General features: G+C 36.7%; 6 protein-coding genes and 1 pseudogene across 21 annotated transcripts; 3 read left to right on the top strand and 4 right to left on the bottom strand.

Annotated features, from left to right (window-relative positions):
- Nucleotides 1-32,020: 32,020 nt before the first annotated feature.
- On the bottom strand, nt 32,021-40,613 carry LOC137020185 (zinc finger protein 883). Of its 2 annotated transcripts, none has more exons than XM_067385436.1 (2): nt 40,246-40,613; nt 32,021-35,878 (listed from the first exon to the last, which is right to left on the bottom strand). In XM_067385436.1, the coding sequence occupies exon 2, from the start codon at nt 35,792-35,794 to the stop codon at nt 34,394-34,396; it is 1,401 nt and encodes a 466-aa protein (XP_067241537.1). In that variant the 5' UTR covers nt 35,795-35,878; nt 40,246-40,613; the 3' UTR covers nt 32,021-34,393. The 2 variants fall into 2 exon arrangements, with proteins under 2 accessions (XP_067241537.1, XP_067241538.1); XM_067385437.1 differs by lacking the exon at nt 40,246-40,613 and adding an exon at nt 39,363-39,824.
- Nucleotides 40,614-43,537: 2,924 nt separating this feature from the next.
- Nucleotides 43,538-55,932, top strand: timm23b (translocase of inner mitochondrial membrane 23 homolog b (yeast)). Its single transcript, XM_067386797.1, has 8 exons — nt 43,538-43,893; nt 43,994-44,176; nt 44,256-44,314; nt 44,401-44,494; nt 44,683-44,767; nt 47,835-47,893; nt 48,070-48,180; nt 54,127-55,932. Exons 2-8 carry the CDS (start codon nt 44,065-44,067, stop codon nt 54,237-54,239), a joined length of 633 nt encoding a protein of 210 aa, XP_067242898.1. The 5' UTR covers nt 43,538-43,893; nt 43,994-44,064; the 3' UTR covers nt 54,240-55,932.
- ncoa4 (nuclear receptor coactivator 4) lies at nt 54,907-70,070 on the bottom strand. Of its 2 annotated transcripts, none has more exons than XM_067386794.1 (10): nt 69,944-70,070; nt 61,793-61,919; nt 60,943-61,083; nt 60,631-60,719; nt 60,341-60,449; nt 59,770-59,841; nt 59,552-59,683; nt 57,853-58,809; nt 56,270-56,362; nt 54,907-56,176 (listed from the first exon to the last, which is right to left on the bottom strand). In XM_067386794.1, the coding sequence occupies exons 2-10, from the start codon at nt 61,916-61,918 to the stop codon at nt 56,171-56,173; spliced, it is 1,725 nt and encodes a 574-aa protein (XP_067242895.1). In that variant the 5' UTR covers nt 61,919; nt 69,944-70,070; the 3' UTR covers nt 54,907-56,170. The 2 variants fall into 2 exon arrangements, with proteins under 2 accessions (XP_067242895.1, XP_067242897.1); XM_067386796.1 differs by lacking the exon at nt 69,944-70,070 and adding an exon at nt 64,850-65,082.
- A 2,827-nt stretch (nt 70,071-72,897) lies between these two features.
- Nucleotides 72,898-83,438, top strand: yipf3 (Yip1 domain family, member 3). Its single transcript, XM_067385434.1, has 9 exons — nt 72,898-73,166; nt 73,663-73,872; nt 76,267-76,373; nt 76,471-76,516; nt 78,473-78,565; nt 78,681-78,812; nt 78,923-79,036; nt 79,126-79,249; nt 82,006-83,438. The coding sequence occupies exons 1-9, from the start codon at nt 73,095-73,097 to the stop codon at nt 82,134-82,136; spliced, it is 1,029 nt and encodes a 342-aa protein (XP_067241535.1). The 5' UTR covers nt 72,898-73,094; the 3' UTR covers nt 82,137-83,438.
- A 17,291-nt stretch (nt 83,439-100,729) lies between these two features.
- On the top strand, nt 100,730-116,176 carry lrrc73 (leucine rich repeat containing 73). 3 transcript variants are annotated; one of them, XM_067385433.1, is made up of 6 exons: nt 100,730-101,001; nt 105,223-105,383; nt 107,075-107,197; nt 107,598-107,698; nt 113,732-113,924; nt 116,103-116,176. In XM_067385433.1, exons 1-6 carry the CDS (start codon nt 100,730-100,732, stop codon nt 116,174-116,176), a joined length of 924 nt encoding a protein of 307 aa, XP_067241534.1. The 3 variants fall into 3 exon arrangements, with proteins under 3 accessions (XP_067241534.1, XP_067241533.1, XP_067241532.1); XM_067385432.1 differs by having other exon boundaries at nt 113,732-113,927; XM_067385431.1 differs by lacking the exon at nt 116,103-116,176 and adding an exon at nt 114,034-114,128 and having other exon boundaries at nt 113,732-113,927.
- Nucleotides 116,177-130,470: 14,294 nt separating this feature from the next.
- tjap1 (tight junction associated protein 1 (peripheral)) lies at nt 130,471-279,672 on the bottom strand. Of its 12 annotated transcripts, none has more exons than XM_067386781.1 (11): nt 279,283-279,670; nt 243,418-243,533; nt 223,599-223,747; nt 200,719-200,779; nt 186,525-186,720; nt 183,981-184,009; nt 167,874-168,035; nt 152,629-152,695; nt 141,430-141,537; nt 139,671-139,754; nt 130,471-133,223 (listed from the first exon to the last, which is right to left on the bottom strand). In XM_067386781.1, the coding sequence occupies exons 5-11, from the start codon at nt 186,678-186,680 to the stop codon at nt 131,790-131,792; spliced, it is 2,040 nt and encodes a 679-aa protein (XP_067242882.1). In that variant the 5' UTR covers nt 186,681-186,720; nt 200,719-200,779; nt 223,599-223,747; nt 243,418-243,533; nt 279,283-279,670; the 3' UTR covers nt 130,471-131,789. The 12 variants fall into 12 exon arrangements, with proteins under 12 accessions (XP_067242882.1, XP_067242883.1, XP_067242892.1 ...); XM_067386782.1 differs by lacking the exon at nt 279,283-279,670 and adding an exon at nt 248,049-248,064; XM_067386791.1 differs by lacking the exon at nt 141,430-141,537 and having other exon boundaries at nt 279,283-279,671.
- Nucleotides 151,247-151,363, bottom strand: LOC137020893 (5S ribosomal RNA; annotated as a pseudogene).
- Nucleotides 279,673-288,358: the final 8,686 nt, after the last annotated feature.

Below are 288,358 nucleotides of genomic sequence, written 5' to 3'. Positions count from 1 at the left end.
ATAACCGGCGTCCTAATGCTCAAACCTTTTAGGAGCTCTAGTGTTTAATAGCAGTCAGGTGACGCTGTGACCTTCACTGACTGTCCTCAAATCTCTCCTCTCATTTCATTAGCAGCTTCCTCTCTCATGAGCGGTCACACTAGACAGCGCTCCATTTGTACGAGTGCGGCCGTGAGCTTAAGCTCCAAAGATCGTTCTTTCACTAGGTACCGAAGTTCAGGTTTGAAATCATACAGTGAAAAGATTTTGATCTCTCGGCTCAATGCAAATGTTTTGAACTTTGAGCATTTTCAAACTTTACAGCTCCATGATTTGTGTGAAAGTTGAGTGTCTAATATATTTGAACATTTTCAATGTATTATTATTTGTTAATAATGAATTGGTTCCTATTTTTTATTATGCACTCCAGATCCAAAGTCAACATTTGAATTGAACTGAATTGAATCTTTCTTGGACAAATCAAAAATGAAATTTCAAGGCTTCTATTGAAGAGCATGACATCATATCCTGTCATGCTTAAAGCCTAGTGTGACCGCTTCAGTCTCTCCATTCACTTGACTGCTACTAACCACTAGACACATTTGTCACAGTTGTATTTCTTTGTATTTTTCGAGTGTTTTCTCTCTTGATTTCTTCCTTCTTAACATGTGACCTGTCAGGATAGGCTGTTCCTCATGCTGTGTGTAAAATCATGCTTTTAACTCATGATTTTACTATATTACAAAGATGAAGACCAACAGTTCTTCCACGGCTCTCACATTCAGTCAACCCACAGCGAGATTTGGTATTTAGGCTCAGAACATACTTGAACCAAAAGCTTTCAAATACACAAGTTGCAAACTCTTCCTCTATGGCTACTTTCAAGTCTACTACTGTTATGACGAAACAAAGTTTGAAGAGAATCTTACAGAGCAAATTAGTTAAAGCTGAAGTAATTTCTTTGCAACTAGCACCACATAATGATTATTTTCATAAACAGGTTTCCTGAGTACTCCCCCTATCTTCAATTGGACGCGCCTTCAAACACTCAAAAGTCATTGTATTTGTGAAGTGCTTTTCACATTGTTTCAAAGCAGCTTTACAGAAAATCCTGATGTTAATGTCTATAACATCTTAGTATCTTCATGCGTTATAATTGCAGATTGGCTATATAGTATAGATTGCTTTACGTGAGTGTACTGTATGTTTACAGATAAAGTTGGATTTAATATATATTCAACTACATATAGAGCTGTGCAAACCTATAAATGGTGTACTTATAAATGATCAAATTTAATATGGGATAAAAAAAATATTTTAATATAGAATTACATTTAAATATTTTCATATAAAACTACACTTAAAACACTTAAATTCAGCATAAATATCTGAATAATAACACATGGAAGCCTGTTTCCAGCACAAAATAAAAAAAAAAAATTAAAAATGTAATTGCAACTTTTTATCTCACAATTCTGACTTTTTTTCTTGCAATTATGAGTTTGCATCTTACAATTCTTAAATTTTTCTCAGAATTTCGAGATTTAAACTCGCAGTTACGAGTTATAAAGTCAGAATCTCAAGATACAAAGTCAGAATTGCTAGTTATAAAGACAGAATTGCGAGTTATAATGTCAGAATTGCCTGATATAAAGTCCGAATTGCGAGATATAAAGTCTGAATTGTGAGACAAAGTCCGAATTGCGAGATATAAAGTCCGAATTGCGTTATAAAGTCAGAAATGCGAGTTATAAAGTCTGAATTGCAAGTTATAAAGTCAGAATTGCGTTATAATGTCAGAAATGTGAGTTATAAAGTCCGAATTGCGTGATATAAAGTCTGAATTGCGTAATATAAAGTCCGAATTGCGAGTTATAAAGTCTGAATTGCCTGATATAAAATCTGAATTGCGTGATATAAACTCCAGATGGCGTGATATAAAGTCTGAATTGCGTGATATAAAGTCTGAATTGCATGATATAAAGTCCGAATTGCGTGAAATAAAGTCTGAATTGCGTAATATAAAGTCCGAATTGCGTTATAAAGTCCGAATTGCGAGTTATAAAGTCTGAATTGCCTGATATAAAATCTGAATTGCGTGATATAAACTCCAGATGGCGTGATATAAAGTCTGAATTGCGTGATATAAAGTCTGAATTGCGAGATATAAAGTCAGAATTGCATGATATAAAGTCTGAATTGCATGATATAAAGTCAGAATTGCGAGTTATAAAGACAGAATTGCGAGTTATAAAGTCCGAATTGCGTGATATAAAGTCCAAATTTTTTGATATACAGTCCGAACTGTGTTATAAAGTCAGAAATGCGAGTTATAAAGTCAGAATTGCGTAAAAAAAGTCAGAAATGCGAGTTATAAAGTCAGAATTGCAAGTTATAAAGTCCGAATTGCGAGTTATAAAGTCAGAATTGCGTTATAAAGTCAGAAATGTGAGTTATAAAGTCAGAATTGCAAGTTATAAAGTCAGAATTGCGTGATATAAAGTCCGAATTGCGTGAAATAAAGTCTGAATTGCGTAATATAAAGTCAGAATTGCGTGATATAAAGTCCAAATTGCGTGATATAAAGTCTGAATTGCGTGATATAAAGTCAGAATTGCAAGATATAAAGTCTGAATTGTTTGATATAAAGTCCGAATTGCGTGATATAAAGTCAGAATTGTGAGATATAAAGTCTGAATTGCGAGACAAAGTCCGAATTGCGAGATATAAAGTCCGAATTGCGTTATAAAGTCAGAAATGCGAGTTATAAAGTCAGAATTGCGAGTTATAAAGTCAGAATTGCGAGTTATAAAGTCAGAATTGCGTGATATAAAGTCTGAATTGCAAGTTATAAAGTCAGAATTGCGTTATAATGTCAGAAATGTGAGTTATAAAGTCCGAATTGCGTGATATAAAGTCTGAATTGCGTAATATAAAGTCCGAATTGCGAGTTATAAAGTCTGAATTGCCTGATATAAAATCTGAATTGCAAGATATAAAGTCTGAATTGTTTGATATAAAGTCCGAATTGCGTGATATAAAGTCAGAATTGTGAGATATAAAGTCTGAATTGCGAGACAAAGTCAGAATTGCGAGATATAAAGTCCGAATTGCGTTATAAAGTCAGAAATGCGAGTTATAAAGTCAGAATTGCGAGTTATAAAGTCAGAATTGCGTGATATAAAGTCTGAATTGCAAGTTATAAAGTCAGAATTGCGTTATAATGTCAGAAATGTGAGTTATAAAGTCCGAATTGCGTGATATAAAGTCTGAATTGCGTAATATAAAGTCCGAATTGCGAGTTATAAAGTCTGAATTGCCTGATATAAAATCTGAATTGCGTGATATAAACTCCAGATGGCGTGATATAAAGTCTGAATTGCGTGATATAAAGTCTGAATTGCATGATATAAAGTCCGAATTGCGTGAAATAAAGTCTGAATTGCGTAATATAAAGTCCGAATTGCGTTATAAAGTCTGAATTGCGAGTTATAAAGTCTGAATTGCCTGATATAAAATCTGAATTGCGTGATATAAACTCCAGATGGCGTGATATAAAGTCTGAATTGCGTGATATAAAGTCTGAATTGCTGATATAAACTCCAGATGGCGTGATATAAAGTCTGAATTGCATGATATAAAGTCAGAATTGTGAGATATAAAGTCTGAATTGCGTGATATAAACTCCAGATGGCGTGATATAAAGTCTGAATTGCGTGATATAAAGTCTGAATTGCGAGATATAAAGTCAGAATTGCATGATATAAAGTCTGAATTGCATGATATAAAGTCAGAATTGCGAGTTATAAAAACAGAATTGCGAGTTATAAAGTCCGAATTGCGTGATATAAAGTCTGAATTGCGTGATATAAAGTCTGAATTGCGTAATATAAAGTCCAAATTTTTTGATATACAGTCCGAACTGCGTTATAAAGTCAGAAATGCGAGTTATAAAGTCAGAATTGCGTAAAAAAAGTCAGAAATGCAAGTTATAAAGTCCGAATTGCGAGTTATAAAGTCAGAAATGTGTGTTATAAAGTCAGAATTGCGTGATATAAAGTCCGAATTGCGTGATATAAAGTCCGAATTGCGTGAAATAAAGTCTGAATTGCGTAATATAAAGTCAGAATTGCGTGATATAAAGTCCAAATTGCGTGATATAAAGTCTGAATTGCGTGATATAAAGTCCAAATTGCGTGATATAAAGTCTGAATTGCGTGAAATAAAGTCTGAATTGCGTAATATAAAGTCAGAATTGCGTGATATAAAGTCCAAATTGCGTGATATAAAGTCTGAATTGCGTGATATAAAGTCAGAATTGCGTGATATAAAGTCTGAATTGTTTGATATAAAGTCCGAATTGCGTGATATAAAGTCAGAATTGTGTGATATAAAGTCTGAATTGTTTGATATAAAGTCCGAATTGCGTGATATAAAGTCAGAATTGTGTGATATAAAGTCTGAATTGTTTGATATAAAGTTCGAATTGCGTGATATAAAGTCAGAATTGTGTGATATAAAGTCTGAATTGTTTGATATAAAGTCCGAATTGCGTGATATAAAGTCAGAATTGTGTGATATAAAGTCTGAATTGTTTGATATAAAGTTCGAATTGCGTGATATAAAGTCAGAATTGTGTGATATAAAGTCTGAATTGTTTGATATAAAGTCCGAATTGCGTGATATAAAGTCAGAATTGTGTGATATAAAGTCTGAATTGCGAGTTGTTTTTTTTTCTCAGGATTGCGAGTTTAGATCTCGCAATTCTGACTTTATAACTCGCAATTCTGACTTTATATCACACAATTCTGACTTTATCAAGTCAAGTCAGAATTGTGAGATAAAAAGTCATAATTACCTTTATTTTATTTTTTATTTCATGGTGGAAACAAGCTTCCATACACATTTAACCGTTTCATGTCTAGCACTGAGGTATAAAAGCTCTGCTGTGGGGAGACTCGACTGAGTCAAGAGCCTACGTGTGATTGGTTTATAAATGCTTTTCATATTGTCATCCTGCTTTCACTAGCTGAAACTAATCTCCTCTATCTTTTGTTTCCTTCCTCCTTTCCTTGTTTCCCTCCCCCTTTTCTGTTTGTTTGTCTCTCTAACCCACTCAGCCACCACTGGCAACTAACCCCTGACCTTCTGACCTCTTCACCCAATGATGACCTGCCCATTACCTGCCTGCAGATCACATCTCTGCCCTAAATTGAATGAATGAAAGACTAAAAAAAAAAAAAAAAAAAAAAAAAAAAAGAGTATATAAGAGCTGTCACAGGCAGCGGATATACAGCTTCCACTCGGACACGGATGCTGGCGGACGCTCCTGCCGCAGTAGATCTGCACTCTTTGTAAGCAATAAGCAATAATGATTTGCCCCGCACCCTCTAAATCAAAGCCAGACCTTCAGCGACTCCCAGTTCACACTGTGGAGGAAACGGACTGCCCTCCATCGCACCCCAACCCCGTCGCTCAAGTGATCCTGCAGTTACAGTAATGAGTCTGAATGTAACGCATGATGGTGTGGATGATGTGTGCACCTCTGTGTCGCAATCATCTCGACCCGGTGGACTACGTCTGAGGAGCGATTTCAGTGAGACGGCTGAAATCATGGAAGAAGAAGACTATTTCCCTTCCGGAACAATCCAACACTTTCAGTGAACAAGCCTCTCTGAGGATGTATAAGCCATGCTTGCCTATCTGCTGTACAAATGTATGAAATTTGTAGATAAATGTTCAAAGAGTGACAAAAGAAAACATGTACAGAAACAACACTTTTATTATCCTCCAGAGAACATATATTTTTACAACTCAATATTTTATACTGTCGAATATTGTGGAGAAAAAAAAAAAAAAAAAAAAACGATACTGAGCCCTTTATGAAGTGAAAACAATCCAGTTTTCTTTAATTGGATGTAGACATGGATGACCAAAACAACCCTCTCGTTGTACCGATGGGGCTGATAGGGAAATATCATTCAAGTGCCTTATCATAGTTCTCATGGTTCTTGTTCAATATGAATGTCATCATGAGTGGCAAATGATTAGACCAGGGCTTCATTTCCCCAAAAGGATTGTGTGCTCGAGCGGTGAGAAGCGATGTGATAAAAGCCAGTAGAACCCATTATAATCAGTGATGCTGTCTACACTGGATGTGGCCCGACATGTCGAGTCCCCGACAGTAAACTGATGCCCCCTTCTATTTCTGACTTTAACTCAAAGGACAAATGGTTTGTAAGAGCCTTAAGGTGTTGCAGAACCACAGTGGTCTCTACGATCTACTTACGATGCTTTTGGGAAACACAGCCCAGGTCAGTACACACAGCTGTCCCTTCCAGAACCACATGACTGACGTATCACCAGCCTAGACCTGCCTTCCTGTTTCGGCCGCTCAACGCTCCATCCCAGTATCACACGATACTGTCAAACAGACTCGGGAGTCGAAGCGTATTTGTTGCCTTCAGTCTTGACACATCCTTCAGAATTGTGGGTATTTTTCTCAAAGTACTTGAATTAATTAAGTTGCACTTTATGTTGAAGTTTAGTGCATTGTAATGTCAGTATGGTACAGTTATATTCACTGCAAAATAAAAATAAAAACTTGGTGAGACTTTATTTTAAGGTGACCTAGTTTACACTTTACTACATGTACTTAATATAATAATAACAGTAAATTATGCATAGTTACAAGTAACTAACCCTAAACCAAACCCGGTAGCACTTTATTTTAAAGTCCTGTTGCACATGGACATACTATATATATATTATAGCAATTACAATAACTGGGTAATCACTAGGTACTAACCCTGAATCTATCTCTAAACCAAGCTTTAAGGGCCAGTTGTTTAAAAAGTTTAATCTAGATCAGAATGATCTGGATTTGGAAATCCCATGTTTTGCTATCCAGGATCAGGTAATCCATCTTACTTTTGTGCTGGTTTTTCAAAGAAAAATTGGATTGGATCACCATGATCCAGATACACACTTTTCCAGATTACCAAATCTGGATTACCAGTGCTCTACGGAGCCCCTAAAGGGACATGATGATAGAGAGAATAGGGGTTTTGAATTAAATATAACATTTTTGTTGGATATTTACAGCTGTTTGGGGATTGTTTTATGGCACCAAAATCTTTTTTACTTTACAGTAGGTTACAGAAAGGCTAAATATGTAGGTTAATGTCTACTTCTAATTTATTAACAGTTAAACTAATCAAGAGCAAAATTAAAAAAAAAAAATATGTATGTATGTATATTACATGATATAAATGTTGTATTTTTTTTTTTTTTTTTTTGACCAGTTTTAAAGTTTTACTACATTTTCCTCCTGGAATCCACCTTGAAATCCTACCCCCTGTTGGGATCAGGATAATCCTGTTTTTTTGGATCAAAGTTATCCAACAAGTTTTGAACAACACAAACTGAAGGTTTGATCCATATTAAAACTAGAATTTGGATTTTGTGATCTAATCTGATTTCAGAATCCTTTTTTCCTTTTGAACAACCCATTTTCAAGATTTGATCCAATCCAAAAGCCGGAATCCGATCAGATTAATTTTGAACAACTGGCCTTAAAGGATTAGTTCACTTCAGAATAAAATTTTCCTGATAATTAAAATCCAAGATGTTCATGTCTTTCTTTCTTCAGTTGAAAAGAAATGAAGGTTTTTGAGGAAAACGTTCCAGGATTTTTCTCCATATAGTGGACTTCAATGGGGTTCAACGGGTTGAAGGTCCAAATGTCAGTTTCAGTGCAGCTTCAAAGAGCTCTACATGATCCCAGACGAGGAATAAGAGTCTTATCTAGAGAAACAATTGGTCATTTTCCGAAAAAACAAAAAGATAAACATTTATATACTATTTAACCACAAATGCTCATCTCGAACTGCTCTGCGATGCGCCACGTGTTACATAATCACGTTGGAAAGGTCACGTGTGACATATGTGGAAGGACCGAGCAAGTGTTTACAAAGTGAATGTGTAAAGACTAAATCAAATGGCCTTTTTAAAAAAAGGTAAAACAACGATGTTGGACGATTTTGAAGTTGGAGGAGAAAATAAGATGGAGTTTTTCCCCCTACCGCGGTACTTCCGCCTACGTTACGCGTGACCCTTCCAACATGATTATGTCATGCGTGGAGCATCGCAGAGCAGTTCGAGAGGAGCATTTGTGGTTAAAAAGTATATAAATAAGTATATAAAGTATATATATATATTTTTTTTTTTAAGAAAATGAAGGATCAATAGATAAGACTCTTATTCCTCGTCTGGGATCATGTAGAGCACTTTGAAGCTGCACTGAAACTGACATTTGGACCTTCAACCCGTTGGTAACTGTTGAAGTCCACTATACGGAGAAAAATCCTGGAATGTTTTCCTCAAAAACCTTAATTTATTTTCAACTGAAGAAAGAAAGACATAAACATCTTGGATGACATGAGGGTGAGTAAATAATCAGGAAATTTTAATTCTGAAGTGAACTAATCAGTTAACCCTTGTAGTTATGTTATATTACCAGTGTAATTACACTGTAAGTACATGTACTGTAAAATAAAGTGTAACCCCAAACCATACCCATAACTCTATGGTAAGTACATGTAGTTAATTAATATTACTCAGTACTTATTTGAGTAAGTACAATGTAACTACATCACCTTTAAATAAAGTTAAACCAAAGCTTTGTTTTAATCAGTATTTTAGTCTTGTTTTACAGTAAAAATATCTAAATATCCCTAATATAAATAAGCAGTATTATTGTAGTGTCATTTAGATACTGTTATAGTTTTTTATTAGTATTTGTAATTAATTTTAGGTAAAGTTTTTGTCTTTTTTTTTATGTGTGTGTGTGTGTGTGTGTGTGTGTGTGTGTGTGTGTGTGTGTGTGTGTGTGTGTGTGTGTGTGTGTGTGTGTGTGTGTGTGTGTGTGTGTGTGTGTGTGTGTGTGTGTGTGGTCTTTTTTTTTCAATTATGTCTAAGAAAATGATAAATGTTGACTCGGCAACTTGCTGAAATTAAATATATATATATATATATATATATATATATATATATATATATATATATATATATATATATATAAATAATTATATAATATTATTTTATTTTTTAACTATAAAAACCCTGCTAGTAAGAAGTAAAATAAAGAATTTTGAGAAAATATATAATTTATATATAGTTTATTTTCCTTGTTTTAAGAATAAATCTCACCAAATAAATAAATAATAGTTTAAAATACACTTTAATTCAAGAGATATTCTTTGCCAGCAGGTTTTAATATCTTATATATTTTTGCTTAAATCTTCTTTTTTTTTTGGAAACAACACAAATACTGATTAAAGAATGATATTTTGTGGATTTGAAACAGTATGTAGGTGGTGACGGGATGAAAGCGGAGGGTTCGCTGTGTGTACTGCACCGTGTCATTGTCACGTTCGTCCCCCTCAAAACTCTTTCTTTACTATGCAACACAATGGCCTGTGACATCTTGAGGGGAGTCTCTGTGACATCAATGTCTTCCTGTTGTGTCTGCATTTCCTTCATGTTAACTTATGATTCTGCAGTGCCATAACAATATTATGATATCAATGGAGGTACTAATATCAAGGTCTGATGTGTTTGAGTATGAAATGCGAACTATCTATGTATCAAAATCAGTTTTTCCATTAGTAAGAATACAGAAATTTGATTACTTAAAAATAATAAGATACTTAATGAAGAAAGGTGAGAGGTGAGTTATACAGTAATTGATAAAGCATGATGTCTCACACTCAAAAGCAATTAAAAGTATATTATTCGGATTTGTCCTGGTTTTTACGTTCAACTGTGAAGTGAGTAATTTCTGACACCAAAAGGACTGATAAAAAATAAAGATTTTTCCAAGCATGATTCCTAAACCCCCTCCCCACCTGCCATTGGTCAGTCCAACAGGTAGCCCCACCCCCTGACTCTCACCATTGGTTAAGCCAAATGATGACATATCGACTCGTGATTTGAGAGGTCTTATAGTTGTTTCTGCACGTGAAACTGGGATTCAAAAGTATTTTAATGTCAACAAAATTACACACTTCGGCTTTAAGAATCAAAGTTTGATCATGTGAATGTCTTTTATCATACATGTGGATATGTGTGTCCGACATGCAGTCTTTCGGTCCCAGACGTGTGTGTTCCCTGCCCAAGTATTGCCTATGAGAAGACATGTCTGTTTTAACAGCCATTGTTACAGGTTTATAATGTATTTTTCTATCTTATTTTATATGTATGTAATAAACAACATTAAATGCCTTGTCTCTGTATCCTGAGTAGATGAAATGAGGTCTTCATGTTGTTTCTGACAGTTTGAAGAATTGTGCTTTTCGCTCATTAAAAGCCAATAGCGCATCAGGGTGTTTTATCATAAGAACGGAATATTGCATACCATTATCCAGCAGCGATTTATCACAGTGGTTATTTGCTGATGTGACTAAACAAGGTCCTTGGTGGAGTTTCTGTGGCTGGAGACTGGGCTGCTATGATCTGTGCCAAGAAAGCACTTTCACAATTGGCGGAGCTCTATTTCATCCTGGCCTTAATAAGTCATGCGCAAGCTGCCTTTGTCATTAGCTTCAAAGCTACATAATGCAGGGGATATTTAACGCTCTTCCCTAATAGACAATCAATCAGTGAAGTGTACTCAGAAGAAATGCTTCTCTTTGCTCATGACCTTGACCAGGGAAATCAATACAGCATCAATAGCACCTCAACACAATACACTACCACATTATTGGTTTTGGTATTGCCAGATGAGCACTTTTACTGATTAAACATGCTGGAACTGCAACATTTAGCTATGAGAAATTGCATTACGGTAATGCTTTTTAGTACATTCAGATCCACCTCTGAATTGTAATTGGATTAACTGCATTCAAAGTCATTATAAAATAGCACTCGTTATAGCAAAATATTCGACTGATGCCATTGTCCGATCAGAATCAAGGGTTCCAGAGAGTCACTTAGAAGAATTGTTTATTGTGATTATTGCTGAAAATAAATATAATTATTCAAGGATTGTTGGTGTCTTTTATCATATTTTCTAAAAGGCAGCATGTTACCATGTTCAGAATGAAAAACACCTCCAAATGTGATGATCCCTTTGTGAACGACCTCCTTCCCAAACTTTCTAAAGGCCACTATTTATTTCTTTTATTATTTGTATTATTTTTGCATTTAACTGTGTTAAATTAAATGATTGTTTCTAATTGCCTGTTAAGTTTCACAATTAATATAGGCCTAATGAGTTCAAAAATGAGTCTTTAGAAAGCAGAATGAAATAGTAATATGATCACATTTGGTTAATGTAAAAAATCATTGCTTTCAACATATTGTATCAATATATATTGAGATTGAGTGAACTTTGACATCCCTAAGAATACATTTTGTACGATTTTTTTGTAAGACCACCTAGTACACACTTGTTAGGGGCGTTTCCTCTGAGGAGGCAAGGGAGGAAGTGTGTCCTCAAAAAAACTGGATGAGAAAATAATCGATATTATTTAAATATAACAACGCAAATATTACAAAATGTGACATAAAAAAGTGTTAAAAGCACACCGTAAGATTTTTGTAATAAAATATCCAAAAAGTACTTGCACAGTGTGATATATTTCATGCAGCTGTGTACTTACATAAGGTGTGCAGTTATTTTCAGGGAAACGCATGGCTAAAGTAGTTCCAGGTCTTGACCTCATTACACTTCCATTTCACTTCCATATCAATCGCCAAATGATTTCAGTTATTTCAAAGGTCCTACAACTGCAAAAAGACCAAAACCCACAACCCACAAGCAAATAAATATAGTAAACAATAGGATGAAAACAACAAATTATCGTCATGGTTTTTGCCACAAAATTACATTTTATTATTTACTGAAATGACATTCTCTCTCCAGCTCTCTCTCTCAAATGTGCACTATACAGTACGGACACACACTCACACAGAATTGACACACACTCACATGTGTTGTCAGCGCTGCTCTTGTGATTTTATCAGTAAAATAGTTTACCAACTTAAAAGCTGCATGACATTTCTCACTAGTGAGGTAATAAATGCGCTATTCTTGAAGCAGATAGACTTACGGCTTACGACTTACTGACAAATCTTGAAATACACATCTGAAGAGTGTCTTGAGGTGTGGTAATATATAATAATAAATAATAAATAAAAATAAAAAATAATTCAATGGCCTGTCATCAATTATTCCTTACTTAACCCTCTGGTCCTCTTCGGTCATTTACATTTTGAAATTTTAATTTTATTTATTTTATTTATTTTTTAATCGGAATGGGATGAAACTTTGTGATTTTTGTCGCATTAGCTATGTGAACACACAAAAAAATCATGGACGTGATTCGGATATGTTAAAGGGTCATAAAAAAATAGTCACACTTGGCTCCTTCATGGTTAAAAATGGCCACCATAGGAAATTAATGGGAAATACTAAAATTCAGAGAAACCTTTGGTGGTACAAACTACAAATCAGCCACTGTGCAGAAAAAAAGTGCACAGCAATGAAGGGGGGACACTCTAAAATGTCAATTTTGTTACATTGTTATTGAATTTTGCTGTTACGTGTGACAAAATGCACTCCTCTGTGTTCAGGTTTGACTGTAGTAAAATGAATGCAAAAACCGACACTTCAAATCAACATTTTAAACCAAAAAAAAATCTAAACCTTGACAAAAAGTAGTCTTTGAGAATGTCTAAGTATAAATCAAAATCCACAACTCAATAAAAATAAATATTTATGTCTTAAAACACTATAAGCCACTTTAGAACTATATATGAATCTGGTTACATCATGATATTACAAAAGTTTTTCTTTTTTTACCCCCACCAGATGTCACTAATCTACCTTCAAAAAATGGATTTTAAATGCCTTTTCTCTAATTAACACTTTAATTGAAAAAAATATATATTTTTTAAATTTAGGGGGGGGAAAAAACTGTATTACTTTCAATGGGGAAAAGTAGTTAATAAAATTGTATAAATATTGTACAGTATCATAAAATACCCTCAAAAAAATATATATTATTGAACAAAAATATACTTCATTGGTTTTCCTTGGGAGGGGGGGATGGGGGTGGGGGGTTGGCGGATAACTCCAAACCGTACCGTGCCATCAGATTAGTTTATTTCAGTGTCACTCTAGTGCGGCGAAAATCCCTTCAATATCAACAAAGATTGCGAACGTGAGACCCGAGAGTTTGTTCTATTCAGCCGCGAATTCAGTTTTAAATGACCAAAAAAACATTAATTATTTACTTTTCGCTGTTGACTTTCTTGTCGCTTTGCTAATGTCATATCCGCCCTTCTCTGATTGGTTTACTGTGTTTCCTGTTTGCTCGGATTTGCTCCGCCCTAGAAATTGAATTGATTTAATGGCGACCAGACGCATCCGCTGGTACAGCAGTGAGGCTGGATTTTCCAGGCAAGCGTTTTGGGGCCTTCGGACATTTTTTACCATGAAGAAGTCAAATGTGACCCCTAAACGAAGAGGACCAGAGGGTTAAAGCACTTTGCTTCCTAACAATTTCTATTTACCATGATAAGTTCACAGCCAAGTAATAAACAGCATGTAGTGTCTTTATTTAATTCTCTCTCTTTAAAACTTTTAAAGCAGAACAACAAAAACTTCAACAAAAACACTCCCGTCAGGCAGGGTTTCCTTTTGATCCTAAATTTCTCTCATTGCTCAAAACAAGCAAGTTCATAAACACCCCCACTCTCAGTCCTCCTTCATTCTTCTCTTTCACCCTTGTCTTTTCCCTGCATTCTCTTCCTCCTCGTCCTCTCGGACCAATCCAGGGCCTTTCAGTGGTATTGCCATGTCTATCACAGGGCTCAATTTGCCTAGGCTTCTGCGGCCCTCTGCTCTGAGCTGATAAGACATGCCAGGGGCCCCGCCGGCTGTTTGGTCATAGAAATCGCATCTTGAGTCGCCGTCGGGTTTCGAGGCATGAAAGTGTTTGTTTGTGCACGGAGAGAAAGAGACTCTGCTCCCGGATCTCACGATTGGGCCGCGGGGCACCCGCTCTCTCCCCGACTCCAGCTTTTCCCACTCTTTTCTTCGCTCTCATTCCCCCACTCTGGTTTCTCTCTCAGCTTGAAGGCAGAGGGGGTGTCAATTATCCCGTGGTTGGAGGGGAGGATGTTCAGCGTAGACAGCTCTGCATCCCACAGTGCTGGGATGGGAGAATGAGGGGTAAAACGAGCTGCTTCCTCTGGTAATTAAAGCGGTGATGGCGCATTGAAGGAAGCCGATGGAGGGGGCGACTTTTCATTGCCACACCGCGCCGTACAACATAAACCCGCAGACTGATAATTAAAGCACTGTTTGCTCTCGTTATTAGTTTACAAAACAAGCTGTTTTAAAGTTAAGACCATAAAAAGTTGATTCATGAGACATGGGGCAAAACTTCCCTCAAACTTTACTAGCCATTACTATTTTTAAATAACAGCATTTGATATTTATAGAGTTAGAAATATGACAATATGATTTGAATTTGAATTGTGTAGATTTGAAGTGTCATTTAAGGGTTAGTTCTCCCAAAAATGAAAATTCTGTCATTAATTACTCACCCTCATGTCGTTCCACACCCGTAAGACCTTCGTTAATCTTCAGAACACAAATTAAGATATTTTTGATGAAATCCGATAGCTGTATGACTCCTCAATAGACAGCAATTTAACAACCACTTTCAAGGTCCAGAAAGTTACTAAAGACGTGTGCTGTGTCTCATTTCGAAGGCTGCGTCCTCCGGAGGTCGCATTTGTAGGCTGAATGCGTCATCAAGGCGGTCTCATTTAAGAAAAGTAAATGTTAGATTGCAAAGTAAGAAAGAAATTACAGTATTTTACACCTTACAAGGAATAACAGTCAATTTTATAATGGTGCCTTCTTTAAATGAGACATCCTTGATGACATATGCAGCCTTCAAATGCGACCTCCGGAGGACACAGCCTCCAAAATTAGACGCAGCTATAGTTATAATAGTCCACATGACTGCCGTGGTTCAACCTTAATTTTATGAAGCGACATGAATACTGTTTGACAGCAAAAACAAAACAAAAATAACGACTTTATTCAACAATATCTTCTGTCTTGTGTCATTCCACTACGTTGTATATGTCCAGTGTTTCCAGGTTCTTCGTCAGAAAGGTGGCTCATTATTGGCCTGCTCCTGCGTCAGCATCACACGCATGAGTCGTGCTGCTCACGTGATCAGGTTTAGCCAATACTGAGCTGGCGTTCAGACGAAGAACCTGGAAGGGCTGGACGCAAACAACGGAGTGGAATGATAGAGGACAGAAGATAAATGCCACAGGAGAAGTTAATCGCTGAGGTCCAGAAAAAGCTAGTTTGACAAGTCAAACTCCCTTTTCAAGGATACTTTAAAGAAAATGAAAATAATCGGTCATACCCACAGAATAAATGGTGAGAAGTATTAACCGGGTGTGCCTCATATACATCCTGAAAAGTGAAGCTGCGGGCTCTTTGATCGCCCCCTGGAGGCTGGATGCAGTACAGGTCATAAACCCCGCCCTCTCAATGCAGTCGAATGAGACTTCAGTGAAAACATAAAAATAAATTATGCTTCAAATAAAATTTTCCGAAAGATGGTTTTGGTCATTTAAGGTAGTTGTTATCACACTGATATATATTCAATTCTTTGTTTTTGTGATAAGTTTGTGATAGCTAGCAATTTGGTGCTATAGAAACGGGGCGTGTCATCGTGATTCACAGTTGATTGACAGCTTCTCTGAGGACTGTCGGGGCTTCGAGGGGAGATTCAAGATATATAACTAGCTATTAATTTTCAATTTCTGTGTTATTTCACACCGACAAAATGAGCCGTTCAGCAGTAAACTGTACTAACTGACCTACAGGATATGACGGATATCTGAGTTTTTCTGTGTAACGTTAAATGTGGGCTTCATAAGCTATTATGACATTAATAAATGTTATTAGTTAAGATAACATGCCTAACGGTAGCCATGACGGAAAAAAAGACTGATTGTTATCTGGCAGTTACTAATTATTTTTTATGGTTATAAAATAATAATTAGCAGGATAAAACTAATGATAGCCTACTCTCTAATTATTTATAGAGCACTGTCTACAGCAATCGATCTCCTGTAACGTTAGTTTAACCCTTTATTTAAAATGGCAGGACCGTTTCTGACATTTTAGAGTTGTTTCTAGTGGCATATTTTATTGAGTCTACTGAATTTGCTGTTGCAAAAATATTATTGCTCTAGAAATAGAACAGCCTATTATTTTATAGGTAGAATTTTAAATTGTGTATAATTTATATAGCCTATTTAAAATACATCAATGATGACGCAGTAGTCTGGGCAAAAGTTTGATACCGCGACTCCGCCTCCGGCTCCACTGACGATTCTTTCTGCACATGCCCTGGTTCCAAACTTTTTTTTGTGATGTTTTTGTGTAATGTGTAACGCCCATCGGCGTCCGTTTTGGCTTCAGTTCAAGGAAGGAAGCAGCGTTGCATCGTCCATCTTTTTTTACAGTCTATGGTATAAACGATATATGTCAGGATAGCAAACAGTGTAACATAAAATTACCTCAGGTTTTTATTCGCTTGATGACGCCAAGTTTGAGAGCAGAATCTTGGGACATGTGGTCTTCCCCTCAACGGCCGGTGCAAAAGAATATTGGAGTTGGGAAGAACTCTTGTTCATGGATGTGATTATTAACGTTACTGTAGTGTGAAGCAGAGCAGGAGCGAGTGTTGTGGAGCTGAACGAGGAGCTGGAGCGATTGATCAACACACGCCTCACGAGCAGCGGGACTTTTATTATGACACAGTCGCCGGCGCCACTTCCGCTTTTCCAGTCATGATATATTTGAGTGTTGAAAATCAGGTTATAACGTTTCTCTGAGCGTTCACTCGTCGGCTGCTGTGAGACACTGTTACACACTGCAGTAAGATTGATCGATTTTACAATATCATATTAAATACTGGATGGCTTGTGTTGATAAATGGCATGCGATTCATTTTAAAATGTACTGTATGGTGGAGAAAATGCTGTATTACTGTTACTAAAAATAAAGCTGCATCTGATTATGCTATGTTAGCTACTTCACAAAACAGTGTTTTTCTCTGAGGCATGGTAAAGCATGGTACTCGCAAAAAATCAAGAAAATTGATTTAAACAATAAGACTAAACATGTTGAGCTATATAACAATAGTTTTCTGTCTATGAATATATCAAAACAGTTGTTCCCTTGTCTATTAAAACATGTAAATATTAAAGCGTCTTTGGTGTTTCCATGGTTTCTACAAAATAAAACCGGAAACCGAGGGTAACGCGGGAATGACGCAATTGACAGTCGACACTTCACACGTCCGGAGCCTTGGTTAAAATGGCAATTTTCTCACGATTTACAAATAGTTGGAAACATTTGGGAAATTTAAAGTACTCAAGTGAACAAAATATATAACACTGGCCTAGTGGATTTTGGATATTTTACTGCATAAATATTACATATTGCACCTTTAAGAATTCAGAACAAAAAATACACTGTTTGAAAATACATGTGTAGAAAATTATGCCATAAAAGAAACTATTTTGTCAAATATCAAATGTCCAGGATTCAAGTTTAAAAAATTCTAATTCAAAACTATATAAAATGGCACTTAATATTAAATTCTGTTAAATGATATCTGTATATAATTCAAATGTACACAATTGAAATTCAAATCATATTGTCCTATTTGTAGCTCCATATATGTTAACCAGAGAAGATCACTTAAAATATGTCTACTCTCAGAACCAATGTTTAAAAGTCACTCCACAAAATACTGAAAATAGAAACTGAATTCAAATTGGAGAGAGAGATAGAGAGCAAGAAAGAGAGGGTCCCTTTGCTGACTGCATTAGCATGTGAGGGTGGTATCACATTCCTACTGAATCGGCAAACTCATTCCCTACACTTAGGAGCCAGGACGCCTCCCTAATGTGGAGTGTAACACAACGCAATGAGCCTGGGAGAAGGTGATGAGGTGGGGGGTGGAGGCTAATGAGAGGGTAATTGTGCTAGTGAGAGCTGAAAGAGCGTTGGGATAGGCCAGAGGAGGGAAAGCCGAGCTGTCCTGGGTGAGAGAAAGAGCCCTGAGGGGTGTTTAACAGCAGCAGGAAGGATCGTCTTAGCTGAGCAGAGCACCGCTGACCTTCATGTCCGAGCAGGGCGCTCCGGCTCAGCTTTCTGGTGACAGGGAGGCGTGCTTCTCCACAGAACGGGACATGCGGTCAGGCCGTGCTGACTCCAGCCGGTCCAAATGGTTGCTCACAGGAAGGGTAACGAATGTGTGTTACGGTTGGGATGCAGAGGTACAGCAGACATGAAAAGTACATGTGCTCATGCCATTGCATTATAACAAATTATCAACACTATGGTATTTATATCAAACAAAGACAAGCACACTTTACAAGCAGAAAAGATCTTAATGACAACAGATGTCATGCTGTAAAGGTTCCTAATTTTATTTTGGAGGTCTCCTACAATAGCTTTACATGCAATTTTTTTTTTTTTTTTTCACCTTAATTTTTAACAAATTTTTTTTTTGATAATATACATTGCAGCATCACCTCTTCTCTCACAGTGTCTGAAATGGTTTGATAAAGTATTCAGTCTCTCTAAACTCCTCCTTTCTGAGAGCCTTCTCTGCTCTGATTGGTCAGATTGCCGAGTCTGTTGTGATTGGTCAACTGCTTTCATCACATGTCGGTAATCAAGCAGCCATTATCATATCTGATTTTTATCGGCAGAAGCTTCCTCAGCACTTGATACACAGTAATGCCAAAGATGGCGTTGGTTTAACCGCATCAATTCCAGCGCGAGTCCTCATCCTCTTGAAGTGCAGCAAAGTGGATTTGACAAATTTAAAATTTAACAAAATTAACTTTTTACTCAAATAATATAACACTGAATTAAACCATACTTTTAAAGTGTATGCTTTTCTCAGAAACATCTAAGTAAACAATACAGTAAGTATCGCGTAGACGCCATATGTATATAATAGAAGTAATATGGCACACTCCCAAACAAAAAGATTTTCTTGTACAACAATGGTGGTAACATTCGATAGATCAATTCTGTGAGTGAACGTGTCATTTTGATTGGAAAATGAACTCCAGATGTCACAAAATCACAAGTTACTAAACCTAACAACAAAAGCAATGATAAACCAGTGTAAATACAGCTGGAAAAAAATCAATCTTATTAATTATTCATGCCCCACTGCATGATGGGAACACCTGTATCAGAAAAGTTGAGTAGATTTTACTTCTTCTTTATATCATTGATATTTTCTACATGCTTGAATTGAGTACTAATATTGAATTTACTTTGTTTTTTCAATTCTTGCCTAAACTAACTTTTTCATGTAGAAATTGTTTTGGTTTTTTTTCTGTAGCATTTACTTCACCACAGAATCATTTTTATCCGTGCATATTCCCTCTTTATTACTGTAAAGCTGCTTTGAAACACTCTGTATTGAATAAAGCACTATATAAATCAATGTGACTTGCAATGACTGTAAAAATGAGCAGAACATTGCAGTTAAAATAAAATAATGCACAAGTTTTAACAAAATCATTCAGATAAATTCTGGGTTCAAAATGAGTTCAAGCTGAGTTGACATCATTTATGACATAATGTCTCTCAATTATTTTATAAAATGTTAAAAACAAGGTTACACTCTAAAAAACAGGTTAAAAGCAACCCAAGTTGGGTTGAAAATGGACAAACTCAGCGAGATGGTTGATATAACAAACCTCTTTTTATTTAACTCAACTATTGTTTAAAAATACTGTATGTCTGGCTTAAAATTACCCCAAAATAGGTTGGAAATTAAAAATCAGACACATAATTAGAGGCAACAATATCAAAGGGTGAACATTTATTAATAAGCAAATTAATAAATGTTTATTGTTTAATTATTCATTAAACTTATTAATAAATGTTAATTTCCAACATACTTTGGGTTCATTTTAAGCAAGCAATACAGTCATTTTTAAACAATAGTTGAGTTAAATAAAGCTACCCAAACATTTAACCCAACCACTGGGTTAAAACAACCCAATCATGGGGTTTGTCCATTTTCAACCCAACTTGGTTGTATTTAACTCAGTACACTCTAAAAAATGCTGGGTTAAAAACAACCCAAGTTGGGTTGAAAATGGACAAACCCAGCAGTTGGGTTGTTTTAACCCAACTGTAAAATGTTTAAATGTTTGCCAAACCTGCTGGGTAGTTTTATTTAACCCAACTATTGTTTGAAAATGACTATATGGCTGACTTAAAATGAATCTAAAATGAAATTAAAATGTTCATTTATTAACCATATTAATATATGTTAATTTTCAAGATAGTTTGGGTTCATTTTAAGTAAGCAATACTGTAATTTTTAAACAATAGTTGAGTTAAGTAAAAACTACCCAGCAGGTTGGGCAAACATTTAACCCAACAGTTGGGTTAAAACAACCCAATCGCTGGGTTTGTCCATTTTCAACCCAACTTGGGTTGTTTTTAACCCAGCATTTTTTAGAGTGTATTTTTAGTGTGTACAGTGGAAGTGAATGGGGCCAATTTTTTAAGTAAGAAATGGGAAGTTTATGATTTTATATTGTACGTGTGCCTCCAATATAAAAGCTTGGGATCAACATATTCTTTTTTCCCAAACAAAAATGTGTTTTTGTATTTAGCATTCACCTATATATACATTTTCAAAGCAAATGTAACAACCACATTTTACAATCAAATCAATTCCCAGTCGATAAAATCAAGTCCCATCCTACATTTTTCCCTTATTTAATAACCTTCACCTGTACAAAAAAAAAAAATCCAATTACAGAAACAAGATGGTTTTCAAACTGTTGAGGCCAGTATATGCCATCAGCTTTTAGTTATATTTTACAAGAAAAAAAGTAGCAGCACTGTTATTCCACTGACCTCACAGGCGCCTCGCATTGTTTTCACCTGATGTTCCTATAATGAGTATTTTGTAAATAGTCAACACTATAATGAGCAGTGTTATCATGAAACAGCGTGGTGGTGGTGGCGGTGGTGCTGCAAAGTTTTGCACGTTCCGCCGCAGTATTTGTTGGCACTTCTCGTTTCAGTTAGTCGGCCTGAGGCGAGGTTTGTGCATTATAAACATCACCAAATGAACAGCAGCTCCGCTCTTTTGTAAGAGTGGAGTAATTAGCTTCTGCTTATCTGCTTATTCTGCCCTTTGGCACTAGTTGAATTTCACCCCCATTAAACCACAGCCTTATCAGCAGCTGACATAGTGTAATGCCCATTTCTGACGAGTTTTGAAACACACATCGGTGTAATGTTTCTGCACTCTCCTCAATCGACAAGACCTCATGATGCGGAGAGGCCAGAGGGAGAGATTAGAGGAGAAAAATCGAATAAATACATTAAAATCAACCACAACAAATAAAAGAAGCTTCTTTTTGGCTTTTGGAAATCAAAGGCTGCTGAAAAAGAGCTTTTGCTCTCCGTAAAGCCTCGGGAAGACGAATCCACACACGACGGGCGTTGAATGGCACGCCGTAGATTTCATTCTAGATGTGATAATAATACTCCATTTGCCCCAAGTCAGTGTCAAACAATAATGAGAGACGTTTAAGTGGATGTCACACTCGCTTTTGGTTCTCAGAAGATAACATAGAGGTTTTCTGATTCGCAAGTAATTGCGATGAAATCAGGGATCGTGTGAAAGGAATTTCCAGTCGGAACGCGTCCTCATTCAGTTCCGATTTATGCAAATGTCTCCCACTACAAATCACTTCCACTGTATGCTGCAGAGACACCGCTCAAACACTTCACCGCTAAATCACTCAGTGGGTGTACTGCGGCAGGGACCTGAAAATGAAGACATTTATTCCCTCGCTCTTTTCCCGGGAAAGAATGTTTCCGAGTCTGTGTTTATTTCATATGCTAATTCTCCCTGTGAGAACACAGTGAATGAGTTGGGTCCTAAATGCTTATTTTCACCATTTAGCATCCGACAAAAAAGCCCCATGGTGACACGGAAAGTTAGCCTGAAGTGACCCAGGCAGGTAGCCAAACAAGCCGGAGAAGAGTCTTTACAAAGCATCGTGAGAACTTCTCCGAGCTCACAATAGTTTTTACCCCCTCAAAGACTTAAGCATGTTTCCGCTCATTGGAGATGAGTTTGTTCCAAAGAAAGAGGTTTTTTTTTTCCAAACTGATTTACTCTGCTAATGAGTGAATCTCACAAAAACATGGCAGGGTCACATTTCCAAAAGAAAGAAACAATAATAATGTATTTTGCAAAATAAATAAATAAATGATTTTTTTTGCATTATGACATTACTTAAATGACCATTAAGCACCACCCCCAACCGACCCTTTGCCAAGCTCTGCCCCTTTACAAAACATCCCATATGAGAGAATTGTAGGCCTACATTTTCTTTCTTTTTATTTAATGTCAATACAGTTATACTCTGTGCACTACCTATAACAGTAGTAGCCTAATAAAAAAGAAATGATGGTAACACTTGAGTATAGAGAACACATAAACTATTAACTTTTCCCTCAATAAACTCCTAATTACTGCTTATTAATAGTAAGGTAGCTGTTAAGTTTAGGTATCAGGTAGGATTAAGAATGTAGAATATGATCATGCAGAATAAGGCATTAAAGGGATAGTTCACCCAGAAATGAAAATTTGATGTTTATCTGCTTACCCCCAGGGCATCCAAGATGTAGATGACTTTTTTTCTTCAGTCGAACGCAAATTATGATTTTTAACTGCAACCGCTGCCGTCTGTCAGTCAAATAATAGCAGTGATTGGGAACTTGAACAATAAGAGTCGAAAAAACTTGCTTAGACAAATCAAAATTAAAACCTGCGGCTCGTGACGACACATTGATGTCCTAAGACACGAAACGATCGGTTTGTGCGAGAAACCGAACATTATTTATATAATTTTTACCTCTAATACACCACTATGTCCAACTTCGTTCAGCTTCCTGTTAGTGAGGTCAAAAAACGCGTTGTGTTGACGGAAGACATCACTTCCGTTGTCAGAGCGCGATCCGACCTCACTAGCCGGAAGCTGAACGAAGTTGGACATAGTGGTGTATTAGAGGTAAAAATTATATAAATACTGTTCGGTTTCTCGCACAAACGATCGTTTCGTGTCTTAGGACATTAATGTGCCGTCACGAGCCGCAGGTTTTAATTTTGATTTGTCTAAGCAAGTTTTATTTACTGTTATAGTTGAAGTTCCCATCTACTGCTATTATTTGACTGACAGACAGCAGCGGTTGCAGTTAAAAATCATAATTTGCGTTCGACTGAAGAAAAAAAGTCATCTACATCTTGGATGCCCTGGGGGTAAGCAGATAAACATCAAATTTTCATTTTTGGGTGAACTATCCCTTTAATATGTGCTTAATAAGTACAAATAAACAGCCAATGTTCTAGTAATATGCATGCTAAAAAGCAACTGGTTAAAAGTCCCTAAATTAAAGTGTTACCGAAATTGTTAAATTGTTACATGATTAAAAACTCTACAGCATACTTGAACTGCTGTTACTGTTACCAACGGCTTTATTACATGAATCAATATGAAAATGAATTAACATTATCAATATTCATTTACATTTGCTAAATGAGCAAATGTAGACTTTCTTGATGTTATCTCCAAAAATATCACATTTCGAAGCAAAAGTACATAAGATTGTCACAAAATTATTTTCATAATTTGCTTATTTGATTAAACTTATTCTAAATAATGCTGGGTTGAAAACAACCCAAGTTGGGTTGAAAATGGACAAACCCAGCAACTGGGTTGTTTTAACCCAGCGTATGGGTTGTTTTTGGGTTAATGCTAGCCCAACCTGCTGGGTAGTTTTATTTAACTCAACTATTGTTTAAAAATGACTGTATTGTTTTCTTAAAATGAACCCAAAGTATGTTGGAAATGAACCTTTATTAATAAGTTTAATGAATAATAATTAAACAATAAACATTTATTAAATTGCTTATTAAATATTCACCTTTTGATTATTATAGTTGCCCCTAGATTTTTAATTTCTTTTTTGGGTTCATTTTAAGCCAGCTATATAGTAATTTTTTAAACAATAGTTGAGTTAAATAAAACTGCCCAGCAGGTTTGGCAAACATTTAACCCAACCGCTGGGTTAGTCCATTTTCAACCCAACTTGAGTTGTTTTTAACCCAGCATTTTTTAGAGTGAATTTTCAAACTTGTGTTAGCACACGCTAGATTTTCTGCACCAGTTGTTCTCAATCAGGGGGCCTAAGTAAACTTACACATTTCTTCCAAAAGTGTTTCATTTGAGATCTTCAAAAGGTATATCTATTTAAACTTACATGCATTTGAAACATTTTTCTTTTTGTCATTCCAAACGTCTAGCGTTTTAAAGACTTACCACAAGAACTGCTGCCGCTGTTGACTCCATATAAGATTTATCACTTGTGTTTGAATTTTTCCTCATTTCTAAGTCACCTTGAAAAGTGTGTGCTAAATAAATTAATATAAATGTATTAAATACATTCAGTACTTGTACTACTTGTCAAATGCAGCTTTATTGTCATTTTTCACATTGCAGAGTGATGGTGAAAACTATCTGATATTTAAAAGATGTAATCTCCTCTGAGCATTTGGGGTTGTTTTTCATGTCTTCTGTTATTCCTTGATGCTTCAGGGGTGAAGGAGAATCATGTCACCAGTATGTGCACTTCTGAAGATTCATTTTAACAACAAATATAATGTATGAGGAGGGAAAACTAAATTAAGATATTTATCTGACAAAATTATTTGGCAAAAAAAGCAAACTGCAGCTAGAAATATTATTTTACTATACAAAAAAAGATGAATAAAACAACAAAAAGCTCACTGAAAAAAAACATGCATTGAATAAAACATAATCAGTTATTAACATTATTTTTTGCATTTCTTTGTATAACAGCCTGGCAAAAATATATATCTGCACAATTTTCCATGTTTCATTGCGTTATGACAAAAAAAAACAACTGACAAATACGTAATATGCTTACAAAACCCTTAACAATTTTTGATAATGTAACGATCAGTCTAGTTTAAGTTTGTAGGTGTGTTCGACTCTTGCAGTACTTTGATGTCATACACGAACACACCTTTTGTTTTCCTGGGCTGTGTCCAAAATCGCCTCTATACCCTTAAATAGGGCACTATATGAGGGAACAGCCATTTGTAGTGGTGTCTGAAACAATGGTGGACGTTATGGAGTGCACTCATATAATCCTATAATGCACTGCAATAACGATTACAAGGCTGCATCCGAGATCGCACACTTCCCTACTATATAGTAGGTGAAAAACAGTATGTGACAAAATAAGTATTTCTGAATTCACAGTAGGCTATTCATAAAAGAGTCAGCAAAAAGTATCCAGATGGCCTACTACTTCCGCTGAGATTCTGAAGTGTGCATACGATGGATACTTTACCATCCCATGAGGCCACGGGAGAGGATTTGTGAATGGCTGTGATGTGACACAACTGATGCTGGTAGGTCACATGATAATGACAACGTGACTGTAGTTCATCCAGATTACATTTACACTACACACACATACTATATACAGTGCTCAGCATAAATTAGTACACTCCCTTTGAAAAGTAACATTTTAAACAATATCTCAATGAACAATCAAAAACAAAGACTACGTTTTTTTGTGCCTGGACTTTAGGAGAGGCTTCTTTTGTGGACGGCACCCATGCATGCCATTCCTCTGCAGTGTGCCGTATTGTGTCACGGGAAATAGTCACCCCAGTTTGGCTTTCTACTTCTTTAGATAACTGCAGTGAACTTGCATGCCGATTTTTTTCTACCCAATGCTGACAGCATGAAATGGGAAGGGGTTTTAACACCCTTTTATAGTCATCTGTCTGCCGTTGTCTGTCAGAAAGGTATGATTGGTCAGTCATTTAGTTTAATTTTATTTTATGCAAAACAAATGTATTATTATCTTTTAGTGTTGAATTGAAATGCCCTACAGATTTCACTGGGATCCATAGCACTGAAATAAATAAAGAAATTACTCATGAATGGCTTCTTCTCTACTCTTTATCATTTTGACTTCATTCAGCACATGGATTATAAAGTTCAGTCAATGCGGTCTTGGGATTCTGGATTCAGGACACTCTGAGATCACAAAACTCAATTGAACGTTCAGACTCTTTGTCTGAGTGAGCGGCTGGACCATGAAGAATTGCAGATTTGTTTCTGAGGTGTTGTAATTCTTGCATCTCTCTCTCTCTCTGTGCTGTCACTCCCTCTCATACTGACCGATTTCAAAGAGGAACACCCCCTCCCCTCCCATTCGCTGTTCTGTTTCCACGTTTCCATAGCAACCGAGCCTCGCTCTGTTTTCGCCCCCTTTTTGTTTTGCACGGGGAGGCATCTCATAATAGGGGTCTAAAGGGAACAGGAAGGGAACACTAGCGGAGAAGGGGGGGACTGCGGGCCGAAGCTGTGAAAAAGCAACAAAAACAGTAAGAAATGCATTGATAATGACATCACCAGCATTTCCCACAGTGGCCAGTGTCTTAATGGGAGCTGGAGCTCCCATTCATCGGCCCGGGGTTGGCTTTCCAAGAGCCTGGGGAGGCCAGCGCTCCCTTCATCTCAATGGGCTTTTTGTTGAGGAACAGAGGAGCTGTTCTAGGCTTGTAGAAAAGCTCAGCTAATTCACTTTAGGGTTACCAGGAAGCCTGAGCCCGCAAGGTTGGCAACAATGGCAAACTTGATTGCCTCACTTCGACGGCCCAAGAACTCCCAGCTGGAGCACCAGAATTCAAATGGGAACTTGTTGTCTCTGTTCTGTATGTTTCTTTCTCTCGCAGCCCCGCCTCTGTGTCCACACACATCTCTTCATCTGACGGGATCCCATGGCCGCCTGACCGACCCTGACATATTTCGGGGAGGGACAGTAAGAGTCTTTTCCATTGTGCACAGCAGATCTGTGCCTGATGTTAGAGCGCCCCCAGTTGGTGTTGGAGTGCAAGAAGTCATTTTTACACCTAAAACTTATAAGTCATATTTTTAAAATGATCTTATTTAATGTTAATTAAAAATAATTAGGGAGGTACTGTCGCCTCACCGCAAGAAGGCCTTTAGTTTGAGTCCTGGCTGAGCCTGGAGGCATTTCTGTGTGGAGTCTCCATAAACATAATGTATTACTGCCGCAAAGGGTTGCCATATTGCAACATTCACATTTTCTCAATTTATGACCAAATTATATTACGCAAAATTCAACTGATCAAACAAGCATAAAACATCATATGTATAAGAAATAAGTCTTACAATTTAGGCTATTTTAACATCATATTAATAGACTAAAAATAGAGATGTACAACATTAAACTGACAACATTTTTTGTATTTATTTTTATTACAACAGAAGGATCAGAGCTAAATATAAGCTTAGATAAGAGGGCTTTCAAATATTGTCTTGAATAATTCTTATCTTTTTATGGAATATTGCAGTATTTATTTTATATATATATAAATCTGATTCCAAAAAAGTTGGGACACTGTACAAACTGTGAATAAAAACCGAATGCAATGATGTGGAAGTTTCAAATTTCAATATGTTATTCAGAATACAACATAGATGACATATCAAATGTTTAAACTGATAAAATGTATCATTTTAAGGGAAAAATAAGTTGATTTTAGATTTTAAACACATCTCAAAAAAGTTGGGACAAGGCCATGTTTACCATTGTGTGGCATCCCCTCTTCTTTTTATAACAGTCTGCAAACATCTGGGGACTGAGGAGACAAGTTGCTCAAGTTTAGGAATAGGAGTGTTGTCCCATTCTTGTCTAATACAGGCTTCTAGTTGCTCAACTGTCTTAGGTCTTCTTTGTTGCATCTTTCTCTTTATGATGAGCTAAATGTTTTCTATGGGTGAAAGATCTGGACTGCAGGCTGGCCATTTCAGTACCCTGATCCTTCTTCTACACAGCCATGATGTTGTAATTGATGCAGTATGTGGTCTGGCATTGTCATGTTGGAAAATGCAAGGTCTTCCCTGAAAAGGACGACGTCTGGATGGGAGCATATGTTGTTCTAGAACTTGGATATACCTTTCAGCATTGATGGTGCCTTTCCAGATGTGTAAGCTGCCCATGCCACACAAACTCATGCAACCCCATACCATCAGAGATGCAGGCTTCTGAACTGAGCGCTGATAACAACTTGTCCTTGTCCTCTTTAGTCCGGATGACATGGCATCCCAGTTTTCCAAAAAGAACTTCAAATTTTGATTCATCTGACCACAGAACAGTTTTCTACTTTGCCACAGTCCATTTTAAATGAGCCTTGGCCCAGAGAAAATGCCTGCGCTTCTGGATCATGTTTAGATATGGCTTCTTTTTTGACCTATAGAGTTTTAGCCGGCAACGGCGAATGGCACGGTAGATTGTGTTCACCGACAATGTTTTCTGGAAGTATTCCTGAACCCATGTTGTGATTTCCATTACAGTAGCATTCCTGTATGTGATGCAGTGCCGTCTAAGGGCCGAAGATCACGGGCATCCAGTATGGTTTTCCGGCCTTGACCCTTACGCACAGAGATTGTTCCAGATTCTCTGAATCTTTGGATGATATTATGCACTGTAGATGATGATAACTTCAAACTCTTTGCAATTTTTCTCTGAGAAACTCCTTTCTGATATTGCTCCACTATTTTTCGCCGCAGCATTGGGGGAATTGGTGATCCTCTGCCCATCTTGACTTCTGAGAGACACTGCCACTCTGAGAGGCTCTTTTTATACCCAATCATGTTGCCAATTGACCTAATAAGTTGCGAATTGGTCCTCCAGCTGTTCCTTATATGTACATTTAACTATTCCGGCCTCTTATTGCTACCTGTCCCAACTTTTTTGGAATGTGAAGCTCTCTTGAAATCCAAAATGAGCCAATATTTGGCATGACAATTCAAAATGTCTAACTTTCAACATTCGATATGTTATCTATATTATACTGTGAATAAAATATAAGTTAATGAGATTTGTAAACTATTGCATTCCTTTTTTATTCACAATTTGTACAGTGTCCCAACTTTTTTGGAATTGGGTTTGTATATATATATATATATATATACAGTAGTCAACATTTGTGGTTTGTGGATTTTTGTGGACATTTGTGGATCAAAAAGGTTCATCAAGTTGTCCTAAGAACTAAGTTTTCCTAAGAAGAAGGTTTTAGGACAATTTTGATGAAAGGTTTTGATCCACTTCAAATGTTGACTACTATATATTATTTTTCTTCATTCATGTGCCCTCATGATCTTTAATCAAAATAACTTCTCCCTCTTGCAGCAACATCTCTTATCTTCTTTTATGATGTGTTTACTGGCGTGAGGGTTGAGCAACCTGTCACTCACATGAGATCCACCAATAGCAAACCATCCTATCGATTCCTGATGGACAAAATCAAGTCTTCCCCTATTTTTGTTTTTGTGTTTGAGAAGCCTTTATACTGGGATATATGTCACAATAGTAAAGAAAAGACTATCACAATTTCCATTTCATGCCAACTTTAATGTTAAGTACTTTTTTCAAAGTAAAGAGTCATATGTTTTTCCCTGTGCAGATGTCACATGGTGTAACTTTAGATACTGAAATTCCAAAGATCTCAGTACAGTTAATATACATACTGTATGCTGTTATTACTGAATCTGTTAACACATCAAATCAAGCTGTTTTGATTCTTTCTCTTCAGGCATTTAGTGTAGAGGTCAGAGGTGTATAGTCACGAATTACAAATTCTTGTTTTTGGAAATTTCTACTTTACGTGAGTATAAATATTTTTGTTGAATTTTACTTTTTATACTTCACTTCATTTTTAAATTTATATTCTTACTCAGATACAAAAAAAAAAAAAAAAAGATCTTTATATATCAAGTTTGTGAATGAATCTTTTGATTAGTTCGGTTTAACTGAATGTGTCAAACCGAAATGATTCATTTTACGAATCACAAATCTGAATCTAACAGCTCTCCTGATGTGATGAGAATTCAGAACACTTGTCAATGAGACGTAACTGGAATTGGTTATAAATACACAGCATCTCTTCATGAACACTGGGAACATCAGTACCTGGTTTCACGTGCACACCCTCGGGTTCTAGGGGGGTGTATTATATTTAGTTTAGATTAGTATTAGGTGGTTTAGCGTTAGGGACCCAAAGAGAACCTTGTGAAGGTGGGCAGCAGATGGCACCCTAGATCGTAACCAACATTTTTTTTTTACTGTATTCATACTATATGTACTAATGAGTTATTTAATAAATGTTTATGTTATGAAATCCCATAACAACTTCGACCAGTTGAACAACACAAAGACATGAAACTGCTCTTTTAATTCTTTCAAATAAATATTATAAAATTGCATGAACTGACCAAAGCATTTAAAGGTGCCCTAGAACATTCTTTCACAAGATGTAATATAAGTCTAAGGTGTCCCCTGAATGTGTCTGTGAAGTTTCAGCTCAAAATACCCCATAGATTTTTTTAAATACATTTTTTTAACTGCCTATTTTGGGGCATCATTAACTATGCGCCAATTCAGGCTGCGGCCCCTTTAAATCGCGGGCTCCCTATGAAAATAGCGACGACTCTCTTGTCCTTGTGAATACAGTAATAAACGATCGTAACTTTAACCACATTTAACAGTACATTAGCAACATGCTAATGAAACATTTAGAAATATATCACTAAAAATATCATGATATCATGGATCATGTCAGTTATTATTGCTCCGTCTGCCATTTTTCACTGTTGTTCTTGCTTGCTTACCTAGTCTGATGATTCAGCTGTGCACAGATCTGTATGAACAAAGACACACATTAGGCATCAGTGTCAGATATTAATTCATTGGTAAATTGGTCATTTAGTTAAACATTTAACATTGTTTTTGTTTTTTCAGACTGTGGATACATTACAATTATCTTACCATGCTTCAAAAAAGACACAGTAAAATGGTTTGTTGATTGTTGGTTGATCAATCTATCAAAAGTGCTCCAAGGAAGGAACAGTGGTGAACCGGCGACAGGGTCATGGGCGGCCGAGGCTCATTGATTCACGTGGAGAGTGAAGGCTGGTCCGTGTGGTCCAATCCAACAGACGAGCTACTGTAGCTCAAATTGCTGAAGAAGTTAATGCTGGTTCTGATAGAAAGGTGTCAGAATACACAGTGCATCAGTTTGTTGCGTATGGAGCTGCACTAATGTCTAATATGGACCATCGAAAGGAAGTGTACCCCACTTCTAAAGCTATCTCTGATTTTAAACACATTTTGGCCACCCCTGAAATGGGTAATAACATTGACGTAGGCTGTCAACATTAAAAAATATATATGTAGGTTAAGTAATTAAAATTTGTGTGTGCTTTTATGTTGTCTTGCAGAAACACTGTCATACCATATTTGCATGGTGTTCATTTTTGTGCTAATGTTACCCTTCCTCAATAGTCTTGTGCTGACATCTTTTGGCCGATGAAAGAATTACAGGTAACAACTAGTAGGTGGCATTTTCATCAAGGACTTCCTGGGGCCAGACGCATAAACATAGCCAGTATTGTTAAGACTGTGTCTGAAGAAATAGTCTGACCAACTAACAGTTAGCCAAGAGGCAATCAGTCTTACATTTCAGTATCAAATTAGACCAATCTATGTTTTTATTTAACTGACATAAAGTTATGAAGTCTTAAAGAAGAAAAAAATTGATGACTAACTTGTAAGACTAGCCTTAGCAGTTTATGCAGCTGGGCTGGTTTCAATTATTTAGACAATAAGATGGGCACACGAGGCAATAAAGTGTGCAATTATTCAAACTAGTAAACTGATATCTGGACTTCATCACTGAACCATACTTGTACTGCCAAGATTCAACAGACAGATACAGTGATTCATGAACCAATTATTTATTACAAAAAAAATGCAAGACTGAACTCTTAAACTGTAATCTAATGGCAAACACAATACAAAAACATACATCTTTATATAAGATGTAGGTCTGCTGCATCGAGAGATGAAATAGCTACAGCAATTGAAAACAAAGAAAATGACAAACATAAATCAAACCATGAGGAGTGTGGACAGGAGAGCAATAAACCTTATATTATTGGAAAGAATTAAAAACAATGACTAGAACCAAGGAAATATATTAAAACAACCAACAACTATAGAGTACCAAGAGCGTTTTCTTTTTTGATAACATCATTCTGGGTGTAACAGTGTCATCTGTGCTTCATACGTGCGTCTCAACTCTTCTCAAAGTCTCATTTTTCAAACACCAAAAATGGGTTAGTAATTGCTATTCAATTTCAATGGTGAGCGAAAGTCCAGAGGCGTATGAACATGGAACAGGAGACTGATTGAACACCTTTGATGAGCTGAACCGCACGTCTTTTGTGGCGCGTCGAAGAGCTTTGGTCTTACACAATGTAGCTGAGGGCACTTGATCAATTTTTCAAAAATGCGTGGAAGATATTTCCGTGCCTCGTTCATTTGAAGTTTTGACCAGGAGATCCAAAGTCGCGTTCCAATTTCCTAAATATGTAGTGCTTCTGTCTATAAATACAATAGTGCAATGCTTGTTAAAATATGAAATCCCTTGGCTATTCCATAACTTATGAAGATACAGAAAAATAAATCAGATAGAACTTCTTTTTGCAACTGCAACTTTTTACACATATACAGCAGAAGTAAAAAGCACACACTTTGCGAGTATATTCTTTTCTCATATTTATCAAGTGCACGCACACAAATTTATATGAACAATATTTTAAGTGCATCTGTACATGTCCATGTCAACAAGCATCAAACACCCTCCATGGACACAATGGATTTCATATTTTGACAAATTAACATCGAAGAGGAAATAAGTACCAAAGACAACATGTTGAGGAAACTAGTCAAACCAATCAAATCACCCCAAACCCTTGTTAGTTTGGAGAACATCTCCATTTGCACTCATCCAGCAGTTTTTAATGAAACGGTATACACTTTTTTTTAATATATATATATAATATCCCATAAAACCAAACAGCAAAACTTGCTCTTGTGTGTCCATACTTCAAGTGAGAAAAGCCTTCAATTAGTTGGTCTAAGAAATTAGGTCGCATAAATATAATTACAGGGGACATCATTAATTCAAACCACACACTTAATAGAACAACGTTCAAGTAAATTGCATATAAAATTTACTTCTTGCATACAAAACTCGCCCATCACTCTCCTCTACTCCAACCTACACCTCAACAAGTACTTTATTTTGGGTTCACAGGATTAGTGCAAGCACGAAAAATAAATAACACCTGCATTGCCAATGCCATCTGCTTTTCTCGGTTTTTCTTGTGGACACCTAAAAATGAGAATTACACAATTTGCCTCGCAAAGAATTACCTTCCCAGTAAACCGAATGAACAAAACAAAAGGGAATGTCAACCAAAGCAAAACAAAAAGAAAAACTTTTCTTTCATTAACAAAGATTGCTACTAGATCCCCTATAACATGGCCGAAAAGGGCAATAATAATTACAAGACTATTAGATAGAAGCCACACAGCCAAATTACGATGTCGTAAAATAAGAATGAGGGGTAAACAAACAAACAAAAACAAAAAACAGCAAAAACCAACCCGATCTCACGGCAATTCGTGCATATTTTACGAGGTGGCCAATTCGTAGGTCATTCATACGAATTTGGCAACTCGTAAAATACATACGATTTAGCAAAAAATGTATGAGGTAAAAAAAAAATAAAAATTGTACGACCTCACAACGCTAAATCGTACATATTTTATGAGGTGGCTAATTCGTAGGACTGCACTCGTACGTTTTTTGCTAAATTGTACGTATTATAACAAGTGGCTAATTCATACAAATTCGTATGACCTCACTCGTACGTTTTTTGCTAAATCGTACATATTTCACGAGTTGTCAAATTTGCATGACCTACCCCTAACCCCTTCCCTAAACCTAACCGTCACTGGGGTTTAGACAAATCTTATAAATTCGTGCAAATATAATTTTTGCTAAATTGTTTGTATTTTACGAAATGGCAAATTCATATGAATTCGTACGATTTAGCAAAAAAACGTAGGCTACCTCACTGGGGTTTAGACAAATCGTATGAATTTGTACGAGTGAGGTTGTACGAATTCGCCACCCCGTAAAAATACGTACGAACTGGTCGCGAGATAGCGTTGGCCAGAACACAACAACACTTTTCCCCATCACAGTTCCAGAACATCCGTGTCGACTGTGCCAGGACAGTTCCAGAATCTCGGTCCTTCTCACTCGGACTCGTATTCCAGCGGGGCCACCTCATCGATGACCAGTTCCTCTTCGCACTTAATGTCATCCAGTTTGGGTGAGAGCCTCATTGCCGCGTGGACCTTCTTATGGCGTGAGAAGCTGGAGGAGTGAACGAAAGTCTTCCCGCACTGTGGGCACTCGTAGAGCTTGCCTGAAGCGTGCGTTTGCTGGTGCTGCTTGAGGTTGGAGGGCCGTGTGAAGGTCTTCTTGCAGATGTTACAGTTGTAGCACTTGTCGCTGGCATGCGTGTGCTCATGCCGAGACAGACTGGTGGTGTGGCTGAAGCGCTTCTCGCACATGCGGCATGGGTACGGCCGCTCCTCGTTCGGCAAGCACAGCCTCTTCTTGCCCCCTTTGTTGTGCTTGTTCTTCTTGCACAGAGTGTAGTAGTTGGGCTTATCGCGGGAGCACAGCTTCAGGCGGATCTTTAGGTCCGAGGACTTGTCGAGCGCGTCTTTGCCGTGCGTGTACGAGTTGAGCAGCTGTCGCACGTGAGCCACCTGGTGCTTGGAGAGGCCGGCGGAGTGGCTGAAGACCCTGTCGCACTGCGCGCACTGGTACTGCTTCTCGCGCTCGCCCGAGGGGACCGGCGTTCTTTTATTCGTGCCGTGGAAACTGTGCTGGGTCATGATGGGCGCAGGGGTTGGAGCCGGGTACAACGGCCTAGCGTTTTTATCCAGGCCTTTTTTGTGGATTAACCGATGCCGCGACAGGCTAGAGCTGTGATTGAAGGTTTTGCCGCAGGTGTTGCACGTGTGCAGTCTCTTGGTTTTGTGGCATTTCTTGTGTATCGCCAGAAGCCGCTTGCCGTTGCACCTCACCCCGCACAGATTGCACAGCAGAGACTTTTTGTTGTCGCCTAACTTGCTGAAACCTTTCGAAGAAGGGAGGGATGATCTATCCGAGTGCACATGCAGATGGCGAGCAAGACTTGAGGAATGGCTGTAGATTTTGCCGCAGAAGTGGCACTTATAGGTTCTAGTATGAGACACCTCCTTCTCCCAGGAAATATCGGAAACATCCTCGTCTTCGCACAGCTGGCTATTCCCCGGTTCTGTGTTGTCGTCGGAGTCTGATTCACTTCCCACCTCCTCCTCGTGCGTCGGGATCAAATTCGGATCTATTTCCTCACATTCTGGGTACACGGCTTCGTAAGGGACAAAGAACGTCTCGTCCGGTTCCACTTTCACTATCTGATCGGAGGTGAAGCAAGTAGCCTCGTCCAAATCCTTTTTCACACAGGCTAAAGTGAATTTTGAGCCCACCTCGGCCCACTTGACCACATATTCGATGGGCTGGGTGTCCAGCTCCACCGTGATGAAGTCTGCTCCTAAAGCGTCCTGCTCGGAGCAGGTCAGCTCTGTTTCGATCTCTTCCATTAGGGCTGATCTTCACAGCCCTTCTGTTGCTTTCTCACTGGGGAGCAGTGCCTATTCCAGGCTTAATTTACACCTCAGCAAATCCTAGTAGGAAACAAAAACAAAAAAATGCTTGAGTTAAATTAAACAGTACCAGCAATAATAACATACATCAGCCAATATTTGGCTATTTTGAGACTATTGGCTGATAATTAGTCAGTCTGACAGATTATTATCTCCCCCTTGTGTCAATTCAAGCAACAGCTTTGTCAATTTATAATAAACTATTTCTGTAGTAGCTAATTTTGAGTTCATATTGAGTAAAATAGATGTTTTTTATAATCATGGGATAGCATTACTACATTTATATCAGCATTATATTACTCTTAAGGATTAGTTCACTTCAGAATTAAAATCTCCTGATAATTTACTCACCCCCATGTCATCCAAGATGTTCATGTCTTTCTTTCTTCGGTCAAAAAGAAATTAAGGTTTTTGAGGAAAACATTCCAGGATTTTTCTCCATATAGTGGACTTCAGTGGGGTCCAACGGGTTGAAGCTCTACATGATCCCAGATGAGCAATAACACTGCATTCACACAGGGCGCGCGTTAACACTTCTTGTTAACTTTGAATGGGTGACGTCATGTGTTGCCAAACTGAATTGTGGGTTCCGTCGCATCGCTTCACTCGTGTTGCTCGCGGCTGAAGATCAACTTTTAAAGCGCCAACGCAGGCATCAGCCAATCAGATCGCAAACACTCTAGAGCAGTCGCTAGCCAACTGCGTTTATGCTACACCGAAAAGTATTGTGATTGGCTGTTATCACTTTAATGGTCATGTCAACACAAGCTTCAGACATGCCCTCCATCAAGCATTGATGCTGACCCCCTGTGTGAATGCAGCTTAAGGGTCTTATCTAGAGAAACAATCGGCCATTTTAAAAAAAAATAAATAAAAATGTATATAGTTTTTAACCACAAATGCTCATTTTCCACTGCTCTACGATGTGCCACACGTGACGTAATCACATTGGAAGGCGGAAGTACCGCTGTAGGTCGAAAAACTCCCATCTCATTTTCTCGTCGGTTAACCTTTTTTTGTAAAGGCCGTTTCGCTTAATCTTTGCACGTTCGCTTTGTAAACACTGGATCTGTACTGACCTTTATAGCGTGGCTACGTAATATGCGGCGCATCTCAGAACAGTGCAAGACAAGCATTTGTGGTTAAAAAGTATTTATTTTTTTTTATTTTTTTTTTAAAGAAAATGAACAATCGTTTTTCTAGATAAGACACTTATTCCTCGTCTGGGATCGTGTAGAGCTCTTTGAAGCTGCACTGAAACATGAAACTGAAACACTGACATTTGGGCCTTCAACCCGTTGGTAACTGTTGAAGTACACTATATGGAGAAAAATCCTGTAATATTTTCCTCAAAAACCTTCATTTCTTTTCAACTGAAGAAAGAAAGACATGAAGATCTTGGATGACATGGGGGTGAGCAAATTATCATTCAGAAGTGAACTAATCCTTTAGGCCACTGAAAAACCATGCAAGTCTGCAAGAAAAAAAGTACAGGCTGCATGGAGACTCATGAGCTATGGTGCAAGATATTTTACTTCCTCTTAGGTTGATTTTTTTTAAGCTTATATGCATGACTACAGTATAATGAACCCTGAATATATCTGCATAGTAAATAAATTCTGTCATCAAGTTGTTCCAAACCCTGCTGAACAAATAAGAATATAATTTGAAGAATGTTGGTAACCAAACAATCGACTGGCCCCACACTATGCAAATCAATGTTTTGTTACGCATATTATTCAATATATCTTCTTTTTCATTCAGCAGGAGAAAGAAATTCATACAGGTTAGGGACAATTTGAGGGTGAGTAAATGATGACAGAACTTTCATTTTTGGATCCCTTTAACAGCAGACTCTTCCACGACTGACATCTAAGAGATCCAAACGAGAACTTTCTGAAGAATCAGTAATACATTCACCGAACATTTCTGACATTTACAGAATTCTCTAAAGAATCACTCTGACATTTAAAATAACATCCCAACGAATCATTCTGATATTTAGAGAACATTACAAGAAATCATTCTGACATTTAAACAACGTTTAGAGAAAAAAAAAATCATTTTGATATTTGGAGAACGACCTGAAGAATCATTCTAGCATTTATAGACTGTTCAGAAGAACCACTTTGATATTCAGAGACTGTTCAGAAGAATCATTCTGGCATTTATAGACTGTTCAGAAGAATCACTTTGATATTCAGAGACTGTTCAGAAGAATCATTCTGGCATTTATAGACTGTTCAGAAGAATCACTCTCCCATTTAAAATAATGTCCCAACGAATCATTCTGATATTTAGAGAACATTACAAGAAATCATTCTGACATTTAAACAACGTTTAAAAAAACATTTTGATATTCAGTGAATGTTCAGAAGAATCACTCTGATTTTCAGAGAATGTACTGAAGAATCATTCTAGCATTTATAGAATGTTCAGAAGAATCACTCTGATATTCAGATAACATTAAAAGAAATCATTCTGACATTTAAACAACGTTTAGAGGGGAAAAAATCATTTTGATATTTGGAGAACGACCTGAGGAATCATTCCAGCATTTATAGGCTGTTCAGAAGAATCACTTTGATATTCAGAGACCGTTCAGAAGAATCATTCTGACATTTATAGAATGTTCATAAGAATCACTCTTATATTCAGAAAAGAAATCAAGAAATTTACAAGAAATCATTCTAACATTTAAACGTTTAGAGGGAATTTTATTTATTTATTTATTTATTTTTTTTGATATTTGGAGAACGATCTGAGGAATCATTGTAGACTGTTCAGAAGAATCACTCTGATATTCAGAGAACGTTCAGAAGAATCATTCTGACAATTATAGAATGTTCAGAAGAATCACTCTGATATTCAGTGAACGTTCAGAAGAATCATTCTAGCATTTATAGACTGTTCAAAAGAATCACTCTGATATTCGGAGAACGTACTGAAGAATCATTCTAGCATTTATAGAATGTTCAGAAGAATCACTCTGATATTCAGATAACGTTCTGAAGAATCATTCTGACATTTAGACTGTTCAGAAGAATCATTCTGACATTTAGACTGTTCAGAAGAATCATTCAGAAATTTAGACTGTTCAGAAGAATCATTCTGACATTTATAGAACGTTCAGAATAATCATTCTGACAATTATAGAATGTTCAGAAGAATCACTCTAAAATTCAGTGAACGTTCAGAAGAATCATTCTAGCATTTATAGACTGTTCAAAAGAATCACTCTGATATTCAGAGAACGTTCTGAAGAATCCTTCTGACATTTAGACTGTTCAGAAGAATCATTATGACATTTATAGAACGTTCAGAAGAATCTTTCTGCAGTTAGTGCGGAATCTGTCAAACCCGTCGGAACGCGATAATATGTCGAACTGTAAAATGAAAGCGGACGTTCGCGCCAGGGTATTTCCTCATCAGCGGGATGCCGCGAAGTCTCGCCGATCTCCCATTTTCGCGTGTTTACGTTAGCATTATTTATTTATAAACTCACCTTCTCTGATCAATCGTGATTAAAGACATGCAGAACAATGCACTTTAACCCGCGACAAAAAAGGAAAATAAGGCAAACAAAAGCGTTACAACGGTAAACAGGAAACACAACTGTGCATTGACACGGTGCATTATGGGAAAGGATTAAATGGGGCTGCAACCGAGTACTGTATTTTTCTTTTAAAAGCATTTAATGTCCAAGTTGTCCACGTCAATAAGGTTTTAAGATCTCGATAGTAAAATGTAGACGAGCTGTATCGTGAATCGGTCTGACCTTGTAATGGCACGGAAGAGGCGTTCGCTAAAGCCTGACTGTAAACATATTATAATGGTCAGGATTCAATCGGCCCGCCATAAAACTGCACATTTATTCAGCATTATAGACGATTTAGGCGTTTAACTCACACCGAGGCCCACATACACACATACTGAAACTGAATACGATGTGTACAGGCTGTACTTTCTGTACTACTGCCAGCTTGTGCTGAAATAATTCGCATTTACGGTCGCTCGAGAATATATACTATAGTTACTGAGCATTTCGATCAATACATGACAGGAAACAGACCATCCGCGAGCCCATACAGTGTTTAAAATACCTTTTGATCGGTTATTCGTAAGAAACGGGTGCTTCACTTGGAGCAATAACAAAACAATTCGCCTCAGAAAGAGCCAAAGGTGTTATTGTGAGCCAGACTCGGAGAGTGACATATGGCCGGTGTGACTGCATGATCTGCTGTATCTAAATTCCTCAATACAGTCACTGTAATATTATCAAGCGCGTCTTCCTGTCCACACTTCATTTGTTGATTAGCCATAATCATCTACTGTACAAACATTCTGCAACGTGTTATGTCGATTAAAATGTAGTTTAAAGTCATTACCAAGCATATAATGTGCAGTTTGGTCGTTGGAAATCGGTTCGGTTCTGCCGCACCTCTGTCAGATCATCGTCGATGTCGTCACGGATGTCATTTTTCTTTTTCTTTTTTTTATCACTGCCTCTGCGCGTCACCGTTGATGCATATAACACGTGGATCGACTTCCGCATTCCATTGTGCACATGAACAGAATAAATACATAAACAGCATGAATGCAAAATGTTCTCTGAAAAAGTGATATACTCAGGATAATTTAAAGGGACTGTCTGGACATGTCTGAAATTGTTTTTTACTACGACTTAATATAATATTTGCCTAATAACAGAAAAAAAAAAAATTCATGCACATTTTCTTTTTGAAATAACATGCTCATGACAATAAATATAATTTATATTGATATATGTATTTTTAATTGTGTGTCATAAAATGTGTAACTGTAATCTGTTGATGTCACTATTTTTTTATTATGATTGTGCATGTAACATAATACCAGGAGAATCTCAAATATTTTTGCAGATTATATATACATATACACTACCGGTCAAAAGTTTGGAAACATTACCATTTTTAATGTTTTTGAACGAAGTCTCTTATGCTCATTAAGGCTGCATTTATTTCATAATAAATACAGAAAAAAACAATAAAATTGTGAAATAGTATTACCATTTAAAATTATGGTTTTCTGTTTTAATATACTTTAAAATATAATTTATTCCTGTGATCAAAGCTGAATTTTCAGCATTATTACTTCAGTCTTCAGTGTCTCATGATCCTTCAGAAATCATTCTAATATGATGATTTATTATCAATGTTGGAAACATTAGCTGCTTAATATTATTTTATAACCTGTGATACTTTTTCAGGATTCACTGATGAATAAAAGGTTAAAAAGAACAGCATTTATTCAAAATATAAATCTTTTCTAACAATATAAATCTTTACTATCACTTTTTATCAATTTAACACATCCGTGCTGAATAAAAGTATTAATTTTTCTTTCTAAAAAAAGAAAAAAAAATTACTGACCCCAAACTTTTGAACGGTATTGTATATTGTTACAAAAGATTTCTATTTTAAATAAATGCTGATATTTTTTACTTTTTATTCATATAAGAATCCTGAAAAAGTATTGCAGGTTATAAAATAATATTAAGCAGCTACTGTTTCCAACATTGATAATAAATCATCATATTAGAATGATTTCTGAAGGATCATGAGACACTGAAGACTGAAGTAATGATGCTGAAAATTCAGCTTTGATCACAGGAATAAATTATATTTTAAAGTATATAAAAATAGAAAACCATAATTTTTAAATTGTAATAATATTTCACAATATTGTAGTTTTTTTCTGTATTTATTATGAAATAAATGCAGCCTTAATGAGCATAAGAGACTTCGTTCAAAAACATTAAAAATAGTAATGTTTCCAAACTTTTGACCGGTAGTGTATATGTATATATAATCTGCAAAAATATTTGAGATTATCTTGGACTCAGAGAGATAATAAATGGAGTTTGCCCACCCTTTGCAGCTATAACAGCTTCAGCTCTTCTGGGAAGGTTTTCCACAAGGTTTAGGAGTATGTTGATGGTAATTTTTGACCATTCTTCTAGAAGCACATTTGTGAGGTCAGGCAGTGATGTTGTCGAGAAGGTCTGGCTCGCAGTCTCCGCTCTAATTCATCCCAAACGTGTTCTGTCGGGTTGAGGTCAGGACTCTGGCCAGTCAAGTTCCTCCACACCAAACTCACTCATCCATGTCTTTATGGTCCTTGCTTTGTGCACTGGTGCGCAGTCATGTTGGAACAGGAAGGGGACATCCCCAAACTGTTCCCACAAAGTTGGGAGCATGAAATTGTCCAAAATGTCTCGGAATGCTGAAGCATTAAGAGTTCCTTTCACTGGAACTAAGGGTTCAAGCCCAACCCCTGAAAAACAACCCCACACCATAATCCCCTCCACCAAACTTTACACTCGGCACAATGCAGTCAGGCAAGTACCGCCAAACCCAGACTCGTCCATCGGATTGCCAGACAGAGCAGCGCGATTCATCACTCCAGAGAACACATGTCCACTGCTCTAGAGTCCAGTGGCGGTGTGCTTTACACCACTGCATCCGACGCTTTGCATTGCACTTGGTGATGTAAAGCTTGGATGCAGCTGCTCGGCCATGGAAACCCATTCCATGAAGCTCTCTGCACACTGTTCTTGAGCTAATCTGAAGGCCACATGAAGTTTGTAGGTCTGTAGCTATTGACTCTGAAAAAAGTTGGCGACTTCTGCGCACTGTGTGCCTCAGCATGCGCTGACCCCGCTCTGTGATTTTACGTGGCCTACCACTTCATGGCTGAGTTGCTGTTGTTCCCAGTTGCTTCCACTTTGTTATGATACCACTAACAGTTGACTGTGGAATATTTAGTAGTGAGGAAATTTCACGAATAGACTTATAGCACAGGTGGCAACCTATCACGGTACCACGCTTGAATTCACTGAGCTCCTGAGAGTGACCCATTCTTTCACAAATGTTTGTAGAAGCAGTCTGCATGCCAAGGTGCTTGATTTTATACACCTGTGGCCATGGAAGTGATTGGAACACCAGAATTCAATGGTTTGGAGGAGTGTCCCAATACTTTTGGCAATATAGTGTAGTATATATATATATATATATATATATATATATATATATATATATATATATATATATATATATATACATATATAAGAAAATGTAAAAACATAAATAAAAATAAATGCCAGAGCAAATAAAAAGAGAAAACATGTTGCTTTACTTATCTATCATATTATTTTTAATAATAACATTACATGCTGTAATAGGCTGTTTGCTTTTACATTATTTGTTTTATATAATGTGTTTTATATAATGGTTGGACCACTAAAACATTTTTATGTATATTCTTCTTTCTCAATAATAAATAACTGTCAAATATACGTATATTTTCTCTCTTTTTTTTTTGTTCCATACCAACTGATATCATTACATTACTTCCCAAATATGTAAAACTGTATTTAATTTCCTCTATATATACAAAGAAAAATAAATGTAAAGGCATTTCCTTTTCATTACTAATTACTAGTAATAGACAATTCAATTTAAAATGTTCCAATAACATGTTCATACCCAATGTTAATTCATAATTCATATCACATCAAATTTCGTATGCATTATTTTATATGAAACTTTATAACTTTTAGTTATTAATATACAATTTATCAGCTGTTTTACTAAATCTCCGCTTTAGTTTCACTTTTTTATGTACTGATCTGGCCAGAAATCGTTTGCTGTCGCAAAAACTGTCGTAGGTGTGCTTCGATAAAGCTTCGCAAGTATCCATTTCATATCAACAGTTTGTCCCCATCACCACACCTACTGTGCTTTCTCAGATTATAACATAGTAAAAATGTTTAATGTTTGGGTTTGAGGGATGATAACTGTTTGTTATGGGTAGTTAAATGACCGTTCACAGTTTACTTTACGGCAAACAAGTGGTGCATCTGGTTGAACATTCGCCGTGTAAGTTAGTGATGGCAAAAATGGCACTTGTTCGGTGAACGCTGAATAATTGAACCATTTCATTGTGTTTTTGGAAGAAAAATGACCGATTGACAAGTGTAACTTGTCCAAATGAATGTAAGTCTAGAGTCCTTCTCTGACCTTATTACTGCCTGCTAAGTTAAAGCTCATCAGGGAACAGCTTTACATTTGTTTTCCGCTGTTTGTTGGCTAACAGGAGTTGCGCAAAGCAGACATATCCTTAAATGTTTAGCTGAGTAAAAGGTGTACGAACCTCTTAACCTAAAGATGGATAAGGAGCCATCAGGATCCTCCAGCACAGGCTCCAGGAGTCCAGGAGGCTTTGGTCTGTTTGGATCTGGCCCTCAGTATTCAAAGACAGAGCTCTCTGGAGTGCCATGTAAGTCTGGCTTATGCATATCTATCATATCACTAATATCCATATTCAGTAGCTTTCTAAAGTGTGCTTCTCTGGACAGTGACAGGCATGAGTCCTCTCTCTCCATACCTTAATGTGGACCCCAAGTATCTCTTACAGGTGAGATCTGTGGTTTTATGGCCATAAGCTGCCTTTATTAGTTTATAATATATGAGATTTAAAGGTTGGCTGTCGTGTGCTCACAGGATACAGATGAGTTCATTTTACCCACTGGAGCAAATAAAACAAGAGGACGCTTTGAGCTGGCCTTCTTCACTATAGGAGGATGCTGTATCACAGGTATCTTTATCTCGTCCTCCTCACATACAGGTTCTCCTGCGTCGTCCTACAATCTCCTTCATCGTATAGATACTCCTCTGAGTTCACTAGTCAAGATGCTTCCTTTTTATGTTGTTGTCTGATATTATTATTTTTTTTTTTCAATTCTAATATTTTATTCACAAGCTTTACAATGTGTTGGCATTCAGGTGCTGTATTTGGGGCTGTGAATGGTCTTCGAATGGGCTTGTCTGAAACCAGAAACATGGCTTGGTCCAAACCTCGCAACGTACAGTGAGTACTGCAGCAGCGCTGGACACATTTAAATGCTGTAATAAAAAAGTCAGTTAAGTTTACTATAAAAAAAATATATGCTTAAACAGTCTGCATCTTACGAAATGGCACACAAGGAAAAAAGCATGTTTGGTAAATCATAATTATGATGTAAAAAGTCATAATTATGAGATAAAATTTAAAATGATGAGAGAGAATTTTTATCTCATTATGATTTACTATCAATTATGACCTTTTGTCTTGTGGTTATAGCTTAGTATTTCATCATTTTGACTGTCAGTTATTAGTTAATTTAATTATGAGATAAAAGGTCTTTTTATGAGATACAAATTTTTCGTTTTATTTATTATTTATCTCATAATTGACTTTTTATCTCATATTTATGATTTACTATAAATTTTGACCTTGTCTTATGATTAGAGCTTAGTATTTTATAAGTTTGACTGTCAGTTATTAGTTAATTCAATTGCGATAAAATGTTGAAATTATGATACAAATTCTTTGACTTTTTAGACTTTTTAATCTCATAATTATGATTTACTATCAGTTTCAACCTTTTTTTATCATCTTTTTGTTACTTACTATCATTTTCGACCTGTTGTCATAATTTTGACTGTCATTTATTAGTTAATATGTATGTGATAAAAGGTCAAAATTATGAGATACAAAGTCAAAATTCAAAGTCAAATTTCTGTCAATTCTGACGTATCTCATAATTGACATTTTATCTCACAAATTATGACTTAGTGTGTCATAATTTCAACTTTTTATTTTATAATTATGATTTACTATCAAATTGAATTTGTCTCATGATTATAGCTTATTTCATAATTTTGACTTTCATTTATTAGTTAATAATTATGCGATAAAAGGTTGAAATTATAAGATACAAAGTCACAATTCAAAGTCAAATTTCTGTCATAATTTTGACGTATCTCATAATTGACATTTTATCTCACAAATTATGATTTACTATACATTTTTAACTTGTCTCATGATTATAGCTTAGAATTTTATAAGTTTGACTGTCAGTTAATAGTTAATAATTAATTATGATAAAAGTTTGAAATTATGAGATACAAACTGACTTTTTGTCATTTAGACTTTTTAATCTCATAATTATAATTTCGACCTTTTTTTTATTGACCTTTTGTTATTTACTATCATTTTCGACCTATTGTCATAATTTTGACCAAGTCATTTATTAGTTAATAAGTATGTGATGAAAGGTCAAAATTATGAGATACAAAGTTATAATTCAGTCAAATTTCTGTCATGATTTCAGTCAAATTTCTGTCATGATCATGATCTCATATTTATGACTTCTGTCTCACAATTATGACTTATTGTGTCATAATTTCAACTTTTTATCTCATAATTATTATTTACTATCAATTTTGACCTTGTCTCATGATTATAGCTTAGTATTTCATCATTTTGACTGTCAGTTTTTAATTAATTAATTATGATAAAAGTTTGAAATTATGAGATACAAAATCATAATTCAAAGTTAAATTTCTGTCAGTTTTGACACATCTCATAATTATGACTTTATCTCACAACTATGACTCTGTGTCATATTTTCAACTTTATCTAACAATTATGATTTACTATCAGTTTTGAACTTGTCTCATGATTATAGCTTAGTATTTAATAATTTTTAATTGTCAGTTATTAGTACAAAGTCATAATTCAAGGTAAAATTTCTGTCAATTTTGACTCGTATTTGACTTTTTATCTCACAATTGTGACTTGGTGTGTCATAATTTCAACTTTTATCTCTGAATTTTAGTTTCTCATTACTCTGACTTTTGATATCATAATAATTATGATTTACCAAAGATTTGTTTTTCTTATCTGGTGGAAAATGGCTTCCATTGCAATTAATAACAGACTCTTAACTATAGGTTAAACAGGACATACACTGCTTTGATAGTTTGTGTTACTGACTCTATCAACACATTGCATACTTTCATGAAGTTAACCAGCAGAGGGCAGTGTTTACCACAGTGTTCACCATGTAATCTATAGGATCAGAATTGGCAGAAGTGTATTTCCTGGTAAAGGGTATTCCGTGATGTCAGAGGCAGCATTGCCATGAATAGGTGGATAAACCGCTTTGAGCTCTGTGGTGTCAAGTTTCCTTTGGGTTGTGGTGATGCACCGCATTCCACAAAAACCAGAGTCACATGCACTTTTCCTTTGAATTAAACATTGTGGTGCGGGCAGTTGGGGGAATTTGTAGACACACTGGTTTTTCACGTCACAAAATGGAAAAGAAAACCAAACCAATCACAATACACCCTACAGAAATTTTCTGATTTATAAAACAGCTTTTCTTCTATTGCAAATCCTAACTGAAAAAAAATTACTATGGCTGATTGAGACACGCATTTAATCCTGATTTTACAACAGTTGGTTCCCCTTCTGTCAATGTTTGTGTTTTTGTCGCTGTTATCAGGCCTAGATAAATCATTTGATACACTGCTAGACATTGACATAGTCGATCAAAAGTGCTTTTTTTTTTTTTTTTTTTTTTTTTATACGTTATCAATAACGATGTCTTGACAGCTGTTTTAAATCAATAGCTCAAATACATCTGTGTGTACACACCTGTGCGGCCCAAAGCATCATGTGGTCAAGGCTGTTCACATGCAGTTCTTTTCATGTTGTTCAAGACAAGTACAGTGGGCCAAAGTCTGCCGCTCCACTGCTGTTACGTGCGAGAGTCCAGCACTGTCAGCAGATTGATAGGGTGTTTGGGTGATCACCCTGCCATAATGTATTCTCTTAAACACTGACACAGGTCAAGGAAGTTGTTATTGAACGATTCAACCTTGAAACACCAAGTGCTGATTCATGAACCAAAAATTTGCATGTTTAAACAGCCTTTTTGTTAGTATGATATTATGGAGACTCTGCAGCCATTCCCCAAGGCATAAAACATTTGAATTTCTGTATATGGCATGATGATTGATTTTTGATGATTCAATCATCCAATTTGATGATTTGGCTCAATTGTGACCATATTTTAAACTCTTAATCTCCATCCTTCTCTCCAATTCAGAATCCTGAATATGGTGACCCGCCAAGGTGCCACATGGGCGAACACTTTGGGTTCAGTAGGTGAGTGGCCTAATTCCAGCCTCCTTCACCCTCAAAATGAATCTTGTCCCTCTTTGTAGTCGACTCATTTGAAGGGTATCTTTTTTTAATATATTTTCACTTAGAATGACACTGCAATAATGCTGTGTTGCATGCATGATATATATATATATATATATATAAATATATGTGTTTAGCTCTGCTGTACAGTGTATTTGGGGTGATCGTAGAGAAAGCCAGAGGGGCAGAGGACGACCTCAACACGATTGTTGCAGGGACCATGACTGGTGTCCTCTACAAATCTCCAGGTAGATCATGTATAATAATATGTTTATCACATTAGGGCTTTTCACACTGTGCTTAACCCCTGGTTATCGTCATTTTAAACTCCAATTTTAACCCCAGGTAAAGGCACATTTCCAATTTGTGAACTAGAAGCAGGGAAATCATGTCAATTAGAGTGGAGAAGAGGCCATTTCTTTCTTAACTTTATAGTCTGAAAAGTTCATTCAGGATAAACCAACAATATATAATATAGGGCTTTTCACACTGCGCTTAACCCGGTTCTAAAAACCACTTTTAACACCTGGTAAAGGTTTCACACTTGTAATTTAGGTTTCATACTTGTAATTCATAACCCCGTTTTTTACCTGGGGTTAGCGACGCTTTTGCGGTGTTAATCTCTCATTGTGGTGCCAAACTTGTACAGTGTGAAACGATGCTGTGTTAGAAAGTTGCAACAGACAACCAATTGCATACTCATATTTGCCTGCTGTGGACAGTCATGGAAACACTGCGCATTGTATATAAACAGTAAATTCAACATTTGAGAGGAAAAATGTCAAATGCTCACAGAAAAAGCCACAATTTCAGTGAAGAAGAGAACATTTTATTCTTACCTTTTGTAGTCCGAAATGTCCATTCAGTATAAACTCAATAGTACAGTTGGCAATACGAGGATGCGAAATGCTAGAGTTATGTAAATGGGTCATGTGCTGCGTTTATCCAATCAATGACAATGACACTGCAAATATGCAAATAAGAACGTTAACCCAGGGTTTAGGAATGTGCAGTGTGAAACCGCAGCTTATGAATACCCAGGATTAATTGTTAATTCCGGGTAAATTATGAGCAGTGTGAAACATGAATAAAGATAACCCAGTGTTGACTAGTTGAAAAGCCCCTATGAGGATGCGCAATACTAGAGCCTTTATAGGGCTTTTCACACTTGAAATAGTTTCCCTGGGTCACCCTGGGTAAATGCTTTATACAGTGCGCAGTGTTTCCGTGACTCTGCAGATCAGGCAAATATGAGTATGTGATTGGTTGTCTGTTGCTAAGCGTCTGGCTGTAACATTCTAACACCGTTTCACACTGTACAAGTTTGGCACTGCAACTTCTCCAGAGCAGGGTTTCATAACCCCGGGTAAAAAACGGTTTTTAAATTACAAGTGTGAAACGTTCCTTTACCCGGGGTTAAAAGCGGTGTTTAGAATGACAATAACCCGGGGTTATGCTTAAGTGTGAAAAGCCCTTATGTAAACATGCCATCAATGACACTGACACCAAAATTATGCAAGTCAGAACATTAACCCAGGCCCAATGTACAGTGTGAAACGGCAGCTTATAAATACACAGGATTAACTGTAAACCCTAGTGGGGAAAAAAAATTAAAAACGTATTTGAAATACATTTATTTTGTGCTAAGTAACTACAAATACATTTACATTTATGTATACTAAACTGGTATACTTAAAGTCTGCTAAACTGAAACAAATAATTTTGTACTTAATGCACTTTAATTGAGCAGAATTAGTGCTGAGGTCCAACTAAACATATACTGAAGTATATTTGATTGTGTTAAAGTGGAACTGTTGCTAATATATTTTAGGTACACTTTAGATATATTACATTTAAAGACTGATATTATAAAAATATCATACAGTCCTTATCAACAGTGATATTTTGATATTAAAAAAGTGAAAAGTGATATGAAAGTGATTTGAAAGTGATATTAACACTTTTTAGGCATAATATTAAGAATACTCTAAATAAAATTAATTATAATTTTATATCAGCAAGTCTTAAGTGATAAGTCAGTAAATATGTTAATGGTATACTCAATATGAAATAAATGTATTGATTTTGGTATAGGCTTTTATTTACTACGGAACCTGGGTAAAGTATGAGCAGTGTGGAACGTGAAATGACCCAGAGTTAACCAGATCAAGTGTGAAAAAAAATAAACCCCCATATTGTTGTCTTAAAGAAGCAAAACGCAGTCAGCAGACTGAAGGAGAAGGAACAGAAATGTGGTGTACTTCCTTTTCTGTGGAAGATTTGAGGTGAAAAAGGAAATTGTTATGATGACAACAGCGTATTGTTGTGAAAGCCATTGTATGCTATCTTTTGCAGAAAACATGCATTTTTTTTTTATAAAACTCATTAATAACAGTAACAGACATCACTACATTATATAATCTTTAACAGATTAGTTAATGTAAACTCACATTACAGTTGGAAGTTTTGATTCATATATCTTCAAATGCAGCGCACCCAAAAGTATTTGGACACTAAAACATTGAGGATTTTACTCGACACTGTAGTTTAATGTTTAGAAATTTGTGGTAACTGTTAAACAGTGGCCTTTATTGGTTTTGGAAGTATTAACCAACCTGACCAGCTCCCATGTGAGTCAAAAACACTGGAAACTGATTTGAAGCAAAAAAAAAAATATGTATATAATTCAGAGGCAAGTTCATGTTCTTTAGCATCTTTGATGAGAGATTGAACTACAATCCCATAAAGCACTGAAAATTACATATTTATAAAGATGGCAGGGTATATAAAAAATGTTTATTTATAAGTAATAATAAATTAATATTAAACAAGACATGATTCGTAGAACTTAAAATGTAAAGTATAAACACAATAATTGTAAAATGCATTGCAAAATATTCATATAGATACAAATACACTACTTCTAAAAAAATATTTTTTTTTTATTAATCAAGGACGCATTAAATTGATCAAAAGTGACAGTAAAGACATTAATAATGTTTCAAAAGATTGCTGTTCCAAATAAATGCTGTTCTTTTGAACTTTCTATTCATCAAAGAATCATGAAAAAAAAAAGTTCATGGTTTTCACAAAAATATTAAGCGGCACAACTGTTTTCAATATTATGACAATGTTTCTTTAGCAGCAAATCAGTATATCAGAATGATTTCTGAAGGGTCATGTGACACTGATGCTGAAAATTCAGCTTTGATCACAGGAATTAATTACAGTTTACAATATGTCCAAATAGAAAAGTCTTATTTAGGCCACTGAAGGCCGTTCGGTGGTTATAAACACAAAATGTCATTGTTTCTACAAGGAAGTACCTTCAGAATCACCCTACAGGTATTTTCCTATAGCTGTGACTGGGAATATTTAGAAGAGAAGAGTTGTTGTAAAGACAATAGGGGAAAGCTGCTCAGCTAGAGTGCCACAAAATAATTTCCCATTATGCTTTGCTGCAGAGTTTATAAGAAGGGAGGTTCCTGGGTAGTGAGTTGATGCAGCTGAAAAGCATTTGGCAGGGTTTAGTGTCAGATAAGAGTTTTGCCATGAATGCAGTTTGTGTGTCAAAAGCCTTTCCGACCGTCACAAGTTCGCTCATAACTTTCCTTATCTCACGTTTCATAGTCATGTGTCGCTCAGGATATATTCAGACATATTTACAAGTGCACAGGAAGTGTTCATTGATCATAAAGGTGCTGTAAAATCATTTACAATCTGTTTTTAACTGACATGTGTTCTGCATATCTGGAGCATTTTTGTTTAATATTAACCGAAAACAAGAATGTAGACATGTAGAAACATATCTAAAGGAGTCCCTTTTTGTTATTTTGTGATGGGTGGGCTCTCGCTGGCTCACATCCACCGGTTTAATCAGCCGTTATCAATCCTCGACTCGTGGTGGGTGTGGAGTCAAAGCTCTATCGCTCTTCTCCATGTTCTCGGTCAGGGTGAGATGAAGCTGCTCTGTGAGACTGTCGCTGGAGCACAATGACTTGATCTGGCTGTACTGTGTGCTGCTCACCAGAGAATGTGTGAAACAAGGTTTTGTTTTGAACCATAAATGTTGTTCTGATTTTAGTTTTACTATGATAATGATGCCTGGGATTGAATAAATGAGTCATTACACTCTTATACAGTCTGAAAGTGCGAGACTTTTGATTCATTAGCAGCTGTAGGGAAATAAGTAGCCGTTATGTTGTGTGTGGTTCATTTTGACGTGGAGAGGATTTTATTTTTCCCGAAAATGTTAATGTTATCGCATTGTACTAAAATTTACTGACTTTGCTCACACAAGGTATAACTACTTCCCAATTATTATTATTATTTTTTTTGATAATTTCGTTGCACTTTATTTTAGTGCCATAGTTACACTGTAATTACTCAAATAAGTGCTGAGTACTATTAATTAACTACATGTACTTACTATAGAGTTACAGTTAGGGTTAGGGTTTGGTTTAGGGTTAGTTGCAAGTAATTATGCATAATTTACTATTATTACTACAGTAAGTTCATGTGGTAACGGGTAACTACGGCACTAAAATAGTTACCGATAATATTTACATTGCAAAGATAAAGGCCTCGGACCTGTGCATATTTTGAGTATTGCAGGATCAATGAGGCTCACATCACTCAGTTTCAAAAAATAAATACAAATTCTGTCATAAAACTGACAGAAATCAAGTTGACAAAATTATCGAATCCAATATTTGGTGATAATATAGCATAACGAGAGATTTATAAGCTATTTTTTGTAAGCCTGTCATTTTTGACAGTGAAAACAAGTGTGACTTTGTGCCATTTTATACCAAATGTTGCGATCCCATGGGATTTACGATAGCTACCTGAATCGTAACAAAGCACTGTTTGCCAAAGGATAAACTGGCCCCCCGACTAAGCCTGTTTTTTTTTTTTGTTTGTTTGTTTTCTCCTTTTTAACACCTGTTTGCCACTTGATGTCACCTGATGGAGTTTGGGTTCCTTGCCACTGTTGCCTTTAGCTTGCTTAGTTGGGGACACTTGACATTTAATATTCAGCAGTGTTTTGATCTGCCTGCATTGACATTATTCTTTAAGAGCGGCTGTGCAGCCAAAATTATACACCTGTTATCACTGTAAAGCTGCTTTGACACAATCTGCATTGTAAAAGCGCTATATAAATAAAGGTGACTTGGCAAAATACAAGCATTTCAAAACAAACTTTCTGGTTAAACATACACTAGTGTGATAAACTGCATTTTTCCCCCATGTTTTGTTGAATATTTTCACACTGAGCTGAAATTTTTCACACTGAGCTGAGATCAGTGAGGCCTATGGAAGCTCGTTTCCGTCATGAAATAAAAAAAAAAAAAGTAATTGTGACTTTTTATCTCACAATTCATTTTTTTTCTCAGAATTGTGAGTTATATACAGTCAAAATTATAAGTCAAAATTGCAAGAAAAACTTGCTTAAATCTCACAATTCACTTTTTTTCTTCAGAATTGAGTTTATACCGCAATTTATATCATGCAACTCTGACTTTATAACTCGCAATCAAGTTTATATCTCAATTCTGCGGAAAAAAAGTCAGAACTGCGTGATAACTTGCAATTGCGAGAAAAAAAAATAGAATTTTGAGAAAAAGTTGCAATTACCTTTATTTTCTTACAAATACAAAACCTGTCTTAATTGTAACAAATTGAGAAAAAGATTGAATCCAATATATGGTGATAATATAGCATGAGTGATTTACAAGCTATTTTAAAAGGCTGGTCATTTTTGACTGGGAACATCAAAGGTTTTAAAGGGTTTTTAACATTATAAGGGAAAAGATTTACAAAGTGCAGTAAACAGTAAAACTATTTGTGCTACAAATACAGAAATACCTGTTTGCAGTATCAAGGCTGTTTTGTACAGCTGAAACTAACTGGAAGCGAATGGCACCAGAACACAGACATTCATTTTACAAATGGTTGCACTTGATAGGTCTGTAATGTTTGGATCCCAGTTGTAGATGAGAAGACTTTCATAAGGAGCTGCTTGAAAAAATGTCAACTGTCATTGTACAATTTAGTGAAAGCAATGAGTGCAACCCAGGAAGGAGAAGTTGGGCAAGTTCATCTACAGATAAATTCAGATTTAGAGGAACTGCTGTTTCTTGTCTGCTCAGTCGTTTCATTTCCTAAAGTTGTTTATGTGTGTTTTATTGCAGGAGGTTTGCGGGGGGCAGCGCGGGGTGGGTTGGTTGGGCTGACGCTTTCTGGACTCTATGCTCTCTACAACAACTGGGACCACCTGAAGGGAAGCTCTCCTACACGCTACTGAAGCGCCTGTTAAGATACTCAACAAAGCAGTCCAAAAATTGTCAATTTTTCAAAATACCAAGCTTAATTAAATGCATTTGCTAAGAAGCAATGTCCATCAACTTTGCTGCTAAGATGAGGTCAAGAAACTGCAACTGGAGGCTTCAAATTCATTCTAAAATGTCATCATTTATGATTTGAGGAATGATTTAGACACTGTTTAATTGATTAATGAAGCTTAACTGTCCATTTGATAGTGTCCATAAATGTGTGTGTACATTCAGCAGTCTAACATTGTACCATCTGTAATTGATTTTTCAAAACAGATGACTTGATGTTAAGAACAAAATGAAACATTGCATTAGAACTGGATAATGAGTGTTTACTAAATTTTTGCTGTAATTATGAATGTATGTTATTACATGAAATGATATTTGGGCACATTGCCTTATTCCATCAGCATTGTTAACAGACCCCAGAATGTATATGTGCAACTGGAAGTAAATATCACTAAAAATTAAATCTGCGCTATAAAAACACTTACATTTGTGTGTTCAGCTTGAGTGTTCACTGAAATGTAGATGCTGTTGAAATGAGGTTCATGTAATGTGTTATGTTAATAATGTGAGCATTTCTGTGAGCATAAACTGGCATCAGGAAATAGAAATGAGTCACTTTACAACTAAGCACATTTATGTCTTTTTATTGATTCAGGTGACAGTGATCAAAGCATTAGAGGTCATGTAAGCAATATTTTAGATTAATCTACACGTAAGTGAACATGTGAAACACTGTAAACCAAACACTGGCACATGATGACAATGATTTTTGCATTGTGAATTTTTCTGTACCAAGTCTTTGGTCCATTACTAAGTGAAAGATTGGTACTTGAGCTGAAATTATGATCAATAAGAAGCGGTTTAATTTTTGCTCCAGCTTTAAATTCACCTGTAGTCTTTGCTCTGTATGTGCAAAGCATAATTCTTGTTTTATATGTTGACAGGGAGTTTCACAGCATAGACATAAAGCCGTATCAGTGGTTACTATACGATAGATTCAATTTAAAAAGAGCTATAGCGATTCTATGGTAAACATTTAGCACAGGTTGAGCTTAAAGACCACACATCAAACGCTGGCTGCTGTAGCTCATGACGCAGCAGAAACGGCAAACTTTTATGAATTGTTTTCCCTACATACAATGAGATGGACTGACAGCAAGCGCTGCTACACATTCCATGTCAGGCACGAGTTGTCCGAATGTTTTGAGGTTACGATAACGGAAGATGCTATGTTTAAGTGGCATGTGAGATTTGTATGCCACAGAAGTGTATAATATAATCACTACAAATAATAAAGTATAAATGAACAGCTATGAACAGCAAGGGATGCTCATTCCATACTTGAAAAGAAATAGTAAAATTCTATATAAATATATACTCCAAGAAGCAATGGAGGAGATCACTCTCTGCTTTTAGAGCATGTTTTCCACCAAATGTGCAGGTTTGTTAAGATTTGAAACATGAAGCTGTAATTGTGCGTGAATAAAATTAATATAGAGATTTATTCAAGTTCTTCCCAAGTCCTCCCCTCCCCCATGCCCCCATAAGGGAAAAAAATAAAAATATATTTTGTTTTGTATGCACCAATCTGGTCCATTTCCTCATGATTTTTAAATCACTTTACTGAATTATAATAAAACACACTGGTCTCCTCCACATTACTGGAATTAAACTGTATTAAGCCAAAAACACAGTAATTCCCCAGCATAAACACTCCCTCAAGTGATGGGGTACCAAAAGCCTTGGACAGGGCCTCGAGTCCACATCACTCTTTCAGTCTCTAGAAGATTACAGAGAGAGAGAATCCCTAAAGAGCACGGAAGAAAAATATTGTGCAATAATCAGCGGTTATATAGCGCTAGAGTAAATCTCAAAAAGCCATTGGATGTTGCCTTCATATCTGGAAGAGAGAAGAGAAAATGGTTTTACTTCCTCTGAATGCAAAAACAGCTCTACTTTTAAAAATGCTCACATTTATATCATTGTTTCTCACCTGTGTAGCTGTTTGATGAAGCCACTTTTCTCTGTCCCCACTGAGCTTCATACAGGAAAACAGGTCACATACTATGGGTAGGCCAAGCCTTTCCTGGACAAACCACAGGAAAACATGGAATGGAATGAATGCATGTATAAGTGACACATTCTCAAAACCTAATACTATGGATGGAAATCGTAAGATGGTTCTTTAAAGGGGATAGTTCCCGCCAAAATGAAAATTCTGTCATCAATTCATGTCGTTCCAAACATGCAAAACTTTTGTTCCTCTTTTAATGAAACCTGAATCATTTCTGTACCTCCATTGAAAGTTTATTTCACCAAAACTTTGACTCTTCAAAAAGTTCACAGGCAGTAATCCAATCACGCTTCAAACAAATGTGATTGAGCTTGTTTACCGTATTTGATGTGCTCTTTTTGTATGCAAGGTAATGTTCATATTAGTGCTGTTAAATCGATTAAAAAAAGTAACTAATTAATCACTATTTTTTCTGTGATTAATCAATTTAAAAACATTGTCGTTTTTAATTTTTTTATAATGTAATAACTTCAGAGTTGCTCTCCAAATTAATGTATTAAACTTAAAGACATATAAATATTTTAAATATTTATTTAATGACATGTTTTTATGAATGAAGGCCAGTATCACTGATACTAATACTTCTACTGATGTCTCTATGAAATTAAATTTTTTTGAAACAAATTAGACATTCAACATTACAGTATAACTGAATTAAATCATTTATTAGGCTTTAAAAAATAACTTTTCACAATTATTAAATGTCATATTTACCCATGACCTTCCTGGAAATAGACATAAGTTATAAATTAAATATAGATTAATCTTATTAAAGCTGATTTTCTCTGCTACCTTTGTTCTTTGATGAACATTAATGACACATCAGAGCAGTTTATTAAGCTGCTGTCACTTTAAGAGCTGCCGCTGCCGAACATGACCCGGATCTGACGTGCATCTCAGTTTCTCACAACTCTTTAAGTTCATTTAAGACATTTTTTAACTCATTTAAGACTGCTCTTACGAGAATACCCAACAAAAGTGGCATTTTCCAATCACTCTACTGGCGGGCATCTTTCTATGCACACGATTTGTGTGTGTGTGTGTGTCACACTACACGACATTCACAGACAGCGCGTTCTCGTTTGTTTTGTGGCGCTTGAATGGTTTAAAAGCATGTGTGCGAATAAGAGCATTTTATAATGTAACGCTACCCAAATTATGACAGAAGCTGCATTAATTGTGTTAAATATTTTTAACATATTAAGCTGAAAAAGGTTATTGCATGCGTTGACGTGCAAATTGAGATAGCCCTGGTTTGTATGTGAATATTTTTATATTGTTATATGTGTGTAAAATCTGTTTATCAAATAAAGTGATTGTGTCTGTTCAGGAGACTTGATTCATATAGACTACTTTTACAATTTTTATATGAACTTTTTGAAGCATCAAAGTTTTAATCACGTAGACTTTCAATGAATAGACAGAAATCTAAGGTTTCATTAAAAATAGGGTTTGGAATGACAAGAGGGTGAGAAAACTATGACAACAGATATCAGCCTCACCTGTGCATTGGCCCGCTTTCGTAAAAGCCATTTGTCCTCCTCGAGGTCTTTTGTGTTCTCGCTCTCTGGCTTGTTTGGCGTCTCAGTGGTACTGCTAACGTGCTTCTTCGCTGGCAGAAGCCAGTTCTCCGACTGCAAAGGCTTCTGGATGGAGCTCTCAGAGTCTGAGGTTTTGATGTGCGGGGACACCCAGGCAGAGAGGGATGAAAAGTCAGGGGACTTGGCACAGTTGCTCGGGTGCAGCCAGGCCTCTAAGATGGCCTGAACCTTCTGCTGCTGGTGGCTGGAGGCTTTGTTTGTGGCATTCTTATTGACGGGAACCCCATTCTTATCTCGACCCTCTTTCTTGAGGAGCCAAGCACTGAGGGCCTCTTTTCCACAGTTGTCGTCACAGACACATTGAGCGTAGCTGGCACAGGTCTCATTGGCTTTGCAGGTGGTCTCGAGAGGGATGGTCTTGTGGAGCCACATCTCGATGGGATCCGAGTTGGTGCTTGGAGTGCTGGCAGGGGATGACGGGGGAGTCTTTAGGCACTTGAGCTTTCCGAGGTTCTCGATTTCCACAGCCGTGGTCCGTGTGGCGCAGCAAGAGCTGCAGTCAGACTTTGAGAGCCAATCGCTGTAGGAGAAGCTCTCATAGAAGGGTTTGATGATCAGATTGAAGTGGTCAGAATCTGATACTTGGCTGGTCTTATCTTGCTTGATTGTGCTTGGCCTGGCAAGCCACTTGCTGAGTTCTTCCTCCTCAAAAGAATCGTCCAATTTTTCCTGCTGGTCTTCCAGTTCCACCTCATCCAGATTTAAGTCGCTTTCCTCAATCATCTCAATCGAGAAGGTTGAGCTGCCGCTGCTGGTTCGCTCACGAATAGGTAATTTCTCCTTTATAAGCCATGACTCCAGGTCATGAAGCTGGCCCCAAGCTTTATGGAAGTCAAAGGCAGGTAGTTGTTGCTCTACCTGTATGATGGAAATAAAATTTAAAAAACTCAGTGTGCAATTTCCTAAACATCAATTAGACAGAAGTAGCACTCTGGCTACAGTCAAGTGAATAATTCAACGGTTCTTAAAGGGTTAGTTCACCAAAAAATGAAATTTGTCATTAATTACTCACCCTCATGTCATTCCAAACCTGTAAGACCTTCGTTCATCACAAATTATGATATTTTTGATGGAATCCAAGGTTTTTTTTATCCTCCATTGAAAGCAACATAATTATTCAAGGTCCAAAGAAGTAGTAAAGACATCATTAAAGTAGTCCACGTGACTACAGTGGTTCAATCTTAATGTTATGAAATGACGAGAATACTTTTTGTCTGTTATTCTCCTACTCCGTTTACGTTCAGCGTTTCCGTGTTCTACGTCCGAACGCCAGCTCTGTATTAGCCGGCTCCTGAGTCAGCATCACACGCATGCATCATGCTGCTCACGTGAACAGCGTCGGCCAATACCGAACCGGCGTTCAGACGTAAACATTTTCCATGGGAGATAAAAAAAAACCTCTCAGATTTCATAAAAAAATATCTTAATTTGTGTTCTGAAGATGAATGAAGGTCTTACGGGTGTGGAATGACATGAGGTTGAGTAATTAATGACAGAAATTTCATTTTTGGGTGAACTAACCCTTTAACAAGTAGGTCAAGAGTATCACTGCCTTTCCATCATGTTCACACAGGACACAAAAATAAATATAACAGTTCACCTGAGATTCCTTGGAAACAAGCAGCCAGTCCTGGAGGTTTGTGCTGAGGTGGTGTCTTGCAGGAGCGCTGCTTACTGGACGGTTTCCTAGAAGCCACTCAGCCAGAGGTGCGGCCCGTTCAGGATCTATTTTCTAAGTAAACAAGATGGGTATTTAACATTGGTTGCACAAAACTGTGCAGGACATTAAATTAACAAAGTATAAAATCAAAATCAAACCTGTTTCTTGCAAGAAACTGGGCAGTCCTGGAGAAGCCAAGGTCTCGCAAAAGAGTCTGAGGTCTCGATTTGCTGCAGCAGAGAAGAGTTATGAATGCAGGTGCTTTGTGGAAGGGTGCACAGGTCTATTTATAGCAATGGTATGAGTACATAGTATTTTGACAAACTATTTTCCTCCGCTACACTGTGATCCTGTCAACAGTCGATGAACATTTCAATCCTACGTTAATACCTGGACCATATGTTCTATCAGAAAATGTTCGCTTGAGTCTCACACAGTGTCTACAGCTTTAAGCTTTCTACGCTGAACGCATCAAAGAAAAAGGTCAAAATCCATTCGTACTGTTGTCAGAAGTAACGCAAGTGCATGGGGTACGTCAGAAACAGAACAGGGCATCAGTTTACTGTCGGCGTCATGTCACATCCAGGGATTATAATGGGCTCTATATTACTTTTGCCACATAATGCTGTGTCACTGTTTTAAAATAAAATATGTTGCCATTTATAGCCATCGATCTATATTGACCACATGCCTTGGTGTCCAAGTATGCATATCAGCAATTCCACAAACCTGGGTGGAAATGGTCCCAAAGGAAGTGATAGCCTGGCGCAATGTGCGTGCATCTGCTTGGAAACTCATCTCTGGGGTTTCTTCAGGAGTCAGACTGAGCGAAGATAACCTGAAATGACAAAAGATAACTGCTTTTTATCCAAGACACATTTATCATCAACACAGGCATTCCACAGAGATTCGCATTGATTATAGGAGATTTAAACCTATACAGTGTCTCGGTTGACCAGCTTGACATGTAAACAGCCTTTTAGCACACTAAAGCAGATACACAACAATCGGCGTCTTACTTCTCCAGGCAGTTGGTGAGCTGGGTGGCGAGATTGTTACTACTGGAATACTCCAGCTGATGAATGAGGATGTCAAACTGGCCTTTGAGCTGTGAGAAACAATGAGAGAACAAATGTCATGTCAACTATAAAGTAACTCAACTAGAGAAGAACAGCTTCACTTCTCCTTTAAATGCGAGTTTCAGTATTCAGAGTCAATATTTAGATTTCGTTTCTCAGAAATGTTGCTTCGTAATAGAGGATCTCAAAACTACCTTTACTTAAGAACAAGTCAATACTAAAATAAAAAAAAATATGCTCAGTAAAACTCACCAGATGAAGCTGCTGTAGCTGCTGATGTAAAGTCTCTCCTTTGAGCTGCTCCACCAGATCAATCTGCTCCAGCAGCCACACCTCACGAGAGCGAAGGATCTCCAGATGTCTACTGATGCAGCTGTGCAGCTGAGACTTCACCTGTGAGTAAGCAGACAGAGGCACACACACGTGTGAATGCAAGCGAGTCTTGACGTGTCTTTGATCTGAAAGCACTCAGCTTTTAAAACTCCTGCAGAGGTGGATAAAACGACCCCACCTCCTAAACGCTGAAGGACAGCCTGCAATGATCTGAGGTCTACAATAATAGAAACAAGGTCCTTGTTCACTCAAAACAGAGAAACAGTATTATACTCTGAACCATGCAGCTGTTTGGAGAGATTATGGGGAAGCCCAATGAGGTTTCTCAACAGAGCTTACTTGCCTATGAACTATTTGAGACAATTTCTCAACTGTTAATACTTCTGAACTTGTTTAGCTGTGGTCTAGTAAGCCCTTCTCCTTATAGACACCCTGCATCCAAGTAGTAATTATCTACTGTGTCTGAGGTGACAAATTATTATGTCATATGCATGGATGTTTTCTTATGTTTACAACACAAACAAGAAAATATTATCTCATTGTGCACTAATGAGCTTAAAGCACATTATTAAGCCACAATGTTTGGAAAAGTCAGTGTTCACACCCACTAGAAAAGTCAGTAAGAAAAGATAAATGATGTTTATAACTGGAACACTGAGCCGCTAATAACACAAGCATGATTTAAGTATATAAATTAAAGAATAAAAATAGGTCTATACTTCATTTCTTACTCTTTGTGACATCAAACAAACACAGGGTCGTATCTCACCTCTCTGGAGTTGCTCTTGAGCTGAACTTCAGCTTTGATGACCCCAGCGATGGCCTCCTCCAGCTGGGCCCGGGCCTGAATGCACTGCCTGAGGGCAGCCGTCTCTCTCTGCCCCACGGCTGACATGCTGCGGACAAAGCAAACACGACAGCTCAAATTAATGCCATTTTTGTCTATTCCCACCTGACTGGTTAAAAGGATAGTTTACCCACAAACTGAAATCATTTCATTTAAGTCTGTTCGGATGGCTGGTTTTTAACGCTGGTTTTTGTGGCTTTTTTCATGCGGAGAAAACATTTATGGTAAAACTATATCAGATTTTAAAAATCTATTTGTGCTAAAATATCTAAAACTATATTTGGTTGAACTTTGCTTTAGTGCTTTAGTGGATGAAAAGAGGCTTGCTCAACTCAATTTTAATTACGTGCTTAATCACAGAAAAAAAAATCCATAGGAGTTGCCTGTGGTCATGCAGTGACAGATCACTAACACGGTCGGTCCATGCGGTAATATGCCGGGCAGAAAATCCAAATTGTAGGAACACTTCAAGAGGGTGAAGAATGACCACAAAACGGTGACGTGCGACCTCAAATAAGAGTTATCTTTTAATAAACATGCAAGTAGAAGCCTAACGTTTGTCAATAGCCTCTTTACATGTCCGCTCGCTCTAACGTAAAGCTAGATAAATGTGCGAATGTTAGTCGCATATCCAAGTGTGTCCATGAGGAGCATGAAAACTAAATAAGTACCGTACTTACTGCAGGGCATGTCAAACAATCCTCTCAAGGCCAGTGTTACGGCTTCATTGTAAAGAAGACACAGCTCACTTCTCCCTGACAACGCAGACAAACTCGTGTTTCTTTCTAATAATATGAGAAGACGACGGTTTCTGACATTTTCAGTGCGTGAGATTGTCCTGTTTTGTTGTTGCCAGTATGCCGAAGCATGAGCTCTGGAAGCTCCACCCACTTCTGGAAAGGGGGCCAGGAGCAACAGCTCATTTGCATTTAAAGAGACACAAAAATGGTGCATATTTGCTCCCACCCAATTTTAGTGGCAATTTTAACATGCTACAAAAAAAAAAAACAAGATCTGTGGGGTATTTTGAGATAAAACTTCATATATTACACACTCTGGGGACATTAGAGACTTTTTTACATCTTGTAAAAAGGGGAATAATAGGTCCTCTTTAAATGCTCATTATTATATTTTAGTATTTCTCCCCTGACTAATGGACTAATGGCTTAAATGAATGACTAATAGTCGACCAGTCGGGGGCAGCCCTAGTAAAATGTTAACCAAACACTGGTTACTGTTTTTTTGTTGTTGTTTTTTGTTTCTTTTAAAGTGCCATTTTTAAAAATATATTCTATTTCACAGAAGAAAGTCTAGTCAAACAGTTTTGGAACAACAATTTTGGGTGAACTATGCCTTTTTATCTGACCATAAGAAGCTCAAATATGGCATAACAGCATTTCAGTTTTTAAGTCTTAAATTTGTTGTTTACATTTTAAAATTGTATATGGTGCCCATATTTGTGAACTTGGGTTAACAACAAAAACAAAAACCTTGAGAAAGAATTATAGTTCTATATTGATTTACTTAGAAACACTGATAATCATTTTAATGATAATCTTCAATAATGCACATTAAAGGATTAGTTCACCTTGTGGTTGGATGCACTTTCTTCTGCTTCAAACTCGTTGGACCCATTCACTGCCATTATAAAGCTTGAATGCTCAGGATATTTATTGATATAACTCTGACTGTGTTCATCAGAAAAAAGAAAGTCATATATACCTAGGATGGCTTGAGGGCGAGTAAAGCTTGGGCTAATTTTCATTTTAAAGTGAACTAATCCTTTAATGAAAGGAGGTTTATCAAGCTATCAGCCTGATAAAGCTCCTTTTATTTAATGTCCATTATTTTGTGCATGTTTCAGCTGCTATAATTAAAATGTTTTATTGTTTTATTACAAAATGGCCTACACTTTACATTAAAAACCTTTTGAGCCAAAGGCTTATGCAGCTAAATAAACATTTAGCCTATTTATGAATTTCTTAAAAAAAAACAACCCTAATTTTCATTAAATGTTTTTTTTTTTTTAATAGATGAGATTGACAAAAATGTTATGCTCCTAGCATTCAATACAAAACATCCCACAATGCACCTCATGAAGCATTACATTTACTGTATTTAATGAGGAAAACACTTAGAGCAGGATGGTGTACGCGTTTCACTGATAGTATATTAAAAAACCCATCAGTCAAGTTCAGCTGTGGCCTTTTTCCTGTGAACTCAAAGCCTCTCTGACATCCTGCAAATGTCTGTGTGTCAGGAATGTGATGTGCCTGCCAAAGTTACAGCCACACGTGACCGGTCAAATAATACACCGCTGACAGTGTCTGAAGGGCATGATGCTTTGATTCCTGGAGTGTTTGTGCAACAGAAACAGATTAAACGTGTCCCAGCGGGGAAAACACTGTTCATACGCCCTTAATAACAGGAAGAGCATTTCTTAGATCAGAAGGCTATTATTTTAATCTAAAAAAACAATGACTGATGGTGCAACAGTATAAACATTAGATGTGATAAAAACAGAAAACAAACATCTTTGGGGAGCATAAAAACATCTGCACACAGCATGCAGAGGACAGAACAACAGCCAGTCTAGAGCTTTCCATTCTGCATGGCATTTAAACCAGAGGAAAGGGAAACAAGACCATATTTGGACATCTCAATTAAAATAACTTAATCTAAGTAATGCCCTTTTGCAAATATCTTTAATTACAGACATAATTCCCTGCGTTTCAATTAAATACAACGTGCCTTTACATTAGCATTTGATGGTGATATCATGGTACTGTAATTACCATATTCACGTACCATGGTATTTCAGACAATACCATAATGCCAAAAAACAAAAATGTTTTTGTTTACTGCAAGTAATAAGTATCATACTCATAACAAACAGACGAGCGCGTTCACGAGAAGTCCGTTCGTTTCCAATCTAGATGCATTTCAAACGTGATGTCAAAGCAATGATTCGGTTCCTACCTCTTCTTGTCAATCAAGCAGCCGTCAATTTGATCCAAATGTGTAGCTTAGTTTGCGTATTGTCAATGGATGGAAGTCTAATTGTTCTCGGGGTTTATCTAAGCGCCCCTTTCCTCGGCCCACAGAGACGTCATCGCACACGTAGGCAGCGCCGCCTCTGTCGGCCTCCACACGCGCCCGCGGATTCTGCACGTACACGGGGCCCACTCACAGGGCCGCGCGCGACCGACGGATTAACTCAATGACATCCAAAAAACGACCCCAAAACACACAAAGATCACATATCTGGAAAAACGCAGTGCAACTCGTGTTTTAAGAGGAAGGGAAAAGAGGAAGGTGGAACTGAGGATTAAATGCTGACTTTTAAAATTAAGACTGCTGCAAAAATGCAGAACTCAGACCTTAAAATTTGACCCTAATTGAAACAAACTTCACTAGTATCACAGTTTAGTGCGTGATAATATCACTGACAACAATGGGCATCTGTTATTTAACTAGAGATGTTGTAATCGATAAAATGACATTAACACCTAGTACTCCTGGTACACAAATACAGCATGAGTGTCAGTCCAAATTAACATATGCAAAAATATGCAAATATCTGTATTAGAGATCAACCGATTTATTGATATTTTCCCCGATATAAGCATTTTACCATAATCGGATATCGGTCTTTGTCAGGTGACGTCACACTCGTGAAAACCGAAGTGCATTATGGGTGTCGCCGCCATTTGTGAGGTATCCAAACAATCTCTGTATCAGTGCAGAGTTGTTTCTTCTTTGGCTTCTTTTCATTGTAAAAATGGCACACTTTTGTTGTGTGAAAAGCTACAATAATATGTCCCACGATAGAAAATGTCAAAAACTTTACTACGAGATTAGATTTAGTCGGTTTCCTACTTGAAAAAAGGCTGTACGGAGAGTATGTAGAGGCAGTAACAGAGGCGCCGGATCGCATGGGTTGCCGCGGTGAGACGCAAAACATCACTTTCGTCAAGATATCTCCATTCACGTATGCTACATTTTCTACATTTTCACAAAGGTGAGTTAGAGATTTCTGTTTTCTAAAGTAGCAAACGTTATAGCAACGCATTGTTTTGGATTGTGCTATGAAACAATAGTCAATTTAAACTGAATCCCTTTACTTGAATATGTCTAGGCCTAAATTTTTTTTTTTATTCTTAATTTTGCTAAGGCATTTTTATTTTATATACTTAAGGTACGACATTTTTGCTCTGTATCCATATGCTGATTCTAATTTTCTGACTACTTTTTACAGCGGTGGTCTTATGTTATGTAGCTAAAAACCTTTTGATTTCATTGCAGATCAGCCTGCTTAAAGATTATGGAGACTGACCCAACTGGACACCATCCCTCCCTACATTAAGGCCACATCAGCATTAAACACAGGCTGTGTCTCAATCAGCTCCCTAGTTCAGTAGTTAGGGCACTGATCAGGAGAGCTCAGAGATGATTGAGATGCACACACAGACACTAAGTAATAGTTTCCAATAAATATGCAATAAATTAACGTTTAAGAATTTTAAGCAGCGACGATTGTCAACTTACAACATTTTTCACAGTCGATCAAAATAGGCAAGTATTGTTTGATGGCTGTGAATGTCCAATGTAGTGTGATTAACAAGGCTATTGAATACGGATGTCCGAATGTGCGAATATAAAACCAACTTTACCCAAGTCAGTCAGCTGACACTATGGTCCATCAGGCTGGAGAAAGTGATCATCTTCACACTGAGAAGATGCAGGAGGCTGGAGGAGATGGTGATCTGCATGTGCAGAAGTAAACCGACTTGATATGTACAGGATGTCTGATGTTTGTTTTGGAGATGATGATGTTAATGTGCTATACGTGTCTGCCAAACCTGGGAACCTTTATGGCGTTATTACAAATTTTTTTTTTTTTGGTGCCTCTGATTCCAGACGCAGCAAATACAAATTTCAAATGCTTCTGTGAACCTTAATGTACCTCAGATTTGATCTGCCTGCACAACACTTCTCATGTTTCCCCTGAGACAGTATACAGAACATTCAATGAAACTTTCATATCTATATGCAAACCTGAAGCTTTCAGCTGTATGGGCAGACAGAGATGATTTGCACAGAAATATGTCTCCTTTGTTTAAATACAGAGTAGCAGAGAATATTGACCGTTTTGAGATTTTCACAGAGAAACCATCCAATCTGACAGCGCATGTTTGAATCTTTTGTAGAATTGTAGTGTAAAAATGTACTTATGCTTTATCCAGTCTTGCATGAACAATAAAGCATGTATAATTACATTTTTCATGGTGATTTGAAGATTTATTTTATGAGTTCACAGGTATATGCACTTATAGTATTAACAGGATAATTAATAATATACACAATCTGTAAACCAGATATTTAACTTGCACGTCATATCTTTGTTTTTATTATTATGAAGGCCTTTTGAAAAAAGAAAAAAAGACCCATAATGTCACAGAGGTAGATGGAGGACAATAATTTACAAATTATTTTGGCTCTAAAAGGTATACTATATCAGAATGTACTATAATAAAATACGATTAAATTCTACATACATCTCTGATGATGCCTTGTTTATTGGAACAATGTTTATCGTGTTAAATACTGGTTTATGTACTTAATGCAATAAAGAAAAAAAATGCATGAAAAAGGGGTAGTATTAGTTCAAAATTCTTCCTGATGACAACACTAAACCATCCTTAATCAGGCACTTATGATATACAGTTAACACGAGATCATCATCATTATCGTTTACTACTGTGTTATCGCAGTCCTTCCTTCAGAATATAAATAAATCCTGCACCCAGCCATTAGTGAAATGTTGTGGGTTTCGAGATATTTATAGTTTTTAAATTGTTCACGTATATGCGTTTATACCATAAACAAGATAGTTTACAATATTTAAGTATGATGATTTAGGTAGCAATGCGGGGTTAGCAGCAGTCCAACTTACTGCAGTCAGTTCGTACTGATCTGTTATGAATGGATGACGATTTCTCCAAATAACGGTCCCTGGCATCTTTGGTGAGTTTATCGCGATATGACATTTTAACATTTTTCTTGTGCTTCTTCATTTTTGCGAGTTATTTGCTTGTTATCTCAACTCGCGTAATCTCTTTCATTATCACAGTCAGCAGGGATACCACAAATATGGCGCCGCGGTGACGTCACACACAACAAAATCACGTGTCTGACAAAGACCGATTGGTTTTGAAATATCAGATTTACCGATAAAGGCCGCCATCTTGAGGGTGTTTTGAGAATTGCGCGCAGGACCACCATTACAGCGCATCAGAGGGGAGACGAGACAACGGCATGCACAGGTAAAGTATACTTACCTGCTTTGCTTTAATTAGTAAACTTTATTTAACATAACAGCCATTAATGCACAAATTAGATGTGTTACATTAACGCCTGAAATGAGCTAGTTTATGCAGTCTTTAAGAAATAGAGACAAGCTCACAGAGTCACATAAGATAATACGTCAAGTCCTGCCCCAATAAAGATATAACTTTGCATGAATTAAATAATACAGCCATGAATGAGCACATGTTGGAAATAAAAGCGCTGAATTTAACTCTCTCTCTGTTGTCTGTGCTCATCATTAGTCTCGTGAAGTCGTCTGCATTTTGCTCTTCACTCAGCAGGTTGATGCTCGACCACCGCATGTAACTTAACAAGATTCACTTGTTTAAAACACCGTAATTATATAAACATTTACTATAACCATTAAGTCGCTAATAAACATCCAAGTAAATGCAACTTTATGGAAATTAATTATTTATTATCTCGCGAACGATCACAGTTTGAGTATAGTTCTGTGTAAATGCATAGATAAACAGCGCTTTGTCAGCAGATATTTCTTTGATCTAGAATGACAGAAACATTATTAATAATTCTGATATAACATACCAGTTGAGAAATGCAATAAAATACTGTGTTTTGTTTGTTATATTCCAATATTCCAGAGAATATTATTCAGTTATTTAACATTATTCCGTGAATTATTCCTCACTCTTTAGCCTATTAAACAGCTTATAAATCTACTAAAACTGTAGTTTAAAATGAAGTATTACATTTCTGCAAAGTTGACATGACTCCTGTCTTTAATTTATTTTCTCCATTTAAAACATCAGACATTCTACATTTATTTTGTTTATTGTTAACATTAGTGTTGCTGCTAATAATTTTTATAAATGAAATGATTTTTGTAATATGAAGATTAAAATCAACTAAATTTATTGGTGTATAAATACATTTGTTTTGTTTTCTATGCAAGGATGGAGTGATTGTTAAAAATGAAATGGTTTGTTCAGTTCAGTGATGTTGTAATCGTGTCAAAAACAGAAATATAACAGTAAATAAATATCGGTTCTGCATATCGGTTATCGGGTACATAAACACAAATTATCGGTATCGGTTCTAAAAAAATCAATTATCTATCAATAATCTGTATGCCACCAACTAAAAACAATCAATCCGAAAAAATTAAGCAACAGTCATATGCAGGTGAAATTTTTCCTAGCCCAAACCAAATCTTTGTTCTACTTAAACATGTAGAGAATTACATGTAATCCTGATGATTCATTTATTGCACTAACTTTCACTAGCCAGACACTATTGCAATGACGAAACTCAAAGACTTGAAAGAGAAAACTAGGCAACATTAGGGCAAGTGTTCACTATAATCATATGAAATCATATAAAAGAGCAAAATAAAACAATGACTGAACATCTGAAGAAGTGGACGCTGAAAACATACCCTACAGGTCGCGCGTCTGTAACCCCCCCTTTATATCTCACGTCGCAGAGGACAGAGTGAACAATTATATATACATAAAAATATACATTTTTAAAGTATGTCATGAAAACGATTCTCAGATTACGTATAAACTTGTTGAGGTGATAAATTTAAGATCATTAAAACAGAGAAGAAACTGGTTATGAAATATGGTGATCTCGCCCCCTCTGACCCAGATTAACATTCCGACGCCGCATTAGCTAACGTAACTGTTAACTGTTCAACGATTTCCAAAAACATGTCATTGCAGAGCCTCGATTTATACATACCTGCACCACCTGGTAAACTCGTAAGGAAATGAAGTGTTATTAATATAATAAAGCCTTCGGGAGAAAGCAGTGGCTCGTCCTCTCACGCGGCTGCTACGCTTCCTGCGAGGCTAATGTCAAAGGAGATTCGGATAATGACGCGAGAGATCATGATCTCGCGATATTACGATACTGCGTTCTCAAATGTGATGCTGCCATCTAGTGGCCACTGAAAGCCATTTCACAGATTCAGTAGGATAAAAAATGATCGATTTCAGATATTTTAATAACATATAACTCTGAGAACATGGGTTACGGTGGCCCTTCAGAACAATGTGCATTTAATGATCAACTTTAACTTGTTTACATACATCATCCAATATATTACTTAAATATATTATTATTTAATAAACTGAAACGTTTTAAATGTGCATGAATGTTTTGTTATAATCAAATCTGTTCAAAATAATTATGCAATCTCATACTCAGTTTTTTTATTCCGAAAGGTAATTAGAACGGAAACATTTTATTTCGCAATATCAAATAAAATGAGAAACAAAACAAAATTCATACAAACATCTACAACGCATAACAAATAAGGAAAAAAAAAAAAATAAACAAAAGAATATAGATATGTGTAAGGGAAAACCAAAATGATTTATGCCAGGGGTAAAATTACAACGTTCAAGTAAACAAAATAAAGTAACATAGTGCGCCTCATTATATATATATATATATATATATATATTAGTTTAAAGCAGTGCAATATAATTTCTTTTATAAATTGTTCACAATTTGGCCTTTTCATCACATTAATATGATATTTACCAAGTAAAATAATAAGCTGCATAAAAAAAGAAATTGTAAATAATAATAATAATAACGACATCATACGGTTCAGTTTGTTTCTAATATATCTGTTCCGGCATGTATATTTTTCAATGTTAATATTATCAAGAAATACCGAACAAGTGATGGTCTACTTTAACAGAGGAAAATACAGAATTTCAACAAATTTTAATTATTTATTTATTTTTAATAATGCTCAGTAACATAAGAACATTGTCAAGGAATTGCATACAAATACATATAAAAAGTTGGCTTAATTGGTAATGTTTAACATAGATGTTGGAAATAGAAAGAGCGAGATATGGTATGGGAACATACAAAATGTCTGTGCTGACAATGTGTGGAAAGTTACAGCCGCTAAGAGATGTTCCTAATATGGTAAAAGGACAGAGGCTTCAGTCTTGGAGGTTAGAGATATAAAAGTGAGGGGAAGCTTTCGTTCTTGGTCTGACACTCTGCAGCTTTCTGTGAGCCTGTATGACTGTCTGACCTTTCTTGCAAGAAATAAAACTTTCGAAACACAATTGGACATGTTTGTCCAGTCGACAAACTGGACAAACTTGTGAGTCGAGTCGAATTTCTGCCACAACACAAGACAAAGTGACACAAGAATGCATCATTATTGGTACAATAACATACAGACATTGACATGTAGGGAAAGCTTTTAAATGCATGTATTTTCTTTAAACATTTCTTCATAATATTGTTTAAATTTTAGGGATTTTGTATTATTTATATATCGAAGAGATTTGAGAAGTGACATTAATTCAGTTTTGAAATGGGGATAGGATGGAATATTATTTGCAAACTTTTGTTTATGAATCAAGAATTTGCCATATAAAATAAAGAAATTAACAATGTACTTAAGGGGTCTATTTTTGTCATCAATATAATAAAAAAATAATGTCTTTTAGATTGAAAGAATGAGTAACATTAGTAGAATTGAAAATATATGAGCCAAGGTGGACCAAAACTGTTTGGATACAATCATAAAACAGATGAGCAGATGTCTCCTCTCTCATTTACAAAGAGAACAAGAGCTGTCAATGTCCAGATATTTAGAAATATTAAAGGGTTAGTTCACCCAAAAATGAAAATTCTGTCATTTATTACTCACCCTCATGTCGTTCCACACCCGTAAGATCTTCGTTAATCTTCGGAACACAAATTAAGATATTTTTGATGAAATCCGATTGGTCAGTGAGACATTTCCTCTCTCAAGATCCATTAATGTACTAAAAACATATTTAAATCAGTTCATGTGAGTACAGTGGTTCAATATTAATATTATGAAGTGACAAGAATATTTTTGGTGCACCAAAAAAAAAAACAAATAACGACTTATTTAGTGATGGCCGATTTCAAAACACTGCTTCATGAAGATTCGGAGCGTTATGAATCTTTTGTTAGCAGTTCGGATGGCCAAAGTGAATTTCAGCCGTTTGGCAGTTTGACATGCGATCTGAATCATGATTCGATACACTGATTCATTTGTACTCCAAAGCTTCCTGAAACAGTGTTTTGAAATCGGCCATCACTAAATAAGTCGTTATTTGTTTTGTTTTTTTTGGTGCACCAAAAATATTCTTGTCGCTTAATAATAATAATAATAACATTGAACCACTGTACTCACATGAACTGATTTAAATATGTTTTTAGTACATTAATGGATCTTGAGAGAGTAAATGTCATTGCTCCCTATGGAGGCCTCACTGACCAATCAGATTTCATCAAAAAATATCTTAATTTGTGTTCTGAAGATTAACGAAGATCTTACAGGTGTGGAATGACATGAGGCTGAGTAATAAATGACATTATTTTCATTTTTGTGTGAACTAACCCTTTAACAGGATATTTTTTATGTACAATTTTTACATAGCTTTATTTCAACAAATTATAATACAAAATGTCCCACTCATGAGCACACGTCACACGACTTTTATTTTGACACGATATAATGGTACGCTTTCCCGGAGTTAACATTTTAAAACGCCAAAGCTTTGTGTTTATTAATACGTAATTACATTAATTACTTATTTAATTCTTTTTTATGTTATTAAATACAAGTTAATATGTAAATATTCCAAAACTGGCCTGTCTTGTTAAAATCCGGAAGTTTTGATCTGCGTTTACAGGAAGTAGCGTCAAAATTCTCGTCGTCATCACGTCACATTTTTGTCCCAGCGCTGTACAGCTGGCAAAACAATTCCCACAAACCATTTTAATATCAAACTACAATGAGCACCAGACTCAAACTATAGATAGTAACGTCTTGATGCTCTAAAGTTTCTGCTTATATTCCTGTTCCGGTTTGTACAAAACAATGTCGGCATCACAAGGAAGCAAAAACACGAACACGGAACCATGGGGTGGATTTGATGACAACATTATCCAGGTAATTCACCTCAACTCATCCTTACACAGTAACATAACCAATGAAAAACACACGATTTGTCTCTTAAACGAGGCTTTTGTTCAGCCTGGCCTCACCGCCGTCGCGGTACTATCTTCATTTCTGTTGTATCTTGCTTATTAATGACTATATTCATGCACCATTTGTGTACTTGAAGGACAATAAGCTAAACTGTGATGTAAACAATGCTGTACATGTAGGTTAGTATAAGTGGAGGAGATTTCATATTGTTATTACCATGTTACACGCTCAGAAACGAGCTGTTAGCTCGGAATATGTACATAACCATGTTATTATCAGTGTATCATGTGGTTTATCATCCACAATAATTTACCTACCTCTTTAACACTTGCTATATATTTTCAGTATTCATAAAACTTTATCAAATTATACAAAAATGAACCTGTCCTGCATGCTACATCAAATTGCAAAGAGTCTTTGTGACTCAACTTTGTCTGTCTCACGTGACTGACCCCAGGGCAGCGGCTCGGCGGTGGTAGACATGGAGAATATGGACGACACCTCCGGCTCCAGCTTTGAGGACATGGGGGAGATGCATCAGCGCATGAAGGAGGAGGAGGAGGTGACTGCCGAGGCAGCCGCTACGGAGGAGGACAACGGAGAATATGGAGAATTCCTCGGGATGAAGGGCTTGAAGGGACAGCTGGGCAGACAGGTTGCTGATGAGGTGAGCCAGAGGAAGGGCTTCAACAAATGTGGACCATTTATACTTAAAGGATTAGTCCTAAATGATTAGTTCACTTCAGAATTAAAATTTCCTGATAATTTACTCACCCCCATGTCATCCAAGATGTTCATCATAGTTCCCACTCGTCCTGGAAAACCTGGAAAATTGATGACAAATTTTACTGTCCTGGAAAACGTATGGAAAATTAGAGAAAATCTTATTGTCCTGTAAAATAATTATTTAAAAAGTTGTTTTTTTCTTTAGTCGAAACCAAAGAGTTTATCACTGACCTAAAACAATCACCATTAGTTGCAGAAAGTGCGATGTTCAGAAATGCTGCGTTTTGACACGTGAGAGTAGTATTTTCAATAATGATGTTTAGTCTTGTGTTGCCACTTGCAGCAGTTGTTATTACATTGTTATAGTATGTTATTAACTGCTTAAATGCATAATTGTTTGCATAATTATTATGCAAGTTGATTTTCTGATCACATTTTTTTCCAAGCATATTTTACCATTTTCAAACCAATCAGTCCTAATAACTACCATTCATTTTGTATTTGGTCATTTATAAGTGATATATAATTGTTCATGAATGCTTGTTTTCTTTTACAGATTAAATGAGCCAAAAAGAGATTTATCTCAGACTGAAAAGTCAAAAAGTATTAAATGCCCACGAGGAGGATGCAATACTAATAAAATACTAGAAATTGCAGTTAAGGCATGACCATGGGACAGTGAAATGCTCCTTGAGTCAGCAGGGTCAGACAAAACAGGTAGAGAAGAAAATACACGTTTATTGCAAAAGAATTGAGGTGAAGAATTTAGTGTGAAACCATCAGGAACCCTTTAGTCTTCAGCGCCACCATTTTCCAGAACTTCAACCTACCTGGAGTCTCCAGAAGTGCGAGGTGTCAGGATCTCAGAGACTTAGATAGGCTAAAGAATCCTAAAAAAATGACCTCCACAGTATGAGTCACAGTTCTAAAAAAAATTCTCGCAATTGCGAGTTTACATAATTGTGATTTTAAGCTTGTAATTGTGAGAAAAAAAGTCAGAATTGCGAGTTTCTATCACGCAATTCTGCCTTGACTTTTTTTCTGGCATTTGACAGTTTATATCTTGAAATTCTTACTTCTTTTCTTAGAATTGTGAGATAAACTTGCAATTTTGTGAAAAAGTCTGGATTGTGAGTTTCTATCACACAATTCTGACTTAATATCTTGCAATTACGAGAAAAGAAAAGTCAGAATAGTGAGATAAAAAGTAAAAGTAAGTTATTCTGTTAGTGAAAGCAATCTTCCATAGTCGTAATGTATGATTAAGAGCTCATATTAAAAACTGATTTTATAGTTAAGTCATGGCAATAAACTGTAGGTACATCTTTTAAAGACTTAGAGAGCAATATATTACTTTAGGGCATAATCCCAGTCTTTTATTCCCATTGTTGTAAAATTGAAAATGTCCTGGAAAAGTCCTGGAAAATGATTGCTGAAAAAGAGTGGTAACCCTTTTCATGTCTTTCTTTCTTCAGTTGAAAAGAAATTAAGGTATTTGAGGAAAACATTCCAGGATTTTTCTCCATATAGTGGACTTCACTGGGGTTCAACGGGTTGAAGGTCCAAATGTCAGTTTCAGTGCAGCTTCAAAGAGCTCTACATGATCCCAGACGAGGAAAAAGAGTCTTATCTAGTGAAATGATCAGTCATTTTCTAAAAAAAAATTAAAATTATATACTTTTCAACCACAAATGCTCATCTTGCACTGCTCTGCGATGCGCCACACATTACATAATCACATTGGAAAGGTCACGTGTGACGTAGGCGGAAGGACCGCGGTAGAGTGAAAAGCTCCATCTCATTTTCTCCTCCAACTTCAAAATCGTCTGAAATCTTTGTTTTACCTTTTTTTAAAAGGGCGTTTGACTTTGCCTTTGCACTTTCGCTTGGTAAACACTGGATCGGTACTTCCACCTACATCACGCCTGACCTTTCCAACATGATTACGTAATGTGTGGCGGATCACAGAGCAGTGCAAGACGAGCATTTGTGGTTAAAAAGTATATCAATTGTTATTATTTTTTCCAGAAAATGACCAATTGTTTCTCTAGGTAAGACCCTTTTTCCTCGTCTGGGATCATGTAGAGCTCTTTGAAGCTGCACTGAAACTGAAATTTGGACCTTCAACCTGTTGATCCCCAGTGAAGTCCTTTTATATGGAGAATAATCCTGGAATGTTTTCCTCAAAAACCTTAATTTCTTTTTGACTTAAGAAAGAAAGACATGAACATTTTAGATGACATGGGGGTGAGCAAATTATCAGGGAATTTTAATTGGATTTCTGTTGAGCTGTGTGTAGAAAAGATTGCTACTAATATAACTTGTATCTACACAGGTATGGCAGGCAGGAAAGCGACAGGCCTCAAAAGCTTTTAATCTCTACGCCAATATTGACATTCTCCGGCCGTACTTTGATGTGGAACCTATTCAAGTCAGAAACAGGTGAGCTGCATGTCAAGCGTTCTGGCAGCGCTTTCACAGTATCTCCTGCAGCTTCACCACTGCTTCAGACTCAGTTAACCAGCCGCTTAATCCACAGGTTGGTCGAATCCTTGATCCCAGTCCGAATGATCAACTTTCCACAGGTAAGGCATTCATTCATTTTATCCTTAAGCAATAGAGCAGGGGTTTGGCAACCCTGAGCGAGAGAGATTAATATTATTAGCCCTATAAAGCCTACTGTATCATATTTGATTTGCAAATTTCTATGGCCTCTAAATGATCAACATGATCAAAACCTTGCTGAAAAACCTGTTGCACACAATCTACTACGTCTGTCATCTGACTGATACTTTGATTATCCATACATCACATTTAGAAAAGTCATGTTAAAATGTATCAAATATGATCATCAGGCTTTTGAGGAACGTTTCTATGTTCATCTCTCAATCATCATTGTATTGCATTGCATTATATGTTTTGCCCCCAAAATAAAAGCTACAGAGCTTTGATCATGAAAGCATTTAAATATCATCTTACTAAGACATATTATTGGGAGATATAGAGTCTGATATTTATATGCATTTTATTTTAGTCTGCTGTACTATTATGAAGATCTCACTGATTTACATTACAAGCTTTCATAATTTCTTCTCACCTTTTGGCCATATAAATATCAGCGGCTGCACCAAATTGCATATTTTTACTCAGTTTGGGCCTCTTAATAAATTTGAAGTGTTTTTCCTCTTTGAATATGAGCTCCATATTCACCAATATCATAGTATATGTGGCATAAAAGCCTTAAATATCAAATATGATACTCAACCAAAAAACATACAGTACAGTCCAAAAGTTTGGAACCACTAAGATTTTTAATGTTTTTAAAAGAAGTTTCGTCTGCTCACCAAGGCTACATTTATTTAATTAAAAATACAGTAAAAACAGTAATATTGTGAAATATTATTACAATTTAAAATAACTGTGTACTATTTAAATATATTTGACAAAGTAATTTATTCCTGTGATGCAAAGCTGAATTTTCAGCATCATTACTCCAGTCTTCAGTGTCACATGATTCTTCAGAAATCATTCTAATATGCTGATTTGCTGCTCAAGAATAATTTAATGTGTACAATTGTACAAAATATTTGTGTACAATATTTTTTTTCAGGATTATTTGATGAATAGAAAGTTCAAAAGAACAGTGTTTATCTGAAATCTAATCTTTTGTAACATTATAAATGTATTTACTGCCACTTTTGATTGATTTAATGCATCCTTGCTGAATAAAAGTATTAATTTCTTTAATTTCTTTTCAAAAAAATAAAAATAAAGTTCTTACTGACCCCAAACTTTTGAGCGGTAGTGTATAATGCTACAGAAGCTTTGTATTTCAGATAAATGCTGTTCTTTTGAACTTTCTATTCATCAAGGAATCCTGAAAAAAAAAAAAAAAAGTACACAACTGTTTTCAACATTGAAAATAATCATAAATGTTTCTTGAGCAGCAAATCAGCTTATTAGAATGATTTCTGAAGGATCATGTGACACTGAAGACTGGAGTAATGATGCTGAAAATTCAACTTTGCATCACAGGAATAAATTACTTTGTCAAATATATTTAAATAGTACACAGTTATTTTAAATTGTAATAATATTTCACAATATTACTGTTTTTTACTGTATTTTTAATTAAATAAATGTAGCTTTGGTGAGCAGACGAAACTTCTTTTAAAAACATAAAAAATCTTAGTGGTTCCAAACTTTTGGACTGTACTGTATATAAACATTAAAGTATAATATAAAATATTTTTGTTTAAAGATTGTATAACTGTTCTAATTTAAATTAAAATAGATTTTTCTGACTATTATTTCTTGTCATGCTCTACAGGGTTAAATAACATGAATGTATTTACTTGTGTGTTTTGCATATGTGCATTTCTTTTCCTCACTGTCACACAGCACATTTTATTTAGTTTTGAGCTGTGTGAAATGCCAAAAGTTGGACGAAACTATGTTACTCACTCCACTGGACAGGACAGCACAGACTTCGATCTAGCTCTTTTTGCTTCATTATGTACTTCTTTTCCTTCTAAACCCAGAAAGTTGCAGGAGAGCTGTATGGACCAATGATGCTGGTGTTCACACTGGTGGCTATTCTGCTCCATGGCATGAAAACATCAGGAACCGTCATTGTAAGCAGCGTTCCATACATTTGTCTATGAGAAATTTCATCCAAAATGAAGTTTCATGCATGCTTTCTTCATCAGAAGTCTCTCGCTCATGACTGGTGTTTGTTTGTTGAAACAGAGAGAGGGAACGCTGATGGGCACTGCCATTGGAACCTGTTTTGGATACTGGCTAGGAGTGTCCTCCTTCATCTATTTCCTTGCTTACCTGTGCAACGCTCAGATTACCATGCTGCAGATGTTGTCTTTGCTAGTGAGTGGCTCACATTACCCCTGAAGAGACTATATGACATGCCCAATTCACACTAGGGCTGTTTAGTTTACTCTGTGTTAAGAAGTGTTTCTTATTCTCTGTGTTTTCAGGGTTATGGTCTCTTTGGCCACTGTGTGGTCCTCTTCATCACTTACAATGTCCACTTCCACTCGCTCTTCTACATTCTCTGGCTGGTGATTGGAGGACTCTCTACTCTACGCATGGTAAAGAAAAAAGGAACGAGGGCCAGAATTATGCATGTTTCTCTATAAGATGTGTAGTTACCCTCCTTGTGTTCGTGTCTTCCTCTCAGGTGGCTGTGCTCATCTCCCGTACCGTTGGTCAGACTCCTCGCCTCATCCTGTGCGGCACACTGACTGCTCTTCACATGCTCTTCCTGCTCTACCTACACTTTGCTTACCATAAGATGGTTGAAGGTAAGATGACATATGTCTGAGAGCAAGTAGAGCTGGGCGCTAAAGCTAAAAATCAATGTATATAATTTTAAAAAAATATATTTTAATATGTAACAACATAATAATGTTTTTGAAAAACAAAAACACAGTAAAAATAGTTAAAATAATTAGAAATAAAAATAAAAAGGCACATTTTCCAAAAACAGTCCAAAAGTTTGGAACCACTAAGATTTTTGATGTTTTCAAAAGAAGTTTCGTCTGCTCACCAAGGCTACATTTATTTAATTAAAAATATAGTAAAAAACAGTAATATTGTGAAATATTATCACAATTTAAAATAACTGTGTACTATTTAAATATATTTGACAAAGTAATTTATTCCTTCTTTTAATTTAAACTTCTTTTAAAAACATTAAAAATCTTAGTGGTTCCAAACTTTTGGACTGTACTGTATGTATGTATATATATATATATATATATATATATATATATATATATATATATATACACAATTATGTAATGATACAGTCTTTAAGAAATTATAATGTCAAAATAAAAACTGCATTAAAGCAATTGCAATATTACCAATCTGTAACAAAATCATTGTTAGTATATAGTAAATAATTAATATACAATATAATCACCCTTGTGGCAGGAGTTGTTCAGTCCAAAATACTAAGTTAACCATATAAAGCCTGCTGTAAATGATTTAATGATTTACTTTACAAGCCATCAGAATTTCATCTTACTTTTTGGGCATATAATGCAACTGCATTGCATATTTTTGATCAGTTTGAGGTGTTTTTTCCTTTTCACGTATGAACTCTGAATTCTCGATATATATCATATCATAGGCCATAAAAGCCTGATGGATTGATTTATTTATTTTTGACTGTAATTTCAAATGTCAGGCTATACAGGGTTAAGAAAAGTAACTATAGGACATCACTGGAGTGCTGAATTGCTGACTGAAGGTCTATAAATGTAAATTAAAAACAAATTATAAATCTATAAAACAAATTTATACAATTAATAATGTATCATAAGTGTGTTATCCTTGTAGAGCAACAAAACAATGAAATAGATGGTGCATGAGAATGTGTTCAAGGACTTATTGTGACCTTTAGTAATTGAAATTCCCTCTTAAATCTAATTTTAGAGACAATTAAGCACCTGTGTGTTTTTGGTCCTTTATTTTTATCCCATCAAAATGAGGCCAGTTTCAAACTTTAATTTGTCTGAAACATGGTGCACTTGCAATAATTCTTACCAGTGGGTGAACAGTATGAACAAAATCTTATGTCTTACATCTGTATTACTCTACAAATTTGTTGCCCTCTCATGTAAAAAAACATACAGCAATCCTGCCCACATTTCTGCTGCGCACACTGAATAAAGTCCTACTGCCCGGCTCTAGTCTAACCTGGAATTACCTTTTATTGTTAGCACCAAGTCCACCTCAAAAAATTGATAAATATCTAAAAAGTCAATAATGAACCTATCAAAAATTTGGATGACAAAGTAATCAAAAGCCTAGTCAAATGGGCTACTGTGCTTACAGTCAAGATTTCACAGTGTTAGCATTCATTAGTTTGAATATACATTAAACCAAACACTATAAAACTTCTTAGTTGATAATTCAGTATACTTTATTTTTGACTGCACATTTTCGGCGGTGACTGTTGGTAGTGATCAGAGAATTTTAACTCTCATACTCAAACACTACTAAAACATATTCAAATACTAATGATTTGCATAACTGTACTAAAATTTTGTTTATTTCCCCCAAATAATGATTATATGTTCCCTTTTTTCACTACCAAAACAATGACATGTTAGATACTTTTGAGTCTAGCTCAAAGATGATAATCAGCACATGGTTAGCACAGTTCTGAACAGTTGTTCACACATAAATACTACATTTTATGTCATAACACCCAACAAAGTTAGCTTAATTAAAGAACGTCACTACCAAACACCTTTTTTCTGCAAAGTTACACACAGATTTTCAGACTTTTGAACACATTTAACTCAAAATGATGGACCTATCTACTCTGAAAGAGAGGCTGTGAGAGGGAGGGACACATGAATATTTCCTGATCAGAAATGTAGAGGTGTGTTAAAATCAGCCTCAGCCAACGGAATAAAACATACACTGTTTCCGTAATGACACATTTTTTTACATAAAGTTTCATTATTTAAAAATAAAATATAAAACAATATTTTTAAATTGACTTAAAAAAAATAAAAAATATATTTTTAAAAACAACAATGGAAAAATTTACACTAGTTAAAATGTAGGGGTTAGGGTTCGGGACAGCCACCTCCCAATTGAAAGTACCCAATAATTGATGATTTTATATAGATTAAGCTTGTAATTGAATATTTAAAATATTATTATGGGACTCAATAGATAATAGAAGGATCTTAGTAAACATCTAAAATTGAAATACTTAAATGATTTTTAAATGTGTTTTTTAGTTGCGGCGCAGCAGTTTGCACCTATTCGGTAGAATGGCACATTCACAAATATTCATTGTCACGCTAATTAACACAATTATTATTGTTAAATTAGCTTGTAGTAAAGAAATGAATTGGTTATTACATAAATAGTTCTCACTTTATATTAAAGGCCATGGAAAATGACATTAAGTGCTTTAAACCACCGAACAACACAATCGCCATTCATCCCTGCTAGTTCTTTGACGTCAGCTCACTGTCACGACCTTTACAGGCCTTATTGCTGTTTTGTCATTGTTGTGTTTTCCTGTTTACAGGCATTCTGGATACCTTGGAAGGACCCAACTTTCCACCCATCCAGAGAGTGGCCAGAGATGTCCCTGTTGTTGCAAATGCTGTTGTGAATGCAACCATCAAGTCAATAGCTGCACTTGTACAGTCACAGTGATCATATATTGGGCTTCTGGGTTGGTCACAGTCCAGCGAGGCTGGTGTACATATATAGGGTCAGGGCAAAACAAAATCATGGGGCGCACCTTAGGTCTGAGTTCAGTTTGTATCTCGTATTTTGTTCCTGACGCCGTCAAACGGACCCAAAAGGATGCTTTTAGGTCAAGATGGCTTCACTTCACGTTGGCTCATTAATATGAGACATCAGTTTTGGCACACTATCCCATTCACTGTACACTTGTCTTAATCATTTTTATTGTTAAGAGTTACCTATGACCTGCTAATGTTAGAATGGTTTGGTTTATTCAGATTATGTGTGGATTCCTTAAGGATGCTGATACTAATAACTGAGATTATTCTTCACAATGTTTTGTAAAACCCTGCTGTCATTAAATGCAGCTGTATGTCTGTGCTCGTTAAGAGTACTGAGACAGCTAATGACATCACACGACACTTCTGTTTTTAGATCTTGTTCATAACTTTTTTTTAGATATTTTTGAAAAGGAAGTCTTCGACAAGACTCGTAGACAAGTCTGTCTTGATCGGAAGGCAAAGTGTATAGATAAAGAAGAGAAATATTTTATTTGAAGATGAGAAAGGTTGTTATGGTGCATGCAGTCTTTTTTTCCTGATCCATATTTAACCAGCCATTGTGTTGCAGTCTGATTCCTGCTATTAAAGCTATGGTTGGGTGTGAGGGTTTTCTGTGCTCTCTCATTATGTTGTCTTTTACATGTGAGCTTATTTAAAGGGTCCTTGTAAAAAGAAAATAAAGAAATGCTGTTGTCCTTATTTGTGATCAAAAGCGTCATGTTTAATAGGGTTAGAGGTTTGTTCATGATCAAATCCCAAACCCTCAGTATAGGCAATAGGGATATAACTATAGAGGAAAAAGATGAAAGATTGATTCAGCATAAGCTGGTGGGGTGTTAAATAATAGCCACAGTTTTTGTGCTAAATATAGGCTATAACTGACGCTGTGAACTGTAAAGGCTTATTGAACTCACACAATAAAGCCTCTACTCAAAATGATTCGATGTAGCCTAATGAAAGCTGCTCTGAGAAGAACATACTGAACTTTACTGGGAAGAGTTTCAGTTACTGCAGGAATATCCATCACGGGTCATATATACAGTATGGAGCTGATATGAAGATGCAGTTCAGTTAAAATAATTCCCTGCAGTTAAATTACTAAATATTTACAAAAAGGTCACTTGAATCATTAATATAAACTTCTGTATGTGACTGTAGACTGAATAGTCTATTTTCCCACTTTTTTACATTTAAATTAAAAACTTCCTTTAAAGCTGCTGTCTGTATTTTTTTTTTTTTTTTTTTTTGGGTTAAAAATTATCCAAAATTATTTTGAGTATTTGAGTATTTTTTGAGTAATTTTTGAAGTACATAATCAGCCTGTGTTCAAAACTAAACTATCTCCTTACCTTATCCCGATTCACAACGGTAAGTTCGGGTGGTTTTGGTGGGTTTCCGCGGGAAATTCGAGCATGCCGCCGTTCGTCTTTGCGTCATTACGTCACGTCTGTTTACATAAAGGAGTCCCAGCTAGTAGGCTATATCGCATATGAGGCGGATCATTTATAGCCTTTTCTCACAGCAGCTTTAATAATTCAACATCATTTTGATGGTGGATTGTATGGTATGACAAATTAACGTTAGACATTAGACTGTACAGAAAGAAATCTTAAGGTATTCACACTAAATACATGTAGTGATGCAATGCTGATGTTGTTAACATTAACTATTTCAGAAGTATAGTATAACAATAGCCTAATAATTTGCATGGTCTGACGTGATCCGACCTAAGCAATTGTTAGATTTAGTCACCGGCAGTGTGATTTACTGTAATGCTTTTTCCCTCAGTTCAGGTCAGAACTAAAGTGGCAGGTTTGTTTACTTTTTCAGATTTCATTTTTCGGTGAAAATTCTTACTTTGGTCATTCTTAAGACCACATACTCAAGACTACAATCTGATTCTGAAGTACCAATACAGTTTCCACCGGTGCGGTGACTGACAGCCACACATTCTCCTCAAAACATTAGATTCATCCGCACTGAGATGGAGACTAAAGAGGCAAAACATACGGACTGCAGCATTAACCCCTCTCAGGGTTCCTACGCAGTTTGGAAAAGTATGGAATTTGATTTGAGTTACTTCCAGGTCTGAAAACGTATGGGAAAAAAGAAACCAGAGTATGAACAAATATTTGTGTTTCCAGACTATTGGCTTTATTCAGTTTTCTAACCTGCAAACTACTCACTTTTTTGCGAAATAACTGACCATCTCTTCCGCTTTACTAGTTACAACACAAAATAAACATGATTGAACATCCTCAGGTATGTTGAAAGATATAGAAGGCTACAACTTAGGAAATCTGTATCATGTCACATGCAATTGATCAATCAGTGTTTCAACCGTGGAAAGGCATCAATAAAACAGCTTATAAAAATGTCACATTTAACCTACCTCAGAAAAACCGTTCAATGTTAAAAAACTCATTATTTAGCTACAAAAATTACTTAGAGAGGAGCATTTTGCATTTTGCTTCGATATTGAATGTATAAATAGGCTATCTTTTATGACAGCCACCATTTAAATGTTTAGGCCTACATAAAAAAAAAGAGTAGAAAAATTTGTCATTTAAAAATGTATCATAACGTTATTATAAAAACTTGCTTATGTGTAATTTAGCCTGTATGTAAGTAGCTTACAAATCAATTTTAACCTAATATTATAATGATGTACCAGCTGTGGTTCCCTGTATAGTTTACAGCATTAGTTGAGAGAGCTCTCGCGCTCATGCCTATCCATATTATTTTTACTGCACTTTGATATTCTTTTCATTATTTTCATATAGCGGCTAATAAATCGGAAGTCTCGCACATTCACAGAAATACCTTAATTCCGCGATTAAACACGTAATACGCATGTGCATGCCGTCTTAATATATATGCCGTTACAATCTTTGGTAACACTTGTCTATAAGCTCCGATTAGTTAACGTAAGTAAATGCATTAACTATTCACTTACAGGGAGCAATACATTTGTTACAGTGTTTAATAATCTTTTTAAAAAAATACAACTTTGTTAGCTCAGGTGCATTAAATATTAACATACAAACTGTGATTTTAATAATACATATTTAATAACATAGGCCTAATTTGTTCATGTTAGCCTAATGGAACCAACATTTTTAATAGAAAATGCACAACCATGTCAAATAAACTAACATTCAAATGTGATATTTTCCTCAAACTTCACGTGTTTAAAGCGATATGACGCTACGACGCGCTTGCCCGGATGCGCTCGAGCTTCCCTTCCTTTCGGCGTTTTGAGCGCGCCAAGTTCTTCATTCTTCACTGTTTGAAAAATGCTCCTCGCGACTCCTGCGCTGTGTGCTGTGGCGTCACAATGCAGAAACTGAAACACAGTGTACAGACTAAACACGGTGTATAGCGTCTACACAGTGATTAGGCCACAGTGTCCAGATCTGCCTTTTCAGAGTCTTCACACAGTTCTTCACCGGGCATCATGTCCACACCATCTTTACCCCCCTCTGTGGGCAAAGTAGAGAGATGGTTATGTGGGTTGACGAGCTTTAGCAGCAGAGGCACGTACATCGTGAGGTGCGATGGTACATCGGACGACCAATATGAACAGGGCAGTTGCGGCAACAGGAGCTTGTCCAGGTCCGACAGCCTCAACATGAGTTTGTCCAGGTCCAATAGCCTCCAATGGTGGATGTGTCCTCCGCTGCCAGGTCAAGTTCCCGTCGAGCCAGCGAAGTCTTCAAAGGTCCCGACTGCTCAGGGTGCCATGAAGGCTTCTCCTGTGAAGAAGAGCTCGACAGGTGGGACACATTGATGACCGTTACATTGTTTTGACAAGTTACGGTCTGCTCACATTTACTGTTTCTCAGCCAAATTTTATTTTCTGAAAAGTTTTATTTGAACAAAACGTTCTCAGAATATATTTTTGTTAGCTGGGAAGCACAATAAGCCATGAACTCAATCAGACACACACCCGAAACGCACACAGAAAGCTGCTTCTCAGACAGCATATGATCCCAAATACAGCTCTATTTCACAACTTACTGCGCTTGAATGGTCAAATAAGCACAAAATGATGTCAAAATGGCTGTTATGACCAGTATTCATGTTAACAGAGTCGGATATGTCTTTAATAAGGCATTGCTGTATTTAATAAAACATCAATGTTTATTAAAATATATTTTATTGGACACACTTTAGATTAGGGTCCAGTTCTCACTATTATTTATTAACTATGACTTTTGCCTCAATAAACTCCTAATTACTGCTTATTGATAGTTAGTAATAATTGTTAAGTTTAGGTATTGGGATTATGGGATGTAGAGTAAGGTCATGCAGAATAAGGCATTAATATGTGCTTTATAAGTACTAATAAACAGCCAATATCCTAGTAATATCCATGCTAATAAGCAACTATAGTTCATTGTGAGAATTGGACCGTAAACTAAAGTGTTACCAATATATTCAGTATAAATAAATGTGAAATATATTTTAAGACATGGTTCATATGACCTTTGCCATTGACAGAACTGAGCCTGGAAATGTGTGCTCTTTTTAATAAAAGATCAATTAAAAAAACAAAAATAACAATATCGTTATCGTGAAATAAAACGCCTATTATTACTTAATATTGTGAAAGAAATGTTTGGTCATTTATGCATGTATTAAACAGAAGTAAGGCGTCGTCAGACAGATAACTTTGTTTTAACTTTGCAGAAATATTCGTATTACTTTGGATTTGTGACATTAAAGATGAGAATTTAACAGTAAAATGGAAGTTATGTCATTATATTATTGTTAAATATGAGGTCAGAGATGTTTGTTTGTGTTCATTTTTCTCCCCCTTTGTTTCAGAAAAACCTACAAAGCGTAAGAAGATGGAAAGAATGCGTTCTTTCCTCAGGAACGTGTGGAAGGCTGTGAAGAGTCTCTTCGGCTGCTGTTGTGACAGTAGTGCTGTGGATGTTGTGGAGCCTTTCGTTCCTCCAGCCGATTCCGATTCTGATCCCGACCCCGATCCATCATCACCTGATCCAGATCACTCCAGTATCAAGCCAAATAATGGTAAATCTGCAGTCATTATTTCTCAAACATTGTTTTAAACAGTATTATTGTCTTGTTTTTCCACTAAAGATATCTTGAGGCTTGTTTTCAGAAAAAAATATTATTTTTTCCATATTAATATTGTTTTCCCCATATTAATATTATTTTCTCAAGACAACCAGCACTGATATTTTTAATATAAAAGAAAGGATCCAGCCATAAGGATCCATATATTTCTCATATTTTTCTCTTTGTTTTTCAGACTCCTTTGAGTCTCTCTATAACGCGGGAGAGATGATTGGATCCGGTGGATTCGGAAGAGTGTTCAAGGGAACCCGCAATTTTGATGACAAAAAGGTAAAGCAATCTTGCTAAATTCTAGAAACATTTGCTGTGTGATACTCAGATGTTATGTGCTTGAATACGGTTACTGTTATTGAATACTGTGTTTCCTTTTTCATTTCTGCAGGTTGCCATCAAGCGGATGCGCAAGACTTGCAACGATCTTTACCTTGATATTGTAAGTTGGCCAAAAGCCGAATGTGTGTTGAGTTGTTTCAGTGCAGATTACTGTAGATAATACACCTGTAGGAAGCTTTAGGTGTAAATGTAACAGACAAATAAGCTCTGATGATCGTAACCACAAAGATCAAAGAAAAGTACCTTTAAAAATATGATTTTTAACCTTCTTCTGTCTTCCACTTTTCTCTAGCCTGGGCATCCCAAACCTCTCATTACAGAAGTGGCGCTGCTGCTAATGATGAGGCAAGAACCCATAAGCCCCTACGTCATACAGCTATACGATTGGTTTGAACATCCTCGGAAATTCACTCTCATAATGGAGTTCCCTGAACCCTGCGAGAGCTTGCTGGACTTCATCATTTGTAATCCTCAACTGGACGAAACAACAGCGCGGGTCATCGTGCGACAGGCTGTGCTCTCTGTACAACACTGCATCGAGCACGGCGTTTTCCATAATGACGTTCATGCGCACAATTTCCTGTTGAATAAAAACACCTCAGAGCTCAAGCTGATAGACTTTGGCTGCGGTCAGTTGCTCAGTAGTGATGGCTACGAGAGCGACATATACATTGGTGAGGAAACCTGGATGTAGTGACTTAATGATTATTGGACAAAAAAGTTGCTCAATAATGTGCAAATGTCTTGCTTACAGGATTACTGGATTACTGCCCACCTGAAGTCTTCACACAACCTCGATTCCACGCCGTCCCAGCGAATGTCTGGTCTCTAGGAGTGTTGATGTACGAGATGGTGAACGCACGTCCTCCTTTTCGCAATGCAAATGAAATCACACAAGCCAAAGTTTCATTTCAGAACTCCAACTTATCTAAAGGTGAGTGAATAATATTGATAACATTGACAAACACACACATAAAGCAAAGGCTGTTAATGGTGAAGTATGTTTTTATGTTAAAATACATTCCCAGTTTTTTGTTCACCGACTAGTTTGCCATCCATGTGTTTATCTCCCACAAAAGTGTAAACATTGAGCCTCCCAATCACCATCTAAACACTGAGAGCAGTTCGCTCAAATCCGTCAATCTCTTTCCAGCTTAACCTATAGCGTGTGTTTGGGGGCGTGGCTACTGTAGCAGGCGGAGCTTGAGTGTGTTTAGCCGCAGTGGGATCATGGGAAAAGAAATTCAGCTTAAGTTACAGAAGTAAAAGCCAAAATTCGCTGCATTTATACCTTCAAAGGTTAAACAGGTCATGAACCCGTCAAAGTGAACGGGGCATTGTGATGCTACACGCTACAATGGATGCTTCAATATTATACAGCATCATCCTAATATGTGTTCCTAATATGTTGGACCTGAAACATTCCTGCCGTAAGAGCTGCGTTTGTGATGTTTAAGATGGGGAGCACACGACACGCGAAAGGGGCGTTTTGCAATGTTGTTAGAAAATATGGTTTATTTTTGTTATTCGTTAGGTGCCGCAGAAAATACATACTTCACCTTTAAGGGAAAGATAAAGATCACTTTACCTTCTATTAATCATGTTTCAGATGCTGTTGACTTGACCCGAAGCCTGAAGTCGGCCCAAGAGACTGGGATGTAATAGACCGTCAGTGTGAAGAATTCTTTTGCTTTTCTTCTTCAGGGTTGGACACACACCATCCAGTCTAGAAAAACACACTGGATTAAAAGCAGGATTGGATGGATATCATCCTGACAGGAACTCAAGCTGCCAAACCAGAGATCAGAGCCTGTCCACGTCTGAGCAAGAACATGAGAGCCTGAAGACTGGAAAGAAGTCATCAAGTCATCACATTTGCTTTGTTTTAAAAGTCAAGTCATCTTTTTTTATATAGCAATTTATACAATTCAGATTGTTTCAAAGCAGCATTATAGTTATAAACAGGAACATTAATGAATAATGATACAAACAGAATTCAGTTCTTCTCTGTATAAATGAAACTTTAATTAATCCTCATTACAGCTACAAAAGTTTTTCAGTCTAGAGCAGTGCATGATTTTTTCTTTGTCCAGGATTATTAGGCTGCTGTCACTTTAAGACGTCAAATAAAGCCTACTTATATTGTACACATGCGTTTTCTTTCTCAGCTGTTTACGTTCACTTAAGAAATAACCGACTATGTTTACCAGGATACTCACAGAGACACCTTTTTTAATACATAATTTCTATGAATTTGTCCGTTCAAGCGCAAGAAGACGTGAAACAGCTCAATTGACCCTTCGCCAGGAGTTTGATTGACAAAGCGATCTAAACAAGTCACCTCATTTCCAATTACACCGAGGCACCCGTCAGGGCTGTCCTCTCTCGCCCTTGCTTTTTGATATCGCAATTGAACCTCTCGCCCTTGCAATTAAAAAGAGCCCTCTAATTTCACCTCTGAATTTAGGAAGAATTAATCACCAAATTTCCCTCTATGCAGATGATATTATTCTTTATCTCAGTAACCCAGAACAGTCTATTCCACCCTTACTAAATCTATTGGAAACTTTCGGTAAACTCTCCGGTTACTCAGTAAATTGGCAAAAAAGTGAATTTTTGGCTGTGACAAACAATATTGATCCAAACTTTATGCGTACTCTACCTTTTAAAATCGCCATAAATAGTTTGAAATATCTTGGAGTTAATATACCTAAAAACCCTAAGGATATATATAAGCTTAATTACTTAACAATGCTCGAAAACCTAAAGAACAATATAAAATGCTGGAGGACCCTACCTCTGTCAATAATGGGGCGTGTGAATGCTATTAAGATGGTGACGTTACCTAGATTTCTGTATCTTTTCCAGAATCTACCAATCTACCTGCCCAAAAAGTTTTTCAAAACTGTAGATTCTATTGTGCTGCCATTTGTCTGGGGCTTCAAAGCACATAGAATATCTAAAATACACGTGTGCAAGCCTAGGTCGCTGGGGGGTTTGGGTTTGTCAAATTTTCAACATTACTATTGGCCTGCCAATTGTAGAGCCTTAACTTACTGGCAGGACACACGTCCGGACAGTCCTTCAGCTAATATCCCTTCATGGCTAATGATTGAGCGGGGCGCTTCAAATTGGTCTCTCTCCTCTTTGCTTTTTGCTGCCCCAGAGACATTCAAAGCTTCAGCAGGATCCCACTTTATGATTAACAACTCTCTTAGGATATGGCTTCAGATTGTTAAGACATTTAATTTGCTAAATACCTCCTTTCTTGCTCCTGTTTGTCGTAACCATGCCTTTAAACCTTCACTATTAGATCCAGTGTTCACAGGTTGGGCTAGAAAAGGAATCATCACCTTGAGAGATTTATATATTGACAATACTTTTGCCACATTTACTCAACTTACAGAGAAATTTGACCTTCCTGCATCCCACTTCTTCAGATACTTACAAATTAGAAATTATGTTCGTTCCACTGTGCCAAATTTCGAAAAATTGTCAGCCGATAATGAATTACATAAACTGCTTACTTGCACTCCCAACACCCCAGAGTTAATTACAAAATTTGTTAACTTTTTCACGAGTCAGCTAGATATTTCCACTACCCATCTGAAAAACAATTGGGAAGAGGAACTAAATATTCAAATCTCTGAGGAGGACTGGGGAAAATGTCTTAAAAATATATACATCTGTTCCATTAATGCTAGGCTCCAGCTTATTCAGTATGTTGCACAGATTGCATTACTTTAGGGTTAAACTCAACACTTTCTATCCTACTATTTCTCCTCTCTGCAATAAATGTGAATCTGCAGAGGGCTCTCTTGGTCATCTTTTCTGGGCATGCCCAAAACTTGGTAAATTCTGGTCAGAAGTTTTTCAATTTCTTTCTGATGCTTATACATGTGAGCTCCCAGTAGACCCAGCGACTGCCATTCTTAGCTGGTCAGCTTCCCTGCAGCGCCTTAATTTTGCTACCCGTTTGCCTATACAGTATGGCATGATGATCACCAAAAAAACTATACTCTGTGTGTGGAAGAAAAATTCGAAGCCACTATTCAAGATCTGGTTATCAGAACTTTCCTCCACTATGCATGTGGAAATACTCAGATATAGTATCTCTGGTAATATAGATAAATTTGAAACTTCTTGGAGGCCTCTTTTCAATCACCTGTTAAAAACCAATGATGAAACAACTTAATATTTCATTTTTTTATTGTCATTTTATTGTAATTTTTGTTAACGTCTGTCTTTAATTTGACCTCTATCCATTGCTGGGCAAAAATCTGTTTTGATTTCCCGTGCTTGTTTGGCGTTGTCGTCAACTGCAAACATGTTTCTAACTGAAGGAAGTTTTTTGTTGTTGTTTTTGTTTTTTTTTGTTTTTGTTTTTTTTTGTGTAGTCGTGTTTGTTTCTGTTATGTAATTGTACTGTCCATCTGTCTGTAAATCTGAAAATACTACAATAAATATAATATTTAAAAAAAAAAAAAAAGACAAAGCGATCTAACCAATCATAATGCTGAATCTGCCATTTTGTTCGACAAAGCAGTCAGGGGAGTTAGCAGATTAACGTAGATGGACTTGAACTTGAAAAATGGTGTGTGCTGACGTCCTTCTACGACTGAAACAACATTCCTTATGATGTTCATTCAATGTTGCGAGAACATGGACATGAACGACGCTCTGGATTGACGGGCCAGCGCACAAGAAGGGAAAGGGAACTCAATTCGTTACTCGCTGAGTGGCAAGCTTTCTGTGTGCAAACATTCGAAGTGTGCATCCAGATAGCTGCGTCAGACATTGCGCCAATACTGAATTGACCGTCCGCAAAGACCCGCCCTCTTAGTTACTGTTGCTATGTCCAACAAGCCATGCCGATATCTCGCCATATACCATGTTCTCACGCAGTGAAAAATACATCGCAGACCAAAGAGGACACTGACAACGCGTCGACAGACAAGACAGAGCAGGTTACTTTTGATATGAAAATTTCAAATTTTGTCATGTTTAAAGAAATTTAAATAATAAATACTGTTTTGTTGCTCTTTAATGTGTCATGACCGATCGCTGTAGCGCCTCAGTTCAAGCGGCTCATAAACCCGATCATCTCTTCCTACTAGTTAATTTATATCATCAAATAAACATTGTTAGGATTCATAAAAATGTTACTGGCCAGCTGGTGATTGCACCATAGACTGTAAAAAAATTGATTGACACTGATAATCACCAACATGCTTGGAGAGTGTTAATTTTAGGCCCTGGCTATAAAAGCAGCTCGGCAGAAAACAGTAATGTCATCATTCAGCTCAATAATAATAAAAGGGTCAAAATGAATAAGGTTTTTAAAAGTGTAAAAAAAACAAAAAAACATAATGGAGATAATTAATTTTGAAGATTTATTAAGTGTTAACAATGAGATTGTGTTTTTATAATCAATTAACACTGCTTTTGTTATTTTTTTTTACAACATGGACAAAATTTGTCACCAAAAAAAGTCAATCAGTTTAACCAAAATTTCGGTTGTATTGAATGACACTTTTTGTTATACCAAATGACGATTTTCAAACAGTGCTAACAGTCTGATATCTAGCTAGAATAAGGACAATCAAACATTTTATATTTAAAGGTACAATATGTAAGATTTTTGCAGTAAAATATCCAAAAACCACTAGGCTAGTGTTATATATTTTGTCCAGCTGATTACTAACAATATCTTTAATGTTTTCAACTACTTGTAAATCATGAGAAAATTCCCATTCTAAACAGTGACACTGTAACGAAGGCGGGACTCAGAGTAAGATCCAAATGCAGCTTTATTAAAAGGTGAGCGTGGTCGTACAGGCAGGGTCAATCAGGAGCAAACAGGAACAGCGAAGGACAGGCAGAGTCGTAGTCAGGAAGCAGGCAAAGATCAGGACAGGCAGATATCACTCACAGGACGGTATACAAAGCACAGGTCAGGACAGGCAGCAACGGGTCAATAACGAGTAACAGGCAGGAACAATAACAATAAACAGCCAGGATATAAATGCTCAGAACTGTAACGGGAGTTAGCAAGACCTCGCGGTGAAGTGGTGTGTGTATGAGTCCTTTATAGTCCAGGTAATGTGTGGCAGCTGGGTGTGGTGATTAGTGTGGAGTGATTGTGAAGTGAGTGCAGGTGATAAGCAATGGAGGATCATGGGAAATGTAGTCTGGGATGTGACAGGAACAGACGTGATCTTGACAGACACGGGGCAGTGCAGTCGCCTGTCAATGACGTCAGTTACCTTTGTTACCGCCTTTACTGACGTAGAAACCACATGACAACAGTGCCGTGGACAAATGCGGAAGTAGAGTCTAGCGTCCAGTAAACCACCAGCTTGCTTCAAGCAGTTCCTTATTTACTTCTTGCACGTTTTATGGTGGATTGTGTTACTTATTTATGGAACATAATTACTGTTTACCATCTGCCGCTGGTTCTGTCGACAAGGACAGCTCCCGTAAACTCATGACCGGAAAAGCGGAAGCGGCGCCGGCGACTGTGTCATAATAAAAGTCCTGCTGCTCGTGAGGCGTGTGTTGATCAATCGCTCCAGCTCCTCGTTCAGCTCCCGCAACACTCGCTCCTGCTCTGCTTCATACTACAGTAACGTTAATAATCGCATCCACGAACATGAGTTCTTCCAGACTCCAATCCCTATTCTTTTGCACCGTCCATTGAGATGGAGACCACATGTCCCAAGTTTCCGCTCTAAAACTTGGCGTCATCAAACTACGCCTTTGTTTTCAATAGGCGTCTAGCGACCTCTAGCGGAAAAAAAATATCACAAATTGTACCTTTAATACCAGTTTTTGAAATATTACAACATTTTCCATGTTTTATAGCGGTTGTACCGAATGACCTGATGTTTCGGGACATGCCTATGAGCAAGTGAAAACATGAAGAGAGAGTTAGTTACTTTGCTTCATGATCATGTGATCGTGATCAGGTGTCTGAATGATGTCACATCATGTCACATGATATTGACCACATGACGATCCAAAATGGTCCCTTAATATTGGTTACTCCAATTGACATCAATGAAATAAATTTTTCCGGACATTCTTCAAACAAAGCAATGACTTATACACTTAATTTTAATACCATTTAGCATTATGTTGATATATAATGTTATAAAATCATGCCAGAATAAAACATATATACATGTATTACATTTTAAGATGTTTTAATCACAAATGAAATGGCTGTATCGGCCTTAAACCGGTTAAACGAATGACCTTTTGACACTTAAATCTTTAAAATACCTTTATATGTAGCAAAATATAATTAAAACCTTTGGAATTCAATAAAAGAGATCTAGTTGTACTACCTTACATACTTTGGATGGCATATCTTTGTTTTTTATTATTATTAAGGCCTTTGGACAAAAAAATTACCCATCACATCATTGACCCAAAAACAAAATCTTGACAAACATTACAAGTGGATCTTACTGGGATTCTAAAAAGAAAAGTATGACATGATCCCTTTAAATAAATGCTTTCAAAGATTAGGTGCATGACACCCTTCTTCATGGTTATTAAAGACAGTCAGTCTCTGTTCTCATTTCTTTTGTTGTATTATTAGAAAGATTCAGGTAAATCTTGAACCTCGAAGGAACAGTTACCCAAAACAAATTCTATCATCTAAAAAATTCTGTCATCATTTTTAACTCACCCTCATGTTTTTTTAAACTCATACACTGTTATTTTTTGTCAGTGGAATACAAAAGGACAGAAGAAAATAAATTATGCAGTTCTCTTGTCTGTTTTGGCCCCAAAAAGTATGATGTGACCCCTTTAAATAAATGCTTTCAAAGAATAGAAAAGAAATGCTTTTAAACTGTCCCGGTCTATGAGAAACTTTTGAAGTGAAAAGACAAAGGCCTGTTAGTGTGCTTCCTGAAATAAAACGGTTTAATATCTCTATCTACATGGTTGAATAGAGCCTAGACTAGACTAGAGCCTGTGAACAAAAATAATAATAAAAAGAAAATTAGGTGCATGACTCCCATTAATGGTTATTTAGGTTAAAGCAGTTTTTTCTTGTATTATTAGAAAGATTTAGGTCAATCTTGAAACTTATAGGAATAGTTACCCAAAACAAATTCTATCATCTAAAAAAATTCTATCATCATTATTAACTCTCATGTCAGTCCAAAGTCGGAAGAATCTTTACGCAGCTCTTTTCCATACAATGTCTTTTCATAGTCACCATCTTAAGCCCCAAGAAGGCCAAAAAAAGGCATAACAGTAAAAGTCCATATGTGCAGTATATTCCGAGACGTCTGAAACATCTTTGTAGGAGACTCTTGTTTTTATTCACAGATACCATTTCATTAGACTGAAGCTCTGAAATGTCAGTACAAACACATTTAAAATTCTGACACTAAAATGCCATTGGTGTGCAGGATGGAAAATGTGTTTTAAGGGCTGTAGTAGAAGAGAACAACACAAATCACTCTAAACTTGATTCTTACAAAAATAACAGGGTTCGAGCATTTTAAGGCCTTCAAGCACGTGTAAAATGATTCTTGGCTTTATGTAGCAAGCCTGTAATCTCAATCATACATGGAAAAGACCATTTACAGCCACTTAAAGCATTTAGTTATCAAGGTTGAGCCAAAAATCTAGGACTAGTAGTAGTTCGCCAGAGTTGGTTTTTGAAATATTCTCCAATATTTAATGAACAATTCGATGGACCAGAGGTGGTCCTAGAGGCAAAGTTGCTCAAAATGAGGAATTCTACCATGTGACATGAATGTCGTGTCTGTGAAAAACTTGAAGGTGGATGATTTTTTTACAAATTTCTCACAGGTCTCTAGGGCTGTGAATTAAAAAGGCCCAGCGAGCTTCGTTCCGAGCGGCCTCTGCTAACCTTGTCTGATACCTGCATTAACTTCATTGGCCGATTGGCAGGGGTTAAATTGGGATTTGTTATGTGGGGGGGCGCTGTGGTTTCAGGCTTTTGAGGAGTGCACGTGTATGCAAAGCCTACAAAATCTGTAGCTTTCCGTATTCTTCAAAATGCTTACACTGTACGTCCTACACCTTCCCTATTCTAATTACGGAAAAAAACGAAATTGGCGCCGCGTTCGTTCCATAAGTTGAATAGGGAAGGCGTAGGACATACAACATAAGCTTTTTGAAGAATGCGGAAAGTGCAAGGCGATAATTTGTGTTCATAAAGCATATACAGTTGCATTTTTTTTCGAAAATAAACCATCGTTTCTCCAGATAAGACCTTGATTCCTCGTCTGGTATCGTTTAAAGCCCTTTGAAGCTGCACTGAAACTGTAATTTTGACCTTCAACCGTCTGGAGGCCATTGAAGTCCACTATATGGGGAATAATCCTGGAATGTTTTAATCAAAAACCTTAATTTCTTTTTGACTTAAGAAAGAAGGACATGAACATCTTGGATGACATGGGGGTGAGTAAATTATCAGGAAATTTTAATTAGAAAGTGAACTAATCCTTTAAGCCAAGGATTCCAACGATATAAGTTTTAGGAGTTATGAGCCATTTCGTACTTTTGACCACTGTAGCGCCCCCATCAGTCTTGCTGAGGTTGTAGTTGGTGCGAATGCTACCAGTCCTCAAAGTCCCTACGACTTATGGTTTGGTCTGCCCAATCACTTTTAGGGGAGAATGCTTGGACAATTTAATGATTACAATAGGGTTTCAGCACTACACAATAATAATACCTTTCTCCTTTTAATTTTTAAATGCACCATTCCATTTAAATGTACACTCTTTCCGTGCCTGGTGTTTCATTGTGATTGCAATGATCAGGGTAAGTTGAGGTGAGTCCATACACTGGGCTGCATTAGGAATTAATTGTGTTTGTTTAATTCAGGGCTCACATTTCCCTGCTCTCACTGAGACTGTCACAGAGATAGGGCCATGCAACCAGACACGCTGTGGGTACAATTGGTTATACAATCCACCTTCACATCCTCAGACTGTTGAGGGAAAGACAAGTGACATTCATGTGGATCCATTCAATATATTATTCACAAGTGCCACACAGAGCTGCAGTTGGATGAAGATTATTTGCGCTTACGCATGAACAATTGAATGCACCGTCCAACAACAACATTTTGTATTTAGCTGTTGCAATAAATGTCCCCAATAAAACTACACTGACACATTCAGACAATTAGATAGTGAAGGTACACGCTAAAAAATAAATTCTGGGTTTTTTTTTTTTTTTTTTTTACTAAAATGCTGGGTTAAGCCTGCTGGGTAATTTGTATTGGGTTATTTTTAATATTTTTACCCAAGTGCTGAGTCAGTGAACCCCCTCACATACCTACCCAGTGCTGGGTAAATGTAACCCAATGATGGGTAGTCTGTGCCAAACCGGTTAAAACTGGAACTTAACAATCATTTTGTTTTGGTTACCACACACAATATAAATATTAAAGAAAAGAAAAAAATATGTATCAATGCGACTTTCATGAAGTAAAATCAATAAAATGCTTCCTTCCGCTGGAAAAAAAATAGTCCCTGACCGTGAACAGCAACAAAAGTTACATTTATTACGCATTTATTTATTACGACAAATATTGTCTTTATGAATGTGTCACTCAGTCACAAAGACTGAAAAATGTTTTGGAGTATTTTATGATTGTAAAAGACTAATAAATGATAAATAAGACTGAAATAAATAATATTGTATATGAACTCTTTCTGTCTTATATGTATAGAGATATTTTAAAGTGCATTTTTATTATTTAAAATTAAAAAAAAAAAAAAAACAATATCAAATTGACTGACCCAGTGCTGATTAAAAAAAACAACCCAGCAAGCTGGGTAAAAATAAATTAGCAAGTGTTCTGTCCAATATTTACCCAATGCTGGGTTGCCAAATAGACTGTAGATTCTAAAATATCTGGGTTTTTTCAACCCATGTTTGGGTCAAATATGGACAAACCCAACCGGTGGTGTAAATTTTGAAATAATTTTTTTTAAACCCAACGGTTGAGTTTGCGGTCAAATATGGACAAACCCAACCGGTGATTTAAATTTTTACATTACATTTTTATACCCATTGGTTGGGTTCACTGTCAAATATGGACAAACCCAACAAGTGGTTTAAATTTTTAAATTACATTTTTTTATAAACCCAACGGTTGAGTTCACGGTCAAATCTGGACAAACCCAACCGTTGGTTTAATTTTTTCATTACATTTTTAAACCCAACGGTTGAGTTCGCTAATTTTTTTAATTACATTTTTAAACCCAATGGTTCACGGTCAAATCTGGACAAACCCAACCGTTGGTTTAAATTTTTAAATTACATTTTTAAACTCAACGGTTGAGTTCGCGGTCAAATATGGACAAACCCAACCGGTGGGTTAAAATTTTAGACTACTTTTTTAAACCCACGGTTGAGTTCGCGGTCAAATAGAGGGTATGCATAGACGTCACTTTCCCGCCAGAACGCACTCCCAGAGCTGGACTGAGTGGCAAAAGAACCTGCTGCATGACTGGATTTAATAGGGGAAACTGCGAAAACGCGAGTAAAACAAACGATTAGGCTACAATAAAGGTTGGACTCTAAAGTTTTTCTTACAACTTGTCAAGTAAACCTAATCGATGGATACTGACATGCAGCCAGGAATCGTGTTTCCTGACATTTATATGTGCCTGATTTCGACGCGGGGGATAAAGCAAATCTGCCTGTGAATATTTTATATAACTATAATATAGGTATAATCCGAGTAATCACTTATATCAATGTTATATATATCGTCCAGCCCTAAAACTTGTAGTTTTTGTCAGTGTTTATTTAAAAACACACAATTATGCAGAATATAAGATGGTAAATATTTAATTGATGAGTTGTCAACACAATACAATATATAGGGTATGATTTTACCTCAAAATACAAAAATTTGACAAAATGATAACTGCAAATCCATGTTTCTGTAGTCCAGTCGTTTCTGTGAATTGCAGTGATCCATTTGCTTCTTTTTTCTGTAGCTTTCGGCAGTCTTTAAATATACCTCAGGTTTTGTGTCAAAATTTGTACAGTCAATCGCAAAGCTCTTTCCCGTTTTGGATGTGTTTTGTGTGTTTTTCGCGACATTCACGCTGAAAACCAATGCTGCCTGACTGTCTTTGTGCCACTCAGTGGGCGTGACCGCAGTCGTAACGGTCGACGGTGACGTCACGTTCATACCCTCTATATGGACAAACCCAGCCGGTGGTGTAAATTTTTGAATTAATTTTTTTAAACCCAACGGTTGAGTTCGCGGTCAAATATGGACAAACCGAACCGTTGGTTTAATTTTTTTAATTACATTTTTAAAGGTTGGGTTTGAGGTCAAATATGGACACACCCAACCGTTGGTTTAAATTTTTAAATTACATTCTTAAACCACCGGTTGGGTTTGTCCATATTTGACCCAAACATGGGTTGAAACAACCCAGCATTTTTTAGTAGGCCTACATGCAGAAATTCACTTTCAAAAATTAACCGACACAGACAAATATTCACTGGGGTAAAAGGCGTGACAACTTCTCTCAGTGTTCTATTTTCTATATTTGCAACCTACTTCCAAGACCCAAGTAATCATCGATACAGTGCAATAGATGTAGGCTACACTCGTCACCTCTATGAGCTCGCGCCCGTTTTCCGTTGACACGCGCGCTCGACACAGAGACACGTTCTCTCCTTGTGGCCAATCCCACCATCAGCTGTCAAACGGATTACCTCAAGCCTGGAGTCGCTTAATGCCTGTCTCGCGAATGGTGGTGCTTGTGAGAAGGGAGCAATCTAATGTGAGCGACGTTTAGTCCTAGTAACCGACAGCACCAGCATCGTCATCTGTGGTTCAGACCGAAGCCTTGAGGATACTCAAGCATGTCGGGAGGCAAACACAGAGGAAGCACAAATCGCTGAAGTCGCAGCAGCAGCACCACGCCTTCCGCGATATTCCGAGCCTGCAGCTGGTGCTCTGGATGGAGTAGACATCGCGGATCCGAACTCCAGGATCCATAATGCCCGTTAGTCAAGCCTGACACCACCGAGATGCTGCCGGGCTCTATTCAGATAACTGGAGAGGCGCTGTCCGGTGCTGAAATCAAAGACATATGCGACAGCCTGAAGGAGAACAGTGTGCGGCTGCTGTCCGTGCGCGGCTGTCAGCTGTCCGACCGGGACTTCGGCCGCGTGTGTCGCGGCGTGGCGGAGTCGCACTCTCTCGCTCAACTCAACCTGAACCTCGGCGTGGTGTCCACCATCGGCCGGACCAAACATCTGGCAGATGCTCTGAAGGCCAACAGATCCATCCAGACCCTCTTGTGAGTGTTTCCTAAAGGATTCCTTAGTTAGGAAAGCAAACGACAGCAATATGATCGCGCGTACTGTAGGCGATATTTCAAGCGATATTATCGAGAAGTGTTCTACTTTTCTAAGCGAGTCGATTTAACGACTTCAGAGACTTAAATCGAAGAAATGAATCGACATTTCACAGACCTTCAGGTGGGCTGTTTTTACTTTGACAAGTAGGCTAATTAACCCCAAACCACATCCAATATTTCTGCTTGTGTGCTAATCTACCTTAATCTTTAAAATTGGCATTGTGTATTTTTGGCTCTATGACAAATTTTTGATTTTGAAGAAATTATTTTCGATATAAATCGTCCGCTAAATGATACAGTTCTTCTTTATTCTCAGTTTTCTGTAGGCTTATTATTTGATCCCGAAAACAGTTTAATATAAATATTAAATATAGATCATATGTTTATATAAAATTAGTTTGAAGATCTCACAATGTTTGCCTTTCAATCTCTGGGGACTTCGATGACGTCATTTTAATATTAGCACACTGAATTGTGATTGGTCGTCCTTCTCAGATCATTTGCATTTTCGTGTCAAAATGTGTTACAACCCTCCCTGTCTGCTCAGTCATAATATTTCTGTTGTTTCTTTGTCTTGTAAATCCTTTATACTCAGAGACTTACAACACTATCATCACCTCAAGTGGATGATGATTTCACCTCTTTTAATTAGTTTAACTGATTGTGTTTCAAAAAGCCACTCATAAGCCACAATTTGTTTATTGTCATACACAGCTGACAGAAAACAAAGGCTGAGTGTCATGATCAGTGTTGGGGAAAGTTACTTTTAAAAGTAATGCATTACAATATTTCGTTGCGTCCTAAAAAAGTAACTAATTGTGTTAGTTACTTTTTATGGAAAGTAATGCGTTACGTTACTTTTTCTCATCTGGGCTGGGCTGTTTGATTTAATAACAACAAAAAAGTTATATTTTTGGCAAAAGTAAAGGCCCTTTCACACCAAAAGTGAAATGCAAATTCTGAATGCAAATTCAGGTCTGTACAGTAGAGGGCGGAGCTCAAACAAACCTTTCAGCTGTGCTGCCATTCTGGAATACAGAATAGGATACAGGGGAAATAAATGAGTAAATATATGCTCACATATAGCAAAGAGTATAGAACCCAAGAGGCGAAACTCAGATGTTTTTTGCTCCTCGGCCGCCATTTTGTGGTGAAAATGCCAACTGGTCAATAGAATCCTTCACATTTTACGCACCCAAAATCGAATCTCACTGCCAAATCAGAAATGCAATAGAAAATTTCTCAAATTCAGTAAATTTTACGACACTACAGTAAATGTATTGTCTTATATATGTTTTATTTTATCAGAATCCAACCATTCATCCATCTGCCGTAGCGTAGTTAGCCTACTTTATTGAGTATTTCCATTTTATGCAACTTTACATATTTACTATTAATAGTAAATTCATCAATTAATAATTAATAAAGTTAAGATCATCATGTTTGTAGCGTGATCCAGGCGATTAAAAGGTACAATATATCAGACCTAGTGGAGTAATAGTAATAGTAAATTACTCCACTAGGTCTGAAATATATATTGTATGTATTGCTGTAATATTGTAATTCCCTGGATCACGCTAAACATAAAGACCTTATAGAACACGATGCATTGCTGTGTCTGTTATCCCATAATTCCCACTTTTGGACACATGGCTGTGTTTTTGTTTACATGCTTTAACAGACATTAATATAAGACAACATGCAAAAACAGTTTACTGTCAAGCTGTTATATTCTGTTATATATTGTCCAACATTCCCAATTTTTCTGATGCATGTCTTTAATTTAATTTCATATGTTGGTATTAATTTATTAATTTTGGCCGAGGGAGTGAGTCTACTCCGAAGTACACTTCAAGCAGTTCTATATCCCACAATTCAACTTGATTGTGACGTCACAGCAGATCGCGCTTAACTAAAGTGTATGATATATTAATTATTTTGAGAATTAATTGCACAATAGTGTATAATATATTAATTATGTTGAAATTGAATCACATAATAGGCCTACTTGCCCGTTATGCCCTTATGTTCACAGTCATAGTTTATACTATTGATTTTTTGTTTTGTATTTGTAATTTTATTTTTCTCCAACAGCTCATATACCTATAGGATTTTATATATTTTCTCCACCAACTTGTATGCATATAGAATGGTGCGTAAAACAAATTTATAAGTACAAAAGGGGTTTAAATAATAAACCAGCTCCATAGTGAATTCTAAGTGATCAAGGGCTTAGTGTAATTTAAACCTTATGCACGAGTTCCACAAGTAGTGGGCACTCATGCAACGTAAGCAATGAGGCACATCCTAGTCCACGAGATGGAGGGAAGTTGGTGAGTGAAGGGCATTAAAATTTGGAGTGGAACGCAGCCTTAGTCTAGAACTAGTTTAGAATAACTATCATGTTGACACAGCACACACAACACCTCTGCAGTTACTCCTGATTTCTCTCAACATGGGGACAGGAGAGCCATCAGTCGATAAATGGGAAAACAAAGTAACTTGCGTTACTTATTTGAAAAAGTAACTGAGATATTTTGTCGTAAATTTAAAAGTAATGCATTACTTTACTAGTTACTTGAAAAAAGTAATCTGATTACTTAGCTCACGTTACTTGTAATGCGTTACCCCCAACACTGGTCCTGACATCAACAAAGTGACTGATTTGTAATACAGAATCAACAATTAAAACTAGGGATGCACTGATGTATCAGCCAATAATCGGTATCGACAGATAAAAGCAATTATTTTCACTATCAGCCATCGGCCGATTGTTTAAAAACAGCCAATGATCAGGGCCGATTATATCCTGTCAATCAAAATGGTGCAGAAAAACATATCAGACTACAACTCATACTGTGTGTAAAGAAAATGTCTCTTGTGTGTCAATTGTTAAGGCTGTTAGTTCAAGCCAGGTATGCAAATAGTTTGGGCTCTGTTGTTAGTTTTAAAGGTGCCCTAGAACTAGTTTTAACAAGAAGTGATATAAGTCTAAGGTGTCTCCTGAATGTGTCTGTGAAGTTTCAGCTCAAAATACCCCATAGATTTTTTTTAATTCATTTTTTTAACTGCCTATTTTCAGCCATAATTACATATGCACCAATTTAGTGCGCGGCCCCTTTAAATCTGGCGCTCCCCTGCCCACGAGCTCGCGACTGCCTTAAACAGCATTTCAAAAAGTTCACACAGTTAATATAACCCTCAAAATGGATCTTTACAAAGTGTTCGTCATTCATGCTGTATGCATGCATCGATTCCTGTGAGTATAGTATTTATTTGGATGTTTACATTTGATTGTGAACAAGTTTGAGGCTGTGCTTCGTGGCTAAAGCTAACATTACACACTGTTGGGAGAGATTTATAAAGAATAAAGTTGTGTTTATGAATTATACAGACTGCAAGTGTTTAAAAAATGAAAATAGCGACGGCTCTTGTCTCCGTGAATACAGTAAGAAACGATGGTAACTAACCACATTTAACAGTACATTAGCAACATGCTAATGAAACATTTATAAAGACAATTTACAAATATCACTAAAAATATCATGATATCATGAATCATGTCAGTTATTATTGCTCCATCTGTCATTTTTCGCTGTTGTTCTTGCTTGCTTACCTAGTCTGATGATTCAGCTGTGCACAGATCCAGACGTTAATACTGCCTGCCCTTGTCTAATGCCTTGAACATGGGCTGACATATGCAAATATTGGGGTCATACATATTAATGATCCCGACTGTTACCCAACAGTCAGTGTTATGTTGAGATTCGCCTGTTCTTCTGAGGTTTTTTAAACAAATGAGATTTATATAAGAAGGAGGAAACAATGGAGTTTGAGACTCACTGTATGTCATTTCCATGTACTGAACTCTTGTTATTCAACTATGCCAGGGTAAATTCAATTTTTCATTCGATGGCACCTTTAACCCCTAATATTATAATAATGTACCAAATGAGAGGGTTCCCTGTATATTTACAGCATTAGTTGGGAGAGATTTTTTCCCTTAACTATCGCTATCGTTATCGACAGATATCATTCTGAATGATTGGCTATCGGTATTCGGTAAAACCTAAATATAAAACACTTGTTTTGCTGCCATTTTCTTCAGGCAATGCAAATTTAGCACAGAACATAATGTCCGTCTCTGTTTTCCACTTATAGTCTCCACGGAAGTCCTCTTTTAGATGCAGGACTGGTCACCCTGAACGGAGCCCTGTCCACTCACCCCTCACTGGTGTCCTTGGATTTGGGGGACTGCATGCTGGGAGATGAGGCTGTTCGTCTCATTTGTGGCATGCTTCCTCCGGATGGAGCCAAATCAGGTAAAACGTCACAGCTTCACCAGTCAACGGTGTTTCCTTACAAAAACCTGTGATACATTGAGATTCATAAGCAGTTAGTTATATATTATGTTAGGAGATTTAGTGTATATTACAGTACTTTTGATTTGGCTAAATCTGTGTGCCAAGGAATGTGTCAGAAATGTGCACCGTTTGTGCAAAACTGATAAATTGCTGTTGCTTTCGCACTTCTGCTGCAGTCTTTCTGCAAAACTCTCTCAGCGCTTTGGCACATTCATCATTGTGAACACACAGCAAATGTTTCAAAACACATTTTCTTCACTTTTTTAAAATAATAATTGAAATAACCTGTTTCTTTAGTTAATATAACTATTTTTGTAGTTTTGTAACACACTGACTTCATTATGCTGACTGGATCATTTCATTTTATTGGCTGTGTGTAAGGTTTTTAATAAATTTGAAAATACTGTAATCCCAGCAAACAAAAATATTGTAAATTAATGTTTTGCTAATGTTTTCATTAAGCCATAAAGAGTTACAACCCATGTAAATATATTTGTATTCTGTCATGCTAATGTTGTATAAATGAGCAGGGGTGCACACGTGTGGTAAAAAATAAACAATGCGCACCAGAAAACATGGAGAGAAGCGCTTTTGAGTACCAACATTTTGAGGACCGGTTCAAAGGGACACATTTACTTACTGGAATAGGATTTTTCTCCATCTCTGGTAAGATAGCAATCATGATGATAAGTGTGTTCTTTAATTATTAGGGGTGCAACGGATCGCAGTTAATCTGTGATCCGTACGGATAAGGTCCAACAGTTCGGCACGAATGTGATTCGCGGATTAACTGCTACGTTTAACCATCATAGAGTGAAAGTTTATCATTTGGACGTGTTTTGTCTCGCCAAGTAACACATTCAAACAATTTTAAAATCTATAATAGCGGTTATCTGTGCCACACCCGAAGCGCGCACATGTTTACTTTCACTTGAACGGACAGATACACACAAAATTATGTCAAAATACCTGTCTCAGCAAGTATTCTCTCGGTTATGTCATTAGCGAACAGTTGAGAAAGAAACCGGATGTGTCTCAGTATATTCAGTCCGTGCGTGCATTCCATCTTAAAGTGACGGCAGCCTAATATTGTTGCTGTTGTCTGTGTCATTAAAGGGTTAGTTCACCCAAAAATGAAAATTTTGTCATTAATGACTCACCCTCATGTCGTTCCAAACCCGTAAGACCTTTCATCTTCGGAACACAGTTTAAGATATTTTAGATTTAGTCAGAGAGCTTTCTGTCCCTCCATTGAAAATGTATGTACGGTATACTGTCCATGTCCAGAAAGGTAATAAAAACATAATCAAAGTAGTCCATGTGACATCAAAAATTTTCATTTTTGGGTGAACTAACCCTTTAATGTAAAAAAAAAAAAAAACATCATTATCATCATCTACCATGTTCGAGAGAAAAGAAGATAGTGAGGAGAGCAAAGTGCGAGTACCAAGCAACATCTCCAGGTGCTCCCTAGAGAACCAGACCAAAAAAGATTATGTGCACCCCTGCAAATGAGGGTACTTCCTAACCTCTTCACACAATCTCTCCTCTATGTAGGCCTCCATTGTCGCTGTAGCTTGCATGTGTTCTAGTCGGTTATGTTATGCAGTTTGTTATGTTCTCTGAACATTCAAAACATTTTTGCACAGGGCTTAAGGAGCTTACACTGAGTGCCAACCCAGCCATCAGCAGCCAGGGTTGGGCTCGGCTGGCCATCGCCGTGGCTCACAGCTCACAGTTACGGGTCCTCAACCTTGACTACAATCCCTTAGGTGAGTGATTTCTGCAGTTTTGAGGTATGGGTGTGTGCTTGTCATGTTACATGAATATTGGTAAACTGACAGTAGGTTTGATCAGGGATTAGTTTTCAGGCAAATTGAAATCCCATAGACAGTTATTGTATAGCTTTAGAGCATTTTTTATCAGTTATACACTTAAATCTATTTAACATTTAAGTCAAAGAAGCAGGTCTTTCCCTGCAGTATAGTGGAGGGTGTAGATGTCACAGTATATATATATTGAGACGTTTATTTCGCTGACTGTCACTCCCCAGTGAATGAAGCAGCCACCCAAGCACGCAAATGTTTCTGCTGGAGAAATGCAGGGTTTGCACTTTGAAAACTAGGTTTGCAGTCCTCTGTCTCAGCTTTTTCCACTGCTTGTGTTTTCCAGGGGATCACATCGCCGGGATGTTGGCTGTCTCTGTCGCATCCAGTCGAACTCTTGAAGTTCTGGACCTGGAGGGAACCGGCCTCACCAATCAATCAGCACAGGTACATCCAAACTCAGAACTGCTACATGAAACAGTTGTTTTTTAATATATTTATTCAAATTAATAATTTATGAAGGATTTTTTTGTTGTTGTTGTTGTTGCTTAATAGTTACATTAGGCTATATTTACAATAAAATGCAGGCTATAGGGATAGTTCAACCAAACATGAAAAAAAAAAAAAAAAAATGTACTCACCCTCTATATTTTTGAACTGCTGTATGGCTTTCTTTCATTTGTGGAACATAAACAGTACACTATTGTTCAAGGATCCATTAAATTGATCAAAAGTGACAGTGAAGACATTTCTAATTTAGCAAAAGGTTTCTATTTCAAATAAATGTTGTTCTTTTGACTTTTCTCTCCATCAAAGAAACCAAAAAAACAAAAAATATGAAGCAGCATGACTGATTTCAACACTGATAATAATCAGAAATGTTTCTTGAGAACCAAATCAGCATATTAGAATGATTTCTGAAGGATCATGTGACACTGAAGACTGGAGTAATGATGCTGAAAATTCAGCTTTGATCACAAAAATAAATTACATTTTTAAATATATTAATATAGAAAACATTTATTTCAAACTGTAATAATATTTCACAATATTATTGTTTTGACTGTATTTTTGATCAATTAAATGCAGCGTTGGTGAGCAGAAGAGACTTCTTTCATAAAATGAAAGAAAAAAGAAAAAATACTGTCCCCACACTTTTGAATGGTAGCATGTAAATCACGATATCATGAATTTATATTAATCATGATGACTGACTATTCTTCAAAATTCCACTGAAGAAAGAAATTATGTGAGTAAATAATTAGAATTTTCATTTTGGGATGAAATTCTATGATCTTCAGCTGCACTCCAACACATGTATAAATACCTATAAGAGTGCAACTAATATATATATATATATATATATATATATATATATATGGTTCAGGATTACTCATCTGGTTTATAAAGTGCATATCTGAACTACATGCCTGATCTCCTTTAAAGGGCAGAATTAATGTAGCCGCTGCACAGATTACCTTATATATGCATCATGGATATTTCACCACTGATTTAATTTAAAAATATTATATAAAGTTAATTTTGATTGCTGCAAGAAAAAGAAAACAAAACAATTATTTTTCTACTTCAGCTCCTTCTAAATTAAATCAGTGGTGAAATATCCATGATGCATATATAAGGTAATCTGTGCAGCGGCTACATTAATTCTGCCCTTTAAAGGAGATCAGGCATGTAGTTCAGATATGCACTTTATAAACCAGATGAGTAATCCTGAACCTTTTCCTATCAGCACCTGCTGAAAAATAGCACTGTGGAGGAAAATAATGGATTAAGCACAACTTTAATTCATAATACCTCTGTCACCCTCATCTCATTCCAGCCTCATATTATTATCTTTCTTCTGTGAAGCACAAAATGAGGTGTTGTGCAGAATGTCTGGATTTATCAATCTTCATCTGTGTTTCATGAAAGAAAGAAAACACCACAGGGTCAATATAACATGACCTATGACATCAGTAAATGGGTGAACTATTGCTTTAAATGCTCTCAAACCTTCTCTGTTTCCTTTGAGACAGGAGGTAGAATTGGCAGAGGGTTATTTTGTCTTCATAATTCTCCACTAGAGGGCACGTTTGTACATAAAATGTCTTATTTGTGCTCTCAGTGTGTGTGATACTCTCATAATGGTTTGGACCTTGTAAAAGACTGTAAAGTCTTTGATAGAGAACTTGATAACTCCTGATCTCTCTTGATGTCATTGGATGTTAAAGTGTGTGTTGGTTGCAGAATCTCAGCAGGTGTAGGTCATCCGGGTATTTGTGCTACTGTATCATGATTATTAAGTATTTGAACATTGTACTGATTTGATGATAATGTGGAGCATATTTGGACACATAGTCTCATCAGCTTTTCTTCCAACACAACTATTATGCAGAAGTTGACAGCCTAAAGGCGCAGTGTCATTAACTGTTGTTCAGTGAATTTTTACTGGCAAAACCCAGTTGTTTCAATAGGAATCCACATGATCAGGATTTCTTGTGAAAGCGAAAGATTTGCTGCGTTGACAGAAAGCTGCTTGTTTTGAAAGTGATTCGGTGTGAGCTGTGCTTCATACATTGTTACACTATTGACAACAATGGACCTTTTTGCCCACTAAATTTCGATAATGTAATTGTAGCTTAAAGGGTTAGTTCACCCAAAATTAAAATTACTCACTCACCCTCATGTCACTCCACACCTGTAAGACCTTCGTTCATCTTAAGAACACAAATTAAGATATTTTTGATGAAATCCGATGGCTCAGTGAGGCTTCTATTGCCAACAAGACAAGTAACACTTTAGGATGCCTAGGTATTAAAAACATATTTAAATCAGTTCATGTAACTACAGTGGTTCAACCTTATTATTATAAAGTGACGAGAACACTTTTTGTGCACCAAAAAATCAAAATAAAGACTTTGTTCAACAATATCTAGTGATAGGCGATCTCAAAACACTGCTTCATGAAGCTTTACGAATCTTTAGTTTCGAATCATGGTTCAGATCGCGTATCAAACTGCCGAAGTCACTTGAACTATTGAAATTTCCAAACACTTATGATGCCTTAAAAGCCTTGTTTACTGAAATCACATGATTTTGGCGCTCCGAACCACTGATTCGAAACAAAAGATTCGTAAGGCTCCATGAAGCAGTGTTTTGAAATCGGCCATCACTAAATATGGTTGAAAAGTCGTTATTTTGCTTTGTTTTTTTGTGGCGCACAAAAAGTATTCTCGTCGCTTCATAACATAAAGGTCTAAGGATTTCATCCCGATACCTAGTGGCAGTCAGGGAGCCATTGCCTAGCCTGTAGAGGTCTGTGCGTCCCTCCATGGATATGCCTCTCCAGACCATCACTGACCCACCACCAAACCGGTCATGCTGAACGATGTTACAGGCAGCATAACATTCTCCATGGCTTCTCCAGACCCTTTCACGTCTCCCACATGTGCTCAGGGTGAACCTGCTATCATCTGTGAAAAGCACAGGGCGGCACTGGCGGTCCTGCCAATTCTGGTGTTCAATGGCAAATGCCAATCGAGCTCCACGGTGCCGGCAGGGAGCACAGGGCCCACTAGAGGATGTCACAGCCACCCATGTATAAACTCTGGCCACCCCTGTATAATTTTGCATTGGGTACTATTAATTTAAATGCATAATGTAAATTCACACGTTCATGGAGTGAAAGAAAATAAAATGCCACCAAAAAAAGATTGTAGACTGATTGGCGCCACCAGAGTAGCCTAGCTGTTTCACTGCCCCAAGAGTCTAAATAGAAATGTCTACAGACTTGAATTTTAAATGTTATTTATACTGTGAAGAGGGTAGGGTAGGGGTGTGCGATATATTTAGCCTGCGATTTTATCATAATTATTGTTTTAACAATGCACAATCAATCTGACATCCTTGTATGTGATGTCTTGCAAATTAGACTAGTGTCGGTGTGCATTTAGAGTGCACGCTTTCACCATGTGACTTTAATATAGTTAATAATATCACATGAAGAGTGCCGTTTTTCTCCAGATATCAGCATGATAACAAACGTTATATACATTTTATTCATGTTTACATTTTAGACACCATTACCTGTTTTTGCACAATTTCGCCAATGAATATAGTTCAAATCAAATCCAGAGCACTATAACTGCATCCCTGAGCAACAAATGGCACTGTTTCTTTACTGAATGAATCAGCTTTTTGAATGAATAAGTTGAATCAATGAAAATTGAAAAAGATACAAGTGACGACGAGGGAGCTTCAGTTGAACAACAGTGAACTGTGGTCAGATGAGATGTTGTCAGACTATGTCAGTAAAATTGAATGTCCAATCAGCCGTTATACTGTGCTCGTGGCGCGCACTCAAGAATTGCATGCGCAAATGCGCCGGCGCGCCCAGCATAATAACTGTATTAGCCTATAGCTTAAATAAAGCGCAATAGAAACTATGAGCAATGACCGTCGTTGTTCTGTTGTAAGTTAAGTCATCAAATTACCACACATGCGACATGGTTTTAAAGCTATTGTTATCCAATTGACCTTTCGCTGGGAGTTTGATTGACAGACGATCTAACCAATCAGAACGCCGCATCCGCCATTTTGTAGCAGATGGCAAAGCAGCCAGTAGTTAAAAGATTAACCTCAGTGGAGTTAAACTTGAAAAATGGTGTGTATTGACGTCTTTCCGCGTTTGAAACAACATTCATTCTCATGTTCATAGACTAATAGAAAGAGATGATCAGTTTTTACGAGCGGTTGAGCTGAGGATCTACAGCAATCTGTCACGACCATGGTCACGACACATTAAAGAGCAACAAAACGGTTTCTTATTGTTTGAATTTCTTTGATAACTAACACGGTTTGAAAGCTGGGACTTTGTTTAATATCATAAGTAACCTGCTCTGTCTTGTTTGTCGATGTGTGGTCATTATCCTCTTTGTTCCGTGATGTATTTTTCACTGCGTGTGGAGTGACAGCGCCACGGCTTGTCGGACAAAGCAACAGTAACTAAGGGGGGAGGGGCTCGGCGAAAGGCTAATTTGTTGACGTCTTAAAAATGCACATATGTACCAAAGACATCTACATTTTCTCTTATTATTCTATAAATTATATGTATATATATATATATATATATATATATATATATATATATATTTTGCCACCCCTAGATTTGCTGTGGCCTCGTCTGGCCACCCCTGTTAAAACATTTTTGGGGGGCGCCACTGCTCAGGCCACCCTCATGAAGTCTGTTTCTGATTGTGTGATCAGAGACATTCATACCAGTGGCCTACTGGAGGTCATTTTGTATGGCTCTGGCAGTGCTAATCTTGTTCCTCCTTGCACAAAGGAGCAGACACCAGTCCTGCTGATGGGTTAAAGACCTTCTATGGCCCTGTCCATCTCTCCTAGAGTAACTGCCTGTCTCCTGAAATCTCCTCCAAGCTCTTGAGACTGTGCTGGGAGACACAGCAAACCTTCTGGTAATGGCACGTACTGATGTGCCATCCTTGAGGAGTTGGACTGCCTGTGCAAAATCTGTAGGGCCTCATGCTACCAGTAGTGACACTGACCCTAGCCAAATGCAAAACTAGTGAAAAGATGAGTAGGGAAAATAATGTCAGTGGCCTCCACCTGTAAAACCATTCCTGTTTTGGGGGTCGTCTCATTGTTGCCCATCTAGTGCATCTGTTGTTAATTTCATTAACACCAAAGCAGCTGAAACTGATTAACAACCCCCTCTGCTACTGAACTGACCAATATCCCAGGAGTTTAACTGACTTGATGCTTTTCTCTGATTAAAAAGTGTTCCTTTAATTTTTTTGAGCAGTGCATATAGATGTTTATAGAACTATATAGATCTTTTTATTATAAGTGCACTGCAGTTTTGTCATCTGCTGGTTTAAATGCTTGAGCTCTTTAAAGTCAGCTGGATTATGATTGGCTGTCAATGTTTTTGGAAAAAATCTTTCTGAAAATGATTCCAATGATAGCGTTGGAATCATTGGATGTAGTGTGGATTCCATCTTCACATAGAATTGGAACGATTATTTTAGTGCCTCTATTATGCTTTTATCCCATTTTATCCCGCTATTATCCCATCCTCAAAACACTTTAAAACTTTATTGTTAAAGTTATTGTTGTTGTCCTTGCTGTGATCGGGCCTTTATGATGGAATCCAAAAAAACTCCCACAATGGCAAGCTAACTTTTTCCTCCAACATGATTTTGTATGGAAGCTATACAATACGTCTTCTTTTTTTCCATTTTATGATGGGTAGCAACTAGCATTAAGGTGCAATACTGCCACCTACTATGTTGGAGTGTCAACCAGGTAGTTGCTCCCACTGGATCGTTTATGATATGATTTTATGAGATTTATCTGCTCTGCAAGTATTCATTTCCTCCCAAGTTTTCAGCATTCTTCACATGTAATATCCCATTCATTTTCCTCATGCCATTCCTTTCCTTGTTCCTCTGTGGTTAGATCTTCCTAGACATGGTGGAGAACTACCCCACCAGCCTGCGTGTCCTGGTTCTAGCCGAGAACGACATCAGCCCTGAGCTGCAGCAGCAGATCTCGGATCTCCTCTCTGAGGGCGAGGAGGAGGAGGATAAGGACGGAGAGGCCCGCGGCAGCTCGGTGAATCCCCGGGAGAAACCCGCCTGGGTTCCCCACAGCAGTAAGGGCTGACCCAGCCTCTTTCTCTCAGCCTGTTGTCTTTGCTTCGAGACTGTTTCACTTAGACTTTCTCTTTCCCTCTTTGTGTGTGGATGACTTTCCTGCAGTAACTGGTTCTAAGAGGCTGGGGCAAAAGGGAAGTACAGAAATTCACATTTCCCATGCATTACTTAGGAGAGATCATTTGCTACTTACGAAATAGAAATTTGAATTTCTTATAATGGCCAAGTTGTGAGTTCTCTGTCCTTTATGTGTAAAGTCTTTAGACTTAGAGATTGTTATTAGTAAAGATACATTTTAATGGAAGAGTTCAGCCAAAAATGATCATTCTGTCATCGCTCAACTTCCTGCCGCTCCAAACCTATATAACTTTTTGCGCAAAAGGTGAACTTTGGAAGCATATCCTGACCAGTCCTTTCCATACAATACAAGTTAATAGGCACTGGAGATGTCAAGCTCCATAATGACAAAAAAAAAAAAAAAACACCTTAAAAGTATCAAACAAGTACTTCATATCAGTATAATCAATGATGTCAATAGTGTCGATGCCCCATTTTTTAGTCCACAAAACTTTTATAGTCATTTTCAGAGCTTGGGAGAGATGATTTTCAGAAGAAAAGCTGAATTTTTTGTTCATTACTGAGTTATATAGTACACAAGTTGCAGGGACTATTTTTGTGGTACTTGTGTTTTTTTGTCATTTTGGAGCCTGAATGACCCATTCCCCTCTCATTTCCATTACTGACTGTACACTACTGTTCAAAAGCTTGGGGTCAGTAAGATTTTAGTAAGAAATGAATACGTTTATTTAGAAAGGACGCACTAAACTGATCAAAAGTGACAGTTACAGTAAATACTTCAGTAAGATGCTGTTTTTTTCACTTTTGATTCATCAAAGAATCCTGAAAAAAGTATTAATGTATAATGGTTTCCACAAAAACATTAAGCAGCTCAACTGTTTTCAACATTGATAATAATCAGAAATGTTTCCTGAGCAGCAAATCATCATATTAGAATGATTTCTGAAGGATCATGTGACACTGAGGACTGGAGTAATGATGCTGAAAATTCAGCTTTGATCACAGCAATAAAATATAGCTGCGAGCAGCAGTTATCGGGGTTCAATATTTTTAAGAACTGTAAGCACTTGCGTAAAAATGTATTATGTTTCATTTAGCAAGCATGATGGAAAAGATGGAAAAGACCATTTACAGCAAATATAGGCAATTTACCATAGGAAATATATGGTTTATAAAGCTTTTAACAGTCATCGAGCTTGAGCCAAAAACCTAGGACTTGTTCACCAAAGTTGTTTTTTTTAAATAATCTCCAATATTTAATGAACGATTTGATGGACCAGAGGTGGTCCTAGAGACAAAGTTACTCAGAATGAGGAGTTCTACCATGTGGTATGAATGTCGTGGCCGTGCGCAATACAAAAAACTTGAAGGCGCCTCCCAGTGGCGATTTCTTTTGAATTTCTCACAGACCTCTAAGGCTGTTAACAGCTAACCCGGATAGCTGCTCAAACTTCAGTGGCCGATGGCGGACATGTTTTTTGAGATGTGTCAGTGTCCTCATAGACAGTCATGGCACTGCAGATGAAGACACTGCATGCCAATTATTAAGTCGATCGGCGTAACAGTGAAGTAGTTATAGCCATTTTCATGTTTTTATAGTGCCACCAAGTGGCCAGTCACTGCATCCTTTTTCACACAAGCACAGAGTGAGCTGAGTTTGGTGAAAATATCTCATTCCATTCACAAGTTATAGACATTTTAGTAAAAGTGACTCCACCCACTTGCAACATTTTGAATCAGAATTTCGCAAAAGTAGGTTTTTCAAATCCAAAATACCCGAAAATTTCGCCTGAACGACGAGCGAATCCGTGACATGCATTTTGTCCGTCTTAAGCCAAGGATTCCTTGGAACTTTTAATAATTACAATTTTACTGACCCCAAACTTGGTAGTATATATGAAGAAGAGCGGCCAGGATATTCTCCAAAAATACACCGGACAAATGAATGTCATACAGGTGTGAGGGTAAATAAACGATGAGAGAATGTGAACTGTCCCTGTAAGGAAGAATCTTTAGTAGACTAAGAACTGGAATAGCCTTTTCCTGTCCTCTTCATACAGTACAAACATTTACCAAATTGTCTCTGACCCTTCCAGACTCTTCCAGCTCCCAGATGGTCCTGATGACATCAGGACTGGGTGAGAGCTTTTTGGCAGAGACAGAGATGTGATTCTGGAGCTGCCTATGTTTGCTTGCACTGTACGACTATTGCAAGACCACCAGTTACAGTGCGACCTCTCACACCGCATGACCTGTAGCACTTAGAGCAAGACAGTTCAAAGCTGGAACAAAAACCTTAAACACCAAGTGACTTATAATACGCAATAGTGAATTATTTATTTTACAGATGTACAGTCTATTTATAAATCAGCATTTAACTGATAACAGTATACTCTGTTAGATAAGCTGTATAGGGTTGATGTGATGGCCTGTTGCCTGAATAAATCAGTTTACACATTTTTAAATGCTTTTTGCGCTTATTTTGTTTTCTTTTTTTGCTGTGTCTGACCTGACAATTCAAATATTGTGAGAAGAACTACATCAAAGATATATATGCTTGGTTAGTAATGAATGGTCATATTTTGCAGTGGAATGGGTTAGTTATGGCGTAACTGATAAAACTAACCAGCCAATCCTTAAGTTACTGTAAATTTGAAACGTAAAAACCCCAATCACTCTTTAATATCAGTTATAGAATTGCTAAAATGCTTGATTCTAATATTCAATCACAGCATTCAGAGATATATTTATATGTTCCGAAAATCCAATTCTTTTTCTCCATAGGGGAAGTGATTTTGAAGGATAACATAAAAACAGAACTGCTGTCTAGCTACAAGGTTGTTCATTAGTGGTAAATGCTTTTGTTAAAACCATCAGCTCACATTATTCAAATGTGTTTAAGAGCAGATTTTCTGGTGGAAAACTACATTACCCATGATTCTGCAAAGAAATCTCCATTGAAACAAACTATGCCAAAAGAGCTTTTAACCTCCCATGAAGCACTGTGAATAATGTAATCACTTCAATCTCCCTATGCTCTATGGCACTTAAATATTTGTTAAAAAACTAAATTATTTCAATTTGCACACAATCAACATCTTTTAATCAATACATTTATATTTATCTCTCTTTTTTAACTTGATTTTGTCATTCGCAATGATTGTAGTTCTGCCCCTCATTAAAGCCGTTATTTGGAAATCAGACAAAGGCACAAGACTTTGTAATTTACAGCTTTAATGAGGGAAAGAACTACAATCCCATGAAGCACTGCGAATGACAATCTAATAAAAAAAGATGGAGAATATAAAACTAATTTCAAGTCATTGATTATATTTATAGAAACAATATATTTTAAGTGTATTGCAAAATGTTCTATATTCTAAAATTCTATATAAAACAATAGTGGATTTAAGAATAATTTATGCAATTTTATATTATTTATTCGAAAAAACTAAAAGAGCAGTTTCATCTCTGTTCTTGTATTGTTCAACTTATCAAAGGTTAATAAAGTAATGTGTAATTAGTAATGCAATACTTTTTAGAGAGTAATTAGTGCAGTAATCTAATTACACTATGTATTAGAATTAGAATAATCCAAACTGTCGATCAACTCGATTGCATCATCCATGGTGCTTCATTGGAGCGGCCATTTCCTGCAAGCTCTCCAGCTCTCTAATTGGTGGAATGTTCTGTACAGCCTCGTGGGTAATGTAGTTTTTCACTACAAATTCAGCTAGTCATGATCATGATCAATATGATTATTTTTAAAAACAATTGTGGGCTGATGGCTTAAACAACAGCATTTAGTACTGATAAACCACCTCAGAAATCACAGTAGATCTGTCTTTAAAGGGTCATGGACGGTCAAGGCTCACTGATGCACGTGGGGAGCGAAGGCTGGCCCGTGTGGTTCGATCCAACAGACGAGCTCCTGTAGCTCAAACTGCTCCAGAAGTTAATGCTGGTTCTGATAGAAAGGTGTCAGAATACACAGTGCATCAGTTTGTTGCGTATATAGCTGCAGATCAGTCAGGGTGCCCATGCTGACCCCTGTCCACCGCCGAAAGAGCCAACATTGAAGCATCAGAACTGGACCACGGAGCAATGGTGGCCTGGTCTGATGAACCACGTTTTCTTTTACATCACGTGGATGGCCGGGTGCGTGTGCGTCTCTTACCCGGGGAACACATGACACCAGGATGCACTATGAGAAGGCAAGCCGACGGAGGCAGTGTGATGCTTTGGGCAATGTTCTGCTGGGAAACCTTGGGTCCTGCCATCCATGTGGATGTTACTTTGACACGCACAACCTACCTAAGCATTGTTGAGACCATGTACACTCTTTCATGGAAACGGTATTCCCTGGTATCTGTGGCCTCTTTGAGCAGGATAATGCTCCTGCCACAAAGCAAAAATGGTTCAGGAATGGTTTGAGGAGCACAACAACGAGTTTGAGGTGTTGTCTTGGCCTCCAAATTCCCCAGATCTCAATCCAATCGAGCATCTGTGAGATGTGCTGAACAAACAAGTCTGATCCATGGAGGCTCCACCTCTCAAGTATAAATATCAACACAAGATCAACTTGAGTTCGGGGCATCATTCGGGGTGCTTCATGGGAGCGGCCATTAGTGGAATTTTCTGAACAGCATTGTAGGTAATGTAGTTTTTCACTACAAATTCAGCTGTTCAAATAAAAAAAATAAAAAAAGCAAGTAATGTGGGCTAATGGCTTCAACAAAAGCATAGTATTGATAAACAATCTCAGAAATCACAGTAGGCCTGTCTTTAAAGATCTATAAGTTGTTGTAAAAAAATAAACTTCCTTATGGAGAAAATGAATGGTGTTTTTACTTCTATAACATAACTGTTCCTATATTCGCCATAATCCATGGCAATGCTGTAATATGAAACTACTCATCCGGTGTAAAATTATAAAATAAAGTTCAACTCAAATAAAGCCTGCCACTGTACAATGACTGTACATTATTTCTCATTTATGAGTTTGCTCGCACCTGATCACTGGTGCTTTATGATCCTGACAGACCGTCTCTCCAGTGAGCACCTGTCTGTTTCCATTACACAGGTGTGTGTGCTTCAGAAGCTTCAGTGTGGTGTCTGATGTCCTCTAATGCTGTTTGATGTCACCATCTTTTCACAGTCTCCTTCATTTGGATTCAGACAGTTGTGCAGCGTAAATACGATACTCCTACTCGGAATACATTCAAGCATTAAAAGTGCCGTGGCGCAATGAAAAAAGGAAGACATTGCCATTACAGTCACATCGGCGTCATGTTTCAGTGCTTCAGTTCTGTTACAGCAGCTCCTGTGCAAAGCTGATTATGTTGTTTATACCATTTAGAACAACTGCGATCCACATTTAAGTCTTCCCAGACCCTTGTGCTTCATGCATTTTTAACCTACACTTTCTCTTCGGCACAGCGGTGTGATATGGTTAAAAGCTTGCTGTTTTTAGAAAGACGTCTTTCTTAGGAAATCAACTTTAGAGTCAGTGCAGTGTTTGAGTATTTCAGATGCAGTTTTAGCACGAGGGTATTAAAAGCGTTTGTGTCGTCAATAATTTAATCCACTGCAAAGGCTTTCAATGTGCTGTGGAGTTCAAAAGCTTTGCAGCATGAAGCCAAAAATCTGTAAACCCGAATAGGTTGGCAAAACTCAAAAAATTTGAGGCAATCAGTTGCCTCAAAATTTTTAAGTTAAGAAATTCAAAGTTTAAGCAAGCAGAAATGGACGATTTTTATTTTGTACTCATACATTTTAATTGTTCTTAACTTGAAATGTTTGAGTACATTAATTTATACATTTAACTTAAAGGGGTCATGAACTGCATTGTTTTATTGTTTTATAATGTTTCCTGTGGTGCACTTTTACATGCATTTTACACCCAAAATTGTATCAATTTATAAATAAAAGGCATTTTTCTTACCTTGATTTTATCCTCTGGTGTGAATGCACTGTTTTAAGGGGCGTGTCTGCTGTGAGACTTCAGTGTAAATGCCCACTGCTGTGATTGGCTAACATCTTTCCATTTGAAATAGCCAAGTATTACTCTCTCTTTTAGCACGTGTTTACTATTACAGCTCTCAAGGTTAACTAATCGTGAAAAGTGTTGCATTATATTTAGATCTATGGCGTTATATTTAGATCGTGGCATGAAAGGTTGCAGAGATGACCACTGTGTAGCCGATCACAGACATGTTGAGCATGAAATCAGTGATCTCATCATTGCAACTCAAACGCGAGAATCTAAGAGATTCGTTGAATAAAACGGTAGTTTTGCGCGTCAGTCACTGATAAACTCGCGCTGTTTGATTGACAGCTTCAGCGCACGCTGCTCCAAAGATTGCAAAGGGAGCTTTCTTTGATTGCTTTCTTTATATAATTTAATCACCGTTAAATAATTTTTTTTCATCCTACTAAGAGAAACAACACAAGTTGACGATTAGGCTACGTCCACGCGAAGCCGGAGCTTACCCTAAACCGATATTTTTTTTCCTCGTCTCAAAAAATATCTGCGTCCACGCGAAACAACTGAAACGACTCAAAACGATGTAGTATACATGCCAGACCATTATGTGGCGCTGTAATTCTGCCGCAGAAATGCACTTAAAGCAGCGAAGAAGACTTGGAGCATGCGCATAAACCTTGCGCGCTGAATACAAACTTTAGCAAAGCTTAGAAATAACACTTTATTTTGGTTCAGTAGCTTCTGCTGCAAGGAAAATTTGATTTCTCAGTTCATCACCCCTTTAAAATGATCATGTAACCTCAATGTGAACTTTCTTATATAACACTTAATTTTAGCATTTACTCTCCCTTTTGAGTGCCATGGGCAAAGCATGCTGGGAAACACAAATCCATCTAAATGAAGTTCATTAAGTTCATCTAAATGAAAAGAAATAAGTTCATAAAAAAACAATGAAACAGTTCAGTTTACTTAAAATATGTCAGTTCTTACTCATAAAGATTGTTTAATTTAAAGGGGTGGTTCAGTGTTTTTTTTCTAGGCTTGATTGGGTTTTTTGTGTGCAGTTTTAATGCTTCGTTTTTTTGAAAAAGCCGTATTTTTCATATATTTTACCTTTATTCTACACCCCTGTTTTCATTGTCATTCGAACGGCTTGTTTGACTTCCTGATCCTATGAAGCCACTCCCTCCGAAATACGCAATGTTCTCAGATTGGTTATCTGGCCCAGTGTGTTGTAATTCGCTGAAGCGTCCGGAAACACCACACCGGTTACGTGCGCTTCAGTGGAAATGTAAATAATAACGTCTATATTGTTGTATCAAACTGAGCCCGAATCAGACCCAGATGAAGAGGGTAAAACAGAACCTCTGTAATCGCGGCTTTTAAAGGACGTTTATGGTATTTCATTTTGTATTTGTGTCAAAGTGTTTAGATATGCTGTCACTGCTGTTTGTTAGCTTTCAATATATAGTTTTATACATGACTGAGTAGTCGCATTTTTGTAAAGGTAGAGTTTAATTTATAGCATGAACAACTGTCTTTGTTTGTCTATGAACATAGACGTTTGTTGGTGTTTGTAGAATTTAACTGGCTAGGGAAGCAAAAACGCATTGGTCTTCGTTTACTTCCTTGATGCAACCAAAAAACGCAACAGAACTATACATTTAAAAGACATGTACAAACAATAAAACATACTTACAGTTTGGGGGCGATAAACAGCAGCTTCTGCTTTTAAAGTAGGAACTGCTTCATCTTTCAGTAAAAGTCTTTGTGCAAATCCAGCATTGAACTCGTGTAGATTCTGGAAGCTGTCTTCAGCGCCGCATCCAGTGTAGAAAATATCACAGATAATAATGGGTATTATCATCTTTTGACGTGTCGCTCGCGTCTGGTGTACACAACTCTTCCGCATCCACATGCTGCGCCACATGGCCTCGCCCCCTTTGTTGCATGTTTCTGGGGGCGTGTTTTGCAGGGTTTATGATGTCACCAACCCGGGAAGAAGCTTGTTGTAGTCCAAACCGGTTGTTTTTGTAGGAATTAAACTGCCATAACTTTAAAAGACAATATCTCCGTTTGCACTGAACTTTCAGAGCTGTAACTTTGCAGATTACACAACATTACACACTAACTAAAGTTAAAAAAGTGAAATCGCATTGAACCACCCCTTTAAGTTTGTCCTACTCAAACCAATTAATTATTTTGTGCATTAGGGTTTACAGTAGCACCTTTTCTTTTATGATAAGGAGACTGGCAAGTGCATATGGAGACTCTCCATAGACGTAATGGTTTTATACTGTACAAACTATTCTAGCCCCTTACCCTAACCATACTTCTAAACCTACAGAAAACTTTTGGCATTTTTGAATAATAATAATAAAAAAAAAAACCCTGTTTAGTATGGTTTAAGCTACAAAGGCAGCTGATGTTAATGGTGGAATTTGCAGCTTTACTCGCAAACTACAATTCCTGTTCATCAATAAGTTGAGAAGCAGACCCGTTATAAACCCAAATACACTCTAATTAATTATATGAATTGAAAAGTGTACTATCAAAGTAGTAATAAAGATGTTTGCAGCCGTAATGATGACAGTATCGCACACAAAATTAGTAGCTGTTCTGTGCTCCGGCATGGTTAGCGCTCACACTGCATACGAACCGCGCTCGAGCCCAAACAAACCGTACTCTCGCCCACCTCTTCCAAGCAGGCCATGGATGGCTAAACGAACTACGCCTGGGCATGGAACGGAATGATCACACTTGTCAAACACGCTTGGGCACGGTTCAGAGTGCCTAGTTTGAGTACACCCTACAATACCATATAATTAATTAATTATTTATATAATGCATTAAAATAGTTTTGTCAAAGTCGGCCTTTGAATAGAGATTACTTCATATCTCTATATATATAAATCGATCAGGCATAACATTATGAGCACCTTCCTAATATTGTGTTGGATGCCTTTTGCTGCCAAATCAGCCCTGACCCATCGAGGCATGGACTCCTCTAGACCCCTGAAGGTGTGCTGTGGTATCTGACACCAAGATGTTAGCAGCAGATCCTTTAAGTCCTGTAAGTTGTGAGGTGGAGCCTCCATGGATCAGACTTGTTTGTTCAGAACATCCCACAGATGCTCGATTGGATTAAGATCTGGGGAATTTGGAGGCCAAGGGTACTTCTCAATTCTTATTCATGCATCCTTGTTTCCTTTCCTCGCTTCCTTTCCTTGTGTCTTAGCTCCACCCTTTCAGGATGCAAGGGAAGGACACAAGGAAAAGGACGGAGGAATTGAATCAAGTGAAATTATATATCCTCACTCCCTTTAGCGCCACTTCAAAGCGTCATCAGCTGTTATTTAAAAAAATTATAATAAATATTGATAAAGCAAGATGCCCCGTTGATATATATGAGATGTAAAGTTTATTTAAACTGCAAAAGTAAAGCATACATTTAAATTATTGTGACAGATATGAAGGGGGAGGAGAATTTATACGGCAGAATTTAAAAGACTTCCACAAAGGATACACCTGTGTATTCTCACTCATGACTCCTCAGGAAACTTCCTCACTCCTCGTTCCTCGTTCCTCGCCTCCTCGCGGTGCAATTAGAGAATCAAGATGTCCTTTAAGATGGCTGAGTTCGATCGGTTTCCGGGTGATAGGATGGAGGACAGAGGAGCGAGGAAACGAGGAGGGATATTGAGAAGCACCCAAAGTCAACACCTCAAACTCGTTGTTGTGCTCCTCAAACCATTCCTGAACCATTTCTGCTTTGTAGCAGGACGCATTATCTGCTGAAAGAGTCCAGGGAATACCGTTTCCATGAAAGGGTGTACATGGTCTCAACAATGCTTAGGTAGGTGGTACGTGTCAAAGTAACATCCACATGGATGGCAGGACCCAAGGTTTCCCAGCAGAACATTGCCCAAAGCATCAAACTGCCTCCGTCGGCTTGCCTTCTTCCCATAGTGCATCCTGGTGTCATGTGTTCCCAGGTAAGAGACGCACACACACCCGGCCATCTACGTGATGTAAAAGAAAACGTGATTCATCAGATCAGGCCTCCTTCTTCCATTGCTCCGTGGTCCAGTTCTGATGCTTCAATGTTGGCTCTTTCAGCGGTGGACAGGGGTCAGCATGGGCACCCTGACTGATCTGCAGCTATATACGCAACAAACTGATGCACTGTGTATTCTGACACCTTTCTATCAGAACCAGCATTAACTTCTGGAGCAGTTTGAGCTACAGGAGCTCGTCTGTTGGATCGGACCACACAGACCAGCCTTCGCTCTCCACGTGCATCAATGATCTTGGCCATCCATGACCCTGTCTCCGGTTCACCGCTGTTTCTTCCTTGGAGCACTTTTGATAGATCCTGACCACTGCAGACCAGGAACACCCACAAGAGCTGCAGTTTTGGAGATGCTCTGACCCAGTCGTCTAGCCATCACAATTTGGCCCTTATCAAACTCGCTCAAATCCTTACGCTTGCCCATTTTTCCTACTTCTAACAAATCAACATTGAGGACAAAATGTTCGCTTGCTGCCTAATATATCCACCCACTAACAGGTGCCATGATGAAGAGATAATCAGTGTTATTTGGTTCACCTGTCAGTAAGTAAGTAAAGTTTATTTATATCGCACCTTTTCACAGACAAGGAAGGGTCACAAAATGCTTTATAATAAAGATAACATCAAACAAATAAAATAAATATGCATTAATATACTCTACAAATACCATCAACACAAATTTAATAACAGGCAAATCACATTGTTAATTAAAAGCTTGTCCAAAAAGAAGTGTCTTTAGATGTTTTTTAAAAGACTCCGCAGAACCCAAAGTTCTCAACGGTGGTCATAATGTTATGCCTGATTGGTGTATGCAGATAAATAATTGTAGCAAGGAATGCTGCCAAGGAAAGTGCTTTAAATTATGCAATTCAGTCTAATTTTCAGAGGATCTGATTGAATATCATCAGACCTTTTCATTATTCCAAAAGAGCAGCATATTTATTTTCAAGGACTACACATTTGTAGGTACATTCCTTTGCTGGAACATTGCATTATTGGCAGAGAAAGTCTGAATTCACTTTTATTTGGCTTTACAAGCTATGTTTTCACATACTATATCTTCTGTTCCCTTCCACGACTTGAATAAGCAGCTCTCTATTTCCGGCCAGGGATCAAATGCGGAAATGGACACCAGGTATAGTTGTGTCGCCTTCCTAATGTCGATCTCCTCTCTCATACACCAGCTGCCAGGAAAGGCATATAATAAGGAAGGAGATCATTGTCTATAATTAATGAAAGGCCTCCGATCAATCTACAAAGCTGCTAAAGAAATGAGACAAATGGAAGGCCAATTTTCCAGTGGGTAATGCTGTAATGAATCCTCTTCACTGACAGGAGTATGCTAAAGGATTCAGCATGATGAAATACTCAGTCTGAACTATATAAGAATCTGGAAGGATCTGAAATGAGATTCGAGCCAGGACACGTAGTGCACAAAAATGTTGAAGGAGTCTAGAATTATTTAGACTTTTAATTATCTAATCTTTCATTAGACATTGAATCATGAATTCAGTAAATAACTCGATTTGTTGTGAACTTTGATCTTTGAAACTCAGAACCTTTTACATTCAAAAACGGCTATATTACACACTACATGAAAGGTAATATCCAAAAAAGCATAATGGGGCACTTTAAAGGGCAGATAAAAAAGGCAAATCTCCACCCATGAACAAGCTCTGTTGACAAGGTCACATGCAAAGAGGGCATTTAAAAAAAAAGCATAGCAGCAACTAAATATACCAAAGGTCTGTTTAATTGCAGGGATGGAAAATCATTAAATCATTAATCATTATGTTGAAGCAAAACATTTAAAGAGAAGTAATTTCTTGACAATTAAAAGTGTTATATAGCCCACTGAATCATTCTCAGACTTAATGCTGACAACAATGGAAGCACTTGGGAGAGAACTGTCAGGATTATTTCACTTATTTCTCAGCACAAAAGAGGACAGTGCTACAAGAGGATTACCAAATCATTGTTTTAAGTGTGAAAATATAGCAAAAGTATAGCAAAAGAGCAGTATATTCAAAATTATGGAGGGCGTACTAAGTACTAGAATATTATACATTTGTTGAATTAAATCTACGGTGTACTCATTACTGCAATCCTTAATTTAAACAAAATTGGCTAATTTACTTATTTTATGGCTATTAATGACATATTTCTCAGTTTTTATTATGTATATGTTTAATACATTTTAGTTTTGGCATCTTTCCATGAATTGTATTAGTGATCATAAAGAAAATACATCTTTTGTATTTGTTCAGAGGGGTGTACTCATTTATGCTGTACACTGTATATAATTATATGCAGGTATTTTTTAAAATTAAGTATAATGTAAAAACATGTATGTACATAAGTGCATTGCATCAAATGGTTGATTTAAATATTAGTACACAGTTAATATAAATTGGCACCTTTTTTTTTTTATAAACAACGCTTTTTAAATAGTCTCATGGTGTTAATTTATGCAGTCATGCTGGAACCTGTCAGTCAAAACACCAGATAGTTCTTGTCAGCTCTGTTGATATGCTTTACTGACCCTAATAAGTGCTTGTAATTGTTTTGACAATTACAATGAACCTTTGATAGCACACTGTTGCTAGGTGTTTGTATCCACCCACTTAATGAGCACTGGACCCTCATGACCACCAGTGGGCACTCCTACATCAGCACTGCCGCTCCACGGCTACAGTGACGTCACATGACACCAAAAACAGACACCCATGAATCACAGTAGTGCCTGGAGGTGACGCTGCCAAAGTGCACAGTCCAAACCCATTGTTTAAAATAGTTTTATTTGTTTTAAAATATACATCAGTTTACAAATTCTGAAAATAAAATCAGTCCAGTCATAAGCATCCTTTTTTAGGGGAAAAATAATCGGCGCATGGTACATCTACACAACCGTGGAAGAATAACCTGATTAAGTAAAATTCAAAATAAACTCAGGCATGGGGGGAAATCAAAATGAACAAATAACAAGGGAAAAAGCACCATGTTGCTACAGTTACACACATATAAGACTGGTAGACAAGGTATGTGCACCAGAAATCTGCCTGAAGAATACAGAAGATAAATGTTAAAATCACACACATCTGAAATAAGGGAGCCAACACCATCAACATTAATTGGTTTTTGCACCGTAAATATATCCCCTCACAATCACATGACATCCCACCACCATATTAAAGCATCAGGACAGTAAGATTTGGAGTTTCACAGGCCTTATGTCCAACTTAAAAAAACAACACAATCCAAGTAAATTAAGTACAAACAGCAAAGAAAACAAAACAGCATCCTCAAGTGTTAAAGGGTAAGTTCACACAAAAATGAACATTTTTATTACTCACCCTCATGTCGTTCCACACCCGTAAGACTTTCATTCATCTTCAGAACACACATTAAGATCTTTTTAGTGAAATCTGAGAGCTTTCTGTATCTCCATTGACAGCTACGCAACTACCACTTTCAAGCCCCAGAGAGGTAGTAAAGACATCATTAAAGTAATCTCATTTTTCTGAAGTCCTTTGTTTGCGCAAAAAAACAATTTACCACTTTATTTAAAAAATATGAACGTGCACGAATGTGAATGAATGTGAACGTGCATTGGAGATTAATATTATAATGTAGATGAAGTGATAAACTATGTTTTTTGTGCAAACAAAGCACTCGTTAGGTTAAACCACTGGAGTCACATGAAGTACTTTAACAATGTCTTTTCTACCTTTCTGGGGCTTGAAAGTGGTAGTTGCATGGAGGGACAGAAAGCTCTCAGATTTCATAAAAAAGATATTCATTTGTGTTCTGGAGATGAACGAAAGTCTTACAGGTTGGGTGAGTAATTGACAATTTTCATTATTGGGTGAACTAACCCTTTAAATTACTCATAGAATTGCAAGGACTCTACAAAACATGAAGCACAACTAACAAATTGCTTTCGTAATGTTACACATTTTCAAGTGAAACGGTATATTCAATGACATAATGTAGAGCACAACTTGATTTTATCTATCAGGAATTGATTGGATCGAGGATTGTCGTTCCATAGTACACCGGAGCCTGAATGAGAGCTTGTTGAATCACTGCTTAAAGCAGGGCTTAGCGATGGCTATTGGTTGACTTTATCATCAGTAAATGAAGGAAAGTCATTGTAAAGGGGGAGTGACTTATTACATTTTGATGAAAGATTACTAGGATGGAAAAATCAGTAATGTGTATTAAAATAACTGGGTCAGTTTTCACCTTAATACAAGTGTATTAGTCAACAACGAAGGCTAATTTCAGAGTCAGCTTGACTTGACATTTTGATGGTCATATGAAAGTTGGTCTGATGAATAAAAATGTCTATATATCAGATCAAAGGAAAAGGAGTGCAGATTACGCACCGTCTTGAAGGTTAAAGAGAAGATAACATGAATTGAATATGTTTTTCCATCACAGGCACGTCAGCTTTGGACAGAAGTGGGACTGAAATGTGTTAGTCGGAAGAAGATTTCTCAGCAAAGATTTTGCATGACTTGTGCACCACACGCCTGAGGGTCACCTTGGATTAAATAAGATGTGCGTGTCTCTTATGCGTGCAATTAAATTTGAGTTATTAAAGTTGTATGAGAGCAGAAGAGAAAGGCCTATTTATACACTCAGTGTATTAAACACATCCTGGCCATTGTCATGTCTTTTTTTTGTATTTATTTGCACAACCTGGGGCCTGTGTAACATCTGATGAGACTGAATTATTTAAGGGCGTCCATTTCCACATGCAAGAGACTGTCTCTTTAAAACATCACAGAACTATTTTAAGACATGATAGATAAAATATTAATTATTCAGCATGGTGGGTAGTTACACTTCAATTAATCATGGGCTATTAGTGGATCTCCCATTTATTGCGAAGCAAGATTGATAACTACATACGAATAGACCAGAGTGTAACACAAGAAGAGTAAGTGTGGACTTGAGAGCCCTTCGATCGCGCATTCTGAGAAACATAAAGCTGAATTATTCAAGGCGAGGAGTGCTGTGGCAGACCAGCTATGAGGTGAGTATATGGTCACCATCCCTGGATCAACATCTTTAATTATCCTGGAACAACATTCCAATCAACCAATCAGATTTGAGGGACAAGTATACAGTTTATGTCAAGTTTAGGCTTACAAACAGGGTTAGGTTCTCCTACATCAATGTTATATATGAGTTATCGGTAGGGTTAGGTTTAGGGGTAGGGATATGGTTAGGACTAAATTTTCAGCCAGGAATGTCTTACCTGGCAAAATCATAGTGACTGTGAATATATACAGCAAGCATTTTACAAAAGTCTGATGTCCTTCCAGTAATACTGTTAAAATTTAATACGTTCTGACTGGCTGATATGTTCATAAATAAAAGTCAAACCTAAAAAAAGTGCTCAACATACTCAGAACACTGTTGCATATCACCAGTAGGGTAATGTCTCAAGTCAGTCAGGGTGAAAGGTATTCTGTGTCCAATTACACTGATTTTTTAAAGTACAATACTGCATGAAGTACAGTACTTGACTCAGGGTGGGACATCTGGGTAATGACTGGTCAAGAGACTATAAACTTGTAAATAAAAAAAACACAAAGCAAACAGAACTTAAAAAGGCAACACAGTTTAATCGTCTCTAAAATATATTCATCAAAACAAAAGAATGAGGATGCTTGTAGTGGTCGCATCTGAAACTCTTTGAGAAAAGCTGATAAATGTTAAAATGCTATTTAAACAAGGCTTGAAATGAAATGACTGAAATTTAAGACTGGAACACACAGAACAGAAAAAAATAATATCTGCTGGACAGACTGATCATCCATTATCAAGAGAATTCTGATTTCCACACAAAAGATACACACAGAAAAACACACTAAATGATGGCGGGATGCACATTCCCCTTAAAATACATATAGCAGTATATGATTAGTTAACAAATAATAAGGAACCAAAGGAAATGGATGCTACATAAAGATGATTACATTCGTTAAGATCAAAACATGGCTTTCCTTGAAATTAGGGTTTAAAAAAAACAATGTGTTTGTGTCAGTGCCTCTCTAACAAACAAAGGCATGTTTCTGGCTGAAATCTCTGCATTTTAGCTCAGTGTTTTTGTCTGTCTACTGTATGCAACATTACTTAGAAGTCAGTAATGTCATCATAACAGACAGAATGCTTTGCTATGGTTCAAGTTTTTGTGGTGTTTTTACACAGTACTATATGCATAGTTTTTTCAAAAAATATTAATATGCCCTCTGAATGGCAATTTGTGCCGTCAGCAGTGAGGGGACGCATTTTTACACCTCTAAATCAGAGGACAAGAAATACTAATGACACATCCAAATGTTTCAGCCTTACTTGCTTAAAATATTTTACTCCTAAATACTGATCTTTGGAAAAAAAAAAAAAAAAAAAAAAAAAAATAATATTTTCCAGATTAAATCATTAAAATGCCAAATACAGCACTGTTTGGGTTGCATTTCCATTGTATTACAGTGTAACAACTAATGAGTAATAATGTAAGAGATTGTATACCTTCTCATTTCATTTTACAACAGGATTCAGTAACACGTGCAATTATTGTATACTTCTGCAAGTGCTTAACTGACTTGAGGGGAGTAATGGGACACTTTAGACCAGTACAAGACAAATAAATACAAAAAAAAAAAAAAAACTAACTCTAAATATTTACTTAAAATCATAATTTTAAATACCATTAGTCAAACAAAACAGGTCAGAATGAAAATCAGGAAGTATATCCATGTACTTGATCATTGAAACACATACTGAATACATCAAAATCCTTTCATAATTCATGTTGTTTATTAAAGTACAAAAACTGTCCTTAGGTTGGGTGTTGAAATACAGTGGTAGATCAGTGAAGAGAGGTAAGTGAAAATCTGAGGAGAAGGATCCTCTCAGTTTATGATGAATAAAGCAGACTAAAGGAACAAGATGTTCTTTTAAAGGGTGATGGAGAGCCCCCTCTGTCAGAGCAAGGGTTAGGCACTGAAAATTGACATGAGAGTCCAATAGATTACATTTAACCTGCTTCAACCAGCAGAATGCCTGACACAGTGGTATCTGTGGCCATTTGGTACCATCCCATCTCCCACAACAACAGACTTGTACTGGGGTACTGGATAGACATCCTTATCTGGCTAGAAAACTCTCGCCCAAGGGCAAAAGTAAATGTCAAAACATCCATTACGTGAGATGCTCCATGTCTGCACAGTGCCACAGGGATCAATCCTAATGCTGCTCAGTCTTGTCGCCTCTGAAGAACTCTTTCTCTTACAAAAGTGTGATTTTATGGCTATGTCCTGCTGTTGCCCATTCAATCATGTCAGATCAAGCAGAAGCAAGTCTTGGACTGGTGAAAATCACCTTAAATCAGAATATGACATTCTTGTACAATCCCAGAAGCACTGTCCACTCACTAGCCAGACTAAGTGAAGATGCAGTCGGTACTTTACCACTGATTCCATCAATACCATAGGCTCCACAGATAAGAGAACTCCATGCCTCAAAGAGAGGACAGAAGAGTTACAATGATGCCTCAGCAACAGCAGCTGATCCGGGATAACTACAGCCAGGCTGATTCGATCCCTTCCACTTGGGTGCTGCTATGACTAGTGATTGCTAGTAAGACAAAGAGCACTCAAGGTAAAAAAAGAAAAAAAAAAGAAAAGAAAAAGAAAAACAAGCCTGGAAGTCTCAGTCCAGCAAGTTTCCATGTTCTTGGGCTCTGGTAAGGCTGTCTTTACGGTGCAAGTGATGAACCCCCATCCTCTTGGGACTCTTCAGAGGTCGTGTGGAGCCAGTCCGAGGGGGCTTGTCTGTATAATCCTCAAGGGAAGCTAGGACCTTTGAGCCAATGACAGGAAAGTCCTGGGGCAAGACATCTCGTTCCTCAGATGAACTTCCTGCCGAGCCCGCATCTTCAGCAAACTCTTGACACTTAGCAGAGGCTGGGCTGCTCTCAATGGTGACCATAGTGTCACCACTAGCTCCATCATCAAGTGGATCAAGGGCCATCAGTAGGTGTTCACCTTCTTCCTGGCAAAAGTCGCCTCCGTATTGTGTCTTTTTTGCCCGGAGGTCTGCCATGCTGCTGGTGTCCGTATCCAAACTGGACTCTCTACTTGCTGTCCAGCTCTGTGCTGAGGAACCCTCTTCGCCATCAGAGTAAGCACCTCTCAGAGCACCTTCTCCCGATTTTCCATTGTGACTTCTTTGGAGATCCTTTACCGTCTCACTGCTAAAGGACGTACGATTGACAAGGGAGCCTTCTGAAGATGGTGCCATTTTTTCTACAAACATGCGCTGCCAGTTGGCCAGTAGGTCTTCCTCAGAACTACCAGAGCTGGCAAAGGCGCTGGGGGGCTGAGGGGGACTGCTAAAGGGACTTGAATGACTGGAGAGAGTGTCCGTAGCATCCATCTGTGGAGGTGTGCGCTGGTGAGAAGCATGCCCTCCGCCGGAAGATGAGGAGGTCCCGGACCGCCAACCCCCATCAGATACAGCAGGGCTATTGGGCACGGTGCGCAGGCGCTCAGCTGCCTCCTCATCGTTCTGTACAAGACTTAGAGAAATGGCCTGACGAGTAGCATAGGTGCAATTGGGCAGTGGGCTGTTCTTGGGGATCTTGACTTTGTCGTCTGAAGTGAACTCAATTACTTTGCGACCAGGGTACAGTGGGTTTGGTGGTGGAGGAGCTGGGTAAGGATTCAACTTCTCAAAAGAGGGGGCTGCCCCATCTTCTCCTGTCGGACCATCTAGACTCCCCTGGCTTCGACACATGCCATTTACATGCTGCTGATCAGAACCAGCTCCCGCAGGAGGCCTGGCATGAACAGGACCACCATTCTCATGCCCTCCACCATCATCTTGTGGTCCTGTCATGTCCACATGTACGAATACATCCTCAGCCACTGGCCGACCTGCACTGCTGCTTGACTGGGCTGAGTTGAGCACCAGCGGCTCTGGTTTCTCAAGAACACGAGCAATCACCGAAGTGGGCACTACGTCTGCGGGAGTCAGGCTTAGAGTGTCAGGATCCTGGGCTTGAGCTCCCTGAGAGCCCTGAGTCTTGTTAGGCAAGCTGCTCTTCATGTGCTTGTTCACCATGTCCTGTAGCTCATATGGCAACTGCAAAACATTATAGAGATAATAAACACACAGACAAACAAAAGTGACAAGGGATCATTTTGCAGCAGTATTGTTTTCAACCAATATTTAAAAATATATATAATATGCATAAAAAGACTGAAACCTACCGAGGAAAAAAAAAAAAGGGATAATGAGCCTTGAAAATGAGAACTTTATTGTAACCATGAACAGGCATTCAAATGGCCTCATTCTGAATAGATGAACAGGGTCAATTCAGTTTATAGTGATAAGCTTTTTAAGGACCAACCAAAGTCCTTAAAGGATTAGTTCACTTTAAAAAGAAAATTACCCCAAGTTTTACTCACCCTCAAGCCATCCTAGGTGTATATGACTTTCTTCTTTCTGATGAACACAATCGTAGTTAATTAATAAATATCCTGACGCATCTGAACTTTAAAATGACGGTGCATGGAACCAACAAGTATGAAGCTGAAGAAAGTGCATCCATCCATTATAAATTAAGGCCTGAAACAAAGTGATGTGTTCGTGTAAGAAAAAAAAAAAATCCATATTTAACAAGTTATAAAGTAACATATCTAGCTTCTTCCAGGCTGCCTTTCGTATTCAACTTACAAAGAAAGTGTAATGCCTCTCGCAGTTCAAAAAGCTTAGGCTACATCCTGACGCGACGTCAGGCACACTTTTCTCATAAGTTGAATATGGAAGTTGGCCTGGTAGAAGCTTGATATTTTAAATCATTAACCCCCCGGAGCCGTGTGGAGTATGTTTATGATGGATGGATGCACTCTCTTCAGCTTCATACTCATTGGTCCCGTTCACTGCCATTATGAAGCTTGGATGCATCAGGATATTTATTAATAGAACTTTGATTGTGTTCATCTAAAAGAAGAAAGTCATATACACCAAGGATAGCTTGAAGGTGAGTAAATCTTGGAGTAATTTTCATTTTAAAGTGAACTAATCTTTTAAAATACGACTGCATATTTCTTACGTGGAACACAAAAGTAGAAATGTAAGAATGTTTGCACTGTCTTTCCCACACAATAGAAGCAGCGGTGATTAGGAAAAGCTCCAAAAAGAACAATAAAGTACTCTAAAGTAGCCCATACAACTTTCTTCTGTGTTCCAAAGAAGTAAGTTTAAGAGGGGTTTGAAATAAAAAAAGATGAGAATATTCTTTCTTGGGAGAACTATGCCTTTAATCTTGTCTAGTCCAATACTTTTTGGGGGCCATTTATGTTGCTCTGAGATCTACATAGCTTTTACGTAGCACTACATAGCAAGATGAATCCTCTCTTGCAAGTAATCTTAAAAGGTGCAATTTCACTAACATGTACTCAATGAACACTTGGATGGGAATAGATGTTAGACAAGGCCTATGTACCACACTGCACCAATGAAGGTTATCTCAGTCATGATCAAGAACAGCAGAAAATAGCATCTTTTCATTTAACACCATCCAATGTCTGCTCGCCCTGATGCGAGAAAGAAGAATAAAGAGTAAAAAGCTCACCTCAAATTAGATTATTACCGAAGAGGGGGGACAGACAGAGAAAGAGAGAGAGAGACTAAAAGAAAAAAGGCAGGTTATGAGGCCTTTATTTCATTCTGTAGTATGGCACGATTTAACGAAGCCAGGCTAGGTCATTGATTTGTGGAAATAAAGGGAGGGAAAATCAGTGATCACACAGCCTCGTTCAGCTTTATGTTGTAACGATCCTGTGGGGCGGCAAACACCCAAAAAGCCCTCACTTCCTCTGGGTGCGAGGGCACGGGAGAATTGAACCATCCAGACCGCACTTCCAAGCATGACCACTTCATGACCTTCTAGCTTAGAAACCTACACAACACTCCCTGAATCAATAGTCTCAGGGGGCAGATTGCATGTGTATCGCATGACCACAGAAGCATCACATGCAAGTGTGGTAATTCAGATGTTACACAAAGTGCTACAATACTCTGATCAGAAAATTGGCACAAATTCAGGTATGTTTACAGACTGGTCAATAACAGTCTTTGGGCTTCAGTCAGACAGGAGCTTCCTAGCCAGAAAAATCTTCAGTATTGCCTGGACTTTATCCTGTTAGACAAAAGTCTGACTCCGATTACCATGCGTAATTTCGAACTTTAGCTAAAGATAGACAATTGCTACATGAGAGCTTCTATAACCGTCAGTTTGCCAGCACTGGACTGAAGCATAATGGCTCTCAAGTTCTCAAAGTACTTCTAAAGCTGCAAGAGAATACACGAGTGGCCTGTTTGATGCACATGTAGTGCAGATCAGTTTGACATTCATTTGGAGAATTTTACAAATGCTGCTTTACAAGTGGATGCTTTAAAACAGTGGCTTTATGTTAGCAGTGCCAGAATGAAAACAGGTAATGGCTTAGGTTCAACTGAGTTTTAAAATAACCAATGGAATAGACTGTGATCTCTACTTACAGAGTAATGAATTACAGAGTTCATGAGAGAAGGGCAAGAGGATAATATGGACAGTGAATCAAATATTTTCTAAAAATACCATGGCTCCAATTAATTCACTTCATCACTATGGTTCTCATAGAGTGATCACAATTCAGTCATTGCTGTCAATTCAATAAATTAAAAAAGGATCAAGATAGAGTCTTTGTGAATTAATTGCTGCCAAGGAGGAAGATCCTGTGCCGACAATCACTGACTCAGTCAATATGGCAGTTGAATTTAATGCCACCTTAATTCTGCATAACCTACAAGTTTGGACAAATGTAACTGAATGTGTTTGTCATACTCTCCAAAAATCATTTTAAGGTTTCTGTTAGTTGTTAAATAAAACGGTGAAGGAAAAGCCAATAAGTGTCTGTATACATTCTTCAAACATCTTCAATATTGTTTAAGTTGGCTGAGAAAATGATCATTCCAATTTTCTATCCATCTTTAAGCAAAATCCCATAAAAATAAAGTTTAAGTGCCCCTATTATACTATTTTAAAGGTTCCTAATTTTGTTTTGGAGTCTCCTACAACAGGTTTACATGCATCCAATTTAAAAAAAACACTTCAATTTTCTCATTATACACATTGCACATTACCTCATTTCTCAAAGAGTCTGAAAATGGTTCATTCAAAAGATTCAATCTCTCTAAACCCCTCCACAAACCTACTCTGCTCTGATTGGTCAGATGGCCCAGTCTGTTATGATTGGTCCACCACTTACAGGCAGCATGTGTCGAGAAATGTGACGCCTATTAACCTTATCCGAATTTCAGCTCCGGCGCTTCTTCAGTACTTGATAAACAGTGATACGAACAGTAATGTTGCCATCGGTTTTCCTGTATCAATTCCAGCACGAGACAAAGTGGATTTGCTGTCGCAGCGCAGGAAACAGTGTCTTCACGACATGTCGACAACACAAACCAAACTCTTCCAGTCTCGGCTACAACTACAGTGTTTGAGGGCGGGGCAATGTAGACGTTGTTTGCGGGCTGCCAATTAAGACCATAGGCTGGCATTATGCAAATTTGTTACATTGTTATGTAGGTTTGTATTGTAACAGGAAGTGAGACTGGAATTGCTGACGCCTCATTTCGGCAGTTCAGAATTGATTCTTTTAGGAGACAATAACAATATTCGTTGAGCACTTTGATCTTTAAAACTTTGCAGACCTTTTACATTCACAAACAGCTGTATTACACACTGCACGAAAGGTAATGTTCGAAAAAAGCACAATAGGGCATTTTAATGCATTTGAAACAAGACTTGCTTTATTCAGCAAGTGGTTCAAATAACAAATGAACAAAAAGAGTTGTCCTTACGATGGCCTGCACTCATGTTGAATAAACATAGCCACTGTGTCAAGACGGTCTTAAAAACTAGACTATCAGTTGTCAGTCTAGTCAGTTATAATTTTTGATTCAAAAAAGGTACTGAAAAAAGGTATGACCAGTCTTAAAGGAAAAAAATTTGGTAACTATTAGATGACTAGTCCAAGCAGTTTATGCAACCAGGCACAGACTTAATACGGTTCGCAATACAGATCAACAAGAACAGACAGAGTGATAGATGGGTTTAATGTAGAGAGCAGGCCACAGGTGATAATGTCGTGATGTGTTCAATACCCATATGCCCATGAGGTCAAGCTGTCTTATCATACCTCACTGTTCTTGTACACACAGAGCTGTCCATCAGCCTGAAATCTGCCCTATTTTCCCCCACGGACAGACACAAAGGCCAAACAGACGGATGTGTCTGGAGTTTGGCACCTTGTCAATACTGTGCCTTTCCTCTGCCAGCGAGACCATCCGTATCCAAAGACCAGCCGTGTTTCGCAGCACGACTGCCCTAACAGACACTCTTCATGCTAAACGCTGCCATAAAGCACATCCTGCAGACATGGCTTTTTTTTTTTTTTTTAAATCCTCTCCCTCTCTCTATTCTCTTGGTCTCTTTCTCATCATCTCTCTCTCTGACTATTCCTCTCTGATCCCAGTCCGTAAAATCAGAGGTCCATGTCCATAACAAAAAAAGTCACAGGGCAATCGTGCACACTCTCTCTCTCCATCGTCCACGAGTGTCACTGCGGAGTGCAAAACACATTCAGACTCCAACAAGTCCTCTGCTGCAGGGGTAGAAGCAGCCAAAAATTAAAATTATGTCATCATTTCCTTCTCATGTCATTCCAAATAATTTTATTTCCTTCCGAAAACACAAAGGATGATGTTTAGCAGAATGTCTGAGCTGCTCTTTAACATACAATGAAAGTGGATGGTGTATTACACTGCAAAGCTTCAAAAAGGACAACAAATAAAGCATAGTATGTATGTATGACTATATTCCCAGAGTTCTGAAGCCATATTATAGCTTTGAAATCGTGGATCGATCCATATATTGCAAAAAAGTTTTTACGCTTGCATGAGGTGGTTTTTCAGTCAATTGGAAAAAGGAATATTTCACAAAACTGTAATAGAAACAGTTTTTTCACATTTACAGTTCACCTGGTGTACGTAAAAATCGGTCATTCTTTAAAGACGTTTGGACAGAAGACGAGACAGTTTTTTATTCAACTCATAAAAGACAAAAGAATTACTGGAATACTGGATTCTAAACAACAAAGAAATGGCAGAATTTATCAAGACCTTGAAGCAGATAGGAGGGAGGAACATCCAGAAACACCTCATACGTGGCCGCTCCCAAGTACAAGGGGCTTTCGTTGCCATTAATGCTTGGATAACATATACGCCTCCTTCGACTCAAAATAATATCTAGTGCAGAGGCTGTGATATACTTAAACCTACTAACATCCGTTGCCATGAGTTTTGGAATTACTTGGAAAAAATTGTTTTAGTCGCATAACATCAGTTAATGGAAATGCCGTCATTTCACAATAGTTTTTATCGACATTTTGAAAATATCACAAAAACTTTTGCACAAATCTGTAATGGAAACCCGGTTAGTGACAGTATTTTGTTATAATCTTACTCAGAAATCATATTTTCATTTCAGGAGCTAATTTTTGATACTTAGCAGTGTATTATTGTCCATGTACACACACACACACACACTGACTTATATTTTAGTCTGCTTCGCAAACAAGGCTCTCGTATGGCAACACCGTTTACAACATTCACAAGGATTTGAAAGACATGAGATGAGTAGAATGACAGAATTTGAATTTTTGGTCAACAATTCCTAAAAGGGATAGTTAACCCAAAAATACAAATTCTGTCATCTTGTTCTCACCCTCATGTCGTTCCAAACCCGTAAGACTTTCAGTTATCTTCGGAACACAAATGAAGATGTTTTTAATTAAATCTGAGCAATTTCCATTGACAGCCTATGCAACAACCGCTTAGATGTTTCAAATAGGTCATAAAGAGATCAGAAAACTAATCCATATGAATTGAGCTGTTAACTCCAAATTTTCTGAAGAGACTCGATTGCTTTGTATGATGAACAGATTTAATTTAGGCTTTCATTCACATATAAACATTCATCAATCCACACATCATTTATGATAAACAGAAGCTCAAGCATGTTCACTTGATGTGCGAGAACCAGTGAGGTTCATTCTCGTTACGCAACCCGTTTGAGCTTCTGCAAGGACCAATGAGGTTTGTATTTGTGCTTCAAGCAACTACGTTGAGCTTTTGTTTGTTCGCTGATCAATGTTTATATGTGAATAAAAGCCAAAAATCAATCTGTTCATCATATAAAGCAATTGTGTTTATTCTGTAAATTTGGAGTAAACCACTCAATTCATATGGATTAGTTTTATGAACTAGCTGTCAATGGAAGAACAGAAAACTCTCAGATTTCATTAAAAAGATCTTCATTTGTGTTCTGAAGATGAACGAAAGTCTTACAGGTTTGGAACAACATGAAGGTGAGTAAATGATGACAATTTTCATTTCTGGGTGAACTAAATCTTCAACATGTGGAAGGAGGTGTGCCTTAAATCTAGGTACCTATGAGGAACAGATCCTATTACTTACATCAGCAAACTTGTGGTTCCTGAAATGCGATTTATTGCACTTCAACAGCTGCACAGCCAAGTTGCAATCTTGCCGATAACGTTCCTGCATGAGGAGAGAAAATGGATACAAGATTACAATACAAGTATCAGGGAAACAGATATGAGACACATCAAATAAAGAAAAGAGTCATCAATGTCAACTTTTTGGAATGACGCTTTTCTTAAATTGAATACAAATTCTCAGTTATGAAATAAGATAGAAACAGTTTCAGTCAAAAGTTTGGAAACACCTGGCTGATCATTATGAATCTGTTTAGCTAAAGGCTTATGGTGCATTCACATAGGGCATCACCGTTAATGCTTCTCATTTACTTTGAATGGGTGGCATCATGTGTTGCCGAACTGAATTGCGGGTTCTGTCGAGTCGCGTCACTAGGATGGCTTGTGGCAGAAGTTGAAAAATTTCCAATTATTGGAAATTGCCAATGCAGGCGTCAGCCAATTAGATTGCTTCATGCAAATATCCAAGCGCAGATGCTAGCCAACTGCAACACTGGAAAGTAATGTGATGACGGTCACTATGACGGTCGTGTCAGCACCAAGTGTCAATGTGAATGCAGTGTTATAGTTTGAAATTAGTTTTGTAAATGAATATAAATGGGACTGATGAAGGAAAAGCAGCCAACAAGTGTGCCTAGGCAAAGAAAAAAGCTCAAATATAAGAGTTTTCATACTCTAACAGTGAATATTTTAAAGCATAAAAATATTTTAGAGCATAACCAGTAAAATACATATTCTTGTATATAGTGCCCTCCATAAGTATTGGGACAGTAAAGACAAAATTGCTCTGTTAGCTGTGGTGTCAAGACATCTATAAATATTATTAAAAGATTAATATGAGGCAGAAGTACAGAATGTCACAAGTTATTATTGGCCGTTGACTGTGGGAACACAGGTTCTTCAAAGGAAACAAAAAGTGAATTGAAAGTTTGCTGAGCCCCCTGCTTGAGAACCAATGCTCTAACATGTAGAAAAATAAATAAAGCAAACAAATAAATAATAAGAAGAATGTGTAGTTCTGTCCAAACCTTTCTCTGACAATTTGCAAGTAAAACAAGGAAAACGGCACCCAGGATTGCAGTCTTTAGGATTTATAACTAAAAAAGCCTATAAAGGGAAGAACAAATTCTCCCGACATCAACCTCCGAGGAATGAGCTATGATTGATGTGTGCTCTATCTGTCTAAGGAGATGAAGCGCTCCGTTTAAACACCGTGAACAGACGGCTATCAGTTTCTCCGGTACTATAATTAGTTCCCTGTGGCACCGTTTCATACATGCGGTGTAATAAAGGCACATTTCAGAACTACCTGCTTTGCTATTCCTCATGGAGTTCCTATCTTAAAAACCCACTGTCAGAATATTGTCTGATAATTTGCAGTCTGGTGTCAATTACTTGACTGCAAACAGTATTTATATAATGTGAATCAAATCTCTCATTATAAATACAGGGCTTTCCCATGCAACCAGTGCCACAGGCTGTACTTGATGTAAAAATGCTGGTCTAGTGCGTAGTGGATGAGTGGAGTTGTTTATGTGCAGGTGATTCGTGTTCCCCAGTAAAGCTCCAAAAGCCAGACATCATTTCTGGAAGATGACTTCTGTGAAAACTCAGCATAGATCCTCCTCATGCAACTTTCAATTTGCAGCTCCAGTAGTTATCAATCCCAGCTCTGACAACTCTAGTCCAAACACACAAAGCTCTGATACCGCACGTACATTCAGTTCCTCCAGCTTGTCGATAGTGTTTTTGGCGTCCACCAGTTTATTTGTGAGCTCCACTATCTCCTGATCCATGGTTTTCTTGTCTCTTTCCACTTTACGGAGCTATAAGGAAAAAAAAGGACATTCATGTAAAATTAAATGTAAAAGGTCTCATATGAGGTTACACCTCTCTCTTATAAAACAATGGTAGCCATTTTAGCCTTTTGACAACATACAACAAAACAACTTTTCCTTCAGTCCTAATTTCATTGCTGACATGACACAGACTGCAAAGAAAAAGTCATCCAAAGAGCCTTGGAATGTGGCTGAGGTGCATCCCATGAGAAAACAAAGAAGATAAGGAGTCATAATCACTTTGCTGAATCTCATGGCAAATAAGCATCACAGTCTCTCGACGTGTCTCTTCTGTGCCTCCAATATTTCTGTCCTATCTTTGATAAACCAACTTTACTTATACTTTTGGCTTCCAAACTCATATGCTAGTTTAGTTGTTCATCTTTTTGTACAATGATAGTTCAGAGTGACCAGAAAAGTCAGTTCAGAAAAGTCCACATGCTGTAGACTACCATTCATCATTTTGGGTTAATGTTTTTTTGTCTTTTATGCTATATTGTGTATATCAGTGTTTCTCAACTGGTGGGTTTGAGGAGTGTGCAGTCAAAGCAAACAACAAATGTAATTCTGATTTTCTGATGCGAGACTTATTTTGAAAGACGAGCAAGAAAACTGAGGTATAGAGCGCCTGAGAAATTCCTAAAGAAAAAAAAGGTTGCAGCTTAAAGGGATAGTTCACATAGTATATGACTATCTTCTATCAGACGAACACAATCAGAGTTATTTTGAAAAATATCCTGGCTCTTCCAAGGTTTATAATGGTAGTGAATGGGGGGCGTGTTTTGGAGCCCAAAATAAATGCATCCAACCATTATAAATATAATCCATACGGCTCCAGTGGGTTAATAAAGACCTTCTGAAGCGAAGCGATGGGTTTTTGTAAGAAAGATATTCATATTTAAAACTTCATAATTTAAAATAACTAGCTTCCCCCAGATGACCATACGCATACTGCGCAAGTCGACTTGCGCCACAAGAGTAACCCTCTGGCGCAGGATGTAGGAGTAGCGCCCCCCATTCACCACCATTATAAATCTTTGGAGAGCCAGGATATTTTTAATATAACTCTGATTGTGTTTGTCTGAAAGAAGATAGTCATATACACCTAGGATAGCTTGAGGGTGAGTAAATCATGGGATAATTTTGTATTTTTGGGTGAACTATCCCTTTAATGACCATGGGAAATTGTGGGTTATTCAGTGATAATCTTCATTGTTGCCATTGGACTGGACTGGAGGACTGTAGCAGTTTCTAAGAGCTTTTTTTTCATACAACGACATTCCTTCTGTTGACATGGAACTTCGTGTACACATCATATGGAATATTTTGATGCTCACTATGAGCTGTTGTTGAAGACTCTTTTTTGCATTTTATGGAAAGAATAACATCATAGAGCTTTCAGGAAAGAGAAAGTACTTTCAACATGCATCAGACAGCCAGTGAAGGGGCTTTGACTGAGACTAAAGAAGAACGCCTTGCCAGCTACATTTATACACCTAACATGTCTTCTGTCTGACTTCCTGTCTGAGTTCAGTGTTTTTCTAATTGAGGGATGCGAGTGCTGTCTGAGGGCACTACACTCCTGCTGTGATGGCAAAGTCCGAAATGTCTTTGTACTAAAATGACTGAACAAAAGCTCTTCAAAGAACTTTAAAGAAGACGTACTTAGCAGAAGCTTTGCTTCTTAAGACACACTTCAGTCCTGTCGGCTCTTGGTTTAAGTGGAGACAGAGAGATACAAAGAGAGGCACTGAGAAAAAGTAGAGAGAAACTGTGACCCTTAATCGCGAGCTTGACTTGTTCATAACAAAGCAATTATCTTTATAGTCACCATTTGACTGAAGCGGACAATGTGGACCAATAAAAGAGAGTTAAGGATGGGAAGACTTTCAGCATGATGCAGAGTCCATGTATAACTAAGGCAATGCAACAGCCAATATAATGCACATCTGACAGACTAACAGGAAACAGGGATAGAAAGGATGGAGAGAAAGTGTTATCAGTTTAACAGCTGCAGTCACACCATCCAAAGTTGTAATCAAGTGGTCAAAATGCCAACAGAGAGCGTCAGTGCTACTCTTAAAGGCTTCTTAATTGACTAACAAAACATCCTTTAATATAATATGCCTGTTTGTTACAACATCTACAAAGACATGGGTTACTTCCAATTTATTTTGAATCATAACGTTTCTTTGACAAACATGGCTGCAAATTTCTCATTTGTAGCTACTAAGAGAATATTGTATTATATATAGGAATATTGATAATTAACAATACGGAAATTTTTCAGCTGACAGCCCATATATGGGGGCAAAATAAACAGCAAGTCTCCAGAAGTAAAAATCCCATTCATTTTCTCTACAGAGAAATCATTTTTTTTTGCTGTAAATGTGTCATGACAGTCCTAATATGAACCATTTAAAAATAATGTTTAATTACAAAATTCCTGGTGAAGTACCTATCCTGAAGATTATTAAACTTAAGATTAAAAAAAAAATAAATAAATAAAAAAAACTTTCATAGGGCATTATTGTTGTACATTTTTAAATATATTAATAAATTAAGGTTTTATGAATTGAATATATGATTAAAATGCAATTATTATTATTAATTAAATTATTCAGAATCCAGAAAAATGTAATCTGAAAACAGAATTTGAAAAAAAATTATAATTGTTAAAATGATTGTATTGTAAGTTTCATGATTTTAATTATGCCTTTTGATTACTAAAATTAAAATAAAAAAATCCAGAAAAAAATAAATAAATAAAATAAAACAGAATATGGGAAAAAATAAAACAGACTAAATAGAGCCCATATATGTGATGAGTGGATCATTCATATACGTGAATACAATTCTGTCTTTTTTCTGCCTATATATATATATATATATATATATATATATATATATATATATATATATATATATATATATATATATATATATATATATATATTTTCCCCCGACCCCCCTCAAAAAGCTATGATTCATTGATTCATTTAGGAGCCGGATGGTTTGGTCAAGGCTTACAACTCATTACTGAACTGTTTCTTTAAATGCCTATGGAGAAAATTAATAGGAATAATACTTCCTGTATCAAGAAAGCTGAAAAGTGTGCGGTCACTGTTATGGAACGCTTCGCTAATGGCCTTATGGAAGAAATTTAATTGATCACAAATAGCCTTTCCATCTTACAGGTGTAAAATATCATTTATAATTCATATTTTTGCCTATTTTGCAGCTTTTCTTATAGTGTTCTCAAAGTTGTGCTGTGCATTTTAACCACTGTGTTAAACAATTGGACTGCTGCATCTATCCCAGAATCCCCCTGCTCACATGCACAGACACGGACATGGCCACAGCTATATCCAGCCATCTACTGCAGGAAGAAAGGAGAGGAGACAGGAAAGAGATGCAATGAGTCATGGGAATGGTATCCACGGTGATACTTATTATAAGAGCGGAGACAGAGAGAAGGAAATGGATAAATAGAAAGAATTAGAACGCAACTGCATAGACCCATGTTTGACTGATGGCAGCCTGATGATGATGATGATGATGGTGGTGAAATACCCAAGTCACAAGGCAGCATGAGAGGAGAGGAAAGAGGGAAGAAAGAAAGGAAGAGAAAGATTTAATATTGTTTTTAATTTTTCCAAATATAAGATGGAGTGCAAATGAGAGAAAGACAAGTACAGACAAGAAAGAATGGAAAAACAGAGAAACTAGCAATGTTAAAGTGCACACTTCTAAATCACCACTTTGTCATCAGTTATAAATTATTATACTGTGAAGAATTGTTTTTGATAATTGAAATAAAGCTCAAATAAAATAAAAATATAAATATTGGAGGAAAACTTATACATAAAAATGAGAAATGTTGCCTTGCCATCTAAATAAAATAAAATAAAACAAAAAAATAAATCAAAGCTAAATAGAAACATTAAAAAACAGTAACACTATACATTAAGGTTTTGTTTGTTAACATTAGTTAACTAACACAAACTAAATTCGAAAACTACTTCTAAAGGATTTAATAATCTCAGTCAGTTTCAGTGTTATTTAAGCATTAAGGTATAAGAGACGGTGCTGCTATATTGTGAATATTGGGCAACCACTTCAGCTGAGACTAACAGCAGACCTTTTATCTCGCAATTCAGACTTTTCGTCAAATTAAATGAAAAATTCGCAATTCAAAGTTATAAAGTCAGAATTGCAAGATATAAACTCGCAATTGCAAGTCATAAAGTCAGAATTGCAAGATATAAACTTGAAATCGCAAGTCGTAAAGTCAGAATTGCGAGATATAATCTCGAAATTCCGAGTCGTAAAGTCAGAATTGCGAGATATAAATTTGGAATTGCGAGTCCTAAAGTCAGAATGGCGAGATATAAACTCGAAATTGCAAGTCGTAAAGTCAGAACTGCGAGATATAAACTCGAAATTGCAAGTTAAAAAGTCAGAATTGCAAGTTGTAAAGTCAGAATTGCGAGTTATAAAGTCAGAATGTCGAGATATTAACTCGCAATTGCAAGTTAAAAAGTCAGAATTGTAACTCGTAAAGTCAGAATTGCGAGATATAAACTCGAAATTGCAAGTCTTAAAGTCAGAATTGCGAGACATAAACTCAAAATTGCAAGCTGTAAAGTCAGAATTGTGAGATATAAACTCGAAATTCTGAGTCGTAAAGTCAGAATTGCGAGATATAAACTCGAAATTCCGAGTCGTAAAGTCAGAATTGCGAGATATAAACTCGGAATTCCGAGTCGTAAAGTCAGAATTGCGAGATATAAACTCGGAATTGCGAGTCGTAAAGTCAGAATGGCGAGATATAAACTCGCAATTGCAAGTCGTAAAGTCAGAATTGCGAGATATAAACTTGAAATTGCAAGCTGTAAAGTCAGAATTGTGAGATATAAACTCGAAATTCTGAGTCGTAAAGTCAGAATTGCGAGATATAAACTCAAAATTGCGAGTCGTAAAGTCAGAATTGTGAGATATAAACTCGAAATTCTGAGTCGTAAAGTCAGAATTGCGAGATATAAACTCGAAATTGCAAGTCTTAAAGTCAGAATTGCGAGACATAAACTCAAAATTGCAAGCTGTAAAGTCAGAATTGTGAGATATAAACTCGAAATTCTGAGTCGTAAAGTCAGAATTGCGAGATATAAACTCGAAATTCCGAGTCGTAAAGTCAGAATTGCGAGATATAAACTCGGAATTCCGAGTCGTAAAGTCAGAATTGCGAGATATAAACTCGGAATTGCGAGTCGTAAAGTCAGAATGGCGAGATATAAACTCGCAATTGCAAGTCGTAAAGTCAGAATGGCGAGATATAAACTCGAAATTGCAAGTCGTAAAGTCAGAATTGCGAGATATTAACTCGAAATTGCAAGTTAAAAAGTCAGAATTCCAAGTTGTAAAGTCAGAATGGCGAGATATAAACTTGAAATCGCAAGTTGTAAAGTCAGAATTGCGAGATATAAACTCGAAATTCCGAGTCGTAAAGTCAGAATTGCGAGATATAAACTCGAAATTGCAAGTTAAAAAGTCAGAATTGCGAGATATAAACTCGAAATTGCAAGTTGTAAAGTCAGAATTGTGAGATATAAAGTCAGAATGGCGAGATATAAACTTGAAATTGCAAGTTGTAAAGTCAGAATTGTGAGATATAAAGTCAGAATGGCGAGATATAAACTCGAAATTGCAAGTTGTAAAGTCAGAATTGTGAGATATAAAGTCAGAATGGCGAGATATAAACTTGAAATTGCTAGTTATAAAGTCAGAATTGGACTTAACTCGCAAATGCAAGAACAAAAGTCAAGTTTATATCCCACAATTGTGACTTTATATCTTGCAATTGCGAGAAAAAAGTCAGAATTGTTAGGTGAAAAGTCGCAGTTATCTTTTAAATTGTTCAATTCCATGGTGGACACACTAGCTTCCATAAGAGACAGTATTCACAATATAGCAAAACCAAAATGTGCACTTCAATGCAAACAAAAGATTGAAAAAACAAAAAAAACAAAAAAAAAAAACAAGAAAAGATCTATTTTATAATGCTCTTTCAGAAATTATTGAAAAAAAAAAAAAAACATTATTGTATCTATAGAGATGAATTTGCTAAAACAGCATTCTGAATGAGCTCGTGTCCTGAGAGCACCTGTGGTAAGAAATGATGGGCCCTTCACGAGGTGGAACAGGTCGGCGGGGATAATCCCTCTGAGCGCTACGAGATTACCGAGCAGAATGCCACCTGTTTCACCTGTGATTGGCAAAGCTGTATGCAGAGGTCATGGATATGAGATCTCACCATGCAGAACTAAGGTAGCACTGGGATTTAACTGAAAATGAACATAAATCATCATGAGCTAATGCTGTCCTTATACATGCATGGAGACATCAGACGTGATTAAGAGCGAGCGTCTCATTCTCAAGTTTTCCAGTCATGCTAAATTACTCTAGAGATAATTTTGCAGACCACCTAGGAGTGATAAAAGATTCCTAAAATAACTTATTATAGATGCATGTTTGATTAAAATTTCATTTGAGGGAAACTGAAAAAGGGCAGAGTCGGGGGGAAATTTAGATTCATATTGGCTTTAATAAAACATGAAATCCTTTAACAATTTATTCCAACAACCAACAGCAGCTTCCAAAGATATTTTAATGAATGCATCACGCTGAACACATGACGCACTGTTTCTGTGATGCACAATCACATTTAAATAATCTTTATATCGCATTCATCCTATAATTGAATCACATTGTCGGACGACGACTGCAGTCTATGACAGTTATTATGATGTATTAGAAGATCCAGTGGGAATTGTTTTATACTCTATGAAGGGAAAGAGGCTTAGGGACAAATTTATACATTTATTCAATCTTTAGCTTTTGATGTTATTCATTTTCCCCTCTCGATTGTTCTCAGAAAATTACTTTGTCTTTGTCTGTGTTTGGTAGTAGGGCTCTAAAGCACAGAACATTTTCACCCAAACAAAGCTTTCAGAGAAAAAAGCATGCAAAACCAAGATGCCTGACTGATCCATCAGCATGACCATAAACCGTAACCATTACGACCACAACCAGAGTGGTCATTCGGGTCATTCAGCATTTGTTCTTTTATTGAAAGGAAAAAACATCAATGGCAAATCAATCTTTTAAAAAGGAAGTGGGATCTGCTTTGATTTTATTCGACTGAATTTTTGAACAGAACTGGGGTGGCAAATGAATGCCAATGCTAAAACAAAATGACAAGTATTGATTTTTTTCTGCAGAAATGTTTTACAACATGTTATGAAGAATAAATAAGTGATACATTTAACAGGAATGCTTGAAAATCTTTGATCTACTTAAAGGAATAGTCCACTAGTCATTATTTACTCAACCCTCATGTCGTTCCAAACCTGCATGACTTTTTGTGTGTGTGTGCAACATTAAAGGTGAGAAAATCCTGGTCATGCTTTTCAAATATAAGTGCTCTATATGACTATTATATTCCAAGTCTTTTGAAGCCATACAACAGCTTTTGTGTCCTTTTTGAAGCTCAAAAGCTTTTATTCAATTTAAATGCATAAGCTATGTACATTATTCAAAATTAGTGCTTGACCGGTTAATGGTATATAATCAAGGCCGATTATATCAGCCAGTATTTGGCATATTTGGTCAGAGTCGGTACTTTTATTTTGACAGTGCTGACTCACAGGAGCTCCAATTCTCCATCTTCATTGGTTGATTGTTTTTAAACAGTTCTGTGTAATACATTATTATGTTATACACACATAAAAGTATTATACACTTAAAATAAAGAATTTTTATTGGCATTTGTTGTTCCATCATGAACCTTTTACATCCATAGAACCTTTTCATTGCACAAATGGTTCAGTATAGTGGAAAAAGGTTCTGTAGATTTTGAAAATGTTCTTCACACTATGAAAAATGGTTCACTAAAAGGTTCTTCTGGGAACCAAAAATGATTCTTCTATGGCATCACTGCTAAAAACCCATTTTGGAGCTTTTATTTTTAAGAGTGTAGCATTTTATAGACCATTTATTGTCTTTAAAATAAATAATGTGATGTGATGTATACATCGGTTTTATATCGGCCACCGAGCAAGATATCAATATCAGCCATTGAAAAAAACATTTAGGTTGACCACTATTCAAAATTTCTTTTACCAAATCAGGTTTGGAATGACAAAAGGGTGAGTAAATGATGATTTCTCAATTTTCTATTCACTTTTGGGTGAACTAATCCTTTAAGAAAAAAAGCACCATTGGCAAAATGATGCACAAAATTTCTGCGTTAAAGGTGCAGTATGTAAGAATTCTGTCCGCTAGAGGTCGCTAGAAGCCTATTCAAAACAAAGGCGTAGTTTGATGACGCCAAGTTTGAGCATGGAATCTTGGGACATGTGGTCTCCACCTCAATGGACGGTGCAAAAGAATAGGGATTAGATTATTAACGTTACTGTAGTATGAAGCAGAGCAGGAGCGAGTGTTGTGGAGCTGAACGAGGAGCTGGAGCGATTGATCAACACACGCCTCACGAGCAGCGGGACTTTTATTATTACACAGTCGCCGGCGCCGCTTCCGTTTTTCCGGTCATGAGTATGAGGAAACACAGCTCTGTTTATCATATTAGATACATTTAAGCATGTTGAAAATAATGTTATAACATTACTCTGTGTGTTCACTCGGCGGCTGCTGTGAGACACTGTTGCACACTGCAGTAAGATAGATCGATTTTAGTATATCATATTAAATGCTGGATGGCTTGTGTTGATAAATGTCATGCAATTAATTTTAAAACGTATTGTATGATGGAGAAAATGCTGTATTACTGTTACTAAAAATAAAGCTGCATCTGATTATGCTATGTTAGTTACTTCACAAAACAGTGTTTTTCTCTGAGGCATGGTAAAGCATGTTACTCGCGGAAAATCAAGAAAATTAGATTTAAACAATAAGACTAAACGTGTTGAGCTATATAACAATGATTAGTTTTCTGTCTATAAATATATCAAAACAGTTGTTCCCTTGTCTATTAAAACATGTAATATATTAAAGCATCTTTGGTGTTTCCATGGTTTCTACAAAATAAAACCGGAAAGGGTAACGCGGGTATGATGCAATTGACAGGCGACTCCTCACACGTCTCAGAGCCTTGTTTAAAATTGCGATTTTCTCACGATTTACAAATAGTTGGAAACATTTGGGATATTGTAAGTAATAATAATAATAATAATAATCCTTACATTTATATAGCGCTTTTCTGGGCACTCAAAGCGCTTTACATATTGAAGGGGGAATCTCCTCAACCACCACCAATGTGCAGCATCCACCTGGATGATGCGACGGCAGCCATATTGCGCCAGTACGCCCACCACACACCAGCTTATTGGTAGAGAGGAGACAGAGTGAGGAAGCCAATCAGTGTATAGGGATGATTAGGAGGCCATGATGGACAGAGGCCAATGGGCAAGTTTGGCCAAGATGTCGGGGTTACACCCCTACTCTTTTTCGAAGGACATCCTGGGATTTTTAATGACCACAGAGAGTCAGGACCTCGGTTTAACGTCTCATCCGAAGGACGGTGCTTTTTATCAGTATAGTGTCCCCATCACTATACTGGGGTGTTAGGACCCACACAGACCACAGGGTGAGCACCCCCTGCTGGCCTCACTAACACCTCTTCCAGCAGCAACCTAGTTTTCCCAGGAGGTCTCCCATCCAGGTACTAACCAGGCTCAGCCCTGCTTAGCTTCAGTGGGCAACCAGTCTTGGGCTACAGGGTGATATGGCTGCTGGCGATAAGTACTCAAGTGAACAAAATATATAACACTGGCCTAGTGGTTTTTGGATATTTTACCGCAAAAATATTACATATTGCACCTTTAATTGGCTTTTAAAAAAAATCAGGTTGTAGTAACAATGAAATTGTCTTGATAACTTTGGAAATTAGGTTTTTCTAGTTTCTAGTTCCCAACATGCTTTGCATAGGACTGGATAAGGAGAATAAATGTCTAAATTAAGTGTTAATGTATTTGTTTTTAGTGAAGGGAAAGACCTGTTAGTGTTTAACGCTGTTATGTTTGAGTTTCTGAATGTTGAAGTTTTAGTGGTTATCATTGTGCTGAAAAGTAGATAGATGAAGGTTAACACTACACTGACTCTATAAGCAATGACTGCGCTAATGCCAATGACAAGTAATATTTTATATGTTCATTAAATATACATGTTAAATAAGTTATGTTAGCGTGCAATGATAGCTGCTGATTTGAACTGAACTAGATAATATTAATTGGCTACAGGGCAACAACTCTGTTAGTTGGAGCGACTTAATTTTTTGAGTAATTAACTTAAAATTGTATGTTTATGCTACAAATTATTAAGTTTCTCTAACTCAATGTAGCTTGTTGGTTGAATGTAAATTCACTCAAAGTTGTCGCAATGGATGCAAAGAGTTATTTTTTTATTTTATTTATTCCATAAAAAAATAAGAATTGTCAATTTTGATTTCATGGCAACTTTAACTGCACTGCAGTGAGATGACAGCAGTGGGAAGAAACAAGGCCAGTGACTATGATCATCCATGGCATGATTATTTGCATATCTCAGCTCCTCTATGAAGGCACGGTCCAAAATGAACATTCAGAAAGAGCCAAAAGTAAATCAGATTTGGCTTTGCACTTGGCGAGTAAACAAAACTCACAGAGGGCTTGAAGTAGGACTGCAACAATTCAAATCACAATGCAAGAATGATGGTGTTTTTATCTCAAGAGCGAATCAAAGCAAGACAATCACTGTTGCTAGTCTTTCAACAACATTTTTTCCCAGTGGAAAATGAACTTCCAGCATGCATGAGTGGCTTGAGGAATACTGTTACTTGTTTGTTAGTCCCTAGAGAATGAAGCAAAGCAAAAGGTTCCTCAATTACAGTTCATAATACTTGTGACAAACTGACTGAGCGTGGCGTCATTAGAGCACTCAAAACAATTAAATGGCAATTAAAGACATCAGTGTTTAAGATAAAGGGCTTTAGAAAGGGAAAGTGAAGTCAAGTGTAAAGGTTACCAGGGCGTGAAGTTTCTCCTCCAGGTCTTGATTAGCTCTCTGAGACGCCGTGTAGCTGTTCTGCAGTCTGCAGGGGGCAAACAAAACAATTGCATGTCACTGTCAGGGTATAAAGCTATATCCTGATGTAATACGATATATCCTGGTGTGGGACTGAGATGGACATATAGGTATTGACATCAAAGGACACAGGAAACAGTACGAGATTTCTCTGCAGTTACTGCATCCCTTCACATCACATACGAGATAACGTTACATCTCTCTGAAGGCTAGTCAAGCTGAAGGCGGAAGTATGCCAGCCGTAGAGAATATTCACAAGTTATTGCAATAATAAGACCTCATATTTCAAACACAGTTGTAAGAGATTGTGTCTGATGTTGAAGTAATCAAATTCTCAAGTGGTCACAACGCCAACGCAATTCACAGAATAAGCCAGAAGAGGAAAGGGAGAGGCACTTAAAGACATTTTCATCACAAAAAGCCATTAAGCTTGACTCTGTGCAAGTGTTTTGAACAGCAAAAAAGGGCAGGTTTTGTGTTGCATGAAAAATATTGCAAATAAAAAGACAAGGCATTATTTTATTTTTTCATTTTAGTACTTCAACCCATAACAGTAGTATATCAGTTATTGAACAAACGCAAATATGTCGTTTGTTTTACCTCACAAACTTATGAATGTGCATACACACAAATGTCACATATATAATTGTTGTAAGTAAGTAAAATAAATACATTTTAACCCTATGTATTAAACTGTGCTGCTTTCCTGTTTGTGTTACAGACATGAATGATACCTCACGTTCAACAAAGTTGGACATTTTTCCTTATAGCTGCCATTAGTGCTGTCACGGTACCAATATGTTTTGAAGCTGTATGCTGGTCAAATGCTGGTCCTAAACTGGTCCTGCTGGTCCATGCTAGTCCTAAGCTGGTCCTGGACCAGCACAAACCAGCTCAAACTACAATACCAGCTTTAAAACCTACTTTATCAGCATATGCTTATTTTTTCAACAGGGGTAACAAACGTGCGTGTTTATTTTAGCTATTCCGTCAGTGAAACAACACTACAGCCTGAAAACTATGAAATAAATATCGGTAAATAAATGGTAACCTAAATAATACGAAAGTTCAATATTATTTCAAAAAGCATTCGTTTTTTATTTCCACACAAAGACGCGTCATAGCCAAAGTCCCGTTATTGATATAGAGTGCTTTGCGCTTTGAGAGGGATGCGGGACACGAGCAGGAAAGAGACCATTTCTCTTTAATAATATCTTCGTTATCTCCTGATGTTACAAACAACTGACACTTGTTGTAAAAGGTCTGAAGAGTGAGTTTTATCCTCCGCAGGGTCAAGACATTCAGGCAATGTTTGATTTAGCGCTGCCAGAGAAAGCGAAAGTACAAATCACTGGTGTGTGAAACGCGCTATACAAATAAACTTGACGCGCCTTAGAAAGTCTAATAACAAGCACAAACTGTGTTAAATAGAAATTGACGTGCAAGCAAAAAGGTTTCTGTCCTGTGGTGTTTTTTCTAGAATGCGAATAGCCTAATAGGCCTAAATGCGAACGAAAGAAACGTTTATAATCCCCTGCGTGAGTGAAGATTTGGGAAAAGAAACAGACGTTCAGTGGAATAACTAATGGAATATTGTTAAATTCTCTGATAATCAGGTGACCAGATCGCGATTCGGAAAACGATCGCGATACGGACCTCTCTCATTCGGCATTAACCAAAATGTTTCCATGGCTGCGAAGTCACATTTAATTGCTAATCTATTATTTCTTCTGTAAACAAAGCTTTGTGCTTCACTCGTGTCATATTCACGTAAATACTGCCACAGCCCTATCAGTGGGTACCGAATATACCCGGATTCTCGGTACTACAGAAATGCTGGTATAGTCACATTTTCAAAATTTCAGTACCGACTTGGTACTGAAGTACCGGTACTTTTGACAACACTAGCTGCCATTAAATGAAAATTCACCCTCTAAATTATGTAAATGCATGTTATAGATCTTATTGTGAACAATTCATCCATGTTTTTTTCTTTGGACCTTGAAATGCTTAATGAAAATGTCACAACTCGACCTTCCAGAGAAGCGACTGAGCTCTCTCTGGCGATATATGCCACTTAAACCCTGCCCCTTTATTACAGTTGACTAAATTGTTTCTTTGTCCATTTCATTGTGAAACAATGTGCCCAAATTTGCCCAAAAGTGTCCATCGGATGTGAATTTCAAAATTCTTAGTAAAAGCAATACATTATCAGAGCATTTTTTTTGCTTACTGTTTTTTAGGGTTGTCAAAAATACAGAAATGTAAAGAAAAAACATCACTTCTCCATTACATTTTGAGTGGATTCTTAAACAACTCTGATTGGCCTTTGTGTTCATGTGCTCAACAGATAGGTCTGTGATGGGCTTCAATGATCACGCTTCAAAAACATGTTTTAAAAATAGCTTTATCTGTTGAGCACGTGATCAGCGGGTCCGTCCATCAGCAGATATATTAGGGATCCGCTGAAAGATGCCTGCTTTCAAACGCTCCCGTGTGTATCTGTAAGCGCTGGGTGAAGAGCGTCAAAGACGTCTATTCACAGACATATCTGTTGAGCACGTGAACACAGTGGTCAATCAGAGGTATTTAAAAAATCTGCTCAACAATGCACAAAATGCTAGAGGGAAATGCTGGTTTTAATGCTTTAAATTTTTAAAATTTCATAACAACCCTACTGCTTTTGAACAACTTTTGACAACCCTACTGTTTTATGAATATTGTGTTTTAAGTAGGGATGCACCGGCTACCGATATTTATTGGCTGATTTTTGCTCAATTTACAACCATCGGCATATTGGCTGTAGCAGAAAAAAGGCCGATATAACAAACCTATGGTTTATTAATTAACTGTGTGAAGGCACTGAGTTGTGTAATGAATGTTGCATAATCCTAGTGCTGCTGTCTGCGCTTTAAAGTTAATCAAATAACAAACTCACAAAAGATCGTAAACTATTCTTGACTAAATAACTTTTGTAACTTTCATAAGTGTAGCGGACCCCATCCGAATGATGACCAAACCTTTACTGATGTTTTATAAAGTTTATTGCATCCGTTTTCCCCACCTTAGTAAAGGAGAGTGCAGATCTAATACATATTTAATCTTACAAAAAATATATTAAAATGTATACAAAAACAAATTAGAAGATTAATCACAATAAAATCTGTAACAATAAAGAAGGATTAATATGTGTATTATTTATACAGTGAAGAATATGCAGTGTTATTTTACATTTGTTTACTTTATTTCTGTACATGAAAACTTTTAAACCTACCTAAAAAGCACTGTTTATTTCATATGTATCTGTGTTCTGTTGTCTTTATGTAGGCGTGTTGAATGTTAAATGGATCCAATCCATGTTCATTAAAAATTATTTGATGATGCAGCAATAAAGTAGCTAGTATATTTTAATGCAGGTGTTTTTGAACTTTGCTTATTTAAAACATGATCAAAATACTATCTATTTTGATGACAAAATTTCAAATAAGAGAGGAAGTGACAAATCTCAGTATTGGCCAATAATTGTTTGTTGGAAATATCGGTATCGGCCCCAAAAAATCAGATCGGTGCATCCCTTGTCATACTGCTTATTATACATTGTGCTTTTTGGATACTATATATAGTAGTGACGTCCACTTTTATATGGAAACAAAAAGGTATATTTCACCCAAAACAAAAAATCTCTCATAATATGACTGTCTATTTCTGAAAACTATCCTGACCGCTCTTTTCCATATAACTGAAATGAACAGGCATTGTGATGTTATGCTACTATTTTATTTCTTTATTAATTTGGAGCTTGACAGACCCAACCAGTGTTAATTTTGACAGCAAATTTTGATTTAGTTTTAGTCATAGTCTTTTGACTAAAATGCCATTTAGTTTTAGTCATATTTTAGTCATTGGAAATTGTTTTAGTTTTAGTCTAGTTTTAGTCGACTAAATATCATAAGATTTTAGTCGACTAAATCTACAGTAGAATTAGTCGACTAAAATCTAATTTAGTTAAATTGTAAGCATTAAGCATTTCCAATAAAAATGCTTCCACAGATCCAATACACTGATATAGGTACATCTGATATTCCCCAAACTGTTTATGTTCACCCAACTGTACTTTGCTCACCAAAGCGGACGGTTTTTGACCGTTCAAGTGCAAAAACACGTGAAAGAGCAAAATTCAGTACTTTTCAGGGATTGACACACTTATCATTGAGGTAGGCTACTATTATAGATTTCATTTAAAAAAAAAAAATAGATTTGATTTTTAGTTTTTCCTGCTTTCATTGTAATTTTAGTTAAAAGTTTTAGTAATTTTTTGTTTATGTCTTTTAGTTTTTGCTTTTAAATGTCTATAACTTTTTATTTTTTGTTTATTTTAATACCTCAGGTTAAGCTAAAGCTTAGAAACTATTAAGTTTACATTTTTATAAGTTTACATTTTTATATATTTATCTTTTATTTCAGTTAATGTTTATTTAAAGTAATGAAGATTTCTTTGGTTTTAGGTTTAGTTAACTATAATAACTACTTTAATAACTATAATACTTGTAAAATATATTGAATAATGTGTCAAATAATGTTCTTAGTCTTTCCTTCCTGTGACAGAAGATACAGTAGTTTACTATGAATTAAACAGAAAATAAATTAAATACAGTTTATTGTTTAAACAAAATAACAATAATGACCAGGAAAAAAATAATAATTATAAACCATCCCGAAATACACCGTGACTCTTATTCTGAAATGTCTGCAGTCTGCACTGTAGCAGGCTGCTCATGAGGGAGATAAATATGCATTCTTTCAACCGTCTAAAACATGCTACCATATAAACATTGTGTAGTAAACATTGTCATAATTCATCAACATTAGCTTATAAGCAATCGGATGGCATAAATGTGCGCTATTCATTAATTGCGCAGCAGTCAGATGAGCTGCTGCACGAGCCTGTAGAGCGCGCAACAGCGCCGCGTTTCCCGCGGTTAGATCAGCACATTACAGTTCAAATGTGCGCATCTTCCACACAGGACAGCAGTCCTGACTGGATATCTTCCCAAATCGTCCCTCTCTTTCATTTTCGTCTCGTTTTTATTCGTTGACGAAAATTAGAGTAGATTTTAGTCATAGTTTTAGTCATTCAAAACGCATTTTTATTTAGTCATCGTCTCGTTTTCGTCCGTGAAAAAAATGTCGTTGACGAAAATTATGACGAAAATTATTCGTCAACGAAATTAACACTGGACCCAACCCTTTTTCCTTCTATGGAAAAAAATGTAGCCAGGATATCCTTCAAAAACTTACCTTTTGTGCTTTAAGGAAGAGAGAAAGAGTTATAGTAATAATTTACACTACTTTTTTTCAAAGGTTAAAGGGTATTAAAGACCAAAGCTCCAAGAAATGAGGGGTGGGCTACATGGGGTGATGTTGATGCCTTGTAATTTTATATCCTTATTGAATCAACTCTGAGATTCAGCACGAGGCGCCAAGACTTCTGCTCATAAAACGTTTTGAAGGAAACACCAATTCAAACACAGAATTTATGCTTACAAAGGCCATCTGGCCTGCATGCCACATCATCTCCATTCTGCCTTTTGGTTTACAGCAGAACCCTCCATCTCAATCACTCTTTTCCTCTTGTGGATCAATACGGTTTCACAGCCTGGCAGATCATAAGAGACTTTCACCGTCTCGCTTCATAACAATTAGAATTTAATCAATTCATTTTAGCGAGCTGCGGTGATTTGCACTGAGCGCGGTCATAAACTCTAGCTGCAGACGGCCGGGGCTGATGGAATGCAAAATGTGCGCAATAATTACTGCTGCTTGATGACGGTTCTGAATCACAGAGGAGGGGAAGGTCCAACTGCACAGACTCAGAAGCAAAATATATTCAATAAAAACACAAAAAATAAATGGGTAACTGAGTAAACAAACAAACATCTATAACAATACCTCTCATCCAAGGGTTCCCAGAGGCCCCAGCGCCAGGTGTAAATCGGCACAGCGCATGTGACAATGTTACAAAGTTAGATCAGAGATCGCATTCAAACGCCCACGCTGCAGAATCACTAAACAATTACGATCCAATTAGGCTATTATCTGCGGAGAGCTGGCATGCAGGTTTCGGATGTGGCAGGCGGGGAAATGGAGCAGCAAATGTGAGCACCACACTTTTTTGATGGAAGGAGTGCTGGGTAATTCAATCTCTCTGCCGTCTGAAAACATATAAGCCAGAGATGCATCCTGATTGGAGATAAAGTGGCATGATTGCAGCCAAATTATACACCGACTCGATCGCAAAGTGCTGCACTCAGACCATCAGGGGCATATCAGGCCAATGAGAGATTAAATGATCAGAATCTGCACTCAGATCCGATAATCTTAAACTGAATTTATAACACTGTGTCCGAACAAGGTGCGAAGTTTCTGTCTCAACGCTAAGGATTTTGGTTATGCTTGATTTTGATGGTCCACTTTAGACATTCTAAAAGCAGCTACATGTTAACTAACTCTCATTTCTGTCATGACAACTCTTGGAGAGATTGGCATGGTAATGGACATGATAATGTAATGTATTTAGATCTGCTTCGCTGCTGCAGAGCAAGAACAGAGACTTGCTACTGCCATTAAATTCACAGACATTGCTGTGAGCATGTAATACATGCTGCTGCTGCACAAATAACATACATGTGTAACCTCTGCAGTAGATCTATACAGGTGGAGCTGGGGAAGTTTCTGAAAGTGCACTGCAGACTGCTACAGCAAATACTGCCACGTATTTGAATGTTGAGCAACAGCTCATTGGCTGCTATTTTACGTTCCCTACACTGGTTACCAGTACACTACAGAGTGGATTTTAAAATATTACTACTCGTTTATAAATCTCTAAGTGGAATGGCTCCACCTTACCTTTCCACACTTTTGACTTAGCACCATCCAACAAGATCACTTCGGTCATCAGAGACTCCTGTCTATCAAATCAAGGTTAAAATGTAGGGGGGATTGTGCCTTTTCTATAGTTGACCCCAGACTCTGGAATGAATTGGCCATTTCGATTAGACTGGCTTCATCTTTATCTAAGTTAAATACATATTTGTTTGACAAAGCATATAATACATGTTGAAGCACCCTTACATTGTATTTTATTGTTATATTATAACACTGAAGCACTAATTCTAGTCTATTTTATGGTATTTTCTACAATTCTCTGTGTATGCTTTTTTTTTTTTTACTTTTTGTTTTTCTGTGTTTTTAGCTATTGTAAAGCACATTGGACAATGTAAGGTTGTATTTAATTATGCTATATAAATAAACTGCCATTGCCATTAATGCAACAGCAACCAATCAGTTGCGTTATGAGATAATGAGTTAAGGACCTATCAGCCAGTGCCATCTACACTTTAATGAAACTTTGTATTAATTTAAAAAGGCTTAGATGAAGTCGTGTTATGCTTCTGTCTTCACGCCTTGACAAAGGCTTTTTGCCGAAAGGTTGGTATAATAAAATATATGGAAGTGAGAGTGCGGTCACATCTCCTTTATACAAATTTGCTATCTTTGACCTGCACCTTGGATGGTGTGCATTTGCTCAAGTGTTTTATTCAGGGTTTATGCAGGTTTCAGTAAGTCAAATTTAAGACCTTTTTAAGACATTTTAAGAACATAAAGATTGAAATTTAAGACCTACACGACGCATTACCAAAAAATATTCAAATCAAAGAAATTCTGAAAAAATCATTTTATTTCAATGAATTCCGTCATTGAAAAAGCATTAATTTAATTTACAGATAAAGCAATCCCATTAGTAACCTTCCACACACAATGTGCCAAATGCCCAAAACCTTAGGCCCAAACTGAAAATAGGCTAAAACAAACTTGCCCTCAAATAGAATAGATTTCATCTCATATTTATTTACATTACAAAACAGCATATTAATAGCCTAATAAAGATTTAACAGGCTACTCCAACCCATGTAACAACCAATGTAGCACACACACCAGATAATCCATGTTAGATAGATAGATACTTACCTCGGGATAATTAGAGTATCTATCTAACATGGATTACCTGATATATGTGTGTGTGTGTGTGTGTGTGTGTGTGTGTGTGTGTGTGTGTGTGTGTGTCCCGCACTGTCCCATGAACTGTGAGCCCAGGTACCTCGACTTAATTCCATTGTTCCAGAACAATGGTCCTGGTGGTCTGATTTTGGCTTTCATTGAACATTACGACATAAGGCCCGGTAAGAGTACGAATCAATTCCCTCTTTATAAACTCCCCCAATCCAAATCTCGCCATAAGTGATCTTGTTGGGCCCGCAAGAGAACGGCTTCGCGATTACTGAATCAGGGAACATCACTTGGAAGAGATCGCTAATCTCACTGTTGCTATTAAATGAGTGGTGTTTGTTTAGTCACCGTGTGTAGTATACAAATCACCTCGGCTTTCGATGTGTCAGACGCTCCAAAAGTACCCCGAAGACTGTTCGACGGAGCTGTGATGATATTGCGCTGGAGACCGGAGGGACCAGGCATTGAGGAGGACGACGGCAGTGGTGAGGCTAATTGGCCGAGTCCGCTGAAGGGATTTTGCGGCTAGCTTGTGTTTCTCCGCTCTGGCGTGTGACTCCAGCGCCTTTACACCGCTTCACACCCAGACTCTCTAACTGATTTTTTTTTTTCTTCTTCAAAGTTTGCAGTGAGCCTCGTACCTGGAGCTGGGTACCGCTTGTAACCAACAGCAGAAATCGCTGTGATCTAGCCATGTCTCGTTGAAAGTACACTTTCCCATTTTCCACACGTAGCCGAACTTTAACAAACTCGAGGAGACGCAGACGTATTTCGCGGGCAGGTATTGCATTTATCACGGGATTTGTAGTTTTATCACCGCGTATACCAACACCAATATACCCAGAAAGAACTACGACTCGCTACTTTTATGCTACTTTGTAATAACTTTCAGCAGGTAGCGTTTCTGGAAATGGGTAAACAAATTTAAGACCTGACTAAATGAAATTTAAGACCTCGGATGAAAATCTGGCCGTTTTTAAGACTTTTTAAGGCCTTGAATTTAAAGTTCAGAATTTTAGACTTTTTAAGACCCCGCGGAAACCCTGTTATTAAAGATAATCTGTTGAACCATCAAGATAATCAGGACTTTACCTAGGATTGTCAGAAGGGGAGAATTGGGCCCAAAATCTTGTGTGTGGGTGCCTTAAAGAATTAGTTCACTTTAAAATGAAAATTACCCCGTGATTTACTCACCCTCAAGCCATCCAAGTCTATAATATGTTTCTTCTTTCACATGAAAACAACTGGAGTTATATTAACAGTCACCCTGATGCTTTATAATGGCAGTGTATGGAAACCACCTGTTTGAAGTGAAAAAAAAAAGTGCATCTATCTATCATAAACGTACCTCCACATGGCTTCGGAGGGTTCAACTTACTTATGTTTTTATAGCAAAATTTTGAACAATGAACACATAATTAAAGGCAATTATGACAAATATCAAAAAGAGAAAAAATACAAATAGCATATATAAGCATCATGATAAGCAAAGAGTTTTTTTTTATAAGCAGCGAAATGCTGAAAATTCATGTTAGTATTAACAGGCCTTAAAAAAGGAAAATATGTTCTTGGCCTTATTGAGCATTATTAGTGCATCCAAAGAAAAAAGTTTGTCTTCATAATCATTCTTCAAAATCTATACAGTGATCTGTACAATATTTCGCCTTTGTTCACACAAAAATCAGCCTGTCTGCATGCCAGAGGCAACACAGAGATGAAGTGGTCATTACAGTGAGTAAATCCTCACACAAATAGAACAGCCTCGCAGTGAGCTTGTGCTCATTAAAATCAGGCACAGGTTTGCCACTCTTCTGTTCTCCTGCTTTACCTGTAATGAAAGTAACATATTACAGTCACTTAGGGGTCTCAAATGCATTCCTTAATTAGCCGCCAAAAACTCAAGGCATTTGCCAGACAATAGAGCTGCTTGATTGCCTGTTTTTTATTTATTTCCTGAAGCCTACGCTGTCAGGCACAATGTTTTTTAGGGTACAACAGAGCAACATTTGTTGATCCAATTTAATTAACATTGTAGCAATTATTGAAACCAAATTCTAAAAAAATTTAAATGATTAAAAAAAACCTGTGACGGTCCACTTAAAATATCCAAAAAAGAACAAAACAATTCACAATTACACTGCTGTGGCCTATTACATCCAGAGCGAATAATCAAGAGTGGGTGTAGTAGCATTGAACTGAGAACTGTTTCTAGAAAAAATTGGAATCATGCTGTTTGGCTCCTTTATAGGTTGTTTGCAATCATGTGGTTCTGGTGACGTGTGGAATTTTGGGTGGAGGGCAAGAAGAGAAAATTAGAATGGAAGAGACGGAGAAAAGTCAGTATTGTGCTGGTTTAGAAAGGTATAAACAGAAAATCACCACATATGTTGGATGTGATCCTTATGTAATGAAGAGGAGCAATTTTTCTACTGAACTAAAAGACTTGACTGCCATCAAGATGGCAGATATAGAGAATGTGAAGCTGCCGTCATGTGGTGTTCATTTCTAGTCTGGTTTGTTTATATCACGCTGACATTAGGGCAGTATTTTGATTTTGTGATTGTGAAAAATGTCACCATTGTAGGTCATTCATGCTGAATCGAGAATTGCAACAGGAGCTCACATCATCGTTCAGGGAAAAACTGGATGGTGTAATACAATTTTCGCCTTTTCTATGTGTAAAAACACTAAGGAAAGCAGGTTGAGGTGACGGGAAGACGGCGTATAGCAAATCTATAATGTCACTGATTGAACCCACTCCCTATCACTCAATAAAATAATCACATTGCGGAGTGTTTTTGAAAGTTTTATATTTTGTTTTGGTTTAATAATTAACATTACATTTGCAAGTATGACTCTCACTTGCAAGTATAACTTGTACGCAGCCGCTTCAGAACTCACTGTAAACACTAACACTCAAAATACTTAATTGGTTTGAGTAGGACAAACTTAAATTGAACAAATTACTTCAGTTAAATTAACTGTTATGAGTATTTAGAACTTTATTTTTCTTTCAAGTTCACAGAACTGATATATTTCAAGTAAACTGAACTGTTTCATTGTTTTGAGTTTTATGAACTAATTTCTTTTAATTTAGACTAACTTAAGTTTAACTGAAACTGGACTAGGATTTCTATTTCCCAGGATGCTTTATCCATGACACTCGAAAGGGAGAGTAAATGTTAAAATTAAGTGTTATATAATGTATTTTGCAGTGATTAATGTTTTGTTATGCTAATTTAGAAGAGTTTCTGGTAAATGTGGGTTTTTGGAGAGTTACCATCAATGTGACAAGTGGCACATGTGGCTTAGTATGAGAGCAGGTCAGTTACATGTTTTAAGTTGCTGTTCTCAGTAAGTGCTATGCCATGCTGTTGTTAACATGTTAGCAAATTAGCATGTTGGAATTTTTTTTTTTTTTTTTTTTTACAGTGAAGTAAATAACTCATTTGATTTGCAAGGATTCAAAATAAAGTTTATTGACTAAATATTGTATGTTAATTGCTATCAAAATGTATGAGTTAGCTAACTCAGTACTTCAAGGTAGGAGCAATTAACATGTATGAGTACTACAAACTCAAAACTTGATAGTTCTGCTTACTTAAAATTGGGAACATCACTGAGCTAGCCCAATTTATTTGGGTTTACAGTGCTGTTCACAAGCTTCTATGGGTTTGATTTTGGTTGTCATTTGTTGAAATAAAAAATACAGTGTGTATGTCAGACTGTAAAAAAGGGTGTCTGTCCGCTGAATGTGAGCCGATTCTCCTCCGTGGCCATGTGGGAAAGTGAATATTTACAAAGACAACATTAAAACTACAGTTACATTTACACCTTTCCAACAAAGAAATGGATCGACTTCTGTCAGCTTCTGTCAATTTTTCTACCATATGATGGCTGAAGTAGCAGCGCGTGACACTAATTTCACGGTAACCAGATCAACACTGTGAATGGAATTCTACAAAACTTAAGTAAAAAAAACAAATTACCATCCAATGGGATAAAATATCTTCTCTTCCCTGCAAACAATACCATGAAGAATGTGAATATTTAACCAAATCAAAAACAAAAAAGGTATCCATATTCATTTTAGTATCAGCAGACGCAAAACACTATTAAAACTGTTAAAGTTAAAAAAACGATAAAAGTTACGTAAATGATAAAAGCTCCTTGTGGGTTCTTGGTTTGATCGATTTAAGCAACCATAAATGAAGCAAAATAGGAATTTTGAGTTTGTGATAGGATTCCTACAGTATATAGAAAATTCACCTCCTGCCCTCCAGCACGTCATCAGCAATGACGTCATGTGCAAAAAACCTATTGAATCTTCAATGTCTGCATTCATGTGAACTTGCTGCCTGAAATGTGAAAAAAAGTCCTGAAAGAATTGTTAATGGAATCAATGTGTGGAATTGGAACCATAAGCATTACATTTTTTATGACTGGCTTTGTGTGAGGCGAGAACTCTGCTGCCCTTCGACAATAAAAATATTAAATACTGTTGGGAAAGGAGGTCCTTCCAGATGCTTTATATGTGGTTAACATCTAGGCACGTTTGCAGTCCCCTCGTCTTCCCACGGACTGTGTCCGCCTGACCAGCATGCTTTGCATTGCCAATCCTGCTGTGCTTTGTAGTGAGTCCTGCAGCAGGGGTCCTGCAACTACACAGCCGCCGGTCAGGGGGATTAAAGTGCTGCCTGCCAGCTTCATATAACTACAAAGAGCTCATTAATTTAGCTGCTTTGATCATAATCATTAAAAATGGATTGCAGTCCATTGCATGTCTCGTCTCATCTCCCTCCCTCATCTACGCCTGCAACTTCAGTAAGTAAAAGATATTTTATCCACCTCTTTCCTGAACATGGAGGATTCATAATGGAAGACATTTTGCAGTCAGTGAAAATGTTAAGGCCAATTCACACCGCACAGACATGTTTGATCAGTGTGTTACCCCTGTTGGTGTCTGTTGGAGTTGGTCAGAGTTTGTTTTCACCTGACTGACAATGTTCAATTTGTGTTTGATGGTGTCTTTTGGGGCAGTGTGAACATCACAGTTATTATTCATTAATTCTAAATCCAGCTGCCAACTTGTTTGTTGACATTTGTCTGTGTGGTGTGAATTGGCCTTTAGTGCTCTATAATTTCCAGGATGCGAAAAACATGGACGGAATTGTGGACTCTTAAAAATGGAATTTACAGTATAACTCGGAATGACACGGAATTTGGCCAGTTTTGGATGAATAAATCAAATGTAGGATTGTACACTTAATCAAATAGTGTTCCCATAGTGTCTGTGAGTATTGATCCACAAAAAGACTTCTATTTAAATATGAAGTCTGCATGTTCTACTGCACATACTCAAGTTTCTGACATAAACAACTTCATTTCTCCAGCATTTCACCATTTCATTGAGAAAACTATTGCCTGATACACAGAGACTCAAAGATCTTCAAAACAACTTGATGAAATAAGTTTGTTTTAACTTGTAAATGTGACATACATATATTACTTTATGCAGCAGAATGCATATTTTTAAGTAATATAATAATAATAATAATAATAATAAAAAAAAACTATTTTTTTAAAGGAATCTCACACAATTTCCCCCCATGTTTTAATAACAGTAAACCTCTGTGGTGCAGTACTTCGTTTGGCAAAACCAGAAGAAATTGTTACATTTTCATTTGATAACATCTTAAAAGAGGAATTAAATAGTTATTGTTTCATTCATTTATTTGACTACCATCATTTTTTTAAAAATAATAAATCTGTATTAAATCATAAATCCAAAAAATTAAAATACATTTTTTATAGGGCCCTTTGATTTATGTAAAAAATATATATACTTAATTGTTAAAGTTGTATAAATGCAATTTATTACACATGCTTTTTAATTAATAAAAGTAAATTAAACCATTAATCCAGAAAAATTCAAATGGAGAAATAAAACATTTCATGGGGCCCTAAAAATATCATTTTTGTAAAATCTTTAATAAATTGCTGCTAAATTGTGTGTTTCATGATTTCAGTTGGACCGTTAAAATTGAGTAAACTTAGTAAAATTAAAACAGCCAATTAAAGGAATTTGGGGAAAAAGCTGATTTTTGGCCTTTAAATGTGTAAATAAAAGTGACCAACTCAAATTCCTGCTGTTAAATAATGAAAAGTTTCCCCTTTTCAGCATTCCAGAATTAGCTGGTAAATAAAGATACATGCTACTCTTTACTCTTTATGTGTAGGATTTTCTTGTGTAATTTTCTAAATAATATTTACTTAAATATTATTTTGTAGCAACCAACGACAAATGAAGAATGTGAATCTTATATTTCAGACAGTTCAAGTAGCTTCTACAATGATTTCTTTTTTAAGAAACGAGAAAGGGAAACCAGGCAAGTGAATGCAGAGAGCTTATTTTATAAACTTGTGGATATAGTGACTTCTGTAATGTTCAGATCAGTGCCAGGGGTACATGCTACCAAGAAGCATACCAAGAAAGTAAAAAAAAAAGAAGAAAAAAAAAGAAAGAAAGAAAATACTACGGCTGTCAAGAGATTAATTAGCAGCCAATTATCAGCTTCACATCTTTTTTGTTTAAGTAATTGTCCATTGGTTATAGACATACTACCATTTCCCATGTTCATACCAAGGCTGCATTTACTTTATGAAAAATACAGTAAAAACAGTAATATTGTGAAACATTATTACAACGTAAAATACAAATGTTTTAATACATTTTAAAATGTAATGTATTCCTGTGATCAAAGCTGAATTTTCAGCATCATCTTCAGTGTCACATGATCCTTTAGAAATCATTCTAATATGATGATTTGCTGCTCAAGAAACATTTATGATTATTATCAATGTTGAAAACAGTTGTGCTTCACATTTTCACATAAACTGAGACATGTTCTTTTTCAGGATTCTTTGATGAATACAAAGTTTAAAAGAACTGCATTTACGGTATTTGCAATAGATTTTTTTTGTGACAATGTAAGTCTTTACTGTGACTTTTGATTCAATTTAATTGAATGCATTCTTATTGAATAAAAGTATTCATTTCTTTCAACCAAAGAAAGCGGGACAATCAAGTGGGAGTGCGAGTACACCGCACAACTGACCTTCTGAACTTGTCTCTCATTTTCTCCAGGTCGTCTCTGGTTCGACCCAACTCCGCCTGCATGTAATGTCGACTGGTCTCAAACTCCGTCTCCATGGCCTCCATCTTATGAGTGGTCTGGGTCAGCCGGCGACGGATGTCTTCATTTTGCTGCTGCAGGATCCTGCAAAATAAGCGAGGCGATGAAATACATGAAAAATGCATGCCACTGACATGAGAAACAGATAGAGTTCACACCACTGTAGCTGTAAAGGGCAAAACTCTACAGCATTCTCATGCATTTCAATGCGGGACGCTGCTTCTCATTTTACTACACCAGTGTAAAAGACTCTTCAATACACATACTGAAGACTGTTCATCATCCCCATCACCTTGCCATGCCCGGGAAACATTTGTGTGCACATTCCACATGAGTATCTGGGAAATCTCAGATTTCCTCTCAACACTTAGTATTCTTTTAATAGATCTCTCTGACATGTTTGGTATCATTTTACAGCTCATTCTGAACAGAAATGTAATGACCTCAGAAGAGATGTTTGAGATACAACTATCATTTGAATATGCATTAAGGAGAGGCTGTCTCTGTCTCTCCAACATCATGAGAATCTCATTTGAGTCATAAACGGTGTGTTAATGCATTGCACCAGGTTTGACATCAATGATGCCAAAAGGCACTAGTGCGGCATGTGTCAGAACCGGTCGCATCATGCATGATTCATTCGGGTGATTTTTTATGACAATCTTATGGTGCTTTGTGGACCTCAGCAACCACACAACCTCTTTCACTGTGACATTTTATTTTTAACTTGTGTTGATTAATAAATGCACAATCATGTGATCTGAGCCTTCAGGATAAATCCTATGGTTTTCAATGAGCGCTTAAAGAAATTATTTTCTGTTGGACGAGGAGATTTTATATATTAACAACAACTTTAATGGAGTCAGATTAATTTTACATGAGCAAGATAAATAATTGAACAATGCATGTCATCTTTCAGCTGCTTTTTTTTTTGTATTGTTCAAAATGGCAGCTGTAATTTCCAGCCCTACATCATATATGACATCACTTTTTATCTTTTTCTGCCAACAAACCAGATTGTGTACACCTTTTCTGCGTATTTTACGATCTTTAACTTTAAATAATGTTGACTTTAAATTGTCTCTAATTGATATGCACTACCATTCAAAAGTTTTCATTGTCACATGATCCATCAGAAATCATTCTTTTATGCTGATTTGGTAATCAAGACACATTCTTATCATCAATGTTGAAATATTACTTAAAATCTTCGTGAAAATGTTGGCCTTTGCAGGATTCTTAGACTAATAGAAAGTTACAACAATTTATGTCACTGTAAAGCTTTGTTGACTAAGACCATGTTTACACCTGGGATTAAGATGCGTTTTGGTTGGATCACAAGTGGACGATGCTAAATACAGGTGTAAATGGGGTGTAAAATGTTTTGAGCTTGTCCACTTTTGACCACTTCCAGAGGTAGTTGAAAAAGCATTGCTTTCATAGTGCAGACACTCATGTGTTCGAATGTGTTCAAACAGTCACAAAAGACGCCTACTCTTCGTTATGGAAACATTATGGGAAGTGCGCTAGCCAGTAGGGCTGAACGATTAATCGCATTTGCGATAATATCGCGATATGATAAAACATGTTTTTTTTTTTTAAATCGCAAAGGCTGCGATTACACACTCGTCATGTGACACCTGAGAGTAAGCAGTCTGCAGAGGAAGCATCAAATTGGGACTCTACGCATATGCCTGGCCTACAGGAAAGCACAGTTTATGTTTAATCTATCTAATATTGTGTTGTTCAATAGAGATGGGAGAAAAGATTTTCCCTCTAACAAGTCTGGATCGATTCTGAGCTTAGTTTTTAACTACAGATGTGCGATAGCGCTGCATGTGCTCTCTCTCTCTCACACACACACACACACACACACACACACACACACACACACACACACACACACACACACACACCACTCGAACCACCCACAAAATAATCTTTAATAAAGTTCGGAAAGGTTGAAGCGAATTACAAGACCATTTGCGTGATTCATCGCACAGGTTGCACTATGACAAAACACGTGCTTTGCTGTCGCTTGAGTTGTGTCGTCTCGCCCACGGAATATCCTTCCATACCTGCCAGTATTTTCCTAACAAATACTCTACCAGCGCTGCCTCAGTTATGTTGTTATGTTTCAATTCAAATGCTGACACGCACTTTGTGAATAGTGCCCGGTCATGCGGCTGTGGGCGATTCCGTTTAAGTACTTGCATGTCAAATTGCTTTTATGACGTGTAATTAATGTAAACACAGTCAGTTATGTCTTAAGTGATCAAACAGAGTGTCGCATGATCCTTCAGAAATCATTCTAATATGCTGATTTGATACACAGTTATTATCAATGTTGAAAACACTTGTGTTGCTTAATATTTTTTTGGAACCTGTGATACTTTTTCAGGATTCATTGATGAATAAAAGATTAAAAAGAAAAGCATTTATTCAAAATATAAACCTTTTCTAACAATTTAAATCTTTACTATCACTTTTTATCAATTTAACACATCCGTGCTGAATAAAAGTATTAATTTCTTAAAAAAAAAAAAAGAAAAAAAAAAAAAGACTGACCCCAAACTTTTGAACAGTAGTGTATATTTTTACAAAAGATTTCTATTTTAAATAAATGCTGATATATATATATATATTATATATATATATATTTTACTTTTTATTCATCAAAGAATCCTGAAAAAAAGTTCCCAACATTGATAATAAGTAGGGATGCTCCGATCAGGATTTTGGCAGCCGATACCGAGTACCGATTTCTTGTCATGGTGATCAGCCGATACCGAGTACCGATTTCAATGCTTCACTGATTTGTAAGCTCTTTGATCACCTTTTCTCCAGATAAAAAAATACTATAGATGTTGCCTTTATTTTATTTTTGTTCCATTTTTATGGTAATGTATGTAATGCAACTATAGTTTTAACAATGCACTAAATCACAACAATTATTCATTATACAGTGAATATTTTAATATGCCTTTAAAATGGTGTTCCTGCACAGAAAAAAACAAACAAACAAAATGAAGCAGTCTTATGCAGCCCACAAGGTTTATTTAAAAATTGTACAATAGTAAAATGTTGATGACAAAATAAACATTTAATCTCCTAAAATGGAGAAGTCTGAATTAACTTAAACATTGTCCAATACCAGTCCTAGCAGGACAACATAACCAAGAAAAATACATTTAAAGTCCTAAAACAACAAATCGGATAAGTGTGATGCAGCTCATTAGGTTTACTTAAAAACTGTCCCATAGTAAAATGTTGAGGACAAAATAAACATTTAATCTCCTAAAATGGAGTAGTCTGAATTAACTTAAAAACTTTTCAGAATGTCTGTAATGGATGGCTGAGTGAGAGTCGTATTACTAGTTGTTACCGTTGCCTTTTTTGCAGTTGCCAGTTTTTCATATTCAGCATAAGTCTCGCGGTGGCTTGTTCTCAGGTGCCGAATCAGGTTCGTCGTATTGAACGTTTTGGACAATACTCCTCCACAAGAGATTTCTTCAGAACATACACGGCAAATCGCGAATTTTTCATTGTTTCTCGCAACGTCATAGAAATTCCACACAGGTGACGACATGTCTGCAGCGCTATGTTCCCGCGCGTCCTCACACTCACGCGCTGACGTCATCAAATTGCGATCGGTTCGTGAGATCGGCCAAGTTAGTGAGTACCGATCGAGTCATAAAATATGATTATCGGCCGATCGATCGGAGCATCCCTAATAATAAATCATCATATTAGAATGATTTCTGAAGGATCATGTGACACTGAAGACTGGAGTAATGATGCTGAAAATTCAGCTTTGATCACAGGAATAAATTATATTTTAAAGTATATTAAAATAGAAAAACATAATTTTAAATTGTAATAATATTTAACAATATTATTGTTTTTTCTGTATTTATTATGAAATAAATGCAGCCTTAATGAGTAAAAGAGACTTCATTCAAAAACATTAAAAATAGTAATGTTTCCAAACTTTTGACAGGTAGTGTATTTCAAAAGAGATCTGTGCATTAGTGTGAATGCAGCTTATTACATCTCCCTCTCTCTATGATGTCATCATAATAATCAACAACAACAGTAAAGCTGAGAAAGAGAAAAATCACTCACAGCTCTTGAAAGGGAAAAGTTCAAATACTCTTAAATACTGAAAGCACTGTTTGTTTATTGCTTGTAACTTCGCCCCCTTTATTATTTAGTAGCTTTTCCCCCAGTTTCACAGACAAGGCTTAAGCTAGTTCCAGACTAAAATAAATGTTTGAGATATTTTAACTGAAAACAACTTGCACTGACATGTCTTAAAATATATTAGTGCCATTGTTTGTCTCAAGAGGCACTCTAGTGATGTTACTTTTTTTCCTAAGGCACATTTATAAAAGCTACTTAGATGTCCTAATTAAACTAAGGCCTAATCCTTGTTTAATCTAAGCCCTGTCTTATAGTAGTTTATTTAAAATTCTTAACATGCAATTGATTAAATTTTTTAATGTGTATTTTTAAGAAGTACTTATAATTACATATGTAATTAAATAATAAAAAGGTTTTATTAATAAGACTAAAGATTCCAACTGCTACAATGATTTATTGCTTGTCTTTGTTGAATAATACAGAAGATAAAGAGCTTATAGAAATAATCGCATATTAAATATCAATTGCAATATTGTTAAAAATAATTGCAATTAGATTATTTTCCAAATCATTTAGCCCTACTAGCCAGACAGGATTTAAACTTTGTCGGCTGAAGACCCAAGTTTGGTTTGAAGACTAAAAATGTACCAAGCACAATGTTCTCTCACCATTCCTGATTTCTAACAGACACAGCGTTTGGCGTGGTCTTGCGGCTGTCAGAGCAGAAGCAAAAGCTGCTGCCCTCTGGGTGTTTTCCTGTCGTCTCCTTTCACGCTAATATCTAAACTGAGCTTATTCCGTCCAATAGATCGAAAGATCTGAAAAAGCCCATACATTTACCCTCCCTCGAAGAAATCAGGACAGAAGTGGTTAAAAGTGGACAAAAGATTGATTAAAACACCAGGTGTAAACAGTGTCTCCATCGTTTACTTGAGATCCGATCGGCCAAAACACTTCTTAATACCAGGTGAAACAGGGCCTAAGAAAGAAAAACAGTGCAAAACTAAGATGGCAGCCAATAAACAAAATACCCTACAGACTCTATTACAGGACTACAGGTTCACCTCAGCTATGTGAGCTTTCACATCCTACATCCAATGTAGAGGGAGAAGGTGTCAAACACATAATGATGCCTCAGTCAGCCTACACCCCAGCCAACACTCCTGAAAGCTGCCAATTACTCCAAAGAAAACCACATACACAACACTTTTAAGCAATCTGAAGGTGTTAAAATGGGGCTTGGGGAGGCTGAAGCTAATACAAAGAAAACTATATGTGTGCAAAACACTGAACAATCCTAAGCCCGATCATTAAAAGGCTCTCTGCAGTACAACATTAGGCTAAATGTTGTGCCTACTGAGAGCGAGTTAAGGTTTAGTCATGCAGGTGTGTGAATGTGTGATTAGGAGCAGTACAGGTGTGTGTGTGTGTGTGTGTGTGTGTGTGTGTGTGTGTGTGTGTGTGTGTGTGTGTGTGTGTGTGTGTGTGTGTGTGTGTGTGTGAGCAGCTGGCTCTGTGCTGAGCTGAACGGGCAGCTGCAGTGATGCAGAACATCTGCTGTGTACCAGCAGTCACACTTTGCCATCTCATCACTATACCCACACAAATGCCATGTTTCACTTCTCATTTTGCGTTTATTGTTATGTATACTAGAGGGGAAAAACTATCTTTTTCCACCATCCTATATTTTTTAAAGAAGACCTATTATGCTTTTTTTTACACGTTCATCTTTCTCTAATGTGTAAAAAGGTCTGCAAAGTTACAAAGCACAAAGTCCCTCCAGCGGGAGTTATTCTCTGTATCAGTGTCACTGTTTCTGAACTCCCTGAAATGCCTCCATTGTAGTCTTGAGTTTTCTTCATGAACGAACACGTGATGTCATAACATTCCTCATTTAAATAATTCCCACTCAAGGCATACACAAAATAAAGGGGCGGGGCCTGGTTGAGTTAGTTAGTAGGGTGTTGAAACTCACGGTTATGGTAAGGGGCGGGAGATTTCACAAAAATGCTTAAAAACGCTTAACCAATCATAACACACTGGCCCAGTTGACCAATCAGAGCACATTGTGCTTTTCAGAAGGAGGGGCGCACAAATCAGCACGATCTGTAATTTCGCGTGAAACAAGACATTTTCCCATGCTATTCTGCATTCAAGTTTGTTAAACTTGAAACTAGGGCTGTCAAGATATCAGATTTTTCACTACTCGATTATAGTGCTCAAAATAATTAGCGATAACGATATATCGTAATATCTATAGAAATCGTAAAAAAAATAAATAAATAAAATAATGCTATCAGTCAAATTCATTTTTTTTGAAGAATTGCAGGATTGCATAGAAAAGCAAGAATTACATTTAATGCAATCAGTTTGAAATAACTTCCTTCTGTGGACTGATGTGGCACTTATCACAGAACGAGGCAGAAATTATATTGTTTTATAGTATTCTATACAGTGATAAAGGCTATGAAGATTGGCATTGCTTTATAAATACACATTATCCTTATGAAAATACACAAAATGGCTTAAAGAACACAAATAATCCATATACTGTTGCAATGGTGTGTTAATTCTTCATGATTAATGTCAATATCTGCATTTTATTCAGCTATAGCGATAGCTGGATGTCTTTGTCCATATTAGGGTTTTCCTGGAGCGTCATAAGTTTTATTTAAATCTATGAGTCTCACTTGTGGAGTTTCTGCATGAAGGCGCCGTCCGGTGTACAGTATGAATAAAAATTAAATGTGAGAGTTTGCTCACATTGCCCTATTTTGGGTAAAAATTGAAAAAATACTGATCTCTAAAGATATTTGATGACATATGATAACCCATAAGCTTTTATCCGAATTATTACATATTTGCACTAAAAGCCTCAATGGATGTAATAAAACACAAAGGCATCAGCTATGGCTGCAACGATTAATCGCGATTAATCGTTTGCAAAATAAAAATCTGTGTTTACATAATATATATGTGTGTGTTCTGTGTATAATAATTATGTATATATAAATACACACACATACAGGTATAAAGTTTAGAAATATATGCATGTATTATAAATATATATATTTACATATATTTTATATTACATATAAACAAATATTTTATATATAAATATAACATTTTTCTTAAATATATACATGAATGTGTGTGTATTTATATATACATAATTATTATACACAGAACACACACATATATATTATGTAAACAGACTTTTATTTTGCAAACAATTAATCGCGATTAATCGTTGCAGTCCTAGCGTCAGCAGCTAACAGGTTAATGTAACATTTCCCATTTCAGGAAAAGCAAAATAATTGCAACTTTCTCTCTTTACAGTAGCCAAATTTGCAAGGTAACTTGGAACACATGAACTCGCTACACTGACCAATATAAAGCTGTTTAGTTTGAAAGTTGTGCTTCATGCATCCTTACATTATAGACCCTTTTCACAGACTGTAGTGACGAGTTTTCAATATCGTAAATCCTGCAATCCCGTAAAGTTTTTTATACTTTCATTATTTTAAAAACGTATGTACACTTATAACACTATGCTTGGTATTATATTACCTCTCCATCAAATTACAAAAAACTAGTTAATGCCAGGGCTTAAAAAGAAAAAAAATTCAATCGTTTCACTCCGAGCAGAATCGGTATTTTAACGTTTTTGTTCCAGCGTTCCTTCTGTATTATTAACGTTTCGAAACCGTTTTGATTAGGAAAAACAACAGTTTAAAAATGAAAGAATTTTTTCAAAACTGATTCATTTGTGTCATCACTGTGTCCCAGAATGTACTTTTAATACATTAATACTTCTTATAAAAAGTATATCTTGCTAAAATTGCAGTTTATTACCATGTAATGCCATTCTTTCTTGTGTTCATTTAGAGAAAAACAGTTTAAAACATGCCTTGATTTAGATTTTGTACTGCAATTATTACATTTAATAGGGATGTAACGATGCATCTGGAACCGGTTAAAAATCGATTAAAATATGTGACGATTCAAGTCGGTTGAGATGCTAAATGAATCGCGATACATTTGGGGGCGGGGGGGTTATATGAATGTATAGCTGAGGAGAACTGACTGTGTTCAGAAAAGTTTAGATGGTATTTTCTTTTCATCTTACTTCCATACAATGGCTTTTAAAATAGTTTTAGCGCACAGCACTGTTTGTTTAGAGCGGTAACCATGGAAGCGCTGTATTGCCGCTGTTCCATAAGCGCCACATGCTGTCAGACAGTGAATTTGCGTTCTCATGCAGCCCTTCTGCTCTTATGAAGTTTTATGTAGCATACTTTCACAAAGCTAAAGTCTGAACATTCTGTTTTTGCTTCAGATGTTAAAAATTATACAATCTAATTTAAATTAAAAACTGCTCAAACAGCATCTTTGTTGGGATTGTGATTAAAATGCAGTGGTTGCCTTTAATTTTAAATGGCTACAGATAGTTCAGCCTGTAATAGAGCAAATAAACGTCTTGTTCATGTACTCATATGAAGAGATTTCTTTTATTTGTATTATTTATTTATTTATTTGATTTAGGATTTGTTTTAAAATTTCAATTTAGTTGTTATAAAGATATTTCAATTTCACAAAGAAATATACAGCATTTTGTCTGAGAAATAATAAAAAGACACTTTCTCATTTAAATCTCATTTTGTTAAAAAAAAATTGTGAGAAAATCGAATCGTGAAACCAGTATCGTGAATCGTATCGAATCGTGAGTTGAGTGAATCGTTACATGCCTAACATTTAATATTAACCTACTTGATATATGCCTGTATCTTTATCAATAAATTTTGAAAATAACCTATTAAAACATTTATAAGACAAATAACGTCAACTGTATGAAAAAATATTAAGATATAATTTAATTACTGTGGATTAATAGTAATCTGGAAGCTTCTTCAGTCAAATTAATTGGCATAATTACACCAAGCACAACACAAAACTCAAAAAAGTCATTTTACAGAAACAAAGAGTCAATAAGCCACAGAGCTAATCACAGCATCAACTCTTACAATTAAACCTGCTCTCATAACAATTCTATCATCAAGTGCTTAACACAAAATGAAGAATCTTATCAGGACCAGCTAAAGCCTGAGCAGCAGGACATTTACGCTTCCTGACGCAAGAAAGCACAAAAGAGTCATTAAACTGTGGTGCAAGGATGGGAGTTTAGACAAGCTCCACCAATCAGGGCAGTTAGCCTCAGTCTGGCCGCAAGATTCAAACACACTCAGACCCTTTACAAGCCTGACTAGCCTCACTAGTGACTAACAGGGTGGTCCTGTACAGTCTATGTACAAAAATTCAACTGTTTCTCTCATAAAGGCTCTTTGTTTGATATTTGGCCTATAGGTTGGCACGTGTTGAGACGAGATGCTCAAGAGTTTGAATGCTGTCACAATACTGCAAAAGACTTATGGGAAGAGGTTTGTTCAAATCCACAGTCCAAATGAGACCAGTTAGACTTGAGGCCTAATGTGGAAATTATTTGTTCTTGGGTTTAGGTTAAAACACTATTTATTACAACCAAATCTGTCTCTTTGATTGCATGTTGTCATGTGGACAAATATTCAGAAATAATTACTCTGATTTAAAGATGACCTATTCTTTTAAAGAGGAGCCATCTTTCTTTAGTGTGTAATGTTGCTGTTTAAGCATGCAAAAATTCTGTAAAGTTTTAAAGCACAGTCATTCCAGTGGGAGGTATTCAAGACTCTGTAAAAGGGCAAAATATGGTCTCTTTAACTTTTACAATTTATAATAATATGCATATTTAGGGCCCGAGCACCGATGGTGTGAGGACCCTATTGTAATTGCTCTGTCAATCTCTGTCTTCTTCTTCCCTGAAATGAATCACATTTTTGAGGGCCTAAACATGCTTGAAATCTCATGAAACTTTGCACACGAGTCAGAAGTGGTGAAAATTTACGTCTGATATGGGTTTCAGAATTAGGTGTGGCAAAATGGCTCAATAGCGCCACCTACAAAATTTAAATTAAGCGTCCTTCACTCTACAATTCACGTACAAATATGAAATTCAGTAGACATGTAACAGCCTGATACCTACAAAAAAGCCCCTGGGTGCAAAATCTGAAAACCCAACAGGAAGTGAGATATTTTGAATGTTCTCTGCAAAATTTTTGCAGTTTTAAATATGACACAATGTACCAAACATGTTAGAAACGTGTTAAATCATGAAACACTTGGCTAAGTGCTAATGTATGCAATTAACGTCATGAAAGTAGTTTTAACTCAGGGATACAATGTCCAATCTGCCTCAAACTTCACATGTTTGATAACAGTCCTGGCCTGAAGACATCTACATGACAAAATTCAGTAATAGTCAAAGTGCCACCTGTTGGCAGCAGGAAGTGTGGTGCATCAAAATGACTTCACATTTCTCCTCTATTTATCCAATTAAATAAACATCGCCTGCTGTTCACTGTTTTCCTAAGGCCACCGGGTGGCGTTGAGCCCGGTTGCGAGAGCCCTTGCATCACTGCTTGCAGCTTTAATTTTGAGCACTTAATTTATATTTTAAATACTCATTATTATGGTTTAGTGTTTCAATTCACTGTAATTTGAGCGACTCGCTAACAAATGGGACAGCACATTGAATTGCATGTACGTTTTTTGCAAGAGGTCAATGTGTACAATGCAACAAAAAAGCTGTGCTGACTAACTACTGTTAAGATGAAAGTGATGCACCAAAAATCCGGCAACTGAAAATGGATAGAAATAGTTCTGGAGGGCAAATATCATTGACTGAAAAAGGGATGATTACTTAACACTTCTCGGATGATGTGTTTATTGGCATCATGTACTTGGTACACACAACGTAGATAAGCTACAATAGGTAAATATATTAGCAGTGTGCACGCACTTCACCTTCAACTGACCAAAAAATGATGCAAACTCAGCTCCAGTTTTTGGTAAAATGAAACTTTAATTTCTCTATTTCGATATTTCAGTAAAAAAAAAATGTTTTGGTGCATTACTATAGGATAATATGTTGAGTCTTCAACTCTCAGCCCCAAAAAAGGCATTCTTGATAAAAAGAGTGACAGCTAATGAAATAGTTAAATGCTTCTGAAAAGAAAGAAACAAAAAGTGGTGGCAAAAAAGAATCAGGGTTGCAAATCTCAATCACTGTGTCATCAGATGGGGAGTGAAAGTAGACAGACTAGTGGGAATCAAAATCCACACAGCATCTCAAGTGCTACATAAATGAGGGATTGTAACATCCAAAAGCTCACAGACATCAAACCTTTCATTGACAGACTCTTGAGATTCCCTAAGAATATGCAACATTTTTACCTTTTCTAGATTCTTTCCCAGTTTAGAGTGAAGAAGAACAGAGCATGAAACTCAAAACACATGCCCAGACCAATACTCATATCTACCAACGTGACACTGCTGAAAGCAACAGCAAAGCAGAGAGTCAGGAACATCAATGATTTATGCTATAGACCTAGATGGGGGCAGGGGTTTTAAGCTATAAATACACCAATGTAACTCTTTTTAGTGGCAAATTGCCTGTTCACAGGCCCATGTTTAGAGCACAAATGGAGCAAAAGAACAAAGTAGCTAAATGTAAAAAGCACAAAGTGAGCATGTGCTTTTAAGAGACGTGCCACACATTCCCCAAAAGCACTTCTGAACACTTGCTGAAAGAGCATGTGAAACCATCCAGCTTACTACGATTTGCTTAATTGTTTTCATTATTCTTATGACATAAAAGATGCTAAATTAAATGTGTAAGGCACACGCACATTGTGGGTTTTTGTGTGCAAACATCTGTTTAGAAAATCCACCACTTTATTTAATTGACAAGGACTGCCACATTCAGTGTGAAAAAAGTTCCTCCAATTGTCGGTCACACATTTCTGAATCCCCATATGTTGTTTTTAGGCATGTAGCAAGGATCTTTCAAGGATAGCAAAGAGATTCTCAACCATGAGCCAAGCAGTTAGTGGAGAAAAAAAAAAACAGATCTTGAACTTCACTGACCAAGAGTAGCACATAACTGATAATGCAAATATAATTAATGAATTCATTCATTCATTCCATTTCAAGGATGCATTAAATTCATCAAAACTGTTAGAAAAGATTTCTATTTCAAATAAATACTGTTCTTTTGATTCAAAGAATCCAGAAAAAAGCATCACGTTTCAACAAAAATATGAAGCAGCTCAACTGTTCTCAACATTGATAATAATCAAAAATGTTTCTTGAGCAGCAAATCAGCATATTAGAATGATTTCTGAAGGATCATGTGACACTGAAGACTGGAGTAATGATTTTTTAAATTGTAATTGTAATAATATAATATCATTTTAATAATTTTTAATTGTAATAATATTTCACAATATTACTGTTTTTACTGTAACTTTGATCAAATAAATGCAGCCTTGATGGGCAGAAGAGACTTCTTTTAAAGCATTAAAAAAAAACAAAAAAAAAACTTTTGAACGTGTGCATTTGAATTGAAAAATAGACTAGTTCAGTTCTTGAAGAACTATGAGTAGTCAAATGGTCAAAAACATTAGTCAATGTTTTGGTCTGTGTCAAATAGTCTTGATCATGTGACTGCAGTTGCCCTTGTTCTATGTGATGATGATAGTAGAAGGAAAACAGCTCCCTCCACATAAAACATCCCAACGAAATGGACAAATTGAATTATGTAAATATGAAACTGGAGAGGTTTTATATGGAGTGTTAACAGAAACCAATATTCTTGTAAATGGCTCTGAGACTCATGAAATGAATAGAAATGTCAGCAGAGGCTGACAGGAACTATGAGTGAGTGGGACATGGCTGTTTTTTGACACTATTCATGACAACGCAAGCACCATGAATCTCACGATGGAGTTTTCTCAACAGCATCACCATTACAAAGCGTCTCTCTTTTGAACAAAGCATGACAGAATATATACTTATAAGATCAGTATTATAAATTAATAACATTTTGATTTAGAATATCTATAGATATTTAATGAAAGTATATTACAATTAAATGATCAACAATCATATATAATCATATGCATTTATATCAGTACATCCATAGAAATGATATGTGCACATGCTCTCTTATACTGTAGCAATTCTAAAACACCCGAAAAAGCCCTTTCAGTCACATACAGACTGGGCTCAATGTTTGGACTTGAACTAGAAGTTCCTTTTGTCCTTTGTTTCTGTTTCCTGTGTCCCTAATGTGGCAAAAATGACATCACTGAATCAGGCAGCCTGGTCCCATTGTTTTAATATGCAGGTATTAATACGCAACTTTCAAAGACACAAAACAAAGGTGCTGAAACATACAATATTTGTATTGTAAATTTTGTATTTATAACACTAAAATGTAAAAACACTGGAAAAACGTGACCTTTCCAATGTGATTACGTAATGCGTGGCGCATCACAGAGCAATGCAAGACGAGCATTTGTGGTTAAAAAGTATATACATTTTATTTTATTTTTTTAGAAAATGACAAATGACCCTTATTCCTTGTCTGGGATCATGTAGAGCTCTTTGAAACTGCAACTGACATTTGGACCTTCAACCCATTTAACCCCAGTGAAGTCCACTATATGGAGAAAAATCCTGGAATGTTTTCCTCAAAAACCTTAATTTCTTTTTGACTGAAGACATGAACATCTTGGATGACATGGGGGTGAGAAAATTATCAGGAAATTTTCATTCAGAAGTGAACTAATCCTTAGACAGAGAGGCAGCTCACTAGGTTTTGAACAGAACCAATTGTGTGTGATCAGGAAAGCCCAGTTAAAGTGTAAAGTAAAGAGCTCATTGCAACTATATCATAGGTCTCTCAGAGTGGTCAGATCCACAGGCATTCTCTTGCATGTCTGGAATTGTTGGAAAACTCTAGAAAGTAAATTATAACAAACTCACAATGCTTTTTTTGTGAGTTACAAAAAGCCTCAACAATAGCCCATTTTTATTCGAGGTTTCCACCCAGAGGGAGGTGGAAACATGATGGAGAAACCCATCTTCAGACTGCATCCACCGTTCAGCTCTCTCCACCCATCAAACAGACAACTAGGCCAATCAATAGATCCGCCTGCCTGACCATGTCCTGCATGCTTCCGCTGGAATCACGAGTGAGATGGTGAAGGGAACACCGAGTCTGTTAGCCAATCTACATGGGAGTAATCTAGCATGGGTCCAATGGTGTAACTGAGCAACTGTTTTATACTGTGTCTTAGCTGTGAAGACAGTTTGCAGGATGAAACCCTTTCTGAAAAGCTGTGCTTTTAAATTGATCAATGTTAGTGCATTGTTATAGTAGTAAATTTTCAATATTTGACCCCTAAATTGAAATATTCTAGTGCATTTTTTTTTTTATGTTTATGAATACCTTTACAACATTATTACTGTTTTAAATAAATAGAGAAATAGAGAAATATGCAATGCTAAAAATGTGAAGTGATTATTTTAAATACTAAATCCGCACGTAGATGGCGGTAAGTCACTGTCTTAATGCGTGAGTCATCGAGTCATTCATTCAATGAAGCAAGTGGCTGTATTTATGAATGAATCATTGAATCATGACTTTCACAAATGATTCGTTCAAAGACGCAGATTCGTTCTCAAAACACCGTTGTGTTGTAATTCTGATGTTGCTTTCATTGCAAAATAGAGCAAATACTGACAATACTGTGAAGAACATCACTTAATATTACCCTTTTGTTTGTTGAGCTGTTGTGTGGATATTTGGATTTGCAGACACTGCACGCAACCTATATGCACCCATATGCACGCCGCTTACGTGGAAATGGACGCTGTCAGATTTGATCGCAAAGATGTGGTATTTTAATTGGATGTAATGTAGTTACGGCATTGTGCCTATTCGAAAATACATGATCGGTTTTAATGCTATTTTAAGGTAGGGAAGAATTAAATTAACGGCAAAATTCAGCTTTTTGTTCGCGTACCCCCTCTGCCACCTCACGTACCCCAGTTTGGGAACCACTGTTCTATTCTATAAAATTTTCATTTAGGTAGCCGACTAGAAGAAATAAAAAATAATTTAAAAAAAATTTACAAATCCCTAGAGTATTCTCACTAGCACAACCTTTGTGCTGATGTTGAGGAGTGGCAACTTGAGGAATGGCTTTAAAAATTAGTATAACTTTTAAGCTATACCGGATGAAAGGTGCTGACTTTATAGCTTTAGTTCCAATGGGAGAAAAGCAGCAACAAAGGGGACACAGAACAGGAAAAGAACATGAAAGCTAATGCAGTACATGGGGAAAAATGTAGCAGAGGTATTGGGAGCCCCTGAGTTGAAAGCAGAGCCTCGTCACTAGTTGTGTGCACCTGCTTTTTGGTGTTGGAGCCTAAAAGCCTTGGAATCCCTGTAAGCCTAGAAAGATGGCAAGATGTCACTGATCAAAGTGGATTCGACCTAGTATCCCATTGAGCACCTGAGGTGTAGTGCGAAGAAGAGAGGAATTCTGATGTCAGCTGGGCACTCTCTCTTATCGGCCAACAGCTTGTCATTCTGACAGTCACCCAGTTACCCCCATAAGCCTGGGACTCACCCGAACCCTTGTTAAGTTTCTAGGCTAATCAGCTAGTGATCTCATACAGGCGTCTTCTCACATGATTGGCTCTTGGCCAACCATGCCATACAATGCATAGAGCCAATAAATAATCAGGGTCAGATTAGTTGGTTAATGCCACATTACACTTGAACACTTCAGTGCATTGTCAAATAATACAAGGCCAATCTATTATTGAGTATTGAAACAAAGAATTATACACTGCCAATCAACTGACTGACAATGTTAATGACAATTTTTGAAGACTAAAAATTAAAACATTACAATGAGGACAATAAAATAAACTTACTTGATCCTGTCAGCATCTGATAAGGACTCCTGTAAGAAAAGAGCATTAATTTAGTATGTGCACACTAAATATCTTCTTACACATAAAAATCGAGTTGCATTTTACAATAAATATTTCACATATTCTTAATACCCACACTGCTGAATATTTGTCTTTTATACCAAGAAGGCAAACATAACATTTCCTCAAGACTTGAGTGTGAACTGATCTTTTGTGCGCCTGTAAAACAATTTCTAAATGTCAAAGCTTCCTAAAACAATGTTTTTCCCCCCCACATTTAACTAGTGATAAAGCAGTTTCATATTATTGCACACATAGGAAACAGCTTTGATGGATAGACTTTTGTGTTTTCTAATTGTTTTAAAGTTGACATACAGTAAGTAACCTCATTGCGATTAAAACAAGACATAAATTGTGGCAGGGATAAATGAAATATTACAGGTTTTTTTAATGACCTGTACTTGTTGGATAATTTATTCCATAGTTGCAATAAAAAAGCAAGTGACGCAGTTGAAGCATTTGACATCATACCCTGTGCTTACTGCCAAACAGGTCAATATGCACATGCCTAGTGAAGCTATGAAATTAGTCTGACATCCTGTTTATTTCTGCCAGCTAAATGTCCACCATATCCCACAGAGCAGAAAGAGGCAAAGCTTTTTTTAAACATTTGTCTAATGTAGAGAAAGGTTGTAAAAACGCTGGTTGTTTAAAGACTAATTATATATTTGTTTGTTGATGGATGAAAATCAAGATCAAGATAAAACAGCAGAACAAAGGTTCATGAAACATTGTTGCAGAAGTGACAATTGGTGATGGGGGTTTTTAGTAAACGCTCATTTAGAGCAAAATATTCTTAGGGAACACCAGAACAGTGAGATAAGAATATTTTAAAGAATCTCTGAGCTGCTCTTTTCCATACAATTAAAACATTGTGACCAGCTAAATATCTTCTAACACTTTATTTTGATGGTCCCCTTTGCAGGTACATGTCAATTTATTCTACAAACTGGGGTTAGTAGACCTGACATGCAGTTGTAAACTTACTTATAGTTAGTTGAACGTCTAAAGTGGACTATCGAAATAAAGCACGAAATAAAAACCTTTCCATTTTTAGTGAACTACTTCTAGAACATTTAGTTTATCTCTAAAAGAATATTGCAATAGTATTCAGGCCAAATTGTTGTTGTAGAATGTAGTAGATCGTTTCTTCAATGCAATATCAATATCTGAGGAGGGGGTAAAGTCAAAGAAATGTTGTCAATGACATACCTTGATCTGTGATAATATAGAAAAGGCAGTCACTTGTGATAAAGGTGTTTTCTCACCCTCCACACGAATGGTGGGAATCTCAACCTTTGGCAGCCCTGATTTATCCATATTGTCCTTTTGCAGGGCTCTGCTCTCTACATGGGGCAACTGGTGGAGTTGAGGCTTGTGTTGACCCCCCCGCGGAGCCTTGTCATCCCCTTCAGAATCATTGCTGCCCCCCACCCGACTGTAAATTGGGCCTTCGGCTTTAGGACGGGCACCTTCCCGATGGGGATCTGCATGCTGCTTTTCTGACCCTCTTTCTGGACTGTCCACTGACGTGTGCCATGTCTTGGGTCTTGCCTCTCTTGATTTCCTGCTGGCTCTGCTATGCTGGGCAGCCCATTTGTCCCATGGCCTGCACCTCTCTTGCTTTTTGTCATGATTGTCCTTGAATTCATACTGTTGGGGATTGCTGTGGTGTTTTGTTTGATTCCCTTTTGAAGACACTGTTGGCTCGGGAAGGTTCCCGCGCAACATCTTTAGACTGGCAGGGCTCAGCACCCGGTAAGTGATTTCATCCAGAAATTGGGAGAATTTAACCTTTTCCTCAAGAAGCTGCACCTTCCAATCTGGTGGCATAGAGCTGGGAGATATAGATGATGTGGAAGTAGCATGTCCTGTGGGAGAGACTCGCACGCCCTTTTCTCTATCCAAGGACTTGCTTTTGGGCTTCCTGCTACGTCCACGACTTCGCGTCTGGCCTAGCATCTCTGCCGACTTAGACTTGCGCAGACTGTCGGAAGAGTACACTCCCAACTGATGAGACTGCTTGAGGATGCTCTTCAGTGGATGGGCATGCATCACAGATGCTGCATGGGGTGGACTCTGTTCTTTCCTGGGTACAAATATCTCCGCTTTCTCTTTGAAGACCAAGGATCGTTCCGCACTCCTGCTGGAATGTGACGGGGAGCTGCCTCGAACGCACTGCTGGGAGCCTTCCGAGGAGGAGAGATCATCGCCAGGAGAGAGCGCCAGTAGGTCATCACTACGACTGATAAAACGGTTCATTCTTTGTTGCCGGAGATGCTTGGGAGGAAGTCTCATACCAAGAGAACCGTGGCTGAAGATTCGTGGTGGGGGGAGGACACTAACTTCCAAACTAGACAGGCTTGAGACATCCAGCTCGCTCTCAGATTCTTGCGACCATATGGGTCTCTCAGGGCATTGTGGATAAGGGCCTGTAAATCGCGTACGCTGCAAAATAGGTGCATGATCTCTGGAAAAAATTACCTGGCAGGGGTCAGGCTGGGCTGACGGTGCAGGGTTGGCGGAGGGCAAGGCACTCCCGCTAACATCCTCTCGAAATACTGGAACAGTGTGACGTGTCTCACGGTGCTGCGGAGGAGCCTTTCGGTACGGTTTCCGGGCGGGAGCAGCACTCGTCATTCTGGTAGATCAGTGTGCTTCCATACACTGTCGGTTAGTCCTGCCGAGAGAGAAGCATGAGAATCCAATGTAGCAGTAGCCTTCAGCCCTGTCCTGTGCAAAAAAGACAGTCCCTATCCTCTCTCTCTCTCTCTCTCTCTCTCTCTCTCCCCTGTGCCACCCTGCCTCTTCCTCCCTAAGCTGCAACGTCAAAAAAGCAGTTTGAATCAATAGGCTTTGATCAGCACCACTGGGCAGTTAAAAAGACAACAACCAATAAAAAACAGCTATGGATGTAAAAGACAGCAGGAGTTGATACAGGGAAAATCAGAGGCAAAAAAGCCTCAAACAACAAGCAAACATCTGTCTATACTTCTACTGTGACATGATTATCATAATCTGTGTGGTAAATTGAGGCAAGATGAGAATTGGAGAGGAAAGACAAAAAGAGATACAGGGTGTTATAGACACAAATATAGAGGCACAAGGGAGGAAGGGTAAAAAGTGGACTCATTCTAAAGCGGGTGATTGATTACATGTTGGAGTGTGTTTCCAATAGACAAACTGTTAAACCACTGCCTGCATGACTCTTATTGATCACAGGAAGCTATGTATAGAATAGGAAAAGTGGGTGTGCGGTTGGGATCCAATCACTTACTGAGGCATGTAGGGCTGACCCATGGTATCTTCACTGTCAAATCTATACTCACTATCAAAATATACTCAAAAATTCAAATCAAAAAATACTACTTTTCCACTAAGGAAGTTTACCTAGATGAACTTTGCCATTTTAATTCCATCCAAATCAAACAAGTTTGTGATTTCTTGACACAAGTTATTGAAATAATTACCAATTGTTTTTTGTTGTTTTGGTAATTTAGAAATGTAGAAATTTCTGTGGTACTTTTTTCCCCCCATAAAAGTTGAACTCATTTTTTGACTTTGGTAGAATACCATAATTAAAGCAAAATGTATTGTTGCATTTTCTGGCAAATCTTCATTATGGATTTAAAACAGTGGTCTCAAACTGCCGGCCCGCGGGCCATTTACGGCCCACCCTCCCCCTCTACCCGGCTCGCAACTGATCTCAAAAATAAAACATAATCCGGCCCGCTGAATTATTATTATTATTATTATTATTCTCTAGTTGCTACCTGTCTGATATGCAAAGAAAAAGTCGCCGTTCTCTGGGGGCATTCACGTATCACGTCACATAAGCGGCCGCGCCGCATTCTCCTTCTTTCCAATGCGCTTTCGCTCCAGTGGCGTCTGTCGTTGCTATGCAACCATGGGCCGCGCTCTCAACCGCGTCACTTCTATTATGAGCGCGCTTGCCTAAATCACAGTAAAAGCACTCGACTTTAAGTCACGAGCATCGAGCGGTTAAACTACCGAAGCACGTCCGATGCAGCCATTAAACGTTACCAATGCTCAAACGGCATCTTGGACAATTGCGCTGCCAGGTGCCTGTCAAGAAACAGAAGAGTGTACAAATGTATTCAGGGATTGTATTTGTTCATTACAGTGTTGGTCAGTGCAAGATTTTAATGTTATTTAAGCTAACATAAAGTAAGGGAAAATACTAAATACTATTAAAAACTAATAATGTATGTAACAATGAGAGATTTTTATTTTTTGGCAAAATAAAGTTGATATATAGATATATAGCTCCAGTTTTTTGTTGGACCCCTCCATGCCACAATTGTTGATGGTTTTTTTCCTAAATTACTAATTTTTCCATGCACCTTGTTGGATGTGAGAAGTTGCACCAGACTATTGCAATTAATAGTATTATATTAGTAGTATTATATTAGTAATAGTATTATATAATTATATTACACTCTGTAACAATGAGAGAGACACTACTGTTTACATTTAGTATGGTAAATAAAATATTTATAGTATAGGTATAAAGATATTTTAATAGGCAAATTTGATGTAAATGAGAAATAATGCAAAGGAAAGTAAATTTTCTGAAATGTTGCACTTTCTTGCGCTTGAATGTTAATATGGCCCTCCTATGAGGTGTCAATCACAGAAACGGCCCCCCGCCAATTTGAGTTTGAGAGCCCTGATTTAAAACATATTCCCAACTTTGTGTGTAAAACAAGTTTACATTTAACAGTTTTTATTAAAGGGGACCTATTTTGCCCCATTTTACAAGATGTAAAATAAGTTTCTGGTGTCCCCAGAGTGTGTATGTGAAGTTTTAGCTTGAAATACCTCAAAAACAATTTTTTATAGCATGTTAAAATTGCCACTTTTAGTGGTTGAGCGAAAACACACCGTTTTAGTGTGGTCCTTTTAAATGCAAATGAGCTGCTGTGCTTGGCCTAAGAGGGCGGAGCTTCAAGAGCTCGTCCTCCCCTCAGGATTCAGTCAGGACGCACTATAATGTCAGAAACTGCGAATATATGATGCATGAAGACAGAAAAGGTATAGTTTAGTTCAATTACGGTTATAACTTATATTATCTTCTTGTTTTAAATCCACTACATTAGTACAGGCCTGTTGTACCGTCCGAATGATGGCCAAAATTCTACATTATACAGATGAGTTTTATGACGTTTATTGTACTTAAGACAAAAGATGAAGCGTCCGTTTTCAATCAAGAACATGACTGTAAAAGCTTAATAAAACACTGCAAGTGTGCATTAAAATATTATCCAGAAGCTCTCTCTCTTTCCCTTGAATTATCAACAACATACATAGCGAAGTACACAGAAAAACTTGTTACAACTAACAGTAAACTAATATATAAAGACCTTATGCCTTTTGGGGGGTGCTTAATAAACTGGTAAACTTTATACCCATAAAGAAACTTAGCTGAACTGTAATAAAGTGCCCGCACCTTCATCACTGCCATATCCAGTATCACTCTGAGACAGTTTTTACTTGTATATCCTTAAGTAGCACATTTTTAGCATGTTCTATGTTCAAACTTCAGTGTTTTTGTGACGTCACAATGCCAGGGATCTGGAAACAGCTTGTTCTGACACACTGCTTATGATTTATGGGGATTAAAAAAAAAGGAGTGGGAGGATTTTTATCACTATAGGGTGGATCTGTACACACACTGCCAACACACATTTATGTCCAAACACCATGCAAAAGTGAATTTTGCATAAAAGGGTCCCCTTTAAAAATAGTTGATAACAGTCGCTGCCTAAAAAAGTACTGCTAGTATCTGACATAAAAAAAAAAAAAAATGAAATTAACAGAAAAGTGCGAATCACAATCTGCTCAGAACCGTCACTATAGTAAAAGCATCTACAGTAAAAACTACAGAGTTCTCAATCCTGTACAAATCAGTACATGTATTCAAAGTCATCCAATGTTAATATCTGTAAATGTTGTTTAGAAATCTAATCCTGTCCATTAGGGGTGTAACGGTACACGTATTTGTACCGAACCGTTTCGGTACAGGGCTTTCGGTACGGTGCACGTGTGTACCGAAGCATTACATTGCAACCAATATTCACCACCAATAACCGCAATAAGCTCTGCGTTTTGTTACGTTCGATAAGAAACAAAGTGTCATCCTTCAAATTCTGTCCACAAAATCATGAAGTTTAAACAGAAAATGCCATTTTGACGTGCTTTGATGTGGGGTGACAGATCACTGCACAGGCGTCTCAGTTCAACCAACAGCGCGAGCGCGGAGCGCAAGTGAATGTGTTCATCTCTTCCTCCTTAATACTAGTTACAGAATAAACATGAAAGAACATCTGAAGGTATGTTGCAAGATTCAGTACAACTTACTGAAACGGTCATATCTCATGTAATCGCTCATTCAGTGTTTCAATGGTGGAAAGACATCAATGAAAGCCTCCGTATTCAACAATATGTCATGATGCATTTACCTCAGAAAAGCCATTTAAAATCCATCTAAAAATAAAAAGCTATTGAATTTAGGCTAATAGTTTGGGCTTCTTTCAAGTTAGGGCTCCCTACATAGTTTATAGCATTAGCAGAGATCATTTTTTTATCCTTAAGAAGTTCGTTTTAATTTAATTTAATATATTTAAAGACAAAAACACAATTTGTTCAGTAAACCTCTGTTTAATAATAAAAAAAAGCAATTTTATGTTTAGTTTTTTCTCCACCTGCTGTACCGAAAACTGTACCGAACCGTGACTTCAAAACCGAGGTACGTACTGAACCGTGAGTTTTGTGTACCGTTACACCCCTACTGTCCATACAGTGCTAAAGTTATCCAGCAACACCATTAGATTGTAAGATGAACCCACTGTTTGCCTGGTAATGGATAGAGCTGCCAAAAACATCTGCTGCAAAATAACATTCTGTTTAAGCACTTGCAGTAACTAGGTTAACAAAAATCCTTAGCCTGTAGATCCAATTTTCACATATTTGCCCATTCGATATTATCTTGACATTTGGTTGCTTGGGGCTCTATACACAAAACAACTTTGTTGGAGAGTCTGTCAAAGAAAGTAAAGTTTTAGATCACCCTTTTGCTTCATCACTACAACCTGCATTGATGACAGTGGCTCCCTGTAGTCAGAATGCTACACGAGTACATAACACATAATAGCAGGCCATGGTTAACACTCAGGTTCTCTCCACTTCTTCCTGAGTCATACCTTCCCCTGCAGGAGAGCAGCTTTCTTTATTGGTGTGGCTATTTTTAAAGTTCCTGACTGGTAAAATGGGAAAAATGAAGGGAGAATTGGCTGGTGTGTCACAGTGTGGCGCCAATAAGAAATCAATGGTGTTCCCTGCACATGCTGCTAATGTGCTGCAGGGCACAGGCTGGGACACACATATACACACACGCACACGTGAGGGGGTCACTGCCAAAATGTGCCACTTATTGGCAGGCTGATTTTCCCTCTTGACGTCACCCTATACCCACAATGCACAAACACACCAGGCCTGCCCTACACAACCAAACACAGAAAGTAGAACTAAAGTGTGTGAAAAAGCTAACTAAAAACACAGTTGACTTTAATTAGCAACCCCATCTGAACTGATAAAGTTTCACACAAAGTTCAATCAGGTCTTATCCTCTCGTCTGAGCAGGCATCTTATCGCTCAGTCAAAGTTTTGGTCTTAAATTCTACCTACACCAACAGTAAAACAACCTAAAGTCCCCCTGTGGTGAAAATCAAGTTTTTAATCTTGTTTATACAGTATTAGGGCTGGACGATTAATCAAAAAGTAATCGAAACCGAAATTCAGAATCTCTAAAAGACGTAATTTTCCCATGCCGGTTATTTCATTTTTTTTAATCCTGTTAATACTTCCCCCTTAAAAACATACTACCGCATGTGTATCCATGTGACTCCGCCCCATCCAGTCTGCGGCATGGAATCAACACAGAGGTGAACGCCGAGTCAACACTGACAGAACGCGAGCGGTGAGCTTTGCGTCTTCACTAAACTTTGTCAGTAGTAACGTTATGTGTTTTACAGTTTGACAGTTTGGGCATTCAAGCGATTAGACGATCGGATGTGTATTATTATATCGAGCTACCGCAGCTACATTGTGGCACAAACACGCATACAAATGGTAGCTGTGAAGATCGCGTGCACAGAGGAACGCAGAAACTTGTTGTCAGCGCTGTCCTGTGATTTATTACTAAAGTAGCTTAGAAACTCAAAAGTTATTATAGCATGTATTTTTCTACTTTTGAGGTAACCATTTACAACTCACAGCTTCACAATTAATAGAGAGACGGTATGACTAATTCACACACGCAATCGCTCTCATTATGTCCTGGTACTAGGGCTGGGTTCTCATTTTTACAAACTGATATCGATTCTAAAATCCCAAGAATCGATTAGTCTAGTCCAGGGGTTCTCAACCTTTTGCAAGCTGGGCCCCCCCAAAGCTAGTTAATTGCAGGCTAATTTTTTCAAAATTCTTTGATGAATAGAAAGTTCAAAAGAACAGCATTTATGTAAAATAGAATATTTTCTAACATTATAATTTTCTTTACTGTAACTTTTGATCAGTTTAACTAATCCTTGATGAATAAAAGTATTGATTAATTTTATTTCTATCCCCCAAAAATAAAATTAAAATTCTTACTGACCCCAAACTTTTGAACGGTAGTGTTTAATGTTACAAAAGATTTAGATTTCAGAACTTTCTGAAACTTTCTGCTCTTTTGAACTTTCTATTCATCATAGCATCATGAAATAACAATGTAAATAACTGTTTTCAATATTGATAATAATCATAAATGTTTCTTGAGCATCAAATCATCATTTCAGAATGATTTCTGAAGGATCATGTGACACTGAAGACTGGAGTAATGATGCTGAAAATTCAGCTTTGATCACAGGAATAAATGACACATAGAAAACAGCTGTTTTAAACTGGAATAATATTTCACAATATTACTGTTTTTGTTTGTATTTTTAATCAAATAAATGCAGGCTTTGTGAGCAGAAGATACTTCTTTTAAAACATTAAAAAATCTTACTGACCCCAAACTTTTGAACGGTATATAAAGCTAAATACGACCTCACGTTTTATACGTTTGCAGCCTCTGAAACTTCCGTCTGTCATAAAAATTAATTCGGATGGTTTGATTTTCTCCATTTTTCGCATCCATAGCAAATATTTTGAGGGGTGTTTTTGACAATTGAGAGCCACCAAATGACGAATATGAAAAAACGAATACGACAGTTTCGGCAACTGCAAGAACCTTAAACTTTTGAGGCTTGCGCAGCTTCTCGAGGAGAAATCAAACAAATGAGCGCCGTTTTCTAAAGTCTATGAGCGCAACACACACAAATAAACTAAATAGACATACTGCATTTAAATTTCAAAATGTGGTGTTTTTATATTTATAACATTTGAATACAGTTCAGCAACATACATCACATGACCTGACGACCAAGAGAGCTGACAAATGACCATCACTTAATTGACCATCACCTCGCGATTGAAAATGTGACACTGATATGACAGTTCAACAAACAAGTTAATAATATTAAGTCACTTACATTTTAGACGAAATAATGACTTTTTTGGTCTATTTTAGCAGCGAAAATAGACCCGATGAATCCAAACAAAGATCACAACATCTCACAGCAACACTCAATCGTGTTTTGAATGATTCAGTGTTTTGAACAAATCGTTTAAGTCAAAGATTCAATGACCCATTCACAAACATCTGTCTCATTCTTGATGAATCGCCCGTTTGAACGAATCGTGAATGAACGACTCAATGACTCGCTTAATAAAACCGCTTATCACCTGCATTTGCGCTCACTATCGACAAACCAATCAAATTTGTTCAAAACTTTTTTTTTTATTTTAATCAGTCCAAACAAATTTTAATTTTTATTCAGGAGTTATGTATATACAAAGATATAACTTTTTATGACAGTAGTTTAGTGATAAAAAATTGCAATTTTTTTTTCTTTTTTTTTCCCTCCCATCCTGTAGCCTACATCCTGTATCCTGACTCTGAGATGAAGAACAAGAACATGGTTTGTGTAACATTAACAATGCATTATTAGCTGCTTGATAAAGGCTAATCATATTAATTACCATCATGTGTCCGATGTTGCAAAGAGCGATCCCATTGTGCAGAGTTTACCTCAGTAAGTTGAACGAGTGGATCTCTGAGCTGGTGTGTGTGGAGGCGGGGCTAATTTGCATATTCATTGATCCATGTATACTAAATGAGGCAAGGGAGTAGAGTTACATTCAAGCTATTTTAAGGCATGAAGAAAAAAATGATAATCTGTCTATCTGAAAAAATGTCTATCTGTCTACCTACCTATACCGAGCAACTTACCTACCTAAACATTCTTCCAGTAAAAATGACTTTTTCACAGGCTATCAACAACTCAGAGAGAGATAAAGAATTCATTTTAAGACAGAATAATGCAACTGTGTTTTGGGAGATTCTGGCAGCTTGTCCTTTGTAAAACACCTAAATCCAGATGAAGTTTCCTTGTACCTTCTAAATTTTACAAGCATTTAGGGCAAAAGGCCTGAAGCTTTTGTCACGCAAGGGCTGAAAAACAAAGGAGCTTCAAAGATCTAGTGTGAAATTTCTGAGGGGCAAAAAGCTAAGTCTTCTACCAGCGCGACACACCTCAAATGTCATGAAACAGATGTTGGTAACAGGCCTACACCTATTTTCAAAGATTCCAACCATCACCTGTGATACTGTAACAGGTAAACAACTGCTGTTCAATGGAAAAACAGTGACCAAACTATTCCTGATGATTTGCCTCATTTTAACCAACAGGAGTCTCTGTTCTAACATGCTCTGGTCTCAAATGTGTGTGGAACTTCTCGCACCATTTGGTTGTGCATTAGAAGGTGTCTGTTGCTGCCTAAGGGTGATTTCTACTCTTTCAAAAGCTAATTAAAGCTGCTTTCAGACACTTTTAAACATTGCACACCTTAAAAAGCATTACAGCTAAGCCTACTATTTGTCATGACAGAACTAATGACTGTGGGTGAGGGTTAGAGCTCTATGTGAACAGAAGGGATGGAATTACAGTACATACTGACCTTCACACCGTCACATGCCCACACAGATGCTGCGTAGCTTCATTTCAGAGCAATCTGACATTGTACATGCAGATTGCACACTTAATTAAGCTGCTTTAATTAAACCTCACCGTGCACCACAGATAAATCAGGTCTCTAAGTCAGATGTGCTCCAATAGTGAATTTTGATATCAAAGTTAGAAGTATTCTAAAGACTTTCTATGACATTGCTACTAGAACTGGACACTATAGTGAATATCAGTAATGTATGTATATATTATTAATTTGGTAGCGATGTAAAATTAACCTGCATTTTGTGTCACAAAACTTTACTTTGTGGCCACTGTGTTTTCTAAAGATGCTCATGTACAGTTGTTTGACGAGATATCACACATTTTTTACGGATTGAATTTACGCATCAAATATACATGCAATATTCAATGTTGCTAAATTAAATACCATTAAAACAATCTTCACATTCATACAGTGATTATTTGATATCCAGGCAGCTCTGCATTACTAAATTTGATCTTGCTGTGTGACTTTGGCATTTCAGAGATTCAGATTTTAACTATTTTCTAGTAAAAAAAAAAAAAACAAAAAAAAAAAGACAATTTATACTTTTCAGAGTGTGAGCTGCTGTTGTATGTAGTTTAGACCTATATTAAATTAAAAGAAGTATTATTTAATAACTTTTATTAAATTGAGTTATATTAAAGGTGCCATCGAATCAAAAATTGAATTTACCTCGGCATAGTTGAATAACAAGAGTTCAGTACATGGAAATGAGATACAGTGAGTCTCAAACACCATTGTTTCCTCCTTCTTATATAAATCTCATTTGTTTAAAAGACCTCTGAAAAACAGGCGAATCTCAACATAACACTGACTGTTACGTAACAGTCGGGATCATTAATATGTACACCCCCAATATTTGCATATGCCAGCCCATGTTCAAGGCATTACACAAGGGCAGCCAGTATTAACGTCTGGATCTGTGCACAGCTGAATCATCAGACTAGGTAAGCAAGCATGAACAATAGCAAAAAATGGCAGATGGAGCAATAATAACTGACATGATCCATGATATCATGATATTTTTAGTGATATTTGTAAATTGTCTTTCTAAATGTTTCGTTAGCATGTTGCTAATGTACTGTTAAATGTGGTTAAAGTTACCATCATTTCTTACTGTATTCACGGAGACAAGAGCCGTCGCTATTTTCATTTTTTAAACACTTGCAGTCTGTATAATTCATAAACACAACTTCATTCTTTATAAATCTCTCCAACAGTGTAGCATTAGCCGTTAGCCACGGAGGACAGCCTCAAATTCACTCAGAATCAAATGTAAACATCCAAATAAATACAATACTATCCAATATGCATGCATGCAGTATGCATGACGAAGATTTGGTAAAGATCCATTTGAGGGTTATATTAGCTGTGTGAACTTTGTAAATGCACTGTATAATAGTCGAGAGCTCGGGGGGGCAGGGAGCATGAGGACTTAAAGGGGCCGCACACGCTGAATTGGTGCATAGTTTGATGCTTCAAAATAGGCTGTTACAAAAAAAAATTTATAAAAAAAAAAATCTATGGGGTATTTTGAGCTGAAACTTCACAGACACATTCAGGGGACACCTTAGACTTACATTACATCTTGTAAAAACTGGTTCTAGGGCACCTTTAAATAATATCCTGGCTCTTCCCAGCTTTGCAATGGCATTGAATAATGCCCAAGTTTTTGAAGCTCCAAAAAGTGCATCCATCGATCATAAAAGTAATCCATACAACTCCAGTAGGTTAATAAAGGCCTTTTGAAACGAAGCGATGGGATTTTATGAGAAAAATATCCATATTTAAAACTTTATAAACTATAATCACTGGCTTCCGGAAATGACCGCACGTGCATTCATGAAAGAGTCGAGTTCTGGAGGAAGGGTGACCTCTGACCTGATGCATGACGTAGGACATATGACGTAGGCGTAGCTTAAGCTTAGGTGAGTAATGACGGACGTGGAATGCACGTACGGTCATTGCCGGAAGCCAGTGATTATGGTTTATAAAGTTTTAAATATGGATATGTTTCTTACAAAAACACATTGCTTCGCTTCTGTTTTCAATTAAATGTTTCAATGCTATTACAAAGCTGGGAAGAGACAGGATATTATATAATATAACTAGTGTTCTGCTGAAAGAAAGTTATATATATCTAGGATGGCTTGAGGGTGGGATCATGGGATCATTTTTATTTTTGGGTGAACTATTCCTTTAAACAACTGTTGCAATTTTGATAGATTTTTAGTACTTTTGACATTTTTACATTATTTGCCATGCTTAAAAAAAAAAAAGTTTCATATTTTTCACAAAGCGTGAGAAGTCTGGATTGCATAAGTTACTTAGATACTCAGTTAGACAACAGGACATTCTGGCACCCCACTCACTTCCTCTTACTGACTCTCTCTCACTGTTGCTTCAGATAGAGATCATTCTCAGTTCCCTGATGACTTGCATATCAGATGATACAGACCAAGCAAAACAGCCTGGTTAAATAAATCCAGCTATTTAGAGAGGACAAGCAGATTCCTGTGGGCCTTGAGTTGTGTTGGGACTTGGTCTTGTTTTTGTACCTTGCCTGGTTTAAAGTCATGAAACATAAAATGGTGTTGACCATTCTAACTTCGCAACAAGATGAACACTGAAACAATATTACAGTATTGATTTACAGTGTCCTCCACAAATATTGGCACCCTTAGTAAATATGAGCAAAGGTGGCTGTAACCGCCTTTAATAAATAAATCTACATTGTTTATCTTTTTGATCTTTCATTCAAAAAATTCACAAAATTCTAACCTTTCATTGAAGGAAAAGAATTGAAAATGGGGGGAAAAGCTCATTACGAAATAAATGTTTTTCTCCAATACACGCTTGCCACAATTATTGGCATCCCTAGAAATTCTTCTGAGTAAAATATCTCTGAAGTATATTCCCATTCACATTTACATTTTTTAGAACACCAGGGTGACGGAGCATGAAATTGTGCAGCCATGACTTCCTGTTCCACAGGAGTACAAATATGAGGAAACAAAAAGGCCAAATTCCCTTAATCATTTATCACAAAGAGAAAAAACAAATAATATAGTTCTGATGTGCAGCAAAAGATCATTGAGCTTCACAAAATAGAAAATGGGTATAAGAAAAAAGCTAACACATTGAAAATCCCCATTTCCACTATCAGGGCAATAATTAAGAAGTTCCAATCAACTAAAGATGTTACAAATCTGCCTGGAAGAGGACGTGTGTCTAAATCATCTTAATGTGTGGTGAGGAGGAAAGTTTGACTGGCCAAAGCCTCTCCAAGGATCACAGCTGGAGAATTGCAGAGTCTCAGAAAGCCTAAAAAAAATTATCAAACAGCACCTACATCCCCACAAGTTGTTTGGGAGGGTTTCAAGAAAAATCCTTCTTTGCTCATCCAAAAACAATCTCCAGCATATTCAGTTGTCAGACACGACTGGAACTTCAAATGGGACTGGCTTCTATGGTCAGATGAAACTAAAAAAAAAATAGCTTTTTGGCAGCAAACCCACCAGATGGGTTTGGTGCACACATGGGTAAAAAGTACCCCATGCCCACGGTTAAAAATGCTGTTGGATCTTTAAAGTCGTGGGCTTATTTTTCTGCTGGAGGTCCTGGACATCTTGTTCAGATACATGGCATCATGGATTCTATCAAATACCAACAGATAAAAAAATCTAAACCTGACCACTTCAGCTAGAAATCCAATAATGGGCCGTGAGTGGATCTTCCATCAGGACAATGATCCAAAACAAACATCAGAACCAAGAAAAAAATGTGTCACTGAGCACAAAATGAAGCTTCTGCCATGGCCATCCCAGTCCCCTGACCTGAACCCTAAAGAAAATGAGTGGAGTGAACTGAAGAGAAGAAGCACCAACATGGAGCTGGGAATCTGAAGGATCTGGAGAGATTCTGTATGAAGGAATGGTCTCTAATCTCTTTTCAGGTGTTCTCCAAACTCATCAGGCGTTACAGAAGAAGACTCAGAGCTGTTATCTTGGAAAAAGGACATTCCAATAATTGGGTGCCAATAATTGTGGCCAACATGAACTAGACAAAAACATTTTTATTTCATAATGAGCTTTTCCCCCCATTTTCAATTCTTTTCCTTCAATGAAAGGTTAGAATTTTTTGAATGAAAGATCAAAAAGATAAACAATGCAGATTTATTTTCACAGCAGCCTTTGCTCATATTTACTAAGGGTGCCAATATTTGTGGAAGACACTGTATATATTATTAATGTACCTTAATAATTTAAAATTATGTAGTAAATTAATAGTAATTAAAATTAATGTTAAAGAATATTTATATATATTAGCCTATTAGTGTGTGTCTGTGCGTAAAAGTAGAACCTGTATTTTGCCATGGACAATCAAATATGAACTAGTAGCCATTTTATAAAAATATCCGACAGCTCAACGCCACTACTTACCAATCAGAACCAAGTATTTCAGAACCAAGCTATGCAATAAGACCAGAAATGTGTATTTAAAAAAACAAAGTAAAAAAGGGCAATTTTGACTATGACCTTAAACTGTTAAGGCCCTGATATACTTCAAGCGAAATCGAAGAAATTAACTAGAATGACATCATTTTAAACTAAATTTGGCCAAAACGAAGATCGTTTGGAGTTTTGTAGAACTTCCTGGAAAAGTTTGCTTTGACTGGTAAACACCTTTAAACTACAGTACCAGTACAGTACAGTACAGTACTATTACGATTACGTAATAGGTGAGTGTGGTTCTGAGGCTCCGCCTTCTTTGACGTGAAAGTCTTCTCCAGTCCATTTCTTCTGTTCAGTCAGTCAAGGTCAGACGTCCGAGAGTAAAAATATGAACACACTGGAGAGACACTTTATAGTAGAAAATTATGTTGTATTTCTGATTGAAAGAGATACCGACACCGACATTTTTGTCATTGTATAAAGTGCTATATAAATAAACGTGATATGACTTGACTGGAGTGCCGACTTGCAGAGCTCATGCAAACGTCCACATCGCTATGATAGGATGTTTTCTTAACTCCTGTCATTTTTGTTCAGTGTTTGTTCTGTTATTAAGAGGAAAGGGCACAGAACATATTTACATATTCATCTAAACGCAGGGCGGCATCAGGATGTTCGCTAACAGTATCCCGCTGGTCACGTATATCAAACTATATCAGAGCCTTTAGGTATAGTAACGGACAGCAAGGTGTGAAAGACAGTCAAATAAAGTTCATGGGGAAAAGGGAAAAACATCAACTTTGTCGAGAGAGAAAAAACAAAAACACTTCCTTTCTGGAACAGCCAAATCTCTGTAAATCTCTTTCATCAAGCCTGAACTGAAGATGACTGTATGAGAACATCATGAGACACAACTGTGTATCACAAGAGAGCTCTGTAGAGACATGTCATCTTCTAATTAGAGCTATTTCTGGAGGCAGATTGCCAGCTATGCAAGACAAGGATGCACAAACACAACAAATTATTTAGATAGTGTGTTTTCATACCCGAAACTGGAGTTGATTTCAGTGGTGTCCTCATTCACAGGTTCTCAGGCCCTGAGCGTCTCTGAAACACACATTTGCTTGGGTTACCGAAATGCGATTTGTCAGTCTTGCAACATGATATATGAAGAGATAGAACTAAAATAAATATCAGCAGCAAAAAAGGACAAGAATTGAATCTAACATGAATTGAAAGAATTGAATCTAATACTGACATGCATGTAAAAAAAAAAAAAAAAAAAAAAAACAGAGTGAAATTTATACCCCAAGGTAGGGGTGGGCGATATGGCAAAAATATCATATCACGATTTTTTTTTTCAGGAATATCACGATACACGATTTTATCACGATTCTTCATGTTGTTTTTACTATTTTGCAAGTGTCTAAGCATTACAGCCAAACTAATTGCCCTATTTTAAAAACAAAGCCTTACAAAATATAAAATAAAATTAAAAATGGCAGACATTTAGGCCAAAGTGGCGAAGATAAAAATCTTTGTCATTATTTTTATCTGTTATTTGTTATTTTTTTTTTTATCTTTGTTATTTAAAAGGAAGAAAAACATAGGCTACATATTATACAAAGGAAATTAATAAAATGATTTATTTTTTCAGCTACAGTAGGTGTATTTAACAGTAGCATTCAAGTAAAAACTTAAATGAACAAATATAAAAATATAACACTAGACTTCACTGTATAAATTATACATTGATTCTTAATAAAGCCAATGTATTAAAGTTGTTTTAAACCCTAATGAGTTTCTTTCTTCAGTTGAAAATAAAAGTTATTTTGAAGAATGTAACCAGACAGTTGCTGGTCCACAGTGACTATGTTTTTCCTACCATGGAAGTCAATAGAGACCAGCAACTGTTTGGTTAACCCACATTCTCCAAAATATTTTATTTTGTGTTCTGCACAAGAAAGAAATGGATACAGTTTTGCAGTTTTGAAACAACATTACAGTGAGTAAATAATGACAGAATTTTCATTTTGGGTGAACTATCCCTTTACGGACAAGCAGATTTTAAAGACCTGCACGTATATCTAATATACAGCCACACATCTCAAATGTTTACTTTCACTTTAGACATAACCAACTGTGTATATGTAAACTTTGTGCGTATTTGACAGTATTAGAGCATTCGGACTCTAAAGATAACTTAATAGCTAATCAGGCGCTGTTTGACAGGCTTTTAGTGCCTGCGCGATTCGAGTGAACGCGTTCTGAAAAACGCATGTCAGAACAGCGCATCAGCACGTGAAAGAAAATTTTAACTGGCAAGTCAAGGCACAAGAAATAATGAACTTTTGTGGATTGAAGTGTCCTGCGAATAATACTCTACCGCTGTGTTAAAATGTGATGTGAATGTACGTCACGTTGAACAGTATGCGGAGACGGAGGTGCTGGAACTGCAACTGATAGAAAGCACTGTAGCACGATACTTCTTGATATTTCTTCAGAAGCAGATCGTGGAGACATTTTAATAGTCCACGATCAAAAATCATTATAATACAAATATAACACATATAATACGTTATAATACATAGTAAATACAAAATACATGGAATAACTGACAACGGACTATTGAGATGTTACTGCAAAATGCAAAAAACAATGTAGGTTTTATGTAACTGTTCTAAAATGAATTCAAAAGGTTTCTTTAAAATCTTCAATCAAGTGAACCCCTTATTTCAACTAAACAGCCCTTCCAGCCAATGAGATTTAAAACATTTATTGCAAAAAGTGAAATCTAGAGAAAAAAATGGAGAAGGACTTTATGCCAAGAATGTTTCTGAGTGACAAAATAAATGGATTAAATCACAGTTTTGCATATATTTACTGAAACAGAAAGTTTGAACTGATTGGCAGAAATTAATGGCAGTTTTTTGCTACAGAAACACTATTTAAAACATTTGCATGCATAATCCTGGAATATAATGAAGATTCCAACTCAATAGTGAAAAATAACTGTAGCATAAGTAGAAATCGGGATGGTATAAATGTAAAATATCACATTAGCATCTGGTTTATAAATTCACAAACTTTGTCTGTAAACTCCAAGTGAACTCCTGTTTTTTTTTGTCTGCCATCAGACACACAAGTTATATTAATATTAATAATATCAGTTGGTGCATTCACTCACAGCCTTCTCAGAAACCACCTCATTCAGTCACAACTCAAAGCAATTGTTCTTCCTTTGCCTAATTAACACAGAGGCTGCTCATTAGCAGCAGTCTCCGACAGGCCTCCTCCCTCACAGTTACCACAGTGGAATAATGAACTCCACACTGTGTGTAAGGATGAATGACATTAGAGTCATTATGAGAATGACTGTATAGAGTATCAGGTCACTGAAAAAGGGGCAATTTAGTTATAGATAACAGAAGGTAAAGCCTGTAGTTAGAAAGATAACTAGTACGTGCTCTGGGTAACAAGCAACAAGATAAGTTTAGATTAAGGACACCACAGTAAATAAGAATACATTTTTTTGTTATCAAATATTACAACAAAATGAAGAACAATATGGAATTCAAGCAAAGTGCACGCAATGTACATAACAGGATGAATGAAAGTAAAACAGTCAAACAGCACTGGGCTCTCTCTATTTGCCCAACACTGAGAAAACAGCTCAGATTAAAGTAAACATGAACTCACAACTGACCTGATTTAGTTTCTTAAAGGTTTAGTTCACTTCAGAATTCAAATCTCCTGATAATTTACTCACCCCCATGTCATCCAAGATGTTCATGTCTTTCTTTCTTCAGTTAAAAAGAAATTAAGGTTTTTGAGGAAAACACTCCAGGATTTTTCTCCATATAGTGGACTTCACTGGGGTTCAACGGGTTGAAGATCCAAATGTCAGTTTCAGTGCAGCTTTATTTTTTTTTTCTAAAAAAATAAAATAAAAATTATATATTTTTAACCACAAATGCTTGTTTTGCACTGCTCTGCGATGCACCATGCATTAAGCAATCACGTTTTAAGGGTCGTGATTAAAAGGACACGTGACCGTAGGCGGAAGTATCGAGCAAGTGTTTACAAAGACTAAGTCAATCAGCTTTTACCAAAAAAAAAAAAAAAAAAAAAAAAGCATTTTTAAAAAAAAAACTTTTTAAGAAATGGCCAATCGTTTCACTATAAAACCCTTATTCTTCATCTGGGATCATGTAGAGCTCTTTGAAGCTGCACTGAAACTGACATTTAGACATTCAACCCGTTGAACCCCACTGAAGTCCACTATATGGAGAAAAATCCTGGAATATTTTCTTCAAAAACCTTAATTTCTTTTCCACTGAAGAAAGAAAGACATAAACATCTTGGATGACATGGGGGTGAGTAAATTGTCAGGAAATTTTAATTCTGAAGTGAACTAATGCTTTAAAATAACTAACAACTTTTTGTTTTCCAAATTAGAAATAAAGTAATTTTGGAAGAAAATCTTGAAGTAACAACTTGGTGCTTTTGTGTACAATGTAAAGAAAAAAAATTAAATAAAACAGATAACTGGAGTCCATTTTACAAGTCCATTTCAGTTTTTCTACTTCAAAATTTCTTGTTTAATTCAATGTATTGCAGTTTCTTTTAATATACAGTTTAGTACATGGTCGCTTTTGGGCAGAAATCTTATTTCTCCATATTTCATCATTTTTATTTGTTTTTTAATAAATAAATCATTACTATTGGTCACACATTTATGTGTGTTTGTGGGTTTTGCAAATATTTAAAGGATTAGTTCACTTTCAAATGAAAATTACCCCATGATTTACTCACCCTCAAGCCATCCTAGGTGTATATGACTTTTGTCTTTCTGATGAACACAATCCTGAAGCATCCAAGCTTTATAATGAGTGTGAACGGGACCAAGTATGAGAAAGAAGAAAGTACTGAAGAAAGTGCTTCCATCCACATCCATTCATCATAAATGTACTCCACACAGCTCCGGGGGGTTTATAAAGGCATTCTGAAGTGAAGTGATGCGTTTATGTAAAAAATAAAATCCATATTTATGGATATTTATTAATATTTCTCCAATTGTGTTCATCAGAAAGAAGAAAGTCATATACACCTAGAATGGCTTGAGTAAATCATGGGGTAATTTTCATTTGAAAGTGAACTAATCCTTTAATCAAGTTAAAAAAAAAGAGCTTGTGACTAAACCTTGCAACTGCATTGGATCCTCAAACTGTCAGTCAAACCTCATAACTCCACTGCCTCTATCGTGAATGAAACGGTGGACGAATTCTGGACTGTCTCTGCTTGTTTGCAATGCAAGGGTAAATAAAGAACTGGTAGTTCCAATAAGTACAGCATTATCTTTACTCAAGAAACACTGGTTTCACCAACAAGACTTAAGCCTAGTCCTAGACTAAAATGCATGTTTGAGCTGGTTTAACTCAAAGTAACTTGCACTGACGTATCTTAAAATATGTCAGTGCCCTTGTTTTGTCTCAAGATGCACACCAGTAATGTTTTTCTCTAAGGCACATTTATAAAAGCTACTTGAATATCCTAATTGTCTAAGGTCTAATCCTAATCTGTGAAATCGGGCCTGTATATAAAGGCTAATATTTTAGCTATTTGAGGAGCTGAGAAGAGTGTCTTAGTCTAGCATTTGTCATCAAGTCAGAGCCAATACTATTTCAAATAGCCTGTGCATAGACTTCAGATTTTTTTAAAAGTCAACAGTTATGTGATTAAAGTCTAGTCGACGTTGACTAGTCGATGATGATGATGTCATTAATGAACAAATAAGTGGCTGTTCACACAGAACGTGTTTTTTCATTCCAATGCGCTTCTTTTCCATAGTTTTTCTATGTAAATACGCACTAGATATACATGTGACCTTTGCTCTCTCTTTTGCAGTGTCTCACGCATGACACAGCATTCCCAAAATGTGGCTCTCAAGTTCAAATCAGTTAAACTTTTAAAAGACGTGCCTCGAGACCTTGCGTTTTTTCCTTATTTCACTGCGGGTTGCCTTGTGCACAGCTATGGCATATGACACAGCACTGCCCACAGGCTTATTGCTCCTGCATAAGTTTATTTTTATCAGTTCTTTTGTTTTTGGGTTATTATATTTCTACAGATTTCTGCTCGTTCTAAATCAGATACAGAGAAAGTAGCACAATAAAGATTACATTTATATGAATGCATTAGTGAGAGAGCGACTGTGTGCAAACTAATTCTGGCAGCGTCTCTCTCTATTAATAGTGAAGCTGTGTGTTTTAGTTACTAAGAAATATATGCTAGAACTTTTCAGTTTCTAAGCACCCTAATCCATTTGTAATTGGACTGAAAAACGTTCATGTAAACACCTTACATCGATCCGATTGAGCTCGATCCTAATGAAATTTCGATCGGATTGGAAGGGATTCCTTTTCTAATCTGATGCAACAGCAAAAAATTACCATGTAAACGCTTGAATCCGACTACTTCCTCAATTGTATTCAGAAGTCTCTGGGGCACGTGCGCAGTGCAATGTTGACACGCATTATGCAGTGCGCAAGTTCACGTTCACGTCTTTAGTTGTAAAGATGTATGCCAACAGGCAGTGGCATAGCTGTATCCCTTCGGATGGAAATCTTTCCGTTTTAAAACAAGAAGAGGAGCCAATGGATATCACATAAGAAGCAACGTGCAAACTTTGCGCAAGAGTTATGACGCTGAAAAAGTCTCAACTTCGTTCTGTATTCACGACAGAAAGTGAAAGTAAAAAGTGACGGAGCTGTCTGACGCTGCATTAATGGAGCATATTCTCTCAGAGATGAATTTCAACATAATATGATAACGGTATATAACTGTCTTTATTCCATTATTTCTCTTGTGGCTGTACATTTAGGTTAGTGAAAAAAATGAGAATAATAGTATTTCGGGTTGAACAGGTTGTTTTTTTTAAAGTCAGTGCTTGAAGTAAAGCTGCACTTAATTTTCATTGATGACTGCGGTGTTAGGAAATATTATAGCCTACACTCTTAATAATTTTAATTATAGGCCTATAATTCATTGTATGATAGACCTAAAAAAATTTTTAAAACATTTTCAAAGATAGCTCACAGCCTAATCTTTTATTATCCTCACAGCACGTCAGTTATGCGCTATGATATTATTGCAGGGCAAATTTATTATAATATTAATTTAATAAAAAAAGAAGCCTAACCTAATAGTAATAATAATAGACTAGAAGAATGTAACAGGCCTATATTCATTGGAAATACCAAATCCTCTTAATATTGCCAAGATATGATGCTTTTGACAATATCTCTGGCTAGTCGAAACATGATCATCATCTGTTGACACAACCCAGGTTACAGCAAGTGTGATTGATATGACGTCACACACGCTGAGCGCGTGCACAAAAGTTTTAATCGGAATGTATATAAATGGATATTTGAATTAGATTACAATGTTTAGAGTACATGTAAACATATCTGCAATCAGATTCAATTCATTCGGATTGACGAAAATTGGTGCATGTAAACATAGCCAGTGTTGACAATAATGATTCTGTATGCGCATCTATCTGCACGTGATTTGCGCGCTACTATATGTGTGTGTGCGGCAATGCAGGTCTCACTGAGCCATCAGATTTCATCAAAAATATCTTACTTTGTGTTCCTAAGATGAACGAAGGTCTTAGGGGTGTAGAACGTCATGAGGGGGAGTAATAAATGGCATTATTTTCCTTTTTGGGTGAACTAACCCTTTAATAACATGAGATTTTGGTCAAATGACAGGAAAAAACGAGCACTCGCATAGCTACAGTAAACTTCATAACCTGTTAGTTGATGAAAACGTAATGCAATGCACTTACTGCCTCAGATGCGGCTGTTCTAATGACGGACAAAACTTGCATGTCCGAAATTAGCAGGTCAAAAAACTCAAAATTTTGGTAAAATGTTAATAATATAATGACACAAGCAAGAGTCCGATTACAGATAAAGCCACAATATCAATGCTGACCACAGAGCATTCAAATTATTTTATTATGATTTTCCACCTCGAATATTATAATAAAGGTGTGGTCCATTTACCCCTACTAGCTAACTGATCATGGAACATGCAGTTCAACTAAACAAAGTTTTTTTTTCTCATTATTTTTGCAGGTTTGGTCTTCCAAATGTGCGCCGTTTCATCGTAAAGCAACAGACTATTACTGTAGAAGAAAGCATATCCTGAATATTCACAATCTCAGGGTTTAAAAAAAATCTATCTATGCTTAAAACTTACAGTTTATGACTTTATAACATTTACATTTTTGCATTTGACACTTTCACTTCACATTTTATCAGTGTGTGAACTCATGACCTTGGCACGGTGCCATCCCCTACCCATGAAATACTGCTGCAATAGAAAACATTCTGAGTGTAATTACATTTTCATCAAGGAGACTGTAAATTATCCCTGGAGATGCTTTCAACTGTCAGATGGAAAACATTTGCTCTCCCTGACCTGAAAGCAGGCCATATTAAAGTACTGTTATAGAGTTGTTGTTGTAGTTTTTTTTTTTTTTGTTTCCAGCATGCCTCTCCACAAGATATGGCAGAGAATATCAAACTAGAGGCCTGTAGCAGTTAGCCATCCATGACAGTCAGCTGCTGCTATGATGCTGAGACCCATTCACCTCCACTTCCCTCAAACACTCTGTGTTTACCTTCTACTAAGAGACTGGAAAAAAGAAAAAACGCTGAACAAAACAGCTCTTATGTGTTTATTCATAAATGACCCTGGTCTTATTGTGTAGTAATCAAGTTCAAAGTATTCAAGAAAATGTTTGTTTTCATACCTGTTCTTTAAAAAATGTTTATTGTCTCAGAAATATTCCCTAGGCTGTAGGGAATTAAAATATTAACTGAGACTGGATTGTGAAGGGTTAAAAACATGCTGTGCCACAATCCAATCTATCAGTTACTATTTTACCAAAACCATTTAATTTCAGTAATTTGACATTTTCTTGTGGAAATAATTATGGGCAGGGCAAGATTAGATTGGATTGTGAAGGGATAAAACATGTTGTGCCACAATCCAGTCTAATCTTGCCCTGCCCATAATTATTTCCACAAGAAAACATGTCAAATTACGGAAATGAAATGGTTTTTAATAGCACAAAAATATGTTCAAGTTTACACTACTATTCAAAAGTTTGGGTTCAGTAATATTGTTTTATTAAAGTGCCCCTATTATGAATTTTTGAAAATTAACTTTCATGTAGTATGTAACACAGCTCTAAGTAAATGAAAACATCCTGCAAAGTTTTAATCTGAAAGTGCACTGTATATTAAAGGTGCAATATGTAATGTTTTTGCAGCAAAATATCCAAAAACCACTAGGCCAGTGCTATATATTTTGTTCACTTGAGTACTTACAATATCCCAAATGTTTGCAACTATTTGTAAATCGTTAGAAAATTGCAATTTTAACCAAGGCTCCGGGACGTGTGAGTCGCCGCCTGTCAATTTCTTCATACCCGCGTTACCCTCAGTTTCCGGTTTTATTTTGTAGAAATCATGGAAACACCAAAGAAGCTTTAACTCCCGGAGGTCTGAAAACGCGCCGGCACGTTTTGCAGGGGTTTATTCACATTGAAGCAAAGCAGACTTAAAATACTCCGTCATTTTTTGGCATAGAGACATAAGTAATATATCAATTGAAACTATAGAATATCTTCTTTTATTTGTATACACTCAGAGTAAAAACAAAATGTTGTGCTTTTTGTAAAATAAAGAAAACTAAAACGATGCATGATCTGTCCTCTCCCTCTGAACAAAGTTTAATCTGATAGTTCTCAGAAAATAAACTATAACTTAGTGACTACTAATCACAAAAAATAGACTTATGTCTAAAGACACATTGAAATGTCAGGTTTTAAATCATGTAAGTCATATCGAAAACAAAAATTCTGTGTTTATGTAATCTGTATGAAAAGAGACACATGTCAGAAGTTCGTGATTCAGCTCATTATCCTAATGAGGCCACACCCACAGAGCCAGCGCTATTCAAAGGCAAGTTATGAGTCAATACAGGCATACATCGTCTCAATCATGTATTTATTGTCTTGAAAAGTGTTTATCTGGATGTTAAAGCCATGGTTGCGACCTCTGGAAGACATGCCGTTAGTTCCTGATATGTCCTCTTCTTCTTTAGAATAATTTGTGGACTAAATGTGCACACAGAGTGCCCTTATTTTAAATTGAGCTGAGACATGATTACAGAGGTTTTTTCACAGCCTACCTGACTGAAAGGCCTCATTAATATGCAGCACCATTATAGGTTCTTTATGCGATTCCTTTGTCTTCTCAGGTGTAAATGACCATTATTCATGATGATTCACGCCTCCACGCATACTGTGTTTCTTGACAAAAAGTGTCTTACAAAAACTAAATCAATATATTGTTTTATATGAACAAATAGGCATTATAATTTTTTACATAATTTTGAAGCAAAAACTCTAGCCTACAACCTCCAATACCCAGAAGTCTTGTAAACACAGATTTAATATATATTTTTGGCCTTATTTCAGTGACTTAATTTGTTTTTTCAATAGGCACGCATAAACGTTATTCCTTCAAAAACACAAACATGTACATACATGTTCCTCACATATTATGGTAGCCTAGTTTGTGCTGAATACAGTGTAATGACACTTGTGTCATTAATATGTTTATGAACAACTGAAAAAAGCACAAATGTCAGGGCATGTCAAAACTTCTCCAGGCCCCAAATCAGCCTCAGACTTCAGAGGGTTAATATATTACATGTTTTTATAGACAAGGGAACAACTGTTTTGATATATTTATGGACAGAAAAACTAATTGTTGTTAAATAGCTCAACTCGTTTAGTCTTGTTTAAATCTAATTTTCTTTGTTTTTTGCGAGTACCATGCTTTACCATGCCTCAGAGAAAAACACTATTTTGTGAAGTAGCTAATATAGCATAATCAGATGCAGCTTTATTTTTAGTAACAGTAATACAGCATTTTCTCCATGATACAGTACGTTTTAAAATTAACTGCATAACATTTTTCAACATAAGCCATCCAGCATTTAATTTGATATACTAAAATCGATCAATCTTACTGCAGTGTGTAAAAGCAAATGCACAGAGTAACGTTATAATATTTTCAACACTCAATGTATCTAATATGAAACAGAGCTGTGTTACCTCATACTCATGACCAGAAGAGAAGTGGAAGCGGCGCCGGCGACTGTGGCATAATAAAAGTTCTGCTGCTCGTGAGGCGCGTGCAACTTTAAGTTAATGTCCCTCAAAAGTAAGAGTCGACTCTGAATCAATTAAACGAGTTGTTGATAAAACGAATCTTAAGCTGTTTCGTTGTGACGTCACAACGACACATTAGCTTATTGCCCGCCCACTTATTGCGAGAGCAGACGCCAAGAAAAATTTGAAACCCGAACCTTGTGCTGTGTGTTCCCCTCATTCTACTGACAACTGCTTCTTCAACCTAAATGCGTTCAACGAGGGATTCGCAGGCCGATTGTTATTGAAGGATGGGTCAGTACCCAGTTTATTTGGACCAGCTTCTCCCTCCTCAGAATCACAACCTGTAAGTACTATTAATAATTGTTGCCACGTTTGATAGACTGTTTTGTAGGAAAGAATGTAATTATAATTCTCACAAAAAAAAATAATTTAAATAAGTTACATTTTTAAGGAGTCAAGATATAAAACTGCCCCCAAACAAAAAGACTCACCAGTTCTGATGTGCAATCCAACTGAAACAGCACAAGTCTACATGTCCTCCAAGTAAAAAATTAAAATCTTCTAGATAAATATGCAATTAGCAAGGACTAAAATCCAGTGTCTAACATCCACAAGGTTCTGAGTTTCAGTTCAATGGCCTAAGAGTAATGTTACTGGACTGAAACCCTTTATACAGTTCAGTCCGAACATGTCATTGACATCTCCATGTCCAAATTCCGAGTTGTGTGTTTTGTGTACGCTCTGTGCAACTTGTAGGTCTCCGGCTAACCAGCTAACAGCAATATGTGTTTGCTCGCAATTGTCTAGAAATGTGTCAAATGTTTGTCGTTGTCATTACTTGGAGTTATGATAAAGAATAGAGGAATATGTTGGTGTGAAACTGCAGTTCTTTATCAATACGTTTCTGCATTGGGCTAACGAATGTACCATGACTGCTTGGGTGTTTACCACCGAGCTGTGGGCTAGGTTCACTAACAAACACAAAACAACTTATTTCCTCTCTGAGTCTTTATTTTTAGAACAGAGCAGAGCACCATCATTACTATAATACAATGTAAGTGATGCAAGCACTATATACTGTACTCCGTGTTAACCAGCAGAAGTCATCTGACCAATCACCACAGATTAGCATTACGCAAATGAGGGGGTCGGCAAAATTAATCATTGAACGAATCGTTAGGGAGTCGTTGAGAAAATAAGGTAAAAATAAATGCATATTATAAGACAAAGTGTTTTTTGACCTTGCATGCTTATGAACCTGTTGTTGGGGACTTCCAAAACAAAAATAGGAACCTTTCAAATGCCATAATAGGGGCACTTTACAGAAATACTTTTGCTAAGCAAGGATGCAGTAAATGAATCAAAAGTGACAGGAAAGTCTTTTACATTTTTCAAATAAATGCTGTTCTTTTGAACTTTCTATTCATCAAAGTATCCAGAAAAATATGTATAACGGTTTCCACAAAACTCTGAACAACTGTTTTCAACAATGATAAGAAGAAATGTTTCTTGACCAGCAAATCTGCATATTAGAATGATTTCTGAAGGATCATGCGACACTGAAGACTGGCATTATTTATGGCATTATTGGTGCAGCCTTCTTTCAAAAACATCAAAAACATTATATATTTATATACAGTACAGTCCAAAAGTTTAGAACCACTAAGATTTTTAATGTTTTTAAAAGAAGTTTCGTCTGCTCACCAAGGCTACATTTATTTAATTAAAAATACAGTAAAAAAAACAATAATATTGTGAAATATATATATATATATATAACATGGACAGCAGATCAAATGATTCAGGGATCGTTATATATATATATATATATACACACACACACACACACATATATATATATATACACATATACACACATATATATATATACACACATATACAAACATATATATATATACACACATACACACACATATATATACACATATATATATACACACATACACACACATATATATACACATATATATATACACACACACATACACACACATATGTTTTTGAAAGAAAAAAAATTGTCCACAACGACAAAAAAAAAAGCACACTTTCTCCACTAATGCTAATCAGAATGAACAGTATCAGGATTTGACAGCAGAATGTTTGTACATTACACAGACAATACAAGACAACACAAGCCTGCCAATCCTTGCTGGCAGGATAACCCTCAATACATGAGTCAGGGATTCGGCTGTGTCCTCTCTATCACTGTGCAAACAACAGGAAACATGGACAGCAGATCAAATGATTCAGGGATCGTTATTTAGGCCAACAGATGATTCAGTTTGCTCATTACCATGTTCATCAACTGCTGCAACACTCAGCTATATGAGACGTTGAGTGATGAGTAGAAGAGAAATATTACAATTTGCCTTAGTCCAAATTTTAAAGAAATGTTAAGTGGTCCTATTACAAAACCCCAAAATGTATTCTCTATGCAGATTTTGAAATCTGCAGAATGGATTTAAATGGGTAAAATATGTTAAGTGGATCTGAGAGTACTACAATACTATGAAACAATACACACACACAAAAGATCAATACTGAAAGCAGAATTAATTTAGCCAAAATATTAAAGTCAATATATGTGCTGTTACTGTTTAACTAAAAATGTTATTTTATTTTTTGAAAAAGCTTGATAAAACTTAAAAAGTACACTATTTAACTAGAAGCTAATGTTCGTAAACAAACTTTGATGTTGGCTTGAGAAATCCCAAAACTTGAAGTGGGACTTGAACTTTGGTCACCTTGTGCACAGCTGTGACAAATGTATTATGGCACCTTTGGAATTCATTACCCACAGTGCTATTGCCTGACATAACAGTTCACTTTCATCAGTTATTTTGTCCACAGGTCGTAACATTTCTTACAGATTTCTGCTCGTTGTAAATCAGATACAGATAAAAGCACAGTAAGATTACATTTATTTGAATGCCTTAATGAGATAGCGATTGCATGTGTGAATAAGTCCTGTCTGTATAGCATCTCTATTAATAGGGAAGCGGCGGGTTGTATAGTTTCAAAAGTAAAAACAAATAAAATGCTAAATACACCTTGAACAGGACTCAAAGTGGAGTCTTTATGTGCAGAGGCAAACCTAAATTAATAAATCAATGAGTCCCTCTTAAAAGATTTTTATTTTATTTTTTTGTTAATATATGCTCTTTACCTAGAGATATAATTATACAACATACAAATAGTCAAAACACATTTAATGTCTAATTGTTATAAATGAGTCTGTTAAAAAAAAATATTTAAATGAATTCATTATCTAAAAACATTGTTTTAAATTAATGAATGAAGCCTTTCATCTGTTTCTGTTCACTTGAGACATAAACGACTGTTTTCAATGATATTCGCCATGTATTTTGACATGATCTTGAATTTGTCCATTCAGTTCAGTTCTGTTCAGTTTATTCATCCGTTAGGAAATGTAGTTTGCACAGATGCCACACATCATTAACACATTAACACAGACATACACATAAACATTCAAACAAAGAAATGAAATAAGCAATTATGAAAGAAGATCACTGATAGAAGCGAGAATGAACGAGCTTTGGCGCGCGGGCGTTAGAGACGCGACACGTCTCTATGTGTCACACAAAACACATCATGTAGAATCGCTTGAAATGTATTAACTAGCAAGGCTTAAAAACACATGCAAATGACAAACTTTCGTGAGGAGCAGCAGTGGGCACTGCTGTGATGATCTAAAACATTGTTTTTAATTAATGAATAAAGACTAACAGTTTGGGAGATGTATGAGATTTGATAATTTAGTATTCGAAAACTGTAACTCTGATAAGTCTGAAAAGATATAGCAACAAACTACACATCAAGGCCCAGGTCTGTGGCAAGTTTGGTGCTTGTAGCATTAAAGCTCTAGGAGTAGCAGTCAGAATATTTAGATTCAGAAGAAAAATAATAATATCAATATGTTGGCTTTCTCAAGCCAACATAACTATGTTGTATGTTTTTATTAAAAAATAATGCCATTACATCAATCCTTCTTCCAAAATGTGTTTTCGTCTTAAGCAGATTCACTATGGGAGGCTATTATAGGTGTTTTTATACAAGTTTGTTCTGGTTCTCGAATCTGATTGGCTGAGAGCCTTTTCTAGCCATGTGATATTCTACCAGTATCACCAGGGGAACTGTTTCACTGTTTGTATCACTCCGCTTGCAGCATTTCTCACAGCGGGGTCATGGCGGACAAGCAAAAACACCATAATTTTAGTGAAGAGTTTTTTTTTTTAGGAGAGGATGTAGTTATTAAGACCTCAAATATGCAACATACAGTTGTGGCCAGAATTATTAGACCCCTTCATAAATATGATCAAAGATGACTCTAAAAATAAATCTGCATTGTTTATCCTTTTGATCTTTAATTCATAAAATTAGCAAAAATCTAACCTTTCATTGAAGGAAAAGAATTGAAAGTGGGGGGGAAATAACATTAAGAAATAAATGTTTTTCTCCAAAACACGTTGCCCACAATTATTAGCACCCCTAGAATTTTTTATGAGTAAAATATCTCTGAAGTATATTCGCATTCATATTTAAATTTTTTTAGCTCACCGGGGTGATCATGAACATGAAATTGTCCAGCCAGGACTTCCTGTTCCACAGGAGTATAAACATGAGGAAACACAAAGGCCAAATTCCCGTAATCATTCATCACAATGAAAAAAAACAAAGAATATAGTTCTGATGTGCAGCAAATGATTGTCGAGCTTCACAAAATAGAAAGTGGCTGTAAGAAAATACCTAAAACATTGAAAATCCCCATTTCCACTATCAGGGCAATAATTAAGAAGTTCCAATCAACTAAAGATGTTACAAATCTGCCTGGAAGAGGACGTGTGTCTAAATCGTCCTAATGTGAAGTGGGGAGGAAAGTTTGAGTGGCCAAAGCCTCTCCAGTGATCACAGCTGGAGAATTGCAGAGATTAGTTGAGTCTCGAGTCTCAGAAAGCCTAAAAATTATCAAAAGCACCTACATCACCACAAGTTGTTCAGGAGGTTTTCAAGAAAAATCCTCTGCTCTCATCCAGAAACAATCTCCAGCATATTCAGTTGTCAGACAAGACTGGAACTTCAAACGGGACAAGCTTCTATGGTCAGATGAAACTAAAATAAGAGCTTTTTGGCAGCAAACCCACCAGATGGGTTTGGTGCACACATGGATAAAAAGTGCCCCATGCCCACGGTCAAATATACTGCTGGATCTTTAATGTTGTGGGCCTATTTTTGTGCTGGAGGTCCTGGACATCTTGTTCAGATATATCGTATCATGGATTCTATCAAATACCAACAGATAAAAAAAATCAAAACCGGACGCTTCTGCTAGAAATCTTATAATGGGCTGTGGTTGGATCATCCGTTGGGACAATGATCCAAAACAAACATCAAAACCAGCACAAAAATGTGTCACCGAGCACAAAATGAAGCTTCTGCCATGGCCATCCCAGTCCCCTGACCTGAACCCTAAAGAAAATGAGTGGAGTGAACTGAAGAGAAGCACCAACATGGAGCTGGGAATCTGAAGGATCTGGAGAGATTCTGTATGAAGGAATGGTCTCTAATCTCTTTTCAGGTGTTTTCCAAACTCATCAGGCGTTACAGAAGAAGACTCAGAGCTGTTATCTTGGCAAAAGGAGGTTGCAAAAAGCATTGAATAAAAGGGTGCTAATAATTGTGGGCAACATGTTTTGGAGAAAAACATTTATTTCATAATGTTACCCCACATAATGTTAAACACTTCTATGCATGACGTTTATCAACAAATACACACTACCCTAATAACCCTAATAATATCAGAAAATTTATATTTTTAAGGAATAATTCATTCATTCACTCATCAATTGTCTATGTCTTTTTTACTTACAAAAAAAAAAAAAAAAAAATTATTATCAATACCGAGGAACCTGAGCTCCAGAATACCACGTTCCCAGCATCTGAGGTTATCCAAATCAGACCAGCTAGTCAAATGGAAAAAGTGATGCTCTGATGAGCTTTATCACCACTCCTTTACATATTTAACATGCAAAAGCTGATTCAATATCCGCCAACTTCAGCCCACTTTCCAGATGACTGGTGTAAATGATGCTGGTATGAGTGTTCAGACCAACCCATTTCCATACTGTCTGCACAGCTTTATCATTCATGGTGTCAAGTGCTTTTCTTATAACATGGATTGCAGACAACAGATGTTCTTTAGACAGGGCTTCTTGACCTGTTGCGTGAGTAGTAAAGAGGATGAATCAATCAGGTCTAGACTAGCAGAATATTCTACGATAATCTCCTCTACCTGTTCTTTCAATGCACAGCCTCATGCAGGCATGAAAAGGGGTCAGGGGTGAAAAAGGTGAGAAAGAAATTACTCATCTAGGGGGTCCGGGGGCATGCTTCCCCAGAAGAAAAAATTAAATATTCCATATTTTAAAGCATCAATCTGATGCATTTTGAGATGCTTTTTTTTGCCAACCTGGGGAGAGCTGGAGAAACTTAACTTCAGCCATGAGCCTTCAGCATCTCACACTTCAAGTTAAAGATCAGAATCCAATACCAAAACTGATGCTTAATCCCTATCAATGCTTTAGTGTTTAAAAGAGCTTTTTAAATAGTGTGTAAAGATTAGAAGCCACATAAATGCATCTGCCCTGATCTGCCAACATGAATTAAGAAAAAAAAAAAAATTATAAAACCTAGTATCAGAGGCAGCAATTCCATTTTAGTTCAGTAGACGTTGTCAATCAGAAGTGTTTTCTGTGGCCATACATAAACATTCAGTTGTATCCAATGACTGAGTGAGTCACAGCACAACAAATCATTTTTCTCACCTTGGCCCCTGTATGGGCCTTATCTTGTTAAGGACTAAATGTGTCACAAAAATCTAGGAAGACTTATAAAATCTACTAGAAAAGGGGTCTCAAACTGCTGCCTTGCATTTCATACCACCCGTTGAGTAATAATAGTTTATCGTTAAATCCACAAAAAAAAAAAAAAAAAAAAAAAAAAAAAAAATATCACTATTTCGCATTTGTTTATAGCTTCCTTTTAAAGAAAAAGCAGCCAAATGTAAACAAATTTTTGTTATTAGAGAAAAACAAATGTGAGCGCACCAAACAGGATCTCAAATGATTAATGATTACTCTTGCTCTAAATAAGGAGGCATTTCAATTAGGTAAAATGGTACCATTCACAATTACTTGTTAATGTTCATGTCTCTCCTCTGTTGCTATAAATGTGGTGGTTTATTTGTGCTCTCTCTTTTGTCTGAAACAGAGCTGTAATTGAGCATCTACTGTGACTGTGTGCTATAAATATACCATTCAGTTCAAATATTACACTCATCAGCAGTGACATGATTTTAATCTACTTAAAAATGTCCATGAACAGCATTCTGTGTCGTCATATAAAAAACAAATCCACATATACAGTAAAAACAAATTATATACATACATACATATATACATACTCACCAGCCATTTTATTAAGTAAACATGTTTAACTGCTTGTTAACCCAAGTATCTAATCAGCCAATCACATGGCATGAACTCAATGCATTCAGGCATGTAGACATGGTCAAGACGATCTGCTGAAGTCCAAACTGAGCATCAGAATGGGGAAGAAAGGTGATTTGAGTGACTTTGAATATGGCATGGTTGTTGGTGCCAGACGGGCTGGTCTGAGTATTTCAGAAACTGCTGATCTACTGGGATTTTCAGGTACAACCATCTCTAGAGTTTACAGAGAATGGCCTGAAAAAGAGGAAATATCCAGGGAGCGGCAGTTCTGTGGGAGAAAATTCTTTGTTGATGCCAGAGGTCAGAGGAGAATGACCAGACTGGCTTCTGCAGAAGAGCATCTCTGAATGCACAACGTATTGAACCTTGAAGCAGATGGGCTACAGCAGCAGAAGACACACCGGTGCCACTCCTGTCAGCTGAGAACAGGAAACTGAGGCTACAATTTGCACAGCCTCACCAAAACTGGACAATAGAAGATTGGAAAAACGATGCCTGGTCTGAAGAGTGTCAAAATCTGCTGCAACATCCAGAATTTGGCATAAAAACTTTGATCCATCCTGCCTTGTATCAATGGTTCAGGCTGCTGCTGGTGTAATAGTGTGAGTAATATTTTCTTGGCACACTTTGAGCCCATTGGTACCATTTGAGCATCATTTAAATGCCACAGCACACCTGAGTATTGTTGCTGTCCATGTCCATCCCTTTATGACCAGAGTGTGCCCATCTTCTGATGGCTACTTCCAGCAGGATAATGCACCATGTCACAAAGCTCAAATCATCTCAAACTGGTTTCTTGAACATGGCAATGAGTTCGCTATACTCAAATGTCCTCCACAGTCACCAGATCTCAATCCAATACAGCAGCTTTGGGATGTGGTGGAACAAAAGATCCGCATCATGGATGTGCAGCTGACAAATCTGCAGCAGCTGTGTGATGCGATCATGTCAATATGAACTATGAAAAGGCAACAGGGGGTACTAGCAAGGTGTACCTAATAAAGTGGCTGGTGAGTGTATATATTGAGCAAGGCATCTAACCCTCCAAATCACTGCCCGGGAGCCGCGGCAAATACGGATGTCCACTGCTCTGGGTGGGTGGGTATATTATATTATATTATATTATATTATATTATATTATATTATATTATATTATATTATATTATATTATATTATATTATATTATATTATATTATATTATATTATATTATATTCACCTATTAAAATAAACCACATAACATGTAGAATGAAGGTGAATTAATGCAAATTTCCCACCAGTCCTGTATAAACTATGGCACATTATCATAAGAAGACGTAGCACTAAAGAACAACGGAGCTATAATGAACACACATGTTCTAATTATGTGTTTATTAGAGGATGAATTCAAATCAAATACTGCCAAACTGCCCATACTACTTCTGAATAGGATGTCTACTTCCTAAAATGTATGAGAATATGGAAATATATGGTTCAGATTACTCAAATAAATAGAGGCACACTTAAAATGTCAGATATGGAGATTGGGTGTCATTTAGTGAAAAAGTTTGGTACTGCACCCAAACAAAATCTTACTGAAAGCTCATTTTTGAAATATTTCAACCTAAACTTTGGAATGTTGACATTTTTGGCTTTTATTTTCTTGCAGTTTAAGAGTACAACATGCTTTGTAATATATTATTATAAAATATAAACAATTCTATTCTTTTTACTTTTTTTCATAAACAAACTTCTATAATTTTTTTTAAATTTTTAACTTTCATAATTTATTTCACTTCTACAATAATCTGACATGTGTCTTCTTTAAAACAAGACCAACCTTAGGTCTATATTCCAAAGCATTCTTGAATTACAACCATTAATGTTTGGAAAGTGCATTTTCATGTCTATACGAAAAAAGGGGGTGACAGTCATTTAAACCCTTTTTTCTCGAAATTCCATTTCTGAAAATCACAGCAATCAGCCAACTTCAGATAACCATAACTGTTGTTACAGACAAGCTATGAAAGCATTAAAAATAGATTTGGAAAGGGCTCGATTCTTTCATATGGTATTGAAACATGTGATGGGTTTTCACAGATTATATCAGACAGACAGATAGATAGAGCATAACTGCATAACACGCACACATAGGTGGGACTGATGAAGTGCCACAGATGAAGTGATGATCCATGTGTGACCTTGATACAGTTTACATACTGACACTGAAAAGATGGAGGAGGGGTTCAGTTTACCTGACTGTCACTGCCATTCAGATCCTAAAGCATTGAGTGAGAGACAACACATTCAAAAAGAAAAAAATATCCACAGAGGCTTGGAGCTTAGCATTTCATTATTAACAAGCACCTGAGCTGGGCAGCGTTCAGTTCTTCTGGCCCTGGAGTAAATAATTGAACACAGCAAAGGTTCATATATCTGTTTTTGCAACAAAACAAAACAAAAAAAAGTCAGGAACTTAAAGAGAGGTCAATATTATAACTCGGTTCATTACAGCAGGTCTCTATACCACTTGTCGAGTCTGACTTCACTCTCATACTGAAAATCTGCCTTTGGACAAAGATCTGGTGTAATATCTAACCATATATCACCTAAGGACCATATATTAATAAAAAAATACATTTAAAGTTGAAATGTTACATACATAATTAACCCATAAATATATAAATTACCCTTTCAAAAAGTAATATTAGCAGTTTTTTCTGCAGTATTTGTAGTAGCAAGAAGAGTCTCAAATCCGATACCTGTGCTGGACACAATAATGTAATGGGCAACAGTCCCAAATGTGTCATAATATTATAGGAAGACTTATAAAATCTATGAGAACAGGGGTCTCAAACTACTGACTTCATACGGCCCTCAAGTGTAAACAGTTTATGCTTTAAATACACAAAAAAGTAGACTTTATGCATTTAGCCTTTAATGTCATCTTATAAGCTTCCTTATAGGATTATTAAAAAAGCATAAATATGCAAAAAATAGCACAAATAGTTTTCCAACATATTAGAGAAAAACACAAATGTAAGAGCACCAAACAGGAAAGAACTCAAATGATTAATGATTGCTCTTGCTCTAGATAAGGAGGGATGTAAATTGGGTAAATAGTACTGTTCACAATTACTTGTATTGTTCACGTCTTTCTTCTGTTGCTATAAATGTGGTGGTTTATTTGTGCTCTCCTATGTAGCAGAATAAGAGGAATGATTTCAAATTATTTGCAAGTGCACTCAGATCTTGTGAATATGGCTGTATGCGTGAACTGTCAAAAATTCATTTATATCTTTCTGTGATGTAATGTACACTCAATTATATCTAAAGTGACTAAACATTTTATTGTTTTAATTTGTAATATATAATTTTTTTTTTAATAAAAAAATTTAATCAATAGTATTAAACCCTTTTAAAAAAAACAAAATATACAGACTTTGATTCAAGGGTCCAGTAAAAAAATATTGGTACAATAAAAACTGCTCAAAATTTGGCTTTCGTTAGGGCAGTACGTCATATTTTAAGGCCTTTTGTCTGCTTTAATGATTTTATCTCTGTTGCGGTCAAGAAACCGCACTGTGAAACAGGCTGATTTATATGAAATATAACTCAATATGCTAAGTTTAATGGATCATTTAGATCAGCAATTCATCTAGTACAAAGCTGAATCCAGCTACTTATTCGTTTGTCACTTATTGACGCAAGGCTCCTTTTTATAACACAACGCTTCCTAAAGTCCTCTATGTCTATGATGTTGTTAGAAAAAAGCGCTATTAGAATTGAATGAAGAAATTCAGCATTTCTCTACCACCTGTAAGGATGTGTAAAATATGACAAAGTGGTTTAATAAAAGGTTTATTGATCTTGTGAAATACTAATTTTTAGCACATTTTACTGTACCAACATGTTTTTAATTGGCTGTTAAAGTTTTATAAGGGACAATATAAATATACTGCACTAACAAAATCCAAATTTTGAGAAAGTATGCTACGTTTAACAAAAGGACAATGTACACAGTCGGATTGTGCCATCAGCCCATTTCGTGTCGTGGTTTCTGGGCTGCCACAAAGGATGATTTAAACTGGACATAAGGCAACCCTATACAATTTGAGTATGCAAACAAATTTCACAAGAGGCGACTAAAAATGTATTTTATTAGCCAATGGCTAGTAAATTGTATGATTACAGTTGCCTGTAATTGAGTTAGAGACAAAAATAAGTTTAGCACAGATATAATTTCATTGCCTGCTAAGCTTTACATACTGTCGCTTGGCTGAGAGCGCCCCTCTGTCGCTAGCACATGTAGGGTTCGGTGACAGCACTGTCACTGTCCCGATTGGACCAGTGCTGCATCGTCATGAAAGTTTATCATTTGCACATTTTTAAACCCTGCCAATTTAAACATTAAAGCGCAAAAAGACAAAAAATTAAATGCATGTGTAACAGTATATTGGATCCGTGCATTAGCCTTAAAGTGACAGCAGCCTAATGTTCCTAATGCTGTCTGTATTTTTAATGTTAATCAACAGACTCACTGCAAAAAAATATACATAAACTGGAAATTGTAACGTGCGAGTATCCAAAAAAATCTTGTGCGCATGCAATAGTTTCTCATGAGCACGAAAAAAATTCTTGTGCAAACGCAAATGTTTGTATATCTTTACTTTTCAAAGGTCCCTTTAGGGGCTCTGTACAATAGCAAATAATTTTTTTAGAATTGTGATAACTCATGATTTAAAATAGCCTCTAGACCACTAGAGATGATGCTCAAGGCAAATTAGGGTGAAACACCATTATTACTCTTTCAGCAAATGGCCAATTCATTATGCAAAAGAACCAATGTTAGAACATCTCAATGAGGAACACTACAAACTAGATTAAAGAAATAAATCCCAGCTCATAAGAGCAGACAAGCACAAAAACCTGGCCACTTATCAGCAGTTAATGTAGAGCAAGAGTAAGAGCTGGAGACAAAGTACAAATGATTTATTTCCAGGAAACTATTTGAATTAATTAAAGCTGTTCGGCAAGATCAGTCACAGAAGACGTAGCTACAGTGAGAATCACAAGAGACACAGACACATAAAGTTACAGAACAGCATCAAAATACCGCATGGCATCGCCCCTCACCTCAAGTGTGCATGCTGCATTCTCCAGAGTCATCGCCCCAAGTGGGTCCCTCCGGTCGCCAAGGAAACTCAATCTAGCTCACGTCTCACTCCTCTTCCTCCCGCTCCTCCTCCCCCGTTCAGCATGTGAACCTCAGGGCTATCAATGACCTGAAACAAAAGCAGGTGGATGGAAAAACACGAGCGTCATTGGCGGCAGAGCAGCTCGCTGCCAATCACCCAGGCCCGGGATTAAGTGTCAGCGAAGACACGACGGGGCCCGTGGGACCGCTAGAGCGTGTCTCAAATGAACGTCTGCCTGACTGCTTTGCATTCACACTCACTGACTCGCTCACTATAACACAGACCACTTGTGGTCCCCATGGGACGGGGCACAGTCACAGGCATAAAGCAGTTAGATGCTAATTAAGGTGTGTTCCATCAGGAGAAAGTGGCTTGTGGATGTGAGGGACAGCTCTGCGGAAAGCTGGATATTCCCCTGACACTGCACACCAAACAAACTGCCTGGCACATGACGAGACTCAATGAAGAAGCTTGGGGGGGGTGGGGGGGTGGGGGGGGGTGGAAACAGCAAGAACAAGCGGAGACTGAGAGCTTAAACGTATGTGATGGCGACTCAAAACCAATCTGAAAATGTTTCTTTGCAGCAAGTTCTTGTCTAAGCAGATCTGCCTTAAGGATTAACCTGCAGAGTTTGAGACAGGCGAATTCCCCATCAAGATTGCATCAAAACTGAGATTAAGAATACAATTTAACCAGAAAATAAAGTTCTTCCTGTTTGAAATTAATGAATAATAAAAAAAAATCTGACATTACTCCAATCTTGTTTCAAACAATAGTAAAGGAAAGCTCAAACACGCTTGTTTGACGAGCAAGAACCAGCGAGGTTTATTTTCTGATGTGCCCAATGTATGAGCATTTATCAATGTTTATGTGAATATATGCCTTAATTAAATCTGTTCATCATAGTAAGCATCAAGCCCTGCATGGTCGTTTTATTTTTCCCAAAGGAGCACATTTACTGCTAAGTGGAAAAATCTAAGAGTGCATAAAAAAGCATAATATTAATATATATTTACAAACTTCAAAAAATAAGGGAGATAAATATGCTTGCACCACATATTGCAATATAAATACCATTAAGTAAACATCCCCAAATTTAGGAACTCTTAAAATGATCATTAAGACGTTTGTTACACAATTTAAAGTGCCCCTATTATGCTTTTTTTTTGGATATTACTCCTCATGTAGTGTGTAATACAGCTGTTTGTGAATGTAAAAGGTCTGCAACGTTTGAAAGATCAAAGTGCAGATAAACGGAGTTTTTGTCTCCCAATAGAAAGAATCGATTCTGAACTGCCTGAAACAAGTCATTTCATTTCACTCTTACTTCCTACACAAACCTATGTAGGTTTGTAACAAATTTGCATAATGCCAGCCTATGGTTTTCATTGGCTAACAACAAACAATGTCTACTTTGCCCTACCCTCAAACACTGTAGTTGTAGCTGAAACTAGAAGAGTTTAGTTTGCGTTTTCAACATGTTGAAAATACTATTTTTCTGCACTGCGACAGCAAATCTACTTTGCTGCACTTCCAAAGAATGAGGACTCACACTGGAATTGATATGGTAAAACCGACGCCATCATTAATGATTTCAGACCTGTTGCACTGACGTCTGCTGTCATGAAGGTGTTCGAGCGCCTAGTCTGTAAAAACTTAGCGCACATTACACTAGATCCTCACCAGTTTGCCTACAGGGCAAATAGGGGAGTGGATGATGCGGTATCATTAGGCATACATTTCATTCTCCAACATCTTGAAGCTAAGCACACATATGCCCGTGTCCTGTTCCTTGATTTTAGTTCAGCATTTAACACTATTATTCCTATTAGACTGTATAACTCTCTTTTAGCAATGGGTGTCAATGCAGTACTGTGTCAATGGATTTTGAACTTTTTGTCCTGTAGGAAACAATATGTTAAAATCCATAATCATATGTCATCAACCAGGGTTCTTAACATTGGAGTACCACAAGGGTGTGTCCTGTCTCCTCTTCTGTACTCTTTTTATACCAGCAACTGTATGTCCCTTTCAACATCTGTTAAACTTTTAAAATTTGCAGATGATACCACTGTAATAGGTCTTATCTCTGATGGGAATGAATCCATTTACCGGGGTGAAGTAGAACAGTTGGTCAGGTGGTGCGAGGATAATAATTTAATCCTCAATACATTCAAGACCAAAGAGATGATAGTGGACTTTAGGAAGAGGACAGTCCAGCACCTTCCTCTCTTCATCAATGGCCAGGTTGTTGAGAGGTTCTCCTCCTTCTGCTTCTTGGGTACTACCATACATCAGTCCCTCTCATGGGACCTGAACATTAGTCTCATTGTAGGTAAAGCTCATCAGAGACTTTTTTTCCTCCGTCAATTGAGGAAATTTGGGGTTAGCCAGGAAGGCATAACTCATTTCTATCGAGCCGTTATAGAAAGCGTGCTGACCTTCTCTATCCTGTCCTGGTATGGCAACGCGTCCAGTCATGATAAGCACCAGCTGGAGAAAGTAGTTCGCAGAGCCTCCAAGATCACTGGCTGCAGTCTGCCTACCATAGCCTCACATTATGTCACCAGAATTATTAGAAAGGCGAGAAACATTACCAATGACCCCTGCCACCCAGCACATCACCTGTTTACTCTTCTGCCATCAGGGAAGAGGTACAGAAGTATCACTAGTAGAACATCACGTTTCAGAGACAGCACTTATCTCCAAGCTATACGATACTTAAACACGGTTTGATGCTTGAATGTTTGACTTAGGGTATAACTTGTGGACCGTTTCTTGACTGTATGGCTTGCACTAAGTACTTTATGGTCTGGCCACAAACCAGCTGGCACACTTAATATGTGATATGTGTTGTTCTGTCTGTGTATGTGTGTTCATGTCGCTGCATTGTTGTTAATTATGTGAGCATACCAAGACAAATTCCTATCAACTGTATTGTTGAAATGGCTAATAAATTTGACCTTGACCTTGATTACTGTTTGTATCACTGAGTATCAAGTGCTGAGGAAGATCCCGAGCTGAAATTCAAATAAGGTAATGGGTGTTTTGTTACTGACACACGACCAATCACAACAGACTGGGCCATCTGACCAATCAGAGAAAAGTAGGCTCTCAGAAAGGTGGTTTAGAGAAACTGAATCGTTTACCATTTAGAAACTGTGAGAAAAGAGATGATGCTGCAATGTATATTATGAGAAAATTAAAGTGTTTTTTGATCTTGGATGCATGTAAACCTATTGTAGAAGACCTCCAAAATAAAATTAGAATTGGGACACTTAAGACTTTTTATGACCTTAAATTTTATAAAACTGCATGAAATTTTCAAGCAATCCTTAAAGGCTCACTTAAGTGACTTGAAACGCATGGCATTCTTCAATGTGTTGATGTAATTTCCACTGAAACAGGAAGACATGGCGGGACATATCTAACAGCTCCTCCCCTTTTTTTAAATAGCCAATAGCCTTTCATTCATATCACAGCTCGGCCAGAGCCGTTGAGTTTGGTAAAGCCTCAGTTTCCTTCTAATATCTAAGCGTTTCTCCTCTTAATCTCCTCCATATCATATAACATTCTGTGCAGAATTCAAATAGGTCCGATACGTTTTGTGGTCTGCGTAGACTCGCGTAAATGATCTGCCTTGTGCTCTCGTGTCTCTGGACCGGAGCAGACTGTGCTCATGCTGCAGCGGTTCACATGTCACTAACTTGAAACCAGACTTCATTCACCACAATGGAAAGCATATTTACACTGTCTTAATCATTCCCTATCCCCTATATAGTGCACTATGTGCCATTCACCATGTAGAAAATAGTAAAAGTGTGAACAAATTACCAGTTTTAGCCGCAGCTTCAGTATCTATAATGTAAGGGGTGGGACGCTTTAGATTCTACAGAGCATTTGATTGGACAGAAAATCTGATGAGAAGCTGAAGTGCAGTGTGATGTCATTAAAATCATTGATCCATATTAGTGGAAGTGAGAGACTAACTTTTAATGCTTATATCTTCTAAATATGAATTTTGTCATTGTTTTGGAACACACTAGATTATAGATAACAGTAAGGCTAACATAGTCATACTAAAAGCAAAAAAATCTTGATTTCATGGCGACTTTAACACCTTGATTATCTGGTTTGTGTGTTTGATTGGGGTTGGAGCTGAAGATGGTAGAAATCCAGGAGCAGGGTTGGAGGCCCCTGTTTTAAATTTTCTCACAGTTAAGAAGAGATTGGAAACAAACATACGTGCATAGGCCATGGCTCAGACTTGACAAACATTTTTTAATAGGTTGAATCTTTAAAATATGCATAAAATTTCAAAAACAAACAGTGAATGCAATCTAATACACTTACTTAGAGAAGAGAAGCTGGCTGACCACATCGAACAAAAAACTGCAAGAGCAATAAAACCCCAAGAAAATCAATTGCATGGCTGTTTTAGCAAAGCAAGACTGCGGTTCTGTATTCCTGTATAGTTCCATTGGAAAACACTAAACAGACGTTGCATAATAAAGTCTCAAAGACAACAGCCGGATTCCCAGGGCCATCATCATGATTGATGTCAATGAAGACACAATGTTTGTAAAGGTCCAACGCTTTAACCAAAAACGTACGAAATAAACAAAAGACCTAGATTTAGTCCAGCCACACATTGTTTAGTACTGGCTGAAGAAATTCCAAGTTACTCAGAGCTGTAAAAGCTGCTCAAAAGGCTTTTCGAAACTCTTCCCATATTTCACTTAAAGAGCAGACGCCCATGCTGGGCAGGCTTGCACTTTGGCTAATAGCGTCTGGCTTTTGACTAGCGTGAAAGCACTGGAATCAGATTAAGGCGTAAAACTTGCCATTATGTATAGAGGACCACTGCACAGCAGGATATATAACATGATGGGAACTTCTCTAGCATTATTAGGGAATCACACTGACAAACCAATGGAAATGTATTTTCTAGGGCTGTCAATTTAATGTGCTAATTTAGTGTGATCACTTAGAGAAAGTAATGTGAAGAATTTATTCAATTAATCATGCCACCCCATTCATACATAAAATCCGTAATAAGGAACTTACTAAACATCAGACCAATTCAAGCTAGAAGTACCACCTTCATGTGAACTATTAAAATGGATTTTGTCGACTGTAGGTCTGTGAAAGGCATTTGTTAAATGATAAGGAAATAAAACAAACAATATGTGATGTATTAATCGACCTTTTGTAATGTATTCAATGTTTTCATCTGGCACAATAATGTACTATCAAGGGTTTTAGAAACACATTTTCGCCAAACGTAGATTAATGTGTGTAGCTGCAATTAATTTGATTAATTAATTGCCATATCATTGTTAACCGAATTGTTAATTCAATTAACTTTAATCCACCAACAGCCCTAGTATTTTGTTAATCAAGAGCTCAATATGTAGAGACAGCCGAGAACAGAATGTGTAAATGGTGCCCTAGGCAGCTGTGGATGAGACTAGCTTTGAAAGCCTTGCTAGAGACGTGTTTGATTACATGAACAATGAACGCAGAGCTTCTGACAGCAAGACATTCGGGCAGCAGATAAGGGGAACATTTAATAACACTGCATTGAGAGGTGGACGACGTATTGTGATTGAGTCACGCCTCCGCATCATCAGCAACCACGTCATTTTACATCAAAGCCCATATGGAAATTGAATGGATCAGTTGCGATTCAAGGTTGTTTCTAACCCTTCACAATATGGGCACGCAGCATCATGCAAAAAGCGTGACGCCCAGAACATTTACCGCACAGAGCAAATTCAGAAGTACAATCATCATCCTGCATTGTGATGCAATGGGTTCAACCCTTTCATCTTTCAACTTTTCTTTTTTGTCTACTACCCTTAGCTAATGCGCTTAAGAGTCTGAGTTTTCACCTCAGTAAGAAATAAGCGAGCAATCTCACTTGCCGAAACCCGCAATCTCGCCATAATGAAGTGGAGTGATAAGTGAACCTTTGACAAATCAAGTTTGCAGTAATGATATGATCTAATGGGCAAAGGTGACATATTCGGGGGATGTAAATCAAGTGGGAAACTTTTTTTCGAAAAGGTTTGAACATAAACCTTGCATCACAATTGCACATTTGAGGCACATTTCAACATGCTAAACATGGCAAAAATTCTTCTAAAAGCTGAAGGCAGAATCTCTTTCTGCAGAATAACAGAAAAGAACAAGAAAAGATACAGCAATGAGGTATGAATAAGTTACTGCATGCAGTATATTTTCATGTAGCCAGACTTTTGACTGAGCATAAAGCCTGGTCCACATTAAGGATGTCAATTTACATCAATTCCCATTATGGATCATTGTTTATATTAACAATCAATCGAATAATCATTAACCTTAACCTCTTAAATCTAAATCTGAACCACTTGCTTAACCAGCACCAAATAGGTTTCATTTTAAAGAAGCTTGGCTTTACAGTGAATATGACCATCACTTAAAGGGTTAGTTCACCCAAAAATTTAAATTCTGTCATTAATTACTCACCTTCATGTCATTCCACACCCGTAAGACCTTCGAGAGGTATATTCTCATCAGTAGACAGAAATTTAACCAACACTTAAAGACATTGTTAAAGTCGTGACTGCAGTAGTTCAACCTTAATGTTATGAAGCGACGAGAATAAATTTTGTGTGCAAAAACAAAACAAAAATAATGACTTCATTCAACAATATCTTCTCTTCTGTGTCATTCTCCTACACTGTTTACATCCAGCGCTTACAGGTTCTACATCAGAATGTCAACTTTGTCAGCATCACATGCATGCGTCGTGCTGCTCACGTGAACAGCTTTGGCCAACACTGAGCCAGCATTTGGACGTAAACACGGAAGCATTCAGTGTGCTTACTGCAGCAACAACGTAAGGAGAATGACAGAGAACAGGAGATTGTTGAATAAAGTCGTTATTTGTGTTTTGTTTTTGAGCACAAAAAGTATTCTCGTCACTTCATAAAATTAAAGCTGCTCTCCATAACCTTTTTTGGTTAAAAATGATTCAAAATCAATTTTTGAGCATGTACATAACCAGCCAGTATTCAAAACCATCTCCTTACCTTAGCCTGATTCACAACAGTAAGCTTATAATAAAGTTTTATAATTCGGGTGGTACTGGTGGGTATTCGTGGGAAAATCAAGCATGTCGCCATTTGTCTTTGCGTCATTATGTCACATCTGTATACATAAAAAAAAACGAGTCCCAGCTAGTAGGCTACATTTGAAGAGTTTGGTTCCAAAACGCGATAAACGCCATTTTCAAAAAAATTGAGTTTCCGCCAAAATCAGTATTGTATCTGGTCGGTATTGAAAAGTCATTTATTAATTTTGCGCAAAATGCGATATCCGTTGTGTTATTCTGTCATGTTTTCTCCCTTTCTTTCCAAAACGCAACAAACGCCAGTCTCACTTCTCTGCAGAACGCGATATATCCGCTCAACCAATCACAGCGCACCATTCCATGCACTGTAAACAGTAATGGCGGCGCTCTGAATACACCCCGCATCCTTTATCTACTTTGTACTTTGTGATCAACAAAAACAGAAAAATTAATAATTTCGATGAACATTGCTGAACCTGTGGTGCTTTCTGCGGTGGGGAAGAAACGCAAGCCATCGAAATCATTTACGTGAGGAGATTAAGAAGGCGAGGCACTCGAGTCGGGAGGAGGAAAAATGCCGGCTGTTGCTTGTTTCACGACAGCATCAAACTTCTATCACGCTCCCTAAACTGAACTGTTTATTTTAACCATGCGGTGACGCCAGATACGCCTTGATCGGTAATGACAAACAGAGACATAATTCATTTATAAGATTAACAAGATGACTCGTTGAATTCATTTTGGGAGCGACGAATGAATGTATTTTTAGTCAAATGCATGTACATACGATTAGTATTGACAAAGTTCAGAGGCTGTCATATATGTGAATTAACTTACTTTCAATATGAAAAATAACTTTTATATTGATGGATTAATTGCATTTTGAAAAAAAAAAAAAATCAAAACAAAAAAACGTGTCATGCATTTATTGCATTTTGGGGAAAAAATAATAAATTTTTATAATAAACCTTTGAAAATCAAAATCTAGATTTGAATTTTTAATGTTTTTATAACCAAAAGATGCTATGTGAAAGTTTGAAACAGAAAAGAGTGGTTTTCATTTTGCCAATTTCTTGGTAAAGAAAACACCTTTTTACTCAAATTAATCAAAATGGATTTATAGCGTTTTGGAACCAAACTCTTCATTTATAGCCTTTTCTCACAGCAGCTGCAATAATTAAACATATAATTTTTAAAGCGGATTGTATGGCATGACAAATTAACGTTAGGGATTAGACTGTACAGAAGCTGAAATCTACAGGTAACGCTAATACACACTAAATACACACAGTCACGCAATGCTGATGTTGTTAACATTAACAATTTGAGAACAAAGTATAACGATAATAATAATTTGCACGGTTTGACGTAATATGAGCAAAGCGATCTTTAGATTTAATCACCATTGGCAGCGCAATTTACTGTAATGCTTTTTTTCCCACCTTGTTCAGATGACATTCTCTGGTGAAAATTATTAATTTGGTCATACTTCCAAGACGTAGAATCTGTGACTCTGAAGTACAGTATCCACACCGATGTGGTGACTGACAGCAAACATTAGATTCATCCACGCTGAGGAGCCGTGCCGAGGCAAAATGCAAGTAAAGATAATTCCACAAACAACTGCGATTGCAGGTTTCAAACAAAAATAGTAACAAAGAGGCAAAATTAGGGACTGCAGCTTTAAGGTTGGACCACTGCAGTCATGTTGACTGTTTTAACGATGTCTTTAGTACCTTTCTGGACCTTGAAAGTGTCAGTTAAATTGCTGTCAATGAACGAGTCATATACCTCTTGGATTTCTTCAAAAATATCTTAATTTGTGTTCTGAAGATAAACAAAGGTCTTACGCGTGTGGACCGACATGAGAGTATACCTAATCCCTTGCATGGCTTGAAGACATTAATTCACTCAGAATACATAACTACGGCACTCGCTTCATTTTTCCTCGTGTGTCTGAAGCACGTGTTTTGCGCATGAGCCGCACACACCTCAAAACTACGCACTCAAATTATGAACTTTGTTTTGTCCTCAAAATGCACACACATATACTTTTTATGGGGAGTATTTTGACGAGTACTGCAAGCCATGCTTGTTTTCTCTTGTCAGTCTTTGGCATAAAATGCAAGACATACTGTATGGCGCTGTATTCGGACAAACTTTTTTTGGATTTGCTGGTGCTCAAAACATGTACTTTCCAGGAATTTCTTCAGTTTTTTGCTGTTGTTGTGGCAGTCATCAACAGCACAGCTTAACCCTGCGCTCATTTTCATTTTTAGTAATGTTCAAAAATGTCGGTTTAATTAATTCAGTTGCTCTATTTAGCCCATTGTTAACTCCTATGGAGACCGAAACAGGACAGCATCTAAACGGAAGTTAGAATCCATCATGGCGGCATTATTTGTTTGCTCAGGAAAAAGTTGGATACAAACAAAGCAGAATGCACCGTTCAGAGGGTTTCTAGTTTACTAGTGTGACGAACCCTGCTGTTTGGTTTCGGGAGCTTTGTGATTCGTTGCTCCATCCACTAATTACTTCAATCTGCTGTCCATTGGATACACCTGTTGCTATGGTTCAGACACTCCTTTTAAAAGAGAATGTCAACTGAGTCAAGATGGGGAGTATGGTTTGGGACATCGTTTGTGTTCTGTTCTGCACATCCAGCCAGGCAACCTGCATTGCACACTGATGATACTGACATTTACAGAAACAGTTACTTTTTTTTTAATTGTTCAATTTTTGTGAAAAATAAAGCCTTATCTTTTGAGCCTACATTTGCTTTAAGCATGTCCCTCATTTTGTTGCTTCCCCTTGGGCCAGGGGCCATAAATTGGGGGCTCGCCCTCGTTTAGTTTTACTTTAATAAGTGCCTCAAACAAAACTCTGAAGATTTAATGCCACTAACTTGGACAACTTTGGCAAATTCAGAGCTTAGTTATCCCGCAAAAGCGTTCATAGCATCTAACTTATTTTGCCATGCAGAAGTAAGCGATTTTCTTTGAAAGTGTGAGACATCTGATTCATTAGCCTCTACAGGTTAATAACTAGACTGGTTAAACCCAGCGTGATCTGCCGACGATTTGATTTCGCCCGGCAACTCAGTCTGGAAACCTGTACATTCATTTCTACTGATTCTGTTACACTTTTGCAGGAAAACCAATCACAGACTGGCTTATCCATCTTCCTCGCTATTGGCGGGTATAAAACGATGACGATAGAGAAGCGACGGCAAGCACGTCAATCCAATTCCTTTTAACCTCTCGACGATGCTAAATGACTTCTTTAGTTTAGCAAACAAATCACTCGAGTGGGTGTAAATACCACTCACTTTCATTTTTTTTTTGCACAACCTGCAAAAATCGCTCGATGCCATGCTGCTTCTGCAAACCGCTGATCAATGCTACAAACCAATACAAACTAAACCTGTCTGGATTTTTCGCGCCGCTCTGCAAAGTACGTCACCCGGACCGTTGATCTAATTGGTTGAAGGACTATCCAATTGCGTGAATAATGCTCGTTGATCACGCCTCTTTGTGCAGTAGAAAATACATAGCAGACTCCCCAGACCAATGTTCAATTTTAAATTGAGCTTGGTCTGGTGATAGCCGGACAAGTAAATAACTAAAAGCATGCAGTAAACTGTAAAATGATTTGCGCTACAAACCAGTGTGTTTATGATTACAACACAATAAAATAATACGGTAAGAAATATCAGTTTGCAATATCAAGCAGCAGAAACTGCTTTTTTACAGCTAAAAAACTTGGTGGGCTTGTGCACCCTGACTGGAGGAAATTGCAAAAAAGGGTTGAGTTCAGGTTGGAACTGGTGAATTTTGGAAAGCACCTTCCAGTTTTGAGTGCAATATGCATCAGACAGTCAATGAACGAACAACAGCAGATATTAAAACCTCAGCTTGATAAACTAATCTAGAATCAACAATGACGCTGTTTTCTTTCTGTCTTCTGTGAGTCTGAGCATTGTCTACACAAAGACAGCTTCCCCCACAAAGGCCTAAATCCAGTTCTGTTGATCACCATGTAATCCCATCAGCCCCTCTGCTTCTTGGACGCTGGCAAACACGGCACTGGTCACATGGGCACACAAACACACACTCACAGAGCAGGGGAAGGGATGGGCTGAGTCACAGAAGTAGCTGTCGTTTGTGTGACAGATTGAGTTGAGTCAGTGGTTGGGTCTGGAAGCTGTCAGCTCAATGTGTAGCAGACGTTTGATGCTAAGGTCGCTCTTGCTGGCCTACACACTGAGCATGTGGCAATGGGCAGCTGTCTCCAAACAGCATCTGCCAAACATCGAAGGACTGACATGAAATGAATGTAATCATCATGACGTTTTCCAAAATGGCTCATGTGACCTCAACTCCCCTATTCCTACCTGTACACTCCTGTTAGCTTTCCAAAGGTTTCTTAACCGTATAAAGTCTACTGTGTCATATTTTTAATTATCTAAATTATAAAAACTTATCAAAATATTGCTGAAAAACCTGTTGTACACAATCTAATACATGCCTTTTGAGTTTATTCCGTTTTAACAAGTTAAAAAGGCTAAAAAGTAAAACGTTCTATATAACTAATATTTTTTATGTTGGTAATATTTTAAGATGAACACTTACTTGACTGATCATTTTTTTTTTAGAAAAACACTTTCCCTGCCATTGACGAGTTTTTGGGCTTTCCGTGTTTACTCTTTCAGAATAACAGTGAATCAGTGAAACAGTGGATCAAAACACACGCAAAAAATGAGCAGAAACAAGTGATAAAAGCATTGCTCATGCACGTCTTTGAAAAGAATGACTAAACATTATTAACCCATTTTAGCCCACTGACAACTATAGTTGCCGGTGGGCAAATGACTTGTAAGTGCATATCATGGGGAAATGGGGTATTACTCTGGATAAGTTAATAAATCAAGGTTATTGGTCTTGTTTAGTGCTTTTTGCTTTCATAACAGCCCACCTAAAACATACACTTGGGTTCATTTTAAGCCAGCCATACAGTAATTTTTAACCAATAGTTGAGTTAAATAAAACTACCTGCAGGTTGGACAAACATTTAACCCTATCACTGGGTTTGTCCATTTCAAACCAACTTTTTGGGTTGTTTTTAACCCAGCATTTTTTAGAGTGTAAATTCACCCTTTAACTGACATCTCTATAAATAGAATAAAATTAATAAATCTGTCAAAAGGAGGAGATGTGAGAGCAATCTTTCCCCAGCTCTACTGTCCCACCCCCATGTCCCGTTTTTTCATACTATATATATTATATATAATAATATATAAAAAATTATTTTCATTTAACTTTTTGATACACACTGCCCTGCTGGGGCAACTTAATGGCTGCACTTTGTTCTGCACAATGTTCCACAACTTTAAGACAAATGGGTTTGTTGTTTGTTTGTTTTTGTTTTTTTCATATTCAAGAGATTATAAGCTAGATGCAGCCTTTTTGGGTTCACATCGAATGTTCTTCGACTTTTATACATAATAAATCTGTTTATGAATAAAGATTGATCTGTTGAAAGCAGTTATTTTGAGTTAGATGCCAAATGTTACCCTCCTATTTAAATTTTACATTGAGGGGGTACTTACAACATATTTCCCCAATGGCAACTATAGCAGCCGCACATTTAAATATGATTTTCAAGAAAAAAAGAAAACCTGGGGAAAATAAATGCAGAACATGTTCACATTGGACACTATTAACATGACTATATGCATGAAACCGTTCAGAAAAATTGGGTTACCATTCAGCACAAATGGGTTAAGAGATAAAGAGTGACAACTGATATTTATATGCATTTTATGTTAATAGTCTGATATACTGCTACAAAGATTTAATTGATTTACATTTCAAAGAATTTATTTCTTTTTGGCCATATAAATATCAGCAAATTACTGTACCAAATTACATATTTTTGCTCAGTTTGGGCAGACAATCGTATTTGAGACTGAAAATGACTCTGTGCGACTGAAGAAATATGTAGGAGCACCAGTGCGACTGACCCGATCAGGCCCGGTTCAACGGGGGTGCTGGAGGGTGCACCCTCAGCTGAAACTAATAACAGCAAATTGGCCAAACAGATTTTGCAAACGAGAGAAAGAACATGTTTTGCAGCATTGAGCAATGCAGCCAATCACAGACACATCTGTTGATTTCTTGAACACAATGGCCAATCAGAGGCATTTAAGTTAAAATCCACTCGCCGCTCAAAACACTGGAATTTGTTCAGTGCTGAGTTATGCATGCTCATGTATTCTCTCTTTATAACAAAGTACAAACATGATGTGAATAAGAGACTGATTGTGCAGTGTAGACAACTTCATTGATAAAGGAAAGTTTGTGAAATCATCATGAACTGAGATGAGTGACAGCTTTTTAATGATTATAAAGGGAGTTTGCAAATGTAATATTGATTTATAAAACAATTCAATAAACAAAGTTATTTTGTAATGACTCATTTTCAAATTAATCAAGTAAGTCAATGATTCAAGTCGCTTGCTTTGTTTCTGAATGAATCAGCCATTTGAACGAATCGAATGAATGAATGATTCAGTGACAAAGATAGTCACTTGCCGCTCCTACTGGCACTTTTAGTTTTATTTTCAAACTATCGTTTCAGTTATTCCATTTAAATCAATTAATATTTCTATATTCAAAACCTTCTATTTAAAACATTAAACTCATAACATTGTTATGAATGTAAATGCATTCATGCGACTTCTGAGCCTCATTAAACAGTCTGTAAATATACACTCTGCAGTGCAAAGATGAATTTTGGCGATACTGATTTCATTTGATTGGCAACTTTTTCTTCCTGATTGTCTCTTATCACTCCAACTCAATTTATAAATATAAATGTATGAATTTGACATAAGTGACATTTAATAAGGCCCTTAGAAATGTAAAGTCAAATATCACCTCATATTGGGAAAGTTTATTTCTGTCATTGATCAGAAGGTGCTCCTAAAATTATGACTCTGCTCCGAAATGTTTTAAATTAGCAGCACAAGTGCTCCTAAAAAGAAATGTAAGCATAGAGCCCTGCATTCAGTACCGTGGTAAATGTACCTTAACAGCAACTGGCCATCAGTGGAGTAAAACCTCTAAATCTCTTATGTGTGTCAGCTTTAGAAGTTTCACAGCACTTAATAGTTTGTTTTCCTGTTCATGCCAAAAATCACAAACCGAAATCCAACTAAAAGACAAACTGTTACTAATATTTTTACACTCATATCTAGTGTTTGTCTTGTTGAAATGGAAAAACTAGTCTGAAAGGCACAAATATATATTGGTGCAATGAATCAAAAATCGATTACTATGGAAACTATTACCTTGGAGACAGGTGTATTTAATTACTCCTGTCTGATTAATTTTGTTTGTGGAGGAAATTAAAAATAAATGAAACTTTAAAGCAGTTTGCAGTTCACAAAAGCATTCTGATAAGTGTGTCATGCATTTACTTTCTAATGCAATTATTTTCTTTGTGTTGTTCATCTGATTGAGCTCCAGTCTCATAATTGCACGAGATGACAACAGCTTAATTGTTTAATAAATGATTTTGAGCAGCGAAACAACTCGAACAACACATTTCTAGGTATTGCATGTGCAAGTTTTCACATTCGAAGTCAAAACTGTCAATCCCCAGCAAGTGTCAAATGGTTTGCTTTTCTGCTGTGTTCTTGCTTTGCAGAAATAACAGAAATTGCTTTCATAACTCATTATATAATATATTAAAGAACATCCGAATTCTCAATGTTATACAACACAATTCTCTATAAATGAAGGTTTGTAACTTGAATGTGAATCTGTTACGTTCAAAATAAAGCCTCTGCAATGCAGTTAAAGCACAGGTCACACTAACATATATAAATGATCAAAGTGTTATAGCTTTTGAGTGCATGTTACAACAGTCAGTGCTTCAACAGTTAATACTTCACATATGTACAGTTTTCAGATGAACAAGCACCATAAGGAGGATGTAGTTCTGCCTCAGCCCCTTTTTTCCTTTATACAATATGGCATGCATGTGAAGAGCCACTAACACACTTCTGTTCCTAATGTTTTCTCTTTTTTTGTTATGGGCTTTGGCACATATTCTAGTGATATGTGCATTAATTGAATCAATAATCAATAAAATATGTATTGGAAATATGTGTTTTACCTCCATTAAACAATTCTTCTCATTTCTGATGTTTAAAACTTTCATGTACACTTTCATTCAAAAGTTTGTGGTGATTTTTGTATTGTTTTTGAAAGAATCTTCTGTGTTTTTTAATCAAACATACAGTAATACTAAATATGACACATTAAAAGAACTGTTCTATATTTAAATATAATTAAACTGTAATTTATTCCTGTGATGTCAAAGTTGAATTTTCAGCATCATTATTCCAGTCTTCAGTGTCACATGATCCTTCAGAAATCATTCTAATATGATGATTTGCTGCTCAAGAAACATATTTATTATTATTATTATTATCAATGTTGAAAACATTGTGCTGCTTAATTTTTGTAGAAACCGTGATACATTTTATTAGGGTTTTGTGATCAGCATTTATTTGAATTAGAAGTGTTTGAAAGCAAGATCAATTTATTGTGTCCTGAAAAGGTATTCATTTCTAGTTAGTATCAATTTTGTCATTAAATCCCTTAGGAATATCCCCAACATCCCTAAAACACTTTTATATGGAAAAGTGTGATCATGTAAGCCAAAAAGCAAACAGGCAGTTTTATCAAAACAACTACTTTGTCATCAGTTTAAAGGAATAGTTCACCCAAAAATGCCATCCTAGCTGTACATGACTTTCTTTCAGCCGAACACAATCATAGTTATATTAAATAATACCCTGGTTCTTCCCAGCTTTGTAATGGCATTGAATAGCAGGCGAGTTTTTGAAGCCCATCCATTCACCATAAAAGTTATCCAGTTAATAAATGCCTTCTGAAGCAAAGCAACAAATATTTACATATTTAAACCTTTATAAACTATAATTACTGGCTTCCGACAATGGCAGAGCTGAGTTCCGGCGGGAAGGACGTAGGCATAGTGTAAGCTTAGGTGAGAACTGGCCAATGCGGAAGAGCAGAGGATAGAGAAAAACAAAATGGCGGTCACGAATTAGAAATCTAAAATGAGAAGTTTTAAAGAAAAAGGTCTCAGGATTTCGATTTAAGAAGAGGAGCTACATTCTACATCATACGTCAGGTCAGAGGTCACCTTTCTGCCAGAAGTCGACTCTCTCGTGAACGCGTGTACGGCCATTGCCGGAAACCAGTGATTATAGTTCAGAAAGTTTTAAATATAACTTTGCTTCAGAAGGCATTTATTAACCCACTGGAGTCGTATGGATTACTTTTATGATGGATGGATGTGCATTTTGGAGCTTCAAAATCTCAGACGCTATTCAGTGCCATTACAAAAGCTGGGAAGAGCCATGATATTATTTAAAGGGTCATGAAACCCCCCCTGTTTTACCCTGGTCGTTCACACCTCAAAGCTCAAAAAAGTCTGTTAAAATGAGCGTGTTAAGCTCTGGAAAAGTGGGAGTGTAGAGGGGAGAAGAGGGGAGAGAACAACCAATGAAGAACAGACATACAACACACTCATTATACAGAATAATAAATATTAATATATGAGCACAGAGAAAATGACAACAAACTCACAAGTACAAGGGAGAAATGCGAAAGAATATTTAATAGGGCTAATAATAGGCTACTTTGATTACGTTTATGAGCACTGCTCTCAAAATCAGTCTTTTGTCTATTAGAATAATAGTGTCGTCGCGTTCAGATAGGCTACACCACTGTATCAGTGTCCAGTTTGCACATATAATTCATTTGAAGAAGACTTGATGATATATGTGTGCATAACTACACCGTGCTGGTTCATGTTTGGTGCAGGAGAATGTGTGATATAAAAACTTTAAACACGGATACTTTATTTAGCTATGAGCCACGTGGCTAGTGTTATTAAACTCATCGTGGAGCTCCGCGCTGAAACGATCATATGCACGCTCCGCGTGTATATCATAATAATCATATTTTTCATGTGTTCGTATTCAAACTCCAGCTCTGACCGCATCTCAAGCAAAATACAAACAACACGTACTGCTGTGCTGAGGGAAACATTCCCACGGCTCGCGTGTTTGAACGCAGCTAGAGCAGGCAGAGGTGAATGAACAGCACTTTTGTGACATTTGAAATCTCCGCTGTAATGCGATCTCACGCAAACATATTTTCCATTTGTGCTGGTAGATTACAGCAAAACAATCCACATGCACACAAACCTCTGCTCTGGTCGTGTCGCAGAAAAACACATTGTGTTGTAGCACTGAGAAAATGAGCACCAATGATATGCAGGGTTCCTACACATTTTCCATTTAAAAATTCCATACTTTTCCAGACTCAAATTTCCAGACCTCCTTGCAAACGATTTTCTGCCATTGGTAAGCCTCAGTCTCCTTTTCTATGTTTTCTCTGCTTCATGTTTTTAATATGGGTCTTACAGTCTTTTAGTGATTTTTAAATCAGTGTTTGATTGTTGAAATAAAGTTTTGTATTTAGTATTCACATCTAGGCCCTTCTCTTCTTAAAACTACGTTCCTGTGTGACTTCTGTTGCAGATAAATCTAAATTAATTAAAGTACTAATATATTCCCTGTTTAAAAGGGTGGCGTAGTGACTTTGTTTCCTTTTCTGACCATACCACTCACTACATAGGTGTAAATATTTAATTAGTTTAACATTCTAATAATTCGACACACATACTTCATAGATATCCTTCTCTGATTTATCCATTCTGTTCTGTTGTCAGTATTTGTTGGTATCAAAAAATTTCTATAGACTAGCCTACGAGTATGTGTAGCCTACACAAGCGCAGTATCAGTTTCCGTAATATTTTAGAAATGCATAAGTTTACAAACATCTGCAAAGTAAAAAGAGGTGTAAAAGGTGATGTGTACAAAGTAAAGTTTTGTAGGGGGGTCTGGGGGCATCCTCCCCAGGAGAAGATTTTTGTGATTTTAACATGTAAATGAAGCATTCTGGTGCAGTCTGACAACAACATAAATGGAAAAAACAAACATTTGCTTCAAGTAAAAAAAAATTTAAATAAATAAAAATGATAATAAATTATTGACAGCAGGGCTGAGCATTGACACAAATTTCACAATTGAATGCGATTTTGATTCAGAAGCTTGCGATTTGATTTTGATTTGATTACCTTCGATTCAATATTGATTCATTTGGGGCATACAGCTGGTACATCATTATAATATTAGGTTAAAACTACTTTCATATAGGCTAAATTACACATAAGGAAGTTTATATAAATTTTTAATGACAATTATTTTTCTACTTTTTTTTTTATTTAGGCTTAAAAACATTTAAATGGTGGCTGTCATGAAACAGATTTATACATTTAATATCGAAGCACATGTTAAGTACAAATACAATGAATATGCAATAGCCTATAGTGCATATATTTAGCAAAATGCTCCTCTCGAAGTTCATTTTTTAGCTGAATAATGAGTTTTTGGACATTGAACGGCTTTTCTGAGGTAGGCTACATGCTGTTTTATTGATGTCTTTCTGCAGTTGAAACAATGATTGATCGATTGCATGTGATACAGATTTCAGTAAGTTGTACTTTATCTTTCAACATACCTTCGGATGTTCAATCATGTTTATTTTGTGCTGTAACTAGTAAAGCGGAAGAGATGGTTGGTTCACGAGAGCTACAGCGATCTGTCACGCCACAGAGCACCAAGAAAGATCACGACTCACTCCAGTCTATGGGAAAGTAGCCCATTTTCGATTCTTGTGAGAATCTGAGACACGCAATCGCCCTGAAAAAAAACCTCTTTGGATCTACACGATTTACATAAATTATGTATTTTGATTCAAAAGAGCTAATTTCGCTGTAAAGTGATTAGTTTACAAGTATAATAAATTAGAAAACTGAATAGAGACAATAGTCTGGAAACACAAATATTTTTCCATACTTTTCCAGACCTGGAAATTACTCAAATCAAATTCCATACTTTTCCAAACTGCGTAGGAACCCTGGATATGTCTCTGAATGACAAGAGACCGAGGCGAGAGAAGTGATACTTCCTCATGCATAATACCGCAATTATAATCTTATACATACTACAGCACAGTGATTGGATTAAATGAGCTTTATGTCATGAATATATGTCGAAAATCACTCAAAACGGTCTACGTCAGCATGTTCGACCACGCCCATACTTGGGCCGAAAGTACACGATTATATCAGATTTTGTGGCGTTGCTCACTTATGAATAACATTAATGAGTACCTTTAGTGTTTTCAATGATGTGCAGCCTATAAAAATCTGTTTACATCTCAAAAAAAGTGTTTTGGGGTTTGATGACCCTTTAATATAACTCTGATTGTGTTCGGCTGAAAGAAGAAAATCACCTAGGATGGCTTGAGATTGGGGGTGGCAGGGCTATAGGGATAGTGTACAGTCAGCAGATTGTTATGCAAAAGAAACATCTTCAGGGTGATGAAACACCCCACTGCGAATTTATCCCACTTATTATATACAGCTACTTGCAAATAATTTAACAAAATATTATTTTGACATATTTTCTTACCTCAAGATGACTCGCAGCACCCGCTTGGTCTTATCAGTTGTAGCGGCTGTTGTCCTAGAATAATAGACCACTAGATGGCGCGATTGAAGAATCAGAATTGAGTGTTGCATGGAGCCCTGTAAAAATATAAATGAATGATGCTTGGTTTAGCACTAGGCATGGACAAGTTTGTGAAGTGACTGTCAATGCCAGATAAATGTAAAGCACTTCAAACATCACTACTACCAAAACTAAGACAAGAAAACACAAAAAGGCATATCCAGCCCTCGGATTCACCAGTGGGTAATGAATTGCGTGCCTCAAAATATTAACTTCTGACAGTATGAAGCAGAGCAAATTAAGAGACTTGCACATCCCGAACAGCCCACTGAAGTTGAGAAATTGTAGAACTGCATTGATTACAATGTTTTAAATAAATCCTACAGGATTTCATGTCTGAGAGTGTCTTTATGTGGGTGCATGCAGATGGGAAATATTTTTGTCTGCAAAAGAGGACCCGGCAGAAAAAGTTTGGGAACCACTGTAAAAGATAACTGGAGATAAACAAATCCTTAGGTTGTGCTAAAATTTCGCTCTCACTGACAAGGTTTTTCTGCTCATATTACATGGTGCAACTGAGGAAAAACTCCAAAGTAACCATACATGTACCGATAATGCTTTTGGAGGTTGTAAAGTGGGATTAAATTACACCTTGTGAAGCAGACATCAGCAGGGCTGCTGTTTAGAGGAAATACTTAAAAAGTACTTGAAGATAGTTGTTACACAAAATGAAACCCATGCCACAAACTGAAAATGTGCTTTTAGTTTTCTGAACAGGGTCTGCACTGTCACATAAGTTAGACCTTTTCCACCAACAGAGTACCAGCGCAGGCGTCTATGCCAATGACCAAATCTGACCTAGTTTGAAGCATACCTAGTAAAAATAAAGCAGTCCTGGGCTAGTAAAAATGCACCACCCTCTTAAAGAGGTCATAAGATGCTTTTTAATGTTTTTTTCCCCCTATAATGTGTAACGTAGGGGTGGGCGATATGTGCTTATTGCACTTCAACAGTTTAAAACCACTTGTTTTTTAACCTTAAATGCTTAAAAAAGCATGTAAACGATAAACTTTCGTGATCACGCAGAAAAACATTATCACGTGAGCTTAACCGCGATAGAGACAAAACTCCAAAATCACTACTGTTTGACAAATTTCTACCAGTATATACACATTTTAATGAAATCTGAGATATTTCTGTCCCTCCATAGACAGCTACACAACTACCGCTTTGATGCTTCAAAAAAATTCCTAAAAAGATTTTTAAAATATGAATTGGGCAGTTTAGTCCAAATTTTCTGAAGAGACTCGATCACTTGATGAAAAGATTTATGCTTTTATTCACATATAAACATTGATCAGCGATTATAAACAGAAGCGATCGAGTCTTTTCAGAAAATTTGGACTGAACCATTTGATTCATATGGATTATTTTTATGATCTCTTTATGAACTTTTTGAAGCGTCAGTGGCTATTGTGTGGATGACATTAAGGGCCAGATTTGCTAACAGCTTGCGTCAGCGCAAACCCTCTGTTAAAAAACTACTGTCGGGATTTACTAAAGACATGCAGTGCAAAATTAGCACTGAAAAGGCATGGACTGAGTTGTTTTTGCGGCTGATCTTATTGCAAATGCATTTGTAAGAGTTTCCCTTTCAGACGCAAAATCTATGGGAGGAGAGTATTTAAATTAATCACGCAACGCGATTTACTAATATTTGCGCTAGTCAATTTAATGGTATTTGAGCAATTATTTAACTCCCAAAAAAAGCATGTCTTAACCCATTTTGCATCATAGCTGCAATTGTTTCTGCTAGGAGGAGACACCGCAGAGAACAGAGGGCGTGTGGTAGAAGGGAGAAAATATTTTCCACTCGTATTAATTTATTTGGAATGCCATAGTATATCCGAACATATCGTTTGCCAAGCCATGCTGGCTATATTATATTATATTATATTATATTATATTATATTATATTATATTATATTATATTATATTATATTATATTATATTATATTATATATATATATATATATATATATATATATATATATATATCTATCTCTAGGCCAACGTGGCTTGGCAAACGATATTATATGTGTATACGTGTTTGTCAGATTATACATGTAATGCACCCTGCTTATTTGCATCCAAATGCTAATTTGCACTGATCTTGGTAGATTGCATTAGTCATTATGTAAATGATTTGTCTGTGTCTGTGTTCTTTAATTTGCGCATCAGCAGTAGATCACGCGCAAAACTTGCCACTCCCGTCGGCACATTTGTAGAATTGTGCTCTCACGCTAATTTGCCCTGTTTAGTAAATCTGGCCATAACTGTTTTAATAATTGCTTTAGAAGCCTTGGAAACTGTGTATGGTAAGGGGAGATATATTTCAGTCACACGCTTGAAGTGTTTGGCCAATCACAATTGATTGGGTCAGCTGGCCAATCAGAGCACTATGTACAAAACGTGAAAAATAATTTGTTTTGTGTTTTTTTTTGTGTGTGTGTATACAGTGCTTCCCACAGGTTTGAAATATACTTGCAGTGGTAGCCGCACGAAAAATCCTCCTATTACCCACGGCACAAAAATGGTCTACTACATGTGACAGACAAACAAATAATGTGTGATTTTTAACAGTATTTTTATTTATTGAAATTAATTTTAATTACATAGCATATTACATTTAATTACATACTAATAATATGCATTATTATGCATTGTAAATTATGCAAAATTACAGCATTTAAATGGTTCTCCTTTTCCTATGTTCTCCTTGCTGTCATATAGTGTCTTTCTCAGTGAATGGGACACAGATTTTACTAGTAAAATTTTTAAAACGAATAATATATGTGTCAAATAATGTTCTTAGTCTTTTCTTCCTGTGGGGGAGACTACAATAATTTACTGTGAATTAAATGGAAATCAAATTAAATACAATTTGTGTAACCAAAATATCAATAATGCACAAAAGAAAAAGAAAAAAACTTAGCGTGTGACTTAATTATAAACAAGCCCGAAATACAAAAGTACTCTTACTTTGAAACATCTGTACTATTGCAGGCTGATCCTTCAGATTCTTACAATCATCTAAAACATTTCATATAAAGGCCATAAAGTAGTCTTTGTAAGAATTCATCAACTTGAGTTCATTAGCAATCGCTTGGCATAAATCTGCGCTTTTCATTGATTGAGAATCACTTTGAAGCAGTCTGAAGCTCTGTTGCGCGAACTTGTAGAAATTGCAAAATGCAGCACCTGTGGAATGTCAGCGGGAGTAAACAGTTCTGACGCACACATAACGAGCAGGTACGAAACGACTAGTTAATCGATCGCGGGTGGTTTCATTATCTTGCGCGGATATAAAAGTATAAGAGGATAAAAATAATAAAAGCAAAAAAGTGTCTCCAATGTACTTGGGCGGCCGTTATTATTTGTGGGCAGCCCACCCAAGTAAAGTCTATGTGTGGGAAGCACTGTATATGAATATATATAAATAAATAAAAACAGCTGCCAAGTAACTCCTTAGCAAGAACAAAATGTCTTCAAATTATTCACTAAATCCAGAGATTTAAATATCACCAGTGAGGAGAAGTGAGAATTATGGCTAAACCAAAGTCCATTCAGAGAACGACTCCTTTCAAATCTTGTGTTACCCAGTACCTGTGGAGCACAGACAGTCCCGCATTAACAGCACTTGACCTTGGCATTATCATTTATTCTAATAGTAAATCAAACCCTGAATAAGGATTGTCTGCATAATTCACAATTTTCCTTTTAAAAGGTCAATGAAAGTCTGACAACCAAACCCGTTGTCATTACCAACCAAATTTCAGAGATGTTTTTCTGCACTCTCTTCATTGAGCTAGGCTATATGCATGCAAATTTATGAGAGTAGCCGGAAGATTGAGTGAACAAAACACAGGGACTTGTCTTATTTTCTTCCCACATAACAGTGTGAAGTGTATTGTCTATTATCATGAATTTCCCTTCACTGTAGGGAAATTCACAAATGTTTCATTATGGATTAGCTCTGCATTTCTATCAAAACTGTAATGTGTGTTTGGGTGAATCTCACTAAGATATGTTCAAGTCATATTTCACCTTAGTATCAAAAGGAAAAATCTATTCAGTTTTCTTTTTATAAAAAATGAAGTGCATTTTAAAGCTGCAGTCCATAAGTTTTGCTTCTTTGTCGCCATCTCTGTTTGAAACCTACAATTGCAGTTGTTTGCGGAATTATCTTTACGTGGGTTGTGCATATGTTTGCTGTCAATCACCACATCGGTCTGGATACTGTACTTCAGAATCACGGATTGTAGTCTTGGAATTATGACCAAAGTAAGAATTTTCACCTGAAAATGTAATCTGAACAAGTAACATGTCTGCCACTTTTGTTCTGACAAACTGAGGGGAAAAAAGCATTACAATAAATCACGCTGACAATGGTGATTAATCTAACAATGGCTTAGCTCGGATCACATCAAATCGTGCAAATTATTATTATTGTTATACTTTGTTCTCAAATTGTTAATGTTAACAACATCAGCATTGCGTGACTACATGTATTTAGTGTGTATTAGCGTTACCTGTAGAGTGTTTCTGTAGCCACTCCACAGTCCAAAGTCTTTTGCTTTTGACTACGGGTGAATCTCCTGTTGTCACTGATGATTGTCCTTTGGACCTTTCTGGATTACAATCCGCCATCAAAATGATAAGTTTAATTATTCCAGCTGCTGTGAGAAAAGGCTATAAATGATCCGCCACCTGCAGTGTCCTCACATGAAAAAGCCAACTAGCTGGGACTCGTTCTTATGCAAACTGACATGACGTAATGACGCAAAGATAAACGGTGGCATGCTCGAATTTCCAGCAGAAACCTACCAGTACCACTCTTATTAGAAAACATTATTACAAGCTTACTGTTGTGAATCAGGCAGAGGAAAGGAGATAGTTTTGAACACTGGCTGGTTATGTACTTGCTCAAAAAATGATTTTGTGTCATTTTTAACCAAAAACAGTTACGGACTGCAGCTTTAAGTAAGATTAAGATTTTTATTTATTATTTTGGAAAAAAGCTAATTAAAATAACCTTATCCCCAGATTCTCATTACTGTAAAGCAAAAGCAAAAAAAAAAAAAAAAAAAACTACTTATACTAAACACATGGTTATACTCTGGTACTTATTGTAAGTCTCATATATCCAGCTGTTAGTCAAACACGCAGTTTAACTGAGATCCAGTATTGCTGTGTGTCTATGAAAGTGTGTGTGGCAGCTCTCAGGTCTGCATCAGCTAATGAAACTGAAGGGGTCTAATTAAATGAGTAACACCCTCTATTAATTTTGATCTTGCTCTTCACACTCACCTGAACAATACAAAGCACTTTAACAGAGCTCTCATCCCCTCTCCAAGTGCTCTCACAATGGTGCTTTACTAGAGCAAAAAAGCCACACTTCACTAAAACAATACATTCAATGACATGTCTCCACATCAACCCAAAAGCACAAATGACATGTTAGAAAAAACAAAACAAGCATAAAAAAGAAAAAAGAAAATGCCTTTATTACCAATTAAAATATATTATACTATACTGTACTATACAGTGGAATCCCAAAGTCTATACACACACACTCAACCTCCACCAGTCAGTCGGCGGGCAACAGACATTTCCTGACTTTAACCATACCTCTGCTTTCACAGACTCATTTCAAAGGCTGTTTGCATCTCACCTCTGACAATTCTCTCCTATTTGACCCAGCAGGGCTCATGAGTGGGCTGTGCAATTACACAGCAGGGGAAGACATCATAAATAGCTGAGAGACATGGAGCCAATAAGAAAAGAAAAAAAATCCTATTTTCATTTCCATCAGCTCCAGACCAAACTACTGTTGCATCTGCTGTCTTTATCCATGCCTCAGGAAACAAAGCAGAGCACTGGAACCATTGGCAACAATGAGATGGATTCAGATCCAGGGACTGGAAAAATGCACTGGTGAGGAGCGAGAAGAAACCAGCAAGGATTTTAATAATTTATTAATAAACTAGTGTTTTTTGAGTCAACGTTGGCTGCAAAAATGAAGTGACTCATCTCAGCAGTAGAGTGGATGTGTCGAAATGCGCATTAAGTTAAACGTCATGCAGTAAGTGCTGTACAATTTATGCCATAAAACGGCATTTTAAACATGTAACGCTCAAGTTAAAAAAGTTCAACTCGCGTTTAATAACTTTGCTTTTTTTCCCACTCAACTGCATGCGTCTAATTTTTTTTCAACACAATAATATATTTCTGATTGAACAGCCGCTTAAGACTAGCGATGTGTTCTACGTCACACCAGAGCAGTTAATCAGGCGCGCCATGTGGTCGGATCATTTTCTTCTCAACGGTTATAATTCTTGTATTGTCAACATGTTTAATTGTAACATTTGCGAACATTTTTATTTAAAAACGCATTTTCCTGATAAAACAAAAACATTAAATACAAGTTAATCTGAAAATAATAAAAATAAAATAAAAAATAAAATAAAAAAACTTGGATATCCTATGTGCGTAATTATAGCAAATATTTATCTTGGATAACGTTAACGTTAGAGGGAGCAGCCATGTTAAGTGGCTAACGTTAGGCTACTACTTACACGTTTCAAATGATAAGACACATTTGATGTCGATGAAAGGTGAACATTTGAATTTCCTGCCTGCCATAATTACCACACGGACCAGCCATGTAAACAATCTGTCCGTCAGACTGCGTGACTTTGCCAAATCCTCTAGAGGGGTTTATTTTCTGCGACAAACCGATTCATTAAAACTTGGTCGACTACACCTCTTCTCGTCGACTAATGTTTAGTCAGCTATTAGGGGACAGGTCTATAAATCAGTGAGCTGATACAGCATTGCCTCTGAAAGACATAAGAAAAAAAATTGTGCATTTGTGCGTGATGTCTTCAGTTTGACATCCACAGCACTAACCCTAGCTCCATGTGCCTCGAGTGACATTTCAAGTCAAGAGTTGAGACTTTATCAATGGTGAAATTAAATCACTGCTCACCAGCTCCTTAACTTATACTGACATTACACATCTCAAAGTGAGCTTTTCGTTATTCTTTCTTTTTTATTATTACTCTAAGGGGTGCAGAGAAAATTATGGGTAAAGATGGGTAAAGATGGAGGTAGAAAGAGAGGGAATGGGATGGGCAAATGCTGAGATGCCTGCATGAGGATCACAACTCTAAACATTGCTTGCAGCAGTATTTCGGATTATAACTACGTAAGGAAATTGAAACGAGGATATATAAATAACTGACAAAAATAACTAATTAGATAATTTTAGATACTTTATCGGTGGTTCTCTGGAGGCCCCTACAAACTTCCAAAGGGGCCACAAGTATTTAAATCAATAAATTATTACAAAATTAAAAAAACTCTAAAATTGAAATGCTAAAAAAAAAAAAAAACAACCTAAAAAAATCCCCACTTTGAAAAAGCAGCTTTGTTGTAATTCTCAAAAGATTAACACCAATGTACTATGAACAACTAATTTAGCCTAGATTAATAATGCAAAACTTATTCATTGTTAGTTCATGAAGTTAATGAATTATGTACTGTAAAGAGTAGCTCCATTTTAACACACATTCATATTAGTGTTTACACGACAAGTCATTAGTTGACTAATCACCAAGCAGTTAATTTAGTTTTAATATAGCTTCATGTGTATATATTTAGAATTAGGTTTTTTTCCATATTTTTAGTTCACATGATAATTTTAGTTTAATTTTTAGTAATTTCATTATGTGCTTTTGTCATAGTATTCATATTTTATATTATATATATATATATATATATATATATATATATATATATATATATATATATATATATATATATATATATATATATATATATATATATATATATATATATATATATATATATATATATATATATATTGCTATTTAGGTTTAATATTTCAGTTTTAATTTGAGTTAGTTTTAGTTTTTTTATTTATTTCTACTTAATAATTTAAGTGCTTCAACTTTCTGTTCAAAATTTCAGTATATTGCCGAGGTAGCATTTCTAATTTTATGTTTTCAACTAATATTTATTATATTGTGTTTTCTTTCAGCTTTATTTCAATTAACAGAAATGTTTTTAATAGTTTTAGTTTGTCAACGATAATAACCGTCAACAGGTCAGTGTGTAAATGACTGAGTACACCATGCTTTTTCCTAGTTGATACACACCCAACACATTGACTAGTTCTCCTTGACCTAGTAATTCCATATAGAAAAAGAAACCGAGGAAAATGTCTGAAAGAAAGAGTCATGAGTAATCCATCATGAAGTCAAAGCGCTCTGCAGTTATCACAGGAAAAATATAGAGTTCTTAAATGTCAAAGTCAGAACTTTGTCTAATTAACATAACCCACCTGTAATTACATGAGTGACTTTAAAGCTCAGCTGATATGAAATGGCTTATAAAGCCAATAAATGAATATGGAATTAAAATGTGGATGTCAGAGACATTTGAATATAACACAACAGTTGACATTCTATGTTCCAGCGCCGCCTGATTAACCTGTCTGCAGGCGAAGCGCGCCCGTCATCGGACTTAATCGTTGCACTATATTGAGGTCTGCTGAAACATTATAAATGTCAGTGTTGACGCCAGACCACCAAATTTCCAAATTATGCTAATGAGAGATTGAGCATAATGCGGTGAACACAGGTCTGTCGATGACTCTTCTGTTCTTCAAATATCAAGAATTTTTCACATTTTTCATTGGTGTGTTCAGGTGAACCACAACTCACCTTTCTCCTCCATTTTTTTTTTTTTTTTTTTTTTTTACGATTCATTTTTGGCATTTTTGCCATTATTATAATAGGACGGTAAGAAAGGAAGCGAAATAGGAGAGAGAAGGGGACGGGATCGGGAAAGGTCAACAAGTCAGGACTCTAACTCGGATCGCCTGAAGCGGAAAAGTGCCATATGTCAGCATGCTTCCCACGAGGATATCTGCGCCAACCACCTTCCTCCTCCATGAGTTGAAAATGTGACCACACACAAATCCCTCAACACTGAGAGTTGTTTTGTTTCTTTAGGTTAGGGCCACTTTAACCCAAGTTTATCTCTCAATTAAATTACATGAAGAAATACAAAAAGAAAAATGTGTTAAGTTTGTAGTTTAATTTCCACAACTTTTCCTGTTTATTTTCCAGCAAAAGACACACATTAGGTGGCCTAAATGTACTTACTTAGCCATTTGATATACTTATAATATACATATATGGTGGTGCATTAGAATTACATTTAAAGTACTTGCATTTAATTGACATTTGTAGTTACACCCCTAACCATAACCCAGCCCCTATAATCCTAACCCTAAACCTACCCTTACTCCTAAACCTATCCATTAGCAGTAAATGTGGGAATTTTCCAGAACAACTGTGGTAGTTACAGTAATCTTGTAAGTATTTCATGTTAGTACACAGTAATTACTCCCATGACCATAATATATGATCAAACACCGCAATAATGGGGGATTATGAATCGGGATGCATTGATATTTAAATTTTGAAAAAGCAGATAATTATTGCCATGTTATAGGTGAGAACAGATATTAAAATTCTATAGTATTTAAGTATGAAAAATAAAACAATCATTTGTGAATTTAGAGAATTTAAGCATCACTACATTATAATGTACAGAATGAAAAATCTATTTTGAGATTTACTATAGATTACAGTATAAAAATAAATAAATGATTAAAAAAAAAAAAATCTTTATTAAAGGGATAGTTCACCCAAAAATGAAATTTGATGTTTTATCTGCTTACCCCCAGCGCATCCAAGATGTAGGTGACTTTGTTTCTTCAGTAGAACACAAATGATGATTTTTAACTCCAACCGCTGCCGTCTGTCAGTCAAATAATGCGTGTCAGTGGGAACTTAGTCTATAAGAGTAAAAAAAAAACAAAAACAAATGCACAGACAAATACAAATTAAACCCCTGCAGCTCGTGACGACACATTGATGTCCTAAGACACGAAATGATCAGTTTGTGCGAGAAACCAAACTGTATTTATATAATTTTTTACCCCTAAAACACCACTATGTCCAACTGCGTTCAGCATTCGCTTAGTGAGGTCTGATCGTGCTCTGACAACGGAAGTAATATCTCATACTCATTGAAGCAAAGCGCGAGAGATCACTTATGGCATCAGAACGCGTTTTCAGACCTCAGACACTGGATGTGCAGGGCAGTTGGACATAGTGGTGTTTAAGAGTTAAAAAATGATATAAATACTGTTCGGTTTCTCACACAAACTGATCGTTTCGTGTCTCAGGACATCGTGTCGTCACGAGCCGCATGGTTTAATTTGGATTTGTCTGTGCATGTTTTTTTTGTTTTTTTTTACTCATAGACTAAGTTCCCACTGACATGCATTATATGACTGACAGACGGCAACGTTTGGAATTAAAAAAATCATCATTTGTGTTCTACTGAAGAAACAAAGTCACCTACATCTTGGATGCCCTGGGGGTAAGCAGATAAACATCAAATTTTCATTTTTGGGTGAACTATCCCTTAAGCAGCTGATAATTGATATGGTACCAAGACACCCTGCATCCCTAGCCAACCTAAAAAGAATAAAGGATGAAATAATAAACTAATTAAGTATGGACAAGCGTGAAAATAACCCAGGATTAGGTTCACCCAAATGGATTGGATTAACAATTTTAAGTGTTGAAAACCCATGAGTCTTTTCCCTACTGTTCATAGCCTGCTTAAGCCAGATATAGTGCTCATTACAGCATAGGGCAATTCCAGCGAGTACAGAGCAGGGGAATGTGCGCGAGATCCAGCCAGGGAGAACGCGAGAGAGGATGAACTGTACTGCCTCGCAAGAGTAGCATAGTGATGCTGATATATCTGCGTGAAGCACAGAGTCAAGCCAAGAACAACAACAGATGGAGACTCCCATGCATGTGTGAAGTGACGTCATGTCTCTCTTATATTAGCCTGCCTAACTTACAAACCTCAGCGCTTTCCCTCTTCATCTGTCTCTCTGCACCGCTGGGCTCTTCGAAGGAGAAACAATAAGGTAGACGCAAACGGGTTCCAGGACCTATTCAACAGATGTTCCCACAGTCAGCATCTCAAAGACATTCCAAGCAATGAGAGGCAACACAGGACAAGCCACACAGCGTTAACCTACTAGTTTAATTAGAAAGAGCTCTCAGTAAACTAAAGCAAGACACGGACATATTGAGAATTATTATTCTGAAAGAATAAAGGTAGAAAAGAAAGAGCGTGACGAAAAGGAAGAGAGCAGGCAAGAGAAGATGTGGAATAAACAGAAAACAAATAAACTGTTTTCCAGGTTGACGCACCAGCAGTCAGGAACAAGACAGCTGCAGTATGGTTTGTTAAAAGAGTTTCGGGAAAAACTACAGCTTACAGCAGCTAGAGACACTGAGATATGTGAAGCAAAGCTTGAACAGAGACCACATAAAATGAAAGGTCTGTTCTAGCTTATCCACTTCAGCTCTCCTCAAACTAGAAGCCCACTACCTGATTTTCTCCACAGATTTTCAGTAGTTAGCTGTGTTGTCAAAAGTACCGACTTGGGTACCAAGTTGGTCCTGATATTTTAAAAATGTGACGATACCAGCATTTCCCCCTCGTATTTTGAGTGATGTTGATTAGATTCTGACAAACTTAAACACATCTGATTGGCCACTGTGTTTACGTGCTCAAAGGATAGGTCTGTGATTGGCTACAATGATCAATGCTTCAAAAACATGTTGTAAATAGACATTGTTGATGCTCTTCACCGATCCCCATCTATCAGCAGATCCGTCTATCACCTGATCCCTAATATATCCGCTGATGGATCTTGCCTGTTTTCAAACGCTCCCATGTGTATCTGTGTAAGCGCTCGGTGAAGAGCGTCAAAGATGTCTATTTACAACATGTTTTTGAAATGTTGATCATTGAAGCCAATCACAGACACATGTTGAGCCCGTGAACACAATGGCCAATCAATGGCCAATGTTGGTATCATCACATTTTTTACATTTTTGTACCAAAGTTGGTAATTTTGACAACACTAGCTTCATTTACTTAAACATCCAAATAACAAAGGTGGACATAAAACAAAAGTCAACATTAGCAATCCAAACAACTGAATTATTTGCCTTAAGTCAAATTTCATTAAAAACAACACATTACTATTTACTCTGCCAAGTCACTCCAAACACGTGTTTATTTGTTTTTTAAGATTCTTTCCCCATCTTTCCTTGAAACAAGGATGAAAAACAGAAAGAAACAAATTGGTTCAATCGATTATTGGCCATGCTTTATGGACAAGACACTTATGATGAGCTCTGATTCATCATGAATATTATTATGGTGGTCATCATTTATGGCAAAGAGCAGATTTAGGTAGCTCAGATAGATTGGTATATTAACATTATATCACTTGAAATTAGGCCTGGGCGATAAAACGGTATTGATGAATGAATGAATGAATGAATGAATGAATGAATGAATGAGGCATTTATATAGCGCATTCATATGTACTACTGAACACCCGAAGCGCTTTACAATCATATCAGGGGTCTCTCCTCATCCACCACCAGTGTGCAGCATCCACTTGGATGATGCGACGGCAGCCACAGTACAACGGCGCCAGTGCGCTCACCACACACCAGCTGAAGGTGGAGAGGAGAGAGAGTGAAAGAGCCAATTGGGGTTGGGGATTATTAGGAGGCCATGATTGGTAGGGCCTATGGAGGAAATTGATATTTATCGATGGTACATCTTAATTGATAATGATAGAAAAAGAAAAAAAACGTCCGATATAACTCTCGATTTAGTTTCACTTAAATGGATTAAAATGTAAATAGACATGAAGTTTGGTTGCACAAACAACTATCAAGCTTAGTTCAGTTGTGCAATCGGCACGTGAAATCAGAACACACAAACACATGAAAATAAGTGCTGTTCCTGCCAGTGATGAGGAGATTGTGAATAAAAAGTATGTATCAGCTCTGTGTGGCAGTTTCATGGTTTCCTTACGTCTTACAGTTGATCTACTTCAAAGTTCGTCTTGAGAGAGCAGTCATCATGTCATATTAACAGCTGCACAGTGTTTTCAACTACACAGTATCTTTATTTTTGTGTTACAAATATTCAAATTATCTCAGAAATACTGAGATAAAAGTTTAAAGTTCATATATAAGCACTAATATTTATGTTACTGATCAACATTAAGCAAATCAGTTTCTGAAAGAAACTTGGCGCTGAAAATGACGCATTTATCGATTACATTGTTTCAACACCAGGTGGCGACAAGTGAGTGTTGAAAGACAGATTCAACTTATTCTTTGAAATACACCGATTCATCCAGTAATGAAACTTGTATTTATTAATGAGTCATTGAATCATACATCCAAACAGATTTTTTAAAAATAATTAACTCAAATAAATCAAAAATTTTAAATATAGACTGCAGCAATTAATATTTTGTCAGAACCTCTTATTTCGTTTAGCTGTCATTCAGAATTGTGATCTTAGTTTGACAAAACAAAAAAGTTTCTCAATTTATCTAGAATTGTGCAGCTCTAAGTTTATTTAATGCTGATTTATTTATCTTTCTATAAAATATAAGAAAATTTGTTTACATTTTATTTTTTATTTAAAATTATTTGTTGTTTGCCTTAATTAAAAATCCATTGTTTAAATGGATTGGTACTGTCCTTTTTTCGAAAAAAGTATTACATTTTTTCTCAATAATTATCGATACCGAACAATATGAAACATTATATCGTGATCATTTTTTTAGCTCCATCACTCAGCCCTACTTGAAATATACAGTAATACATCGCAAAATACACAGGCACCAATACACCATCCTGTATTAACAGAAACAGGGATATTTTTTACAACATATGTAAGGCATCGTCCAAAATTTAGTTCATTATTCATGCAAAATAATGTGTTCAAATATGTGACAGGAAATCAGAAAGAAATCAGTAAGGTTAAAACGGATATGGTCTAATTATTAGGAGATGCCAACCATTGGAGAGGGTGTAACGGTCAACTTAAATCAGGTGTGCCTTGATAAGCAATTACATCATATCCTTGACATCATTTGATTTCTATCAACAATGAATTGTGCAACATTGAATCACTGCTTGCTGATAACATAGAAATGAACGAGAAGTGCCATAAACTGAATCCTACCCGTCTCAAAATTGTCTTTGACGTCTATTATAAAACAGCAATATTATCAGTGTAAACTCTAAAAATAGACAAAAATGTAATGTTTAATGGCAAATATGTCGAAGATTACTCGTTAGGCTGTAGATCCATTAAATGATCAGATGTTTCCCCACAAAAGCAGTTTATTCAACATAATGAAACTTCTCCTTCACTGACATCCATTCAAATAATCTGCCTTGTATTTATCCATGTATCACAGCATTACGCCTTTTTCGCCAACCTTGGAGTTTTGCCTTTAAGCGACTTTGGTTAAAACTAAACAGAGTTTGTGTTAGCATGTTGCTAAGCTGACAACACAAAGTAAGCATAAAAAAAGCACACAAGCATTGAGTAGAACGGTATATTTTAATGACATGCAAACTGACATACTGCTTTCTATGGCAATACCTTAATGAATGGAAAACATGTCTGCGTTTCCCAGAAGCTTTTCAGAGTATGTGATCAATGCAGAAGACATGCTTCAAGGATGATGGAAAGTGTTATGTGATGAAAAACATTTCATGACAGACATCGATCTCTCTACTAGATTTGAGTGGTTGAACTCGGTTGGCCTTTGTTATGAACCTCCTGACTGTGGGAGTAGTCAGACACGAGGGCAGGGCTGCGGGAGGCATCCCGATTCACCACTGTTCCCCTGCGGCGCTAAAACACCTCCTGGAAATGCCTTAGTTTCAGCAGTAATAAATGAGTGTCCATTTTACGATATCCAAAACATTTTCTCATGGAAGGAAGCAGATGAAGTGTGTAATTTATGTGTCACTCACAGAACCAAGCGGAAATGCAATCTGTTTGCTTGAGCGAACCAACTGTGCTGGACATAACAGCATTAGCAGTTAACATTAGCAAACAACAAACAGTTACAGCTGAAGATTAGTATGAAAAGTCAATTAGGAAAATGTAGTTTTTCCACATGCCTGGAAATCGATTCAAACCTGCTTCTTCCTACAGACTTGTGCATGATGCTTCTTCCATCAATCACTGTCACCGCTGTGATTCTTCATGATGGAAAACAGCAGAGGAAGCGGGACGCTGGCAAATCTGGACAGTCTCAGCCATGTCATGTTAGAGCTGAATGCCAGTAAGTCCCAGAAGAGCTCCATGTATGAATGCAGACAGAGCTCAGGGGCAAGTTTGAGTGGTTTCCTGTGTCTAAACCAAGCTCCTTCCGAAGAGGGAGGGGGATTCAGTCTCAAAGCAACTCTCTCACACTCTGGGAGGCTCAGTGGGCTTCTGTGCCAAGGCATGTAAATACAAATCCCATGCCGGGAGCCACAGTTCTGACTACACTGACCCTCTTTCATCAGCGCTATAATATCGCCAGCCAACTCCAAACCAGGAGTCATGGGGGAAATTTAATTTACAGTCGCTTCATATAGAAATCACCTCTGAACATACCTGAGAGACGACAGAGAATATTGGACATGGACACTTCTAATCCGGAATGGGGCTCTTTCATTTATTGCTTTTAGATGGTTTAGTTTATTCCCATACCTGCAGGCCAAAGCCAGCGCATTACCCTACCTCAATATTCAGTCACGAATTCAATGGGATTTCAAATGCTCCAAGCACAGAGAAAGCGGCAAGAAATCACACTTAAGTCATATATTTTATTGATGCAGATGCTGACTCCGTAACAAGGGATTGTGAGAAATCCAGCTTTAAGAGGCAGGAAGGTCTCATCCTCTTCTATGCACAGGACTAGCACAACTTTCTGATCCTGCAAAGTTTCTAAAGTCAAAGTTTTATTAAAACTCTGACAAGTCTGAGCAAACTGAAAACTTGCTCAAAAGAGATTCAATGCCTCTGCACCAGAAAGAAACCAACCCCCCCCCCACCCCCCCACCCCAAAAAAAATGTAAACACAAACACTTGAACTAAATTCAGTAGATGTCATTTTGAGAATAGCAGCCATTGAAGATAACCTCAAATGCCGAGGTGTAATGAACAGCCTGTTTGTCTGCTGTGTACACTAAAAATGAAGACTGTACAAATAGAGCTGCTATAGGTTAAGGAAGTTATCCTACAAAAGGTATGATAAAGCACATTCTTTCCAAAATGTCAGAAGTAAATTAAATAAATGTGAGTGGGTACATGTCAGCGCAAAGCTCACTGTCACAAAGCAATGGTATATAGGATGGTTGCCAATGGTGGTTCTGTGTGGTTGGTTGCTAGGTTGTTGCTTATTGGTCCAAGTCAAAAGTCTTACGGTATAGATAGGATCCCTCTTTTAATGTAAGTATGGGACTTTTATTCCTGTTTTACTGTCAAACACTTTTGGGATACACCGATTTGAAAATTCTGCCCGATACAGATAAACCGATAATTATTTGGCCGACAAAAGGAAAGTTCCATCAATTACAAAAATTCAATTCAGCTATAAAGCAGCTCTACACTCTAACTCAATTTAGTTCAATGTTGATTCAATTCAGCTCAATAACTGTCAATTAGGGATGGACGACATGACCTAAAATCAAAATATCGATTATTGAACGTTTTACCTCGATTATGATTAATGAATGATTTTTTTTTGTTTTTGTTCTCATAGTTCACTGACAAAAGGTTTTTCAATATGCTTGTCTATTAAAAGGTGGGATATTTTTTCTTAATGAAAGAGTGCTCCCACATAACTCACTTTCAGCAGTTATTTTATCAATGGTTTGTAACATTTCTTACAGATTTCTGCTCGTTGTAAATCAGATACAGATCAATTAAAAGTGTGCGATCATCATGTGATGTGCAGCTACTTTCTGTATGAGTGTTCGTATGCCACAACGCATCGGCGCTATATGATATAGCTCAATATAAGGATGCATATCCGATGGTCTAAAAGTCGCATGAATGTTTAAACTGGCAAGCCTTAAAACACATAGGCTTGACCTAGTTTAGTGAGGACGCAAGTCAAACTGATCTCACCTCGGGGCTTGCCGCTTACGCACTGTCTGTGTGTTGACTCGCTGTTTGAGTTTGCCTCCGTGTTGCTTCCATGTCGCTGACTGGACGGAGTGTGGTCACATGACTACACATGTGGTAGTATGTTTTTAAGGGGAAAGTATTAACAGGATTAAAAAAACGAAATAACAGACATGGGAAAATTGCATCGATTAAAGGTTCTGAATTTCGATTTCGATTACTTTTCGGTTAATCATCCAGCCCTAATTCATATTATTCAAAATTTTGTATTTATCTCCTTCTGCTTGGAGACTGGGATAAACCATGGCAAACTCAGTTTAGAAAAGGTAGGGTTGTAATCTATCCGGCATGCTGAAACATGAAGGTATAGCTGCTGTTTAAGCAGCAGTAGGCAACTGGCTTATCAATGGCCAATTTTGTCTAAATATTTAAAAATAAGACATTAAAAAGTAAAATCATAGTGAACTGGACACAATCAACATTGAACCGACTTTAGCTGAATAATGACACGGTCTTTCTTAGAGCTGATTTATAGCAGAATTAAATTCAGTTTGTGTCATTGATCAATATCTTCCTGTTTATTACTGTAAAGCTGTTATGAAACAATCCGATATTTAAGTAGCACTTTATACAAAAAGGTGACTTGACTTAAGTTGAAATAATTCTAATAATCGGCCGATGTATTGTGCAACCCTACAAAAGCTCAATTCAACACACACCTACCTTTAACAAGTGGCATAACAAAAAACAACACTGTTTAAAATTTAGGGTTAGAGGTTTTTTGTTTTTCTTAAAAGGGCAATAGTAATGGATGTTTCCTGCATTAGAAACCACCAGTAATTACTATGCATTGTAGTAATGGGACGTCCAGCTGCTAGCACTGGGTTGGTCGGAGGACAGATTATAGCTGAGGTGGCTCTTTCAGTTCCTCTGAGTGATTTCATTTTCTACTGCTGCGGGGTGGGGGTGTGTCCACACAGGCGTATTATCCAATCAGCACAACTGCCAGGAACCACTCAAGCCTGAATTAACCTTGGAAATGCTCCTAATACTCTTCATGCAACAGGCAAAATAGGGTAAAAGTCAACGTTTACTCAACTTCATTTAGTTCTGAATCGATTTTTTATTTTTTTTTTTAAGGAGAAATTCTTAACATGCACTGCATCATCTTATTAGTTCTGCTCTTATTGGTTTTTAATTACGTTTACTTTTAAAAATATTAGAATCTGTATTTTTTACTTTTTATTTTTCATTTTATTACTTAAATCAGCTTTTATTATGTATCTTTTTTTTTTTTTTTTTTTAAATCCTTTTCATGTAAAATACTTTGAATTACCATTGTGTATAAAATGTGCTATATAAATAAACTTTCCTTGCCTAATGTCCTGGCTCATGTTGTCCATTCAGTGAAAGTAGATAGCATTTCTTTTTTTACTGTCAAGCTCCAAAAGGACAATTCAACACTATATAATGTACAGTATGTTCAAGTTATATGCAATGTTTCAATATGAAGAAGTAATGTTGCAGTTGTTCATGTTCATTTTCTTCATTTTAAATATTTTCATGTTTAAGTGAACTATTCTTTTAACAGTGTTTTGACACAAATCTGAACTCTATCCACTGCCACAACTCCAGATACTTTATTTAGTGTAGGTGTCAACTACAGGTCAACTTCATGTTTCTTCATAAGGAGAGTGAACGGAAAACTACTAATGGAAATGCCAATACTCGACTATGTCAGCTGGATAACTTAAGACATCTGCTGCACCTGTAACATAAGCTCCAGGGCAACACTGACAGAAATAGGCCATTCTGTCCATGCATGTGAACTAAATACGATCTCATATAAAAAAGGTATCCAAACCACTGTGACCTTTCACTGAATGACGAGGCTTACAAAACCCAACTCTTAAAGGGTAATTTGCAGTACTCAGGAACAAGAGATATTAATTATAGCTCCATGAAAATGTCCATTGGGGACAAAAATAGTAAAAGTGCTGATGTCTGGAGGAAAAAACAAGTGAGATATTGAACAAAGGACAGGAAGAGGAAAGGCAGGGATGAGTCAATGAACAGCCTGCCGTGAGCTGGCAGCTTATTGAAGTGATGTTTCGCAACGGTGAAAAAGCAAATGACACATCACGATTTGGGTTCTTTACATGCTATGGCTAAAATTTTGCTTCATTTTCTCTTAAAGTAATAATTCCCTCCACCAAAAAATGTGATTCTGTCATCATTTACTCATGCCAATCCAGACTAGCAATGTCAATTTACATAAACTCCCATAATCGATCATTATTTAAGGGTATGTTTACATGACAATGTCGTAAGTTTTTTCTTTGCATAAATGACTACTGTCAAAATGATCCCCGTTTACACGGATCTGTGACTTGAAACCCATTTTAAAAACGTTTGCGTTTTCAGCCCCCAAAACCCCAAAAATGAATGGCCAAAATGCATAAAAAGTTTAGTTTTTAGTTGAAAAGCACAATGCGTTGATCATTGTAGACAATCACAGACATGTTGAGTAAATGAACACAAAGACCTAATCAGGGGTGTTTACGAATCTGCGCTCAACAACGCCTCACATTTTTAAAATTTCAATACCGACTTAGTATCATGGTCAGTACTTTTGAAAACACTAGTTTCGAAATAAATATGGCTTGAAGACATTAAAGGGTTAGTTCACCCAAAAATGAAAATTCTGTCATTTATTACTCACCCTCATGCCGTTCCACACCTGTAAGACCTTCGTTGATCTTCAGAACACAAATTAAGATATTTTAGTTGAAATCCGATAGCTCTGTGAGGCATCCATAGGGATCAATGGACACTTCCTCTCTCAAGATCCATAAAGGTACTAAAAACATATTCAAGTCGGTTCATGCGAGTACAGTGGTTCAATATTAATATTATAAAGCGACGAGAATATTTTTGGAGCGCCAAAAAAAACTAAATAACGACTTATTTAGTGATGGCCGATTTCAAAACACTGCTTCATGAAGATTCAGAGCACAAATGAATCAGTGTATCGAATCTGCTGTTGGCAGTTTGACATGCGATCCGAATCATGATTCGATACATTGATTCATTTATGCTCCGATGCTTCATGTAGCAGAGTTTTGAAATCGGCCATCACTAAATAAGTCGTTGTTTTGGGTTTTTTTTGGCGCTCCAAAAATATTTTCGTCGCTTTATTGACTGTCGATTAATTTTATCTATTAAATTATCAACAACAATTAATCGATCATCAGTTAAACGTTAGCATCCCGTCCAAACCCATCTGACTTCCTTTCATCTGCTCTGTTTTATCAGTAAAAGTAGACTGGGGTTGTCAAACTCCAAAATAAGATATTTTATTGGTGAGGTTTTTTTGTCATTTTGGAGCTTGATAGCCCCAGTTGTCTTTCACTTTCATTATATAAAACAGAACGGCCAGGATACGCTTCAACAAAAAACACTTCAAAAAGTAAGTGTTCCACAGAAGAAAGTCATGCTGGTTTGAATCGACATGAGGGTGAGTAAATGATAGGCCTAGGATAAGATCAGTGATTAATCAATTTTAACCAATCTTCATTTTGATGAGCTGATATCTATTCTTATCTTAATCCTACAAGAATCTATCTTTTAGTCAATGCTGTTTTCAGTCGACGTGTGAATAAAACTTCACTAAACATTATATGTAGCATGCCTCCCATCCAATAATCGCAATAAACACTGCGCTCTGTCTTTTGACATGAGAAAGTCTTAGCTTTCAAATTCGGTCAGCTTTATCACAAAATTCATACAATAAATAGCATTTTGCTGCTATTTAATGTCGCTGCTATCACATCAGTTCAAGCGAAGCGGCAGTGCATGTAAAATAAATAAATAAATATAAAGCATAAAAAAAATCAATAGTTTGTAAATCAGAATCAAATTGATTTGTGAAATGTGTGTCAATACTCAGCTATACTAAATGATGACAGAATGTAACTTTTTTGGGGGTGTACTGTCCCTTTAACAATGCATAATCATCAAGCTGGAAGGCATGTAATGCTGTACACATGCAAACAGAACTGCTGAAATATGGAGCGTTAAGAAATTTCCTTGATGACCAGCAGCACTCTTCTTCAGATGAAATGAGTGCAGGAAAAGATCATTAAAATAAGTAGATCAGTTGGACCCGATGTTGACTGGAAAGCTGAGGCCTACAGGACTCTTTATGACTCAAGTATTGAAGCAGTGGGCTACAGCCACCTGCCATTGTTAGATCTAGAGCACTAAGCTCTTTCTAGCAGCTGGTGTGTGTGTAGTCAGGCCGAATGTGTGGTGAGGATTACCGCTCCCGGCTTCACTTAACACCGCAGGCAAAAACAAGCACAGGTAAGAAGAAACAAGAGAGGAAGAACAGGAACATGTTGAAGACTTGAGCTCCCTGGAAAGCCAGTTGTCCTCATAAAGAACAGTCTGACTTCTTGGACACTGATTCCATGTGACATCTGAGAGCTGCAGAAATGATATAGTTTGATAACACAGTTATAAGAAACATGTTTTCTTCCTAATGTATGAAAAACATGTCCGTTATAGGAGCAATGATGTTCCTAATGACCTAATAATACAGAGAAATGGGGTGTAAATACATGATTTTTTAACCCTCTAGTGCTCTTCAGCCATTTTTGACAGAAAAAAAATTAATGTTAGAATTTTTTACTCGAAATGGTACTGAACTTGTTAAAGATTTTGGCACTTGGTCCTAAAAAAAAAAAATAATAATTGCCACACTTGTACTCCTCACGGTCAAGAATAACCGCATTGGAAATGAATAGGAAACTAATTTCATCTAGCGGAAATGTTTTGTGCTGCACCAAAACAAAATATTAATAAAAGCTCATTTCTTGAGATATCAAAACACAACTTGGAACACAACTTATGGCTTTGATTTGCTTGCAGTTTTAGAGTGAAACATGTTTTTTTGAAAATACATGTTTCATATAATATTATGAAAAATGCACAAAAATACAATTTTCAAACAATAAATGTAAAATTCTATAACTTTAAGTTCACTTTTTAAAGCTTTTTCACTTCAGCAATAATCTTCCAAGTGTCGTCTTTAAAAAGAGACCAAACTTAAGTCTGTGCTCAAAAGCATTCAAGATTAAGGAAAATTTAATTTTCAGGTCTATGCTCAAGAAGTGAATAAAAGGTATTATAACTACTGCATAAATATAAAAAAAAATAATAAAATAAAATCCCCTACGAATACAAAATAATAAATAAACATTTAGTTAGTTAAAAACAACATTTATTTCACTGAAAAAAACATCATTTTTGACCGCCATGCGAAAAGAGCACCAGAGGGTTAACAAATTATGCATAATTCAATAATTGTATCAATTAATTTGGGCTAAATTAAATCTGGATCATTATAAAATACTTTTTATAATATGCTTCCTAAATATGCATTTAAAAAATATTATAATGTATAATACTGTATATTTTAAAAAACACATTTATAAAAATCTAAAAACTATATTTTGGATCATAAATGAAACATATTATTACTGCGATAAATATCAATTCAATTCAATTCTGTAATCAATGTCTTTTAACACCCCATGAAATTTATTCAATTCAATTCACATTTATTTGTATACCGCTTTTAACAATACCTATCATTGTAAAAGTAGCTTTACAGAAATTCCTTGTTTTCTACATTACAATCAAGAGTAATCTGTTATCAGGTGACCGTGTCAAAGTAATGTCCATATGTCAGAAATGTACAGTTCTAAGACAGATCATGCAGTTAGCTAATGTCATGTATTCATTTAAGCAGAAACAATGAGCACGTTAAAGCAACGATTCCATATACAATGATTTATGTCAGCTTTGACATCATAAACACCAACACTGAGAATGAAATCATTCTTTAAGGTTCAGCAGGTACAGAAAAAAGCACATTTAAAGGCAGAGGAATTTAATTTCAGGGTAAATTTCGGAATTGAAAACATGTACACGGCTCTCTCCCTTCTCTAAAGCACTGACCTTTGCGAGACATTTCAGCTGCTTATTCGGTCATTATGGGCAAATGGGTGATTTCATTACCTTTAAGCGAGATTCTCCAAGCACTGTTTGAAAATGGATGAAGGTAGAGAACAGAAAGTGCCACGAAAGAGACAGATGAGGAAAGAATCAGTAACCTGTGTCTGTAGCACTGAAAAAAGGTGCAGGCTATGTTGCAGGTCATGGATAATTGGATTCAAGCAACAAACATAAAAACAGACCTGACAGGCTGACAATGGGAGCATGCAAGCGGAGGGTAAATTTGCACAAGAACTGAATGCTGGTTACTGAGGAGCGTTCCACCAGCATGGGAGCTCGGCCAAGCACAGGAATGTTTTCACACAATCCTCACGACTCTCGCTCCCTCCCGCTCAAAAAAAGATCTGAGCGAATTCCAGAGGAGCTTCCAAAACACTGCAACATGTAGGTCGTTTCTCAGCACAGAAAGTCCTTGCAGTCTGTTTCAGTGATAGCAAAATGAGGTTTTAAAATAATTCAAATATTTCGAAGAAAGAACTTGTTGCATTCAAGGGCACCGGAGTCTCACATCTTATCTTAACCAACAACCATGGTAATCCAAAGCAGTACAAAGAATAATGTTACTGATAAATACAACAACGCCTTTTTTTAAGATAACTTTGATGGAAGATTGTTCATGCAGGTTTGAATAAGATTACAGTGAAAACCAAAATCAGCTAAGAATTTGTGCCATCTAAAAATGCAGATGCACAAAAGCTTTGGCATTTCTGATGAAAATCACAGGTGCAATGCATACTTCCAATAGAGTGAAAACAACTGTTCACGCCATCTAAATAAAACCATTCAAATGTTTGCTTTAAAAATGACTGTCTGCTAGCTTTTCTAAATGAAAGGCTGTGCAGTGTGTGGGCAAACGCTGATGAATAGAGTGTATCTGAAATTCTAAACCAATTTGGACTACCAAGGTCATCTTCAACAGCCCTGCTTTGTGCTGTTTTTAAAGGAAATGAAAAAAGAAAAAAAAACATGATTCCTGCCCTGAATTGAGTATGTGTGTTGAAGGTGACAATCTGGAAAAGGGCTGCAAAACAAAAAACAAAAAAAACATTGTATTTGTTTTGACAAATATTGATGATTTGAACTGCAATATGAGGTTCATTTAACATCTCATATTGCTTCTGCTTAGATATGAGGGCAAACAAGGCGTAAAATCACATTGAAAGCGCTGTTTCATTAAACTTCGCTTTAAACTGAATCCATTTTTGGAACTGAGTTTAACTGCATATTAAAGCTGCACTCCGTAACTTTTTTGGGGTTAAAAATGACCCAAAATCAATCTGTGAGCAAGTACATAACCAGCCTGTGTTCAAAATAATCTCCTTACCTTAGCCCAATTCACAACGGTAAGCTTATAATAATGTTTTATAATTCGGGTGGTTCTGCGCAGGAAAGGGTTTGCGTGGGAAATTCGAGCATGCCGCCGTTCATCTTTGCGTCATCACGTCACGTCTGTTTACATAAAGAAGGAGTTCCAGCTAGTAGGCTATATCGCATGTGAGGCGGATCATTTATAGCCTTTTCTCACAGCAGCTGCAATAATTAAACATCATTTTGATGGTGGATTGTATTTCAAATGACATCCATCTTATTATGAGATTCAAAAAATAAATACTGTTTTGGCGCTGTTTAATGTGGCGTGAGATCACAGTAGAGCCTCAGTTCAAGAGAAGCGGCAGCATGAAGCGCATGTGAACATCCTCTCCTCCGCTTTAATACTAGTTACAGCACGAAATAAACACGACTAAACATCTGTAGGTGCATTAAAATATACAGTACAACAGTCTTGTGTAATCGCTCAATCAGTGTTTCAACCTCGGAAAGACGTCAATAAAACGGCTTGTAAACAATGTCACGTAACGTCACATTCACCTCAGAAAAACACATTCAGTGACGATAAACTCATTAGTCAGCTAGAAAAGTGAACTCTAGAAAGCAACATTCTGCAACGATATAGCTATGCACCATTACATATTCATTATAATTTTTAATGTTCATCAATATTTAATGCATGTTTGAATAAATCAGTTATGACAGCCACAATTTAAATGTTTATATTTTTAAATAAAATTGGAGTAGAAACATGATTATGTAATTCTAAACTTTATTTATAATAAAAACATCATTGAGTGTAATTTAAGTGTTTGTATATAAATAAGTTAATTTGAACCTTCAGTATTATAGTAAAGTAGTACCAACTGACTGTTACAGCATTAGTTGAGATTTTTTTTCCTCTAGAAAATTTGCCATGTACTGTAACTGAAATACTACATCCAAAGTAATCAATATCGAATCGAAATTGTAATTGAATTGAAAGAATGTGAATAGTAATCGAATCGAATTGTGAAAATTGTGTCAATACCCAGCCCTACTAAATACACATAGTTATGTAATGCTGTTAACATTAAAAATTTGAGAACAAAGTATAACAATAATAATAATTTGCACGGATAATTTGATATAATCCAAGCTAAGTGATCGTTAGATTAATCACCATTGGCAGCGCAATTTACAGTAATGTTTTTTCCTCAGTTGGTCAGAACAAAAGTGTCAGATTTGTTACTTGTTCAGATGATATTTTCTGGTAAAAAAAATCCTATTGCTGTAATTAGGGCTGCACAATTTGGGCAAAATCTAATTGCGCATGTTCTGATAAAAAAATCGTGTTTGCGATTTAAAATGTATTTTAATATAATCCAGGTTTGCTGTGCTTGTAGGGCTGCATAATTTGGTCAAGATTTTGTGATTACATACCAATATGACCATAAAATATTTATATTAATATTACTATTGCACTATTTACTATAAACCGTGATTTCGGTTTCATTTCAATTAATTGTGTAGTCCTATCTGTCATCTGTAAATTTAAAAAAAAAAAAAAAAAAAAAAAAAAAAAAAAAAAGCATCGTCAGCATTTTTAAAAAGATGAAAACACTATCAAACTTAAATTTGATCAAATGATGCATTTATTAAAAAATTGTAATGACAGCTGTTTAACCCATTATAATGGTCACTTTTTTTCCCCAAACAGTAGCAAAACCTCAGTGAAACAGCATTTACTTAAAGGGATACTAAGGGATAATTCACCCAAAAATTTAAATTCTGTAATCATTTACTCACCCTCATGCCGTTCCAAACCTGTATAAAAGTTTATTTTTTCTGATGAACACAAAAGAAGATATTTTGAAGAATGTTGGTAACCAGACAGTTGACGGTAGCCATTGACTTCCATGGCATTTTTTTTTTTTTTTTTTTCTTCAGTCGGTGGCTACCATCAAATGTTCAGTTACCAACATTCTTCAAAACATCTTTTATTTTCAACAGAAAAAAGAAACTCACACAGGTTTGGAACACGAGGGTGAGTAAACGATGACAGAATTTTCATTTTTGGGTGAACCATCCCTTTAATGGAAGAAGACTCAACTGCATCAATCATCCAACAATTATCCGACTCTCGGCCACCTTTTCCCAATCAAACACACACCAACTGCGCACAACCCCTATCTCTTCAGCTAAGCCCAGCTACACACAGCGGTACTTGACAGAGTAATCTTTCAACAAATCCCTCCCCAAACATTTTCACACTGGCTGTTTCCTAATTGATAAACCTCCACGGGGGGCTGCGCTATCATACGACACCGCCTAGCACAAATCCACCAGTCGCCGGCTGCCTTAAAGAGTGTGTGTGTGTGAGGTGCTAACAGAGCCCACATCATCAGTGTTTGGAGACGGATGAGAGAGAATGCAGAATGCTGCTAAGGCCCAGAGGATGTTTTTAAGTGTACCAACAACACACGTGGGAGAAGAGGTTACTGACCTTTCACCCCTGTATTTACTGCATCAGCACAGTTGAATTTATTGAACATCAGCAGCTGTAACCAGTAATGCACAGAAATTTCGGCAACCAAATATATTCTGCTGGAACGGCAAAAAAAAAAAAAATAAAAATAAATTGGTTTTGGCTAAAATAGTTCTGGATGGCCAAAATCACTGACCGAAACCATTAGCACTTCTCTGATGATGAGTGTTGACAATGTCAGTGTCTATTTCTTCACAAAACAAGAGATAAACTACCAAAAGTAAACACATCAGCAGTGTGAACGCATATCACAGTGAACAAAATCATATTATCATATGTAACAATCTGAAGGGGTGTAACAATACATTGTTATATCAAGACATTGCAATATAAAAAAGCGACATGTATCCCTCCATTTAAAGTCTATTCCTCTAAAACTTAAAAGATCCAAAAAATGTAATAAAGGCATCGGAAAAATAATCAATCGAGTGGTCTAATCCAAATAAAAGTCTTCTGAAAAGACTTGACGGCTTTTATATGATGAAGAGATTTACAACAACACGCATACTGTAGTAAACACAGCCATTAGTATCGTATCTTGAGTTCAGTATCGATTTGTATCGAATCACGACATGAGTGTATCGTTACACCCATAACAATTTGTTTGGCTAAAATATATCAATGGTTCATTGCAGGAGATCTTTCCCAATTAAGCAAATCTAATTACCAAAACTTTATTTTTGGTTTCGGTTTTCAGCTAAATGCGAACTATAATTTTGCCTTCAGTGTTTTGGTAAAAAATTTATATCTGTGCAACATTTCCCACCTGAAATCAATATTTTGATAAATACTGCCAATAATCAATAACTTGCGATTGACTAGCTGAAATTTGCAAAGAAATTTATCTCTTTGCATTAATTGAATTACTTATTACCAAAATTTTATTTTTGGTTTTTGGCTAAATGAAAGCTTTAGCGTTCAATAAAAAGTGTTTCAATAAAAAAATCATTTCAGTTTATCACACATTGAAACACCAACATTTAATATTTTGGAGGCAAAATGCCAATATTCAATAACTCAGGATTGATTTGCTGAAATTTGTAATAAACTGAATTAGGAATGCATCAGCCACTATATCGGTATCAGAGGATATGTGTTCATGTTTAATGTTATCATTATCAGCCTGATAAGAAAATTTGGCCGATATATTAAAGCTAATAAATAATCGATTATTTCTTTCAGCTGAGACGATTCAGATGCACACTGTCAACCATTATGGTTTTGAATTGCTTGAAATATAATTGAAAATCACTTCAGAAATCAAAATACAGTTAAGTGCAACACGTGCAGCGCTAGATTATTAAGAATTAGATTTAGAGATTTAGAATTAGATTTATTGGCTAATATATCGGTTATCAGCTTTAAAATATAAAGAATTATTGGTTTTAGACAAAATTTTCATATTGGTGCATCTCTAAACTGAATTGCTTATTTACATTGATTTAGTTAGTTGTACAACCCCAATAAAACACCAAACATTTGGCCCTAATCAGCAGCATGTTCAGCTCCTAACAAACAACACTTTACTAATTATTTATCGACATTACCCATCTGTAAGTAATGGCTGAGACATGTATGACTTATCAACTCACTTTAAGTGCACTCAATAAAAAAGGGAGGAGGTATGGGAGCAGCTAGGCTGTCATATCAAGCAAGCATTACACACTGAAACACAGCGGTTTATTCGCCCTCCCCTGAGAGGCATCGTCTCACACTAGTGAGCTGCCTACGCTAACAAAAAGAGGAGCATGTTACTCTCTGAAGTACTTTATGTACTATGCAAAAAGAAGTGAACTTGCCCATTCACATCTGTGCACAGTATGCACAGCGATGAACTACCAAGATACAACTCTACACTGCCCGAAACATGCCGTCTATGTAGGCAGCTCACTAGGTTTGAGACAATGCCAGAGAAGGCAATGACATTAGGATGCTGATCTACTTTACACAGAGCTGGATTAGTGTTGCTCCGGCCTTATATCAACACTACAGCTACTGAAATAGGTCTGTGCATTATGTTGCAAACCGCAGGTGATTTAAAGCTAAAACTGAACATTATTGCATACAGATGACCTTTAATAAAGACTTTACTTAAAGGGATAGTTCACCCAAAAATGAAAATTTGATGTTTATCTGCTTACCCCCAGGGCATCCAAGATGTAGATGACTTTTTTTCTTCAGTCGAACGCAAATTATGATTTTTAACTGCAACCGCTGCCGTCTGTCAGTCAAATAATAGCAGTGATTGGGAACTCGAACAATAAGAGTCGAAAAAACTTCCATAAACAAATCCAAATTAAACCCTGCGGCTCGTGACGGCACATTGATGTCCTATGACACGAAACGATCGGTTTGTGCGAGAAACCAAACAGTATTTATATAATTTTTTATCTCTAATACACCACTATTTCCAACTTCGTTCAGCTTCCGGCTAGTGAGGTCTGATCGCGCTCTGACAACGGAAGTGATGTCTCGCGCTCATTGAAGTATATGGGCGAGACATCACTTCCGTCATCACAACGCGTTTTTTGACCTCACTAACAGGAAGCTGAACGAAGTTGGACATAGTGGTGTATTAGAGGTAAAAATTATATAAATAATGTTCGGTTTCTCGCACAAACCGATCGTTTCGTGTCTTAGGACATTAATATGCCGTCACGAGCCGCAGGTTTTAATTTTGATTTGTCTAAGCAAGTTTTATTTACTGTTATAGTTGAAGTTCCCATCTACTGCTATTATTTGACTGACAGACGGCAGCGGTTGTGGTTAAAAATCACAATTTGCATTCGACTGAAGAAAAAAAGTCACCTACATCTTGGATGCACTGGGGGTAAGCAGATAAACCTCAAATTTTCATTTTTGGGTGAACTATCCCTTTAATAAAGTTAACTACAACTCCATACAAATTCAAGTCACAAAAGATGCTCATACAACTCGACTAAATAAACAATTTTGATTACTTTCATTACTTTAAATAAGCACACATGAACTTCAATTGGGTTTCTTAGATCAATACACATTTTTATAACAATTATTTTCAAATTGATATTTCTCACAAAAAGCACATTGATTGAAAATGAAATAAATCAAATTTGAGAGTTGCACTGCTATTGAGTTGATTAGTTATTTGTGATAAAGATTTGTGATTTTTCACAATTATTGTGCTCACATTTTGATAATATTCACATATTGTTAATTGTGTTACCACTAGGACTTGTGCCGATATTCGGTAATGCGATATATCATAATGAACATGCATGATATTGTTATCATGGGCACTTCACAATTCCATAAATAATTTATTACCAATTATTAAAATATTTATAACGCATTTAAGAATACTTTCCCCATCAACCGTATAAAATGCACAACACCGCTGTATTCTGCCTCAAAGAGACACATGCTCAGATGTCAACAAGCCCAACGTGCATGAGAAGCACATGGCAGAAAGAAGAAGCGCTGAATGAAAGTGTGCGTTCACTCTCTGACAGCAGAGGGCGCTGATAGAAGAGCAGAATGCAGCAGTTACCCCGGAAACCCCGCAAACAAAGCAAGTGTGCTAGTGAAGATTTTAAAATGCTTCAAAAAGCCATTCATTTTTTTTTTCTCAATGTTGTTCATCACAGCACCAAATACTTAAAGACTTAATAGGTTATTTATTTTCAAACTTAAACATTTTTAGATTTTAATCTGGACTATATCATGCCCTAATGATTAGAAATGTTCTGATTATTTGTTATTGTTCAGTAAAACTTTGAGACATACGGCTTCATTAGTTAAAATGTTAATTCATTATTACCAAACTGACAATGAAAAATATTTATAAAGCATTAACTATTCTTAGTTAATGTTCATTTCTTAGTTACTGTTTAATAACATTACTAAAATCAAAAGACCTTATTTAATGGACCAGAGAGAAAACTAACAACGATCAGTTGTGTTTCTAAACTAACATTAACAAAAAAATAATACTTTCTGTAACAAATGTAGCTATTGCTCAGTCTTAGTTAATGCATTAAATAATGAGACCTTATTGTAAAGTGTTTCCTGTTGTTCTTTATAGCCCAATTCTTTTGCACTTTAATCTTTAATCTGTTTGAAATTTTACTTTATATATTTTTGGTGTATTGTATTATTGTATTTAAACATTGAGGTTTTTTTTTTGCTATTACAGAAAGAGTTCTTAAACCTGTTATACTATGACAACACTTTTTTTGCAACTTATTTCAATATCGTGTTAATACCGTATACCGTGATAAAAGCTTCAGCAATTAATCGCAACATGAAAATTTGATTCATGCGTCACATGCCTAGTTACCACGTAAATACGCTATAGACATGCATGCACCATGAAATAAAATAAAATAAATTAATGCAGCACTTTGCTCTTACTTTTTGCTCTCTATTAGTTTTTAAACACAATGTATACATGCACAAACAAAAGGTTTTGCATCTGCACAGGTTAGCATTACATGCTAAAGTATCAACAAGTCTACATGTGAACACAAAGCGCTCTAGTTTCACTTCATTTTAATGTTTGTTTAATGGAAGATGTTTTTTGAGCGTTATAGATCAAACTACGTTAAAGGGTCAAACAAGTGAAGTTAAGCTTCTGTTTACCATTTGAGTATTCATTGTATGTTAGCTGTATGTGAATAAGCCTAAATTAAATTTGTTCATCATATAAAACACGATCGAGTCTCCTCAGAAGACTTGAAATAAACTGTTCGATTCATATGGATTTATTTTAAGATCTTTATAAACACAAACATTTAGAAGATGAATTAAAGTGTTATGGCACGTGTCAAATACACGCCCGCCAAGACTTTTAAATCAGGCCCGCAAACAAATTCTAGTTATCACTTTAATGTGACCCGTGTGCTGTTTAAAGCTGCTGTCCATAAGGTTTGGCACTCTAGCAGTTGATAAACTGCATGCGTCTTGCGGAGGAACATTGTAGCCGGAGCAACTTCTCTCTGTTTATGTCTATGAAGAGTCAAGCTGTATTTATACTTTTGCCTGGCTCCGCACCGCGAGCCTCCGCTGACTGAGAGTGCATCTCCACAAACGGACGAGACTTTTATACTTGACGCGCTCATCTTTGTTCTATTCTTTGAAATGACAGGGGGCAGCTCGGAGAAATTGTTCTCTAAATCAACAGGAAGCAGCAGTGAGAAGAAGAAAGTGACATATGTTTATTCTAACCTTAAACTTCACCAAAACCACACTGCAAAAAGAATTGAAGTGAAACCCAGTAAACCGTGATTATTACCTTCAACATTAGAACAAAATATATGGATATGAAAACATGTATACAACTAAATTAATGATCTCCTAAGCATTTTATAATTCCATTAAACAAAATGAGGCCGCTGCCATCTTAGCTGTGCGTCACCGCCTCACCGCACGTCACTCCCGGAAAACTGAAAATGGACAAAGAGGCGGGACGTGGTTGGAACTGAAGTGACTAGTTACTGAAACCACGCCCGCCTAGCTCGACATGATCTTGTTAGCAGGCTAAAGAGCCATCCATCTATCTAAGATACTATCTAAAACATTAATAAAGATAAGTTATATCATTTGAAAGTTCTAAAGGTTTACTCTAATCTACAATTATTTTTTTTTTTAAGATATAGATGCTCCAACACTAGTAACTGATTTGTGTCGGGTGTGCAAATAACAACACGCAAAATCAAACAGGACTCCATACCATTATAAATACCTTAATGAAATAGGGATCGCGAGATGAATCCAATCCGTAGCACTTAATTGGGTAAAATGTCCATGAGTGTCCATTGCAAAACAAAACAGTACTTTTTGCCCACAAAAGTATATGATCGTATACATCTCACAAACAAATGAGCCTGTGTCCAAAGTATAATTTTTAAAAACAGTGCAGCAGTTTTAGTTATAATATTCAAGCAGTGCTGTCGGAGATTTATATCCTCCTGCCATTGTCAGTGTAGTAAAAATATTAAAATATTATATTATCATATCATAATAAAATATAATTTATTGTTACTACTGTAAATTTATATTAATATTATGGAATCTCCTTCAATGGTTTCAGAATCTTTACTTTTTAAAGTAATTTTGTTTCTGTATTTTTAAGATATATTTTTATATTAAAGGTGCCCTAGAATCAAAAATTGAATTTATCTTGGCATAGTTGAATAACAAGAGTTCAGTACATGGAAATGACATTCAGTAAGTTTCAAACTCCATAGTTTCCTCCTCCTTGTGTAAATCTCATTTGTTTAAAAGACCTCCGAAAAACAGGCGAATCTCAACATAACACAGACTGTAATGTAACAGTCGGGATCATTAATATGTATGACCCCATATTTGCATAATGCCAGCCCATGTTCAAGGCATTACACAAGGGCAGCCAGTATTAACGTCTGGATCTGTGCACAGCTGAATCATCAGACTAGGTAAGCAAGCAAGAACAATAGCGAAAAATGGCAGATGAAGCGATAACTGACATGATCCATGATATCATTATATTTTTAGTGATATTTGTGAATTGTCTTTCTAAATGTTTCATTAGCATGTCGCTAATGTACTGTTAAATGTGGTTAAACTTACCATCGTTTCTTACTGTATTCACGGAGACAAGAGAGCCGTCGCTATTTTCATTTTTTAAACACTTGCAGTCTGTATAATTCATAAACACAACTTCATTCTTTATAAATCTCTCCAACAGTGTGTAATGTTAGCTTTAGCCACGGAGCACAGCCTCAAACTCATTCAGAATCAAATGTAAACCTCCAAATAAATACTATACTCACATGATCTGACGCATGCATGCAGTATGCATGACGAACATCTTGTAAAGATCCATTTGAGGGTTATGTGAACTTTGTAAATGCACTGTATTATAGAGTCGCGAGCTCAATGGGCAGGGAGCCCACGATTTAAAGGGGCCGCAGCCTGAATCAGTGCATAGTTAATGATGCCCCAAAATAGGCAGTTAAAAAAATTAATTTAAAAAAGTCTATGGGGTATTTTGAGTTGAAACTTCACAGACACATTCAGGGGACACCTTAGACTTATATTACATCTTATAAAAACTGGTTCTAGGGCACCTTTAACATAGGCCTATTTTAATGACAGTATATTTATTGAACAAAAATTAATTATTTTATTTATCAAAATAAACAGAAAATAGAACAAACTCTGCTAAAGTGATTCTTTCAAACAAGTATAAGACATTATTAAAAACCAATTATTTTAGTTAAAGTATTTGTATGAATATTGTGTGCCTTTTACCCCGTGTGTGGGGTAAAAGGCCCCCCTTACCACCTCATATAAAGATAAAAAAAGTCTACTGTGACATAAATGTGTTCCAACTCAAAATTAAAATTAAAACATTTCAAATTAAAACCTCATTGTTTTAAATGTGGTTTAATTTTGTGAGGATATATATATTACATATATATTACATATATATGTTAGTTATATAGTTATTAATACACTAATATTTCTTCAATAAATGAAAAAAAATGCTCTATGTCCGGCCGGCCCCTGATTTTATTCACAACCCTGGGCATGGCCCTTGCTGAGTTTGGATGTGACACCCCTGTCTTTTGGGTTTTGAACTACATTAACTATTTTTGGGTGCACTATCCCTTTAAAATTACACGATTTAAGGCAGAAATACGTTTCTAATATATCTAGGTTGGGTGTGTTGCAAAAGACATTAATTAAAAGTTAAACCCAAGTGGGCGCAAAGGAGAAATATTTTTAACTGTGAACTTAAAATATGATTATCCGGTAACGTTAACGACCTGAGCAAAAGGCTATTTGTTTACAAAGAAATCACAAAATTAAAATGCGAGTCCATGATCGGTGTGAATGATCTCTTCCTGAGGTGTATGTGTATTAAGCGACATTAACAAGTAAGCGACATTAATTAAATCGTTAATCGCACTTATTTGTATAGCAATGAATCGTCAAACAAAATGTCAGGCTCGTGACAGCCGGAGGGTCGATGTGTAACCGCAGGTTTACCTGAGTGTCCATGATGGACTCCACGAGTTATTTCAGCACAAACTGACAGGATTCGTCGAAATATCGCATCGTTTTTTCTTCCCAGTAGTATTCCACGAAGTTATACTATTTCATGTTAGGACACGTGAATAAAACGTTAATCCCCATCGCTTTAGGACATAATCATCATCATAGATCAACCCGCTAAACGGTCGAGTATTAAAGGAGACCGCGTAACAGGATCGGTTGCACAACCGGATCTGGTAGTAATAATCTGTGATCAGAAGAACAAAAAGGCATTAAAGAATTAAATACATGTATATTTAAATCACGAACCCTGCGAATGGAGAAGACACATTACACATAGCCGAAGGGTTTATTTCCACTGCCCATGGCCATGACTGAGTAAATACGCGTCAAACACCTGACATCGACACTTTTAAGATTAGTAAGGTTCTCTAATCTGCTATTCGAGCAGTACCTTGAGGATATGTTGATCGAAAATCATTTCACAGGTCTGATTACATGGATACGATGTTGAGATTAAACAGCACTAACGTTACTGGGTGTGTTTATCAGTTCATCTGAACCGTGACTGCTCGCGAACATCAACAATATATGAAAATAAGATTTGATAGTACAGGACCAAAATGAACTAACGTCACAGTCACGAAGGTATACATTCATGAACTTCTTACCTGGCACTAGTGAATTCCCCGCAGTTAAACCCAGAGTCTTGACTCTCGCTCTCAAACTGAATAAACTTTGCCCGCTTCTTCTCCTCCTCCTCCTCCTCCTCCTCGCTGGCTAACACACACTTGCTAACGGCCGCTAAAATCTCTCCACTCGAGCCGTCAAGAGCGACCGCCGACCCCGCGTCCTCTCGCCGCTATCGCTCTCGGAGGAGTTGAAGTGTTACCGCGGATCGCAGGTGTGGATAACCGCTGTTCCAGATTTCAGATAAAGTTTATCTCCATCTTCTCCCGTTCAGCGCCATCTTTCCCGCGGGGCACGCCGGGTAATCCTCAGGAATCCCGATGCGACGCGACGCGTTCGCTGCTCGTCCTGGAGTGTTGGAATGCTGCTGGGATCAGGGAGACAGCAGAGGAGGAGAGCGGTGCAACTCACTTCTAGCATTAGGCAACACACACACACACACACACACACACACACACACACACACACACACACACACACACACACACACACACACACACACACACACCTCGGGTCTAAATGATTATCTAGTTTTCAGAAGTTGATCTTGGCAATGGCAAATAAAATGATAGTAGAGCTACCCATAAATGCGATCATTTTTTACTTAAAGGATTAGTCCACTTTTAAATAAACTTTTCCTGATAATTTACTCACCCCCATGTCATCCAAGATGTTCATGTCTTTCTTTCTTCAGTCGAAAAGAAATTAAGGTTTTTGATGAAAACATTCCAGGATTTTTCTCCATATAGTGGACTTCAATGGAGCCCAAACGGTTGAAGGTCAAAATTAGTTTCATTGTAGCTTCAAAGAGCTCTACGTGATCCCAGACGAGGAATAAGGGTCTTATCTAGAGAAACCATCACTCATTTTCTAAAAAAAAATATAAAATTTTATACATTTTAACCATAAATGCTCATCTTGAACTAGCTCTGTTCTTCTTCTCTATTAGAATTCCAGCAGTGTAGACGCTGCTAAGTGTATTACTGCCCTCCACAGGTCAAAGTTTGAACTAAATTCTCATGTACAATATGCTAGTGCAAGTTTTTAACAATTAGGCAGTGTGTCCACCAAAGTGTTTTTAGCCAGGTGAAAACACTAGACGCTTTGCTTAAAACACCTATCTGTGAGCACTTGAAGGCGCTTCAGCTGCGCAGCGTTTTTTCAGTTGAGACGCTTTGTTGCTATGATACGCGGCACTGTTACTTATTACTGATTTTGCAGGAATTTGTTTCAGACTAAAAATGTTGACACAATGTGGAATACTTGCTATGTATGTTCGGAGACCAGAAATTTCTTATCCATTTTGTTCAGTTCTCTGCTTGTTGATGTTGTTGTAGGCTATAGTGGCAGCTGCAGCCGTACGGCTGTAAGCACTGTGCGTACCTTGAGAGGGCGCTAATTAATGCCGTTTTTATTTTTGACATAATTTTTAAATTATTAAAATCTATTAAGCACAAACAAAAGCCTGACAACGCTAAATGTGTTTATTTCAATAATATAATTCACATATTAAAGTTTGGCAATAGATGAAATGGATCAACAAAAACAATAATTACTAATGCATATACTGAGTTGTTTGAGGCAAATAAATTGTGCTGTTATTTTATTGTAAATACTGTTTATATGACAGAACATATGATGATGTAGTACAGGCTACAGGCTTATATATTTAAAATGTTTAGTAAATAGATTTGAACTTCCATATGGTCTGGGTTCAAACATTCTGACACGCAAAGTGAAGTTTCACTTGACTAGAAAAAATGCGAGGATCGTTTTCATTTCGGGACAAAGCTGCTCAGAGACAACGTAAAAAACAAAACAAAACAAAAAATTCAAGAAGCATTAAGCACATCAGAGTGCAGTTACATGCATCAGATTTTCTTCAACTCGAGGCGACCTGTAAAAAACGCCGAGCTCTCAGCGCTTGAGCGTGAAAAAGACGCTCAGTGACTCGTTACGCTCCTGGCGTTTAAATAACGCGGCGTTCCCATTGAAAACAATTGAAAAAGTACGCTAGCCGCTGGAAAAAACGCTTTGGTGGACACACAGCCTTTGTTCAAACTTTGACCTGTGGAGGGCAGTAATACACTTAGCAGTGTCTACACTGCTGGAATTCTAATAGAGAAGAAGAAGAAGAGAGCTAGTTCAAGAAAATGTATATAATTTTTAAAAAAATTTTTAGAAAACGAGCGATGGTTTCTCTAGATAAGACTCTTATTCCTCATCTGGGATCATGTAGAAAGCTTTGAAGCTGCACTGAAACTGTAATTCTGACCTTCAACCGTTTGGGCTCCATTGAAGTCCACTATATGGAGAAAAATCCTGGAATGTTTTCATCAAAAACCTTCATTTCTTTTCAACTGAAGAAAGATGGACATGGACATTTTGTATGGCATGGGGGTGAGTAAATTATAAGGAAATTTTAATTTGAAAGTGAACTAATCCTTTAATACGTTTACTTTCATAATGTCGTCAATGCCTACCATTGTAGGCTAATACATCATAGTATTTAGTTGGCTACTCCAGTGTATCAAAGGTCCAGAAAATAGCCTGATAGGCCTACCATGACAAATGGGCTGCCTAATAATCCATAGCATGAGAAGTGTAGAATGTCACTGTCAATTTAAGTACAATTGCAGACTCTGTTAATACATTACAAAACCCCTTACAAACTCTTTAAACAAGGTTTTCAACAAGGTTCCATGGTCAAATTAGTAAACTGGAATGTGTTTTATAGTAATTACAATGGCTACGATCATGGAAAACCTGGAAATATCATAATTTAATTTATAGCCTATTGGAATTTTGAAATAGTTAAATCCTAAAAGTTGTGAAAATGGGACAATATATAGGGTACAACGGGGCTAAAGGCACACCTTAAGAAAACTTGTGCTTTTCACTACTCTCAAAGTGTATGATTGCAAGAAAAATATATATGTTTGTATTGAACATTGATGGAGCAACATATTTTGTGTGAAAATAAATCATAAAAGTGGTTAATTTTGTTTAAAAATATTATAAATGTATGAGGTGGTGAGGGGGCATTTTACCCCCCAGCATGGGGTAAAAGGCACACAGTATTCATACAAATATTAATAATGTCTAGGTTAATACTTGTTCAAAAGAATCACTTTAGCAAAGTTTGTACTATTTTCTGTTTATTTTGATAAATAATTCATTTTTGTTCAATAAATATACTGTCATTAAAATAGGCCTATGTGATATATATTTATATATAAAATATAAAAATAGATTTTAAAAATACAGAAATACAGAAACTGAAGGAGATCCCATAAGATTTAATATAGATTTACAGTAGTAACAATAAATGATATTTTATTATAATATGATTAATATATTTAAAAATAAGATTGTTTCATTAAATATGGGTATTATCTCTAAGATGGATACCCAATTTGATATATGATATTTGCCATCTGAATCTAACCATGTCATGTCAAGATGGAAATGTCAGTCAGCGATTCATTAAAGGGATAGTTCACCCAAAAATGAAAATTTGATGTTTATCTGCTTACCCCCAGGGCATCCAAGATGTAGGTGACTTTGTTTCTTCAGTAGAACACAAATGATGATTTTTAACTCCAACCGTCGCGGTCTGTCCATCTAATTTTCATTTTTGGGTGAACTATCCCTTTAACATGTTAACAGCAGATGTCACTGCGTGCTTTAGAAAAGCTGTACTCTGCTTCCTTCCAAAACCTTACACACACCACTTGAACCTTCTATAAAATAATCATTCATAAAGTTCGAAAAGGTTGAAGCGAATTACAAGTGTGTTTGCAGTGGGCTGATTATATTTATCTTGAGTCATAACAGCATTCTGAGGTGCAAATACATTCTCAGGCTTGTTTTGCTAGTTTCATTCCAATGCAGTTATCATTTTCACATTCTGCGGCATGTTGTTTAAATAGCAAATGCATTTGCGCCCATTTGTACGCCCATGGGCGTGCTGGTCTGAAAACGAGGTGTGTTCAGTTGCATTGTTGGCGTGTTGCTATTTTGAGGTAACTGAAAACGACTGCGGTGTTGACCAACAAAACTCTGGACTAAATTCAATGGCGCATTATTTGTTTTGTAATTTAAAGGGCGCGTTAGTAATATGCGCCTATATGCGGGTACACAACGCGTGTACACTCTGATTATTACACACACAGGGATGTGCAGCAGCACACAAACATGCCAAATTTTAAAAATAAAAGGATTACAATGTAAAAGATTATTATTGTGTGCATAAAGATTGTCCCGTAGATAGTCTGCTTGCACTCTTTGACCTCGCACTGAAGCAGATCCGTTTCCTTGCTAGAGAAGCGCTCAGTCTTTCCGCTTGTAAAATCCGTCATGTAAATAGCAAATTGTGAGCGCACCTGGCTTTTAAAGGGAATGGGAGATGAGACTCTGATTGGTTTATTGCACGTTATGCCCAAAACGCACCCATTACTCACACTACCAGATGTTTTGTCATTGCTTTCTCTTTGACTATGCCATTTGCTTCTCCGAGAAGAGGGAGAAAATGGCAGCCTGAGCGGCTTCAACATGCTGTCTGTCAGAGACAATAACGTGCATAATACATAACACATGTTCACTCGCTGAAACTGAATTGGAATGATCAGGGAACTGAGTGAAATACTTCACACTGCGTGCTAAAGAGAATAAACGCCAATCCAACTGAAAATCTTTGCCGGGTTAATGAACACCGTTCAGCATGTGTTGGTTAATCTGCATTGTAAAGTGCTATATAAATAAATAAAGGTTATGACAGACTTTTTTTTTTATGCAAAAACTACACATTCTGATTCTGACATTCCTGATTTTAATATTTTTAATAATTTTCTATTTTTGACTGATCTTTTTTTCATAATATTTCATATATATCATCATATATTTTTTTTTTTCTCTGATCCATATCCTTATCCAAAAGGGAAGAACTTAACAAATGGCATTCAAACAGAGGCCTGAACACAATATGTCATGGAGAGAAAACTCAGCAGCAGATGGCAGTCAAGGGTGCTGCTGCACCTCATTGCCAAGAGGGCTTCAGCATGCAGAATGTTTGTGTAGTTAATTGTGTCATCAATGAGAGTGTACTGAGACCTGGCCAACAGTCATTGAGAAACACTGACTCACTGGTTCCTGTGTGCAGATTATGTTGACAGTTAATAAACAGAAAATGAAGTGTTCTAATTTCTCTTCCTCCTTTTTTCCCCTCTTCTCCCATTTTAGAGTCACATCAGTGAAAATCAGATCATGTCACAATACAATCTTCTTTTTCTCACCTGAGAACTGAGCAGATAAAAAATTCCCACACTGTTTGGGTCTAACAGAGCATTTAAAGGAAAAATCGATTCACTGAGGAAACACATCCGTCCGTGAGGTGCCGTTGTCTTAGTTGTTTTCCCCAGATGTGAGGCCTTTTATCTGACAGGTAGTGTCAGCGCTCAGGTGAATACTAATGCTGAACCACTCTGTCACCAAGGCAGACAGCTGACCTCAGAACAGCCGGCACAAAGCATGTGCTTTTAAAGGGGTCATAGTCTGCTTGCCCCAGACCTCCTGCTGGCTTGTATCGAAAAGCTGGCCAGGCAAACATTTGCATTTCAAGCAAAGAGGAGAGACTTCAATGACTTCAAACCACCAACCCTGCATGATTCATTTTTAGAACACCTGCGGACTTGTGTGGTCAGAGTGCGTACACAAATGCAAGCAATTCCTTTCAAATCCACGAGATTTGAACACAGGGAACATGCCTTTGTTTAGACAAAGAAAGGTGACAGAAATATGAATCTAATTTCACTGATGTTTCCAGGAGGATTTTATATGAAAGCGGACAGAATCAAAGGAAAATGATTGTAGAAAGTAGATTGTAACGCTTACCGGCAGGAAATAAATTTCCCTGGTGGTGGGAGTCTAGTGATTAAGGCTCTTCATACATCTCAGGTTTGATCCCATGAAGTGCAGAGTTACTGATAGTCTTATCACCACTGAGCACTTGAACACTTCACTTCTAATTGCTACATGCAGATGAGTGTGTCATAAGGCACTTTGGGTGAAATAAATAGGAAAATGGCCTTTGATGCTCTTTATCCTAAGTTGCTTTCTACTCTTTATGTAAGCAGTGAGGTACAAGAGGCTGTGTTGTATTGTGACTGCTAAAGCACGACCAACAGCAGTGCGGATTGCTTTAGTATAAAGAATGCATATAACAGTAAATTTCCCAAATTAAATGAGAGATACACATGCATGTCCATTGACCACCACAAATTCTCATTAATAAGTTTTAAAAAAAAAAAATCATTCTTATTACATTAAATTCTTCTTATTATTAAAAAAGTATTTAATCACAGTATTATGTAGTGTATGTGCTTTTAATTTATGCTGATTTAAATAAAATAATCACTGCATTAGTGTATTCTTTAATGAGAACCACAACTGAGAATAACATATCACAAAAATTGAGGGGGAAATGTGCTTAATTGTCATGAAAATACCATAATGCAAAAAATTTTGATGGTCCTAAAATAGGTTACATTTTCATTATATAGGTCACTTTATTTAATGGATTGTATAAAAAATGATTGATGGTCCTAAATATAATGTGTAGCCTATTTTTAGGACCATCAATAATTTTTATACAATTCATTAAATAAAGTGACAGTAAAGACATTTATAATGTCACAAAAGATTTTCAACATTGATAATAATCAGAAATATTTCTAGCAGCAAATCAGCATATCAGAATGATTTCTGAAGGATCATGTGACACTAAAGAATCAAAATTCAGCTTTGATCGCACTAATAAATTACATTTTAACATATATTTACATAAACTACAGCTATTTGAAATGGCAATAATATTTCACGATATTACTATTTTATAGTATTTTGATCAAATAAATGCAGCCTGGTGTGCAGAAAAAAACTATTTTCTTGTACAATTCACAGTAATTGCAGATGATAAACTGATATTACATTGAATCCACTTTCTCACTCACCCAGTGTCAGCATAAACAAACAGTTACACCAGCAGCAGTCAAAATGATACTTTGAGAATCTGGTTTGTTTAGGGTGAAAGTGCACACTCAGATGAATAGCGGTGGATCTAACTCTGTGTGTTTCTACTATAAACAGTTGTGTTTTGCAAAATGGTGGTGACTACAAATGATGTCAGCAGTTATTCTGACAGTATACAAGAATGAACACAGCAGAAGTCACACTGCAGATTGTAATTATACATTCAGACTGTTTGACTTTATGTGAAACAATGAGGTTTCACAGAGGGCCAGTGATTCAAACATGCAGCTCCATCTCTTCCTCTTTGGGCGCCTTTGGCTGTTTGTTTTCCACAGTTGGATTGGGTTCTGGGCTGTTGGAAAACCCATTTGTGGCACAGCAGGAAAACCTGCCACTCCTACCAATGCATGGAGAAGCACAGTCAAGCTCTCAGCCACTAATGTGAATCAGGAAGGATGATGCAGTCTGTTTGTCTTGACTGTCATATAAAATTCTTGCAAAAAATATCCTCTGTTTTACTGCTGAGCTCTCTGACACAGAGCAGATATTTTACTACCTACTTAGCTTGAACGTATATCTCTTCTGCTAGTATACTAGGAGTGTAAAAGACCTGGGGTTTAAATAATGCTTTCAGCTGGGCTAAGTGGCTAGCAGCAAGAAAACAGTGGTTCCCTGCTGGATTTGCTCCACGACCCAAACTTTTCAAAGCACAGTACCATAACTGTTTAGTGTACGAAAGTGAACAAAAATGAAAGGGGTCAGTGATTATGATTTGACTTTTTTAACTTTAGTTAGTGTGTAATGTTGCTGTTTGAGCATACACAACATTTGCAAAATTACGGCACTCAAAGTTCAATGGAAAGCTAGATTTATTTAAGGACTACAACATTTAGGGTTAGTGACATCCCTAACCTTAAAATTTACATAAACCCGCCCCCGAGAACACACAACAAAGGGGGTGAGGCCATGTTGAGCTGCTTTAGAGAAGAGGAAGAGTTGTTGTAGTAGAGTGTTGTTATCATGCCGTCATTTTACGCCGGACTGCTTCACAAACGAGGATCAATTCAACGCTGGATTTGCACAAAAGATGAGCATAACAACACATGCTAGTGGATGAGTTGAATCAACTCCACAGCAACTACATAAATTTATCCACTAACCACTCAGAAATAAGCCTAATGAGAAGCGTTAACGCCGGCGCCCCGTGTGAATGCAGCGTCACTGTGAAGCACTGTATCGGAGCTTGATTCGTTTTGCCATAACCACGTGATCGGTGACGTCCGAAGCACACAACCACGTGACTGCTTCGTATTCTGATTCACATAACGTGAACCCTTGCGCAGATGTGAAGTGCTTTTTTTGCTAAAAAGCAAATGAATGTCATAATAAAAATGAATATTTACATTTGCAGTTTTGTGCATGTTCAGTTTGTATTTATTCCCAGTTCATACTTCATTCTACAACAATCATTTATTTTGACAATCATTTTTGATTATTCCCCCCAAAAATTATTCAAAATCATTTTTTTAAATTGTGTAAGTAAAATGACACGTGAAAGAATTTATGTATACTAATAAAATGATATTGTTTTATACACTTTTCATAACACAAACTGATTAATTACATGAAACAATCCAAAAATAGCTAGGTCGTCTGGGACACAAAGGCAGTTTTTTCCACCCTTTGACCACAAGATGTCGTTAGTGTGCACCGTGTTGAAAAGCTTTGAGTAATGAACTTTTTTACGATACACTTGAGGGGAAAGCCTCGGTGCTTCTCAAAGCTTCATTTCGCCATCACTTAAACGTTGGCGATAATCGTTCGCGATATTGGCCCCGCTGTGTACAGGCCTCATTTAGTCTGCGTGAGATTCTCCAGCTTTGTTGTTGTTGAGCTGTTAAAGCTCCGCCCTCTTCTGGAAAGGGGGCGGGGAGCAGAAGCTCATTTGCATTTAAAGGGACACACACAAAAACGGCGTGTTTTTGCTCACACCCAAATAGGGGCAAATTTAACAAGCTATTATAAATG

The sequence above is a fragment of the Chanodichthys erythropterus genome, chromosome 5, assembly GCF_024489055.1.
Source record: "Chanodichthys erythropterus isolate Z2021 chromosome 5, ASM2448905v1, whole genome shotgun sequence".
Classification (NCBI taxonomy): Eukaryota; Metazoa; Chordata; class Actinopteri; order Cypriniformes; family Xenocyprididae; genus Chanodichthys; species Chanodichthys erythropterus.
This window is presented reverse-complemented; position numbering and strand designations above follow the sequence as displayed.

Coding starts and splice junctions, on each gene's coding strand:
- LOC137020185 (XM_067385436.1), bottom strand. CDS start 35,794: ATGGAAGAGATCGAAACAGAGCTGACCTGCTCCGAGCAGGACGCTTTA.
- timm23b (XM_067386797.1), top strand. CDS start 44,065: ATGGATAAGGAGCCATCAGGATCCTCCAGCACAGGCTCCAGGAGTCCA. Junction 44,315..44,400: donor ACCCCAAGTATCTCTTACAG/GTGAGATCTGTG, acceptor GTGTGCTCACAG/GATACAGATGAGTTCATTTT. Junction 47,894..48,069: donor GAACACTTTGGGTTCAGTAG/GTGAGTGGCCTA, acceptor ATATGTGTTTAG/CTCTGCTGTACAGTGTATTT.
- ncoa4 (XM_067386794.1), bottom strand. CDS start 61,918: ATGTCAGCCGTGGGGCAGAGAGAGACGGCTGCCCTCAGGCAGTGCATT. Junction 60,720..60,942: donor AGCTACAGCAGCTTCATCTG/GTGAGTTTTACT, acceptor TGTTTCTCACAG/CTCAAAGGCCAGTTTGACAT. Junction 59,684..59,769: donor CAGTTTCTTGCAAGAAACAG/GTTTGATTTTGA, acceptor TTGTTTACTTAG/AAAATAGATCCTGAACGGGC.
- yipf3 (XM_067385434.1), top strand. CDS start 73,095: ATGTCGGCATCACAAGGAAGCAAAAACACGAACACGGAACCATGGGGT. Junction 73,167..73,662: donor TTGATGACAACATTATCCAG/GTAATTCACCTC, acceptor GACTGACCCCAG/GGCAGCGGCTCGGCGGTGGT. Junction 79,250..82,005: donor TTACCATAAGATGGTTGAAG/GTAAGATGACAT, acceptor TCCTGTTTACAG/GCATTCTGGATACCTTGGAA.
- lrrc73 (XM_067385431.1), top strand. CDS start 100,730: ATGCTGCCGGGCTCTATTCAGATAACTGGAGAGGCGCTGTCCGGTGCT. Junction 105,384..107,074: donor TCCGGATGGAGCCAAATCAG/GTAAAACGTCAC, acceptor ATTTTTGCACAG/GGCTTAAGGAGCTTACACTG. Junction 113,928..114,033: donor CGCCTGGGTTCCCCACAGCA/GTAAGGGCTGAC, acceptor ACTTTCCTGCAG/TAACTGGTTCTAAGAGGCTG.
- tjap1 (XM_067386781.1), bottom strand. CDS start 186,680: ATGACGAGTGCTGCTCCCGCCCGGAAACCGTACCGAAAGGCTCCTCCG. Junction 184,010..186,524: donor CCCAGCCTGACCCCTGCCAG/GTAATTTTTTCC, acceptor CTTTTCTTACAG/GAGTCCTTATCAGATGCTGA. Junction 152,696..167,873: donor ATGAGAGACAAGTTCAGAAG/GTCAGTTGTGCG, acceptor TGCCCCCTGCAG/ACTGCAGAACAGCTACACGG.